This window comes from Scatophagus argus, chromosome 13 (assembly GCF_020382885.2).
Source record: "Scatophagus argus isolate fScaArg1 chromosome 13, fScaArg1.pri, whole genome shotgun sequence".
Taxonomy (NCBI): domain Eukaryota; kingdom Metazoa; phylum Chordata; class Actinopteri; family Scatophagidae; genus Scatophagus; species Scatophagus argus.
The window spans coordinates 13315165-13583459 of NC_058505.1; the positions used below are offsets into that span (position 1 = coordinate 13315165).

General features: G+C 40.9%; 18 protein-coding genes and 1 long non-coding RNA gene across 47 annotated transcripts; 9 read left to right on the forward strand and 10 right to left on the reverse strand.

Moving 5' to 3' along the window:
- Positions 1 to 7493: 7493 nt before the first annotated feature.
- LOC124069183 (mitochondrial coenzyme A transporter SLC25A42-like) lies at positions 7494 to 17107 on the reverse strand. Its single transcript, XM_046408051.1, has 8 exons — positions 16500 to 17107; positions 14103 to 14268; positions 13216 to 13327; positions 13056 to 13081; positions 12623 to 12789; positions 12316 to 12432; positions 11798 to 11949; positions 7494 to 11682 (listed from the first exon to the last, which is right to left on the reverse strand). The coding sequence occupies exons 2-8, from the start codon at positions 14184 to 14186 to the stop codon at positions 11357 to 11359; spliced, it is 984 nt and encodes a 327-aa protein (XP_046264007.1). The 5' UTR covers positions 14187 to 14268; positions 16500 to 17107; the 3' UTR covers positions 7494 to 11356.
- A 147-nt stretch (positions 17108 to 17254) lies between these two features.
- On the reverse strand, positions 17255 to 20737 carry armc6 (armadillo repeat containing 6). 3 transcript variants are annotated; one of them, XM_046408049.1, is made up of 8 exons: positions 20587 to 20737; positions 20147 to 20289; positions 19416 to 19501; positions 18742 to 19312; positions 18471 to 18616; positions 18240 to 18371; positions 17992 to 18129; positions 17255 to 17881 (listed from the first exon to the last, which is right to left on the reverse strand). In XM_046408049.1, the coding sequence occupies exons 2-8, from the start codon at positions 20265 to 20267 to the stop codon at positions 17669 to 17671; spliced, it is 1407 nt and encodes a 468-aa protein (XP_046264005.1). In that variant the 5' UTR covers positions 20268 to 20289; positions 20587 to 20737; the 3' UTR covers positions 17255 to 17668. The 3 variants fall into 3 exon arrangements, with proteins under 3 accessions (XP_046264005.1, XP_046264004.1, XP_046264006.1); XM_046408048.1 differs by having other exon boundaries at positions 20503 to 20661; XM_046408050.1 differs by having other exon boundaries at positions 20516 to 20645.
- Positions 20738 to 20756: 19 nt separating this feature from the next.
- mau2 (MAU2 sister chromatid cohesion factor) lies at positions 20757 to 29572 on the forward strand. Of its 10 annotated transcripts, none has more exons than XM_046408041.1 (19): positions 20757 to 21957; positions 22073 to 22090; positions 22272 to 22337; positions 22477 to 22638; positions 22725 to 22819; positions 22918 to 22945; positions 23052 to 23207; positions 23544 to 23690; positions 23801 to 23891; positions 23981 to 24084; positions 24193 to 24201; positions 24678 to 24743; positions 24950 to 25033; positions 25117 to 25166; positions 25246 to 25323; positions 25428 to 25539; positions 25656 to 25746; positions 26772 to 26902; positions 27000 to 29572. In XM_046408041.1, exons 1-19 carry the CDS (start codon positions 21724 to 21726, stop codon positions 27072 to 27074), a joined length of 1797 nt encoding a protein of 598 aa, XP_046263997.1. In that variant the 5' UTR covers positions 20757 to 21723; the 3' UTR covers positions 27075 to 29572. The 10 variants fall into 10 exon arrangements, with proteins under 10 accessions (XP_046263997.1, XP_046263999.1, XP_046263998.1 ...); XM_046408043.1 differs by lacking the exon at positions 27000 to 29572 and adding an exon at positions 26049 to 26113 and having other exon boundaries at positions 20759 to 21957; positions 24193 to 24270; XM_046408042.1 differs by lacking the exon at positions 27000 to 29572 and adding an exon at positions 26049 to 26113 and having other exon boundaries at positions 20759 to 21957; positions 24193 to 24270; positions 26775 to 26902.
- A 334-nt stretch (positions 29573 to 29906) lies between these two features.
- LOC124069375 lies at positions 29907 to 35116 on the reverse strand. Its single transcript, XR_006845048.1, has 3 exons — positions 34983 to 35116; positions 32010 to 32087; positions 29907 to 31096 (listed from the first exon to the last, which is right to left on the reverse strand). It is a non-coding gene; the product is annotated as an uncharacterized LOC124069375 (long non-coding RNA).
- A 39-nt stretch (positions 35117 to 35155) lies between these two features.
- On the forward strand, positions 35156 to 53375 carry LOC124069373 (transcriptional repressor p66 alpha-like). Of its 6 annotated transcripts, none has more exons than XM_046408508.1 (11): positions 35156 to 35307; positions 44389 to 44921; positions 47674 to 47803; positions 48076 to 48204; positions 48319 to 48396; positions 48501 to 48620; positions 48973 to 49167; positions 49935 to 50196; positions 50865 to 51274; positions 51361 to 51619; positions 52119 to 53375. In XM_046408508.1, exons 2-11 carry the CDS (start codon positions 44392 to 44394, stop codon positions 52256 to 52258), a joined length of 2253 nt encoding a protein of 750 aa, XP_046264464.1. In that variant the 5' UTR covers positions 35156 to 35307; positions 44389 to 44391; the 3' UTR covers positions 52259 to 53375. The 6 variants fall into 6 exon arrangements, with proteins under 6 accessions (XP_046264464.1, XP_046264465.1, XP_046264461.1 ...); XM_046408509.1 differs by lacking the exon at positions 35156 to 35307 and adding an exon at positions 35456 to 35604; XM_046408505.1 differs by lacking the exon at positions 35156 to 35307 and adding an exon at positions 35586 to 35720.
- Positions 53376 to 54151: 776 nt separating this feature from the next.
- ndufa13 (NADH:ubiquinone oxidoreductase subunit A13) lies at positions 54152 to 57287 on the forward strand. Its single transcript, XM_046408085.1, has 5 exons — positions 54152 to 54310; positions 55519 to 55597; positions 55705 to 55776; positions 55872 to 55941; positions 57039 to 57287. The coding sequence occupies exons 1-5, from the start codon at positions 54217 to 54219 to the stop codon at positions 57156 to 57158; spliced, it is 435 nt and encodes a 144-aa protein (XP_046264041.1). The 5' UTR covers positions 54152 to 54216; the 3' UTR covers positions 57159 to 57287.
- A 718-nt stretch (positions 57288 to 58005) lies between these two features.
- On the reverse strand, positions 58006 to 63065 carry cirbpa (cold inducible RNA binding protein a). 5 transcript variants are annotated; one of them, XR_006845029.1, is made up of 8 exons: positions 62914 to 63065; positions 62086 to 62196; positions 61848 to 61954; positions 61417 to 61549; positions 61190 to 61325; positions 61030 to 61091; positions 58383 to 58474; positions 58006 to 58280 (listed from the first exon to the last, which is right to left on the reverse strand). XR_006845029.1 is itself a non-coding variant. In XM_046408084.1 (7 exons), exons 2-7 carry the CDS (start codon positions 62183 to 62185, stop codon positions 59785 to 59787), a joined length of 525 nt encoding a protein of 174 aa, XP_046264040.1. In that variant the 5' UTR covers positions 62186 to 62196; positions 62914 to 63065; the 3' UTR covers positions 59531 to 59784. The 5 variants fall into 5 exon arrangements, 4 of the variants coding, with proteins under 4 accessions (XP_046264040.1, XP_046264038.1, XP_046264037.1 ...); XM_046408084.1 differs by lacking the exons at positions 58006 to 58280; positions 58383 to 58474 and adding an exon at positions 59531 to 59792 and having other exon boundaries at positions 61438 to 61549; XM_046408082.1 differs by lacking the exons at positions 58006 to 58280; positions 58383 to 58474 and adding an exon at positions 59531 to 59792.
- Positions 63066 to 64237: 1172 nt separating this feature from the next.
- On the reverse strand, positions 64238 to 68191 carry LOC124069203 (midnolin-like). 4 transcript variants are annotated; one of them, XM_046408077.1, is made up of 8 exons: positions 68089 to 68191; positions 67699 to 67949; positions 67513 to 67600; positions 67357 to 67419; positions 66072 to 66635; positions 65769 to 65874; positions 65278 to 65526; positions 64238 to 64832 (listed from the first exon to the last, which is right to left on the reverse strand). In XM_046408077.1, the coding sequence occupies exons 2-8, from the start codon at positions 67839 to 67841 to the stop codon at positions 64660 to 64662; spliced, it is 1386 nt and encodes a 461-aa protein (XP_046264033.1). In that variant the 5' UTR covers positions 67842 to 67949; positions 68089 to 68191; the 3' UTR covers positions 64238 to 64659. The 4 variants fall into 4 exon arrangements, with proteins under 4 accessions (XP_046264033.1, XP_046264034.1, XP_046264035.1 ...); XM_046408078.1 differs by having other exon boundaries at positions 68085 to 68174; XM_046408079.1 differs by lacking the exon at positions 68089 to 68191 and having other exon boundaries at positions 67513 to 67596; positions 67699 to 67837.
- A 3282-nt stretch (positions 68192 to 71473) lies between these two features.
- On the forward strand, positions 71474 to 82980 carry LOC124068916 (voltage-dependent calcium channel beta subunit-associated regulatory protein-like). The gene is made up of 11 exons (XM_046407463.1): positions 71474 to 71779; positions 72009 to 72201; positions 74932 to 75003; positions 77841 to 77986; positions 78196 to 78257; positions 78362 to 78524; positions 78601 to 78781; positions 78875 to 79018; positions 79764 to 79962; positions 80094 to 80298; positions 80380 to 82980. Exons 3-11 carry the CDS (start codon positions 74956 to 74958, stop codon positions 82271 to 82273), a joined length of 3042 nt encoding a protein of 1013 aa, XP_046263419.1. The 5' UTR covers positions 71474 to 71779; positions 72009 to 72201; positions 74932 to 74955; the 3' UTR covers positions 82274 to 82980.
- Positions 82981 to 85122: 2142 nt separating this feature from the next.
- stk11 (serine/threonine kinase 11) lies at positions 85123 to 100285 on the reverse strand. Of its 2 annotated transcripts, none has more exons than XM_046407466.1 (11): positions 100091 to 100285; positions 98329 to 99276; positions 92488 to 92571; positions 92219 to 92308; positions 91762 to 91894; positions 91182 to 91318; positions 90621 to 90748; positions 89189 to 89246; positions 88787 to 88980; positions 86643 to 86888; positions 85123 to 85849 (listed from the first exon to the last, which is right to left on the reverse strand). In XM_046407466.1, exons 2-10 carry the CDS (start codon positions 98610 to 98612, stop codon positions 86680 to 86682), a joined length of 1317 nt encoding a protein of 438 aa, XP_046263422.1. In that variant the 5' UTR covers positions 98613 to 99276; positions 100091 to 100285; the 3' UTR covers positions 85123 to 85849; positions 86643 to 86679. The 2 variants fall into 2 exon arrangements, with proteins under 2 accessions (XP_046263422.1, XP_046263424.1); XM_046407468.1 differs by lacking the exon at positions 100091 to 100285 and adding an exon at positions 99912 to 100058.
- A 1478-nt stretch (positions 100286 to 101763) lies between these two features.
- On the reverse strand, positions 101764 to 109459 carry sugp1 (SURP and G patch domain containing 1). Of its 2 annotated transcripts, none has more exons than XM_046407465.1 (14): positions 109188 to 109459; positions 108545 to 108713; positions 108265 to 108365; positions 107439 to 107687; positions 107158 to 107281; positions 106966 to 107066; positions 106077 to 106200; positions 105655 to 105983; positions 105351 to 105457; positions 104940 to 105117; positions 104700 to 104806; positions 103091 to 103236; positions 102473 to 102602; positions 101764 to 102307 (listed from the first exon to the last, which is right to left on the reverse strand). In XM_046407465.1, the coding sequence occupies exons 1-14, from the start codon at positions 109204 to 109206 to the stop codon at positions 102281 to 102283; spliced, it is 1911 nt and encodes a 636-aa protein (XP_046263421.1). In that variant the 5' UTR covers positions 109207 to 109459; the 3' UTR covers positions 101764 to 102280. The 2 variants fall into 2 exon arrangements, with proteins under 2 accessions (XP_046263421.1, XP_046263420.1); XM_046407464.1 differs by having other exon boundaries at positions 108265 to 108368; positions 109188 to 109458.
- A 287-nt stretch (positions 109460 to 109746) lies between these two features.
- rnf126 (ring finger protein 126) lies at positions 109747 to 114884 on the forward strand. Its single transcript, XM_046407469.1, has 9 exons — positions 109747 to 110190; positions 111215 to 111273; positions 111364 to 111424; positions 111513 to 111751; positions 112177 to 112245; positions 112340 to 112409; positions 112772 to 112865; positions 113193 to 113308; positions 113719 to 114884. Exons 1-9 carry the CDS (start codon positions 110116 to 110118, stop codon positions 113869 to 113871), a joined length of 936 nt encoding a protein of 311 aa, XP_046263425.1. The 5' UTR covers positions 109747 to 110115; the 3' UTR covers positions 113872 to 114884.
- Positions 114885 to 117208: 2324 nt separating this feature from the next.
- On the forward strand, positions 117209 to 146881 carry LOC124069952 (potassium/sodium hyperpolarization-activated cyclic nucleotide-gated channel 2-like). The gene is made up of 8 exons (XM_046409495.1): positions 117209 to 118795; positions 121002 to 121425; positions 123410 to 123571; positions 131125 to 131343; positions 140321 to 140467; positions 140735 to 140975; positions 141072 to 141236; positions 141773 to 146881. Exons 1-8 carry the CDS (start codon positions 117618 to 117620, stop codon positions 142720 to 142722), a joined length of 3486 nt encoding a protein of 1161 aa, XP_046265451.1. The 5' UTR covers positions 117209 to 117617; the 3' UTR covers positions 142723 to 146881.
- Positions 146882 to 163252: 16371 nt separating this feature from the next.
- On the forward strand, positions 163253 to 168134 carry LOC124069748 (spindlin-Z-like). 3 transcript variants are annotated; one of them, XM_046409156.1, is made up of 5 exons: positions 163253 to 163374; positions 164054 to 164095; positions 164670 to 164929; positions 165648 to 165881; positions 166342 to 168134. In XM_046409156.1, exons 2-5 carry the CDS (start codon positions 164076 to 164078, stop codon positions 166545 to 166547), a joined length of 720 nt encoding a protein of 239 aa, XP_046265112.1. In that variant the 5' UTR covers positions 163253 to 163374; positions 164054 to 164075; the 3' UTR covers positions 166548 to 168134. The 3 variants fall into 3 exon arrangements, with proteins under 3 accessions (XP_046265112.1, XP_046265114.1, XP_046265113.1); XM_046409158.1 differs by lacking the exon at positions 163253 to 163374 and adding an exon at positions 163433 to 163454; XM_046409157.1 differs by lacking the exon at positions 163253 to 163374 and adding an exon at positions 163530 to 163918.
- Positions 168135 to 178888: 10754 nt separating this feature from the next.
- On the reverse strand, positions 178889 to 186877 carry LOC124069610 (fizzy-related protein homolog). Of its 2 annotated transcripts, none has more exons than XM_046408896.1 (14): positions 186707 to 186877; positions 185435 to 185508; positions 184819 to 184947; positions 184554 to 184617; positions 183181 to 183308; positions 183021 to 183106; positions 182745 to 182928; positions 182460 to 182525; positions 182031 to 182133; positions 181691 to 181875; positions 181330 to 181563; positions 180898 to 181002; positions 180531 to 180623; positions 178889 to 180417 (listed from the first exon to the last, which is right to left on the reverse strand). In XM_046408896.1, the coding sequence occupies exons 2-14, from the start codon at positions 185501 to 185503 to the stop codon at positions 180376 to 180378; spliced, it is 1488 nt and encodes a 495-aa protein (XP_046264852.1). In that variant the 5' UTR covers positions 185504 to 185508; positions 186707 to 186877; the 3' UTR covers positions 178889 to 180375. The 2 variants fall into 2 exon arrangements, with proteins under 2 accessions (XP_046264852.1, XP_046264850.1); XM_046408894.1 differs by having other exon boundaries at positions 183181 to 183311.
- Positions 186878 to 187407: 530 nt separating this feature from the next.
- plekhj1 (pleckstrin homology domain containing, family J member 1) lies at positions 187408 to 191053 on the reverse strand. Its single transcript, XM_046408897.1, has 6 exons — positions 190686 to 191053; positions 190440 to 190507; positions 190231 to 190297; positions 189971 to 190061; positions 189036 to 189099; positions 187408 to 188597 (listed from the first exon to the last, which is right to left on the reverse strand). Exons 1-6 carry the CDS (start codon positions 190777 to 190779, stop codon positions 188505 to 188507), a joined length of 477 nt encoding a protein of 158 aa, XP_046264853.1. The 5' UTR covers positions 190780 to 191053; the 3' UTR covers positions 187408 to 188504.
- A 748-nt stretch (positions 191054 to 191801) lies between these two features.
- On the forward strand, positions 191802 to 194633 carry sf3a2 (splicing factor 3a, subunit 2). The gene is made up of 8 exons (XM_046409473.1): positions 191802 to 191956; positions 192482 to 192773; positions 192898 to 192944; positions 193118 to 193227; positions 193354 to 193403; positions 193693 to 193833; positions 193919 to 193987; positions 194097 to 194633. The coding sequence occupies exons 2-8, from the start codon at positions 192576 to 192578 to the stop codon at positions 194370 to 194372; spliced, it is 891 nt and encodes a 296-aa protein (XP_046265429.1). The 5' UTR covers positions 191802 to 191956; positions 192482 to 192575; the 3' UTR covers positions 194373 to 194633.
- Positions 194634 to 194828: 195 nt separating this feature from the next.
- LOC124069934 (stress response protein NST1) lies at positions 194829 to 197919 on the reverse strand. Its single transcript, XM_046409475.1, has 8 exons — positions 197807 to 197919; positions 197127 to 197227; positions 196212 to 196240; positions 196044 to 196119; positions 195803 to 195937; positions 195618 to 195712; positions 195024 to 195507; positions 194829 to 194956 (listed from the first exon to the last, which is right to left on the reverse strand). Exons 2-7 carry the CDS (start codon positions 197218 to 197220, stop codon positions 195124 to 195126), a joined length of 813 nt encoding a protein of 270 aa, XP_046265431.1. The 5' UTR covers positions 197221 to 197227; positions 197807 to 197919; the 3' UTR covers positions 194829 to 194956; positions 195024 to 195123.
- Positions 197920 to 228525: 30606 nt separating this feature from the next.
- LOC124069808 (leucine-rich repeat and immunoglobulin-like domain-containing nogo receptor-interacting protein 3) lies at positions 228526 to 262956 on the forward strand. The gene is made up of 4 exons (XM_046409263.1): positions 228526 to 229268; positions 253259 to 253868; positions 254444 to 255187; positions 255397 to 262956. The coding sequence occupies exons 2-4, from the start codon at positions 253314 to 253316 to the stop codon at positions 255964 to 255966; spliced, it is 1869 nt and encodes a 622-aa protein (XP_046265219.1). The 5' UTR covers positions 228526 to 229268; positions 253259 to 253313; the 3' UTR covers positions 255967 to 262956.
- Positions 262957 to 268295: the final 5339 nt, after the last annotated feature.

Here is a 268295-nt window from a genome sequence, read left to right on the forward strand (position 1 = left end):
AACAAATGATCTTGCAGCTGAGTGCTGCAGAGCACAGGGAAGTCAGAAACCAACTAACTCACTGTTGCTTTGTGTCTTTTCATGGGATTTGTTGTCAATAAGAAAAAAGTAGGAGAGTGCCAGACATTTGCATTAAATACACAATATTTAAACAACTTTTTTAATCAGGCTAGAGACAGCTGTGTTTGTTTCCTGCCACAGGACCATATGAAGTTCTCTGTGCAGCTTCATATATGCGAAACTTTTCTTATTGACATCTCCTGGACTCGTGAAGACCTCGATGCATAAAGGTGCATTACTCATGGTATCCCTTTAAGAGAGAAAGCATTACCTCATCAGGAGCTGTGTAAAGGAAGGAAGTGAGTGAATGGGTGAAGGAGCGCAGTGCTAACTCTCTCCACTCCTTTATGCCTGTGGGTGCAGGCTTCATTAGCTCTAGAGAAAGGGACGGCTCCCTCCCAGTCCCCTCAATAGACCCATAGACCTGTCTCACTGGCACAGGCTCTGGCTCAGTGTGTGTGTGTGTGTGTTTGTCTCTGCAGCATGTGTGCGTGTTTGCATGTGTGTTCCTGAACCATTCACACTCAGCCAGGCCTCATAGTTTCTCACTCATGCCGAAAGGAAGCCTGGCATTGACACTTTTTTGAGACACGTCTCTCTTGTACTCTCTCTTTGTCCCTCATTCTCCCGTTTTCTCTTCCATGCTTTCCATTATTCCCCATTTCACAAATTTTCCTCATTGTGTTTTCTCTCTCAGTCGCTTTATCTCTTTATGGCTCAGATCTCTTGCAGAACTGAAGAAACCTTCAGTAAACTGCAGAACTCTCAGTAAAGGACCATATGCTGCACATGACTCAGACTGTTTTACTCTTCTTAGACTTTGCTGGTTTTATCTTGACTTACATAACACAAACATTTCCGATAGTGGTATAAAATGCCACTTTATAACTTTACAGTTCAGTGCCTTCTTCAAGAACACCTGAAACTGAATTTCACCATGATTTAAAATGACTGCAACTGTAATTTTGCAATGATTACTCTTTAATTTCACTTTGACAGTTAAGATATGCAGTGATGAAGAATTTACTCTTCAATGTCCTTCAGCTAGGACATCAATTTAATGTAGTGCTGTTACTTATAGTACTGAGATTCTCCCATAAATAGTGTTTTATTAAGTGAAGAGCGAGAATGTATGCAAACTTCTGATACATGCACTTCTTGAGCAGGCTAGAATGAACTATCTGTCATTAACTCTGATTCACAAACGAGAGCAATTCATTCTAAAGTATGTTCGCTTCCATTAAAACCCTTTCTGCTGTCACAATGCTTAAAAGCAGGAAGTAAATAAACTTGACGTGATCTAAGTGAAATAGAGATGCCACAGAGATGACTGGAGGCTACCCCTCACATGATGCTGCGCTATGATGCTGCGTGTTTCCCATCAGGCACTATGTGCAGGCAGCTATCAGAGGTCCTCATCTAGTGAAGGAGGAGGAGACATGTCTATAGGCAAAGGTGCTGGGAGGTGGCGGGCTAGCAGAGACGATTAGCATGGGTGGCCGCCATTGTGTGCCCTGCTCATTGCTGTAGTGCTGCATTAATGAGCCCATCAGATAGAGTGGTAGAATAAAATACACAGGTTATGTACTTACAGATAAAGTCACTTTATTTTTTTTTAATTCAGATCATGACCAATCAGGAATTGTCACTCACTTGTTTTTTGTATCTTCATAGCTGAATAATACAGTTGCTTTGGACATTTGGCATACCTGCTGTTATCCTTTAATTATTGATTTCCAGTCGAGTCCGTGTCATATCTCTGGAGGTTCAAAACTCGGCGAAAGTAGAGTGAGGAAAACTTTGTGAAACCCGGGGAGAAATGCAAGCTTTGACTCAGAAATAGAAGCCTTGATAGTGAAAGAGAGAGAACGAGAGAGAAGGAGGAATGAGAGTACAATACTGTGGCCTGGTTTGTGGTTCCAGAGGGATAGAGACACTTTCGCATTTCCCCTGCAAAACGAGATACGCTGTGCTCTTTTAACACACACACACACAGACACATGGATATACACAAATACACACAAATACACACACGCACACCTTGTTCCCTCCTTCTAAGTGAGCCAGGACTAGATTCATGTGGCTTTGTTGTTGAGGCAGCAGGAAACTTATTGCCCCAGATTTAAGCAAACCTCGTTCACATGCAGCAGTCAAATGTTCCCACACTTCTACTGAATTCAGACTATTTCAACCATAATTTCTTCTCTCGTTTTGTCTTTCCTGTATCATGTCTCAACACATATGTCCAGTAAACTGTGTTAGTGTGTATGTGTGTATGTGTGTATGCGTGTGTGTATGTAACACACAGCCTGACCTCTGACCTTGTCCTACTGTGAAGCTTTCATTCCCGTTGGCGGGGGGCTGTAGTCGTCTCTGTCCACACACACACACCCACACACACACACACACACTCTGTTGGCTCTATTGGTATAGCTGTCGCTCGGCCACCCATTCAGGGCTCAGTCACGGCCACTTAGAGCGCAGCAGACTCGGGGATTCAGACGAGCTGTGATCCAATGACATGTATTTATAATGAGGGGGCTGTGGGGACGTCTTTGTTGGACGGACACAATGTCAGCATAAGAGTGTGTGTGTGTGTGTGTGTGTGTGTGTGTGTGTGTGTGTGTGTTGGGGAGTGGGGTAAATAGAGAAAAAAGGGAAGTGGAGGAACTGAGACACACACACCCTCCTCATGTCATGGATACAAATTCAACCTTTTTCCATGTCCTCTCATACTTTTCCAACTCTTTCACACACATTCACTCCTTCTCTGTCTTGCCTTCTTGATCCGTAGAAAAAGATTTACTTCATTACCATGAGAATATCATCTAAAGGCTGACCTTGTCAAGTGGAAGGGAGGAAGAATTTGGTGGACACATGTAATCATGTTGGGAAAGTTAAAATCAGACAAGTTAAAGTCCTGTCAAAGCAAGTTTCAAGTCCGTGCTGTAACTCCAGGTCACATCAAAAGAAACTGACAGATGCTGGTCTTTAAGATCTCTGATCGCTGAATGTTAAAGTGACTCAGCATTTCAACATTTTTCCTGTTAGCACATTATACATAACAGAACTCAAGTCCCTATTAAATCTGGACACTCCAATGCTTGCGTTATGAATTTTCAAGTCAAGCCAAAACTTTGGGGAGTTAAGCTTCAAGTAAATGAAGCCGGTGATACAGGACGTTAGTCAGTCGTGTGACTGATAAATCACCATATACAACATGACCACCATTTTATATGTTTTAATGAAAGCTAGATAGCCAAAGATATTGGTAAATAAAAAAAGTCGAAAGTCATGCCAGAAATGGTCCATCCAAAATCATATTCTCATTTATTATGTCACTGTGACATCATTTTAAGATAGAGATAAGATAAGATGAACTTTATTGATCCTACAGCGGGGAAATTCACTTGTCATGGTAGCTCACAAGAACAGAATAGAGTGAAACAAAAATATGAAGAGTTTATAAGCAAACAGTTTTAACATAAACACTGTGCAATATGCTGCTATACAGGCTATACACATATCAGCATAGTGGTGGAAGGCGATGACTGTGGGTCTCTGTAATCTTCTTAAGGATCCAACCAGTATCCCAATCACTCCCGATTTTACTGAAATAATAAAAACGTACATATTTAACCATATCGGACTCTTTGCAAGTTACTCTCCATGTGCTAAAAGGTATACGTGTGTGGTGTGGAGACTGCACTGTAGACTCCCCTCTGCATGTGTTAGCTAGATGTTGGGACAGCGTGGGCAGAATAAGAGCCCTGGAGAGCCCTACATGCTCAGTAAGGCCCCTCATAATTGCCCAATGTCTGAAACACAGCATCTATCCAGGGACTGTAGTCTGGCTCTGATCTCCTCGATCACAATCACCTCCTTCTCGTCCTCTTCCTCCTCCTCCTCCCCACCTCACAGCCCACGCACACCTTGATTTTTTTTACTGTCCATCAGTCTTTGCTGCTGGAGCATTTATAGAAATAAGACAGTGGCATTTAAAATCTATGAACCTGAAGTAATTTGAGGTTTTATGGAAGGGTTTGACAATTTCAGATTCTGTTCTCTTGTAAATGGTTTGCATTTATGGTCGTGATCAAAGTCTGTACAAATGAGGATTAAATCCCTTATCTCTGCTGGTTGGATCCTTATCTTGTTCAGTCATGATGGTGCAAAACCAGACACACACCAGCAGAAATGTGATCGGTGTGTGTGTGTGTGTGTGTGTGACTTGACGCTCCAGGCTTCAGAGGTCAGAGGTGGACGACTGTAGACTCAAACACAGACAGATATTGGTAGTCATGAGGAGGGAGTCCCTTCTGTATCTCTACTCCCCACACAACCTCTTTTTTCCCCATTTTAGTCTAAAACTGCTGCGTCAGTCTTGTGATGTGACACATTGTTGTGATTATTCACTGTGAAAACTCGGGGGTAGAAGTATCTTAGGCAATCTCCCTGGCGTCTATGATCCCGGCTGTAGAAAATATGACAATTTTGTTTTGTTATTTTATTCCATGTCCTGATTCCGTCACTAATTTTCTCTGTTTTCTTGTGTCTCTGCAGATTGATGATGCAGTGAGAAATGACTGAATGGCTAAACAAGTTTTGACTCCAAGAAATGGATTTCAGGACCAGTTTTTGTTGACTTTTTGTCTAAAACCTCTGACAGGAACATTTTGTTGTGGACAGTCAGTACTTTGCCTCTGAGCTTACACACACATACACACACACACACACACACATATATAAAACAGTTGTAACATCGGATACAATTTTTTTTCCACCAGCTGTGCCTTAAGATGTGTTTTGTGGGTTGCTAATTAATATATATAACAATTAGTATTGTATTTTATTTTTCTAAAGATATTAATAAGTTATATAATGTGATATATGGTTGTTAAATACATCCAGGTTTAACTGCTGTAATTGAGCTTGTTGTATTCTGAAGAGTCTGTAAGAAGAAGTTAAGTGTTTTATTTTATATTTTTATATGTACTAAAGCTATAGCTGTCACTCCATGATCTGTGTTAATGTAAAGGTTGATCCCGCCGAAAAATACCCTGAAGTATTTCCCTCACACAATGTCACTTGAATCACTGCAATTGCTGTAAAACTTTGTGTGTGTAATGTGTGTGTGCTGTCAATAAAAAGAAGATCAACTTTCACATTTTTCTCCCAAGAACTTATTGAGTTTTCATACTAAAACTGTTTTCAGTAAACACCTTGACGCAATGTTCTCACGTGTATAATTTACACAGGAAAAAAAATATCAATTACTGTATCATTTGCACAAGTTGCTTATATTAAGTATATTAAGCTTATATTAATGAAGTAATTGAGGTCTAGCAATGTAATTTAAGAGTGGAAATTGTGAAAGAGGAATTTTTAATTAAATAAAAATAAACACTGCTAAGATGTCTGTAATATAATAGTTCCTTGAATGGATTTCAGACTGGAAATAGAAGAAATAATTGTTTATTGGTACATAGGCCCAACACTGGCTAACTAAGCTACCGTACAGGCCAAATTACAAAATGTCTGTTGGTTTTACTGAATGGGCCATCAGTGCAAAATTGCAGTAAAAGCTTTTCGCTATTTCTATTTTATTTTATTTTTAAATCTAAAATGAAAGCTGCATTTTTTTAAGCTTAACTTTCAGGAGAAAATGTGGGCCTATGTGAAACTATCCTCAGGCCTGGAGTATAAACTTGCATATTTTTATTCTTTGTATTTTAAAAAGAAAAAATTGTTGAGATACTGTTTTGTTTTTTGAAGAAGTAGAAGAAGCAACAGTTTGGTTTTGCAGCTTCCAGTTTCAAAATCATCCCTAACGCTGAACAACATTTTTCTTTGTGGCTCAATCAGAATCGCACGTGTATTTTTCATCAAGCTTAAGTAGATTAATGTAATATATTTTTAATAAATTTCCACTGGGTTTTGAATTAAAATAAAAAAATGTTTTAAAAGAAAATAAAATTAAGGATAAATCTGAAATGGAAGAGATGGTTGTTGCTTTTTTTCTGTTTTTTCTTTTCTTTCTTTCTTTTTTTGTTTTTTTTCTGCTTTTACTTCAGAGGGAGAGCAGCCATCATCTGAATAAATGCAAATTGGTTCTGCCTCCACCTGGCATCATGCCAAGTATCTATAGCAACCACATCCTCTGACAGCCTCCGTCCATCCCTCCCTCCTTCGCTCTCTAATTAGTCCTCTATCTTCCCAATAGCTCTTTTCTTCTGGTGCTTTTTTTCTCCCACCTTGCCAGAAATTTGTGCACAAAGAGGCTGGACCGAGCTTCCTGTCTGGTTTAAAGAAAAGAAAACCCAGACATAAAACCGAATATTTCATCCCATTTAGAAATATGCTCCATGAATAGAAACACAAAATATCCTTTAATTAAAATGTGTTTTTTTTCCATTCAACAGAATCCTGATACATCTAAAAATAGTCTGAAACACTCTGTGTATTTCAATAAAATCAGTCAACTTAACTGATCAGAAATGTTTTTAGTTCAAACAATTTCCTCATTGTGTTCATAGTTGCCGTGTTGCGTTCACGGTCAAGTTCAAAGCGCCTGCACAGCATCGGGCGGAGAGGCAGCACCATTTGACCCAGCTCACCTTCGCTCAGCTCGTCGGGCCGTGCTGTATCGCCATCTACTGACCATCTGTGGAACTGCAGACAGAGGAACTCACTCATTCATGAGGATGGCGCGTCCTCCAGTGGTCAGTGAGTGGTCATTACACACCATGTGCCTTCAGTTTTAAACAAAGGAGAACGTGTTTATGTGTTTATGTGTGTATGGGCGGGGGATAAGTTAATACACAATACATGCAAATTTTAACACATAAATAATCGTTTCGTTATTCATTCATCTTATCTTATCTTATATATTTGCTTTTTTTTCATAATTTTACTTACATGTTTATGTTTACATTTCATTTGTATGTATTTAGGTGTCTAGATGCTTATTATTTTCCACATATATCTATTTATTTGTATATTTATCTCCATGATTGACTTATTTTCCTTGTACATTCTGACATCTGATGACACACCACCAAATTATTCATCATTAATAAATGCGTATATATAAATAATCTGCTTCAGGTGTTAATTTGAGGAACCAGAGTTTTATAGCAATTTCTTTTACGCTACACTATTACAATGACTATTTTCCTCGTTTGAATTCATCCTAGCTAAATTTTTGCATTTATCTTTCTTATTGACATTTAGGGCTTAATTTATAATAGAGCAAACCACAACATTATTTCATTTTAAATTAAAATAGTGACACAATGGATGTCTGATACTGGGTGTCACATTTTTATGTTTATGTTTCAAGAGCAAACTGAACATATTTTAATTTTAAGTAATCCAATGCTAAAAGTTAAGGCCACATTTCCAAACAGCGAAATAATAAACACACATCAATCTGTTGTCAACATCCAGTTTTATTTGAAAATTTGATATTTCAAAACTTTCCTACATATACACCATTATCACGAGAGACTGGACACTGGGTGTGGTATTAGTAGGTTTACATTCAGTTGGCACAAATCACTAGGATTTACAAAACAGCCATTGCATCACTGCAGCACTGAAACACAACAATTCAGGATGGTCTTTTTTTAAACATGCATACACAGTAGCATTGTATGTCTGCACATCTATGTAGGATTACCCACAAATGGGGTTAAAACAACTGAATCTGCCTTCGCAACAGCAAATAGAATCACATCTTATACCAGTGTGTTGCCATAGTGTTTCATTATCCCTCCTCATTAAGCCACTGTCGGGTTCTCAACACAAAAAAATTACTTTTCTTTTGAAACAAAAAAATTTAACTGTTTGGCATTTCATGATTGTCTGGGGTTTTTCAAAACTTGTTTTCAGTCCCAACTATTGTACTCATCATGTATTCACCCATCTCATTTAATCTATAAGTAGATCAACAGGGAGATGATAACACTGCAGGACTCCTAACATTCTTCCAACTTAATGAATCAAATTTTCTTTTAAATTTTTCTTACATTCCTCAAATTAGTCCGAGACTGGATGGAATGGATTGGTCACGGAGCCAAGGATCAGCAAGTACCCTACAAGGCAGTTTTTAAGTTTTACAAAATTCACATACAAAAACGGGACCTGAAGTAATACATTCAGTGACAGAGACCTAAGAATCACTTCAAAACTTCAAGCCACCTTCAAACCATCTGCTGTCCCTTAAACATCTGCAACTTCAAGACCAAAGCAAGGCTAGAAAATGGAAGCAACCTTCGAAAAGGTTAGTAGAATTAGCTAAGTCATAGTATAAATGTTACTATTCCTTGTTAGGCACTTTAGAGACAGAAATTATCCCTCACCATACTTTCAGTTACCGTATACTTTTAGTTTCCCTTGGGATCAATAAATTATCAGTCTATCTATCTATCTATCTATCTACTTTCTACTGCTTTGCACGTTTGAGCTCAGAACATGTGGAGGTTTCAAGTTGTCGTTGGTCTAAACTCAGCTACACCTTGACTCCCTCCTGCGACCTAAGGCAAGGGGTAAAGATAACACACCCACACTAAAAGACCAAACTTGCACCTACTGTTCTGGTATTAACCTGAGAGGATCAATCATTTCCTGTTTGTCATGATTAGGTGTGTGTCACCAGAGTGGTTCACTGCACAATGAGGAAAACAACCACAGCACTCATGAACAGTCAAAAAAAAAAAAAGGATGATGATGGTGAGACAAAGGCTGTCAGGGGAAGAGCTTAACAAAAGAGGGGTAAAGTTCAGCAGCCTACTGGATAGGGCTGGTATAAAGTCTAAGTACGTTTTTTGGTACATACTGAAACGTGTCCAACAACAAATGTTTTCTCAGATTTGTACTCTTCTTTACCAATTCTCTTGCTGGACAGCTTTTGATTTAAAATCTTAGTTCTAACAACTTTAGACAATTTTATTTTATTATTAAAGTTTTTGGATGCTGCTTTGATAAGACTGGCCTCTTTTGTTTAATGAAAAAAGGTTTGCAGATTAAAAGTTTACATTCCTTAAACTAAGTTATCAAAAAAAATGTATATTGGCGTGAAAACAAATGTATTGTGCCATCATTAGCATCAGTACACTTAAAATGTCCTAGAGTCCGAGAACAGAAATAATCTGTCAATAGATTGATGAGTTAATGGACAAAAGAATGTATCAGTTCAAATTATGACAACTTGGTAACAAAACTCAAAACATTTGATCAGAGACTGCTTTTCTGCAAAACGTACAATGAATATTTCATTTTGTTTGTTTGCTGGTCAGAACATGCAAGCAACATTTAGATATTATTCTAACTATGACATTTTTTCCAATAACAATTCAAATAATGTATGGATTAAACAATAACAAACAACAGCAGTTTAGGTTTTGTTAATCCAAAAAAATGCAGAGAGTTTTGTTTTTGGAGTTTCTTTTGTTGAATCTCAGTTGAGATCCTGACCTCAGCTTCACAGAGAAAACTTTCTGCTTCGTTCTGGTAAGGGTGCCACTATCCTGACCTCTGTTCCACTTGGCTCAGCACTGAGCTGCTCGCCTGGCTCACACTCTGTGCCTCACTATGTATGGCCTAAGTATAGAAACTATTGACACTCTTGGACAACGGTAAGTCTGCATCTATACTGTTGAAACTGTCTCATATATGGTCAAATGAAACAGAACGCTTAGCCCCATATTTGACATCAGTCCACATAAAACACTGATATGCGATTATTTTTATGAATATTTGATGACATGCTGAGGTCAAAGCACAATACTGAGAACACTTAAAAGTACTAAATTATGTCTGTAACAGAGAAATCAAATGACCTCTCCACTAAATGTGTGCATATTTCCAGTCAAGCTAGTCCATTATCAAACACTCGTACGGCTCTACAGTGTGAGTATTTAACAAAAAGTCAAGTTAATAGCTGTGTCAAATTCTCAGCTGGTGTACTGCCAAGTTTTTAACAAAATACGCTGCAGCTGCCACACCAACAGCAAATGGAAGACAACATTTATACAGGCTACTGTATGTGTGACTGCGGGTGTGTCCCTTAGCAGAGACATACCAGAGGTGGACAGAAAACTAGAAACACCTGTCAATATATTGTAATCCAAAACAATGCCACCAAAAGATTAAGGGAGTTATAAAGTAACACCTTTCACACGGTGCCAACAACACTGTAAACTTTATTAAGGTAGTATTCACTGCAGGGCTGTTGCATTGGATTACGTGAGACTGTGCAGGTGTTCCCACTGAACTGTTAGATCATTGTATAACATCTCGTATTTGGAAAATTCCTTAATGTGCGTTACATGGACTGAACTGGCAATGGGAGTTTAAACTGGAACTGTCACAAGTACGCTCACGTACCACAGAATCTGTCTAATCACCTGTAGCAATACGACAAAACTATCGCGACTAACAGTATCTTAAAAAGCCTGTGAAATGACTATAGTTAAAAGAAACAAAACAATACAGGCTCTTTTTATACTTCATATCTGTGGGCACAGGCATATAACTCATCTGTTAGCCATCAGCATGGTAGCTAAATTACAAATAAAAGTCTAAGAATTCAACGTTTAGGAGCTCCAAGAAAAGATGCTGAACTCACAGTGGTTTTGAACAACTCAAACAAACCATCTGAAACCAGCAGAAACAATACTGTTACCTCTGTGCTGGGCAAGATTTTTGCTCCAAGAACTCTTGTGCTTTAATATACAAAACACCATTAACATCATATAATCTGCAACTAGCTCATATCCTAACCTTTGGTATAATTCCTTAAAACAAAGTCACTCACATCAAAACAAATTTGGGGGGGGGGGCATATTTCTACTTCTAATGAATCAAATCCATCTTAAAAGTCCATGAATGGCAGCCTGCATCACATTGGAAGGTGTCAGTTTTTTGTGTACAAAAGGAAGATGTGTGTGTGAACCTCTAAACTCTCTGATTGACAAAAACATGGTCCACGAGGGCTGGAGTATTATAATTTATACCTACACACATAAAGTCACTGAGTATATTGCACTTAGATGTAGAGTTTGTACAGGTACTTGGTACCATCCCGCATACCTCACACCCACAGGGACTGCACATCCCCCATTGCACACAGATACAGTGAGAGAATATAATCCATACCTCCTGAGCCAGTGTGTGTTTGCTTCTATCCAGCAAAACATACTTTTCACTCACTCATGTCCTTTGTTTCTCTTCAGAGGATGCGTGGGGATCTCATCATCCCACTATCCCTGTTTTCCATCTCCCTGCATCGCCATTATCGAGTCGTATAGCCCATCTGATGCAGCTTCCTCAGGAGGATCTGAGTAAGGTCGAAGGTGGTGAAGCTGATCCCCACTGCAATTGGCCCTTTGACCCAGTTCATACTGAGGCCTTTATAGAGTCCACGGATAACCCCCTCCTCCGACACAATCTCCCTCATGGTGCCAAGGATGGTGCCGTATGTGTGACCTGTGACTCCTGCAGTCTGCATGCGGCGTCGCACCACATCCAGAGGGTAAGACGCTGATTGGCCGATAAGACCCGCGCAGGCTCCGAACGCCAGACGTTCATATGAGTAGGGCTGTGGGCGGCCACTGCGTTCTACATGGAAGAAGATGGCGTGAAGAAGATCCATTGAACAAAAACATAAAGTTTCACAGAAAGGGGTTGTGGATAAATACTATACACTTACACTCAGTAACTGCTAGTGCATTACCTGCATGTACTTTCTTCAGCGACTCATAGGTAAAGAAACTGAGACCAGCGTAGGGCATGACACCAAGGATGGTGGGAGTAAAACCTCGATACAGCGTCTTCAGGCCCTCTTCTCGGGATATCCGTACAAACACATGCAGAATGTTACTGTACCTAACAGTGGAGGAATCACAAACAAAAAAAATATATAACAGGATGAACCAGGATGACATTAAAACAGCTGAGTGACATTTATTTTGACTGCTTCATTTACTTGTTTTTCTTTTTTCTCTGACAGGCAAATATTAAGAACACTAATCTAGTCTTGAGTAATGAATATCAGCTAATAATCAGAGCCTTTAATGAGTTGAGGGTCAGTGTCAAGGACCAGAGAGAAAAATGCCATCACTTTTGAAAAGCATTCCAAATGTTCCCTATTTTTTCCTGAACCTCCTAGACTCTTGTGTTTGCAGTAGTGCTGTTGTGTATGCGTTAAATGCCCACTGTAGACTGCGTATTGGCAGCTGAAGATGACCTTACATTTCCTTTGGTGTTACAGCCATCCTAGCTCGCACCATGTCCAGTGGATAGGTCAGCATGGCTGCTGTGATACCAGCCATAGACCCTGCCAGCAACCTTGGAAATGGAGGGAGGGCTCTGGGACACAGAGAAAAAGAAATCATATATTTATCAGCCTTTAACATTTTTCATTACTCCTGAAGCCACAAAGAAAATCTTTAGGAGGCCTTATTAAATTTAATTTGAAAACAAACACCTGCAAGATAAAAGTCCACAGATGAGCCAGCAGAGCTGAGCAGTAAGACTAGCAGTATAAACAGTTACTTACTTTCCCTGAAAGCCATAATAGCCTCCCAGCAGCCGCTTGTATTGTTCGTGTGCACAGAACTGGATGGCAGCATATGGGATGACTCGCACCATAGTGGCAGAGTTCCCCCTCCACAGACTGAAGAAGCCATCCTTAAGGTAGGTACGGTAGATCAACCTATAGGCCTCCTGTGAAGCAATGTGCAAACCACTTATTTCTGTATATATATTATACATTTTTTTCCCATGATGTTCCCAATGTGTATTATAGGTAAGAATGAAAACTTGAAGTGTATGCAAATTTATCAATTGTGAATTAAACTTGATAAATAAAAACTCGAACCATGTGGCTTAGGTTAACTACAACGAATGCAAATTAATCTCCTATTAAAAGATTAATTAAGATTATTAAGAAGGAGACAACTGTTTTACAAAGAAACTGACAGTAAACCTACCTTGGCAGAGAATCTTGCTGAAGACACTGAAAAAATGAAACAAACAAACAAAAAATATGTGAGCAACACAGTCACATGACATTAGTTCTTATCATCCATGTGAACCCTTTCTAATGTAAAAGTAGCTTCCACTTTTAAACCAGCAGAATGTCCAACTTGCCTTGGAAGATGATTTTAGTCCTGTCCAATGGGGCGACAGCTGTCTTGGCCACAGCTCCTGCTAAAGCCCCTGAGAAGAGCGAGTTGATGACAGACCGGGTGTGCTTCAGGCCCTGCACAGAGATGGTCATTTAATGCTCACTTTAATGGTTCTTGTTCAGAATCTCTGTGGTTTCGAAGTTCGATTCTCTCATACATCTCAGTGTGTATCTTCTGGTGAAAACACTTCATTAAATAATGAGAGACTTTTATTGTGAAAACTTTTAATGTGAAATTTAGTGAAACTTGCGAGTGGTTTCTTTGATAATACTGCAGGGAGGAAGAGTACAAACTGAAACAGCTACACACAGCACATGTGTATGGAAAAGCCCCATTAGGGTAGCTGACAGCACCCAGAGTGAATCCTGTTAAAAACTGTCCTTATGTGAGCAAAGTTGTGTTTGAGATGCTGTTGATCATTAAACCAAAGTTATATAAAGGATAATAGATGACATCTGACTAACCAGCTTACAAAACGTTACAGCTGGATGGAGATGTCCTTAAATGAACTGAAGATAGGACAACTAAGGTAGAATCAACAAAAACGAAAGGGAAGGCAAATCCTAAAATCCACCTAAAATAGAACTCGCATGTTCATAATTCAGTGATTTCTGACAGTCAACTCATGGGTGATATTATGTTCTCTTCGGGCAAACTTACAACTGACCCAAAGAAGAAAATCACAATGACTGTTATCATAATGACTGATGTGGAACTGTTCCGGTATTCATTGCTAATTGAGCTGCTCTAATACGTATCTGAATATGAGACAAATGATGGAAACTCAGAGCCTTTCCTTTAAATGTCGAGGGAAGGATCATATGTATAAAATTTAAACTCATAGCTCACTTCTGATTGACTAGTTTGATTGACCCGCGGCAGCACTTCTGCCGGCGTGAGTGATGCCTGCTGTTCCTGGACTCCACTCCCCATCCCCGAGGATTATGCACGGCTGTTACTGAGCGTGCTCATGAACTCAACCACTGGGCGAAGCAGCAACACCAGGCACCGAGAGCTACAAGGGAGAGGGGTGAGAGAGAGAGAGAAACAAGTCAGTTTTTGTGTCAGGATCAAGTGACAAGTGTGACACTGACTCTGTGAGGTATCTTCACATAAACACCATATACAATTACAAATAAGCTTGATTTGCACTCAGGAGTAAAGCCTCATCACGCAGTAATGAGTGCAAAAGTATTCAAGACTAGCCCTGTGTAAAGTTTAGTTTATTACTTTCTCTGTTCTGCAGCGTCATGTCAACATGTGATGACTGGCAGAGCGTGTTCATCTTTAAACAAGAAACCATAAATACAGCATGCACCTCTAGTAAACATTTACCCGTTCAGTATCCTTTTACCAACTGCGGCACCTTTGAAAGCTATATAAACACTTTTCAAAGTAGTGCTACAGTAAGTTACACCCAAAGGTATGTCAAGAAGGACAGCAGTGTTGAGGACTTGTAGGTGAAAGGTGTCTGTCTGAGCAAAGCATAAAAACATAAACACCACCCTCTCTCCAACATACCAGATCCCATATCTTTTTGCAATCACCACATACCTGCCTCTATAGTCAGCGAAGACTTACATGAGATGAATTTAAGAGGAAAACATTATCTGGGGCAGATCACCTATTCATGCAACTTTCAACCCTCCACAGGCTTATTGGTAATCATTAAATATTGCACATGCCTCACTGTCAGACATTGTTCAAACCAACTTTACTTCCAAAGTGTGTCTAAAGTTGCCATGTGTATTTCTGTAAAGTTCCAGTGATTAGTTTTGACCCATGTGCAATCTACTTTTTCAGTGAATCATTTGAAACATCCATACTGACTGACTGATACAGATAGTTGACTGCATAATCTCACTAACAGGTTGTTGGAAAAGTACAACCTGGAAATGAGATGCAACAATCAATAATCTTTCTCCAGAATTGTTAACTTCCAGAACTGTCCCATATACAGCAATTCCCTAAAAAAATGAAAAATACAGGGAGAGGACAGGGTTTCTGCAGATACAGAAACTGCCACACACACATCTAGTGGGTCAGCAGTGATGACTGAGTGGGATCATTTTTGTGTGAGTTTATACACTGTTTTGTTTTGTTTTGTTTAGGTCCAGCTTCAAAACAAGGGCCAGAACTAGCAAATGATAAGTATGTGCTAAATAACCATTCTGGATAACATTCCACTCTGACACATCAGAGTTCAAGGAGTTTAGCAACAGTGAGGCAGATCAAGCAAAACAAGATATAGGAGGAAAACCATGGGACAAGAGACCAGAGTGTCTGCTGAAAAGCTGATCAGTCATGGGCAACTGATACCAGCACCAGTGTACCAGGCCATCAAGCCAGACCCTCAACTGAGCACGTAGACACCTAATGCGTCCCCTTTCACTTCACCCAGTGTCCTTACTCACAGGCCATCCCTCCCCACCCTCATTCCCTGGGATATCACGTTACAGTTCCTTGTTCCTGGCTGCTAATTATGTCTGTGTGGTGTGCCTTGGGCTTGGCTTGAATTATCACAGCAATGGAGAGGTAGAGCTGTCCCTGTGGAGTAATAGTATCAGTGAAGTAGACAGGAGTGCCTTCTTGCATGCTTTTGTGTTTTTGTAATAAAGTTCCATGAACTATCTGGTTACCTACATGGTCATCAGTACAGTATAAATGGATCCGTCTGCTGTAGTCTCAAAAAGTGCCTATAAAGTAATAATAACAGGTACAAAATTACAGCAACTGTATGTAGAGATACAGGATGGAAGACAGTGATCACATTTTTTGTGAGCAGAGTGACATATTTAATTATTTGTCTCACCAGACCAACAGCCCAAAACCTAAAGATATACATTTACAATGAAAAGAATCCTGAGTCTGTGGTGTTGCAATAGCAGAGTGCATTTATTTATGATAGTTATTTGGTGTACCTCCTGGTATTTTCACTGTTCTTGTCACATTAATAGCTTTGTAGTTTTTGTAAGCTTTTTATCCCCATGTGTCACCATTTTCTTAGCATGTAATGTTATTGTTTTTCAAATGACTTGCTTCAACTCTAACTCTGCCAGGCGATGTGGTTATAATTCAGCAGTGTGTCTAGACGATTATTCATTAAATACAGTGTTAATCACCATGCTCCTCTTATCCCATTGGCTGCTGCACCCTCCAGTCTTGTCAAAACTTGTCCCCTAACATAACACAGCCACCCTTTTCAGGCAGCTAGCTGTCACGAGTTACAAACACTAGATTTCTTACCTTAAAAAATATGAGATCAGCCCGAAGATTTCCAGTGCCCCGATATCCCCCTTGGTGCGTTATTTCTGGTCGTTAGCAGGCTCTTCTGAATGTTTCCAAGTTAGCCAAATAGCAGGTTAAGTAACGTTAGCTAGCTGTTAGCTTACCGCTACTCTAACATTAATGTTAACTCTCGTCGACAGCCTTGTGAAAATACCAGCAATAATCTTCAGTCTTGATGAAAACGTTTCCTAACGGTGAAGGCAATGCATTCCACACATGTCTCTAATTCATAAGCTCTACAGTGACTTCAAGTGACTGGCATCGTCCATCCATGCTGCTGTATTTCTGCCGTTACTACTCCTGTCAACGAACAGCAGCAGCAGTTAACGTTAGCTAGACCACAGTGAGGTTTGACAAGGGCGAGCGCAATGGCATTGTGGGAAATGAAGTCGGAGGAGGGAAGGGCTGGGATAGGTCAGTTAGAGGGGCGTGAGCAACAGATTTGGCGATAGAGACTATAGTTTGTTATTTCTTGTCAGTAAAAAGTATACTGGAAGTCAATTTACCACATATCGGATGTCTGATGGCATCTACACACAACCACACAGCAAGATACAGGTGAAGCACCAAAAGTGACTTTTGTCATAATCACACACAATATGCAGTGTGATGTGTATATAGTGGATCTAAACAATTCAGGTTCACAATGGAAATGTTTAGCTCTAGGTTCTCAACATGTGTTAAAATTTGTAAAAGAAATCTGCAAACACCAGTGCAGTTAAAAGTATTTGCCAAGCAGTAAATACTTTTAAATATACTTGTGGCAAAAGACACACAAACATCACATGAACATAGGTGTGGCACAAATACAAAACTGGGCAACAGAAAATCAGTAAACAAAATATTAATAGAAGAAAAACATGTACAACAGAATTACAGGCACCTTTTTGTAACTCAAGAACAGAAGTGGAAAATATATTCAACCGCTGAAAGGTGTTTTGTAGAATTGGTGAGTTGTTCACTAGCCTTTTCTCTATCAACTACCTTTTACAAATATGTCTAGCTCGCTATGTGCATCTGCTTTAACTCTTAGCTGAGTAAACCAACGTAATAACATTACATCTAGCCTTAAACTGCATTTCAGGCAAATTCATGTTAAGTATCTACAGCGATGTCCTCTGCTATTTTCAATTGGCGAGGCTACCATGTTTGCCGGTCCACAGCTCTCGAAATTCCACCTGGCATCCCAGATCTCTGAGGGCTGCTTTACCCACGTCACCACAGTCTTGATGGGTCTTTAGTGCTTGGGCTATCAGGGCCTCTGCTCCCATCTCCAGGATGGGTTGGCTGTAGTTGTGCATACGTGAAACCAGGTTTCTCAACAGCATACACGCCTGTTTCTGTTGGTAAACAAAAACAAAACAGGGACATAGAGAGCTGGCAGATTGTCTCAGGACCTGTTTTTTTTCCTCATGTAAACATATTCATTATTAACGACCTCATACATTACCTGCACATTGACCGCATCAGTATGTGTCTTCATACTCTGTATAGCTGCCAGGGCACCTCCATTCTCCATGATGACTTTGCAGTTGTTGGGTTTACGCAAAGCAAGTACAGAGAGGCATGCGCAGCCCTGCTCACACACCTATAGCAGAACATAAGCAGAATCTTGGAACATGAGCAGAATTTCTATATTAAATCTGTGGTAAATCAGCCTGAGTCACAGTCAGTGTGCAGGTATGATAATTAGCCCACCCCTGAGTTGCTCATGTGTCTGTTCATGGCAATGACAATGAGCTGGACTCCACCAGCATTAACAGCTGCATCTTTCACATCATCATTTCCTGCTATGGCTCGTATTGCACTGAGGATCTGCCGCACTAACTCCTACAAGGAGAAAACTAGTTCAGTGAGCAGAACAAACATACAGACTTAATCAGACCTGAATCAGTTTGTTTCACAATCCTTTGTTTTTAAGTTGGCTACCGGTGACTCGTAGCTGTCTGCAAGCAGAGTCATCATGAGTTTCAATCCCCCCAGGTCACAGATGTCTTGACAGAACTCATTCCTCACAGCCAGACGGGACAAAGTTGAACAAAGCTCACTCAAAACAGAAGTATTATCAAGGTGAGCTGTGAGAGGGGCAGAAAAAATAGAGCAATTACCTTAATTAAATCAAAGTCTGGTTTAGAAAAATACTAAAGTAGTTGAAGTATTGTGCTGCACATTCTTATAAATTAGTGATCAGCTGGCCTACCTTTTGCAGCCTCAATTAAAACCTTCAGTCCATTGTGCTCAAGAACAATGATTTTGGCATGTTCATGGGCATGTCCAAATGTAACTCGGACATCATCATCAAAGGTCATGACTCTGAGGGCAACACTGGCCTCCTTGATCACCTCAGCACATCCACTGTGTTGTGCAATGGCACCCGTCAGCAGAGGCAGGACGCCACCTTTTACCAAATCCTGCCTGTTCTGTTCATGTTTCAAACAACAGTGACGCACAGCGTGGATGGCTGCATACATCACAGAGGAATTTGCCTGGTACTTCTTAAGGACATCTAAAAGGAACTGCTGGCCCTCTGCATCCAACAAGTCTGGCTGTCCATCTGTCAGTGCAGCCATAGCAGACAGGGCGGACAACACAGCTTCCTGATCCTCCAAACTTTTTTTGCAGTAAGACAGGATGACAGGGTAGGCGTCTTTTTGGGCAGCCAGGTACCTCTGGGCAAATCCAAGTGAACATTGCTCAGTGAAGCGTTTCATGTCTGCCATCACTACTGTAACACCAGCAGAGTCTTTTCCAATTCGGAGGCAATCCAAAGCCTGCAAGTGAAAAAAAACAAAACAAAACATTATGTGCACAAGGTGAGATCGCAATACTTTTGCGGTAAACAGACCCTTATGACAAAACAAGGTCAAGACTCACCTGTAAGATCTCATGTGTTTGCTCTTCTTGTTTGTTATCAGATGATACAGCTGGTACAGCTTTTACTATACAACTGAGCTCGACACCTACATCCACACATAAGATTAGGATTAATGCTTCAACACACAACAAAATATCAAGAATGAAACAGAGAAATTATTTACACAGGCAGCCTGCTGACAACTCAAGAGTGCACAGTAAGCATGCAACACTAAGACTGGAGACAGGCAAGCAGGCAGATGTGTGTTCTCACACTTCGAGTGAGATGACAAAAATCATGATGAAAGAACATCAACTATAAAAGGGGGATCTTCCACCATTACAACAGTTTTAGTTATACTGCAGTGCAGGCTAACTTTGTGACTTGGTCAGTGCCCATTTTGTACTTTATCCTCTTAAACTCCCCGTAAACGTCCGGGTATCTTTACATATAGCCATCTGTAAAGTTCATAAAACAGTTATTATCATTCATGTTGGTATAAGAGAGCATTATTTCAGTATGGATATTACTCATCAGGCCCCAGTGACATGTCTCAGAAGAGACCATTCCTATGCCATGATGAATAATTTATTTAGGTTTTACTGACGGAAGCTTTTGCAGTTTGGCCATCGGTGATTGCATTTTTTAAGTGCACATTTAAAGTATATTCATATACACAGTTTATATATAACATAATATAATATAATATATAAAATAAACTACCAGCCATTATCCTTTTCAGGTATGTTACCTTGAGACTGAAACTGCTCCACAGCCTCCCTCAAAGCCTCTTCAGGATCCATCTCAAATTCCTCAATATTTTCCCTGACAGCAGCGTCAAAGGTTTCTTGTGTGATCCTCCGCTTCGCCATTTTCCTAACGTTAATGTCCACTCTGAAAAAGCGTGATAACAAAGAGGTCAAAAGATGAGATCAATTGCGCTGATTCAGTATTGCCCGAGATATCTAGCAACGGCTCTTGTAAGCTAACAGATGTTCCGCTCCTGCTCGTAATGCCGAACAGGGCTAACGAAATGTACAAAGCTGCCATTAAATAACTAGCGCTTTTGTAATGTAACAAAATTATCGTTATAAAATATCACGTAACTGTGACCACCGCCCAGTGACAGACAACCAGCTCGACTGTTATGAATGGACTAGCAACCACTGTCGATTTAAGCACTTTTCGTACTTGCCAGTCCCGACTGCTTGCAGTCTTCAGAAGCGAGCGCGGGGTGTAAATTGTACGTAACAATTTAAGTGAACAGAAAATTACGCAAAAGGTCCTACACATACATCTTCCCGGTAGGGACATAGACTACAAACATTTGTTCCGCCAATAGTCCGTTTTATCAGAACACAACGATTTTATATTTTATCAGCACCAATGAAAAAAGATGCAAAATGAGTAGCTACTATGTTTCATAACAAGAGGAGGGAAGTGCCAAATGACTGTCCGCTGGAACATAAACTAAACTGGCATTTTTTAAATTCGGTTTAAGGTTTATTTTGACGATCATCCCTTGGAAATAAAATAGGCGTTTTAGTAAATAATAATATTGTCTTGGAAAGAATGGAACTCTTCTGGGAAAACTTTAAGTATTTCTACGCGAATTTTCGCCCATTCATGCAGTAGAGCATTCGTGAATTCAGGCACTCTTGTTGGACAAAAAGACTCGCAATTTCCCTTCCAGCCCATCCCGAAGGTGTTCGATGGGGTTGAGGTCAGGACGAGCCAGACCAGTTCTTCCACACCAAACTCATCCAACCATGTCTTTATGGAGGTCGCTTGTGCACTGGGGCTCAGTCATGCTGGAATAGCAAATGGCCTCCCCCAAAGTGTTGCTACAAAGTTGGAAGTTGGTTGGTACAAAGTTGGTCTTATAATGTATTAGACTTTTCACGTCATAGGGAAGAATTCAACCGGTCTGTGGAAACAAATGGCATGTAAGGGCGTGTGTTTGTTCATTGCAAAAACTAAAGGCCTGTCAAGGAGGAAATGATGAAAGAAAAGATTGGACTAACAGGAACGAGACAAAGACATACTGGAGTGTGGTGGAAGTGGACAGAGCAGGAAAGGCTAATCAGCTGGGTTGGTTGATGGGACAAATCTGACAACTCGGACACTGGAGGAGTCACTACCGCCACCGGATGGCAGTAATGCAACACCAAGGATGCAAGCAGCCGTTAACCCTCAGTGAAGAAGAAGACAAGGTTCGCCGTAGAAAACACAAGAGAAATCAGCTGTAGCTGAGGCCAATTTCGGCGGACGCTGGTGCAAAGGTAAATTAGTATACCGGTACTTTGTTTTCTCCTCGGAAGAACCAAGATGGCAACAAGCACAGAGGCCCCGGAGCCCTGGTACTTGGCCCTGCTGGGTTTTGCAGAACATTTTCGCACGTCGAGTCCGCCGAAGATCCGTCTGTGCGTCCACTGTCTGCAGGCAGTGTTTCATTTCAAGCCGCCTCCCAGGGTCGAGGCCCGGACTCACCTGCAGCTGGGCTCGGTGCTGTACCGACACACAAAGAATAGCGAGCTGGCCCAGACTCACTTGGAGAAAGCGGTGAGCGAACAGTGTCCATCAGTGCCTGTCATGCTGTTTTATTGGTTGCATCAATTCACAAATCCATGCTCAGTGTGACGCTGACTCTAATATTTCTGCCTTTTATTTATTGCAGTGGTTCATATCACAGCAAGTATCCTTTTTGTGGAAAGTTACAATCTAAAATTGAATGCTACCCGATACAAGGTGTGTTAACTCAGCATCATTGCTTCTCTTAAATCATGCGTACATGTTTTGTGAGGGGTTATTGATTTATCTTGGCAATAATCCCACTGGTAATGAGGTAATGACAAATCCTTTACGATTTATGTCAGATCTCTCAGTTTGAAGATGTGAAGTTTGAAGCAGCAAGTATCCTATCAGAGTTCTACTGTCAACAGGTAGGGGCATCTATCACATCCAGTCATCCTGTAGTGATATGACATAAAAAAAATGTTGCTGGGAAAGCATAATTGTGTCAAAATACTTACTGGGCTATAACTTAAATTCAAGAGTAAACTAATGTACTTTCTGTTGCAGATGTTGCATGGTGGTTTTGCCCCGTCTTATGACTCACCTGTTATCTGTTTTCAAGAACTTGGTGGATTCTGCAAAACCAGTGCTGCGCAAGGCTATCCAGATTTCTCAGCAAACTCCTTACTGGCACTGCAGACTGCTTTTTCAACTGGCAGTAAGAAAACAGTATGTTTTACAAGCATATTGGTATTTGGTAAATCAATTTGAAGCATGTTTCATTTCTGTGTGGGATATTTTGCTCTTTCTCTCAGCAACTGCACGCATTAGAGAAGGACTTGGTATCTGCCTGTGATCTCCTAGGAGTCGGTGCAGAGTATGCAAGAGTCATGGGCTCAGAGTACACAAGGTAGATGGATTGGATTTATCAAGCTGAGAACTTGTGCAACAAATCTGCGGTTTAATGCTGGTCGCCTCACATTAAATTTGTTTTCTCTTTTCCTATAGAGCTCTGTTTTTATTAAGTAAAGGAATGGTAAGCTGAAATCATTCTCTTTTAATTGAAGGTGCTTTGCATATTATACGTGTCGCTTTGTCACCATGCAGTTCTGTAAAGTGCTCGTGCATTTGTGGCTCTGCAGCTGCTGCTGATGGAGCGTAAGCTGAGCGAGGTGCACCCTTTGCTGACGCTGTGTGGGACCATTGTAGAGAACTGGCAGGGAAACCCCATTCAGAAGGAGTCCCTCAGAGTTTTTTTCCTGGTGCTGCAGGTTACACACTACCTGGATGCTGGGCAGGTACAGCTGTGTCTCACTACTGGAAAACCACTAAAATCCCACATCAAGAGCTGCATGTACAAGTAAAATATTTTTTTTCTTTGTATTTTTCACACCAACATTTGAACATTTAAGAAAATAAAGGCTTGATGAATGATTTTAATGTACTTATTAGGTTAAGCTTGTGTTGTTTAATAAATGAATGGATTAGAATGTGAATTAGTGACTGCTGATGCCTTATGTCAGGTACCTGTAGTCAGGCTTAATATGCTTGTTACGGCCAGTTGCATGTTGATGGTCAGAAATTATTAATAAAGCAACTACCGGTAATAGCCTTTATCTATATGTTGTGTTTAGGTAAAGAGTGTGAAGCCTTGTCTGAAGCAGCTTCAGCAGTGTATCCAGACCATCTCCACTCTCCATGATGATGAGATCCTTCCCACTAATCCAGCAGCTCTGTTCCACTGGCTGCCCAAAGAGCACATGTGTGTGCTCGTGTACCTGGTGAGACTTTGTCGCCCATGACTGTTGTCCTTAAGAATATAACCACGAATTCAGAATTTTGTGCATGATGTAGCTGCACCATCATTTGCCTTCTGTTGTTTGTACAAAAGGTGACAGTGATGCACTCAATGCAGGCGGGCTACTTGGAGAAGGCTCAGAAGTACACAGACAAAGCTCTCATGCAGCTGGAGAAGCTGAAGAGTAAGTCTGTTCCAATAAGCTCACCGCTTGATTCCTCCTTGATGCCAGTGATGTTGAATCAACTCTGATCCACCTGTGTGTGTTTAAAGTGCTGGACAGCAGTCCCATCCTGTCCACATTTCAAGTCATCCTGTTGGAGCATATCATCATGTGCCGGCTGGTCACCGGACACAAAGCCACGGCTTTACAAGAGGTACTCCATCATACCAGGAGCATGGATTCTGTAACACCAATGTACTCAGGAGGTTGTCTTAGCTTTGTGATCTAGTTTAAGATTGTGATGAGTCCTGTCTGTGTTTAGATTTCTCAGGTTTGTCAGCTTTGCCAGCAGTCTCCGAGGCTGTTTACAAATCATGCTGCTCAGCTTCACACACTACTGGTATGTTTGCAAGCAAAGAGAACATTCGCCTTTTGGCTAGATTCCTGTGAAATACAGCCTACGGTACAGCAACAATCTGCTTTTTATAATACTGTACTGCACTCTGTATTCTACAAGCCCAATTCCAAAGTTGTGACACTGTGTAAAACATAAATAAAACACAATGTGATAATGTGCCATTCTGACATGTGCTCAATTGAAAACGGTGCAAAGACAATATATTTAGAGTCTTAAAGTGTCCCATCTTTTTTAGAATTAGTGTTGCAGTAGTAGTGTAGTGTTATGTGTGTTGCTGGACATTTTTCATTTCCGTTTATGGTTTTGTTTATCACCTCAGTTGCAGAACTACACACTTTTTACAAGAAAATATGAACCATTCACATCTGTTTCCTCTTTTTCTGTGACAGGGCCTCTACTGTATCTCAGTGAACTGCATGGATAATGCTGAGGCTCAGTTCACCGCAGCTCTACAGGTGAGTTTCACATGGTCGCTGTTAGATTACAAGGTGTTTGTGGATGTGAACTCTCTGCCAGCCCCTGGGTCGATGGTAGTCTTATTGTACTGGTACCTGAAAAATTTATATTTTTGAAGGCACAGGGTGATCATGAGACTGTAATAAATGTAACAGTTTGTGACATTTCAAAAGAGAGTGGTCATTTTTGGTAATATTTTTGTTAGATGACAACGCACCAGGAGCTGTGGACATTTATTGTGACAAACCTAGCCAGTGTTTACATCCGGGAAGGCAACAGACATCAAGAGGTCAGCATTTAAACATATGCAAATTTTCATTTATAGGTTTCCTTTTTAGTTCATTTCTAACTTTGTTTTTTGTTAATCAAAAGCTCTACAGCCTTCTAGAGAGGATTAATCCTGATCACAACTTTCCTGTTAGGTAACTGCAGACACAGCATCACATCATGTAAGTTTGATCCATTGCAGAATTTATACTGATTTAACTTCAACTTTTTCAGCTCTCATTGCCTACGAGCTGCAGCGTTTTACATCAGAGGGCTCTTGTCTTTTTTCCAGGGACGTTACAATGAGGCCAAGTAAGAACACCTTTTAATTTTGATATGTGCACTGTAAAAATGACTCTTAGTTTTGACTTTTGTTTGGAGAAAATAAAGCTTATTATGTAAAATTGCATCAACAGAAGATTTCTAAGGGAGACCCTGAAGATGTCTAATGCTGAGGATCTGAACAGACTGACTGCCTGCTCACTTGTCCTACTGGGCCACATCTTCTTTGTCCTGGGCAACCACAGGGTGACTCTTCTTAACATTAGCATATCTCTCCTTGAGACCACATACAGTAGTACCTGTGCTGTATCTTAGCGCTGAAGATGTAATCTTGAATACTTGTCCTTCCTTATTTTCATCAGGAAAGTAATAACATGGTGGTCCCTGCTATGCAGCTGGCCAGCAAGATCCCAGACATGTCTGTGCAGCTCTGGTCCTCTGCACTTCTCAAAGGTACATCAGTCAATCAGCCTGAACTCACAGTGAGGCCAGTGTCATGTTTGATGTTCATATTAGCTTATAGGATATGTTTTACCAAAATATGTTAAAAAGGTGTGGTAGAAGATAAGTTTATATTTTGGCCTGAGGGGGGCGCAAAAAGAAAACTGATGCAGTGCCCCAAAATGGAACGGCACCAACCTAGAGTGTATCAACCTGCTTAGTAAATTTTAGTGCAGTCTCCCCCATTCAACTTTTATCTTTCTTGTGTACCGCTGGACATTTTGGTCTGACGCTGGCACTTGATGAAATGTCAGGGTGGCACCAAAAACATTAGGAATCGTCATCTGACAATGATCAACATCCACATCCAATCTCAGAGGTACGGAACCCCCAAGTGTTTAGTATTAAATGGGTGATTGTTAGATAATACTGAAATAATTGCATGAAAACATGTATGTAAAATATTAATATATAGAAAATATATATATAAAATGTGACATGTAATGTGTTACTTTCCCTGTCTGTTCGTTTAGATATTTTGACACAGTTTATTCATGTGTCTTTGTTTTATAATGTATTTTTTGTTTGTTTAATCAGTTTTTGGTTCCGTGCATAGGAACTGCAAGTGGTTATGGATGTGGATTTAGACAAAAGATCAGAGAGTCATCAGAATCATGTGGTGGACAAACTGAACAACGGATTGACTGACTCATCATTTTTTAGGCCACCAACAGGGCAAATCAGCTGTTAGTGATGTAGATTGTTTTTCTTGGCCCACACTGTTATTTTGTGTTGCAGTATTTTTTCATCACTCATTCGGGGAAAGATCCCTTGCAGATGAGGCAGAGATACCAGGTTCCCATTCAGTTATAGCATCAAGACACCACTGAGTGCAGAAGCCACAACTGGATAAGAAGTGAACAGTGCTTGGGAAAAACAACAAAGTGGCTGAAGAAACAATCGCTCTGATGCTAGGATCCAAAACTGTAACAAAACTTCAGCTGTGGCTGTCAGTATTCACAATGATCTTTTCCCAGCAGACCTGAACAAGGCTTGTGGAAACACCATGGATGCCCACGAGGCAGCTCAGATGCACCAGAACTTTTCCCAGCAGCTCCTGCAGGACCACATTGCCGCTTGCAGCCTCCCTGAACACAACCTCATCAGTGTAAGCTCAGCATCAATCAGTCATCATCTGAGCAGTAAGTCAATACACCCTGTCTGGATTTTGAAAGACACTCTTTGTATAATATGTTGTGTTCCAGTGGACGGACGGTCTGCCGCCTGTGCAGTTCCAGACTCAGAATGGTCCTTCTACCAGCCTGGCCAGCCTGCTCTGAGAACAAAATCCCATACTGACAGGAAAAAGGGGACACGGGGGAGCGATTTCAGGAGAAATGACATGAAAAATGAGCAGAGAAAAGGAGAAAGGGCCAGTCAAAGGGTAAGGGGAAGAAGAGACATGACAATTAAATAAGTGCATTTGACAGGCTTCCATTCAGGGCGTTCATTCATGCATTTGGGACATCAGGGCATCATGGTTGGGTTTTAAGTAATTGAAGTTTTACTGAAAAGCATAAGGTGTCATGGGTACATTGTTTTACACTGACACACTTTGGAGTGGTCCTAATACTCTGTTTTACCAGCTTAAAACAAATTAAGGGAAAAGTTCACAATTTTAAGAAATCTGCTTTTTTGCCATTATTTAAGAAGGTTGAGACCACTTTGATAACAGTAAAGTGAATATGAACCTGCAGCTGGTTACCTTAGCTTAGCACAAAGACTGGAAACAGAGAGAAACTGCTAACAGGAGTCTTGTGAGCTTTAGAGGCACTGGTATATGGATTTTGTTATGTTTAGACAGAGCCAGACTAGCTCTTTCCCCCTGTTTCCATTCTCTGTGTGAAGCTAAGTTAGCCAGCTGCTGGCAGTGGTTCACAGTGACTGTACACACAGGAAAGTGGTGTCCACCTTCTCATCTAACTCACCGCAAGAAAGCAAATAAACACGTTACAAAATGATACACTTTTCCATTAAAGTGTCTTTGTGGAATTTTCTTGTCGAGAAACGAAAAGTTTTTTTTCCACTCAGTTACTCACCAAAAAGCACTGTGTGTGTGTGTGCGTGTGTGCAATGCGTTGAGCTGCTCATGAAACACTTGCATCCAGCATTGTTTGCATCTGTCTGTCATCTTGACTAGCTTGCAGTCTTCTTCCCTGGCTTTGCTCTCACATTGCTGGCATGTCTTGGCGTGTTACATCCACATGTTAATTAGTGGAATAGTGTGGCTCCATTGGACCGCTGGTCAAAAACTCTGCAGCCTTTAAATTCGGCTGATTTATCCTAACTAATCTCTTGTAACAAGACTATCACTGAAGTATTTTTTATTGTGGATGAAGTAAAGTAGGAACCTTTGGAGAACACTCAGTTTTTGAGATTAAATTACATTAAATATGAGCCATCCATTGGCAAAAGAGTCAGATATTGTGCATGAACTCAGTATCTGTCTTGTCAAAGCACTGGTTGGTTAGTTCTGATACACAGTATTGGTTAGAATACATTTGGATATACAGCAAACTATATATCTGTAATGAGTTAATGTAGTGTAGTGGTATGTTTTATATGTACTTGGTGGTTGGGTGGACAGCTGTGCATGTAGTTAATTCACTGTAGGGGGGCAAATGTGAGCAATCATGAGACCGAAGACAACTGATTTACTGGAGCTGTTGGCCAGCTTGACATTGAGTATGTGGCAAAGGTGTGGAAAGACTATGATTCATCAGAAAAGTATTTGGATAATTTTTGGACAGTTTGCTGCCTGACTGCACTTCCCTTTAGATTTTTAATATTGCTCTCTCACTGTGGTGTATGTTTATATGCTGTGCACATTTTGCTTGAAGTCAACAAACCAGTAATAATAATAAGATTGACTGTTACCATGTTTGCACACATTGTTTCATGATGAAACTCACATTTTTAGCTTTTCCATGGGAGCATCTTGGCACATTTTTTATATAATATATATAATTTTATTATACATTTTTTGCCCTGTTTTCTAATTTCTTCCAAGCAATAGAGATGTTTAATGTTGTTTTACCTCGTGCCAGATGCATTTGTTTCTTGCCATTATTGCTGAATCGGGTTTTAATATATTGATATATTATCAAATAACAGGTAGGATTTTTGTATTTATTTACACTTTATCTAGTAAAGACTGTTGTTATACATATTTCTATACTGATAACGTTCAGTATTTCAAAATAGTTGAGTTTGGTCATTTGCAAAACAATTACTGTAATAAAAAAATGCTGTATGGATGCCATTTATGGTGTTATTGGCATTTTACAGTACAGCATAAAGCTGAGTGTTGGAATTGTGTTGTTTGTTGTCATTTTAACTGTATTTATCTTTAGCACATCTGTCACTTTTTATAAATAAAAATTCAAAAGTAGAATGACTTGATTATTGTTATTGCATGAGCCTTTAAATCCTGATCAAGTGTAGCTACATGAAACAAAAAAAGAGTGTGGCCAGACATTAGTACAGAGAAGTGCAGATGCTGTGGTGGGAGCAAAGCTGGAGTCTTTAACATCTGTGGCAGAGCAGAGGACTCTGAACAAACTGGTATCAATCGTGAACAATGTCCATCACCCTCTGCACAGCACCAGTAGGCAAAGGAGCACATTCAGCGACAGGCTGCTGTCACGGACAGGTTGACAAGGTCATTTGTCCCTCAGGCCATATGGCTCTTCAGCTCCTCCCTGCGAAGACAGAACTGGACTGTGTCACTGGATGGTTCACATGCTTTTTATTGTTATTGTCATATCCCTATATATTAGTTAGAATATATATATTCTATACTTATACATTGAATTTCTTATATATTCTTTATTTTTATACTTTATATATTAATGCATGTTTTTTGTGTTTGTACTGATGCTACTGGATATTTAATTTCAAGCATTCAATTAGCTTTATTGTCATTTCACACACGTAGAACATGAGTGGAACGAAATTAGTTTCCCCGGTCCCAGTATAAGCCCAATTGCCTACCAAAATAAATATAAATATAAACAACGCTATATAATATAAAAACAGTAGAATATAAAAGAAAAACAGTAGATGATATAAACATCAGTGTAAACAGTATAAACAGTAGTGCAAATGGCTGACAGGGTAGTGCAAAATGACAGAATCAGAATCAGTGAAATTATCTATCCATCCGTCTGTATGTCTGTCTGTCTGTGTGCTGTGACTTGATGTCACTAATGACACTGCATATAAAATGAGATCAGGCTCCTGATAGGCTCCTAACTGATAACATTTTTTAACATGACTGACAGATTAGAGGAAGTAGAATTGGTGGGTTGCATAAGAGTAACAGTTGAGCTGGCTCTGTATTGAATTTGAAATGATATATTCACAATAAAATAAAAGTGCAAATTGAATGAATGAATGGTCAGCAAATATATAATGTGTACATGATATACAAAGAGTTAAACTTGCAAACGCTGGAATGGTCCTTTAAGGCAAGTCAGTGTGCAATTTTCAATCACAAGTGCTTACATTTTAATTGATTAAATTATATCATTATTATTATTGTTGCTGTTGCTGTTAAATTGTTTCCTAAAGAAAGACAAAACTTTGTGTTATTATGATAGTGGTGGAAAAAAAAACCCACAATGCACTGGTGTTTTGCCATTCAGTAAGACCAGCAAAGTGATGAGTCTTATCATTATCATAGCTTCAGTGTATACGTAACAAGAGCCAACACAACAACAACAGAAATCCTGCAAATGCTCCAGCCCTGCGCTGTACATGTGGACACACATTGTTGTGAATAAAAGGGCCGACCTCCGAAGAACAGGTCAACAAGTCAACCAAGAAAGGTAAGACAAAATGTGAGTCTAAAGCGATGAAGACTGCAGGTCAGATGAGGATCATCAAAGATCATCAATGGCCTTATGTTTGAGATCACTGGCATCCAGCTGTTCGAGAGATCCTTCCAATAATTTAAAAAAAATGGAAGTCAAAATGACTATATAGAGAAACAGAGGAGGGGAAATGAGAGAAAAGCAAAGCAGGTGTTAGATGAGGGGATGTGTGCGAATATGTTCAAACTTCAATATTCTGAATGGAAAACAAGAAGTTTGCTGAACACAAGATTTTGAACACAAGATAACCGATCAGAGCGAAGTCTGATATTATAGATCCATCAGGGTGATATATTTACCTGTCTGTAACACCATATTTTGCAGCAGTTATTTTGAAAATCTGCTACTTGCCTTCTCCAGTGGGGTGGACACACATGTAATGTAGATAAAGTACACCAGGGACTGTGATGATCCTGCAGGGTTTTACACTTCAGCGAGCAGTCAGCCATACGAGGAGACAGAAGGACACAAATGACAGTGATTCTTATGTTAACTGCACTACACTGGTTACATATAAGTACACCAGTGTAACCTACAAAATGGTGACTGTAATTGTTCATTATCAGTGGACTTTGTGGAGCCAAAAAGCATTTACAGTCACTGAAGCTTGTTTGCTGGATCTGATTACTTTTGGTCTGTGAGAAAATAAGTGAGATTAAGATGTGTTTTCTTTTATTTTTCAGCAGTGTGTTGGAAAATGGCCAGCAGGATGTTAAACATAAATTACCTGAAAATGACTTGGATTTACAAAAATAATAAATGCCCACTGCTGCTGAGATGATATTTCAAGCAGGAAAGACGCTTGAAATATATCCACAGACCCGATTTCCACCAAATATATTTGTTGTAACATGAACGCAAACTCACGGCTGAACATTAACTCGGGGCAAACTGTCGTCTCTATCAAAAAACATATTATTGTTCAAGTATGAACATGACGTTGCAGCTCATCGGTATTCAGCGGAGACCCCCTCCGAGATATCACCTATTTTTTTTCTGTACAAACACATATTTACATCATAATTTCAACATATTATAGCCAACAGTCTTGTCCTCTCTTTTATTTGCTCATGTCCGCTGCTGCCGACGGACTATGATCACCAAACGATGACGGCTGGTGAGAAGTGAAAAGTTTTGGGACGCTCTAGGTGTCTTGGACGCAGCCGAAATGACCCATTTCCTGCCAAATAGTGAGCTCGTCTAATCGTGACTGCAGCAGCTACTTCCTGCATTGTTACAGTGCTTAATGAGGATTAAGTTGAAGCTGTCATGTTGTAAAGGGCGGCCATTAGGCCTACTCGACACGGAGAGAGAGGGAGAGAGGAGAGAGGCTGACCTTACCTCTGTGTGATTTCAGAGCTGGTGTCTTCACCTGGACAGGACCTGCTGACTGACTCTGTCCTGTCAAATCTGTAGAATCTGTAATGTTAGAAATATCTCACATCATCACTGTTGTGTAACAGTCATAAACAGTGAGTAAACATAACATCTACTGTTCTTAAACAGATGAGGTGGACAAGAAAGCAGGACCACCTGACAGTATAATCCAATACAGCATTACCAAACCTTTAAAATGAAGAATATAAACCTGTCTCATGACTTGATATTTATTAAAAGCTCCAGGTATCATAGGTTGTGATTATTACCAGGTGTTTTACTCCGACTCTCTACATGTATTAGAAGGTATATTAAACTTTAAATCAAGGAGTCCTTGCTAGGCTGTGCCCCCCCCCAGATTGTAAGTATTTTACTTATTCTTTATTATTTATTTATTTTGTTAGTAGTTCTCAAGATTTATTTTTAAATTCTGTTTCCTGTTAGAGAGCCAGGAATCACATTAAGAGGAAATATGTGATTTCACACTTTAATAGAATCTGTCAATTAAATAACAATCATGCGTATTTTTAGCATCACTTGCAGTGTAGCTCTAGCGATGGCGATGAGAGTGAATGACCTGTCCGTTAGCACCAGCGTAAGGCTGACGTATCTGTGTCTGAGTCTTGACAGCCACTGAATGGATCTTCATAAAATATGGTGCAGACATTTGTGTTCTCCAGAAGATAGATCCTGATAACTTCCTCTGACATTTTATATGGTGCCACCAACCAGAAGTTTAAACTTTTCACTTCTTTTTTTTATAATGTCTTACAGATACAACGCAGATTGGCACAAATTTCACCACAGACAAATCTGATCCCCTGGGGATGAATCCTGATGAGTATCGTGAACCCCTGACTTTTTCTTTAGTGACACCATTAATTTAACATTTTTGTTTCAGAGTGAAATCTCTCAGGTAATGTTGATGGAGTACCGTACAATTTGGTACAAAATATTTTGTGAACTTTAGTGACTTTTTATGTTTTTATTCAACAGATTTGGCTCGTGGGCTTCATCACGGACAGTGTGAAGGTGTGCAAGAAATCCACCATTAACGTAAATATATTAATAGTTATTACTGACTGCGGTCACATCTCCCTGTCGCTGATCCACAGGGACAGTATTTATAGAAAGATCCATCATTACCTTTAAACTCAAGAGTGTTCGGAAGTCTTTGTTAATTTTTGCTTTGGGCAGGGTGATTACGAGAGGATGGCCCCCTGGCGCAGATTTGATTGCATTTATATGAGACAATCTGTAGCCTCAGGAGATGGAGTGGTAGGATGAGAGGAGGCAAACAATCAGACCTGATGACGCAGCATCATCCAGAGAGAGCTTGCTTTTTTGTCATTTAAAGAACAGCTGCATAATGCTGACAAAGCACTCAAACACCCCAACCCCCCACCTGTTAGAGAATAGCAGCTCCTACCCACTTCGGTCTTTATGGACGACTACTCTTAGATCACAGTATTTCAAACACATATGTGTGTGTGTGTGCATTTATATGGGTGTTTGTGGATGATAGAGGATTAGTTCAGTTCACAGGGATGCTTTGAAGGTCTTGCCATGAAAGAGGCAGTCAGCTGGATCCTTTATAGAAGTGATATTGCAATTTCTGATGTTGTAACCCTGCTGTGTGTGCTCTGGGCTTGCATGTACCATAACTGCAAGTGTGGTTGACTGGTCATTAATGCAACCCTGCTCTTAAACTGCACCATAAAGTAAGATGTAAATACTGTATGCTGTTACAACCCTGTTCTGAGTTGCATGGTTGATGATGCAGACTCACTGTATTTCTGAATCAGGTGCTGACTGAGGGTGGATCCTTGAATGTGACTTGTTTTGTGAGTTAATGTGGGACTTAGAGTTTTTAGGGTTAACAGTTTGGATTTTTATGTTGGGTCTGGAAGTCAATCATGCTGCTTGCATATGTATAATTATCTGATGCTGAGGTTGGAATAAGGATCCTGATGTGCTGTTGATGCAGGCTCCTGTTGAGCGCCTAGAAGTAAACATTAAGCTGACGTTGCGGGTGTTGAGCCAAAGTTGAAGTTTGGGGGACAACATGATGACAGGGGTTGCCAAATGTTGTGTGCAGGGATAAATGTTCACTATACTGCATATTTATATAATATAGCAGCCATTTGAATGCATGTTGTGTAGTTAGTAGACTTCCTGCCATGGCCTGATTGATCTGTCAGGGGGATCTGGGATAAAAAAATAATGTTTGGCCCTTATTATTTCCCCACCTCCTATGCTCAACAGTGTACACACTGTGTCACCTCATTTGATGATTAATAGTAATTTAACACAGCTTTATTTAGGAATGTGTGCTATATACATATAATATACCATAAACTACAATAATTAAGAGTTTAATACTCAATCTCGACACGGGGCCCCTCTACAGCACAACCTTACAACATAATAAAAGAATAAAGGACCCACATTAGATGATACGGTGTGTAAGTGTTGCAAATTCCCTAACAAATGTTAATTAAATGATCAAAAACAAATTAGCATGTAGTGAACTGGGGACTTCAGGGGGCCTCCTTTAGCCAATTGAATTTGCCCAGATGGCAAATCAGTCTTGCTTACTTGCACACTATCAGATTTAGACGGTTAGTGCTACACCCTCTTTGCGACTGGTGTTTACTCCCTGTTTACTATGTAAGTTGTTATTGTCCTATGTGCTGCATGCTTCTCTATCATATGTTTTAAGTTTTTGGTATAACAACATCCAGTGTGCGCATCAGACATGCTATCAGGTGATTTCGAGAGGAGATCTGCTTTTCCTAGTTTTGGTCTCTGTTGTTTCTTAGGAGGCAATTAAGATGCTGTTCAGTGCTATGGAGGAAATGTGTAATGATTCCATTTATTACAAGTGACATTGTGTGTATGTGTGTGCACTTGAAGTGAGTGTGTGTTGGAGGAGACCTCTGTTCGCGCTGGTACAGTCATGGGTCAACCCAAGGAGCCCGGGGCCCCTGACATGGTCGTCCTGCTTTGGCCCTTGGTGGTCAGTGGCTTACACGATGTGATCCGGTCGCCCTGGTATGCCGAGGTGCGCATGCCCACTAAGAGGACGCAGCGGCTCCATGTGTGTTGAGGCGCATTATTTGGCAACAGACGCGGCAGTGGGGAGGGCCGAAAAAAGAGGATATCCCCTGGATTTCTAAAAAGCAACGATTTATCGAGGTTAACTGCAGATTAAACATTCCTTGGTCGACCATCGGCGAAGAACGGGCAACAAAGCGACCGAGTAAGTTGACTGAGGTGAAGCCGAAGTTTTTTAGTAAGTGAATCGAGGGGAGCCTTTTATTCGGAGTCGTCGAGAGGAGCCAGGTTTTCCTCCACCTATCTGTGACGATAAAGAAGCTGATGGGCTGTTGAAAAGTAACACTTCTCCGCAGAGCCAAAGGTTGAGCACTGGGGAGGAGAGAAGGGGGGCTCCCTCAGCCAAAAAATATTTTATTTTATCGCTACGTATTCTTACGCCTACCCGCTTGTAACCATGATCCCTGGACTTGATTATGTGCGGTAGAAGTCGTTAAATGAGGTAAGGATTATAACGATTCATCGCCAGCGGCTCTTCGGCGGCAAGCTCAGTCCGTGGGCCGGTCGATGAAATTTATGAGTTCCGACTCGGTTTTTTCCTCGGGAGGGGACACCCAGGTAAACACTACCGGTGAGCCCCACACAGCCTCACTTTTGGGGCAGTGGGATGAAAGTTTGTGCCCCCCTTTTTGAGCAGCTGGTTGTCCCGCATCGGGTTGCAGCCAGGTCATCGATTCGGGCTCGGTTCTGGACCTGTGGGTCATGATGATAAGCAGCTGGACGGCTGTAGGACTTTTTACTACGTTGTCCCGAAGTCTCCGGTAGCCGTTGGTTGTTAGACATGAACTGCTTATACCCGAGTTAAAGTGGCTTCGTGTTTTTGTTTGTGCGACGTTAGCTAAGGTTAGCTCGCTAACTAACAACACGCTCACCTCCTCTTGAGGCGGTGTCAATAATAAAAAAGCCGGCTAGTTGCACATGTAGTGTGGGCTGGGTTTAGTTTTTAAAGGGCTGAGTTTGATTTGAATGGTGTACTGGGTCGTGTAACGTTAATGGTTGACGCCGCCGCCCGCTTTAAGCCCCTTGGCACCAGTGTTGGTTCTGCTATCTGGTAGCTAATCTTCCTACTTCTCTCTGTGACAACCGTAGTCTTCCTCCTCTTAAAGCTGAACACACACACACACATACACACACACACACTCCCTCTCTGTCTCTTCCTCTCACCCAGACAGGCACACACATAAACACACACAAATACTTCCAGCCTCCACAGCCATACGAGTTTGTAGCGCTTCGGGACAAGAACTCAGGATTTCGGCCATTAAACCAGTTCATACCACTGCTGTATGTTTATTTGGACGCACTTAGATGGGTTTTTGAAACCTTTTTAATACTTACTGATAAAATATGAAGGAAGCCGGCGTTGCATATGGTGTGCTGACAAAACCACACGCAGCATCTTGGATCTGTTATTAAAGCGCAGTTTGCTGTCATACATTTATTTGTATGACATTTTGAAAGCTTAATTGGTCTTTTAATGGATTACGGGTTTGGATTAAGATTTATTAAGGTGTCATTACATGTCTGTTCTGCTTTTAGACACTCAGCTGCTTCCTCAGTAACAATAATCAAAATCTAGTCTGCAGCTTTAAATTTTAGTCTGTTCATTATCTTGCTCAGGTGAATAAATTGAAATTGTTCCATGAATGAGTTGCTGTATTGGTTAATGTTATAGAATGAATAATTTCAGAGGTTTTTGTTTTTGGAGCTACAACTTTCAGTGTTTGGTTCATAAAATGATAACAAACTGTGATTCCAAAGTGACGATTTTTGTAGTTTTTGCTTGAAATATAGCTTAAATAATTTACTGATTATCTCAATAGTAATATTTAAGATCCTTACCCATAATCATTGTTTAATTAGGACCTGTGCACAACATGACCCTTAAAATTGAAGTCATGTGCTTGCCATTTTAGACAGGGAATGGTGCAGAGGTGAAGCAACCTGCTGTTTGGAGACTTTATTGCCTCTTTGTGGAGATCTGGAATGAGCACTCGGTTGTTCATGTGAACAAAGCCTTTGTGGTGTGTTATTTGCATGCTAACAATCCGTTGTATTGTTTATGAACTGTCATTGTGAACAAAACACAGGTTGCCTTCGATGATGGGGTTGTTTAAAACTGGTCAGTAAGAGTGGAGAATGCTTTGCTTTGACTCCGGAGCTTCTTAGTTTGATTTACCAGTAATCCTATCCACTCTGTAGTGACTGTATTCACAATATTAAAATTACAAGACTTGAGTGAGTCAGAAAGTGGTCAGAAGTTTTGTTGTTTTCCAGAAAGCACTGTTCCAGTGAACACACACAAGACTGATCCAGACTATAGTTGTGTAATCAGCCACTGTTCTGGAAAGGGTCCTCTGCTGGCCACATTTTAAGCTGCTGCACATGACTGCAGGGGTCACAGGGCAGCTGTTTGCTCTCGGCTCCATGACTTCATCAATGACATAGGCAGCAGTTTGCTCCCTAATTGCCCTTTTCTGCTTGTTTTGTACAGACAGTGATGTTAGTCGCACCATAAAACACTGGCTCGTTAAGTTGAAGATCTGATGGAGCAATCCAATGACCCACACAGGTCTGACCATGACAAACTCCAAACATAAATTGCTCAATTCTGACTCACATTCAGACCTGTTTTTGCAATCAGGCCTTAATTTTTTTTTTGTTTCTCACTGATGTTCTAACCATCGTCAACACCTCTTGTTAATTGATAAGAATATTTTGCTGGTGCAGCAGTTTTACAAGGTGGTGTGGTTTTGTGGTTGCACAGTGTTCTGAAAACCCTCTGCAGTGTGGAAGTATGTTTTCACAGGTTAAAGGTCTGTCAGTGGGTAAATAAAATGCTGAACATGTACTGTATGTGACATTGATGATAGTTGAGAGTGAGTCTGCCAGCCTGAATGAAGGTGGATTGAGTGACTTATGGTTGACATGATCCTGGAGTGACTAGATAAATAACCGCCTCGTGGCAGAAAACAAGACGGGTGTAGATAAAGTGTAGATTCCCGCAAGCAGTGCCCTGATAGTGGTAGTAGTCTGATACCAGACTGGAGTATGTGTATGCCTAAGACTCAAGTACATGCACAGAGCAATTCGATAATATGGTAGTGATCACTGTGATGTAATTATGCTGCAGATGTTAATGTGAGGATTGAGTTTAATGAGATAAATGCCTGGTAACGACAGTCTGCACAATCTTCACCCCTTGTGAAGTAGTTAACCAAATAAAGCAAAAATGAAATATAAAGTAATAACTTAGATCAGGGTTTTTTGGTGGTACTCCACCAAAAACCAAGCACTAACACCCAAACTATCTGAACGTGTTGCGGGGACTGTTGTTGGTTAAGCAATCTTACAGGTATAGAAACCTTATTAACTCATGAATTCATTGTATCTTAATGATAAAATGACACAAGTGGTGTTTGTTGCAGAACATGTTGTGTGATAGTTTTCTTAATGTATCCTCATTAATGAATGCACACAGAAACAAAAGCTGCAAGATCAATGCAAAAATGACATGGTGTAAATAGCATTAGTATTGTCTCTGCACCCTTGCACCCCGACATAAACTTTCTTTATTTGCAAGACAGAAAAGGTTTTTCTTACATTGCTATGTTAAATTTAAAGTGGCACTTGCATACAAATCAAAATCTTTTAATTATATGTTGTAATTTGTTATCCAGGATCATTTGGTCTTGGAAACTGTTTTTAAAATGGCATGTACTTAAAAAAAACAGTTGATTGCATTAAACATCTTTCGTGGTCTAAGTTTAAGAGGAAAAGCATCTTGACCATCGAGAGAAGCGATCAGTGCTGTTCTGTGTTCTTCTTTCAATTAAGAAATAATCTCTAGTTTTGATCTAATGGATTCTATAGTAACATCTGCACTAATCTCCATAGGCGCTGCCATTGTTGTTTTCATATGGATTGTTGCTTGTGATGGTCATCACACCACACACTGTGCAGTGACGTATTTCTAACGTTGTTAAGTGATGTTTGATGCATACCATGAATACGTTTGTTTTCAGTTGAAGTTGCCTTTAGAGCTTTTGCACTGGTTGCATGTGATGTTGAGTTCTTGGGCGGGTGGAGGTTTCATCTGCCATATGTGGTTGTGGTGGGGGTGGGTGAGGTTCTTGATGGAAATGTGTGTAAACTGCCATGGAGATGAAATGTGAAACCTGTCAGCCATTAAGATCCCCTGTTACAAAGACAGGGTCAGTGTCTGGGTAAGGTGATGGTGGTGTTTCTGTGTGGGGGGTCCTCAATGCCCACCCCCCACCCTGCAGCATCATTTCCCAGTTATTTGCATCAGAATTAATAATACCATCACAAGCCCATACACCCTTCACAACTCTCCAGCACACACAAGCACTCACACACACTGTATAATGGCCGTCACTGTGGAAGCCTTGTGTCTGCTCCAGCACCTGAAGGGTTAAAACTAGCTTCAGCTTCTCTCTCAGTCACAGACACACACACACACACACACACACACACACACACACAAACACACACACTAGCCAACCGGTTTAAACCGGTTTTCAGGAAAAGTGCTTTGTGTGTCCCACTGAATCCTGGGAAGGGTCATGTCATGTGTGTCTCAGTGATGTCAGAGTATTAAAAAAAACCAACTTAGTCAGCTCTCTGTTATCAGATGATTTCTCTGCATGCTTCATTGTGACTGTGTATGTAGATTGTATAGGTACATCATGGATACACTGAGTGTGCTTTATGCTCACCGCTATAACCATTTTGAGAGCAGGAAGGGGAGGGGGTAGGAGTATGCACAGTGTGTGTCACTGAGAAGTACTAGGCTGTAAGGGTTAATTGTAGTCCGAAAGAAAAAAGAAAACATAGCTTCCTGTAGTGCGTGCTGGGAAGGCCGAGGGCCTCAGCACACTTGGCTTGACTGGGTCTAGATTCTGTAACATACATGCATGACTGTAACTCAGGGCATAACAGTGCTGTGTTTCTTCTTTGTGGTTGTCCAGTAAATGACGACGGTCTAAGTATACTGCTTTCAATGTCACTTGTGCTTTCATTTTGAGATTCTGTGAACTTTGAGCACATGAAGCACACCACATGTTTACCCTTGACACATTTCATAATAACTTAAGTCATTTCAAGTTGAAATTTACATAAACATAAAAAACCTGGTTATTCACATCACCATATACGTGGTTAGAACAGTATCCAGTTTCTGGATGCACAAAGGTGTGTTGACCCTTCATGTGGACCATGTTGCTTCTGTACCGACTGAGCTGTCTCACCAGTTGGGAATAAACTTGCTTAGCTTGACTTTATCTAATCACCTGTAATGGAAATTCTGAGTGACAGTACAATATACACTGCATAGACAAAAGTATTGGGAGACTTGACATTACAACAGTGGGGACTTTGGTGACATTGCATTCTCAGTGCATGGACACTGGCATGGAGTTGGTTCCCCCCTTTGTGACTCTTATGGGAAGGCCTTCAGAAGATTTTGGACTGTTTCTGTGGGTGGTTTTGCTCATGGATGCAGTGGAGCAATTGTGGAGTTGATCACTGGTGCTGGACTGGGAGCTTGGCTTGCGGTTTCCGTTCCAGTTCGTTTTGAGCATGTGGATCATTTACCATCATCTTTTTTGATTTTCTGACCAGCCACTAGGTAACAGACTTTGATGACTCACCTGCACACAAGGCAGAGCGTCATCAGGAACGTCAGTAAGGTGTTTACATGCCATAGTATCATGGTTAGCCATGATTCAAACATTCCATAACAGGACCATGTCCTGGTCGGTGCTGCTTCTTGTTCTTTGTATCTAGTCTTGTATAGCATCTGTGCTGTGTGTATAGTCTGCACTATGTATAGTCCTCTGCATTTTGCATAGTCTTACGTCGGTTTGCACTATGTACAGTGTGTATTTAATTTCAAATGTAGCACCTGGTCCCTGGAGGAACGTTGTCTCATTTCACTGTTCACTGTTACTGTAAACAACTGAAATGACAATAAAAACCTCTTGATTTGACTTGAAATCATGAATCTGATGACAGTTGTGATAGTAGCGCACATGTGGCTAAAAACAAACAAACAAAACAAAACAAAAAAAGCAGAAGAAGAAATAGTTCGTTGAAAAACAAAAGTGTGCACTGGTTCATTGCCTCACTTGAAGGTGAAGGTGAAATGCGAGTGGTCACAGTGAAGGCCAAGATGCACTAAATGTCTCAATATGGGAATAACACATTCCTAGACAATGTATTCTGAAAGGCATTCATGATGTTGCGCTCAGCTGTTTGCAACAAATGTAGCAGAAACATGCCTCTTTCACACTGGATAAAAAAACCCAGTAACGTGGTTTTTGTCATCACTGGGAATAGGTCCAATCAGGTGACTCTGCAGAAGACACGGATATTTATCAGCTCCAGCTCTGTCCAGGTTTGATTGAAGCATCCCTCCCAGGTGTTGCCCTTTTCTATTGTGGTGCTTTGACACTTGTCGACATGTAAATACCTACTCATCTGCCCCTGTTCAAGCAGTGCTTGAACATCGTTCAGTTGATGCTGAGTTTGAAAGAGAGACTGAAGTAAAAGATACAACAAAATAACCATCATTAGATTGTCACTGGCCTCCATGTCAGTGCCCGTTTGGTATTGCTCATATGAAACACAAATGGGAAGGCAGCGAGGTGGCTCACTCTTCAGCTACTTCTGTCATCAGCTCTAGAAAAAAGAATATGTTTAATTCAGAAGGTTTTAAAAACAAGTTTTAACATCTTCAGGATGCAGTGTGATGAGGTATATGATCTTTTTGCTGGTCCCTGGTTTGCGGGTTTCGTGACTTTGAGCATGACACGCCAGGAAAAAATGAAACACGCAAAGGCAGACTTGAGAGAGGTTTAAACCCCATCCAAATGCTGTGTGAAGCATGCATCCTTCTCAGATTGTTGGTTTCATAGAGTTAGAGAAAAACTGGAAACGCAAAGTCTCTTTGATTTAGACATCAAAAAGGTGTGTGGAGAAGGGTCAGCTGTAAGAGCAGGTCCTTAAGATATATCAATAGTAAGACTGACTCTCTCGCACACATTTATATTTGTTATTGTACAGGGAGATAAAGGAATGATGTCTGCATAAATGGCTTTTTATACATTTAACTGGAAAGTGCATCAGAGGTGTATACAGAACAACTTGATAGGCCATTATGAAGATCATAACAGTAAACACACACTGAGATGGTCTACTATCTTCCTATGTCTTCTCTCTCCGGTTTGACCTGACACTGAGGGATTCAGAACAGCCAGTGTAGGGGTTGTGTGTGTGTGTGTGTGTGTGTGTTTGTTTGTGTGTACCATGTACATGTTCATATCTATCATGAAGTGTGCAAGTGCATGTAACTGCTTGGCTGTCTGACAGGACGAGCTGTTGTATCTCTCTGACTGCACTACTGGCGGCATGTCAACAGACAGTAATGGAACTCTTACTCTGCGGTACCTCATTCGTGGAAAGAGAAAGACTATACACAAGCTAGAGCTGTGAAAAGATTAAAAAAATAATTTCACTTTCAGGCATAAATTGCTAAAATACTTGATTCACATGTCATTATGAATATTTTAACATAATTCATGATCCAGTGAATTTTGGATGTTCTTTAAGTCCATTTTAATTCTAATTTGATTACAGTTTTGTCATGTTTCTCCAGCATTTTTTATTTTCTAAAACCCTTGTTTTTGCAGTCAAGTAATTCTCTAAAGTGATTTTTGTTTGCACCAAAGTCCTTTCTGAGCCCTTTCTTTTTTCAGTTTTCCCTTTTGGTTTTTGGTTGAGACTGAATTTTGGATAATTGGATGTTTCAGTCAACATCTTGGTCATGTGACCTTACTAATCCAACATGCTTTGTCTAAGGGGCATTTTAGTCACTCTGTGTCCCCCGACAGTTGATTCAAGGTCAGTTTTGTCTATTTAAGTTCTGCATGATACCTCCACAATCTCTACACGTACAGTGGAGTGATAACAATTATGGGGTAATAGTTATGTACTGTGTGTTCTTCAGATAGTGACAACAGCACAAGAATAAAGTGTGACATCCAAGCATCTTAAAATGATCTTAATAAATGCTGTGCAGTTCAAATGGGAAGATCCAAACATCTATGGTCTTTAAATGTTATTTTTAGCTTGAGCCACATTCATGCATTGAGGGTCATTAACTGTCCACACAGTACTAAATTAATAGACATTTGGTGATGTGTTGACCTTGTTGCTTGTAATTTACTTATCTAGCTCTGGTCAGTTTTGATGTCGGTATGAGAACAACATTTCTTTGGACTCGAACTGCATAATTGTTTATAAGCGACTGATAATTCAACTGATATTTGACCTGCTTCATCTCTTACTCTAGAGATGTTGTTTACAAGTACATTCAAAATTTATAATGCAACTGCTTATTAGATTTCATTTTGAAAATGACATTAAATGTTTCTCTGTTTTAGCTGCTTTTTTTTAGCTCCTCAACTTTAGCTTCCACTTCAACTGACACCTTTAAGCAGAGTTTTATTGTAACTAACTAACAAAAGTTTATATTTACATTCATTGTTACTCACCAAAACACACTGTGTGTGTCCTTGAGTTCTAAGAATGTCAAGCTCATTTCCTTCCTCATAAAACATTTGTGAAGCTGATTTTTTTTGTTTTCAATCCAGTGTGGTTTATTTCCATGTTTACTAGTGTGCAGGCTTCTTCTTCTTCCCTGCCTTTGCTGGTCCATGGCAGCATATCTTGGCATGATGCTACCACCTGTTGATCAGTGGAACAGTACGACCCCATTGGTCAGACTGTGGACTAGTGCCCACCTCCACTCACACATGGGATAAACAAAATGTGGACCCACTTACAGAGCTAATAACAGCTTCATAGTACTACTAGGCGACCTTCGGCTCCTGCCATTGTTTAAACCTTGTTGTGTTTGAACTTTTTACATGCAAAGGATTCACATTTTAATGTATGTGCATGTTTGCATCTGCAGCGGTGAGACATGTTTGACTGCTTCAACTGGAATTTAGGCTGCTCTCGATGCTTTCATGACCAATACTGACAGAATAATGTTCTGCGCTTCAAGTTTCTTTCAATGCCCACAGTGAAAGTCCATGTTAAGACGTTGTAGTTGGTGTTTTTAGAATAATGAATTTCTGTATCTTGCGAGTTTTGACTTAGTGTATAACAATACAGATAACAGTTATTTCTTTATCTACAGGGGATGTCTGAGGAGGCTGTCCGCCAGACGCGCAGCCAGAAGAGGGCGCTTGAGAGGGATGCTGCTCCCCAGTCTATAGAACCTTCGGCTACTGACAATGAAAGCAAAAAACCTAAATTGGACCCGTCTGAACCCACACCACAGGCGCAAAATAAACCTGCACCCCACCCTGTAGTGGCAGAGGATGGTCAAAGCCGGACTATGGATGGATCAGAGCACGAGAAAGATCAGGACGAGGATCAGAATCAGTTGCCATTACCTTTAGTGTTACCTTTGGTCTCTCGTCCGGTTAAAGATGATCGGGAGCGAACCCAGAGACAGCAGATGGTTGAACCCAACGCAGGCAATCGGACTGATTGCAATGACAAAGCCAGCAAGGTGAGAACAGAACCAGCTATGGATACAAGGACCCGGGTCCGACTGACGGAGTCGAAGGCCTCCAGTGGCATGCTGACTGCAGGCGAAGTGAAGGCCACCATTAAAGTTGAAGTTCAGACAGGCGAGCAGCCCGTGGACATGAGCACCTCCAGAGGGTGAGAAACAGTTTACAGTGAACTCTCTTCAGTCATATCTCAAGGAAATTCAATCGAATGCAACTGGACTTAGTTATTTGTCTTTGAAGACGTTTCACCTCATCAGTTCATGCTCGCTTGACTAGGCTGGGACTAGTCCAGCCTACTAAGTCCAGTTGTATTCGATTGAATTTCCTTGCGATAACCATGACCTGGATGAATGAGAATATTCACAGGCTCTTCAGTCATGAAAACCACATGATATACCTGTGAAAAAGCAGGAAACCTCATTTACACAGAAGTTATGTGTCTTCTTTGAAAGACAGCAGGTTGCTTGTTTGGGAAAAAGAGAGTCTATCAGAGTGTGAAAAAGGATAGATTTTACTTTTTTTGAATCTAAAAAGACTAAAACTGCTTAAAGTTACTTTTAAGATCCTGGAGTTCTTTAAACTTGCTTTGTAGGGGAGATGGGGTTGGGGCGGTTGTTGTTCTCAGAGGTGAACTTTATCCTTTTACATTAGCCTACCTCCATTTTGCCCCCACTCACCACCTGAACCCTAAAAACTCCCCTCACACAAAATGAAGCCGTGTGTCACAAACCGGTTCCAGCCGGTTGTTACCATGGTTTCCACAGTGGAAGGAACAGCAAGGGGAGGGGTGGAGGGGTGGGAGGAAAATTGACTGTGTCACGTGACAATGACTTTGAGGTCATGTGACTTCTTTGGAAGAGTAGTGATTAATCCACAGGAAGTGATGATGGCGCTAAGCCTTGAGGAGAGACTAACACACACACACACACACACACACACACACACACACACACACACACACACACACACACACACACACACACAAATACAGGCAGGACGGCTAGGAGAGACAGGCCTCACAATGTCACGCCTCTGACTTTAACGACTTCTTATGCTTTATAGAAATAAATAATCTGTGTAATCACAAGGCCATCCTTGTTTTTCAGAGGAACATTACTCATGGTTTTTGGTGTTTGAGTGCCACTAGTCAAAGAATTTAGGTCATCTTCTCTCACATATAGCCTCCGGTTGAATAGTCACTTTGCAGTAGAAGCTATGTAATATGTGAGCATAATCATGTGAGACACGAGTGAGGGTTGATCCAAACTGCTTTCAGGATTCCCACATGAATGAATATCCTTACCATGTTTTGAATGACGTATGTAACCCAATACAAGTCACCCCCAAATGCGTCATGCACCTAGTGTGACCTGCCACAATATCCTGTTTCGACAGGAAATATGTGCTGTTAAACAACTGTCACTTTGTGACTTGAACATGGCTGAACAATATGCAAAAAAATCATATTGTGATTATTTTGACATTGTGAGGAGTCTTGATGATTTTGGCTTTTCATTTTAACAGAAAAAAAATCTAATAAATATGATGATGTTTGTACCAAACAAGCATGGTCCCTTGTGTCTGTAGAACTGTAGGCTGGGGCTCCTCAATACTTCATTTATAAAGGTATGTTGGGACCCATTTTACCTAAGTGAAAAAACTGCATCTCCTGTGATTTGGATGTTTAACTTGGCCATACTGTATTTTCCATCAAATTTATTTTAATTCATTGCTCAGCCCTAGACTTAAAGACATTTGCTGGAGTTCTAAGGTACTTTTCTCGTAGTACTTCTCTCTTGTTGGAATTGCATCAACATGAAGACATGCTGCATGTCCAGACTGGAGTTTATTAACCAACAGTCATAAATTATACTTCATACTGTTCAGAGAAGATGTCTTTGCATCATGACTAATGACGTATATATTTGAAACACTTTATGTGTACTTCGTCTTGTATTGTCTCAAAACAATGGTAAACACAGTTTAAAGGCATAATGTGCTGGATTTGTTGGTTTCTTCATCCTGTCAGATGTTTGCCTCTCTGCCCTGCATGTCTGTGTGCAGATGGTCCTGTCTCTGGTCAGACAGAATCACAGACCTGCAGCTCTTTACGACTGACAGCAGAAGAGAGATAGAGATGTTTTTATAGTCCTGACATTGCTCTGTTATTGACTACACACTACTGTCCAAAGGTTGACGCCCAGAAATGTCTGGAACACAAAATACTTAGAAAATAAGGAGACTTTTAGGAAAATCCTGGATATTATTCCTTTAAACCCAATAACGTTAGGTAAAATTCTAATGGAGATCTCAGTTTTTTTTGCTAAATATTTCATTGAATTATGTAATCACAGCCTGTGTAAAACATAGACACAGTGTCTGCGACGTCACCCATTGGTCTCTGAAGAGCTATTGCAGTATCTGTCTTACCTGACTCTAACTAACTCCCAGCTAATCCAAAAATGGACAAAGAGGTAGAGTGTGGGTGGAGCTGAGGCTGAATAAAGCCTGGTGGAATCAGCTGTGGTGACGCCTAGCAGAAAACTAGCAGCAAGCTGTCATTCAAAGTGGCTGCACCCTTAATTATGCATATCTTCAAGCCTTAATATGATTCAAATTGATTTTTTTTTATTTAGAGTGAGTTATGTGTATTTATATATATATAGAATACATATAGGTTTATGGACATTGACTCCCTGTTGGCACCAGCCTCGAGTGACCTTTGCACTTCACATTGCTTTCATTTTGAACATTAAATCTATTCAAGAGGAAATTAAATGAGAGAACTGGATGTTAAGAAGTTAAAATCCAAACAAGCGGAAAAAAGTTAATGCTGTTTTGTTTTATAAGTGCTTAATTGATATAATAAATTTCAATGTCCTTGTCCCACGCATTTCCAACAGTATAAAGAGGGAGAAGCGACCTCCGTCCCCCGAAGATGATGATGTTATCATCTTGTCTGACAATGACTCCCCCAGTCCACCAGTGAATGGCTTGAGCCACTTTAAGGAGCTGGACACAGACCTGCTCATGGTGAGACACACCTGGACAAAGCTAGAAGTTATGCATTTCATGCTACTGTTCTAGTGAGATGGATCCTGAGACCAGCTTAAATCACAACCCAGGCATTTAGGCTTTCAGCTTTTTTAGATTTTAGAAATTTGGACGTGGAAAGTTGGTTCAGCTGGGACAGAAAATGGGCACACATAGACCAGCTGAGGCTCCAACATCAAATGTTATTGGAAAGGAGTTTTGTCTTTTGCAGTGTGAGTGGTGTAAATGATATTTTGATCTGTCGAGTACAGAAAAGCAGCCCAGTGGAGAGGGAGCGCATCATTAAGCAGCTGAAGGAGGAGCTGAGACTGGAGGAAGCAAAGCTGGTGCTTCTGAAGAAACTTCGACAGAGCCAGATACAGAGGGACACTATCCAGAAGGTAAATCATTATCAAATTTATCAACACGGGGTCAGTCACAGACTTGCCCGTCCCCACATCCCAGGCCTCTACTTCAAGCATTGTGTTAAATATCTTCATCCATTTCTTTCTCAGCCCTCAAGTCTGTCCGGGTCTTCGGCTCCTCCTCCTCTAATTCGAGGAACAATTACAAGCAATAAAGGCTCTCAGCAGGTTAATGCTCTGCTACAGATGCTCACACATGCACCCAGGCAGCATATCGGTGTGACAGCACCTTCATAATGTAATTCATACTGATGTTGTTTGTCCCTGACCAGATTTTAACAGGCCGGAGTTCAGGCACAGTCATCCCTCCACCACTGGTGAGAGGAGGACAGCAGGTGTCTTCCAAACATGGCTCCCAGATCATAATGCCACCTCTGGTCAGGGGGGCACAGGTAAGTCTGAAGGAAATGTTGACAAGATTATCGACACACAATGACTATATATATATATAGATAGATACATCCATATCTATATATATTTATTTATTTAAATCTATCTATATATATATAGATAGATTTAAATCTTGTCTTTGTTGGGGCAATGATAGCCTCAGTCACACCATCTTACTGCTGTTTTATAGTCTCCAAGACAAACTGCAGGGAAATAGATACACCTTAACACAGGACTCATGGCCTCTCTTTGCACCTTTCTCTCTTTGTGTGTGCCCTGGTGCTTTTGATGTCCCTCCCTTGTCCTCTACTCCATGATGTCCCTCTGTGTCATCCGTCTCATTGTCCTGGTTAGCCCATCTCTGTATCTCCACAGCAGATCCAGGCTCTCCGTCAGCAGCAGCAGCAGCAGCAGCAGTTGGCTGCTTCAGGAGGTTCAGGACCCCCTCCTCTGCTGCTGGGCCCCAGGACCTCAGCCCCTGCAGGCCAGGGCCAGAGAGGCATGGTCCAGCCAGGCCTCATCAGAGTTGGCAGTAGTGCCAACACACTGGTCAGTATGTCACAGGTGCTTTCAATAAAAGAAAAAAAACAACCTAAAATATATTGAACTAAGTTATTTTCCACCATCATTGATAGCTTATTTCTGGATACATTTTATGAGGAAGAGTACTAAGTGCCACTCAACTGAACCCATAGACTGTATATAAAGATAGGCTTTTTGGGTTAGATGCGTCTCCACTTCCTCCCATTATACAGAAATGAAGCCAAAGTATCCCAGATACCCCGCCATCACGCGTTGGTTACATTATATGTTTTTGGGGTTGGCTGTGGTTTATTGAGCAGGTGCAGACTGTATCTTGGGGAGGCAGTGCCATGACTGTGCATTAAATCATTGCCTAACTGTAGAGATGAATGCATGGTTTTTGCTAACAGCATAAAAACAACTGGAGGCGACACTTCACCTTGGCTTTTAAACAACTTGTAACAAGTAAGAAAAATTAAAATGTCAGAAAAGGTTATAAATGTATTATAAGCTCTGGTTAATAATAATGTAGTAACCATCAAGCTTTACACTAGTGTGTAGCAGTATAACTCTAGTCTAGAAGTGGTTTTCTTTAATATCTGCACATTTGTATGGTAACAGAAGCTTTGAATACAGCTCCTACTTTCTGATCAGTGTTTTTTGATCATTAAACACCTTGCAATTAATCATCAGCAGGTTGGTGACTTCTTCATTGCTTAGAAAACTCAAAGATGCTCTTGATTTTTACTGGATGTTCACACCTTGTTTCTTCCTGTTTTTGCTTGTTTTCAAAGGGCTCGCCATCCAGTTTGAAGGGCTCTTCGTCAGGAAGCAGTAGCATGTCTGTGGTGAGCATGAATGACTCCCCAGCCAGCCGTCAAGCTGCAGCTAAACTCGCCCTGCGAAAACAACTGGAGAAGACTCTCCTGGAGATCCCACCACCCAAGCCTCCTGCACCAGAGTTTAACTTCCTGCCGTCTGCAGCCAATAATGAGTTCATCTATCTGGTGGGACTAGAAGAAGTGGTACAGAACCTCCTGGATACCATCCACAGAGGTGTGTAGGTTTTCTTTTCTGATGGCATTTGTTCACATATTGTAGAGGTAAAATGATTAGTTGATCAACAGGAAAGTAATTGGCATTAACCATTAAAGTAATTTTTCAGAGAAACATTTACAACCTCAAATTTCAGCTTCTAAGTTGCGATAATTTGCTCACTTTGCTATATATGAGGAACAAACTGAACAAAACATGTGATTTCATTTCATCGCCTTGGGCCTTAGTAAACTATGACAAGACATTTCATTATTTTCTATTTATTTTAGATTACTTTTTGACCTTCTGCTGTTATTAGAATGCACAGATAAAGAGTGACAGGAAAGGGGGAAGTGAAAGAGAACTCAGGTTGCTGCACTAAGCACACAGGCTTTGTTCATAGTGTAAGCTACCAGAGTGCTGGTGATTTTGGACTAAGCAGCTAATCTGTAATTGACAAAATAATCAGCACGTTCATCTGTAATGGAAAAAAATCACAAGTTTCAGCCCTAGACAATAGACTTAAATGATGAATCTGTTTCAAACAAGAGTAACAACTGTCTATATGTAGCCAGGACATTCCCACTTTCACCCAGGATTTCTTTCTTTCTAATTATCTCTTTGACACCATTCAAACCTCTGTGCATTTTAAGTCAGTACATCCAAGTTTCCCATCTCTCTCCCTCCAGGAAAGACAGGTGTAGCACTTAACAAGACCACTGTTAGAGACCCCTTCATCTGCACCCAGTGCAACACTGACTTCACCTGTCGCTGGAGGCAGGACAAGACAAAAGGCGGGGCAATCCTCTGTGAACAGTGCATGTCATCCAATCAGAAAAAGGCTTTGAAAGCTGAGCATACCAATAGGCTGAAAAGTGCTTTTGTCAAAGCACTGCAACAGGAGCAAGAAATAGAGCAGCGCATTTTCCAGCAGACGTCCTCACCAGTCTCCCACAGTAGCTCCTCATCCTCGTCATTGAAAGCAGAGCACCTGGTATCTCAGCAGCTGAAGCAGGCTCAGGTCAGGGCGTCCTCCCTCCAGCATCATCACCAGGCCAGCCGAGGAACCAGCATTGTTCAGCATCACTCCATCAAGCAGGTTGGAATCAGTTTGTCTTGTAAAGGGAAACACTTTGTGCTGTTGATCCAACTCTAACTCAGAACTCCTCTCTTCTCTCCTCTCAGAGCTCCCAAGGCCAGCTGTCCCATGGTGTCTCATCAGTGGGAGTGAGGGGCGTCCCCCACTCCTTCTCCTCCTCCTCCCAGCTGCAGAGCGCAGTGGCGGCCGCATCTTTGGTCAGCCGGCCAGGTAAGCACGCCCATGTTTCCCACCGCTCTGTCCAGAATTCAAAGGTGAGCAGCAGTGGACTCGGCGGCGGCAGGAATATCAGCGGAGGTAGTACCTCATCCACTGCATGGAAGAAGCAGAGCAACAACAATACAGGTAGACTCACATATAATATATAATACCGGCCAAACTCTGGTGTCTGACATCTGCCTATCTTTCAAATTCCTGTCTGGTCCAAAAGCAATCCTTGAACATCTTAGTGCCATGCTTTTTCTGGTGTTAAGCAATCTTACACAAAATTTGGAATCTAGTGTAATCTCACGCACTAGAGGAAAAATAAAGTGCATTTAAGAAACATGCAGGAGGAAATCTTTTCGGACAAGGCATTCCCAGTGTCCAGTCTTCTCCCTCCCAGTGATCTCAGTCTTCCTCCTTTAGTCTCTCCGTTGGGTGGTTTATCATTTTCTTCCTCTGGGTCTCTACTATATCTTAGAGTAGTTGAATTTCCTTTGTGTCTGTCTTTGTGTTGTGGGGACATGGGTGACTATTTCCAATCATGCTGCTTTTTTTCCCTCATTCCACTCAAAAAAGCATTAAACTGGCAGCATGCAGCATGCTCCACACCCTGACCTGCTGCTCTGTTGCATGTTCACAGGAGTCACTATGGCCTATGTGAACCCCAGCCTGACAGGTCACAAGACATCAGCCACCGTCGACGCTCGTCAGAGGGAGTACCTGCTGGACATGATCCCCTCTCGCTCGTCAATCTCGCAGACTGCAAACACATGGAAATAATTTAAACCGTTCTCTGCTATTCATTGTTAGTTTTTGTCCGAGTTCCTCAGCTCCAATAATATGGTCAACAGCAACCCCCAGAGGACTGTTAAGCAAATACAATCTCCTAAAGTGAAGAAACGTTCCGTTCTTACCTTTGTATGATTGTGTTTTAGTTTTATTATTTCTGTCGTTTATTTTGAGATTCACTGTTCTTTGGTAATTGTGCAGAAACCGTTTTGATTTGACTGGGGCAAAGAAAAAAAACAAATACTTGAAGGGCTTCCCCCTGGGTACTTCTCTTCCATACTGGGTGGCTAAATGGTGGTGTGATAATGTATCTACATTGAGTACTTTGAGTACAAAATGAGTACTCTGTTCTGGGCTTATAAACCCTTTCTGCCATGATGTGGGTCAAACTGACCCAACCTTTTAACACTTGAATGGTTATAGTCATACCCAAGAGTTCACATTCAACAAAATACACCTTTATCTTAAGCAAAAAACAAAATAATTAAGTTGTAAAAATTTTCAGTACATCACCCCTATAGTTTAAGGTTTGAATTTATTTTGTATTTACTGTAAGTTATTATTATTATTTTTTTTGAGTAATGTTAAAAACCACTCAGTATCTTGTGGTTTCCACAAATGAAGTTTTTCTGGCTTTGGGTTGTTGTTGTTTTTTTTCCCCTGTTTAACCGCATGCCTGCCCTTGACCCTTCTGTTCATTTTGCACCTTAGCTGAATAAGCATGGTGTCGTTGCTTCATTCATCTGTAATTACCATCTGTAATTTGCTTATTTTATATCACTGTCAATATTCTAAGATTATTTTGAGTGTTATGTCATCGCTGAGAAAATGCAAACTCTGAAGGAGCTGGATTTGCCACACTGGAGCCAGAGATCTTCTCTGATTTATTCAACCATACTTAGTCCTGAATCAGTTCTTGAAGGGTGTATCTCCCAGCTACCAAGACCCTGGAATACACAGAGGTTCTCTCTATCTCGTACCCCTCATCATATTGCATAATTTCTCTGCTTCCCAATCTTAACTGCATTGTACAATTTTAATGTTCAAATTTATTTGGTTTACTTTTTTCCTAGTTCCTAAAGAAATAATAAAAAGTATAAATTTTAAACATGTATGTCCATTTATTTTTGTTGATAGTGTTACACTGGTATGACCTTTCACCTTTCATTGACACAAAATATAATGTGATGACATTTTTAGAGCTAGGGTAGTTGGATCAGTTTGCTGGTATTCACTATTGCATTTTGAGAAATTAGAACCGGTGAAGCGATTGGAGAGGTTTTTGGATCCACCAGTGTGCACCAGTGTGCAGGTTCAAATTCAGAGAAACTGAAGTAAATGAAATGCAAAAGCAAGTATGAAGGAAGAAACGGAAATTTCAGTGAGTAAAAATGTAGTATAAATGCTTATCTGGAAACAGGAAATACAAGTTGGTACGAACAGTTAAGATTAGCATATGAGACTACATATAACTGCCAGAAGACAAACTGTCATCTGACAATCACACAGGCACCTGCTCCCCTTTACACAGAAAGTATGAAAGGCAACTTACAACTTTGTTTCTGTGGTGGTACAACTTTGAGGTTCTTGTGCTTCAATGTTTGGACCTTCTGCTACTTTATACTTCTACTGCATTTCATTCAACATACAATGCTTTTTACTCCATATACATATACAACTCTCTACTTACTCCATGTACATATAAAACATGATCAGCTACTAAAATATGTGTTTTAACAGAGTAAGCTGCTCCATCAGCTGGAGAGGCTCTGTAAAATAAAGTCTCCAGTGCCATAACATGCACAGAAATAAACAGTTCTCATCCAGACAGATGGGGGCGGTAGATCGTGATAGGACCCTTTTCGCACGAGAGGTGCCGAACCTGCACGAGGGAGGAAGCGCTCCCGTAGTGACGTCACCGGTCGTGTTGTGGAGAAGGCTGGAGGAAGATGGCGGGGTCCAAGGTGAAGCAGGACATGCCTCCTCCGGGAGGCTATGCCTCGTTTGATTATAAGAGAAATCTACCGAAACGAGGACTCTCTGGTACTTACATTACATACTCTCACTCTACCGAAATCCACACGAGTTTTTAAACATGCGCAGGTTAACGTTAAATGACATTTTCTACTCACTAAAGAAGCTAATGCTAACGGGTCGGCGTCAGTGAGCTACACACATAAGCTAGATTAATCCATCAAATTTAAATGCTTTCGGTTGGAGGTACTTGAATTTACGTGTTTCATACGTTAAATGCCAGTGTTTAAGTGGTTTAACATTTTTGTGCGTGATGTTGAGAGAAATGATATCTAACGTTACCTGCTAACTGCACGGTAGCTAACTTTGGCACTTGGTGCATTGCAGGTTCAGTCAAATATAGCTGTTAAATAGTTTAAAATTGGAAATGAGTTTTTGGTTTTATTCAGTGCATTTCGTTCCAGCAGCTTTAATTAGACAGAGACGGCTTAATTTCATAACATTAATGTTCGAGTTTCCTGGAACTGATGTTAAATCTGACCTAGTAGATTCTGTGTTGGTGCTGGCCTACAATAAAAAACGGTGTTTTCTTTCTATAGTTTTGCGAGTTAGGAAGTATATCGACTATTAAAGATGTGAGAGAGCACGAAACAAATCTGAAAGTCAACACTTGAAAGAGCAGAATTACCTTTTTGTGATCTCGATTGTAACAGATGATTTGAGGATGAGCATCCCCCATGGAAATATGTTATATAGTATATATATATTACATAGATCTGAGAGTACTCAAATCATGAGTACTTCTCGTCTAGTCTGCAAGTCAAAGTATATTTTACATTAAGTTGTACATTTTATTTACCAGTTTTATATGGATTGAGGTCCAGAGTTTTGGAAAGACAGTTTTCAAGTTCATTTTAATATGTGAAGGATGTTGGTTACATTTGTGTTGTGTAGAGCAGAGTGGGAGAGAAATCTTCTCTCCACGTACGCACATAGCCATGAGGGAGACCGGACACTTAAAGCATCACAAATAACAATCACTTTGACAAAAAAAGTATAGTATGTGTTTTGATGGTCTAAGACCCATTCATTTATTCCATTTGTGTAACATCAGTGAGAAGTTTGATCTTTTATTCTTTTGCCTCTTTGTCAGCATATCATGATGATGTCAAAGTAGGTTAATTTTGAAACTTAGCTGATAATGTGGGCAGAATACAAGTCATTTAATCATAGCTGGTAAGATGCACACTGTCACTAATGAAGTCTTTGATCCGCAGGATATAGCATGTTTGGCATTGGCATTGGCATCATGCTGTTTGGTTACTGGAGGGTTTTCAAGTGGAACAGAGAGAGGAGGTAGGATGATTCTTGTAACTGGGTTTAACTGTTGGTTACAGTCCAAGTGTGTATAATATTTCACAAACAGGCTGGAGCTTGTAGTGATGTTTGTTTATGCATGGCAGACGCCTTCATATCGAAGAGTTGGAAGCCAGGATCGCTCTGATGCCCCTACTGCAGGCCGAGCATGATCGAAGGTGACAAAATAAACCCAACACAGGTTTAGTGTTTTGTAATCTAATGGTTAGTCTGTCAGACTGGTTGTTAATGTAGCAGATGAATTTCTCCTCAGGACCTTACGGCTGCTGAGGGAGAATCTAGAGGAGGAGGCAGTTATCATGAAGGACGTTCCAGGTTGGAAGGTAAAGAAAAGACTACACACACTGTACCATTTCAGAGATTAACATCATGGTCATGCTTGTTACTGCTTAACCTTTATGTCCTAAAATTATTCAGAAAATATTCGGTAAATTCAGTACAAAGGATGGTTCAGAGATCTGGAGATGGTGTCACACCTTGAATGCAATGATGGGTTAAAAAGTGATCCTGCTTATCTGTTTGTTTGGTTCTTTTTTTAAACAATATTTTTGAGACTTAAGTATTTCAACATTTCCCATTCCAGTTTTTTTGTATCCTTTTTTAATAGTTAAAAGGCCTACATTAATTTGAATTATTGGTAGTTTTAGTGAATTTTGTGAATTTCAGAATTTAGCTGAAACTAAAACCAAGAATGAGTGAAAATTTGGAAAATGTTAGCCACTTTGGTAACAATTTTGACTTTGAAGTACTCTTTTTGGCCATAGCTATAGTATGGTTGTAGTCTGTGAATTGATATTATAACCCAGTTATAATATATGGTTACCGTATTAACAGGAATCTTCCATAGCGACGCTGCCTGACAGTTTCAGATGGGAGTAATACGTGCAGTTTTTATTCTATTGGTAAATATCCTTGCAGCAGCACTTGGAATTGACTGCAGTATTTTCATGCTCCTGCATTGGCAGTAGCCATAACTCAGTAACAGAAGAGCACATTGTGAACATATTTCACGTATGGTCAGATAGTGAAGTGGTGACACTAATCTTGGGTGTCGAACTTGAGATTGTGCTGACTGTATGGATCTCCTGTGCTGCTGGGTTGAAGATGATGTGTGTGCAGCGGCATGTTTTAGAATTTGTAGCTTCTTTTCAGCAACATCCATATTGGATGCATATCTGGTCCACCACACCAAGCAGCTCGTTGGTTTTGATGATACTGAGCTTCAGGTGATTTTCACTGTACCATGTAATGAAGCTCTCTTCACTACATACTCAGTCACTACATATGAGTTGATACTAGGATGTAAACGATTAAATTGTTTAAGGAGAGGATTAAAAAAAAAAAAAGCAATACTCCAAGATAGTAATTGTCATCAGTGTCTTTTATTGACAAAAACTGCACACCTTCGACACTCGTGCAGGTTGGTGAGACCGTCTTCCACACAGACCGCTGGGTCCCCCCTCTGTCAGAGGAGCTGTTCAACCTCCAACCCCGTGAGCAGCTTTTGCACGAGCAGTTTGGCTTCATGTCGCACACGTAAGCAGCAACAAGATGGATGGTATCCTGAGCTTTTCACCACCTTTCACAGCCGGTACCATGTGGTCCTGAGCCCTTGCTCAATTCAGCTTGTAAATGTTCAAAATTAAAGTTTTTTTTTTTCTGTACCTCATCCTGAGTTAGCTGTTGTCATTTTTTCCATTTACTCAAGTACTGTTTTGAGGTAGTAGTTAACCTGAATTACATCATGTGCTACATTATATTTTATGTACTACATTATAGTGCAAAAATACCATTGCAAATCTATTTAAGGACTTTTGAGAATTATGGTCACTAGTTACTTTTCACGTACACATCCAGTTACAAGATCTTCAGCTTATGAATGCTATTAGTCAAACTATTATGTTGTAGATTTAAAAAAAATAAAATAAAAAAATCCTAACCAGTTACGTTTGAAATTTTTTCCTTTAGCTTGACCAGTTCTTGATCAAAAATATTGTTGCAGAAAAAAAGCAGTATTACTATCAATAGTATTACTAGTTTACTATCAAGTATTCACAACTCCCATTTGATTCCAGCTGATCAGAGTGCATGTTATGTTAGTGTCTGGACTGAAAAGCCTTAGCATGCCAGGGGCGAGACACAATTGGAATGAACTGGCATTTGGAGATTGTTTCAACTGTAGTAGTAAAGAGCCTTACCACACACCGAGTCTGACATGGAGCTTCTTAAAACCCTAATGTTTCAGTTCACCTGATTACATGGACATATCCCTGTGTTTCTGAGTGCACCACCCCAAGATGGTCCTACCGAACACCTTTTAATATGCTCAAGTCACTTCCCATTTGAATTAATCAAGATACTTATAAAGGAAACAGAATAGTCTGTGGTTGTTAGCCCCCTATAATTTTATTTTTGTAATTGCAATACAATGAGAACACATCAAACAATAATTAGACTTTAGAATGGCCATATAACTCCCAGTGTAGGTCTATTGCTTGAAATTGACTTACAGGGAAGTAATGGTGAACAATAAATAAAAGGTGCTGTCACTTTGTTGAACAGATCTGTCGTGTTTCAAGCAAGACAACATCTGACATTCTCAAACTTCTAGTTGACAGGATCCTCCCATGTAGCCACTGCTTACAGCTGCACCACATCAAACCTAAAACGAAGTGGGAAGAGACTAATCAGTCAGGTAAATTCTGACTGCACCAGCAGCAAAACATGTGGGCATAACTGAATCAGAGAAATAAAAGATTTTTACCTGACAACTGCACCTGCATCAGTCAGTGCCACCTAAAGCCGCACACTTCAGCTGTGAGGAGATCCAGTGAAGTCTCCGACGGTCAGTTTAACCTAAACAAAAGGATTAAGAGGTAAATTAAGCATGACAGCTAACCAATGACGTATGACAAGTCACAATAAAATGCATGCAACCCTATTAATGAATCTGAAACTCACCGCTGATTCCTATAAGAATACAAGGAAAAACTGAATAGTCTAGACACCTTGCACATCAATTAGGACTGCTGTGGGGCATTACTGGAACAAATCTGAGAACTAATGCAGTGAACAGAAGTGGACTGAGCACAATACTACCCACGATTTAGAGGCCAACGCTTTCTTGGTGGACTCAGGTGAAAGCACTACAATCCAGAGGAGCTTCATTAAAACATTTTCTCAATGGACTTTTTTTATGAATCAGAATCGGGGAAAGGGCCATGGCATGTGGTAGGCGACATTTGAAGCAGAGGACTAAATACGGCTAACTTGAAGGTATTAATGGAAACAATGAGAACTGAGTTTGAAGGATGTGAGCAAAGCAAAAGGAGATTTTTACCTCACGTGCATTGGCCTACTTTCTCCACATATGATCTAGGCAAGAGAGCAGCTTTCATCTCTGATGAGCACTTGTTGGTAGGCGCAACACTTCACTCTCCAAGGACTTGTAGGTTTTTGAAGTGGCTGACCTCTTGAACGTAATGAAGCATTAACATGACCAGACACCAGCTTATGTTTTCCCAGCATTTCCATGTGCCACTTTTTTTTTTTTTTGGAGCTTATTTAAACCTCACTAGAGGTTTGATCTCAATATACTATAAGAGTTGCCTGTCAAAACACATTTGGACAATCATTGGCTCTTAGACCTCAAGATGATTCACTGGGCCAAAAACCGTGTTTAAATTTGAAATCTAAACCAGACAGAACGCTTGTCAAATTAAGTGGACTTTCAAAACCCAATTGCAGCCTATCCCTCCATCATCTTATCAAGTGGACTAACTAAACTGCCAATTTTTTGTAATTGCCCTCCAAAGAAATCCATGTGTAATTTCAGTGCCTCGAGCAGGTGACTTGGTTCTCACGCAGCATTTAACTCCCCCATGCGATAGTTTTGAAAGGCAAGAATCGAGATTATTTTCCACAGTCTGTTTAATAGGCTCCATGAAGCCAAACTGACAAAGAAAAAAAAGCTGATCATACAAAGAACATAAAGTACAAAACCGTTCCCGGTAGAGATTTTACTTTGGGGAAACGAAGTTACATTTTTCGATCACTTTAACAAGATTAGTCCATTTGACAGTACATTTAAGATGCAGATGTTGAGCAGAGCACAGAAGATACCTTGGTCAGACTTCATGAACAGCCGGCCACTTCGGAGGCGTGGTTCACCAGTCTGAAAGGAATTCACTCTTTTGGGAAATTGAACACACAGGAGCCTCAGCTAAACTAAGTTTTTCATAGTAAAAAGGAATTTAGCATAAATCCCCCAAGGTAATCAGATCTTTCCTCCTCACTCAGTTTAAAACCTGGCAAGAGGTAGGTCAGTCACAGAGACCGACAGGGGAAACAAGGGGGGGAAAAAGCCCCATCGGATATTTCAGTATATATAAAAAAACAAAACAAAAAAAAAACAAACAACCAAAAAAAAAAAACCAAAAATCAGGAAACACTCAACGTGTTGGATAAAGAGTAGTGGCAGGTCAACGAAAAGCCATGTGGAGGGCTGTTGTGTGATCCCCAAATTGGGACTACTAATCAGATTACACAGATGCCTTTTAGTTAACAACCGACCTTTGAAGAATAAAGATGCCCAATCAAGCAAGTAGAAGTCCTGAACTATAAATTGTGACATGGTTTGTTAAGGAATGACCAAAACTCATGGCTACATTTTTTTTTTTAAGATGCTTGAGCTACTACAACAGAACTACAAAACTAAGGTCAGCAATAACACGTGGACATTTTTCTTGAGGAGCGAATCTTTGAAATACAGCCAGCCAAGTGAAGATCTTGAATCAGGGAGATGTTTACTCGTGTGCAGCTGAGGATAAGAAGTGGGCACACAGGTAAAGACACTGAAAGTTCCAACACTGGAGTTTCACAACATCCCCCCTCAACCCAAGAGACAGTCCAAAAACCCTCCCTTAGTTTTTGCACAAGGGGCTCCATCAGCTTAGATACGAGCAATTTCAATTCAGAATAAGAAACATTCAGCATTTGCTCAAGTGTTTCATTTTTTGCCAGTCTCTTTACCAGAGTCAGGCTGGGGGGCTAGAAAAATTTGGCAACCGCATACAGAGAGGTGTTAACTTGCGCTCAGGTACAAAACTGTGGGGCATACATGATACATGTTCTCATATGTTGGGGCTGTGAAATGGTCTTAATTGAACTGAATGTGTGATGACACCTTGTGCAATTAGGTGCTCATCAAATTCTACCACAGCCAACAAATGAGTTGTTCCAGCTCAAGTTAACTACTGTTATGTCACAAATACTCCAGTATATCCATTAAATTGATTTTAAGTCAGTAATTAGTGTCTAAATGCATGTTAAATTGGTGCCTTTTTAAAATTTGAAAACAGCCCCAACATAGGTCTACATACACAGCACAAATGCATATCATCCATGCTTACCATAGCCGTCATATCCATCGCGGTAGCTTCCACCAGAGCGGTCACCATATCCACCCTGACCCCTGTAAATTATTATTAGCATTATTATTATTACAATAACATTAATAATAAACACAATCCACTTAATAAGTCCCAGCATTAGTTTGATTAAGTTTCTTACCTATTGTCTCTGTAGCCTCCTGAGGAATATCCTCCACTCCTGTATCCGCCACTACCAAAACTCCTGTCTCCACCTCCGAAGCTTCTCTCACCGTAACTCCTGTCACCATAGCTCCTGTCGCCATTGTATCCCCCACCTCCAAACATAATACGGTAATGACAAATAAATGTGGAGAATTAAAAGCAAATAGAAAAACTTCATTCACATCACAGCCAACAGGCTTTCACCTCTGGAGTAGCCTCGCCCACCTCTCCCCCGAGATCCACTGAATCTGCCACCACGCTGGCCTGACTGGAAACCTCCCCGGGAGCGTCCACCCTTTCCTGCTTCATCCACACGAATGGCCCGACCATCTAAAGACTGCAACACAAAAGGCATATGTGGTTTCATTTTATTTCTTAATAAAATCAAATTAAGTTCGATTCAAATCAAATCATAAAAGTCCTATGTCACATTACTTAAATCTACTATACAGACCAAAAAGGATGATAAAATGTAAAAAAAATAAAATGCATATAAAATGTATATATCTACACACATATACTATATCAGACAAGAGGTTACAATTAATTTTGTCATTTTGGTAGAAAATGGTCGACAAAAAAAAAACCAAAAACATGTTTATTTGAAAGTGGTTAATAGGGCATTGTACACTTACCTTGCCGTTCATTGCCGCCATTGCATCTTTAGCATCTTCTGCATTATCGTATTTCACAAACCCGAAACCGCGAGATCTTCCAGTCTCTTTGTCTCTGATCACATCCACTAAATGGAGGGAAAAAAATAGAGTAAATCTTCAAAAGAAATGAATCGCCAAACAGGAATCATTAAACTTACACATAATAGTACTTCGTAAGCGTAATATACAAAAAAAACTGAAAAGATGAGAGATTGACCTTTTTCAATGGTTCCGTATTTGCCGAAGGCCGCACTCAGAGACTCCTCGTTGGTCTCGAAGCTTAATCCACCGATAAACAATTTACCCTCGTCCGACATCTTCAACGTAGCTAGAAAACAAACACCACAATCACGTTAGGCCAACATAATACGCATCTGGAAAAGCTGCTGATCCACGTCGCTTAATAAACATCGGCAAATGCCGTCAGCTGACAAAGTACAAAAGTAGGTCACCGGTTAGGCTATAAGATGACCATAACCATCTGCGCAATTTGTGGAAATGCGCATTTCTTCCTCAATAATATAGCAATTTCGGATAAAAGATGTGTTAAAAACATATCTGCGATGAAATAATCGGCGCCATTGGCGGATGCACACGCAGCAAGGCCCTTAACAACGTGGTAGCGCATGGTTAGTGGATTAACGGGTTAGAATTTTCCTTCCAGCGCCATTTTGTAGCATCGAGCGTGTGGAGTCCTCACTTTTGTTTAGCTGGCCGACTTAGCGCGTAGCCTCATCTGTCTCGTTTAAAGGGTTGAATGATTGTTCTCACAAAATAATAAAACTAAGACGTTATTATTTTTCTTAATTAACGCATTTAAACACGTTTTTCCCGCCAAACAGCGAAACAAAGAAAATCATTTTAGTACGGTCTGCTGCTACTCGCTGGTTTAACATTACATCGCTATCGAATTTAATAGGCTACGCTGGTGGTGGCATTCGCACAGGACGTTTATTACAACGTAGCAAGGCGTTGGAAATACGTAATTTAGCACGGCTAATTTGCCATGAAAACCCGTAAAAATTAATCGTGAAGTTAAAATTACCTTTTTCCTAGCAGGGATCGACCAGAAGAGGAGGGAGGCTGCAGATTCAATGAGGAGGGAGCGAGAGCGCGCGCAGCTTTTCAGTGATGTGCGCGATGACGTCTTCTTCTTTTAGTTTTTCGGTGGCACGTCACTGGTTCAACAAGTAGGCCTATCATACCGCCACCTACTGTAGCAACCGATATAACATCGTGGTTTTATGGTGCCCTCCAAGAACGTGTTTTACGGTAATGTCCGAATTAATTTTTCACGTATGGCCCTAATCTTCTTCCGCAGTTTTAGGGCTCTTAAAATACTCAGATGTCTGTATTTGGCTTCTCATCAAAGAGTTTAAACTACCTGGTTAATAAGTATCAAAATAATCTATTAAAACATCTATTTATGAATCTAAATATTCAAATATTTTCTTTGTGGGCTGGGGCCTTTAAGTTTTCACATCACACCAAGAATATATGTTTCTGATCAAAAATCCTGAATTATCCTAAATTACTAAATTAAACAACCCCAACATGTCCTGCATTAAATATAAGATATCTCAGTAAAATATAATAATGATTTCACTAGAAAATGGCTTACAGCCACTCTCTAGCCAGGCAGACAACAAACAATGATGATATTCTTTCCCAGATTAATAAGACTACATAAACAGACTACATTAGTGAAAGTGACACTAAAAATGAATGTGTTGTTTCCTGATCGCACTTTTAAAAACTGATAAAAGTTGTTTCCAGTGCAGTCAGAAGAATTACAAAATGATAATTAATCTTGTCAGGTTTAAGATTCATGTCTGGCCTGCAGTGTCAAGTCATTGAACATTCCATGTATGATTGTGACATATGATTTTGTAAATCTTGGACTTTTCCAAGTGGAGTAATCCTGCAATCAGTTCATCTCATCTGTAGCCTGTGCACGCTCATTCATGTCAGCCAAAATGTAGATGAGGTGAAGGCTGAGGATGGCAAACCATTTAACTTTGCTGCAAACACCTTGAACAGAGTCTTAGGCCAAAGTCAGAAACCTTGTGAATCAATATAGGCACAGTATGAACAGAAGGGAATTAGTGACCTGCTTGCACGTAATGAAAAATTTTTTAGTTCTCTGTTATTTGACTGAACTGTGCAGCCTGTGAGAAAAATGAGAGCCTTCATATAATTAACTTTTCAGCTCCATCCAAGGTGATAAACATCATTTGAGCATTGCAGCTCTCTCTGCAAATGTCATGTCTGAATGAAGCTGTAAGGAAAGTTAATGAATGACAGAAAGATATCACTTTCATGTCTAAAAGGATCTTGACACAGAAAATTGTCCAGGGTTTTCCCTTTGGTTCCTTAATCTGTGTATATTTACATACAGTTTACATTCAAGACATACAAGGTTAAGGCATTGGAATACATAAACACACATACAGTAAGAGGTACAAAACACCAAGATGTCTGACATGAAAACACATATTAGAACCTTTTGTGACATGTGCTACATACCAATGTGAGCCATTGTGTTGCATGAAGTAAGATGCTCAGTGCAGTGACAGCCACAAAAATCTGATTCCTCTGAGGTTCAGGGCATACACTCTTCAGAAGTTCTCATAGTGTAAGAAAAGCAAAAAAGCATGCACTCTGCTCACTTTCACCTATTCCACAAGGTGAGAGTTCAGCTCTGGTCTCCATTATGGTTCTTTGATGTGTCCTTGCTCATCAGAAGGCTGCAACTACTATCACAGTGGGTGGATCTTTTCCATGCAGGGGACTAGGGATGATGGTGACGATGCTGGTATGAATGAGACATTTTCCACAGGTGCGAGGTTCTGCGAGTCTGCCTGCGGAGACGCCTCTGGTGCATTAAAAACTGCAGGCGCTCCAGCTTAGAGTGCAATGCTTGATTCTCCTGTGTTGGTGACTGATGGGGGCGACTCTCCTCACCTAAAGAAGAGCAAAGAAATAAGAACATGTTAGACATGCAACACAAAAATAGTTATGCTCTGCTTTGTCATCCAAGCACCTCTCAAAAAAAGCAGGTCACTACTGTGCTTCAAATACTCCAAGTACAAACTCAGAAAAAAAAAAACTTCTCAGAAGAACTGAGGCAAAATTAAAAAAACATAATCTGGAAGTCAAAAATAATGTCAGAAGTAATAAAGGAAAGATAAAAGAGGAGTAGAGGGTGGAAGTCATAGAGTCCCACATACACTAAACACCTCATAAATGACTGAATATGACCTTTCATCACAGCACCAAAGATTTGGTCAGTGCCACTTAAGCCAAGTATTTATGCATATACGCATAAATAATGTAGTATGAATGTAATGTTCAGGAACTCCTCCAATGTTTGTCATGTTTGCATTAATATAAAATGGATAAAGCTAACCTGGAGTTTTGCTGAGGTGCTCTGGCCTCCGGCTCACCAGTGGTTTGCTTTTAGCTTTGCTTTGCTCCTCTGCTGTGAGCAGTGGGCCGACTGAAGGGTTTGAAGCAGGACAGTGAAGATGAAAGAGGGCGTGTGGAGCCCCCTGGTGGTGGTAGGCAGCTCTGAGGAGGTCATTTAGGATCTGGAGAATGATATTAATGCCGTCCCGAGGATGGCTGAGGCCGCTGTGACTGCAAGGAGCCAGAGTACCTTATGGGATAAGAAGAGAGCAGGGGGGTAATGAGAGTCGGAGAGATTAGTAGATGAAAAAGAAGAACTTTGCAATATTTTATTTAACTGAATATCTTTGGACTGACGGTGGAATAAAACAAGCAATCTGAATACATCTCCTTGGGCTATGGGAAATTATAGTTGATATTTCTTAATTTAGCTTTTCAAAGTCTCATTGTGTTGTTATGTCATCTTCAATCCTCTGTTACTCAGACACTTACCAGAAAAAGTCCCAGAGTAGACCCCCGGAGAGTGGTTTACAAAACTTTCTATAACTGCTCCTGGCTGCTTGCACAGCTCTGTGGCAGGTGAAGCATGAACATCATTCTATGAAACAAGAAGGAAAAAGATGACCTCCTATTTCCATCATGCATTATGAGGAATAAAACCTAGACCAAATAAAAACTGGACATTTTGAACTCTCAACTAGCTTTTCATGCAAGTTTTGTGACTAACACATGCGACACCACGACAGTGCAGTGTGATATGGACTGGAATTGTGCAAATGAATATGTGAGGCTAACCTCTTTGACAGTTGAGGCTGGCACTGGGCTCTGGGGTCCAGGAATCACACCAGTGGGAGCAGGAGAACAGACTGGTGTGGCTGCTTGTACTGGAAAGCTGAGATGTGCACAACCAGAAGGCAAAGAAATTCTGGGAGAAGATGTGTGTGCAGAGTGGGGAGGACGGCACTGATGTGGAGATGAGGGATGATGGAAGTTCACAGCAGAGGTGGAGGTAGATGAAAGGGAGGCCGGTCCTGTTGAGTTAAAGGAAGTTCTGGGTCTTTGAGAGCTTAGCTGGATCAAAGATGGAGAGCTGGAAGAGCCTGGAGCTGGAGTTGAGGTTTGGGAAGCAGGTGATATAGAGGATCCTGTGGTGTTGATCCGGGCAGAGTCCGAGTGGCTCATCCTGGTTGCAGTGGGTAGACCAGTTTGAAGCTCACTGCTGCGCTGGGGTCTCGAGTCCGGGTTCTGCTGCAGCTGTGCTACGTTCTGTGTAGACAGCTGGAGCTGCAGGTACATCAGGTGGGCACCAACTCCCAGGCTGATGGTGAGAGGTGAACGTCCAGACAGAAAGTCACTGATCTGTCAGGAAAGAAACACTTCAGAGTTAAATGTACAATCCTCAAGATTTCAGTCTTGGTTAATATGGTGACACCCGTGGTTACCGTTGCAACAGAGTGTGCAGGACAATTCGATAACAAACACTCAGTGAGCTGCTACTTTGCCAGAAATACAACTGGAAGAGCAAAAGGTGTTTCTGTCAAATAAACGCCTGTTTTAAAAAAGATGAAAGTGATCAGGATATGTTGGATTACGTGCATTGTTTCCTGTGAATTAATCCTCTGATGATGTACCCCACCAGTAACCATGACAACTCGAGAGACAAAGTCATTTTGATTTCTGTGGCCATTCACTGTATTTACCATGCATTTGCAGTGAATGGTAAGAACAGTGAATTGCTATTGCAGAAACGAAAGTGCCAACCACAGACAATTTGGTTTACTTTCATGACAACCTTGATGACTCCATCTTTAAATAAACTTTAGGTCACAGTGGTCTGCTTTACCGCTGAGTGTGTGTGCATGTGTATAGCTGTATGACTGTCAGATATGGTGTGCATTTCCTTCTAGAAGACCATGATGCAGTAATGCTTGTGTTTATAATGTGTTAACATGTTTACAATGTTATTTCTATATGAAATGTGTGGAATCATACACAGGTCACCGTGTAATGAAAACTATTTTTCCTCATTTAGCTAATGTCTTCATTTGAAGCATCATCAGACGTGAAACTAAACTCTTACCTGGACTTCTGTTAAACTTTCCAAGACGTCCATCATTGTTTTCTCAGCTCGGGCAGTCGAGTACTGTGGCAGTAAAAATAAAAGAAAACAGTTTACGAAATGTGAAGCGTGATCCAGTGTTTTACCCAATATAAAGACATACATTGGTTTACTTACTACTAAACCAGCTTCAATCACAGGGACCAGGGTCAGTTTGCTGCCATCTGCTACACCCAGGTCGGACAGTTTTCCTGTAGTCAGCTGTCTGCCATAAACCCATGATATCATCAGCATAAACTGACTGAGTAACGCTAAATAATGCGTGTTATTCTATGCGGAGCATCAATGGAAAATAAAGCTCACCTGTCCCTATGCAGGAGCACGATTCTGTTGGTCGGCAGTCTGAGTTTTTGAGAGATGAGCGTCCTTAGTCCCTCCACAGTCTCTCCTCGGAGGACGGTGAGCTCCAGCGGGCTGCCGGTGGTCGAGGTGATGGACAAACGCATAGTGGGATGACCGGTGGAGACTCCTGTCCCACAGCATGCAGACCGACCCGGGGTGAAGCTACAGAGGACCCGCTGCTGCTGCTGCTACTGGTCCTCTCAGCTGACTTACTGTGAAAAGTCCAAATCAAACATCAGATTCTGGTAGCTAGATGGAAATGAATTTGAAGTCTTGCTCCTCATTCCTCAGTGAGTTCAGTAAAGCATCCTCAAACATTAAAAAATACAGATTACAGAGCGGTTTACCCACAGCAGGATGTCACTGCTCCTCCCTGTGGAAGTGACAGATGCAGCACTACTCCACCGAGCGTAACACGCCCCAACCTTGTCAGTGTAAGCCCCGCCCATCGGAGCACACAGCCAATCAACGAGAGCTCCGACACTAATGAACCTGCAATGTCCAATCAAAAAAGCCAATTTCTCCTCATAGCTCAACCCCATTTTGTGTCTCACTCACCATTCATAACTGATGCAATCTGCTCAGAGCTACAACATTTTGTACAGAACGTCATCGTGTCAGAACGTCCTGAACTGGACCGCATTGTTTGTTATATTTTAGATGGTTATTCACAATAGCACAAACTCAAGTCACAGCATTTGTGTGCCAATCCGATATCGTCTCATACTGTCAACCAACAGCAAATCCTCTTGAGCCGCGTATTTAGTTTTTACCCCCATGATGATAGAGCTAAGGCACTGTAGGGTGTTTTCCCAGGTGACACACTTTTAATGTGTTTTAAAAAAAAAAGTCTGTGGCGTGTGACATTATAACATCAACCATTAACTCATTTGTGTGGCCTACAAACAGAGTGTCATCTAATTTAGGTGTGAAACCAGTAACTGATACAACCACACCTGCAGCTGCTTGTCATCCAGCATACAGCAGAACCGCTCTTTAGCTGGGTCGGCTTGAAAAATGAATCAGTTTTTATTTCATGGTTGATACACACACAGACACACAAAAAGGGTGTGAGTGACCTTTAGTTACACACCTGTCAACTCCAAGGCACATTTTTGTATATACAAAGCACCATGTAAAACTACAATATTAAAATAAAATCTAAGATGCAATCTATCTTGTCAATGATGATCATCACCTTTTTTCTTTTCAAGCTCGCACGGGTGCTGAAAGCTGACCCAGCATGCACTGGGCAGAACACATGGGAAACACCCTGACCAGTCACACACACACAAACGCACACACACACATCTGTGGATGCTGTATAATCTTACTGCTGTGAGATGACACCAGCTGCGACTATTGTGCAGTCCTTTTCATTCACCCTTTGGCTGTTTAGTATTCATGTCCCACCTCAGGTGCACACCAGGGTCACATGATGAAACGGTTGGAGGGGAGCAGCTTGGAGTAAAGTGACGTAGAAAGACAGGGAGGGCAGAGAGATGCAGCAAATACGTGTCTCCTAACATGGATAAAAATAGCTACACCCACAACACCCCCCTCCCCCTCACTTTATCCAGTCTGCGTCACTCCACTCCCATATTGCCTACCTTTCTTCCTCACCCCACCCCCGCACCTCACTCCTCTCCACACTCTCCTAAAAGCAGACGTGTTTGTCTCGTTGTGTCTGAAAAGGAACAACCTGTGCAGTATGAGACAGAAACAGTGCGTTAACGTTAAGCTGTTTGGGTACTGCCGTCTCAGCTTATTTCTCTGTACTAAGATGCTTTATAGATGCTGCATGAGAGATATTCTTGATTCTTATTCTTAATTTTCACTGGAATTCAGGAAGAATCCCCCACTGATCTCTGGTCTTTTCTCCTTTTCGATGACTTAATGAATTTGATGTCCCAGTGAGACTTTGATGGAGATCCCGAGCCTCCCCCATCTTCCAGCATTCCAGCCAATCATTTCTATGGCAGCGCGTCACTCCAGCATTTCGCCAAGACGAGTGAGAAGGGAGAGGTAGCTGCTTTGCATTCTTCAGGCCTCACCGAGAACAATTCCACAGGATGTCCTGCTCTCCAGAGCATGCACAGACGCAGCTCTGACGTCAACCGTCCAGGAACACACACACACACACACACACAGTGTTTGGTCTTTCCTCCACATTCCTCCTACCCCTACATGGCCTCCCCTGGCATCATGTTCCAGATGTTTTATTCCTGTTAAGTCGCACCATAGAGTCCCTGGAATTCTGGTGATAAAAAAAGATCATTTATTCCAGGAATCTGTCTTAAATATTTCTTCATACAAGAATCATGAGAAAATCGTCAAACAAACAAAGAGAGTGTTGCAGCAGATGGCCTTTAAACACTTTAGCTCTATATCCTGTGACACACACACAAAAATGTCTGAAAATGGCACTATTCTTGCTGGATGTGTTATAAACATTCCCAGTCATGGAATTGTTTTGAAAGAGGGCCAACATTTTAATAATGTTCCTTTGTGTGTAGTATTAGACCTGTAACAGATATGCATTACACATGTACTTATATGTTGGGATCAGAGACTGTGTTCACATTGTTTTCTTCTAAAATCTATTAAACAAGTCTGAAGTCCTTGAAAACCACATGTTTCAGATGTTTGAAGAGGTCTCTCAGGCTCTAGAAAGAAAGGGAGAAACAAATGTCACAAAAATGCACTGGAATGTAAGATACACAACGTGAGAATACATGAGGGACCATAAATGTTTACACTGATATGAAACAGGAGGAGCCGCATGGTCACGTTGTTGAATCAACAGCATCTCTTCTATGTTTATCCAAAAGATGTGACACCTCTTTCATCCAACAGACTTCACTGTGTCCGTTAACTGCATGTAGGTTATTTTGGTTGTTCCAGACTGACTGCCCCAGCCAGGTCAGAGCACACACAGTTATTTCTGTCACTCAACCACACAGTTTTTGGACCAGTTTGCAAAGCTCATGCAGAAACTAAAATGGGCTCTTTAGAAGTCAAACTCATTAAGTCAGACCCACTATCCTCCATCTTAACTTGCAACTACATAATGGACCTGCTGTCACTTTGCAAAACGTTGCAAAAATTTGCAAAAAATGTGGGAGACAGGGAATAGAGTAGGTCTAAACCTCTGCCCAAACTTCAGTCTCAGCATATCCAGACACAGACGCGCTTTGCGGATTCATTTAATGCCTGGTGTGACGAACATTCACACAAAGGCTGAATGCTGTTGCCAAGTGGCAAACAAATATGATAAAGCGTTTTTTTTTTTTAAAAAAAAGAAAAAAATATATATATACATTATGCCACGTAGTGCGGAAATAGAGAGAGATCTGCCTAAAAATCGGTTTTCTACAGTGTGTAACACTATTGCAGAATAAAATATTTTAATAAAAAGTCATCATCATAAAGTCTCTTTTTTAAGTACTTCTATTAAATATGAGTGAGATTAAACTACCCTTTATTTAGCCGTGGGTCCGCTGAGAGCCTTATCATTGACGACTGGAGGTTTGGACTGGATCTGCATGAAGAACTTCCATTTTAAGTACCTTCTGCCTGAACACAACAGTGCAACGCTGCCACCATGTGGCTAAATGTGAGATTACACAACCGTCCATAACAACCATCTGTCTCCCTGCATTTCGTCTCGCAACACGAAAAGAGGGGTAGACTCAAACGCAGCAAATGTATAATGTTGAACATTCCTTTAATCGATACCAAAAAGGAAATCAGAGACGAAGCCAATCAATCAATCGCCCTGTCAGCGGCTGCCATTCATGAGCAACTGCTGTGAAAGAGGACGGGCTTTCTCCTCCATCTCACATCATCATCATCATCACCACCACCTCCACCATCATCATCACCAGTGTTGGTCACGTGGTACGACGGGAGCAGGCGGTGGGTGTGTCTAATCGCGTGTGGTTTCATTCATAACTACAGTTTTTATTTGAAGCCTAAATTAAAGTATGCAGGCGGGACAGGCTGCCTGTGGACCGCAGCTTCAAACGAAGTCTACAGCCGGGTGAGTCAGATCGCGGTCCGGCTCACATTAGGACCAGTCAGTGGACATCCAGGCGTGCTCACGGTGTAATGTGATACTATTTCATTATGTAAGATGATAGATAGGTGACACAGCCCGGCTCTAGATAATCGCAGCATCTGATTTTGGTGAGAGATGTTAGAAGCGCGGGGACCTCGGCGGAGCAGCCGCGTCCAGCCCCGTGTGACTAATCGTGATTTATTCCCCGCAGGCTGAGAGCAGACGACGCAGAGATGTGGGACAGCCTCGATCGGCAGGTTTTCGGAGGAGAGAGGAAGACGCTGCTGCTGGTGCTGATGCTGAAGCTGCTGCTGCTGCTGCTGAGCGCCGCCGGCTGCGGCGGGTCGCTGTAGGCAGCCTGCGCAGAGCGGAGGGAGGCTGCTTCAACACCGCCTGTATAGACCGTAAGATACACACATCTGGAGACCATCATCACCACCATCCAGTCACACGTCAGGGTGATATGCAGTTACCGTCCATGTACTGCTGATGGTGCTTAGAAGGATATAACAACCACATGAATCATTACAGCGAGCCCACTGATGGAATGAACTAGAAAGTATGAGGATCTCTTTTCTGTCTGTCTGTCCGTGTCGCCTTGTCCATCTGTCTGCCTGCCTGATGTATGGTTAAAGTGGGAGATGATGTCAGGATGTAACTTGTCCTTACACACACACACACACACACACACACACACACACACTTTATTTTCTCTCCACCAGTCGGGGTCAGTGTTTTCAGTTTTATTCTGTTCAGTACTGAAAAATCAAATGATGGCGATGCTAAGAAGTCAAGCTGATTAACCTAATTAATATTAAATTACAGCCTGCTACACATTTTCAGCATATGGGAAAGCACATAATAATAATAATAATAATAATATGTAGTCAAAAAATAGACTAATAGAATATATCATACAGAGCGAAATTAAGAGTGTAAGTTACTAAATAATTACAGTTAAAGTTAAATATATAAATAATATTTATATATAATAATAATACATTTTAATTAACATTTTTTACTTAAAATAATCACACATTTTTAACAAACAGAACATATAATTCATAAAGGAAATATTCAACATTTTATCTAAATTCGGCCTGATGTATTTGTTATTTTGAAAACTCTGGGATCATAACTGAAATTTCTTTAAATGGATTTACATATAGGTTTGAACACTATTTTGCCTTCACAGCATGACCATGGATTAACATATTTAACAAATGTTTGGAATGGCTGCATAAAGTTTAGGTTCAGTGCTGTGATGTGGACACGAAAGGTGATTGTATTTGTTTGGATGACAGACGAGTGGAACTGATCTTTTGTTGTGGTGATGAGCAAAATCAACTCAGGAAGTCCTTAAATAGAAGAACTGATGAATGAATGAACGTCCACCCGCATGAGTCTGACACACTGCACGGTTAGTACAGTGAAATTAGCAGAGATGGACGTCTGCTTTAAAACCTTTTAAAGCTACGTCTTCATTAAGTGCGGGCTTAGTGGTTTTATAGGTTGTAATAAAAAAGACAAGAAAAATGTGAGACTGCCAGCAAGGACATTTTTAAGACGCTGAACAATATAGTGCAGAGGACCATGTCATTTGATTCTTCTGCAAGGTAGCTTTAAGCCATTTTAACTGTTGGTCAGTCAGCAAAGAGGAAACTGATGTTTCCATCACTTCCATCCGGAGGGAGAAGAGAATTCAGGCACTGTCTTACAAAGGCTATAAAAGCTGTCTGAAACTACAGTTTTTTGTTGTTGTTTTTTTGCAGATTAAAATTCAGGGAACACTTTAAATCCCTCTGTTTATCGTGTACAATCAGTATATAAACATGCAATGTATAGTGTAGTACACACTATCATGTAACTGTAAGCAGATTACAGTGTTGTTGTGAGTACTGTGGGTAAGAGGAAGCTGTTGTATAAAATGGCAAAACACAGCTTTAATAATATAAAATATGTGTTAATAGGAGAAGTCATAACTGTTCAGACATCACTTGCAAATGCCCTTATATCTGTTTACAACCACGCTGCAGCGGGCTAAGTCTTTAAATCCGACATGTTTTGTGCTGTTTAGCAATACGTCTGTGTGTAATCTGTATGTGTGCGTGGTTCATGCTATTCAGAGCTTTGTCCCCATCGTAGTTACCTTGAGCTCTTGGTATACATGAGATATTACATAAAACATGACTCTCACATGGTGAGGGAGTGTGCAGCCGTGTTACCAGTATGTGTAAGGAATGCTGTAATGGTTTGATGTTACACAAGCTGCGCTCTGTGTAAATAATCACGTACTGTCAGCTCCTCTGCCTTTTGCTTTCTCTTATCACACTTGTCTTCCTGTCTCTGTCTTAATGAGTTCAGTGCTACAGATGTTGTTCTGCAGCTGAGAGACCAGATTCTATTGTAAAGGATTATTGGTTACTGTTCACCTTCAGGAGACGCCAGTAAATGTCTCGACACATTGGGGTTTAATGCACAGCAGAAATCCAGATGTTGTGTTGGGTATGTTAAAGGGGCGTTACACTAGTTATACAAAAGATCAGTTTACCTGTTATGTGGATTAAAAAGAGTTGTGTAATGTTTTGTGGAGCTCTGAAGGCTCTAAAACCTACTGATATCTTTTGGGTTATCTTTGCTTTGGACTGATGATATCAAATGTTGTGGGTAATTACCAGGTGTGTGTGTGTGGGGGGGGGGGCACCAGAGCTTTTTTCCATCTTTTTCACATTATGTAGAAAATTAAAAATGGATCACAAGTATCCATTTTAAAAACAGGTTCAGTCATTTCCTACAAGCTGAAACGAGAATGTGTTTTAGTTGGGAACTATTTACAAGGGTAGACTAATACACATTTTGGCACTCGAGTGAGTATTTACAGCAGTAGGAGGGTGTGTGTGGGATCGAGTCAGACTCAAGTACAGCACCTGAATTCACTTTCACAAAAGAACATGTGTCCAGGTGCAGAAGTGTGACTCACTGATGTGCTTTTGTGACCAATACATTGGATAATTTATGTTGTTTGTTATGTGTACATATATTTATATTTGCTGTATTTTTATAGTTACTTTATCCTTTAAAGTGCCAGATCAACAGACTCATAGCTCTGCCTGACCTGACTTTGTCCTCTGCAGGGTTCACTCACGCTGACCTGGACCATGAGCAATGATTTGCCTATTCTGACAAGTCTGACTGAGAACTCCACTGTGAGTACCAGCTGTGTCCACCCCTCAGCCCAACACCAACAGCACATACTCTCCACACCTTCACACCAGCTAGTGTCTGTAGTCTGCTGAATGACAACTATCCCACAATACTCAAAAAGGATCAAAATCGACAACCACTGTAGTGATCCAGGTATGCTATCACAAGCGGAGCAGGAGTGGAGGACAGCCTAATCTGCATCCAAAGAGGATTTGACTCAAAAACAGGACTAAGTGTGCTGCTGGCTTGGCGTGCCATGCAGTCCCTGAAGGACAATGGTCGGGGATATCTGAGCTAGAGGTGGTGATTATCAGACAGTTAAACCTGTCTGAGAGCAGGCAGAATTGTCAGTTGTTTACCTCTAGATTGTGTGTTAGAAACATGGCCTGAAGACTGGCGAGAGGCTTCGCCGCTCCAGCTGATTGATTGTGTTGTTCTCCCTGTTTGGCTGAGCTTGTAAAAACAGCAGATTTCATTAAGCTACAGATGCTCTGACAAACTTGCCGTATTTCTGTTGCACACACACACACACACAAGGTGTGTGTTGCTGTTGTGCTGCAGTGGAACTGTTATTCTTCCAGAGACATGCGTACATACAGCTTTAATCACATTATACTGTAACTCCCCAAAGGCTTCAGCTGAATGTAGGCTGCTGTAAAAATGACTGTAAATGACTGTGGATTTTGCTTTAACATGGTCTGTCCTGAAGCAGGTTTGAGGTTGAACGTTTTCATTCGCTCTAACATACTCAGTCGTCAACATTTTCTGGTTTTATGAGAAGGAAAAGCTTCCTCATGTAGCGACTGTCAGATCGAGCTTGTGGTTGATGTGCAGCCAGACTGATTGATGCCTACAGAAAGTATCGTAAACGTCATCAAAAATCAGCTCTTTTAGCTATCACACACTCTCTGTTTTCTTACATGCCTCCATTAGTCCATTAATCTGCAACTGTTTTGTTGACTGATTCATTATTTTAGTTAATTTTCAATCACAACACACCGGTTGCGACATCTCCAGCTGTGCGGATCTGCAGCTTTTATTTTTCTATATTTGAGTTCTGGATTGATTGTCAGGCAAAACAACAAATGTGAAGACAGCAAATTATAAATTCCCTGACACTTTATAGACAAAATGATTGACAAAATTAAAGACAGATTAATAGGTAATGAAAGTGCTCGTTAGTTGGGGCTCCAAACATCCATTCAGGAGGAGGATTTCAGTTTTTTCCTGTAGTCACCTTGGCTGCTGCTGCCCCTGCTAAGGTCATCATGATCTAAAGGTTGTTCTCTGCTCAGCAAGGAGCTTCTCCGCTCCATGGTTTCCTTCAAAGATTGTGCTCTATGACAACCGTTAACATTTCCGTGTGTTACGTAAGGCTAAATGTCGCAATAGCTGAATCTTCCATTTGTGATGGTGAAAAAAGCCCAATTATTTTCATTCTCTTTTGAAAACTGACATCGGAGGAAGAGCCAGGAAAGTCTGGTGTCGGGATTGCTCATGTGCGTCTGCATCCTCCTCCTCCTTCTCCTCCTCCGACTTCCATTTTTAGCCTGCGGAGGCCTCATTTCCCCCTCATTGAGAGGCACTGGGAAATTGAATTAAGGGTCTCGCTGACGTTTCGATTAGCATCCCCAAGCACACTCAGCCAAGACTGAGAGTATTAATCAGAGAGAGTACAGAAGAGGGCAGTTGTGCTGTATAATGTGTGTGTGTGTAAAAATCACAGCGAGGAGGCAGGGAATTATGAGGGTCTTTCATTGTAAATTCCACTCCTTATTAAATAGTATGCTGCTTATCTGACAGCGAAATGCGACAAACTGATTCCTCATTGCTGCGAAGCTCAAAAGAAGAGCAGAATCAATTACTTTCTCAGCAGGACTAATGCAGCAACTGAGCTCACGTCAACAAAACATAACAACACAGATATGTAAGCTTCTGCTTTATGGTGCTGTGAAAGAAACAAGCTATGGACTCCAGCATTGCAATTTGAATACAAGCAATGGACATGAAATTGTGCACCTAAACAATTTTTGAAGGCTGATGTTTGTAATGACAAAGTTGATATTTTGTGTTAATATTTATATTTGATCAGCTGGGGGAAGCTTTTAGGCGATCTTTCATATGTCTTTTTATGTTGCATTGATCAGCGTGCATGAGCGTCGATGCTGCGGTTTTATGACGTGGTGAATTGGGAAAAGAGGATTTAGGATCACTGCATAGAGCTTATCTGGTCTAGAATTTGGTTGATTAACTCTCGTCATTGTCACATGTCTCTGAAATATCAAGAGAAAGAGACAGCAGCTAGAAGGAGAGGACAGAAACCAGGGTACAGGTTTGGTAACAGGACAAATAACATTTGTTTTGAAAATCATCTACCATATATACATTGTTCAGTACATGACAAATAAACTGAACTTTGGGATCCAGTGATAAAAGAAGCACTTGGTACCTTGAAATGGGTACCTTTGCCTTTTAGTTACAGGTTGAGATAAAACTACTCGGGATTGATAATACATTACAATCCTGTAGATGTTTTACATCTGATATCACTAATAAAATGACATGTGGACTTAAGCAGGATTTTAATGTTGTGGCTGATGGAGGCAGAGCTAATTTTAACTACTAGCTATATACCCTTCAAGTTTAATACAGAGATAAGATATTTGTTTGTAAAAAATGAATCTCTAATAAGCTATAGTAATAACTAAAGCTGTCAAATGAGTCCAAGGCACCATGATGTCAGAGTGAAGTAGTGGTAGTAGTCACGCACCTCATAATTCTGCTTAAGCACAGTACTTGACTTGATGTCCTGGTCCTAACTTCTTTTGTTCCTCATCAGGATGTGCCTGTGTCTGCGGGCCAGGCGGAGAACTATGTGCTGCTGTTGGTGCTGCTCAGTGTTTTTGCTGGGGGGATGCTGGTCCTGCTCTCCCTGCTGCTCCTCTTCTGTCACCGCTGCTGCATGAGTGGAAGGCGCTACTCCAGGTGGGTGCTTCCTGCTGCTGAGTGACACAACACGCGTGGGACTGGCTGCTTTTGTTTGCAAACACACAAGGATTACAGGAGCCAATGCGATTGTGACAGCAGTGGATTAAAGCTGTGCTGAACGTGAAATTGAAAGCTGTGACGTGACGAGGCATTTTTGTTTCTGTGCAAAAAGAGCACAAAGAGTAAAACTCTTTTCGGTCTTTCAGAGCCAGCGATGACCTTGAGAAGACAAACACCACCTACGCTGAGGATTCTCAGCCCACTCAAGGTAGAAGCTGTGTATTTTCTAAAATTCACATACATGTATTCTACGTCCGCAGCCTTCACTAACTACATCTCCCTCGGTTTGTCATGGCGCTCTTCATCATTCAGAGATCACCATTCATCTGGATGAATCAGATGCTCTCTCAGCTGCAAGCTGTCACGATGGAGAGTCAGAGCGATTTGTCTCCACTGGATCGACTGGTCGCAGAGTCTCCTTCAATGAATCTGCACTTTATGAACAGGAGAAGACGACTCAGGGCAAAGCACGCAGGTACTGTTCAGCTGAGTTTTTACATCATTGTTTGAATGGGCTGTTGATGGAGTTGGTCATTCATCCTCTTTTGCAGGTACACTCTGACAGAGGGAGACTTCCACCACCTGAAAAAGGCCCGACTGACTCACCTTCACCTGCCTCCGGCCCCATGTGACCTGAAGATCCTCACCATCATGGAGTGTGACTCAACAGAAAGCAGCACCGGCAACATCAGCGAGACTGCAGTTCCCAAACTGCCCCTGAGCATTTACCAGGTAACTCGACACTGTGTGTGACTTATCTCACAGATCTCACCAAAATTAAGTTTATTATCTCTAACCTGCATTGATTTCTCTCTCTCTCTCCAGCCCACCGAGAGAGGAGTCCCCAGCTGGTTGGGACAGGGCCTCAGTGGAGGTCTCCCAGGAGACCCTCACCACTCCACTATCCTGGACCAGAGCCCCACACAGGCCTCATCAGCTATGAAAACACAGCACACACGGTCCAAGAATGTGAGTTTCACTTTTCTACACTTTTTACTGAAAATTACAAAATGATCATTACATGCTGGGTCAATAAAAGTTGTAATAACCTAACTGATGTTTTATTCGTTCAGGAGGCTACTATGGTTTACCTAAATAACAACTTATATTCTCTTTGGCCTCAACTGTACTTTGTTCAGATATCAGCATGCTAACATGCTAAGCTAAGATGATGAAAATTTTAAACATACCTGCTAAACATTAGCATGCTAGCATGTTGACATGCAGTAAGCTTAAAGGTCAAAGCACTGCTGTGCCTCACAGAGCTGATAGCATTGTCTGCACGCGCTCATTCTTGTTTTATCAAGCAAAACCAATATTTTCATGCTGCAGTCCAGTCAAAATTCTTAGATCACAGATGATGCTTTAACATTTTTGTTAAAAATGAAAAGAACACATTTTCTCAAAATCTCAACTAATAACTTTTTGCAGTACAACTGAAAGTAAGTTAGCATTCACACTGTTTGTCTTCAGTACGGACTCATCCGCTTGTATCACGCTGAAACAGAGTTGCGAAAAGCAGCTGCCACAGGCTCAGAGCTTCTGACGCACTGTAACATCAGTCATCACTGCAACTGAGTGACAATATGACAAACTGTTGTCCCCTGAAGTCTTGCCTGTGCCCGTCACGATACATCGCAGCTCATCTGCCTCAACCTCCATCCTTAATGTCTCATCACCTCCCTCTCTCCTTTTCTTTCCACTCTTCTGTCAGATGGAGGCTGTGGGGGACAGGGGAGAGGCTGGGAACGAAAGGGGAATGAGAGGAGAGCTGTCTCAAGCTCCGGGCCAAACTTCAGTTCTACATTTCTTCTCTAAACTGCGGCGCCATGCCAGTCTGGAGGGCGCAGGGCCTTACTTCAGGAGGTGGAAGTTTGACAGCAGTCACCGAGCTGCCAGCCTGGATGCCAAAGGTTTGGATAAATATCATAAATGGATGAGTAAGCTTTAATTTGTAGATGATGTCTAACTTTGCACTGTAATAAAAAAAAGACTGTGAAAAACATCAAGTTGACAGCTATCTTATAATGCAAATCCCAACCAGGATCCCCTAAGAGAAGGCCTTTCCAGAGACAGAGAGCAGCAAGTGAAACCACCGATCACACCGAAGACGACTCTTCTCCACTCCGAGATGAGCTCATTGAATCCTTCCCACACACTCCCATCCAGACCAGTGGCCTCCAGTCCCTGTCTGCAGAGTCTCTGTCTCACCCGACCACTGCACCAACATCCTCAGTCTTCCTCAGCAGGTACATCCCTTCCCATAATCCAATGACATGCACCGAAATTTCCAGAATTCTTGATTAACTGACTGTTCTCCATCCATACAGGCTCAAACTGGAAGCCATGGTGGAGATAGGTGACAGCAGCAGCACCAGACACCGGGATTTCTGTTCTTTAGCAAAAGATTGCAGCACCCTGAGGCACGAGGAAGCCACAGCCAATGGAACAGGAACAGAAAAGGAAAGAAAGTTTGGTGCAGTTATGAGAACAGAAGCCACAGGTCTTGAGTTACAATCAGTAGAAGATGACGACTTGTTTGGGACACAACAGGAAGCTGCCATACAGGAAAGGTCTGAAGACATGTTAAGAAAAACTAAAGACGCAAAGACAGACCTCATGACATCAGAGGTGAGGAAAAAGAGTGAGGCAGAGGTAGATGACGGGGACGAGGTGGTGCTGGGAGCTGAGGCCAGAGGGAGAGCCGACTCAGGCTCATCTCTTTCCTTCATGATTCGACAGGAGAGCTCGGAGGCTCCTCCCTCCCTGTACAGAGACATTTGGAGCTTGCGAGCCTCTCTGGAGCAATACGCCTCCTCAGACCAGAGCAGCACAGATCGTGAATCCATCCGCAGTGATGCTGACAGCGTATCGTCCCTTGGTGGTGCAGGAGCTCGCTGTGGCCTGGACAGTTGCTTGTCCCAAGACCTGGATGATGAGCCCGAAGGAGAAGGAGAGGGAGAGGTGTTGGGGGGAGGAGTCAGAGGGGCGTCAGGTGGGGACAGTGAGATGGGGAGTGCAGCCGGAGGAGAGGGTGAGGCAGGGAACCGTAAACTCCTCCAGATGGATAGTGGCTACGCTTCCATTGAAGCGCCATCTCGGGCCCCTGAGGAAATGCGGCTTTTTGGGACTCCTGGAGCTCCTCGAGGGAAGACCGCATCTGAGAGGCGGTTGTTTTTCACCAACTCTGGGAGAAAAGGTTCAGTGTGTGAAAGCATGGAGGCCAAGCTGTTCCAAGAGGAGCTGGAAGATGAGATGACGGACAGCTCAGAGACAGGGGAGAAACTAAAGGAGAAATCTCAAACTTGCAGCCAGTCTCTTACCATTCAGGAACCATATCAACTTCTGAAATCCCTTCATTCTCAGAAACCTCCAGAATCACAATCACAGCTGATGTCTCCTCTGATGAAGTCAGTCCCGCCACCCTCTAGTCCTCACCAACCTCGTCTCCGCCGCCGTGACTACAGCATCGATGAAAAGACGGATGCTCTTTTCAACGAGTTCCTCCGTCATGATCCACGGTTCGACCAGCAGGATTCTCCACTGCGCTCCAGGCACAGATCCAGAGTTCACCTCCGGAAACAATGGCAGAGACACAAGCAATACAGCGACCCAGGGTCAGGCACTGGGGGCAGGTACTCCCCATCTTTGGAGAGGCAGAGGTTCACTCCGCTGCGGAGAGGTGACAGTGCTGGTTACCCTCTGGACACCAGGTATCACAGCACACTCTCACGCATTGCAAGTGCTGCAGATGAGGAAGCCAGTGAGGTAGCAGCTTGTGAGGAAGCAGCCAAAGAGAGCACAGAGAAAAAAGATCCATCTAGTGAAGGAGCTACGGGGGACGCCACAGAAAGTACAGCCAACACAACATCTGAAGGCACTGACGCAACAAAGAGTTGTGCAGAGTCGACTGGTGAGGGCGACAGCTGCCAAGACTCCACAATAAAGGACCCAGAAAGCACAACTAGCCAGTCTTGGACCACTGGGACAACACAGAAGAGCTACATGGATCCAAGAGTCGACAACAGAAACAACAACAGTAGTCAAGCTATTTTATCAGAGGTTTCCCTGCAGGCAGAGAGCAGCCTGACAGACAAGCTGGTTGTGTCAGTGGAAGAGAGGCTTTATAGTGGCCTGCGGAGCGCAGAAAAGCTCAGCCAGCGAGGAACGGAGCGTGTGCTTACCGTGTCTCACACAGCCTCCCCTGGCTTCAGTCCCACATGACTTGTTAACAGTCCCATCTTCGCCATCAACTTTATTTCATACCCATTGTCAAGTCTCAAACAGAAAAAAATAGCACTTCAAACATTATCCATGTGGTAGATTTTTGGTCCCTCACATTTGTACAAAGTAAACATGGTTTGATAACTGACACAACAAAACACAGATATGTTCTAAAGGACAGAAGAACCATCTTGATGGCCAGTCTCTTCCATTATTTCCATTCAGACCTTAATTTCCACTGTGATATCATGTGACATGTGATGCCCCTTTTTATTGGTAACTGTTCTTCAAATCGAATGCATTCATTACACGGCTTTAAAAATAGAGGCCCTTCTCTGGGGGAAAAAAAATATTTTCAGACTTAACTGTGAATTTTGAGCATGCTACTGTATGTCCAAACAATGTGTATGAGAATACTGTACAGTTTTAATTTTAAAACAAAAAGCACTTTGATGGTAAGAAAGATAATGATGGAATTTCTGTTGCCTGTTTCTCTCATTTTAAAATCATATCCTCCTCAAGTGTCCTTCTTGTCTCGATCATCATGAGGGTAAATGTCTCCATGAAAGCTTGTGGTTTCTATATTTGTGGATAGAACACTGACCATATGGAGAAAACACAACAAAACAAATTTCTTCACTGCTGCCCTCTCTCATAAATACCATATCAACAGATCTTGAGAATTATGTATATTACATCGTAAAAGGAGAAACAGTTGGGATACTCACAGCACAGAGGCAGCACAGCGGTCAAAGAAAGTGAGAATTTTTATACTCATGGTTCACCTATTTTTAAAGGATTTTTGTTAGTCATCTGTCCCTGCTATTCATCATAATTAAGGAGGTGGTATCCAGGAGCTTCCGTGGGCTCATGTGGAGAGTTGTATCACTGCTGGGACTCTGCTGAGGGGAGATGAGGCAATGTTGCCTTCCACAAATCACGGCCTGGTAACTGTAATCAACAGGCCCTGTCGTAAGAAGTTTAACGCAGAAACTAATTTGCTGCCATCACATTACAATGTGTCACCGTGCAGAAGGAAACGTGCATCTACGTATGGACGAGAGGCTCGTGCTTGTGACAGTGTGGGGATACAAACAATGCCATCCTCTTCACCTGAGCTGTAATCTTAGTTCGCTCTTCCTTTTGTGCAGTCAATTAGTTCCACCATGAAGCTGCTTACAACAAAATCTGTAACTGGGCCACAATGTGTGAAAAGAGACTTTACTGTTGAGCTTTTAAATGTATTATTTTGGCACTTTGAGCACCACAAATCCTGTTTAGTTCCATTATGTTTGAGAGAAGGCAGACATCTCTACAGACGGTATCTCCAAAACTCTGCAACGCAAACCAAAAAAATCTAGATGAATAAATAGCAGTATAGGTAGGAGGAAAAAACTGGTATTTTTGATTTTAAGGTGAACTGTTCCTTTAATGTGACTGCTACAGGAAGCCTTTCAGGCTTTTAGACAGATGTTCCAGTGTATGGGGATATTCTGTATTTTTTCTATACTGCCAACAAATGCCGTGAAACAGTTACTCATCGGTCTGAGTTAATCTCACATATGGAGTCCTGCTGCTGTAAATTTGCACTGAAGCACAAAATATGTTAATGCGCAGCACAAATGAGCGCAACCACATATGAACTAGTTCACCAAGGAAATCATTTAGCTTACTCAAAAAAAAAGTTTCTGACCTAAATAACTGAGACAAACACAAACTTTGATTTGGTTTTTGTGGGATTTGTTGACATTAAGAAAAAATAGAAATATTACCAGCCTTACCCTGTAAGTAACATCATGCAGACTATCCTCTCTTTACATCATCTGGCAGTCACACAGGCTGAACAGCTTTCTTTCCACTCTGGTCCAGCATGGATGCAGAGTGTAATTATTCATTTGGCATTCATATCCACTGTATCTCTTTACAATGACAATTGCTGCATGTTAAGACTGTCATCTGGAAAACTGAAATGGTAGGTACGACTTGTTCCTTTTTCTTTTATACAGACTTGGGTTTGAGCTACAATACATGTATGTGTGCATACCTTATGAAGCTCCTATCTTTGTCATTCATGGTGAACCATCTGCTTTATTGTAAAAACGCGTAGTGCAGAAAATTCATGTCTTGCAGCCTTGATAAAGACTGGACCTTGGGACCAACTGAGGCAGATATTCATTTCATTTCAGACTGAACATTTTTCAGAATAAAAAAAAAAGAAAAGAAAAAAAAAAGAGTGACTCCCATAGCCATGATTTTATGCTATTGCAATGTGATTCACGTCGGCTGATGTAGTTTGAAAATGTCAAACAACAGAAAACCAAAGGCGTCTTCACATACTAATCATACCACTGAAATACTCTTGCCAATGTGAGACATGTTCACAGTCACCACGTTTCTCCTTGTGCGTCTTGTTGAGCGGAGAGCCTCTCAGTCGACCTTGCTGACGTGATAAGCGCTGCTCTCTCCCTCCCTCAGAGTTGTGACTCACCTGCTCTCTGATCTATTCCCAGCGAGGGGCTGATGATGGGCTCACTGCGTAAGGGGTGGGGGCAGAGCTCCTGCTGATGTGATCGGCACAACAAAGAGCATTGCTAGAGAACAGGCGACTGTGTGATTGTAACAGCACACCACCTGCAGCATCAGCTCTTCGCGTTGTAGGGTCTGACTACAAACTAGCAGACATCAGAGGACGATCAGTGTAGTGTTCCTATCAATTTATAACCTTGTAAAGGACACGTAACTAAAAAAAAAAACAAAAAAAAAACAAGACATAAACCACTGAGGTGTATTGCATAATAAAAATATGCTCAACTCAAAGTTGAACAGAAAGGATCATCCAACAAAACAGCCTTGTTTGGCACATATTTTATATAAATAATAATTAAAAAATATTCATTGGAAAAAAGAAAAAGAAAAAACCTAAATGGAAATCAAAAATCCCCAACAAGTCAGCAGTGGATCTCAAGGTTTCAGTCTGTCAGTCTGTCCACAAACCGAGCACTTTCCCTTTCTTCCAACTCAGTACAGCATGCAGTTTTTTATGTTGGTGGTAATAGAGTACTATCATAATTATTCTCATCATAGATCTAAATATAGAATTATTCATAACTTTTGTCATTTTTTTTCCCACTTTAATTTTTTTAATACATCACATTGTGTCTTAAAAACTGCCATTAGGGTTCTGTAAAAACAAAGGTCGTCAGAGAAACCAGATGGGGGGTGGTGAGGGAGTGGATGGGAGGGGTACACGGGTGATGGTGTTTGTAACGTCCGGTGCAACACTTGGCCCTCTTAAGAGGATGACAGAGTGGAGAGGGGAGATGAAATAGATGACAGGACTGGATGACAGGAATTGAAAGGAAAGGAAAGGGGAAAAAAACACCATCTTTACAGCCAGTGCTTCATCTCGGAGCAAAAAGAACATTTGATGCTGTCCTCCTCCTCCCTGTCACTCATACTGCAACTTCAAAAGATTCTGCAGGCCAGTGGTCCAAGGAGAAGTGAGGTCATTAGCGTCAGCAGGTTTCTCTCACAACGGTGTGTACTCCAGATACAGAAGAACAGGGACAGATCAACCTGAGCGGGACACAGATTGAGGGCAGAATGTATCAGTTTTTTTTTGTTTTTTTAATTTTCCCTGAATTAAAAGATAAAAAGTAAGTACTACATTGTGCTGTTAACACAGAAAGACTCATCGGCAGAGTGAGAAAGAGAGACAAACCCACAGCAAACTTCATCTCATCTAGGGTGAGTCATCACCTGAACAAATTAATACAAAGCATCTCCTCTGCAGTGCACCCGTGACAGTCAGTCTCACTCTGTGAGTGTGCGAGATTGAAAGAGCAAACTGTGGGTGGTAACTGGAAAGTGAGGAGGACAACCTGATATGTTGGTGTGTGCGCTTGCAGTATAAATCTGCCCCAGTTCTGTGTCTGAATGAGGGCCACTGACAGAACCCCTGGAAGGTTACAATCTAGATAAATCCTGACAGGGAAAAAAAAAAAAAGGGTCAACACTTGAAGACCAAACCAGTCCAGATCTAGTTTTTGTGACTGTATAGGAAACCGCCCATGTATTTGCCTGGGGAGAGGTGGTGAGTCAGAGCACTGCTTGCTGAATATCAACACAAACCCTCTCTCCCCTCCCTAGCTTCCTCTTCCTCCCCCTGCCTGATACTCATATCTATGTCTCTGTCTGTTCTAATGCATTCTCATCTCATCTCCCCAATCTTTTCATTTGGATCTACTGCACCTGCTCTCCAAGGATGTTAACCTTAATCTCTCTCTTCTTTATAGTGTACAAAAATGGTCTCTTCTAAGCATGTGTGATGCAAAATTCAGTTGGAGCTTACGTTTGTCTGCACACATACCATGTGAGTTGTTTCTGGGAGGGGAAAGGGAAGGTGGTCATTGCTGTTTGCAGGTAGAGAGCTTGCGGATCTTGCTGGCTGTGGAGACTCCTTTACGCGAGGGGTTGGACGAAGAGGAGGATCGGCGCTCAGCTTTAGCCTTGCTGTTCAGAGACCCGCCGTCCGTCCCGTTCACACAAACTGGCTTGGCTAGAGCTGGACTGTGGTCTGCGTGTCCCTGATCCTGATCTTCTTCGGCCACTTGCCCTATAGACACATGCACACACACAGCAGGTCTGAGACAAACCCATCGCACTTTCACACAAGCGCTGAGCTGACAACTGCTTTACCAAGCAAGCATAATATAATAGCATGTTCACACTGTGAGGGGTAACATGGATGGGGAATTATCACGGAGCTGCTGCCGTAAAAACTGTAAACATGTTTTTAAGAGAGGACTTTTAAAAAGCTGATATGTCAGCAGCACAAGCAAAATGTCAGGTCAGACAACCACAAGAACAACAAAAGAAACAGCAACTTACAATAACAGGATATCTGCTGCCTGAGAAATAAATGCTAACCTTAATGCGACTTGTTCGCTTCCAGTGCAGAGGTAGATATAGGGGTGTGTGTGTCTGTGTGTGTGACTGCCTGGTGTTGCTCTTTCTTGGAAGCTTTTACAGCACTAAGAGTAACTTAATGAGTTGTTGTCAATTTGAGTAACATTATCCACTGTCCAGTACTGCTAGCAAGCTAGTTAGACTAGCCGGTTGGTTTAACATTTAGCGAGGTGAATTTCTGATATTACATCAGTACAATAAATGCACTTAACATCGACAAGACTGTACAACATCATGAAATAAAAAGAGGGAATCAAGTTATTGTGCTGCATGGACCTTGCAGCAGTCATAATACATCATCAGTGACTTTTGCACTGCCAATGACAGCAGAAAACCCATAGCAGGGAGGATGAATAGAGACAGAATGAAGCAGAAACAAACCCATGTGCTCAAAATAAAAGACTGAATGAATATTTGGTGGGTTTTTTTTTGGCAGTAACAAAATATTTATTTTGGCCTGGGTCCCTGTTGGCCAGCCAGGCCTGTACAAAAACACTCCTACATTTATCATACACACCATTATTTCATTCATATGAAGCATCCTATGTGCTCAGTGATCAGCATGTGTGGGAGTGGATCTGGAAAACCATTCATACTCCCACACAAAAGCCATTTCAACCAGACTATTTTTAGATTACTTCATTCACATTCTGCAGCTCCATTTGGTTTTTATGTGGGGCATCACTTCTAGATACCCGACACCACTGCTGCATGTATTATACTTGCTGTTGCCTAGCAACAGATAAAGGATGTGAATTCTGGGTATAAAAGAAGAGTTGGGAAACAAATTAAATCAAATATAAAGATGCTGTCAATATCTATTCACACCAAAGTCAGTGAACATTCTGGTAATGTTTGTACACACAGTTTAGGAGCAGAAACATCTCAGCATTTTTCAAAACTAAAGAGAATTTGACAAAAAGTGTAACCTGTTCCAGACCTCTGAATCTACATCTGCTTTGCGATGTCCAACAGATACACAGTCTTGATAGTAAATCAATCAGAGCTTAGGAGGTAGATATAAGAATTCTTCTTACATTGTGAACCATCAACCTTTACTCAAGAAAAACAGCAACACGCATGGATGTGATCAATGCAGCTATATAAATTAATGTAAAAAAGATCTTATGTTCATGCTCAACTTATCCCAACAACCACTGACACAGCATCTGTGTCAAATGAAAAAAAAAAAAAAATAATAATGGTGGGGTAGATTTGTCTCCATCCATAATAACTCCAGCCTTCCAACAGACAACTGGCTAATGTGAACACATGTTCAGGCTAAATGAATCAAGTGAGACGGTGTGTCTGACGCTGTCTAATTACACTGGAAACTTTTGCAGGCACATTTAATGGTGATTCTGTGTGAGTTTGAAAGAAGGGCATAAAGAGACCATTTCTTTTCAATCACAAACAACATAAGAAAATGAGCATCACTGGGGGACAGACTACTTTTCACAGTCTTTTTCAATGTTGGAAAAAAAACACCAAATATTTAAATACAGCTCAAGTCCAACTCTACGAATTGCCTGAGTTCACGCTTACCTGGCACTGTGAAGTCCTGAGTGTATATGATCTCATCCTCTCCGTCATAGAGCTCGTCATCATCCTCCTCTGTGTAGCCGTGTAGATCCTCCAGATAGGGTACCACTGTCATACTTCTCCAAGGATCCCTGCTCTCTGCACTGGCAGGGATGGGCACAGGGGGTTCAGACGGAGGGTGTTTCTTACGCACCCAGCTGGAAGGCACAAGCATGGACAAGATGGACACGTAAATGACAGATCAGCCTGTAACTATGGTTTTTCAACACTTAGTCAGGGGTCTCACATATTCGTTTATTTATTTATTTAAATCTACATATGTTCACTAGGCTCTTCACTGGTTTCAGCAGGACACTGCAATCCATAAATGAACAAATGATAAATGCAATACACTAATGCACTCACTTGTGTTGCCGTATGTTCTGTATGGAGAACCTCTTTGCAGGGTCATACTCAAGCATTCCTGAAAAACAAACATTGAAAAGGTCAGCTGAATCACAAACATCCTGAACAATTTCTCCACTGACATCTCTTTCTGCTAGGTTTGACAAGTGTTTAACATTAACTACGGCAGCACGTGGTGAGAGAACAGCAGACAGGTGATAAACTCATTCAAGGAACATTAATTAATGCAGGTAATAATATCATTCATCACTGTGTATCAAGGCATTTTGCAAAGCTTAAGGAGTCACTGGGTACAATGTGGAACCATCAATATGAGTAGGATAACAGCTGTACCAATGTAATAAAGATTTTGTGCCTTAATTATCATAATGTGAGCTGAATCTGTGGGAAAAGCAGGAATGTCAGTGTGATAAGACAGCAGTGATGCAGTGCCTATCCAGACCTAATAATGTAATTGTCTCCCAGCAGGCAGAGAGGGGCAGCATGCAGAGTGCTGATAGTAGTGCTGTGCCTGCTGAAGGACACCTTTTGTGGTACTGGGCTTATTTTAGACCAAGTAATTATGGACTGACTATCTCTTAGGTGCTGCGTCATCACACACACACACACACACACACACACACACACGTCACACGCTCACATAAAATGGGGGATGGAGGTTCGCTGAGTTATAACAGCACCAAAATGTGGCAGCATTTTTCCTCTTTTACAGTTAAACATTCAATTCACCACGACGTTGTTCAAAATACCTCCACATAAACAATTAATTTTTAAATACAAATGTGAGATAACAGAATGAGATGGATAACAAGCTAGAATACTAATCATTCAGCTTCACTGAAGGGTTTGATTGGCTTGTCCACACATAATCCTCCCAACATTCTTTTTGACATTACAGCCTTCTAACTGATTATTTGTTTTATTATAAACTCGTGACTCTGGACTCGACGTCTTTTTTCAAACAACTGGCAGAAGTATTGCAGTATTCCACTCGGGGAAAAGCAATGCCTGACCGTGAGGTGTTTAGTATTCTGCTGCTCGCTCAAGATCAATGGAAACTACGTCAACAGCTGGAGGGATTTCTACAGTTTGGAGGAAGCCTTGCGTGCTTAGAAGTCATAAAGACTTTTAATGTCACAGCACCACCTACTGGACTTCCACAGAAAAGATCACAGTGATACTAACACATGGACTATTTTTTGTTGATTAATGCTCTCACTTCATACCCAACAGATTCCATCTCAAAGGTTTTTCACCTCAGACAGATTCAGACATTGCTGTAATGGTACACAAACTACTAAGTACTAAGAACAAACATTTAAATATGACAGTCAATGGACAAATCTTATGTTGCACTGTATAACTACCCCAATAGCTTGACGGGGACGATGTATAACGTGGCCTTAAGGTTAAAACATTATACCACACTCACCTCGCAGCAGGTCTGACAAAAGGGGTCCACACTCCTCGGGAATAGTGTAGTCTCCTTTTCCAATGTTCTCAAATAGCTTATAGATGTTGTCCCCCTCAAACGGATAAAGACTTGTTGTAATGTTGTATCTGAATGGATGAAAGCAGGGGGCACAAACTCCTGTTAGTGTTTCATCAATTGGGACACTTCATAGTAGTATATCTATTTATATCTAGACCTTTCTGGTGTTATCTGACTGAAATCTAACAGTAACATACTGTGACACTTATTAATCAAAGCTCTGGCTATTTTAAACAGCATAATGACTGCATGCACACATTACTCAGCTACAGCAAAAGAAAAAAAAATCTGTGGACTTTAGGAGTGGGCAACAGAGCGTAAGAGCATTTTTCTATGACTTAGAATTAAATACCACAAGCAAACAATATATAATTCTGTCAGATATTAGCAGGTTTACCACTTAGCATGTTTTTGTCTATAACTGGGTGTTTAAAATATCATGAAATTTAAAGTGCTCTCTGATTTGTGAGCACTGGGCAACCTGAGGCTCTGACTACTCACAGTGTTACTCCAGCAGACCAAATGTCCACTTTAAACCCTGAAAAGGTGTCCAGTCCATTTGCGATCTCTGGAGGCTGAAAAGCCGGAGAGCCCTGACTGGTGCGACATGTATCATCCTCTGCAAATGGGTGAAGGGCCTGAAAAATATTGGAATGAATAAGATTAATATGAAATAACAGAATAATTTGCAGCCATTTCATTTTTTTTTAATTTTAATAATTATTATCTACACTAGAACTACTACTATGAGAAAAACACAGAATAGGAAGACATGTATGAATTTATTTTACGCTCATCTGCCACTGATACATAACAGAGAAAACACAAAACGACATCCACAATCTACAGTAATATGTTCAGAATTGTCAACTTGAACTGCTGTTTATTTAAAGTTTGATATACAGAAACAATTTCTACAAATACTTTTGGGACAGTGAAGCTAAAAAGCATACTTATGCCAGAAATGAAATGAAAAAGAAAAAAAGCATTAATGGATGCTTGATACGCTATAATCTGGTAGTTATGGTATAAAAAAAAATAACTCCAGAGTAAACACTATTAAGCTGCAGCCTGAACTCACCTCTGCTACCCCCAGGTCGGAGATTTTAAGTGCCCCGTCAGTGGTCAGCAGCAGATTCCCTGGTTTAATGTCTTTGTGAACTATTCCCTGGCTGTGCAAATATTCAAGGCCATCTAAGAGTTGGCAAAAGTACCTGAGAAGGTGGGGATAAATTAAAAAAATAGCAGAGTTGATGAACACAAAGGAGGGGTGGAAGTGCAACATACAAAACAATTAGCACATAAAACAATTTGTCACTGTGGTCTGATGAACCTTCATCAACTATTTCTTTAGCTTTAGGCTTTCCAACACTGACCAGACATTCACACAGTCAATGGTCAGTTATTGTAACAGTAGAGGCCCTGCAGTCTTGGAGCTAAACTTAGACCTGGAGCAAAGGCTGTAGAGACGCTCAAACTAAATATAGAAGAGACACTGAAAAAAGAGGGAGCAGAGAGGGAGAGAATACCAGACTTACCCGTGAGCTTGAAACACTGGAAACCTTTTTTCTGGGACACTGTCCAGCATTTCTTGCATCCCACAAACGCAATACTCCATCACCATATACGTAAGTCAGGAGTCAAGGGGATTTGCCAAACCAAACAAGTAGATCCTTTAATAAAGTCAGCCTGTTATAGAGCTGATAACCAACAAACAGGGGCATTAAGATACAGAAATAACCATTTCGTAACTAAAACAGTTATAAAAGGAATTCATATGTGCACTCATTTAGCAATATAAGGATATATTTTCTGCTTCTCTTCATTGTAAAGCACATCCACCAACTGAATCACATTCTTGTGTTGGAGTCTTCTTAGCAGCTGAATCTCCCTGGAAACAACAAGAAAAAACATGCAAAAGGTTATTTAAGCAAATAAACATGAAAGGGAGTGACATATCATTTAATATTTGCCCTTGTCTGCTCTGAATGACAACTGAAGGAGGAGTCATGCATCAGCATGACACAAATACGGTTTCATTACTGGCATTCCTAATAAGTTGTTGAAGCAGGGGCATTAACTTTTGGCAACTCAAGTCATTTTATGATTTCGGAGTTGCATTTTTTTGATTGATTCAGTAACTACTAACCCAATCTGTATATCCGTTTAAGTAAAAACAGAAATGAGCCTCTTGTAAAAAGGTGATTTGTAGACAACAGAATTGCGAGAATCACACAGTAAGACTTAATATTGCCCGAATGCAGTGGCAGTCAATTAAGGCAGTCTTATAAAGACAGATAACCTGACAATTCACTTCGCTACCGAAGGAGAGGAGATTTAAATCACCAGCATGGTTAAAAAAAAAAAAAAAAGAAAAAGAAAACACTCAACATTCATCAGAGAACTGTGAATGGGGACACTAATGAATTTGGATCTGGGCAGGAACCACACATAGAGGAAATACTAAGGTTTTGCACCACAATTAGCAATGGCACTCTTGTAATTAGATTTAAGCATTACCATTTGTTTCATTACTACATTAATCTCATTACTGCAAACAGTTAATGTGCTTTAATTATCAGCAGTTACATTTACTTCCTTTTATAAAAAGCTACATGCTCATGCACACATTTCTGTTTCAATGAAACAATAACCAGTCAGTTTAACTGCCAGTTGCCATTCATGCAGAGGATGAAAAGATGATTAATTTCTTCTCCTGCTGTCAATGCACAGTTCACAGAAGAGCCTGAAAAGCTTGTGTACTGTTGGAGTCATATGAAGTTCCTTCTTCCCTGTGAGACCATAAAATCCAAACTGATGGTGCTAGTTAAATTAATTTCTCTTCCCTCATAGTGACACAGCTAGCAGCACCACCCCAGCTGTGTCTGACATCACGACAGCCCCCATGTGCTCGCTGCAGATCTCTGTCGTTGCCATTTCAGGAACACTGCATATTTATGTGAAGAAATGAAAATCTTAAACTGACAAAAACAAAGTTTTGGTCTAGTGAACATATACAGAATGACAGAAGATAGAAATCACATTTTTAGCCATCACTCCTGAAAACACATGTGATTCAAAGCACCACACAATAACAGGCCAAAGCTATAAAGCAAGTATGCCTGTGCCAAAAACAAATAAAAATCTCTTGGCTCCTACATTGCTGAAACATCACCTACCTCCTTTTTTTTAACTTTGACATAATTGCACAAAAAACACTTTTTTTTGGTCTCTTATCGACCTTCATTTTCTGAGCTGTGTCAGTCATCTGCCTAATACACAATCCTACTACTGACAAATGAACACTGGGCAGAGTCAGCACCTCGCGTGCACACACAAGGAGTTACTACTGCTTCACTGCACTGGTAAAAAGACACAGCCACCTCATGCAAAGATTAAAAACAGAATTGTGATTAAAATATGGCAAGGCATAATGAGTAGCCTTTTTACAGCTGTGTATCATTGATGCTATTTAGCTGAACAGGAAGAGCTTCTTTTCCATAAAACAAACATGAAACAGAGGCAGCACTGCCATCCAGGCACAGGGACTGCTGCAGTCCATCTGCAGTCTCCAAGTTCAAATGTGCACAGTGGACCTTGTGTGTTCAAGGCCCGGGGAGCTGAAGGGATTTCAGCACTCAGCAATATGGCAGCTACTCTGACACAAAGTGGCAACATGAACAACTGATCGCAATCTGCACTGGGCTGGTCGAGAGCCCCTGTTTAGTTTAGGGGGTGTGTGCATCCACGTACGCTCCTGTCATTCGAAATAAGGGCACAGCATTCTTGGGGTGTTGTTGTAGAAACAGGAGTGGCATTGCTCAGTGAATGCCAGTATGAGCATGCCCATCCCCATGACAACACCGTAAAAGCAGGAAGTGTTTGGCAGACAGGAATGCTAAAAGGGGCCTGAATGAAAATGCTGAGGGCTACTATGGCATCCACACACAGACAGGTTTTTACAGGCTTGAGGTTTCAGCTTCCTCTGGCTGGGAAACATAAGGCCTCCACTGAGTGAGACAGATGTAGTAAAGAAAAAGCGCAGAAAACAGAAAAATCAATTTCACACGCCAGGGATCACTGATGTGGTCTTATTAACAAAGTGACATCACCATATAGTCTTCCACTGCAGCTTGTGCTAAAAATATAAATATACCCAGGACAAAAACTAGACTGCCTAATAGCTATACCTCTCTGCCACCCAGTCAAGTTGCAGTTTATGTCTGTACAGACTCATGCAATATACATAGTGATATGTTGTATGTATGTGTGACATAAGCAGATTCCAGTGAACAATTTCCAATAAGAAACATACTTTTACAGAGGGCCAACAAAGTGCCTCATCACATGCTGCCATGACAGTCACCTGAAGCTTAACATGAGCCAAGCCAATGAGGACTACTGGCTGAAGAGGAGGGCCCCCTGTCCTGTTGTCAACCACAGAGAAGAAGGTGGACACATACAACAACTATAGCCATAACCTATAGAGCCATAACAACATAGATTTGTAGTGAATAAAAAAATGCCAGCCACCTGGAGTAAAGCCCAGTACTCACACTCTTGAAATTGCTTATTTTGTATTCATGTGTTTTTATATTTGGAGTCACTCATCTCTCACTAATTTTTTAACACCAATCAACATTTTTGTAAAAATCAAATTGGTACCAGCTCATCTACATAATTACAAACAGCAAACAAAAAATAATGGACTCCTTAAGTAGTCTATGCTGACAGATCTGTATCAGCTTTGATCTGAAGATGGAAGTTTTTCACCATTCTTCTTTGCAAAACTGCTCAACTAGTCAGGCAAGTTGTGAAGTTTAGCCTCAAATTCAGGATTTGACTAAGGTCTGGTCTTAGGCTTTACTGATCCAGGGCATTCACATAGTAATAGTTTTTAAGTAATTCCAGGGTAGCCCTAGCTTTAGGTCTGGAGTTGACGACTCCCAGATAAATAAATCTCCCAAGCCCCGCTGCTCTTGCAATTAGCAGTAGGTTTTCCCTCAAGGATTTCTCTCTGTTATGCGATTTTCATTTACCCTCTTATCTTCACTTCTGGCAAACACTAGCTGAACCACAACTTGTCGAATTACATTTTTTCATCAGCTGTAGCATGCACAGGGCCATCTCATCTCACTTTCAGAGCCGTCAAAGGCCTCCTAATGGCATCCTCACCAGGATCTATAATGTCTGATATTACTGTGATATTGAGTCTTGGGAGTTTTGCCAGGAAACAGTCATCTGTGGTTGGACTTTGAATATGACTTTGATGTATTTAACTTAAAGCCATTAGCGGCACTTTAATTACATGAATCTCTGGTCAACTTCTTTCTGTTGCATCAGAATTTCCTAATCATATCCACATTGATTCAATAGTGTAGAAAAATAAAACATGAAGTCTATGTGAGATGAACACTTACATAGGAACTATAAGAAGGTGGCCAACTTGCATCAGTGATTTCATGAAGCCACCTTAAGCTGCCCTCACATAACAAATTTGCTCAGAGCAAGGCACAGAGCACAGTGCAGACTCAGACCAGAAAGGGATGTTACTGTACACCAAAACGTGCTTTAGTAAAGCAGAAACGTTGTCTATATTTTGATAGCTGTTTGTACTTCGTAAGCAAACTTTTAACCTGAGAGAAACAGAAAGCAGGTCAGTTTAAGCCCCACTTTCCACATTACTTTATGTTGTTTACATGGGTCATTATTAGAAGGAAGGTCAGCTCAATTTATGCAAATCATTAAAGATAAAATCGTAAAAGATAAAATGCCTTCTGATCCCAGCAGTTTTTCCGGTGGACAGCCTGTTTAACAAAACTCGATTCTAAAATTTGTAATTTCATGTTAGTGACATAGTTTTTCACAGTAAAAACTCTGGTTACACCAGACCACAACTCTTTACTGCCTTGATCTGTAAGTCTATAAGTGCAAGTAAGTCTGCAATTTCCCAGTTATGGGACTAATAAAGGATTATCTTACCTAACTGGCACATATTTACTGTTTAAATAAGCTGTAATGAAGCGTTTACCGCAGATATGCTTATATTACCTGGCCAGGTTGCACAGTTTACTATTTTCATTCTCTCTGAGAATGGCCCAATGTCACAGATCTCTTCTTTCACTGTCCTTCATTATTTGGGGAAGTACAGAAATTGCAAACAGCATTTTCTTTAGGTTTGATGTGCAAAATGAGATCCAGCAGGTTTTAGGGATGGTGTCACTGATATTATTTTTTCAACTGGGCACCAGCACTTTTACATCGCTCATTTTCACTCAAAGAGAACAGTTTCGTGGATTATGCCTGCTATGCAATGTTTCTGACAACTGAGTAAGTTACATGGAGGGACATTAACAAAACTGTGGTGTTTATCTGTGAATTACTTCAAAGTGTCTCTTAAATATATATCTTTAATGGAATAATTTATTCAGAAAGTATTTAATGGGGTGGGCAAGTTTGTGTTTTTCTGAACTTGAAGCACCCAAGTCTATTTTGGCCCCAACTTCAGTTTGACTGGGTTGCTAGCACTCTCAAAACATTTCTGAGTTCAAGGCAGTACTATGGTTGAGAGGATCCACTGTTGACGCTGGTGGAAGACTGCAGCTGCTGCTGTCGAGCTGCTGACAGGCTGCTTTCAGTCCTGAACTGAATGTATACTGAGCAGGGGAAATATGCAATTTCTCAATTTAAAGTTTTTCTAAGGTCACCACAATATTCTTGATAGACTTCACTAAAGTTAACTCGGATACCCAACAAAAACAAACTACCACAATGCCAGCAAAATAATTCTTACTGAGCTGTCACCACAGGCTTTTAATCGTTTGAGTGTAGCATAAAAACATACCATCTTGCGGCTCTTCTTTGTGCGAATTCATTTTGACAGTTTTCTAAAGCTTCTTCTATAATTAGCACAGGCCTGCAGCGAAGGGCTGGAGTAATATTTAATAAACTACTATGTGATTAAAACTTTGGATACTCATCAGGAAATGGGAGGGTGTAGAAAAAAGTCTGAATATACAGATATGACAGGCAAATCCCACAGGCCTTCAGATGATGTTTTTCTACTAAAGACCTATCCATTTTAGCGACGCTTCTGTTTCTCCTTTACCTCGATCAAAACAACCACATTGACTGTCTGTGATGTTTTCAAAACTGGGTCATTGCAAAAAAGTTGACAATGACCCATTTACTTACGATCATGTAAATTCTGCATCCTCCTGCTCCTTTACTGTTGATATTTTAACTCTAGAAGAGCCATGAAATAACTTCTGTATATTTAAATTGCAACAGCTCTAAATGTGTGTATCTAAAGGCTCAATCTCTGTTCACAGTGTCACAAGTTTCATATGTTGTCATACAAATTACTAAAAGCACTGAATTGCAACATGTTTGAGCACTGACTAAATGACATCAAATTCACTTAGATTTTAGTAGGAACATTCAAATTAACTCATTATGATCAAGGGAAAGTCAAACCAATTCTATGACACCTCATGATAAATGACTATGCCTAACTGAAAAGGCCCTGCAAGCATAAATTGCAGTGTACATGTAAGAAGTCCATGACACTGGTGTTATGATTTAACTGTCAGAGTACAAAGGAAACAGGGAGATAAAGAGTCAAGTTGGCAAACTCAAAAACACTCACTTTTTCACATTAGCTTCTCCATTGGGAATCCTCCTCAGCTTCTTCTTCTTCAGTATTTTAACAGCCCTGCGACAAAGGGTCTCTGAGTCCAGCATCTCTTTCACTTTGCCATAAGATCCCTCCCCTAGCAGATCTCCCATCAAGTACTTTCCTATCAGCTTTGCCCTCTTCCTCCGAGGCTGGTAGATCACCTCTGTAGAGTCAATGCGGTGAATGAAAGTATCCATCTCCATCAGTTCGTTTTCATTTAGATAGTCAAGATGATGCAGCTCGCCGGTACTCATGACTGATGCTTCAGCAGTCACAGCTTAATCCTCCTGTGCAAAAAAGTTTGCAAAAACCTATAACCGCTAATATAGAGTAATCCACTGGTAACCTTTCAGCTCCAAGCCAAGTATTTTAATTCCACAAGATGGAATACAGATGAATTACAAAATACTGAACATGGGGAAGGGAGCAATCAGGCCTGAGAGTAGAGGGATGAGGTGAGGGATAAATCCCAATCTGTAAACATTAGGGCTCTTTTTACGCAAGAGGTGCGAACAGAGGTGAAGAACCCGCTGGGTCCAGTGCCAAGTTACTGTGCATTTTGTACTACATCTGTGACAAGTGCAGTTGAACAGATAATAGAAAATTGTGATTCTAAAATGTTATTCTTCTCAGTTTAACTCGAGCTCACTTCTAAATGAATTTAATACCATACAGTCTTAGGTAGAGGCAGCCAGTCCTGCTTCAAGGCTATACAGCACAGCATTTCTGTCAAAGGTCCATGCTTCACAGCACAGTTTTCTTCAGGACACATATGTGTACAGCTGGACCGAATCCAAACGCAGATATACAGCCACAAGCATGCAGCAGTATCAGACAATCTCTGGTATTGGAGCCGTCCAATGTGTCCAGCCGTCCTCAGGTGTCCTCCATGCCACCACAGTTTTCACTGCCTGGTGCCTAGAAAAACAATGGGTATTTAAATATTACTGAACTCACAAACACGGCTTTGCTTCTGGACCAAATCAGCGACATCAACACTTGACCGGTTAACCTTCCTGGGACTTTACTCTGCTGTGGAAGTTCACATCAGATACTAAGCTATTGAAAGAAGACAATATTATCTTTTAAGAACATATCTAACACAATGATTTAATTATAGAGAGAGGTGTATGAGATATGATTGTCAATGAACTTGCTCAATACAAAAAAATATTTTTATAAGTACCAACTATTAGCTAGCTGATAAGCTAACATAGCATTCCTGAATGAACTATGCTAGCTTGACATCATTTAACCTAACTCTCGCTTTGTAGCTTCTTGATGTGCACACCATCGTAGATTTAAACTCGGAAGCCTGCTTTAAAACAGCGGCAACCAAGTAAACATAAATGGGGACTGGCGGTAGATGACTGAGGAGGATAACCGAAACGTCGTCACACAACTGTAGCTAACGGTGGTTACGGTGCAGCGCTAGCTAGCCAACTTTGCCTGACGTTAAGATAAACGTTAGATAACTTCGCATCATTTGCCGGTTTAACAGCGACAGTATAGGTGAAGGGAATTGTTCCGTAACTATACTGCATTATGCTCACCCAATAGCGAAACCGACATCAGCTCCAACACTCAAACCTGCCCCCCACACCGGAGAAACGAATCAGATACAGTCAGCTAACGCAAGCTAACCGGAGTTGAGTTGGCTAGCAATCCGTTCAGATTCCATTGTAAATTGCTACCTAGCTAGTTAACAAGCTAACTAGTTATCGACCCTTACCTAGATCCATGTGAATTTTGTCCGTTGCAGGTTTTATTTTCTATTTGTGTGCCCGACCTCAGTGAAGCAAATGTTTCACTTGGGTCTAACAAGATATCAGGTCAATTTTCTGACTCTTACTCTTGCCACTCAGGTTGTCGCCATCTTGTTTACTTCCCCCCCCAACTCGCGGTGACAGCCCATACGTTAATGCGTCAAACTTTCTTTTCATCCCACACTGGGTACACCGTGGTGATAAGAGAGTAAACCACCGGTGATAAAGCAGTAACTTATTCAGCCTTTTATTTCAAGATTCTCTTGATTTTTCTGAAAATGTACAATGTATATGCTCAGGAGGAGACACACGGTTGCTCTTGCCAATTGTACTTACTCCACGATGCGGTTTGTAGTATTTAATGAACAGTGATCATAATCAGCTTTTAGATGGGGCCAAAACATGTTTATTTCAAGTTGTCACATTGTCTTCTTTTGTGACCCCACAGTTGAAGTAGGGGTCACTTTGAGATGTACTGACCCTTAAGTTCCTGTTTCTCAAGTGTTTGTAAATTTTACATTGACAAAACAAGGAAATTAATGACATGACATCAGGCTTTAGGAACTTGGAACATTTTTCACATTATTCTTAGATTATGTCGACGAGGCGATTGATGCATGCTCCGAGACAGCCGGCCCTGAACATACATCACGCAAATTGGACTGCGGTCAAGCCAGCCTGCAGTTCTAATGAGCAGATCCCCATAAATTAAGCAAAGGCACTGCTTCCTCAACTTCTGAGTGTAGCTATACATCGAGACAAAAACGCAGCACATTGAGAGTGAATTGCTCGAACAGGAAACAGGTAAACCTGTGGTCTGTCATCTCCACGTTTGATGATGTCGGCAGTAACAGTACCGTTAAATTGTGCGATTTTGCGGGTTAATTTCTCTCTAGATTGCTGGGTAGTGAATAATCTCTTGGTCTGTTTATAATCCTGCTTGCTTGTCAGCCATTCCCGGACTGCATTCTGTGACTTTTGGTCTGAATAAAGGAAGATTGAAATATGTCGGTTTATTACGTTTGATAAAGGCCAACAGTGCTTATAGACTACAGCGGGGGAAAAGATAGCCGCTTCCCGTGAGAAAATACAGTTACATGCGCTTTCCCGCAGAAACTTCTGTGGAGACCAGTCCGGATACAGTAGGACATGTAATATTAAAACAAGACAATGACTGGCCCGTCGCTACAATTGTGCTTAAGGTCCCATGAGTTCCGGCTGTGACAATGCCACTAACCACCAGCGACTTAGTTTAGCTTCTGCTGTGGCTTAAGTTGCTTCTGACTGATGCTGTGACCAACACCAGTGAGACTCTTACTTAGCTGGGATTTCAAAGTTATATTTATCCTGTTCTCCCTCCCACCCTCCTGGAGAATGTCAAACTGAAGGTCTGATTTCACTTACCTGTCACCCTCCTCACCACTGACTGCTTGAGCCTGGTCAGCTCTACTCAATGACCGGCTGCTGTCCAAAGCCACACAGAAATAAATGCTGATGGCAGTTATCAACGTGACTGGATCAATACCTGCACTTAACATACAGTGTACAATAGACAAGGTGAGTTTATCTTAGTTCTTACTTAATTTCCCAATAAACAGCGAATAAACATGCAAGTATAATAGTTAACTCCACAATTCAGTAAGTAGGCATTTTTTTTATTGTGAACAATTATTTATATAATAAAAAAAAGGAAAATGAGTTCTAGCACAGAGAAGAAAAATACTCAATGCAAGAATTATACTGAAGCCTGTGTAGAAATACACAACAGTATTGTTTAGCTGCGAAGTCAAGCTTTGATATGGAATAGAATGGTGACAAACTGAAGAGTGAAATCATCATGGAAGTCAGGCAATGTAGGTCTATATATTTGAAGGTATTACAGTATTGAACTGAAATATAACAAAACAGGGATCAATTATTAAAAGAAAACAGTTTTGATTTTTTTTTCTTAAAAATCCAAATTAAACTTAAAGAGTGAGGGAAAATCTAGCAATCTTTCTACTGGTTTCCATACACACTTTTGAATTTTAAAATTTCCATAGTGCAACAGTGTCCATTTCACCACTGAGCAGAGTTGTGGCAGCTGCAGAAAACAGCTTTTAAGTTAGGATAAACAATAACAAGTGTAAACAAAAAAACAAAAAAAGCCCTCTTCATCAGTAATATGGTCTCCGTGGATTATTCTGTTGAAACAAACAAAAAAACTCTCAATTAAATTCAAATATTACAGCAAAGGAAAACAATGAACATTGATTTATGTACACCATTACACATTAATTAACAAACATTGGCACAAATTCACCTGATATTGTTAGAACAAAGAGTAAACAATATGAAACAGATGTTACCAGTGGGTTGGGCCTAAAGCGGTAAGCGAGCATCATCCTCTTTCTATAAGCATCATATTCATCGTCACTTTTTGTGAGCTCAGCTGGACGGTCAATTCCAAGCCCTGCTCCATTCATAGCGGTGGTGCCCCTAGAACGAGATGGAGAGACACTCAAAATTAGTTTCTCCTTTCATGTCTGTCTTGTAATTTGCCTGTCTGCATGAAGCAAAACAATGCAAATTAAATGCAAACTGCAATGAAAGCATAAAGCAAATACATAAGAACAGTGAAAACTACTTCACTTAACAGTTAGACTCGGCTGCAATGTTACTTATGCTCAGCTATTTAACCTTTTAACAGTCATTTAAGGTTTTTGGTTCCTATTGTTTTTTTGGACAGTTTGCTCGACGTTGCACACATTGCTTCATCAAAAGCAGTAAACAAGTTAGCAAGTACTTAAAAATATGACTTTACAGTGTTAATTGCAGGAGCATGTAAGAGTGGAGACGACCCGATGTTTGTGCATCCCTGGAAGTCAAAATTTTATTTTGCTGCTGAACAGGTCAATATTATGACATAAAGAATTTTTATTATTCCTATGAATCAATGAAATAAAATACACTGACGATAGACTCACTTGTTGACAGGAGCCTTGATTCCCTGTCCATCAACGCCAAGGCCTTCACCCTCCTTCCAGCCCATCTTCATAAGCATTTGGAAACCAAGATTCTCCACAGTTAACTTAAACTCTTTGTACTCTGAGTAGTCTGGGTCCCGGCCCTCCTGCAAGTCAAGAAGTTGTGCATTCAGTCCATAGGCACTGAAGTATTGCATAATTTCACAACCTCCAATACCATTTTCCTTCTGAACAACTTTATCTTTTTTATTTCCTTTTGTCTAATAGGAGTGTCTCAGAATTAAATTTTTGTCAGAGACAAACATAAAGTGCAAGATGTCACATTAAAACAGAGAGTAACTCTAAGACTAAGCATGCAGTCATGCAGTCAACAACCAGTTTCCAAGATTGCAAAGATAACACAGGACAGTTTCAGGCCTTTATCAGGGAGATTACATACCTGGTGTGAGACAGAATTGTACAGTGAAAGTGAAGCTAATAGCCTCAAGACGCTGTCATTATTCTATAGCCATTACACTGTGCTGTCAACATTAACTTCATAACTACAAGTTAAAGCAAATTAGAATTACCACCCTGCAGGCTGTATGCCTCTGCTTTCCATCCATGTCTTACCAGACTCGTACATTACATGTAGTGACTGATAGAGAGCGTCATCACATTGTGCAACAGCAATCATCTGAAGCTAAATATCATCAAAACCAATGAGTGTGTGATGGTTTGCTTCTAATATGGATGTTGCTAAAAAGAAACTACAAAGTCCAAAATGTGGATGCTTCACACACGTTCAACACAGCAGCACAGGAGATCTATACAATCAGCACAGTTTCAAGGTGGACAATCGGTGTTAGCAACACCAATTTAGTATCAAAAATACAAAATGTAAAATATGGTGGTGTTGGATAGACAGAAAAGTGTTTTTGCAGAACATTATGGCGTCACAATGAAGTTGACTTTTGACCTTTTGTATATAAAATGTTATCACGTAATCATTTTATCCTAGAAAACATTAGTGTGAAATTTGTTAATATCTTCATATGAATTCTTGGGTTACGGCGCCAAAAATGTTCTTGATGAGGACACAGTGAGCTTTGGCCAACAAACTCCAGCAGAGAGGCATAAAAAGTTGCCCATTGCCAGTTTAACTGAAACACAATGAATCAGAGTCTGTTCATCTCCTTATTATTCAACTCTGGTGGTCTTCACTAAATACAACCTGCAAATGCTATACTGTGTAACCACTGATTTTTTTTTTTTTTTTTGAACTTCTAATGACTTTGTTTGTGAATTTGGATTACTTTAAAAAATATCTATCGACATGGTGACTTTTACAGCGAATCCTAAATTGGTCTTCCTGTGGAAAAGCACACATTTATTGGCTAACAGACACAAATTAAACTGAGGATGTATGAAATACGTTTTACAGTATTCTGCAATCTTGCAGTAATTGATGAAATTGCTTATTTTCTCTGTACCTCTTAAAGTTACACATTACAAATATTTAGTGACTAATGGGATGTATCATGAGGTAAGCGCCTCCTTCTCTGAGTCTAAGTGTAATATTTAAGGGCAAACCTAACGTGAACATGAGAATTCACTGAGGAAAACAGACCTTGAGTGCCTTAAAAGTTTCCATGAACTTCTCCAGCTCTTCAGGAGGCAGGAAGTCACCAATAAAGTGCTTCCCTTTGCCCATTTCTGTCAGAGATTCTGCCCACTCTGGAAAAGTACAGACAAGAGGTTTATTTACAGCGATAGTCACTTAGCCTTGATAAGAACCGATTATCAAACATCAACAGCTGCTAGTGTTGCAGACGCAAGAAAAATTTTCCATAGTGACAGTCAACCTTACCACGGGTCTTCTCCATTTCCATTTTCCTGAGTCGATGCTCCCAGGTGCCTGCCTGCTGGTCCACCTCTTCATCACTGTCGTATTCATGCTGATGGTCTCTTATGGCCTTCTCCCACATCACCTGCATGTCTGCCATTATACGCTTGTGTTTCATGATAATGTCATACATCTCTTGCATCTACAGCGTGAGAGGAAACATCACACACACAATGAGCAACACGTATCCTGTTATTAGATTACAGAGCCTATTAATCATGAATTTATGCCATGATGAAAGAGAGCGAGCAGAGTTCATGTTTATGTCATGTTAAAAAAAAATCCAGTGCTGTAAATTCCCTTAATAATCCGTATAATATAATTCTGTATGATTCCCGTATAATCCCTTAATACATTTAATCAATCTTTTCATACCTCTTGCTGTTCTTTGATTTGTCTCTTCTGCTCCTCAGATAGCTCAGTCACGCCTACCAGGCCAAGAGGCTTCCCTTTCTTATAACCGAGACCTCTCAGCTCCTGGGCTGAAACACACAACGTCATAAAACTTAGATATTCAAAAATTAATTATTGGCTCAGAACGAGCAAATAAAACCTGATTTCAAAAACTTTAAAACTTATTTTAAAAGTGATACTAGATGCTATTTCTCCAATATGTGTAATTAAAGCAGTAACTGATTGTGGCAAAATTTTTCAGGATGTAAAACACAAGTTCATGTACCAGAGAGAGAGGGTGTGTTAAGGTCTGGAACATTAATCTCCTGAGGCACTATGATGGCAGGAATGGGCAACTCAACTTTGTCCTCCTCAGACCCCCATCTACTCTTTCTCTTCCGTTTGACAGGCAGAGTTTCTGCCCCCTGATTGCGGGGCAGAGAAGCGGGGTTCAGTGTTGGAAGTATTCCTGGTAATGGTGATGCAGCTGGTTGCTGAAGATCTGTCCCAAACTTTGCTGCTGGAGGTGATGAGCTCTGGGAGGCTGCAGCACGATACTCCTGTATCTTCTCTTTGTAGTAATGGTAGGCTGGACTTTGGTGGTCATATAAAAAACTGAAGGACAAGCAGTAGATATTTTGTGTGAGGTGAATGACGCTGCAAAAACTGTAAAGATTAGGTAACACAGTCACATATACAGTGACTGACCTGGCGGCAGGGTTGTCTCGGTTGTGCTCAGCAGCGATGGCTTCCAACTCAGGACCACCCTCCACCACAAATCGGGCCAGCTTCTCAGCCATCTGCTGGGTTTCCGCGTCCACTGGGGGGGAGACTTTAAGCAGCCTATCAGTACTGTGACTCAATTCACACTCTACTACTGAACCGTACTCAACTGGCCCTCACACACCACCAGTCTAGAGCCAATAGGGGATAAGAAGAGGAAGGAGCAAGGGGGGGCAAGCGTGATGAATGGGAAACTGTATGGATGTGAGGCTTTTACTGTAACATATGAACACCATATAAAGCCAAGAGAGGATCCACCACATACAGTGTGAAACTTGTGTCTTCACATGTTGTTGAGCATAATACTGTATTTGCTTTCAAAGGCCAATGTAAAAACAAAATTATTAAAACACAAAGGAATAAAAGAAAAACTGAAGAAGCCATGACCTGTATATGCACAGCCTAAAATAAAGAGCAGTTCGATGGTAAACCTGGTTAGTCTCTATTATTTTTCTGTGACGGTGTGGTCATGAAAGCTAGAACCTTTTGAAGGTAAACTGAACATTTCTGTTGGATACTTCAAAGGAGGAATCACATAGGTATTACATTTTAAATTTTTCCAACCAGGCAATCATGTGAAAGCCTCTAGTTAACAGTTAACACCTCCCCTACTGTTGTACTTTGGGGAACACTTACTTGAGTTAGTCAGACTACACTGTTATTGACAAATAAAAGATTTGATAGGTTGAAACTGGCCATGCTACATTTACATACTGTCCACCCCTTCTGAAATAATATTTTATTATTTCTGAGAAGACAGGGAAAATATATAACATAAAGACAGAGTGTGATATTGTGTATGAGGTATACTTACCATTATCTGGTGTATTTTCAGGTCTTAGCAAATCCTTTCTCAATTCTGCCACTCTTTTTTTAAAGTAGAGATAATCTGTGCTGCTCTCATTATATAGAAATCTGAAAGGCAAAGAGAACAGCTGAAATCAAATGATTTTGAAAATACTGCACATGTACATAAATCAGGAGCTACTCTATCCTTTGAACTTACGAGAAAACAGGATTGTCCTTGTAGTCCTCCTTGGCTTTTTTCTCCAGCTCAGGTCCTCCCTCCGCCACAAAGGAGGCCATCTTGTTGATAATGAGTCTGGTGTCTGAATCCTCTGGGGGAGAGACTTTAAGCAGGGTATGAGTACATTTACTCTAAGGGCACCTATGATAAAATGCCAGTCACAAGGCAACTGTGCCACTGGAGTAGGCAGAAGATGAACTGAAATGTCCAGGCCATGGAGTTGTCCAGAGATACACTAAAAAACACAGGCCTTGAATTACCTTTTATCTCTAAGAATCTGGAGTAATCGGCCTCTCCTTCCTCATCTTCATCATCTGGAGAACAAAACACACTTGGCCTCTGGCTGAGAACAGGATTCTTCTTGGACTGTGAGTAGTTCTTGAACTGACTAAGCATGCTGCTGACTCCAAGGCCAGGACGCTTGCCAACAAGAATGCTCCTTTTTTGCAATGCGTTTCCCCCGGTTGATGAAGCTGAGGTAGACGGAGTTTTGGTATCACCGGTGGAACCTAGAAAGAGTATAACACACAAACATTTAAAAAAAATCTAGTCCTCGTCTTCAAGAAAATGCTATTATTCTTCCTACTTATTCTTCCTTACTTTATGTAGCATATGTTAGTTTATTTAGTATGTTTAGTCTATTTTTCCCACTAACAGTTAGGCCTTGTTTGGTTGTTTGTTTGCTTACTTTTGACTAACCTACACTGCTGCAACGGGATACTAGATGCTTGGATTTCCCTCGGGATCAATAAACAATAAGAATATTTGTCAGTTGATCAACACAGTTAACTAATATAAGGTAATGTCCCATTTATAATCTAGTTTCTTTGGGTCAGGATGCCCTCTTAAAAACATCTAGCTCCCACAAGCTGTACAGCTGTCAAGGTCTTATTTGCAGATAGTCTGATCTTATTTTTCATGTTTTACATAAGCCAAAACTGCAAAGTCACAGCTATTATTCTATCTTCCAGTTCCTGTGCTAAATTTCATCAGAAAAATAACAGTGATATACTATGAAGCTTCATGATACGACAAAGCCATGACTATAACTTTTTTTGTCAAAAGAGTGCAGATCAAGGTACTAACCAGAAACATTTTTGGACTCCTTCTGCATCTTCATGAACTGCTGTAAGAAGCTTCCATCATTTGCAAACTTGTTTGAGGAAGCTCCTTGTAGACTGGGAGAACTACTGTGATCAGAATAGACAGACAGAAATTACTTGGAATTTTACGTGAGTGTTGTGGGCATAGAAAATATTAAATGCATACTAATTGGCAACAGCAGGCGTTACTGCACTTCAAAAATAAAATTCTTCCCATGTGTTGAATTTTCCTTTCTGTGTCATATTAGCAGGTCCATCCTTACCTTGAAGGCAGGGGGTCGTTCGTGGTTTGTACATGCGTTTTGGCTTGCTCTGCCAGTCTGGCTTCAATCTCCTTCTTCTTCTCAGCTATCAGCTTCTCTTGACGGAGAATATTCAGGTTCATCTTGTGTTTCTGTGACTGGCCAGCCTTAGACTTCCAAGTCCCTCGCCCTATAAAAAGATGGCAAAAGTAACACTGACATTTTGTGATATGCTTTCTATGAAATTTGTCCCAATTATTCGATATCTTTTGGGTTTAACTTCTTAATCACTCACAAACATTGTACATTTACAGTATTTGCTATAATATGTAATATTCCAACTGTGCATTGCAGACCAGCAAAAAAGCTTATCTAAACCGAACAGCAAACACTTGTAGTTGTTAAGACTTTGAACTAGAACAGAATGTGGATATTGCATATCAACTGTTTTGTTGATAACAATGTCAACCTCCTAGTTTAGCATCCCCTGTAAGCTAACCACTAGCTAACGTAGTACCTTTAGTTATGCCAGCTGTCCTACGGCTCCATAAGCTAGGTTAGCTAGTTCATATTAACGGCTATTCTGAATAACTAAAGAGTTTACTTTGGGCATCTGCTACATATTTGGCGATAGTATCTCGCTCATATTCACAGCAAGACTTACCTGCGTCGCCAGACTCCATGGCGTAGCAGGATTAACAATTTATTACGAAAAGCTGACGGACTACAATAAGGCCGTTCACTGCTCACTTGAAACAGTTAAGTCCGCTAGCAAAAGCAAGAACCTGACTTCCGGGCGTGGTGTGTCCACAGTAAAAGTATTATCTCCACAAATCTAGAGCGCCCCAGACACTGATGAAAACTCTACGTGTTTACACAGAAAGTCCTTACAATTTCAGAGAAAAAAAATACGTGCTGTACAACCTATAATGGGATATGTATATATATGTTCCACCTACTTCTAGACAAAAAACCAACATTTTATTTTAGTTTAGCAAATGTAGTATTGATTATTGTTTTGCCCATAAAGCGCTAGCATTTTGCTAATATATGCTTATACGCAAATTATGCTACCTTCAGTTACCATTACGTGAACATAACCACAAAAATACGTTTTGTTTTTTATATTCTTTGCGTATTTTCCGAACCATAGCCGCAGCAAATGTTAGAAACACAGTTAAAAGAAAATTTAAACATGTGCTTGCTTGATTCTGTAACCTGGCACGTCACACCACAAATACAGAGGTATTTCAGTACAAAAAAGTCGCAAAAATCAAATCTAATGGAATTATATATATTGTTTTATACCGAAAACATAATTGAAATTGGCAGAAAAACATTATTATCCCCTAAAATTTATATTCTGGGGCTACAGCTCCATAGGCCCCGCATTGATTCTGGACTCCCTAAAGAGCGCCCCCTACATAACCGGAAGTTTGGAGAGTGGGAGTTCGTCTCTGGTATTGCTTTTAGCAGTGTTACGTTGGAGCTCGTTTGTTTCCGTTTCCACTGCTTTCCTTTTGCAAAAGTCAGGTAATGTTGTCCCTTGTTGGTAGCCGTCCGTATCGTTCTAACTGGTCTCCTTCTTAGAAATGGCTGAAGCTCCACCACGGCCCTGCCGGTTTTTTTGTCACCGGTGTTCAGCAGAGATCAGTCCGCGTTTACCGGTAAGGACCCAAGAAATACGTTTGCTCACTCGAAAAATGGGGAATTATATTTGTGCTTGTATGGGTTTATGTGTGTATGTTTTTTGTGGCGCACACCCAGTCACGTCGACTCACTGCTGCTGTTTAGCTACGCTAGTTAGCTAGCCCCATAGGCAACAACGGTCCAGAGTGACAGCCAAGTGGTAGAAATTAAGTTGAAGGGTACACTCGTGTTATGATCTTGTGTTTAAAGCGTGTACCGTAACTTTACCTACGTGGTGGTATAATGAATAATCAGGTCAACGCAGCCCATGTTAAAAGACTGACAGGTCTCGTAGGGGTGGCGTTTAGCGTCTGCCAGCAAGCTAACAGAGTAAAGCATAGGTTGACTTTTTTGTTATATTTAGACTCTATCGGAGGACCTTTAAAATGTTTTCGTTTTAATTAAACGATAACCAGTTAGCTAACATAAAAAACTTTATGTTTGTTTCCATAGGGCTTGGTGTTAGCATATTGTGGTTTTGCCGCATAGAGAACTTTAACAATGTCCAAAGCCAGTCTCAGTCGGACAACATGACTTTTGTGGCAACAACCCTCTCGCCTGCCATAGCAGTCTGTTGTCGAGCCATTAATGGGAATCTTCTTGAATGTTACAGTAACAGTTACTTCATTGACATTCAGTCATCTGCTTACCTGTGTGACAGCATACTCTCAGAAGATTATAATATATACTAAATGGAAGTGCAATGTACGGGTTACATATGGAGACTCTAGTTTATGATGCTGTTGAATGACACCGTGTTAGAGACAATTTAGAGACACTTTAACATCAACAGACAGCCTCCAAAATGACCATAAAGTTCAATCAACACTCTAATCTGAACCTTATAACCCTCATGAGATTAGGTTGTTTTTTTTGTTTGTTTTTTTTTTTACTGAACTGTCAAAAAAGAGTGCATTTGTTTAGCTATGTGACATGGCGGGGTAGGTAAATGTTAGTTATGGTACATAGACATAGATATTCACCTTTATATCATCACCATAGGACTACACATGTCCACGCTGTGAATCTGGCTTCATTGAGGAACTACCAGAGGAAAGAAGGTATGAAAGATTACTGTACATCTCCTTTTAAACTTTAGGTGCATTTCTGAGTCTTAGCTTTTTATGTGTTCTTCCACTGTGTTTCTATAGTAGTGAAAATGGGTCTGCATCCACTTCCTCCACCAGTGATCATAATCGCCCAGCCTTTGAGGTCAGTGTGACTTGTTAAATCAGTTTGTCCGGCAAAACATTTTGTGCCATACACCACTATTTGACATTGCCTCTGTCTTTTCTACTAGAACATGGATCACCAGCATTTATTCACATTCCCCTCTGGGTATGGTCCATTCGCTCTTGGGATTTTTGATGAAAACTTTGACCTTCGAACACGGTTACCCTCAGAGGACAACCGAGAGACAGAAAACAGGAGAGAACGGGAAATGGCATCCCGGCAGCGGTACAGTGCGCGGCAGCCTCGGGGCCGACATGTTCCTCGACGACAGGGTACGCGCCATGAAGGAGTTCCCACATTAGAGGGGTGAGACATTTTCAGCAGTAGAGTGTGTGTGAAAGGTTGTTGTGGGACACAAGAGGGTACAGATTAAACATTTGTTTCTTTTGTGTGAGAAATGCATTAATTAACATTAATTTTAGAAAATACTTAATATTATTTTCAGTTTTACAATATGGCGACATGATGTGTTTAGGTACATAGAAACATAATGCAGAACTTTCCTTAACTAACAGATTCAGTACAGATGACATTAAATGATTTGTTATGGCACATATCAAGAGTATATTACCTATTGTATTTGTATAGTTATTAATTTATTTTTGTGCCCATGAACTTATTAATATGTACAAGACATTAGCCAATTGTACTATCTACGAAAGAAGACAAGTTCAATGTCACAGTTTGGATCAGCAAATAGCTTTTGAAAGCATTGTGTTGTTGTGATACAGAATTATCCAGCAGCTAGTGAATGGAATCATAGCACCTACAGCCATGCCAAATATCGGGATGGGACCATGGTAAGTATAAGAAGCGGTGGTGCATGTTTACTTGTTTCATATAACTAAGTTGTTAAGTCTTGCTCTTTTCGTTGACAACCTTCTTGTTTTTCAGGGGTATGCTACATTCCAATCCAATGGACTATGCCTGGGGCGCCAATGGTCTTGATGCAATTATTACACAGGTATAAACAGAGATTAATCTGTATGTAAAATGGGTGGCAACCTCCGGAGTAGTTCTATTTATATTCCTAATGTGTTTGAATGATGCTATAATATATTTTATAGCAATATAATGACACCAGGAAGTTGCCTTTTTGTTATGCATGAAAAGTACTAGTGTTGACACTTAATGCTTTTTTTCCAGAATGCATCTCTGTAGTTGTCAAACCAAACTTTGTGAAGAATTTGTCCAAAAATCAGACATAGTTTAGTGAGATATGGGCACAGAAGGTCTAAAAATTGTCATTTACAGAGCAGCCTCATTCTCATGTTAATGACCTCACAGCCATTTATTGAGATTCTGCTTTTTTTTTTCCACATGCAGTTATTGAACCAGTTTGAAAATACGGGGCCCCCTCCTGCAGACAGAGAAAGGATTAAGAGTTTACCCACCATCTCGATTACAGAGGAACATGTGGGTAAGTCCACATCTCTCTCACCCTTTTGTGCCAGAAGAAATTCTGCTGCTTTGTATTTAGTTAAGTCACAAAAAAAAAAAAGATTCATTTTGATCAGTGCTGTGCTTTGTAGTGGCTTCATATGGACGAATCACTAAAAGCTTCTCAGTACGCTTCTTATACGTTCTGTTTTAACTTTTAATCATGTTGTTGTTGTTGTTAGTGTGTGCATTGAAACTTACATTGCACTAAACTGCACTAACTCAAATAAACAAAATCAGTGTGTTGCATAAATCGTATGTGTGACTATGGGTCTCACAGACAGGGTGTTGCTTTCTCTTTGTGCAGGTGCTGGTTTAGAGTGTCCCGTGTGCAAAGAAGACTACACCATTGAGGAGAGTGTTAGACAGCTGCCATGCAATCATTTGTTTCACAATGACTGCATAGTTCCTTGGCTAGAACAGGTATGTGCATGGTATCAGCCAAGATGAGACCTGTAGCTAACAAACATTGGAACATATACCTAACTCTTCACCACACGAGCCACACAAGTGTCAGCAAGACATTCAAACGTCACAAATAAACAGCAGCCAGCAGTGTTGATAGTGAAGGTGCGTTAATGAGCAAGGAGAAAAGCAGTGATGCTCTTGGTCAAAGAAACTGATACTTACCACCATTTTCAGACATTCATCTTATGCTCCTCTTCACTGTGTTTGTGTAAGCTATTTCTTGTTCGACAAGGGGCTTCCTTTATTTTGTTTGTTCTAATCAGTTCATAGCGTAGTTGACATGACTGTAATGCTGATGCATTTTCAGTTGACTGAAAATACCTCAGAATTTTTATACAAGTCTCGTTTATCTTTGTTTCCAACAGCACGATACGTGTCCTGTGTGCAGGAAGAGTCTTAGTGGACAGAACACAGCCACAGACCCACCGGGGTTATCAGGAATGAACTTCTCTCCCTCCTCCTCATCCTCTTCCTCTCCCACCTCACCCAGCAATGAGAATGCTGCCAGTAACTCATAGATTTTCATTGTCATTCCACCTCACGTCTGAAAACCTCACAAAATACATCAAACGAGACCCAACTGTCCAGGACCAGGACAGTCGTCTGTCTCAATTCAAGAGAACGATATGAGTCGAGGTGAACTCTGAATCTGTTGCAGACTGTTAGTCATCATTTTTCCTCCGGTGCTGAAAGGATGCTGGGTCCAGCTCCTGCTGCTATTGTTGCAGAGTATTTGAGGAGAGGGAACTTGGCTGTGTTGAAGGAGGATCTAGAATATAATTATAAGATTGGGATTGTAACCAGAACTGGAGCAGAGTTTGAGCCAGAGTGGACTGCTTTTTGATGGAGACATGTCTTTGCCACATGGCTGGGACACATTTTATACTGAAAATTCTTTTTTTAAAGAAAAAAAAAACAACCAAACAAACAAAAAAAACCCAAACATTTCCTGTGGTGGTGCAGAGTACATAAATATGTAGATAGAGAATTCATTTTGAACTGTCAGCCACTGTACAGCTAATCAAATGAAAAACTTGTGCAAAGGAAACTGAGTGTATGCATCAGATTTTTATTTATTTGCACCTTTTTTATTTTGCACAAAATTCTGTCCGATGTTGAGAATGTGAATTTTGGTAAACTACTGGGGGAAAAAAAAGATTTTTCACATTTTTGCATTGGAAAAAGTTGTTCAGGACTTATCTTTTTTTCCTTTTTATTAGATTTTTTTTTATTAGTGCTTGATCCAGTGTACTTGGTGTATCCTGACAAAGTTAAGATCCATGCAGCTCAACAGTGGACACATTTTTATTCCTTAAATAAGAGAAAAAGAAAAAGAAAACACAGACATACTTATTTATTAAACCCTTGCCCAAGACACAGACTGAGCAATGTAAAAGCAAAACAGACACAGAAAAAGCAGGCATGAAATCATCTTACCTCTATGGAACTGACCAAATGTGTTTCACAAAACAAGTGTTTATTATTTTATTTACTGATTTTTCGTACAGTCACAATAAAGTGCTAAAACAAACATGTTGTTTCCTGCTGATAACGTGCGGTTTCAAAATGTTATCCTGCTGGTACTGTTTGATTTTAGTGTTTTAATAGTGCTTCAATATGGATCAAACCTCACTTATTTTTTATCAGGAGAAAGACCCCAGCTTTTCCCTTTACCTGTCAAGGAGAGAGGAAGGAAGTGAACTCTTCTCACCTCCTTGTCTCTTGGTCGGGACTTTCTCTTTTGAGGCTTACTTTGCTTCAGTGTCATGAACACACATCAACTGTCTCAACCTGTGGGATTTTAGTTTTTACGTTTTTTGTGAAAGGTAGCCTTGTGTTGTTCTTGAAGCCTTGTACTCATCATGTAAGTGATTGTAAGATAATTAATCACAGCTTAGTGTCTTGTTTGTAGCACTGGCAAAGGATGTGACTACATGCCCAACAACAAATATCTACTTTTTTTTTATTAATAAGGATTTTTTTTTTAATGAACCCCCTGTGTAGGAAGTTTTCCTGTTTTGTGGAAAGTGAGTTCCTGGCCTTCATGATTAAATAAAATCTACTTAATAAATTAAGTAGATTTAATGACTTTTTAACATTGATCAACACACAGTGACCCTTTAATGTCAAAGTGAAAGAAGATGTCTAAGGTGCTTTGGTGTATCCATGGCAAAAGTCTTTTCAGCACCTGTGATGTGTTCGCCAGGTGTGATGCACAGCTGGAGTATGCAGATCATAAGTTCTGTTGTTTAAGGTGATCAAATGTGCGAACAAACTTTCTGTTCTTCGCCGTTTGTGTAACTCCCCATAAGGTTTTGTTCTGACTGCATTCCTTATTGACATTTCACCTTGACATCAGCCATGTCACGTTATGCCCTGTTGTGCACTGAATTTAGGACGGATGTCTCATTTTATTAATCTTATTCCTTGCATCCTCTTTCTTCACATCTCAGCAGGTGGGAACTAAGACGTGAGGAAAGGAATCAGGGACTCACAAACTGAGAAAAGAGAAGAGGAGAAAATCTCTGCTGTGAAAGGATCTATTGGTTACAAAAATCATACAGTTTTAATGGACGTCATCTGTGTAGTCAGTAAACAGCCTTCAGTTGATTATAAATATACCTGTATCTCAGTCTGTATCGAGACAAAACCCACACTGTGAAAATAAATCAACACCTCCAGCAGCTCTGTGAAAACACAGTTCAGGGTTTCAGGTTTTTAACAAAGCCTTTTTTTCCCAGACATTTCCTGCGAGAGCAAGAAATTCTTGGATTGGCTGAGTCACCAGACCAGGGGCTGTGAGGTTTTCATATTCAAATAATTAAGAATAACAAATGAAATTTATATTTCTGATGGTTCCAACATTACCATATGTTGCAAATATAAAAAGCTGTTAGGTTGGTTTTAATGGCTTGTTTACATGACCTTTAGACAGAGATTCTGGGGGAGAAATTGCTGAGTTTGAGTTCACTTAATTTATTGTAAAACTGTAGCAAAGAGATGCAGGTTATGTGGTTTCTAATTCTCATTTGTTTTTCCTAGCAGAGGACATTTGTGTGTCCTTTGCTCCACACCAGCAAGGTCGTCACTTAATCCTCCCTATATAGGTTAACACTCTTCATTTTGATAAATGGGTAAACCCTTTTAGCTCCTGTGTAGTACTCCAGTCCTGTTCCTGGGCTGTTTGTTCCACTACCACTTCGCTACTTGTATACTTTTACTTGCAATACCATTTCAGTGAATCGCTGTGTTGTTGTTTTGCTGTTTTTGCAACATCCTGCAGCACCATGCCAGGATAGCAAACACAAGCTTGAACCAATGGTGTAGTTCTAACTAATGCCGAGGACTCTGCATCCGAGTGCAGCGCCATCCTTCTGTCAGTGTGTAATACCTCTGCTGTTACAGGTGGTGTTTCTGTGGGTTATGCAGTGGGTTGTGTGGGCTATGCAGCAGCTGACTCTCCCTCTGAATGGCACAGTTTTTAAGTGTCTCCAGTGTGCAAAAAGAATGCACAGTACCAAAATAGTTGGATACTGCACTCCTGAAATCAACCTGTACTCTGACACACGTTGAGGCCCAGCTACAAGCACCCAAAGCCCCAGGAAACGTTGAGGCGACATGTGCCACAGCAAGTTCACCTTTTTGTAGAGCTGCTCCCGTTTCTGGCCACGTGGTTTTGACAAAGTTTGACACCCGCATCAGAATGACATTCATACTGAACGTGTTTTGCGCCTTCTGTGCCACCGAGCTATGGCCGATAGAGGGCGCTAAACATCAAGCATGAGTGACATCAATTCAGGGGGTTGTCATTGAAAACACCTTCTACAGCATATGACATCATTTGAGCTTTCAGGAACACCTGGTAATTAAACTTTTTATGCTATCACATACCCTCATCGACTAGGTGTTAAGTAGGTCTATCTATGTCCGCGTCATTATTTGTATTAAGGCAATTCAAGCTTCAGGTATTGACTGAGATGCCTCAGCTGGAAGCAGCTTGAACTGAATTAGAAGCAGCATACGCTAATGGTTTAATGACATTTGACGCAGTCAAAGGGCTCAATTAGTTTGATGCCCGAGCATCTCTGACACAATGACTAGCGAAAGTAAGAGCGCAGTAGTTTGCAAAGAAGTCACGTCCACCCCTCCCTCTGCCCCTCTATCTCCTTTTCTCTCTCTCTTCTCTCTTCTCTCCATCTCCCCTCAATCTCTGATTGGTTTTCTTCAAAGATAATTGGAGGCAAAATTTGATGTGCTCAATGTCATGGACAGGAATGAGGTTTCACCGGCGTCTGCTGCCACCATGAAAAAGAAGGCGGTGGACGGCAGTGGATGCAGCCACATCAGCGCACCCAAGGCTGCTGCGTCCAAATGCACAAGAGGCACCAGCAGCCAGAACTGTCTGGACTCCGGTTCTCCCGGCGCACCGAGCGGTAAGCAGTCTGGTGCTACCGGCAACGTCGTGATGGACGAGACGGAGGACGGAGAAGAGGAGTCCAAGTTTCAGCATCCGCGGCTGCGCCGAGCCGGGGGGAGCGGCAGTGGCGGAGGTGGAGGAGGAGGCGGCAGTATCAGGATGAAGAACTTTACGCCAGGAGGGGGAGCCGCGTCCTCTGGTTCCAGGAGAAACTCCAACAAGGAGCCCTACCACACGCACACAGAGGACGCTTCCGCCGCTCCACGGCCCACTGCTGCCTACAGAGCTACCGAGACCCAGACACCCTGTCCGGGCGATGCTGCCCAGCGCTGCGAGACCAGCAGAGCATCTGGGGCGGAGGCGTCGGAATCTGCGGTCGCGGTAGAGGTTTTAAACGCGACAACGGGTGATGGTTGCAACAGCGTCGCTCCAATTTCCAGCATGAAATGCAACAAAAACGGAGAATGCAGGAGGGACTCAGGTACCGGGAGCCTGCGCTCAATCATCTCCAAGCAGGAGAAGCAGACTGGAGGGTCGGGGAGGGCCGAGGACGGAGGAAGCGCCAAGCGAGGAGCCTGTAACTCGACCACCGCCAGCATGGACGGCTCGATCACACCAGGTGGGTCCCTGGCTGGGGGTCAAGGAGGAGAGAGTGCAAACCCCGGCACTACCCCCGTGTCCAGCGGTGTCCCCGAGAAAAAGGACTCCAAGGTGTCCTTCTCTAACGCACCAAGCCGGAAAGCCTCGTCCTCGCTGCACGGCCCGGCTCAGACTCAAACCCAGCAGCCCAGGAACTCTGTCACTTTCCAGAAGCCGGAGGATGGACCGCCAATTGTGCCCGCCGAGGATGTGGAGCCTCGGGGCAGCCAAGCCAGCTTCATGCAGCGGCAGTTTAGTAGTATGCTGCAGCCTGGAGTTAACAAATTCTCCTTACGCATGTATGGTAGCCAGAAAGCAGTGGAGAGAGAGCAGGAGAGGGTAAAATCAGCTGGGAATTGGATTATCCATCCTTACAGCGATTTCAGGTAAGAGTGACTGCTGCTGGTTGCACGTTGAAAGTCATGAGGGGGCCGTGTGGGTCGTCATTGTCATTTACAACTCACTTTATAGTAAGCAACCACTGTGACTCCGTGGGAACACAAGGCATGGTTATTGTTCAAGGCTCCGGACTGCTGATTTGTCATTTAATCTCTTATGAATGAATCTGTAGGGATGTGAATCGATGCATTACAGCGTGCTGCATTAACCCCCCCCCCACAAACAACCTGTTGTAAGGCAAACGGACTTGAGCAAAGAGTGTCCTTTCAAGGTTGTAAACAAATCCTGTCCCAGTCTGTATGTACAGTAGCGTGTCTGGGATGCTCAACAAGCCCGGCCTGCTAACACAAGCTCGACTTTTCGTTGCATTGCGCTCACATTCAACAAAAGAGGACAGCAGCTGTGGTGCTTGTTCGGCCTCGTTTAAAATGCTTTGTTTTTCAAAAAGCTGGTTAATACTGTAGTATAAGCTATGCTCTGCGATGGGAGCCGTGCTGTCAGGATGTAAGGCTACGTTTGTGTGTCTATGCGATGCACTCAGTAATGGAATGTCACCTTGAGCCAAGTGTGCGAAAACCTCAAGCATGCTCACTGGAGACATATCCGCCTGTACTACTCCCCGTATCCTGCATTTTAATGATGGATGCGCTCTATTTATCACTGCTCAAACACAGATCAGCCAGCTGGACATCCAGCAGTTATTTTGTCATACGAATAATTAGGGAAATCTACCAGCCACGGAGGCTTGTCGACACTCCGGCTGGATGAATTAGTCTGTGAGCCCTCCTTTTTTTTCTCCCCATCGAAACGTGGCAATCGCCGAATGGCATTTGGGTCAGAAAATCACTCGGTTGGGTTGCTGACTCCCAGCACCACCAGCAGTGGACAGCTCCTGTCTAATTTGAAGTGGGCTCTCGCCGTTTTGGAGCGCTCCCCCCACCTTCACAGCGCCATTCATGTTTGGCCCATTTGTATCACGTAACGCCGAGTCAGGAGAACACTAAAGGCTAAACTTGAGACACGTTTTCGACAGCAGAGATGTAATATGACGACGGGCCACTTTGGAGACCCTTCTTTACCGTGCGATCTCCCACACAGCCACAGCTAACACCATTCACATGCTAATTAATGCAAAGTTAAGGTAGCGAAGTTGCTGCAAACATCATAATCGGGGCGGTTATTGTTGTTGCCGTGGAGTGGAGGAGTCAGAGCTTGTTGCATAAGTCTAGGGGTAATGACTCAGCGCTGCACCTGTCCTGCAGAGCCTCCTCTGACGGGCTCAAACCTCACTACTTTTACTCTGTCTGTCCCTCTCACCAAAGTGCCACATCACTCCTGACAGCATGGAGAACCTCCTGGTATCCTTGTGCACCGGAAAGGCGATAAGAGCTCTCAATACAGTCTCATGAATTAACCCAAATGTTCCGTTTGGGCTAAAGGAGACCCTACATCCTCTTTAACAGTCCCAGGAACATACTTACCATCTTTTATATCAGGTTCATACTTAATGGCTTTTTCTAATGCTAGGAGAATGGAGGATATATTTAGTTTATTCTGGTACAAGAAAAGTATTTCTGTTTGGCATCTCAGAGACCCTGAATACATTCTGTATTTTATCACCTTCATCAAATCTGCCAGCTTAGTTTGCGACAAGAAGAAGAATTATCACTTTGATAAATTTCTGCATATGGGGTTTTACTGGCGTTAGAAGAAAAAAGAATTGCAATTTTAGTGCTCTGTACTTATTTTAAGATGCAGTCAGTGTAAGTGTAAGTAAAGCCACTGTCAACAAAACAGAAGGGTTAAGAAAGGAGGTTAAAAGTTGTTTCCGCATTTTAAACGTCATTGTAGACATTAGAGAAAAGGAGAACCTACCATATAATAGAAAAAAAAACTTCAGCAGCAAATTTTATAAAAGGATTTTTTTTTGGCTCATGACAAATATTTATAGAACCTTGTAAGCTCAGCAGAAAGTCTATCTGTCGTTGCTCTCTGCATGTTCAGGCAGGCAAAGTGTTGCTCCTGCGTTTCGTTCACAGTTTTCCATCTTCAGTTTGAAACCCTCTTGTGCCTATTGGTTTTCCACAGCAACTCCTTTTTCTTATCTGACTCTATTTTTCTCCCTCCACCCCACCCTCTTTTATCCATGTTAACACACTGTCATGCACACACATGCTCACATATGGCTGCTAGGTTCTACTGGGATTTCACAATGCTGCTGTTTATGGTGGGCAACCTGATCATCATCCCAGTGGGCATCACCTTCTTCAAGGACGAGACCACTACACCTTGGATCATCTTCAACGTGGTCTCCGACACCTTCTTCCTCATGGACCTCGTGCTCAACTTTCGCACCGGAATCATCATTGAGGACAACTCAGATATAATTTTGGACCCTAAAACCATTAAGAAAAAGTACCTAAAAACATGGTTCATTGTGGACTTTATCTCCTCCATCCCAGTGGATTACATATTCCTCATAGTGGAGAAAGGGATCGACTCGGAGGTGTATAAGACTGCCCGGGCCCTGAGGATCGTCCGCTTTACCAAGATCCTGAGTCTTCTGAGGCTGTTGAGGCTCTCCAGATTAATACGCTACATTCACCAGTGGGAAGAGGTAAGAGCACACAATTCATAACTATGCCTCTGTGAATATTATATTAACGCTAATCACACAACTCCCAGCCACAGAGGAAGAAACACCCAAGACAGTCGGTGATGAAAGGTCACTGATTTGCCTCCAATATGTTGGTGTTGGCTCGTGACCAAACCAGCAATCTGCTTCTCTGTCTGCTCCGAGCGGCCTGCTCTCCTCCGCCTGGAGGCTCGATAGTAATGTTCTCACCTGCCACCTGGTGAGAAATGTATCGTGTCAGCAGGATGTTTGAGCTTTAACAAACTTTGCATTCTAATTACTGTTATTGTCACACAACCCCCACCCCCACCCCCCGTCTCCATGTCTGACCTGGCAGTCCCACAGGTGGCATCAGGCGGTCTAATAAGCAGCCTATTAACAGGGCAAACACAGTTAATCAATTAAGGAGCCAGAGGAAGAGCAGGTGGGGTAGAGACTGAGGATAATATGCAGCACTAGGGGGCTGTTGACTGTGATTATATATGCCACTAATTGTTCATTTAAAGGGATTGGGGAGGTTAGGTAAACTGGCATTTCCTGAGAGGCCTGACTGGCAGACTTTGGATGTTAAGGTGGATGCTGTTGCTAGGTAGAGTCTCTGCTTCTCATAGACTGAACTCAGAGACCCAGTCCTGCCCTTCTTGGCCACTCAGCTTTTATCTACTCTGTGAGGGACACACTTTGTCAGCAAGGCCCTGCTCCAGCCTCTCCTCGGACTCTTTCTTCATATGAAGGAGAGCAGGCTGGGAGACGGGAGGTCCAGTGATGTCACAAGATCACTCGACTTTTCGTTTATGCCAGTATTGGCAGCCTGGTGTTGGCATTTTGCAGTGGAGAGCAGCGCAGTGGGACTCGGCTGCTAACTTGACCTTTGGATAATTGGATTTCTGAAGATATGATGTGATACGAGCACACACATACACACACGCACATACACACACATACATGCAGTAGTGCATGATGGGAAGTGATACTTGGCATGCATGGAGAATGAGAGCAGAGATTTGGTGCAGGTTGACACAAGAAATGCCCAGTTGCAAATTCTGAACCATCTGAATTCCTGAACCATGAGCTGCTTTAAGTTCCCATAACTTTCTGGGAGCTGTCTGTGGTGCTGAACATCTCCATCAGCAAACACTCCACACAGTGTGGCTGTGCACAGCACAGTTTCTCTCATTCATCCTGACTGAAAAAGAACTGACAAACGACTCTTTTTTGTCAGTTGCTGATTGATAAAAACTGACAGTGAAAACCCTATAAAGGTTAAGGCGGCATTTAGAAAGATCAGCACATGTGATTCATGTCCAGTCTCATTCCTCATCACTCCCATCATGGAGTATCACTTTTCCCTCAGCTGCACTGAGTAACAAATGACCCATTTCTCATTCCTTCAGAGTAGATTTTAGTAGTAGACTAAATCAGATCTTCATACATGTCTCACTATGAAAACAAGGAGTGGTTTCTTAACGTCAGTCAGGTGATAGATGATTGGCCTAAGTGACTGTCCAGTGACTCAGAATGATTGATGTGTGAGACGACATAGACTTTCAGTTGTTAAGTGTCATGATGGTGCCTGTCCATCACCCTGTGTGTTTGAATGTGTGCTATGTGTATGTGTTGGCGCGTCTGTCTGTGTTGTCGGTGTATCAGTGTGCCTGCAGGCATGCGTGAGTGTTTTGTGTGCGTGTTTAAGCCGCCCATTGATGTTGAGTGTCTCTGTGTAACAAATGTCCTGCCTGCTCCTGCTGTGTTTGATTTGGGACTGATGGGAACCTGTCCCCCCTACTCATTAATCAAACTTGGTTTGATCCGAAGAAGACTGTGGAGCCCAGTGGGAAGCCAGTCCTGTTGCTGAGACATAAATTAGTATTTTTGTATTTGACAAACTTATGAAAGCCATTTTTACTGAGCTCAAATTCCAAATCTAACATATTCTGCATCTCCCTGTCTTACTGTCTCATTCCAGATCTTTCATATGACCTATGACCTGGCTAGTGCAGTCATGCGGATCTTTAACCTGATTGGTATGATGCTGCTGCTGTGTCACTGGGACGGCTGCCTACAGTTCCTGGTTCCTATGCTGCAGGACTTCCCCTCAGACTGCTGGGTGTCCCTCAACAAGATGGAGGTAAGTGTCAGGGAATCATGTCTGCGCATACCAAGTGGGACATTTCACCCCAGAGCTACATTTACATCTTCCACTCTGAGTTGATTGGGAAAGAGCTAACGGTGGTCACAGAGCATTGATTGAAGTTTCTGATGGTCATCAGAAAATATTGGCTGAATGTCAATCAATATTTTGTGACCATGATAAACCAAAAAACGGAAACCCCAGTGCTTGTAAGGATGCAGTTATCAACAGAGGGAAGCCTAAATCTGTATTTGAACCTTTACATTTGAAATGATTTTATTTTAAAAAACAAAAAAATGGGTTTATTTTCCTGTCGGCTAATATTTGTTTCCCCCAAAGTAAGTTTAAAAGTTTAGTCTCTTATAGTATTAGAGGAACCTGGTTTGTTTTACAAAGATGGAAATTTGTGAAAAGTGGGTAATCCTTTATAAGGACAAGCAGTAATAAATATATATCCTGGTGACTGAAACAAGACTAAGATCTGCAGCCTCACGAGTGGCTCTTTGAGGCTGTTGTTTGGTGCAGTGGCACATTGAGCTCAACGCTAGCATCAGCATCCTAATAAAACAGAGTGAAGTTAGTTTTTATTCATATAGCCCAATGTCACAAATCACAATTAGCCTCAAGGGACTTTACAATATGTACAGCATACAACAGCTTCTATCCTTAGACCTAAATCGGGATAAGGAAAAACTCTGTGGAAAAAATGGAAGAAACCTCAGGTAGAGCAGCAGAGGAGGGATCTCTCTCCCAGCACAGCCAGACATGCTATAGATTGTCAGCAAATTACATTATATACAAATTATGATAACAACATTACAGTTTACATATATCTGCTGTTTCATCATTACACAATGAGAAGCTCAGTATGACTTAGCATGTCTTAACATGCTGATTTTCAGCATATGTAATATTTACCATGTTCGCTATTTAGTTCACTATTTAGTATACATTCAGTATACATATTTAGCATAGTTTAAATACAAAATAGAGCTGATGCTGGATAATGGACAGAAAATAAAATGTTGAACAAATTAAATTTTGACATGATGATGGTGCTACAGAAAAAAATCAGCAAGGATCACCAGAGTTGCTGGGATTCATCCTCTTGGTACCATCACTATTTATACAAAACTTCATGAGAATCCAACCAACAGTTGTTAAGATATTTCAATCTGGCTGTTAGCGTGGCTTACAAGTGAAGGGTGACCCAGGTTAGTAGTGATAGCTATATATCCTGTAATTTGGATTAATAGAGTCTACTTTGAAAACAGTGCACTGCATTATTCGGGGAACCATTATTATCTTAAGTGATGTCTGTTGCAATTATGCTATTACTGATTCAGGAGGAAAAGACAGTATTTCCTTCCCGCAAATCAAGAGAATTACTTATATCACGGCCCTCTGCAGTAGCATTCAGCTGGTGTGCCAGACACAGAAAACTACCGTAGGATACCAATGAAGAAGCTGTGAAAAAGAAAGATTTGAAGCACACCTCTAGATCCCTCCATGCCTCCTCTTCAGCATGGTGGGTGATGACAGGAAAGATAAAAGGGGAAAACAGATGGAAGGGGGGGATATGGCCAGGCAGCTGGGCTCTTTGTTGCCATGTCTCGCTCAGAGAGATAAAAGCTGGTTGTTTATAGGTCTGTCTGTCAGCCCAGCCTTTTACTGAGTGAGGGGAGACCACACTAACCCAGACACGAGGCACAAGTCCAAATGGGGTTTTAAACAGATTGGGTCCCGTTTGGCGACACTGTCAGGGCCTGCCATGACTACTTGTAAATATCAGATCTGAAGTATTTCCTGGATGACAGCTATGACTCTTGTTTTAATTGGAATACAAAAGTGATTCTGGTTAAAACAAGTTTAATGTGGTGCTGAGAATGAATGTCCACTCTCTGTCATGTTGCGTGTCAGACAAGAGACATACTGCAGTTTTACTCGCTCTTGTTTGTGGAGCTGGACAATGCTGACAGTATTACAATATAGCCTCCTGGTATTTATAATGTGGGACATTTTGGGTCTGATGAGTGCCATGATGTTTAATAAAAATTGGTTGATGATGACATGATCTTAATAAAAAATAGATGCAAAAAATAGGTACAACAATTACCCTAAAGACGTCATCTTGGACTCTAAGAAACTGGCAAGAAAATGGCATCTCCTTGCAGGGTTTTTTTTTGTTGGCATTTTGTAAATGAATTAAACAATTATTCAGGAATACGATTTGTAGATTAATCAATAATGAAAATAATCGCTCCTTGCAGCCATAGCTATATCAAAATGTAATAGTGCAGTAGTTGTTAGTAAATGTGGGCTTTCTATTTTTCTGTGTGTTTTATGTAAGAACTGCACAAGCTGCCTGTAAAGCACAAAATTTATGACATAACCTAATTCCTTAATTGCAAGAAAACTTGAGGATTTCTGCTTTTAGAAACTTACATGGCACTCAAGAAGACAATTGCTCCATTGCTCTATGTCTCTGTATAATCAAAGACAGTCTCCAGAGAGCCTTCACTCTCGAACTAAAGGGCCGCTCTGGCACGGTACAGGCTGCCTACAGCCACCTGAGACCACCCTCCCCCCCATTGAGTGGCTGACAACTTGTAACATTAGCCATTGTGTTGCAGTCAGGCGGCCATCCATCAAGCCTTGCACCCTACAGTGGCTCTGGTGGTGTGGAGCCCACAGGCAGGAGCCATGGAGGGCATGGAGAACACTCTGTAACTCTGGATGACATCTACCAACCAGTAACTGGACTCAGGAAAACTTGTAACACCTCAGGGAACTCAGGTTGTCTCTGTAGTGCCCCTCAACTTGCATCCATTAATTTCAGTGCAGCTTGGTGGCAGAGTCCGCTGTGTCAGTTGAGTGCAGAGGCGACTGGCTAATAACAATGACAGCAGCGCTGACTGATACGCACCGGGTGTATAGTTTCAACTCTGTAATTACAGCTGTGTGTGTAGCCATCCCTTAATGTATTCACATCACAGAGACATCTCTTTCCTGTGATCCCCCACTGCCATCAGCAGGAGGGGCTCTGCAGTACACCAGTCTGCTCTCTTGGAGAAGATAAGCTGGTGTTAAATCATTTTGTTTACTCACCACACCGAGTTTAACCAAACAGTATTACAGGTCTGTTGCTGGATGTTGGAAATTTGATTTAAACTACTCACTAAGCCGGTAAGAGCATATAAACATGTGAATTGAAAGCAGCTGTCTAACCTCTGTAAATGGACTTGAAATTAGGTAGCGTTTGCTTCCTGGACGAGGAGAGAAAAGGATGTGATTATCTCAGTCCCAGAGGACCTCAGGTGTTTTTGTTCTGAAGGATCTCATTGTGCTGAGGACAAGCAATTCTGCAATATCCTACTCAAACAAGAAGCACTGCACTTAAGCGTTACTCAAGCTTACTTGTGTTGAAAACTACTCAAGCAGAAGTGCAAATGTTGCTACTGTGAAAGAGCCAGTGTGGCATCCTGACTGAAACCAATCAAAATTAATACATCTCCAGTTCAGTGGTACTCTAGTAGAGGACTTAGAAATAAGAAGACATTTTATTCAAAGATTTTCTGATGTGAAAAAAAGTTCAAACCAAACTCAGTGGTTCATACAAAGTACCATAACAAACATAATAAAGTGAAAACAAGAGCGTTTCTGAAGCTGTGGACTGAAAATGCCATTGGGTTTATCCCGATTTGGGATTGGAGACAAGCCAGAGTTCATGGAATCTGAAGACAAGACAAAGTTGCACTGTGGATAATGTAGAATAACATTAGTTTCTGACAGCCAAATCAAATCAGAAAAGTTCTCTGTTGCAAGTGTTTTTGACTGTTCATTTATAAAATCTTAATTCACCCAATTTTATGGAAGTATAGTACAAAACTTCTGACTGTGTTAATTCATACTCAAAAATGTCATAAGAAATCACAGTGAAGAGAGTACTTGTAAGTAGTTTGTTGTAGGGTTACTGAATAGTGTTATCTACGTGTGCATGTGTTATTTTTATTGATATGATAGGAATACTTTGAAAATGTGGGAAATACGCTTACATGGTTTCATTTTGAACATCAACACCACTCTCACATCTGCGGAGTTCGCCACTGCAGCTGGGGGATGGTTAGCTTAAGTTAAAGACTGGAACCTGTGAGCTCACCACATCTCTTTAAAGCTCAACGATTCACAAGTAACACCTCATTTCCATCCCTGAACAAACTGAAATGTAAAAATGACGAGATCTTACCAGCCAGGCTTGCCGTTTCAGTCGGCCTCCAGTTTTGCTAAGCCAAGCAAGCTGGCTTACAAGCTTTCCCCAAAATATCAAGCTAACAAGGACATGAATTTGGGTTTAAATGAATTAACTCAAACCATATTAACGCTGAAAGACGTTGTTTTGCCTTTCACATTCAGAAAAAAAGCACATTTTGCTGCCCAGCCTACTGATTATGAGACCTCAGACACTCACTGAGTCAGACAAGAAAAAAGGAAGAAACAGAACGAGAGAGAGAGAGAGAGAGAGAGAGAGAGAGAGGAAACAGCAGACAGTGCTGACTGTACAATAAACTCAGAAAAGTCATTGTAAACTAAACTGGTGGGTGCGTGACGGGTCCCAGCCAGAAGCTTTGTCACATGTGTCAATTATCTTTTGATATTTGTCCGGCTTATCGGCCGGTGGACACACACAGTGATTGGTCGCTCACTTTGACATAACTTCATTTTCCATTATCTGCTTCACCCTGTCTCGGTCATTTCTTCCATTACTGTGCCTATCAGTCCTGCACAGAGACTCAGTCCTTTATCCCCCAGTGCAGGGAGGTGTGAACTGATGAAAATGGTAATAGGGCAAAAGTTCATCTTTTTTTTGTCAGGTCTTTGGGTGCGCTTTTTATTTTGTTAATTTTTAGCCAGGATTTTAGCATGGCCTTAGGGACAGCAATGCAGGTCAGTCAATTGAAATATTTCAGTCTGGACTGGGTAGATTGCCATAAAATGTTTATGTTCCATGCTGTTCATGTTCCCCTGAGGATCAGTCTTAATGATTTTGGCGATTCCCTGACTTTTCCTCTCCAGATTCAATGTGAGATTGACATTTGTAGTTCAGAATGACATGTTTGTTTCTAACTACATTGGGTAAATTACCGTGCAATGTGAAGCTTCCTTCTGAAGCTAATGGCACTCTCAACAGCCTCAGCTGTACTTTGTGATACTAAACAAATGTTACCTTTCTAACATGCTAAGCTAAAGTGACTACCCCACTCTCATACAAGTGAACTCTGCTGACACACACATATCTTAATACTATAATTCTCATTACCTGTCTCTCATAAACTTTTGTGTCACCAAATACCTTTTTTTCTGCAAAAGATCAAAAACTAATGGGATTTTTTTCTATACAGCGTTACAGCCTCACTGATCTTCTTGAAGGCACATATAAAATATGCATGTGGTCATTCCGTTTGGCAGAATAAATTTCTGTATATGTGTAAGACATATGAGGCTTGCAGCACAATAAGGTCACAGCTGCATACACAATGAGGCATTTTAGGACACTGCAAGATAAATTTAAAGCCCTTTGTGTTATCAGCCAACTTCAAACAGACTATCTGCAACTAATGGAGACGGTGATTACCAACAAAGCAACGGATAGTTCCCAAACTGAAATCCCCGGGGAGGGCTGTTGAGACTTATGCCGATACGGAGTCTTTCTCTCCCTCTCTCTTGCCTGTGCTATTTCAGATTCAAAGTGCTCATCGTTCATCTATTATTCAATCTGTTTCACTCCACTGTTTCTCTTTCTGTTTTCACATACACCATTTAGCCTCAGCCCACTTGGTGGAGCTGTATTTATTTTTGGAGTCTTCATTTTCCTCTGATCATGAGAGAGAAGTCCTTTAGTGATTTAACGACAACAGACCTGTGCTGCCGTAGGCTTATCGTATGTATATTGTCCACTTGCTCTCTGTTTTGCTTCTATAGGGTTGCAGCCAACAATTAATTTGTTTTTTGATCAATCTGCCTTTTGTATTTTTTGGTTTATTTATAATTTAATCACCATAACTCCAAACTGTTTTGAAAAATCTCAAATGTTACAATTTACAATTTATAATGATAAATACAGTTATTACAATGATATTCACATTAGAGAAGCTGAAACTGGACAGTCTTTGGCATTTTTGCTTGATAAATGACTTAAACACGTGAACAATTTTAACAAAATTGACTAATCATTTCATCATCTAATTTGCTATATTAGACACTGCATTATGATAACAACTAGCACTTTTAAAACAATCTTTGCAAATATTTGAACATATCTTCACTTTCCTGCGTATCTCTTAATTTATTGGCTTTGAATGTTCACCATAAATTGCAATGTTTCTTCAAGGACTGAGAAAATTCTCACTTATAAACTGTCAGCATTATTTCTCTTCACTTAACGAAAAGTTGACCTTCTGGGGATGCATAGCAGGACAGTGACGGGAGCTAATTTAGTTCAGCCAGGGAAAGTTAAGTGTGTTTTATAATGTTATGGCTGACTGTTAATGCACTTCCGTAAGTTATAAGAGAGGATACAGCTGAGTGCCTTTGCTATGTGAGTGCCGCCTGTAACCTCTGGGTAGCCGAGTACAAATTTAGAGGGGAGAGAGAGACGGAGAGTGTGTATGTGTGTGTGTGCGTGCGTGTGCGCAGGCACACTCTTGTAGCCAGGCTCTAAGAGGTTTCCATGATGCTGTTTTTAACTTCATTTTTCCATGGAGAGAATCTTTAATAATATGGCTTCACTTCACAGGATACTTGTTTCTTAGGTAAAACAATTTAAATCCCACAAAGAAAAGGGTTTCAGTTTGTCTTTACATTGAATTCATTGGCATCAGGAGTCTTTTCAGGCTGAGGTCACCTCAGTCACCACTCAGCGCTAATGAACCAAAAAAAGGAAACAAAAGAGGCCTGGTGGACGGAAGCATCTGATCAGTTGAGCTTGTTTGGTCACCTCTCTCTTTTGTGATGAGGCGAGTTTTGGCATAAAGCAGTGGTGAAATAACACTGAGCCATTATTTACATTTAGGTAAGCATGCAGAGTGTTGTTCACATGTTCTTACAGTGATCCTACAACATCATTAATACCCATTGATGTTTCTGAGACTTTCAACCTGAGGTTTTTCCCTTCATGAATCTCAACACAAGCAACCTGCTGACTGCTGCCTGGTTGTCATCGTCTGCAGTGTTCACACAGCTCTGAAAAGGACATGTTTAATGACCTCTCATTATCATTCCTCTCTGAGGAAATAATTTCCAAACCATCTCTACTTTGCTGATTAGGGAAGGATTCCCCTGATGTCGTTTCCTCTTCCTCCCTCTTTCTTTCTAATGCAACTCTGTCCCCGGAGTTCTCATTTGTGTAAGTGATATTCCATGACCCTGCTGTCCCCAAAGCTTTTCCTCTTGTTCCCTACTCACCGCTGCCACTCTGCCTAAAACCTTCCTTTTTATGTTGCATTGATGTCTTGTTACCTGTTTGTTTATCTCCCTTTTTTCTGTCTCCACAGAATGATACCTGGTCCGAGCTGTACTCCTTCGCCGTATTCAAGGCAATGAGCCACATGCTGTGCATTGGTTATGGCCGGCAGGCACCAGAGAGTCTCTCAGATATCTGGCTCACCATGCTGAGTATGATTGTAGGAGCTACTTGCTATGCTGTTTTCATTGGCCATGCAACAGCTCTTATCCAGTCATTGGACTCCTCCAGACGGCAGTATCAGGAAAAGGTGAGGGGCTTCAATAAATCAAGTCTGTCAGATGTTCTCAATACTTTTTTGTTTGTTGTATACGTTGATTTTCTGCTGGTTCATATGTAGCATGCAGACATCTGTCTGAATCAAATAAATGTCTCCAAAAACATGAATATAAAAACTTTTTGTAGAGCTTGTTCCCGCTCTTGGTTTAAGCTATAAAATGTGAAAACTTCTTTATGGTTGCATCATTCCAGCAAATGTAATACTACATTTTTATACTCAATTTTCATGAAAATACTGACCAACATAAAAATATATTTGGTTTCTTTGTAAACTCAATCTACAATCACACACTTTTTTATTTTTTTTTTGAAGTACTGTGGGTTTTAGTGATTCTCAGAATCTACAATTATAATCATTAAACATTACACATAGAGTTTTCCATTTTGTACCAATTATTTGCTGGCACTGGTAGGTGTTTAATAGGAAATTGAAAGTCTTGATGGTGACGTGCACAGTTATTGAATATAACTAAAGAAATATATTGCTTCCATTTAGTTCTTTGAAATGGATTTTATTATGTATATTATGTTTTACACATTTAAAAGAGTGATGCTCAGAAATCGAAGAGTGACATTATCGTTATCTTATTAACAGCGTTGGTGTACACATCTTCTTATAGTTAACAACTAATATGTAGTTACAGCCTCACATTACCTTAAGGATTTTACAAGTTTTAAATCTGAGAAAAAAAGATCTCTGGTATTTGAAAGGTGAACACTGTCTGCAGATATGTTTAGTTTGGCCGTCAGAATTTGTATCTCGGTTTCAGCTATGTGTGGCTGTACGTTGGAAGTTGTAGCCAGTGGTCAGTTTCTCATAGCTGATCAAAACAATAGTACATCTCATTTGCACATGACTGCAGCTGATTTTACATTATTACATATTTCCTACTGATTACATGTAAATATATCATAATTCAGGGTTTTGAATACAATGAATGTGAATTTTGAAAAAATAATTTGAATAACTATAGCAATGTAGCAGGAGGTTTCACCAAAACAGGTCCTGTATGAACATTTACTGTCATCGAACAGTATTTGACTACCAATAATCTTTTTGACACGAGGATGGGCCTCAGAGCAGTGCAGAACAGTGCTGCAGCAGTGGCCTGTGGTGGTAACAGCGCAGCCTCTCTGTTTCCAAGCAGAGTCTTGCTGGCTGGGGAGCAGGGGGAGTGTTGCTGGCTTTCAGCAGCCAATCAGAGGCTGCGGGTGTGTTCGGCCAGGTAGAGCCACATCGCCGGGGGCTGGGTGTGTGTGTGTGTGTGTGTGTGGAGGGCTGCTGATGTGAGTGGGTGAGAGAGAGTCAGTGTGTGTGTGTGTGCATGTGAGATATGATGTCCCCTTGGGCAGCAGTAGAATTGATGAGGCAGCAGACCTTTGTGTCCTGCCAATGTCATCCTGAAGGTGACGTAAGCATCTATAGTTCCCTCTCTCTCTCTCTCTTTCTCTCTCTCTCTCTCTTGCTCTCTTCCTGACCACTCACTCATTGGCTCTCACTCTACCTGTATCTGTATCATCTACATCTTTATCTATCCCTCTTTACATTATTCCATCATCTCTTTTCTTGTCCTGTACCTCTTAAATATCTCCACCTGATTCTCTGCACTTTCTTCTGTTTCCCTTTTGTCTTTGTTCCTTCTCCTCTGCCCTCAGTCTGAATTTCTCTCTTCTTCCTCCTTTCTTCCCCTCTCTCTATTCTCTATGGTGGTGGTGTCCTTGAGAGGTGCAGTGCTACTGCTAACTGTCTGCTACAGGGAGTAACGAGAGGGGGAGGGGAAACCTGTGGGAGACAGGAGGGCCTTGTTGTTGACACAAGTCCTGGTGCACTGAGAGATATTTGAACACTGTCTATTTCACATCGTTTAGAGTGTTTTTGTTGGCTTCTTGTCTGGGCTAGCATTGTGCAGGAACCCCATAGGGTTTTTTCAGCAATGTGGCTGGACACATGGGTATGAATCTTGTCCAATAAATGGTTTAAAAGACAACGATTCAGCAAGTTAAGTGCTTACTGATGCTCTGGCCTGCACTGTGTGTCCTGGATGATGGGAGGTAAAAGGCTTGTGTTTCATCTGTGAGGAATGCTCCTGCACAGTGGGGGGTCACAGAAATGAGCCGCCTGGTTAAAAAAGAGGATCTTCACTCTGCCCTGTTTTCCTGTTGCTGATGACTGAAAGCTTTCACCTTAATTTCACATGTCCAGTTAAAATTTGCACTGCAGTCTGAACACTTTCAGCACCTTATACTGTGATATGAGAGCTCTGATGAGTTAGGTAAGAAGATAAACCTTTATTAGTTCCATTCTCAACTTGCAAATTTGTGTGTAAACAGCCTCTATTTTTATTCTGGAGATAGATTGAGAAGTAAAAAACATGCATGCTTTCACATACATGTTTTTAGACATTTTCTAAAGCGTCCTCTCTCCAACCCAGAATATATTTTTTTGTTCTGCTGAGGGCAGGAAAGTGCATTTCCCCAGAAACCTTTTTCTGACCAGTTTTCCGAGATTTTCTTTTTTCTGCTGCAGAGTGAAAAACTGTGTGAGGATTAGTATTTGAGTTGAAGACGTGCTTATTTATTTAAAAAAAAAAGAAGAAGAAAAGTGCCAGCCATGCCATTGAGGCTGATGCTGATTCTGCTGGGTGAATTCGCCACGCCTCCAGAAAGGACTGTGAGTGACATTTTTATCATTTGGAGAGTGTTAGCAAAACACGTCTGCTGGCAGTGTGTTACAGCCCCAGTGAAGCTTGAGCTAGCATTGTGTGAAGGTTTCCATTTCAGCCCAGCAGTAATGTCAGATTCACAATCCATGCCTGTTAAATTTAGGGAGAATTTGACTTGGTGGCTTTGGTGCAGAGACCTATGAGTTATTTATACATAGTAACAGTGCACACTGACAAATAGCAGAGGGGCAGACAGACCTACATAGGAAGAAGCAGTCTCACTGGTGCCACCATTAATGCACATTTTAATGCAGGCATGTGTGTCTGGTGGTCACACCAGGTCCAAAACCTCTAATTATTGGGCCTGAGTTTCCACACAATAATCCAAGATGTTTACCCCCACTGTTTCTCTTGTAGTATTGTATTTGGAGTGATTTCAATGATTGAATAATTGATTGATTGACTGACTGATTCACTGATTGACTGCCATATTCTACACGTAGCACAACATACAGCGCCTGCATGCCGGAGGGAATAAAAGACTTCTTGCAATTGTTCCTGCTGGCCCTTGAGACTCTGAATGGATGAATGGACAGAGGATTTCTTAAAAAGGGAACAAAAAGGGGTGTTAGTTTTGTAGCCACTTTGCTACAGAGTGCTGACACTAATGCAGTAACAGTATGATGTGAATGCAGTATGAGGACTGTGTGAACCTGTTGCATTGTTCATAGAATTTTGGTGTAATAAACTACAAGTATAATCACCTGTGTAGATGTCAGTAAGGCCAGATTTCTTTCCCCATTTATTTGTTTGGTCTGATTGATTTCTGGCCTATGGGTCGAGGGTCCCTTCACTGTCCAGCGGGTTTGAGAGATGAGTTTATAGTTTACAGGAGAACCCTAAAGTCAGACAAGTGAGGAGGCCTGTTGGAATAACTTTTAATAAATATATTTGAGATATATTTGAGATCTGCTCACATAACCTGAGTTACAGTATTCAACATACAGGCTTGTTCTACTGTATTTAGCCATTATTTAGTTTTACTCCACATTTTGAGAAACCTGTTTATCATTCTGAAAAAATTGCAGATTACAACTTTGTGTTGGTTGTCTTCCTTTTAGATCACAGATTGTTCCTTTAACAAGTGCAACACACAGTAGACTGGTCACCTAGCTCTGCATAGATACACCTTTTTTCGTCAATAATCAGCTCTTAATGGCCTCACCGGGGGTTAAGAGACTAATCTCAGAGAGCAGATAGCAGTCTGAGCTCTCTAACTTGATGTGTTACAGGACAAGGTGCTAGATTATTTTCTGCCTTCTCCTCCTCCTCCTCGTCCTCCTCCTCCTCTCCCTCTTCATGCCGCTGTCACCATCAGCAACAGTGATCTGTCCTCTCTTAGCAGGACTGCTTGTCACTGATCGCTCCAATTATCCAGAAACAGGCTGACTTTGCAAAGATAGTGGCCAAAGAGATTCCTGCGCCAGTGTCTACGACAAAAACTATGCCCCATTAATTGTGCTAAATGATATTCCCTACTCTAGTAGAGAGTACGTCTGATGAACGAACCCTTATCAGTCCGGCCCTTTGGTCGTCACTCCCTTTGACTGAATTATAGGATTTATGGCATTTCCTCAGAAGCCTCATTTCATTTAATGAGACTTTGTACTGTGTGAGACCTCACAGTGTGTTGTTCCTCCTGTGTACACATCTCCAAATTGAAGAGAGACAAGACAAGCTCTGACTTATCACTATCTGATTTCCTTCTCTTTGGTGAATGTGCTTCATAATATAATGAGGTGATTTTGCTGGGAATTAAGTGAATGAATTATAGATCTACATGATCGTTTGGGATGAAGCCGAATCAGAATTTCCAGAGGAGAGAAGTGGTAGGATTGTGGAAAGGAAAGGAAAGGAAAGAAAAAGAGGAAAAGGAAAGGAAAAAAAGGAATGACTAGACATGATAGCAGAAGGAATAAGAAGATGAGAAAGGAAAGGTATAAGAGAAAGGCAAATTAAACAAAAGGAAAGAAAAGGAAGGGAAATTAAAGGAAAAAAGAAAGGAGAAGGAAACTTGGATGATACAAAGCTAATAGGTATGTTGGGACAGTAGTTAATAGACTTAAAAGTGGCAAAATATGATCAAAGTCAAAGACAAAACACAATAACAATCAATCACACAACATCAATCACATCAAATCACAAAATGCAAAAGGTTTCCAGAAAGCAGCGATTTAGATGATGAAATGCCGGCAAAGCATTTTACCGCAGCACACAGAAAGTGACACAGAAAATGGATGTCATTTTCACTCTGATTGGGGTGTTTGTCAGTGCCCCCTGCATACTGGGTGCCGTGGCGCACTGGCCGAACACTTGCCCCTCTTTCCTCTGTGACTGCGTGGAGATTTGAGATTGACCTGGCATTGATCGATAGAGCGCACTGTGACATGGCTCTCAAAGTCAGGTCATTAAATCAAGAGGTTTTCGCTGCTTCATTCATTCAGAGTTAGCTGAGTCACCATCCGCTGGAACCAGAGTTTCATGTCTAACCACAGTCACCTGGATGCTGCATCTCTCCAGAGAGTGTCCAGACTACCCCACACCTACGCTTTGTTCACAATCAGCACTTCTCTTGTATGAAAGCCACACCAGCAGCAACGTGCGCTTTGACACATCGGGTAAAGAGTTGTGACACTGGGTCATTTCTTCAGGCCACTCTCCATCTGCACATGTCATGAAGCAGAGTCACTCATGCAGGTGAGACTCTGCGTTGTGTAACTCTATCGGAGGAGCTACCCCAGCCCAGGAGACCTCTCCTTACACAGACACTGAAGAATTCAAATGTTACATGTTTGGTTTAAGATAGGATAAGATAAACTTTGTATCTTAAACCAAACATGCAGCATTTGAATTTATTTATGTTTATGTTAAACGGTAGAAGGAAGCAGTGTTGGTGACAAAAAACTGTCTGTCAGAAACATGCATCGCTTTTTAAAGGTAGAGTGACAATACTTTTCCTGTCTGGCACTGTGAGGCCGTGGTGTATTACCTGCATCCTCTCTGCAGGAGCAGTATGTGGTGCTGCATTAAAGCTATGTACACAAAAGTATTTGTTTACGCTCTTTTGGCTCTGTACTCCAGCACAGTGGATTTTAAACAGAACAGGGACCATGAGGCTTTAAGCTTTTACCACCTCCTGCTCCTCATATGAGATGGTAGCATTACATGGAACTTATGAAAGCTGTCTGTGGATTAGACTCTGCTATTCAGTCAAAGTGGTTACACACAGCAGCAGCACTGCCAGTAGCTCTGTGACGATGTGCTCAGGCACAGCACCTTGACAACACATGCTGTTTAGTATGTAATATTTACTATGGATACCTTAGCTCAACATGTGACCATGCTAAAACCTTGGAATTAGTGCAAAAGCAGAAAGTACGACTGAGCCTGGCAGTAATGTCTAAAGTTTTGCAGGTACTTTAGCAGATTAGTTCTGAACATAAACTCAAGTATTGGACAAAAATTTCACCTGGAATGAAAAGTCCAAAGGTGAAGTATCTACCTTTAAAGCACAAAACCATTTCTCTCTCAAGGACCAGTCACAAATGGGCAGTTTAACAGAAAATCAAATGAATACTGAAATTGTCCTTGATCATTAGACAAAATCATTGTTGAATGATTAAAAATGGTTTATTTAGGAAAATTGGTGCAGATGGGACAAGGGTTTTCTGAGTGTTCACCATTGGTTTTCTGGGTGTTCACAACCACACTGGATGAGCAAAGGTGAACATGAAGCCCTCACAATCCCCCAGTTTTAGGACAATGCACCATGACAATATTTTCCCAGTATACTTCAGCCCAACTGAGTACCTGAAGTGGGGTCAACTTCTGTCCATTTTTGGTTTAAGGGAACTGGGAAACTTTTATTGCCCGTATGAAATCACACTCAAAGCTGATAGTCAACACTTACAACAAAATGTCCTAATATTTTCTGACTTCACTTTAAATACTATAACTAAGTTCTGTAGTTCAGATAACATAGTTTCTGGTGCTGATGTGACCCTAGTCAAAATCTGTAGCTGGAGTTATATTATAGTAGAGTATATCTAGGAAGCTTTTTAGCTCAGAATGTGAGTTAGTGTTCTGCTGTAATAAGCTGTGGGGATTTCATTGTCTTCTCCTTGTGTGCTCAAGTGTTCAGTTATATACAACTATAAAGCTTTGTTTGCCAAATATGTCTCTCTTTTGGAAACAGGAAGCCAGTCTGCCTGTCTCAGAGTACAAACAAAATGTCCACTTTAGACATTTATCAGATGCTGTTGAGGATCCAGAGCTTGTAACAGCATGTGAGCAGGGGGACCTCACTGTTCTGTTCAGGGCCTCACGGCTGCTGCCGCGTTGTTGTCTATAGCACAAGTGAAGCTGGGTTGTTCCAGTTGTGAGACGGTCCTACTCAGTTCAGGAAATGTCTGTCGATGCCAGCTGAGAGTTTTGTGGCGTTCATGCTGCACTCAGTAGAGTTTTATTACAGATGAGATTAAGGCAGTGTGGACGATGACTTCCTCAGCCCCTGAAAGTTGTGAGTGCACAGTATGTGCCAGAACACTGAGCTGTCTCTCAAAGTTGTGTCCCAGACAGCTTTATAGGTTCAGGGTCAAGCTGGGCATCTTATGATGCTTTCCATTTGAGTTGGGTTGAAGTGCACACAGTCTGACAGCAAAATACAAGGAGAAGCCTTTTCCACTGTCAACAGTTTACTGTCTGTTCTGTTTATTGCCACATATTTCACTCTGTACCCTCTGTGCAGTCCCGCCACGTCGTTTTTGGTTTCTCAGTGGTCAGTCTGGATGGACTGTGATTAGCATATCCAAACAATAGAACTGGGGGGATTGACTGTTTGTGTTGTTGCCGTGCTGGACCCTTCAATTCATCTGGCATTGATTAACCACTAGGAAACATTGATCAAGGGGCGACTGTGTTCATTTCAGTTGACAGTTGAAGGGCGTTTGTTTGCACTGTTTTTTGTGGCTGTCTGTTTGTTGACTAAATATAAATACAGCATTCTCAGAGTGGCACCATGATTTATTTTCCCTGATAAGCTTCATCTCCTTTGTGGCCTTTAGTTTCATTAATTAAAAAGTTCAATATTTTGTCCATCTGAAAATAAAATACTTGAAAAACCCTTTGAGGGTGATGTAGTTCAACAACACCATAAACTATAACCTCTAAATGTCCATAAATTTGAGCCAGCACCTCTCTAAAACAGTTTCAATATAAACTGAACATTGTAACCTTCATGACGGTAGGATTTACTGCAGGGTTGTTGTGTTAGACTTGCAACTGAGTGTGGGCATTTTTAGTGTAGTTCAATAAATAAACATGTAATATCATAATAAAAAATTTATGCGGCTGCACTTCTCAGGTGGTTGCATGTAAAAAAAATATCACAAGATCTTTGCATTCTTGCTATATGTGAACTTTAACTGCTGCTGTGTGCATAGACATAAGTGTGTAAAGATTTGGACATAAATTCCATCATAACCTTACAAGTAATTTTCAAGGTTGGTGGCTGCCTTTGTCTTTTATTTATTTTTTTTGTTGTTGTTTGTTTGTTTGTTAGTTAGTTGTTGAAAGGACAAAGCTGACAGTATTCCATATAGTTGTTACTGTCAACAAATTGAAATGAAAAGGCCAAAACCACCAATGTGTTTTTTTTCTCAATTCATTTTTTAAACATATTAACTAAATCTCTAAGCCCCACGATCATTCATCCCTCCTAGATGTAAGCATTTAAGAAATCACCAGAAGTATAGAATTTCATTTCTAAAAAAAGATTAAATTCTTACCTGAAAGAGCTGAGCTCTGTCATTTTGGCAAACTTTACTCAAACAGCGATAAACAATAGATTAGTAGGACTATTTTCAGTTGCACAGAAATACACCTTTGGCTCTTTAGGGATTATTTAACAGCAGGATGGTGTATATGGCATTAACTTGAAATAAATTGCAGTGCCCATTGTTATCATAATGAAGGAACACATCAGCCAGTGCTTTTTAGTAGTTTTTCAACAACAATGGAGTCCTATGGTGCGGATGAATAAGCTGTATCATGCTTTGACTCCACAAACAATACTTGTTGGAAGGATCAGTGCATTGTTGGCGTCTCTTTAGCAGTGACGGTACAAGTGAACACTGTTAGAGTAGAAGAAGATCGCTAGATGTTTCCAAACTAGTTACTCCACTGTACTAACAGAACATTTTCTCTGTCCATCCTGTGCCCTCTCAGTACAAACAAGTGGAGCAGTACATGTCTTTCCACAAGCTGCCTGCCGACTTCCGACAGAAAATCCATGACTATTATGAGCACAGATACCAGGGCAAGATGTTTGATGAGGAGAGCATTTTGGGAGAACTCAGTGAGCCTCTCAGAGAGGTAAGACATAAACACATAATAAGACACTCAATTATCCTATATATGTCTCAATTTGTGATTTTTTATTGTATGATAGACATACAAACATAGGACTTGTTTTTAGTCTTTATTTTGTAGTTTCATAGCATGCTTACAAGATAAATTTCAAGATGAACACTAATCATGCATGTCAAAGGAGATACTTGACTGCAGTGTAGTGCCTCAGAGACACATTTGACAGATACTTTTCTTGTCTTTGAACACAGCAAACAATGTCTGTTTTCACAGGAAATCGTAAACTTCAACTGTCGTAAGCTGGTGGCATCCATGCCACTATTTGCCAATGCAGAGCCAAATTTTGTGACGGCCATGTTGACCAAGCTGCGTTTCGAGGTATTCCAGCCACATGATTACATTATAAGAGAGGGCACCATTGGGAAGAAAATGTACTTCATTCAGCACGGAGTCTGCAGCGTTATCACTAAGGGCACTCTGGCTATGAAACTTTCTGATGGCTCTTATTTTGGAGGTAGGTTTCAGTTTGTGGGCTCTACATCATCCATCTGGTGATGCTACTTTTAACTTGTTTTTCTGGGTTGTTTGACTTTCTTCTTCCTCATTTCAGAGATCTGCTTATTGACGAGAGGTCGGCGAACAGCCAGCGTTCGAGCAGAGACTTACTGTCGACTGTACTCCCTGTCTGTTGACCACTTCAATGAGGTGCTGGAAGAATATCCTATGATGAGACGGGCCTTCGAGACGGTTGCCATTGATCGTCTGGATCGCATAGGTAGAATGCAAAACTAAGATTACAGCCTGGCGTATGAGGGCATTCATGCAGCCACACATATGACCAGCAGTACAAAAGCATGTAACATCTGTATAAGCATTATTGTAAGTCGATAGTAAATCTCTCACAATAGTCTCTTTTTTTTAATTAAAAGAATGAACAAAACTCTACGATGAGCCATACAGAACTGTACAGAACATAAAATAATATTGTGCTTAGGAGATATTTCCTGAAAATTAATGTTGGAATAGGCAGTAAAATGAGCTGTGCTGTCCCCTGAGAATGACACAGGACACTGCAACAGTAGATGGGAGTGGATGGTGACACTTGCATTTTCCTCAGGGCTTGTTCTGTTAGAGGATGTACCTTGTGTGAAGGACATCACATGCTATATCTAACTCATATTGTTCTCCTTTTCCAAGTCCTCTTGTTTCCATATATTTATGTTTTGTTCTGCTCTTTGTCCTCTCTGTCCTGTCCTTTCTCATCTCTGTTTGTAGCTGTTTAATAATGAATCCATTTGTTTCTTTCCGCAGGCAAAAAGAACTCCATCCTGATGCATAAGGTTCAGCACGATCTCAACTCTGGTGTCTTCAACAACCAGGAGAACGAGATGATCCAGGAGATTGTCAAATATGACCGTGAAATGGTGAAGCTGGTGGATTTGCAGCGGCCACGGGCCATGTCTATGACCCCTTCCATCGGCGGTATCTTTGCTCCTCCCGGCCAGCCACAGTCAGGCTCTGCTATTGCCACTCTTCAGCAGGCTGTGGCCATGAGCTTTTGTCCTCAAATGGCAAGCCCCCTGGTGGGTCCAGGGACTCTGCAGTCTCCTCGTATGGTGCGAAGGTTCCAGGTGATGCAAAACCTGTCCAGCCCAGTCTCCATGTCTCCTCTTCAGTCTCAGCCCCCTCAGGCGTTTGGAGGGGCATTTGGATCTGCGATATCTAGTCCGCCTGTCCAAAGCCCGCTTGCAGCTTCAGGACGGACTTTCCAGTACATGGCGAGCGCAGGACCCTCTGGTTCCCAATTGTCTCTAGTACAGCACCATGCACCCAGTCCCACACAGACCCAGCAGAGGCCTGCCTCACACAAGAGCACCCACTCCCTTCATACAGGTAGCTTGAGCCAGGATACCCGGGCCCTGTCTGCCTCCCAGCCTTCACTTCCCCAGGAGGGAACACCACAAGCTGCCTCTGCAGCCCCCAGCCCTCCGCCATCTACCCGCACCTCCAACAACTCCATCGGTCCCCCTCAGCCCCCTCACTCCAGTCTGCCAGGGCCCTCAGGGGTGGGTAGATCGGCAGGAGCTCAACAGAGGGTGGCATTTGCCTCCACACCTCCTCCCGGTGGACCTGCTGGAATGGGGGCAGTAGCAGCAGCTGCCGGATCAGGACCTCCAGACTCTGGAGTTCCCAAGAAAGATTCAATTGTCAGCCTTCCAGAGCTAGACTCTGCCAGATCCCGGCTGTCTTCCAATTTGTGACCCTAGTAGAGTTCAGGAAAGAGGCCTTTTTTGTAGGAGATTCTGTTTGTTTTAGGTCAGTACAGCTGATCTGTCAGTCTGCAAAATGACCAATCAGCTACCGCCAGCGTCACCAGTCATTTGACCTGGATGCACTGTGTACTGGTGTCAGCAGAAGGAAAAGAGCAACTCAAAGTCTTGAGACACTAGGAAGAGTCTATACAATTAAACTAGTATAACTTTAGGTTGAACTGGTCTAGTCTACTGTGCCAGCACCTTTAGTCTTAGTATCACCCCTGACACTCTGCTTCCAAACACCTACTGTATATCGCTGTCTTTACTGTAAAGATATGAAGAAAAGTATGATTAATGTAACTATTGCATACTGTGTAGAATCCATGCAATGCAATCTAGCAGGAGCTGGACTTAAAAATGAAAATCAGGGACTTGAGGTCAAATGACAATGACATTTTAAGCGTTCAACAAGTGTTTTGAGTGTAATTTCTCCATATAAGCTGTCGTAGCAAAAGAACACATTGCTCTTCATATTGTTTAAAATAGTAGTGAAATTAGTGTTTTAGACCGCTGGTCGATCTTACATCGATGTGTAAATAGTTGATGAAAAAAGTACGGAGGGATATTATATTCATTGTATCTACCCAAACCAAAGTTGAGCTTGAACACAAAGTCTGGTTGTGTCTGTATCAACTAAAAAAGAAACATAGAAGAAAATGCCATTTATTTAACTGCCTTGATTCAACGTTAGAAGCCATATATTTGGTTTGTGTGTATGTGGGTGTAAGTTTGTGCGCGTGAGTTTGTTGGTGCGTTTTGGTTCAGTTTTCGGAGAATGGACTCATACACTCTCTACACTGCTTTGTCAAGCGCGATTGCTCTGACATGCTGACGACGGCACTGAACTGTTTTCATGAAACATCTTGGAGGTGGTCAGCTATTTGGTCAGCGTACTGATTGTAACCCTGAAGGCAAAAGTGGAGAAATAATCTGAGCTTTATCGAAAGGAAATATTTGTGAACAACCCATACTGTATACTTGCTTGTTTTTGTCTAGGTTTATTGATTAACACATGCAATATAATTCTGCAATACTCTACCCCGCCTATATATAAATATATATGAATATAAATATCTATACATATGCTGTACAGGAAAGTGAACTTGTTTCTTTTTCCTTTTGTTTTATTTTTTAATGTGAAATCTTAAAGAATCCAGCAGCTATTGTGGCTTCACTTGAGGTATTGTAATCAGTGACCATGTTGTTACCTTAACCAAAAATGTTAGGGGGAATGAGAGGACGTGTGGTGTCATTTTACTAAAAACAGACAGGACAAACTGCTTAAAACTGGTTTAGATTCACTGGAGGAATCCACACTTTGAGTTCACCAAGTCAGATCCTCAAAAAAGTCACTTTAAAGCCCATTTTAAGATAAGTAAATTGTAAAATGAATAAGGGGGTTTATGGTGGCCAACATGGGGCGAGAATGCCTCACTTCTAAAAACTCTTTGCTCCATATCAAAGTCTCTGTATGCCCCACATCACCCAAAACTCCCACGAATGTCTCAACATTTAGATCCACAACAATCCTGTTGTTCAAATTTTGGGATTAGGTTGAGGCTTTGGTTTATTTATTCTAAATATTCTGATAATGCTGAACCTGAAAGCCTTCTCATGCTGAATGTATGCCATACGAGAAGGAAGACAGCTAATCAGATATAAACTGCCATGTAAATAAAAGGACAGAGATTTAAAGAGGCTTTTATGATGCAAAGGGGTTGTGGGCATTGCGATATGTGTTGCTGAATGTCTGTGCAATCTTTTTAGGTTTGATGACGCTTCTCTGGGTTGCTGTATTTAACCTATATGCTACACCCCCACCCCCAGACACACACACATTTACACCTTATGCCCAGATCTACCATGAGACAATATTTTTTTTGTTTTTTGAGTTTTTTTTTTTTGTTAATTTAGTGAAGAGGGTGTGAAGGAGAGCAAGTTGTAACCACTTTGAACTCCTCGGTCCAAAGCGAGTACTGAGGACTTTCAGTTAAGCACCTTCTGTTGTACTTCGACCTTGCAATCAAAATGAAAATAGATGCTCTATTCTCATAAAACAGTTGCAGTACTTCTCCTGTACCCATTAACTAGTTAAATTGTAAGGACGAAAAGTGAATCCAATTGGGACAGAAAATAGGCAGCTGACTTAATGTGTTAAATAAACACGGTGTCCAACTTTTTCAGCTCGGAGCATCGATCCAGAGCCAAACTGTAAAATCGATGCGATGGACATTTCACTCAGGTTTGCTACCTTTCCAGAGAGATGTATTGATTGCCACAGCGTGGCTTTCCATTGATTTATGTAGACTTGTCTATCCTCACATAATCAACTTGTTGAATTAGCCATGCTGAAAGATTCCCCTTGAATTTTGATTGGCTTAAAAAAACAAGGAGGATCTAATGGCATTATAACCCTTAAAGTGTTATTCATCTGAATTGCTTATCTTGACCACTTTTCCTGAGAGCTGATTAAATCTTGAAACAAGGTGTAGGTGATTGTTTTCATCCAAGGGCTTCATTGTATGGCTTGTATATCCTGGCTTGTTAGAGTTTCCACATTTCCACTTTCCGTTTGATCAGTAACATGCACTAAACCTTGTTGTTTGTCATACCTGAGCCACAGTGCTGCAACCCATGTCATCAGCAACACAGAAACTTTGTATTGCTTTTTTCCTATGGGAAAGGTACATGCCAAAATGCCAGTGTGATTGTGAATGAACCAAGTCCATTTAAGTCAATAGCTGTTGTGTGCTTCAATACTGTTCCAGTTCAATCAGTTGGTCCTCTTCCCTGTTCCTTTGTGCTAATACCAGAATTTGCCCTATTAAGCTGCTATCAGGACTGTGCTGATATTATTTGAACGAGTTCACTGTCAGAGAGAGCAAGATGGAAGGAGAGTTAAAGAGCTAATATTTCTGGCAATATCAGGCATCGTCTCTGTTTCATTGCATCCATCCAGTAAGATACTGTAGTGTGTAAATCACTCCCACTCAAAGGATGGCATCTCAGACACTTTGATCAGTACCCCTCTGTTTCAACCCTCAGCCATGAGGCTGATACAGCCCTGGCAAAGCACATACTTTTGTCAGTTATCTGTTTTGTGTCTGTGTCACAAGTGTGTTCAGTCAGCTGGCGTCCAGCCACTGTCGGCATGTGTGTGTGATATAGCGCTGTATTCGCCTGATGACGGGGGGTTCAAAGTGCGATTGTTTAATGGTTCTTCTTCTGGACCTTGCTGTGAAGTGGGACTGAAATCCCTCATGCATGTTTGACACTGACTGACAATTATTGAGAGTACCCAAGTTTCAAACCTCTCATTCTTGCTGTATCAGATATTAAGGGTACTGAATGCCTTGGTGTTGATATGTTAGCAAATCAGGGTATTATTTCTGTTTGTAAAAGTGTCTTTGATTTATTGGTATGTTTTGTTTGGTTATTGTTTTTGCAATGTGCCCCATGCACATGGACTGTATATACCTTGTGCCTAGTATATCTAGTTTCCACATAGTCTATTTTTGTGGTATGTATGTGCCTGTAAAAATGCAAACGTGTTTTTATTTTCACCTTGCAATATATGTAAAAAAAAAAAAAAAATAGATGAAGACTAGTATTGCTGAATTAAAATGACAATGTCAGTATATCTAATTTTCCCTGATATGGGAAACACAAAATTGCACATTTTTGTTGGTTTGAGCCTTCCAACACCATGCGCGCTGTACTCTGTACTTTCATGTTCTGTATATATGGTATACACAGAGATGTGGGGCACATTGTTGTGTTTTACTGCAACCTGCTGTATCAGAAACATTTTCTACAGTGAGAGGGTGAGCTCTGAAAGGCTTCTGGTGGATATCGGCAGTCTAGACGTTAGCTTAGATGACTTGCTTGCTGCGCAGAGCCAAAGATTATACAAAGAAAATGATCATTTAAATGGTGGAGATGCCCACACAGTATCAATACAGTAATAAAACTAGGGTGAGCATATGCTGGAAAATCTTCCTTAAACCACACTGTTGCACAGGTCTTTGAACTCTGATGCCGGTTGCACATTGATCTGTTGTTTACCATAAAAAAAAAAAAAATCACTAAGGCTGAATTTGGCTCATGAGCCTCAGCAGTGACAAGCTCGACTCCCAGCTGAGTTACCTTGACAGATAAATAGCAGAGTGCATGCTTGTATTTTTCTTATCTAAGCAGAGTTCTGTGTACAATTCTTAGTGGGACCTTAAAATCTAGACACTGTCGTGTACCAACTACTGTACCATGATTTTATTTAATCTAAGAGTTAAACTTTTGTGTCGTAGCTACTGTAGCCTGCTTAGCTTACCTAAGCCTTCTCTCTGCTTCAGGACTCTGTGTATTGTGTGCTTGAGTTTGTGTGTGCGTGTGTGTGTTCCTGTGCCTTTCCTTCTATAATGTCAGTCCCACTTGAGAATATAATGCCATTTAGGGGTTTGAAACCCATTTAAAGCTGAGAGAGACGCCAGCACAAACTGCAAAGTCTTACATGTCACGATTCCACTGAAATAAATAAATAAATAAAATAAAATAAAAACACCATAATGCTCCTAGAAATGACTTCAGTACATCTCTAAACTTAGTAGCATTCCACAGCATGCACAAGCAGCTCGGCATGGGCATCCAGACACACTTTACCAGCACCATGTAGACAACAGCACAGATATCTGACACAGCATGTGTCCTTTATCTCTCTCTCTCTCTGCCTGTCTGTCTCTCTCTCTCTCTGTCTGTCTCTCTCTCTCTCTGTCTGTCTCTCTCTCTCTCTCTCTGTGTCTCTGTCTCTGGAGGCCAATCTGCAGCTATCACAGGTTGTGCTCAGCTTCTGCTCTTAATGGAAAGGTTTCAGAAACATTTCAGAATGCCAGTTCTGTCTAAGTTGATGTCTACAATCCAGGGACAAATCAGCTCCCGGCCCAAGCCGCAGCACTTCCAAATCGATCTCAAAGGATCAGGCGGATACTTGGGTTGCTGGTGATAGTTATTGCCGTCCAGTCCTTTCAGACTGAGATGCACAGCTGGTGGTGAGGGCTGGGGGGCTGATTTGAGCCTGCGTCCAAAAGGCTGTCTTGTCCACCACCTCTGCTGGCCAAGAACACAGAGCCACACCCTGGTCTCTCTCAATAAGCTGGTTTGTCAGTCAGTGGCAATGTCGTTTAGGCGTTCGTAAAAAGATGATACATTGTTGTGCAATAAAAAGATGAGCGCATTGGCATACTTATCTTTGTGTGTGGACTTTTATTCATTTTTATTTTGTATTTTATCTTTAATTTATTATTTCATCGCTCACACATACACACTTCAACTTTGTAAATCAGCCAGCAAGCCTGCACCCTTGTTCTCCCACATAAGATGAGATCTCTCTCTCTCTCTCTCTCTCTCTCTCTCTCTCTCTCTCTCTCTCTCTGCAGACAGGGGCTCTGCTGCATCCCTGATGAGATGTCTGAGCTCAATCTAAGAGCTTTCCACCGTGTGTGCGTGTCTGTGTGTGAACGCATACGGCACAGCAGCAAGTGTATTTATTCCTGTACCTTGGAGCGTGTGCATGAACATGCAAGGCCTAGTTTTGTATTTGTCTGGGAGAGAGTTAATGAAGTGGCAAGAGTGTATGCGTGCGTGTGTTTGTGCATGGAAGGGTGGATGGGTGTGTGCGTCAGAGATGAGGGCAGTCCAAGGACACACTCCTCTGGCAGCCTGGGAGCAGCACCCATCCGTTCACTCTCTGCTTTGTCTATTTCCTTTCCTATCCCTGGACGCACACACACACACACACACACACACTTCTGTCTGGATCCTCAGTGATTATGCATGGCACACTGAGATAGAAAGATTAAAATTACATGCAAGGTGAGATTTCGACACAGAGCCTTACACCATTCATGTTGCCTCCTCACATTTACATGCGGCTGGTACAAATGTGGGTGAGGCCATCCGCAGTGCGTGTATGTAGTTTTACCTTGACGTGACATAATGTCCTCTCTCTCTTCAGCTCTATTGACACAGTCTCTCTCTCTCTCTCTCTCTCTCTCTCTCTCTCTCCTTTCTATCCATTTCATTGTAATTCAATGAGGAAGCAATGCACTGATAGTGGCTGCAGGCAGATCCTACACCAAGTTGTTAAGCTATATGAGTATATAGTTTCATCCTGTATATGGCCAAGGATTGTCCTCTACCTCATTTCCTCTGCAGTGCTGGTCCTCTGCTGTGTCCCTGGCTGTCCTACTTCAATTAATCATATCAGCATCTCTTACACCACCCCCTCTGGCTGTTTACCTCCAGAGGGCAATTTGCTTATTTAGCTTCTTACTGGTATCCTCATCCCCTCCCATTCATCACCTTCCAGTTTCCTCGCACTGCTCCATGAGGGGTTTTTTTGTGCAAGCTTCCCATTTTGTCTGATTTTAGAAGCAAAAACATTTGTGTCCCCCAGGGTTTTCCCAGTGAGATCTGCATTTTCAACTACTGCAGTTCATGAGGACAGGTGCAGATTGTTAATGCTGTTATTATTGTTTGCAGGTGTTCTGTGAATTTGCAACTGTTTGTGTGAGTATGGAAAGTAGACACACACACACAGAGACGCACACACAGAGGCAGAAATGCTCACCCTTTTGTCCTCACATCTCCTCTCTGCTGAAGCTGCTTCAACCATGTCTGTCTACACTGGGGAGCATCTAGAGAATGCAGCTCAAATCTGAATGCCAGGATTAGCATTTGGTCCGAACTCTGAGTCCATGAATGAGTCAGTGAGCAAGACACACACACATAGAGATACAGTAAATCATCCTACAGCCGCAGGCAGCTTCAGTAACATCACAGTTGCTGGACAGGGAGCTGGGGAGGAAGTGAGAAGTGCGTCAAGCTGAAATGATCAAGGGAAAAACACAGTAAGAGGGGGTCACATGAGCTTTTACAAGCTATATCATTTTATTAACAGCAAAAAACAAACAAACAAAAAACACACTGATTGAATTTTATTTGCCATTCTTTTATCTTTGGTACTTCAGGGGATTTGTTTTACTTTGTTTAATTCCTAGACAAAAAGAGAGATTTTCCTTTAACCGACCAGTGCGGTTTTCATCCAAGGACATACGGCCTGTAAATCACATGACCCTTACCAAACTGTAATTCAGTCCGCCATTCAGCGGTACACTTACTGCATGCGTACATTAAAGGACAGGCAATTATATTTTTTTCGCCTCATTGTTCCAGCCATCCAGAAATGCAAGAATTTATGATTAGCACCTGCAACATTTTTAATCACTTGATCACTTGAAGTAAATCCAACTCTACTAAAATTGTTTTGCATAATGAATCTTATTTATGTAAAATTGACAAATTATTTCTTTTTTATTTTATTAAGAAAGTAAAATCAGCAAAAATGTGGTTAAACTCCATTGTTACTTTCATATGATGCTACTTTATCATCAGTATTACTTTTTGCTGAAAAATATACTTAACAGGTTTAAAATTCATACACTTTAAATTTACATAATTAATAATATGTTTTCAAATACTGAGAGATGAATTTGGACTCAAATTGGTCACTTAAGTTGAGAATTTAGCAATATTTCTTATAAAGCACTGTAGACCTGCTAATAGTAATAATTATGTAATGAACAGTGTGTCTCTTGGGGGAGAAGAGGAGGAGGAGGAGGAGGAGGAGGAAGGCAACAGCAGTAAGGTCACAGCCTGCATGCTCAGCTCATACACACGTTTTACAAAATCATGAGCTGTTTAAATAAATTTCAAGTAAGATGACAGTTTAGCCTCTTTTTCTTTTGAATTTCATTTTCCCTTCTCTTGAAGGAGGAAAGATGAAACTGAGAAGCAAAGCAGAGGGGATAAGAGGAGCTGACAGGATGGCTGCTGGGCTGTCTGTGAGCAGCTGGCCTGAGCGTGCATCTGCTCTGCTAAACACTTCCCATTACTGACGACCCAGAAATGTCCATGAACCCTCTGGCTAAACTAACAGGAGAGAAATAGAGAGGATGAAGTGAAAAGCAAAGCAGGCATACGCTAGCAATATGGAGAACAGGAAATATGACTCATGCAAAAAATCTTCAGGCAAATGACCTTTTTTTCCCCCCACAGCACTTTGTATCGTTAGCAAAACATTTAATCTCCCCAGGTCTTTAAGCTCTTTCAGCTGTGATTGTTTTGCGACAGGAAACAAAGGCTCCCACTCAATAATTTCACTCCATCATCCACTTCCACCGATAATATTTGCTCTGGGCCGCCAACTGAAGTGATGAGAGCTGGGACAATGCTTTGGTTTCTGAATCATCTCATCTGTTCTGCTCTGTCAAGGTCTGTATTCAGTGACACTGTGGCTATTCATCAGAGCAGACACACTCACACATTCACATCCTATCTCTCTCTCTCTCTCTCCCACACACACACACACACACACACACACACTGATAGACAAAAATATTCTCCATCTGAATGTGGCCCTCATTTCGAAGCTGTATTAATTAATTTGACAAATCAGATATTCAAAGTGCAACACCACACACTAAAGTTACCACACCATCTTTATATGTGTGTTATCATATCATTGCAGGCTCTGTAATGATAAATTCAAAGGTACCCTGTCAGGTTTTTGACTCCTTGTAGCACTACAGCCATCAGATGATGCAAGTGGCACAATATGCATTTTTGCCACATCTTTCACTTTATTCCACTGAGCTACAGGTGATAGCAACTTGGCAAGAAATGTATAAATGTTCCAACAAAGGCAGTGAAGAGAAAGAGTGCCAGAAATTATTCAGAGCAGGATTTCCAATGATCAAAAAATTGGCTTTGCAAATGTTTCATAAGGCAGGAAATCCATGTAACACATTTGTTAGGGATCAAGGACAGAGACAATGTATTTTCGTGAGAAATACTGAATCTAAGCAAATACTGTTTTCACAAGATAAACAGCTCAGTTGATGAAGAATATGTCATTAAAGCCATTTCCAGTATTGTTTGACCTGGGTCTCACTCCCATTAGTGGGTCCATGCTGAGTATGGGTCATGCTAACTTGCCTTTCATGTTGTAGAAATTCAACAAATGTGACTGAACGTGAGTAAGTGGGGAAGCAGCACCAGCCTCCCAACACTTTTCAAATAAATAAATAAATTTTAATTAATTAGGGGGGGTTAGGTACCTTGCTCAAGAGCACACAGCCATTAATAATGGAGGGGAAGAGCATTGATTACTCAACCGCCTGCACCCCCTACCCACACACACACACACACACACACACATTTTTCAGCTGGTCCAGGAATTGAACTGGCAACCTCCAGTCCAGTCAGAGGCTGCTTTTCCAAACTGTAGGCCACGACTGCAAACTAACCAACAGCTGCCTGAATGTTTTATGTAAAGCTGAAGTTGTTGATATCTGCAGGACTGCCAGCTGTATAGTGCAAATTGGAGGAGGTCCTATTTTCTAAGCTTGTGCAAATTTGTTGCGTGAGCGAAAAGTGTTACCTAACAGCTCAGATTGTGGAAGTGTGTGTGTGTGTGTGTGTGTGTGTGTGTGGTGGGGGGGTATCTTTGTTGCTGTGACCCTTTAACAGAGGTATTTAATTCGGGGTGTGTGGGGCATTTCATTGCTATTAGTAGGGGCCGGCCTGTTCTGCTCTGTCATTGTGTTTGGCTATGTGACCATAATCACTAATACATTGCTATGGGCTCTCACACAGTGGAATCCAGCACTCTGTGCAGAAACATAATCTCTAGTAGTGGCCTTAGAAGAGATTGATGACTGTGTGCTGAAGCATTTCAAGCAGGCCATAGTTTCTGAGTGTGAGCGGGAGAACAGCAGTGACAGTCTAATTGTCAGGAGGATGAAGAAACCACATAGCATCCATCACTTTCCTGCGCAGCACCCCTGGGTCCTAGGAGCACCCTTGATGCTCTCACTCACTTGGGAATAAGCAAACCTCAGTTATATCCTGCAAAGACCAATAATGCATTAAAAATGTACTTGATCCTTGCACAGGCACTTGCAGCAACAAGTTTAGATGTTGGCACTTCTACCATCTAAAAGAAGGTGGGTGGAGGAGAGTTGAGTCATAGATGTAAACATGTGAAGTCAGTAGAGGGAGACACTAACTTTAATGAAATTAGTGTTGACTGGCTGATGTTTTTATTCTCCTTCCAGTGTTTCTAATGTCAAGCCTTTGTAGTATTTTGTGAAACTTGACATGCAGAGCTTCTTTCATTTTAATGCACATATTTTATCAATTATTGACAGGTCATGCTTCAGTTGTAATTTGATTCCTTTGTTGCAGTCTATGGTTTAAATATACAGTAAAGTTTAATGCCTGACGAAGGTCTCATTTTATTTTCTGAAAATTTGTTGACATTGTTTACCAGTTCACTAAATTAATTCTTTGCATGATCTAATTCTACCCACCAAGTGTTCATTAGATAACATATGTTTGATAATCACATTGGCTTTCAGTTCAAGTGTGAGTTTTTAATTTGTTGTTACCATATTTTCCTGCACACCAAATTTGTAATTATGATAATCATAATGATGAAGAACTGTGACCTGTATCATCCGAGAGGTGAGCAGAAAAAAGCATGATCTCAACTAATTATCTGCCATGTCGAGTTGGAAAAGTCTTGTAGCAAAAGAGAGGAGGAACAGAGTTAGGGGGCAAATAAACAATTTCCTGTCACCCTTTGAATGCCCCTACTGATCAGAATCATTGGCTAAAATTTGTGCGACAATGTTTTCTGGGGAAAATATTTCAGTATGAAAAAGCATTCAGCAAATGACAGCTTCTCTCATACCATCCATCTTCACAAAACACACAGTGTGTAATTTCTGCCACTATGGGACTCTCAATCAAAACTGCGGAAACAAAAGGGATTGATGAGTTTGAAGACGTATTAAAGTATCATGGGAGTTGCTGTCTTCATTGTAAAACAGCCACCATCACCAATGAAAATCTATGTGACTCAGGCAGAAATCTTCATGCACAAGGTGATACTTTAAAGTTTTATTCATATTACCTTTAGCTCTGTTTGTGGACTTCCTTCCTCCCTCTCTGACTCTCTCCCAGAAGTTGTAGCTGCAGGTAAACAAAAGAAACGCACTGTTACCTTGGATAAAATCACAACTTTTTCCGGATTTGAACACTACTGGAAATATATGAGATAACGTAAGTACACAACAAAGGTATAAACAGTTTTAGACATTTTATATATTTGCATATTAGCGATATCTTTCAGAAATTTACACAATGTTACGATTTCCACTAAGACAAAATCAAAATTTAGTTAACAAGTTCTGTTGTTTTGTCGTAAGCAGATATTTTTAATAATGGAAGCCACAATGAACATGGGATAGAGTTACTTCACTAAATCAGTTTACAGAATCTCCGTTTAATTCATCATGTTCTGTAACCCATGTCATCTGGGCACAGGCCTAAGTGGCATGCACGATCTTCTACATCATTTCTAGCCTTCATATTATAAGTCAAACCAGTATAAGTGGCGAGTAATGGGAATGAGTGGGAGTGAGGTCTGGCTATAGTGAGCTTTGAGGAAAAGTCAAACCAGTCATGGTGACCCTTTGTTCAGTCTGATGTGGCTGATCTAATTTTGGACTAAAATGACACAAAACCTCATTTCCTATCTGAGAACGCTGAATGGGCTTGAATCCAGCTCACTGGTGTCGTCATGACCAGTCACCGATGTGGTCATGAAGAGATTCAGCATAACATTAGTCTGGTTTCAGACCTCAGTAAGTGTTGTCCACATGTCCATTGTTGTGTTGTTTTGTTTTGTGTGTGTGTGTGTGTGTGGTTTTGTGCTCGCTGATGACTATTGCAGTGCTTGGAAAAAACAACCAACCTATGAAATACTAGTGGGCAGGATAAAAGAACTTCATCTTCCTGAGATGGTACCAAGAAAACAATGGTAGAAAAAAAGGGATACAAAACAAACAGCAAAAAAGTAGGAAAACATACAGAGCAGATGCAAAACATGGGACACTTACCAGGATCAGAAGCACCAGGAAGGTTTTGGTAACAGTTTCTTGTACTGTGAAGTGTAAAACACAAACATTCTCGGTGTAAACATAATTCAGCTGCAAACCACATGCACCCAGTTTTTCCCCTTTTAGAGTGAAATCCTAATTATTATATCATTTCTCTTGTCTACTTGGAAAGGGGGAAAAAATCATGTTCTATGTCCTCACATCCTAATATATTATATAAACAGTATCTCATGTTTTCTCAGACATTAGCGAGTCCCACAGAATGAATCTTAATAGCTGATTTTCTGTTCTGCTACTGCCATCATTAAATTAAGTTATTAGTCCAATACCTCGGTTTGGACCAAATCTCTGTGAAATTGGTTTGTATTACCATCAGCCTCAGCTGTAATGAGCTTATTGCTAACTGTTAACGTGTTAGCACACTGGTGAACACTTAAATTTTGTTAAACATTGGCATTTTTACTTTGTCATTGTGAGTTTGTTAGCAGGCTGATGTTAGCATTTATTTAAAAGCACTACTACACTACTACACAGAGCTGCTAGCATGTCTGTGATTGCCTTACAACATCCTTTGTCATGTTGTAAGGCAATTTTCTTCAACTTATGTGAAAAATGTTACATTAAATGTCACTTCTCAGGTGAACAGAAATTGGCTAACATGAAAACAGTGTCACGCTGGAGCATCAAGTCAGTTCTTGAACCACAATGTCCTGACCCCAGAATTAGGTAAGTGATCAGAAGCTTCCGCTGAGTTTACATTTTACACCCATGACGTGTGCTCTGTTGCATTAGACGTTCGCCAGTTTCCCCATGACTCTTCGAGACTCTCTTCCTAATCTAATAGGGCGGCCATGAAAGCTCATTTCCTTTCCCCTTCCGCTCTCTATGTCTTCCATCAGACCACCGCTGTTGTGACCAGAGACACAGACACGCATGAGTTCAGAGCATGACCCAGTGCACGCTCTTGCTCCTCATTGTCTCTGCTGGCATTAATTCTCCACTCCCCACCATGCTGGAGTCGGTGTTATCTAGGATAGCAGAATACCCAGGGCCTCTCCCTTCTCCTCATCTCCTCAGATATCCCAGTATGGTCTATTTCTGTCGCTGCGTCTCTCTGCTTTCAGCAAAGTGCCACTGATGTCTCTCTCTCTCTCTCTGCACTAAACAGATGAGGGCTGTCAGTGATGGGTATTCAGCTGAAGATATGAATTTAAATAATGCTTTCCCCTTTTTCTGTTTCACCAGATTATGTTTCCCACCTCAGTGGCTTTTCTAGAAAAGGAGCAGTAATAAGACAATGGATGTGTGATGATTAGTTTTCAAATTTGCTGTCCCTCTTTTCTCTAATTGAGAGTCATTACAATGATGAGATGTTATTTTTATACACAAAAGCAATTAAGTAATGAGACAAATGATTATTGGGAGCGAGGAGGGAAGATGCAGTTATGAAGTGCAAAAAGGGCAAAGGGAAAACGAGTGAAGGGAGCAAAAATGAGAAGAGGGGATTATTTACAAAAAAAAAAGAACTCGTATCTGAAATTGCTGAGTCACTGGAAGTGTAAAGCTGCAGACCAGCTCTCTTTCTCCTTCTGTCTCATCCTCACCCACAAGCCTCACACCAAGACACGCAGCTTGTCCCCACCCCGCTGCCACCGTCACCAACAAACACGCTTACGCACTCGCACAACCCAACAGAGTGATGGACGCAGAGAGGAGGATGAGACATATTGTTACTCCACAGCAATCCTGTGGTATCATTATCGTCTGTGCTTTCGTCATATGGACTCATAAAAACAAACCGGATTGCAGTAAACCGGTAAACAGGGCAATAAACATCCATCCATCCAACTAGTAAACAACTAGAGCAGCAGATCAGAGGCCTTGCAGTCAGATGATGTGTATTTGACATCAGTTCCTGATTCTGATGAACATCACATCACAAATGGGCCTCACATTGTTGCAGGTTCCAGCATTCACCAGAGGAAAAAGCAGGTTCACGATTCAAATAAATAGTCACAGCCTCTGGTCACAGATGGCATTTTGTGGATCTGAATGCTTTGCTATTGTGAGTATCTTCATTTTGTTTCTGCAATGTGCAATATCTGCTCTAATTGACATATATTTCCCATATGCTGTGCCCTAAAACCTCTGACTTGGTAGAAATATCAGACTCACATGCTCCACTTACTGGAAAGCCACAGAGAGAGTTGCAGTTTGTGCAACTCAGTGATCGGCAAAGCTTGATAATCCTATCCATTACTCTGCTCAGTGGGCAGAAAAAATTTATTTGATCGGTCAAGATGACTGTATTTATAGTCGTATGAGCATACAGTGAGTATGTGTTTATGTAGTCACAGCACAATTGAGAAGAAAAGACACCACAAAGCCTCATGAAGTTCAATTGCCTGCCAACAAACTATGACTTATATTCTCATCAGAGCCAGAGTGATGATGGTAAAAACTGGATAGAAGCAAACACTGAACGTAACACGTAACTAAGAACATTTACTCAAGTACTCATGCACAACTTTAAGGTACTTAATGGAGTATTTCTATTTAATGCTACTTTCTACTTCTGTTTATATTCAGTTCAGAGGGAAATTGTGCTTTTTACTCCACTACCTTTGTCTGACCTCTGTAGTTACTAGATTTTATATACAAAACATGTAGTCAAGATATGGGATGCATTGTGATAGATGTTGTCATCGTCACCAGCTACAGCAACAGTGCTGACAATAATTCATTAGTAATAATAATGCAGTAATAAAATACACAATAATGTAACACTGAGAGGAGCATTCTGCTGCATAATGCTTACTTTTGAAACTTAAACTGCATTTTGTTGTAAATACTTTTACTTAAGTAATGCTGATTTTGAATGCTGGACTTTTAACATTTCAGTATTTCTCCTTTTTTTTTTGTTAAATAAATGATCTGAATGTTTCTTTTCCACTCCTGCAACTTTCATGTGCTCTTTGTAGCCAGTCTGAATATTCTTTCCTTTAGTAAAATGAATGACTGCTCCAGTCAACTGCAAATTTTGTAAAAGCATTTTTTCCTTTGTCATTTACTTGAGTATTTTCATGTATATGGCAAGTATATAGTTTTGTACATATGTTAGGCCAGCAATGGGCCATCAGGTAAGATCTGCAAGCAGCATGAGAAACCAACTGACAGAATAGCACCCCCTACTGTCTGTTTAACAGTGACAGGAAGAAAAGAATTGACAACAAAAAAATATACTGTGAGAAACTGGATGAACGGAGACGCGTCTGATGTGATACAGAGTGACTCAGGGCTATGAAGTCAGAGTGGGTTTATGCAGAGATTAAAGGATTGGAAAACAAGTGAGAGGAAAGTGTGGGCAGACAGATAGAGTTCACCAAGTCCAGGAGCCCACTGGAGAGACAGCATAGGTGTAACACATCACTGTTACTCATCAAAATAAACTGAAATCGACATTAGATGCCCTAACACCTCTGGAGGGTGAATCGATCAATATATAGAAGCAGTGTATATTTTATCAGCAGGGAGATATACAGCTCAGATCATTTTTAAGCTTGTGAGGAGTCAAAGGATAAATGTGTGTGGCCTCCGAGGCAGCTGCTTCGTGGTAAATGAGACTGTCCCCTATGCAGATAGTGTCAGATTACATCTCCACCACTCCTCCTCTCTCCATCAATAACAGAGTTCTGCTGGAGTGTCCTTGAGCAAGACACCGAACCTCCTTCCTTCTTTATGTCATGTTACTATTCCTGTAAGTATGTCTGTAAATATCATAACTACAACAGAAAAATTAGGAATTAAATAATTATATGTTTATGTTTAGAAGAAAAACAAACTGATGTAATTTTAATCAATCAATAATCAATATTTTTTATATTTTTTTCTATATTCATATTATATACTGTATGACCTTGAATCACTTGTAAGTTAAAGGGGTCTCAGCAGCGACTTTAACATCACCATTCAGTCAACACTTTCATCAGTTGTTTTTGGCTGGAACATGCAGCAGCAACAACAACAACACCAACAACAACAACTCTAAAAACGCCAATGTACACTAAATAGTCAGCACCAGACAGCAGGCAGACAAAGTTAGCAACCAGCTGGTGAACACAGTGGAGCATCTAGAAGCTAAAGAGCCACATGCAATACATAGACAAAGGTATTTAGACACACTTCTTTGTTATTAAATTTAGGATTAGATTTCAAGGTTTGGGCTTGGCCCCTTACTTGCAGTGAAGGGAAATGCACACAATCACTGTGTCCTGTGCAACGATACAGGAGTACCTGAGCCTGTCAGACAGACAGTGGGTGTACGCTGAACAAATAAGCTTGGAAACCACAAAGCATACAGCGCTAAATATGTGGCACCAACACACCATGTATAAAACACAGGTACGTGTGAGTAGCTATAATTATACTGTGAACACCATAATCATACAGGTTGAAAAATAAGATGAGTTCAATTGTAAATTCTACTACATTTATGCTTCTCTTTTCATTTGTCCTGGCTTGGTTGATTGGTGTCAAAAGATCCCTGTCTCTCTCTCTCTCTCTCTCTCTCTCACACACACACACACACACACACACACAGATGTAGGCACACACAAATGTGCCTCTTTCTGCTACTGCTGCTGCTGCTGCTGCTACTGGTGGTGGTGGAGGTGTTAATTAGAGATGTGCACAAATGAAGGCAGATGTGCTCCACCTCATTCTTGGGGTCAATTAGCTGTGACAGCAGGAGCTACACAATTCTAAGACCCAATTAATGAGAGGATTTACTTATTATCACACCAACTGGATATAATTACATTGAAACATTTAGTGTTATGCTTAAGTGGTGGATGGCAGATGCTATGACTTAGCTCTCAGGGCCCTTGTTCATCATTAAGTTATTACTGTGGCACTTTATTCATACTACACTGTGGGATGAGTCATTGTGATTTAAGACATCTTACTGGTATTTGTGTCTCAATAGCAATAGATGGATAGACTGATACATAGATATACTCTTGCTTCATTCTTTACTGAGGAACAGGATGGAAACACCAACCATCACACTATCCACCAGGTATGAGACTCAATAAATCTTGTAGACTCACAAGTTCACATATTTACTGCAAATGAGAAGAAGAATAGATGAGAGAAACACCTCAGGGGGACCCAAACTGTCAAACTGACAATACAGCACTTCATCATCATATATACCAAGAGATTAATTATACACATGCAGTTCAGAGGTACCTCATTCTCTCACTAGAAATGGTAAATTTGGGCTTTTGGGATTACACTTTTATTAGGCTGAATATATGAAAACAGGCTCTCTGTGGAAAGAAATATATTTCACACTTCTGTAAGGATGACACTTCCCCTGGGATACATGTGGCCAAAGATTCTGTTTGAAAAAGAATTTCAAAAATCAAACATGTGAAACAGTTTCAGTGCTAAAGGGAAATTAGCTTTCATCCAAACATGAAAGGAAACACAGGAATAGCCGGCAGCCTGTCAAACACACATGCTCGTGTGTTTTTCTGTTTCGTGACCATGCAGTCTCTCTTTAAACTATCTATAATCTGCATGTTTGGTCTTGATTTTGCTCTCAGGGTTTTGTCTGCAGAGAGGAAAGGTGAGCTGTGATCCAGACAGAAACAGAACCCTGCTAATTAAAACTGAAAACAGTCATCAGCAGCACACTTCTCTTTCAGCCCCAACACCCTACTTCTCTCTCTCTCACACACTCACACACACACACACACAAAATCAAGTTAAATTCAGCTGCAGACATGCATGACACTGCCATGATATTCCATCTCTTCACAACTACTCTAGTTCAGGTTGCATTGGGATGTTGCTAATAATAGCGACATCTAATCAATGGAGACACCCACACTCACATGCTTAACCTTGGGCTGACTTTACAAATCTGCTATGCAATCTCCCTGCAATGCTTGACAAAACCATCAACAGAACTCCTCTGCAACATGCAGATCATTTCTGTGCAGGAGTGCATGGAGGAGCTGTGAGCCTGTGTCCTCCATTCAGTAATGCAAATGGAGGCAATACCATGAAGAGAGGAAGTTGTTGAGTGGAGCTGGTAGGAAAGGAGGAGACCTCTATTTTTGGAGACGGTATTCTTCTCCCAGGGGAGAGGGCCGCTGTGGGCTCCCCTCCTCAGATGGCAGCACTGGAGAAACCTGCAGCAGAGGAGCAGCAGAGGATGTCAGTCACAGATGAGTAAGGATTAGTATTTTGAGGTCCTGCAACATTGAATACTTTCAATACGATAGATGTAACAACAGGTTTTGAGAATGTGTTGAGTTGCAGTCTCACTCCTTATTTCCTTCTGCCAATGAAAACTGAGTGACCTCCACTGACTTTGTGAAGGCCCAGCGTAGAGTGTCATGGGACTGGATATAAACAAAAATGAAGGGAAAAGAAAAAGAAAAAGAAACCCATTTCTCCAACATCCAGGCCTTTTCTGTTGCTGTGACAACAACAAGGACAAGAGGAGGCAACCTTGGACGGCAGACAGCTTTGTGTCGATACAACACTGACTTCCTCACGAAGGCAGCCAGTTTCACAGCACTGACTCGCACCTCACAGCAATTCTATCTGCATTGGACTGATCTGATGCATCTGTGGTCAAACTGTTAAGTTTGGAATCATAATTTGATTATCAGAAAGACTGAAGTCAGACTGCGGTAGCAGCTAATGGCGGACAGTGAATTCTAAAATGATCCGATTAATAGATCTAGTTGAGATCTAAACGTTTCTGTAATGCCACAGTGGAGCTTAGAGTGGCTGATTGATGTTAGTATTTAAGGCGGACATACGCATGTGCACCATGATAAGGGCTGGATTTTAAATACTTGTGTCACGAGAGCAAGCACCCCCCTACATCCCTAACATCCCCATCAGACAATTTGGACCCAATAACAATAATGTCTATCATTTTTTTCAGATTTGGATTTATCATATTTTATTTATTAAGTGTTCCGTTTCTGTAAATTTTATTCCCTAACATGAGGCTCTGCATGCTACTGGACACTGCCAGAAATAAGATTTAAGGAGCTGAATCACTTATTTCCTTTTGTTTTTATTTTTTTTTTTTAGTCCAGACACTTTCCAATTTTAATATGAAAAGTCTAAAAATACTGGAAGCAGCCCTCCATGTGCAGGTTTTTAATTATAAAATGCAAACCCCCAAACTGCAAGTGACACAAGGACATGACCTCAGTGTCCTGAGTGGTGCATAACATGTTGTTTGGACTGTTATTTGATTGTCTTGCCATCTATATTCATGTATTTGTTTTTTTCTCCTCCTTACTGATCTGTTTGGTCATAAAATGTGTGTTGTGTATGGTAAAGAAGTGCTGTGAGTCAAAAATACTGGCATTACTGGCTTTACACAGAAATATGCGAATAAATTAATGAACGTTAATTTACTCAAAAACAAATTAAAGTTGTCAAGAGTTGTTGTTTTAGAAATGGGGCCACAATGTGATTGATCACTGCTGACTGCTTTGTGATAACCATAAATGGAAGATTAAGGTGTACGCACTGTTTTTATTCACCTCCACATCACAGGTGAGTCATGCACATACAGGTGGTTTGGCACAAGATGAAACCAAAAGCTTTTACCCTGAAAAAGCTGTCAGACAGGCACCCAAGGGTACTGCATCATTCACTCTCCACACTGCTCAGTCCATCATCTGGAGTCTGCCGGAGGAGCCACTGGCAGAGATGTTGTGTTTAGTGCGGCATCTAGTGGTGGAAATCAGCATTTCAGCTTTGATTGAAAAAGACAATTCATTTCTGAACACATGAATCGTGCAATTTCTTCACTCTGTTGCATTATAAATCATTAGCTTTAACAGTTCAGCTATTCTGCGCATATGTATAGGCAAATACAAAATCTAAATACATTTTTAAAGGCAAAAATAATATGAAATATGTTGAAATTTATTTTGTTTTTCCAAAGGAAGATCTCAAATATATGCATTAGAGGTATCAGATTAAATTATAATTAAGTTATGAATTATATGTGTGAAAAGAACATCTTTTAGGGCTAAATCTAATACTTACTGCCTGAGAGACTCTTCTATAGATTCAACGATTTTCCGTTGAAAGTCTCTGAATGATATTACTTCTCATTTGGTGTTAGGAAGGTGTTTAGGACAGACGTGTCTTGCAAATGTATGTAGCAGTCAATGACTTAGGGAAAATTCTTGACTTAAACTATGGTGAATGATGGGAAATGTAGTTTCAGGACGTCCCTAGCGTCACTGTACCCTGAACATCTAAAAGGGAACATAATGTTAAGAATATTCATATCCACCTTATCAAAATGTATGAAACACCAGATTGTGTCAAGGCCTACGTGCAATTAGCACTAGAATAAGTCGCAGTCCCACTAGGTTTATTCAAAGGCTGACTTCAAATCCCAGAGTGCTTTGAGAGCTGCGAGTTGCTTCATGTACTTGTAGTCCACGGAGGGTCGTTTCCGTGTATTTAGCCTACGTTAGGTGGTGGAATCTGCTCTGCAAAGACAAACAGATGTGAAATTATTGATCAGGTAGGGCAAACAGTTTATTCTGCCGGCTTCCGCCTATTGAACTTGTCGACGGAATAAAAAATATCTGTTCATTTCTTATGGTCAGTCCTTATTTTTTACGTTAATGTGGAAGCTACTACTAGTGTGCAAAATCAGCGCCTACATGGCGATGCATTTCCTTTTGTTCAGCTAGCTTATGTGTGGAAATACAGAAGTCAGACTCTCAGAAATGTTACACATTGAAAAATAAACAGTGACCGCAATGACTGTCTAACCGTTGGCTGCCTTTCTGTTTCCAATTTTAGACCCACTGTAGCCACACATTTCCGACGGCACTCGACACGTCGGCATTTATTCAGCTAGTCTCGGCGAAGTTACACATTTATCAGTCATATCGTTAGCCGTACAAATGTATATAACCTGTAGGTTTTATTAGCCTGTAGCTGCGTTAGTTAGCATTAGCATTAGGCTTGTTGCAGGTACGTTGTTTACATCCGGTAACTACCCTAATGCGGGTCTGCTGGCTGATATGAATAGCTGTGGTTGACTGAGTGGAGGGCTACGGGTAAAGAGAGTCGGTCTGCAGCATATTAACTGTTGAAATCTGTTTTAATTAATATTAGTGAAGTTGTCAGGTTGGAGAAGAGTGTTAGCGTCAGTTGGTCCTGTCACACTAACTGGATTGTTTTGTGTTTCACAGGATTGGGTGAATTTATGGAAACATGTCAAAGAAACGGGGCAGGTAGGACCAAATGTGATTAAACACTTGACCCTGGTTTATTACACCATGTGACAGTAGACTTCACTCCTGGAATGACATAGCAGTAAATACTGTAATTTGATCTGTAAACGAAACCTAATAACCTTTTACAGCAACTTTAACTTAAGTGTTTTTCTTTACACGTTCCGCCTGAGCTTAGCAGGTTTAAACTTGGATAAAACATTACAGCTAAACTCTGACATTCTTTTTATGGCCTGCTTACTTTCACCTTTTTATAGTTTTTCATTAAAACTTAGATTGAGCGAATGACTAATGGCCTAGTAGCTCAGGTAATTCTTCACAGTAATCATTTATTTACCCACTCTGCCATATTTATATGTCCTCACTGTTTGGGTCAACAGTTCCCATTTGGCACCCTGTAAGTTTAGTAAGGGCACAGTACCAGTTCATTTCATTTTATATCTTAAAGACCTGCTCAGACAACAAATAACCTGACACTAATGTTGATTGAGTAGCTTATAAATGACCTCAAAAAGTACTACCACTACTACTACTACTACTGATCTGGATCATCTACATCCCTCCATGCTCACAGGAAGCGTAGCAGTGGAGAGCTGAGTGAGAGCTCGGAGTCGACGCTGATCCCAGACCCCGACAACCTGCTGGGCCGCAGGATTCAGCACACCTGGAGGGAGAAGGGCAACGTGACCAAGTGGAAAGGCACTGTTCTGGAGCGCCTAACTGTGAACAGTTCCCTCTACATGGTCAAATATGACGGTTTTGATTGTGTGTATGGCATTGAGCTCTTCAAAGACAACCGGGTGTCCAATCTGCAGGTGTTGTCAGAGAAAGTTGGTGAGTCTGGCAATGTCTCTCCCTAATGGTGGGCATATTTTTTGTTTTGCTTGGGTGTGCATTTTGTAAACAGTAAAGCACTGTGTTATTTTTAGCTTTTCTTATTTTGGTAATTACTTTGGTCACGCTTTTGTTTTGCTGTGTCCCTCAGGCTTCAATTTGCAACACTGTTCTGACCTTTTCTAAGCATTTTCTGTTTGAAGTTTGAGTTGGTGTTTCTCTTGTAACGGTCTTCTAATGTGGAGATTGTTGTTGCTAATGCTAACTAACAACCCATTCTTTGGTTTATTCTAAATACACCACTGTTGTGGCAGACAAAATCATGTAACTAGTCACTTTTTGTGTCAGAGTATAAATAAATGGGTTGTAGAAAAAATGTTTTTTAAGTATGTGATGTATTATAACTTGAAGTAATAATGCTGACAGTGTGAACATTTTAGTCTGATAAAGGACTTTCGTTTTAGTGAAAAGAATTCATTCAGTCAGTATCATCAGTCAGGAATTTTTGTGCTGGCCCATTTAATGTATCAAATTCCTTCCTTTATAATTTGATATAAAGGAGGTCTGATAGACTGTCAAGGGCTTTAGGGATTTTATTAGTGCTTTATCAGGACTGTGAGATAATATAATAATATTTTAATGTCCTATTATAATGTGTCGTGTGAGATCTGCAAAGTTTTTCATTTAACAAGCTTATCAAAGTGTCTTCTTCCTGCAGTGAACAATAAGATCAAGGTGCCTCCTGGGGCAGAGGAGCTGGTGGGCCGAGCTGTGGAGCATCTGTTTGAGAAGGAGGATGGCGAGAAAAATGAGTGGCGAGGCATGGTGCTATCCCGAGCCCCCATCATGACCCACTGGTATTACATCACCTACGAGAAGGACCCAGTGCTGTACATGTACCAGCTGTGGGATGATTATAAGGACGGAGATCTCCGTGTCTTGCCTGAATCGGGTACAGTAATGAGAGCTTTTTGTATTAAAAAAAAAATTGTGTGTTCAGTGTTTTACATTTCACATGTTCCTGGAAAGGTGGGAGGAAGAGAACAGGACAAATTTGCATAGCATTACAAAACACTCCAATCTCTATGCTGCCTTTTGGAACAATTTATGCAGAGATTCCTGCTTGATTCAATAGTAAGAGACTATGCTCTGTTATGGACTTACTTCTGTCTTATAATATAAAGCCAATACTGTTTACAAGGAATTAAAGGAGACTAGGTGAGGTGAATAAATACACTTACTTGATAGGGATTAAAGTTTTTCTTCAAATTGTTGATAATTTACTGTCTTAACCGTAAAATTACTCTGCAAATATTTAAACTTTCTCTGCTTAAAAATGATAGAAGAAGAAACTGCATGTTCCTGTTATGTTAGTCTTATTTTGGCTGTTGTTTTATTTGTCCATCATCCAGAGAACAAACACCTTCTGCCAGCAGACAGGAAGCCGGGTGAGGAGCCAGAGAGCCTTGTGGGAAAACAGGTGGAGTATGTCACAGATAATGGTCTAAAGAGAACGGGCTTGGTCATCTACCAGGTCCCAGCTAAGCCCACCGTGTATTACATCAAATATGACGATGACGTCCACATCCACGTCTACGATCTGGTGAAGACCACTTAGTACTGACTGTCCAGTTTCATCTTCAGCTGATGGCTCACCTCTGACCCAACCAGTTATTTACCTTTTAAAGTGTTAGAGATTTCAGTTTTCCTCCGGTGGGAGGCAATGTACTGAAGATCAAAAGCCCCATATCTTTTTTTTTTTCCAAAAGCCTTCCAGAGGTTTGTTCCATTCTCACATTACAAGACATTTTTGATTCTGAATTTTAATTTGACATTAAAGTATGACTATTAGGATGTCTTCGATGTAAATAAAGCAGGTCTGAGACCGGTTGCGTAGCCCAGCAGATGAAATGGAGCTAGACGTACGTTCGTTTTGATTAAATAACACTTGTATAGTGCTACTTTCAAACTCCAAATCCATACTTTTTGTAAGCAACACATCAAACTAAAAGAATTCTGCTTTCTTACCTATACCTCTGTGTTTTACTCCTGTTTCATTACACTTTTATATGCCTGTGCTATTTATTTCATCTGGAATATCTGGCTGTGTTGCTGGTGACATTTTGGCAAAAGTTGTCTGCTGTGCTTTGTGTATGTCATTGGGTAGGCCTCAGTTTGTTGAATATAAAACTAATATTCTTTTGACCAGTGTGCTAATATTTCCATCACAGTGAACCCTGATTTCAGCTGAACTGTATAGGCATTGATGAGATTTGACTGTCTCACATCATAAAAAAAATTATCAGAAGTCATATTTATGTTCTTTTTCATCATAAACTTCAAGTTTTCTACATTGTAATATGAAAAAGACTGATGTTGATGTCAAGTTGTTTCAGTGGTGTTTGTGCTACATGCTATTTATGCAGTTCAAATTGGCCAACAGCATTTGTTTAGCATTTTGGACTTATTTGCCAAAAATGAGTCATGTGATACGATATATTCTGGCCTCAAAATATTGTTTATTGTGACCCTGAATATGTTTTGTCCTGTAAATATAATCTGAGACATTTTTATGAACGTAAAAACAAGGCTGTTTGAAAGTTATTGCAAAATGCTGTTTGTGTTGCAATGGAGATTTTGTTAATTTGTGTGAATGCGTACAATCATGGTTGTAAGTACAATACATGAATTATATCAAATAATTAACACATTTTTTATTAGATTAGACACGAGTGATTCTCTATAAATTATTTATATGAAGCACTTTAAGTAAGAAATGACACAAAGATGGGTTTTCTTCAGGTAAACAAAAAAAAAAAACATTTAATTAGCATAGTATACTGAAAAGGTTTTGATCTGAATGTCTGATCTCCACACATCAACCTTTAATTCTTAATCCAAATTTCTAACCTCTAAGTTTGCATATATCTGTACATTGCTGATTTAGTAGCCCTCAGTTGACCTGCAGCATTCAGAATGTAAATATTTTTAGAAATGCTGGCCCTGTGTCTGTACTAAATGATGTATAACTGGATGTGAAGTCCCCCTTTTTGTAAACTTGCATGAGTTGAGAGACGTTTCACCCCGACCTGTGTGAATGCAGTGAACAGTGAATGCACTCAGACACTTGACAGGTGAAGAACGTTGCATGAATTCCAAGTTTTGTTTTTTTTTCTTCATCTTTTAAATGCAATGGGCCAAGTGACTTTGTTTTTTGTGTTTTTTAAGTTGACTGGATGCTTCCCAAATCACTGTCTGATGAGCAGTATCAATTTTACAAAGCAAACATTTTATACAATGAGATCCTGCTTTGGCCACTTTGTAAAAAAGGTTATGTATATCACTTCCCTCCTGCAGCTCAGGTGTGATCATTTTTTGAGTGTAAACATGACTTTAATGGCTGGAGAACAACCCAGTTCACGTCAGTGAGTGTAAAAGAGTTTCATAATTAAGTTGAAATTTCTTGGAGGTCAGCTGATTTGGGCTGCTTTTCATGTTTATGAGGGACTGAAGTCAGAAACTTGGTCACTTCACCTCCCTTTCTTATTTAATAGTCAGACTCTGAATTTCTGAAACTTTAGCCTGAGGAAGAAGTTATTAGATTAGATGCACAGCAGCACAATAACAGAGATAATAGTGGTCAAAAACTATTAGGCTGTTAAACATTTAAAGATATACCCAAATTTGCAGTCATATGTTTCATGCTTTAACAAAGACTGAACTTCTACAGCCATGCTAGCAACTCTGTGTGGCTGTGCAAAATGTAAGCATTAGCATGCTAACATGCTCACAATGATGCTAACACGCTGGTGTTTAACAGGTATAAACCATGCTTGCCATTTTAGTGACGTGTGTTAGCATGCTAACATTTTCTAATTAGCGGTAAGCACAGAGTACGGCTGAAGTTGATGGAATTATTATTATTATAATTATTATTGTTATTGTTGACATTAACCAAAGTACTGGAACATTTGGATCATATGCACCAAGTGAAAAGACCAGCCATCACTGGTCTTCCTGAGAGCTGTGCAGCTCGCATGGCTTAAAACTGGTTATTAGAGCAAATGAAAGATTAACAAAATGAAAAGTACATCAGTGTGTCATGTTTTAAAAAGTCAAGTGACTTACAGGATACAGTTTGACATTTTCTCTCTAGTTCTGCTTCATTTTTTTGGCAGCCTGTTTTAATCATAGTCCTGATTAGCTTCTTTATTTAAAAGGCCAATGAAATCAGGGGAACAGAAACTATTAACTTACACAGTAGATAATTTCAGAATCATCTAAATGTCTATTTACGCAGCAGCAGACATCCTCTATATGCATAAACATTATCATAATGCTTATTGATTACTTTGTAATTTTTACATATGCCCCATAAAGTGGGTTATTAAAGGTGCTGTATACATTGTGCAAAAGACATCTGTGGCTTTCTAATCTCCTCTTTGTAAATACATTGAGGACAGCAGCAGTTATTTCCCCTACAGTACTGTAAAATTATTCATCATCAGGCAAATAACATTGTAGATGACCCTTCTTAGATATTTGTAATTATTTAATGCCAAGCACAGTCTGCCATGAGGTGCAGCTTATGTCTGATAACAGGGTTGATCTGTGTCTTTTCATCAAATGTCAGCCCTGCTTTGATGACGAGCAGACATATTCTCTCCTCATTCCTGCACTTCCTGACCACACATGTAGCCACATGCTGACTGCTGACGGCCTCTCCCTCCCCCAGAGTCCCTCCGAGGTGCCAGGGTGCTGGTGATGGGTGCCAGTACAGACAGCGGGGGAACAGTTGGCATACCATCATGCCAGGCTGGGTGCCCAGATAGTAATGACAGCGAGGAGAGACTACATGCACTGCACAAGGTCTGTGCTCTTGACAGTGTGTTTGATGCAATTTGTCACCTGTTGTGCACTTCCTTTTACACATCCATCACTATTTTCTGCCACTTTCTTTCTTCTTGAAACCATCTGCCTGGACTCTTGGCAACAGCTTTTATTGTTCAGACCTAGTGATTATAAGCTCAAGTGTCTTTGTGAATACATCTCTTTTAACAAGATCGTGGTAATGTTGATTTTAAATATGGGACAAATAAAGGACCACATGTGCCTGGCTATAGCTGTGATGTACGATGCTGTGGGCAGCAGAAGTGCTTGGGGGCCCACAAGACTGGACACCTACATGTAAAAAGAAGGCATGTTTTTTATTTTCACTTGATCCCTTTCTTCGTTAACAGAACAAAATGTACAGATAAAACTGATCATACCAGGGTTATGTCCAGAGTGTATATGGTGAACCTCTTTCACTTAAGAAAAACAGTGGTTAAGAATAACTGGTTGTTATATTGAAACAAATGATAAATCAGCTATCTTTTCATTTCTTTACCAAACAGGCTGAGAGCTGTTTATGAGCTCTATAAAGGGAGTCTTTTTCATTTATAACACTATTTATACACTCACTCTATTATATAAAAGGATTTTATTAGAGAATCCTCAGCTGTATATATTTTTTTCTGTGATTTGCATTATTACAGGACCTTCATCTAAAACCTTGAAACTTTGTCTGCATTCTTATTGGCCAATAAACAAATGCACTTGACTCTTTTGTGTTGCTAAGCAACGGCAGCCAGTCCCTGTTTTTTATATATGAAAAACCAGCATGCTGCCAATCTGGAGACTTACAGGGAGAGCAGTGCGAATGAGACCAGCCTCTAGTGCATTTTTAATTAAAAGGTTGCAAACGTTTTTCTGACTGAAAGCGGCATTGTCTGGGATCATTAATAACGAGCTGGTGACATGAGAGATTTTTTTTTTTATTATTATTTTACATTCAGTGTTTGGGTAGATAGAAATGATTCATCTTTCAGAATGTAACTTACATGTGGGCTTCATGTCAGCTGTGGGTTTCAATGATGGTAAATCATTGATAACATTTTATGTAAACAAAGCGACTTTTTAATGTTTTTTTTTTCTTCATTGAGGTGGGTTGACTTTTCTGTTTGGAGCGCCTTGTTTGTCATGCATAACAAAAATGGGGATCCTGTCAGGTCACTCATGCAGGTATCCTGGTAACAACAGAAAAATTTTGTTTTCAAATAGTTAATGTCTGAAGCTTCAAACCTTTTTCATTATTTGCAGCCAATCCTCTTCAGTTCTCTTTTTTTTCATAAATATTTGTGCTCTCCTCTATGGCCTTTTATATATATGTATGTGTGCATATATATATATGTATATATACAGCTGCACAGCTGTACAGCTGCTTGAATTTGACATCATGCTGAAGCATATTCATCTGAAGCATTTTAATTTTACATCAGTGTCTGTTGCTACATTTCTTCTTCTGTGTCAGTTAAATATCCTCATCCTATGTGAATAGAACACAGGAACGGACAACAGGATCTATCGGATTTGTGTCCTCACTGGTGTGTGAGCCTGCCTCTCAGACTCCTTAGTGACTGTAGGTACCTTATATTTGCTCAGGTGTGTTTACTGATATTAATCAAAGCTCTGTTAAAAGGCCTGAATCTGCATCTACACCACACGTACACCTCACATATACCACACACACTGGCATTAAAAAAACGAAACAACTGTGTGATAATGTGTATACAAGACCCGTTTGCTAATTATTTCTGATCCTAATAGCCCACTGAGGTCACACACACATACTTTCTTTGGCACCATACAGCACGGCAATATGTTTGTCTGCATTTAGAGAGTCAGGTCAGCCTCCCAGCACTTCTTTTAATAAGCACAATGATTGCTTGCATTGTTGGTTGTGTGATATCTTCACCATTTACATCCACAAAGATTGAACTGACTTCTCTTTTTTATAATCCGTCCCTCAAAACTCTTGACATATACTGCAGGAAGCGAGTGCCACCCTCTGCCCATTACAGTGAGTGAGACAGTCACTTGAGTCCACAGAGGGATTTAGACCCTTCTTATTAATGGATGGAGTGTTCTCAAAGTGTTACACATAGTAAAGTTTAAGTAAAGCTTTCTGGCAGCAGGACAGACTCATCTAAGAGCAGTAATATGCTGAAGTGCAGTTAGTAGGACACAAGAGGAACGGGAGGGACCAGAGTGCTTTTTCCTTATATTTTGGGATCTCCTCAGCACCTGATGTGTGTTGTAGAGTGTGTGTGTGTGTGGTTGCTTCAGCTTCAGCCTTGTCACGTCAATGCTGAGGTAAGAAAATGCAGAAGTACGTGTAAAAGGTTTACATTAGGGTTTTATTTCACCAACATAAAGGGAAGAAATTACACAGATCAGTGAACATTTAGATTAACATTTATGTGGCGTAACTGTACAGAAGTGAATTTCAGATGATTGGAAAAAGAAACGAATGAGTAATAGTGGGTTATTTCCAGCTGGTTTGTACAAAGTGTACTGCTGTAAGCCATTACTACAGTATTTCCCTCAGGTTTTGGAGCAGTTTTCATTTTACGTGATTCATTCACATGACCATCTCCGCTTAAATGATGCTTTTGTTTGTAATTTTGCTGAACATTATGGCTCTATCTAGTCACACAGAAACATCCAGTCAGGAATGAATCAGAACATTTTCGGTGCTTTTTTTAAAGGGCAGTTTACATGTTGTTGCAGCTGAATAAACAGGAAAACTCAGTCACAATGGCGACATTGAAATGTGAACAGATTCTGATAATGAAGGGCCAGTGCAGGTTAACGCTGATGTGGCCTGAAGAGCTCTGCTTGTGCTGAGAGGCAGACTGGGACTTGTTGTTCTTTGATCAGCGTCACAACAAAATCACTAGTCTTCCACTCAGCACTACCAACACTTTGCATCCTCTCATTTCTGTCAGGAGCCCCACACCCGGCTGCTTCAATCTGTATTAAAAGAAATAAAGAGACAACCTTGAACCACCACAGGGCCTTGAAATACTCAAGTTAGAATGATCCATCTACTTTTATGGGGTTAAGCATATCGATTTTGCATTGTCACCTATGCAGACTTCAGAGCTGCAGAGCGTTTCAGGATGTGTCACAGGTGTTGCAGAGCATCTATCCGCAGGGCTAGAGGTGTGTCGATAGGTTGTGAACTTTAGATTTTCAGAGATGGAAATACTTCATGCAATTCCCATCTCTGTGTTTCCCTCAACCCATTTCTCTCTGAAGCCTGTTGACATTCCATCCTTCCTTTGTTGTTGTAATGCCAACCTTTCAGCTCCTCTCAAAAGAGGGAGACAGGAGGAGGAGGAGGAGGAGGAGGAGGGGAGGAACACAGAGGATCACAGCACAGCACTTGGAATAAACGCTGTTCACCATATGCAATGAAACAGAAAGGAAGAAGCTGTGCACAATTTGCAATTATGTCCTGTTTAGATTGACAAAATGGGAATGCAGAGCATCAACTCAGTGATTTGTGTTCTCATTCCAATAAGTCACATTTGCACTGAAAGAGAGAGAGAGTGGGGAGAGAAAAGAGACAGACAGATTGTCCTGCATCTCCAGTATGTTTCTGAGCTGGTAGCTATGCAACAAGACTGGGAGTCAGTGGAAGAGGGGGGATGGGAAGATGGGGACAGTTTTAGTTGAGACGAAGGAAAGGAGGAAGGAAGGAAGCAAGGACGGGGAGGAAGGGGGAAGGGGAGGAGGGGGTCCTTGAGTGCAAACTGGAGAAAAGATGAGTGCTGAGCAGAGACAACACTCTGTATAGACCAAGAGGAGACCCTGGGAGAGATAATCAATAACGTGCACTAAAGTCATTTTAATATAGTATTGATTAAAAACAAATTACTTCATCTGCTGTCCTTCTTCCAGGCTGATATTCAATTCAATCATCTGCCACTCAAACATCGTCCAATCATTTTCCAAACAGCAGGCACGTTTGAATGCTGAGCATTAGGTTTTGTTAGTGTTCACAACAGATGTCAACGTGATTTAAACAAAAAAACAACAAAAAAACCCCAAAAAGCCAGAAAAGCGACGAATAAAGCTGTTATTCCGTCCATATCTCTGCTAAAGAGAAATGAGTAGCCCCCTCGACAGTGGGAGCTGTCCAGTGTCTCGGTGCTGAATGACGCCCTACTTTTTCTTCCACGTCCATCTCCTTCCTCAGCATCTCGCCTCGATTCCGGCCCGGGAAAAAAAGAAAACATGCCACCTGTTGCTGCACCGAAGTTTTCTCTCAGGAGGTTATAAAGCCAAAAAAAAGATGAAGAACAAAAAACCCAGGACTGATATCTGCCGTATAAATCTGCAGCTATCCTGTCCCCTGCTCCTGATCTAAAGTCAGGTCAATTCTTTTTTTATTTTTTTCCTTTTTCTTCCTCAAATCATGGCAAAATGACGACATGATAAACATTTTCTTCCAGGCGAGGCAGGAAGAGGAGAAAAGAAGGAGGGGGGGATGTTATCATTTAATTTCCCTTTAGATGCAGTCAGGACTTGGACAGCTATTCTCCTTTTACATGGCTCGGAGGCTTTGTTGCTTCATCATATTTGTTTTTCAACCCCGAAGTGCAAAAACGGGGGCAGGTTTTTGCGGTGCGAAGAAAACTACACATTAATAGCATGCCTAACAGTACATCGAAAGGTTAGAAGTAAAAGACTCACCGTGTGTCGACGGGAACAACAGGTGACGCCGTTCATGTAGCAGCGTGTGTTGGTTGGGTAGCCAAGGCTGCGTCTCTTTCACTGTTGGGTTTTTGGTCTTTTTTTTTGTTTGTTTGTTTGTTTGTTTTTTCTGCTGAAATCAGCCACGATCGGAGCTCTGGGCGCCCTCCCAACAGAGCTCCACGTAATGGTTATCATGATGTTACTGGGTAGGCTGGAGGAAGATGGATCAGCGTGTTTATATACGTCTGCTGCTCCGGAGGAGACAAGGAGGAGGCGGGACGATGTGGAGTGACGACTGCGTGCAGGAGGCCAGTTGACGTGGATTTTTTTTTTTTTTTTTTTTTTCTGATCTTGCTCAGGGTGCGGCCCAAACCAGCAGCCAAATTATATTATGTGAAGGTTAAGGATGCATAGGAGTAAAGCATATTGGGGCCTGGGGATTTAGGTCGATGCATTTTACAGATGGTGCCCAGTTTTCTGACCTCAGCGCGTAATTTTTAAACGCGATCGAAGAAACACCTCACGCAACAGCGAGAAAAACAAAAACAAACCTAAATTGAAATCGCACGTCTCAAGAGTGCGAAAGACTTCACCTGAGTGCCTGAGCCTGAGTGTGACGAGGACCTCAGATGTAATTGAATTAAACCTGAGCTGTGAGATCAAGATCATGCATCCAATTAATGGGCACCGCAAACAACAAGAGGGAAGAGTTACATACCTAAGGGCTGTGGAAATTGCAAAACGAAAAAATTAATTGCTTTGGAATAGAACTGGGCTGAATACTGTTTCAGTTATCCTCGTGTGCAAATACATTTACACACACACGCAGATCATCTATAAGCCCATTTGATCTTTGGCCAGATTCAACACTTTATTACCATTTCCCATAATTGAGAGGAATTTGCTCTGATATCACATATACAATCACATACAGCAGTCACACTGAGACATTAAACAAGTGATAGTCAACAACAAAACCTAAAATGCATAAAAGAAGAAACAAGCGTTCCCATGGGGATGCACCACAAACTGTGTGCATACCACTGTATACATACAGGACCAGTACACTGTCTGAGACAGTTACAGCAGTCTTTTAAATGAAGGGTTGCAGCTAACAAAAAAAAAAAAAAAAAAAGTTTGATGGGGTGAGAGGAGCCCTGAAGAGACTTGCATCTCTTTTTTTGTTTCCGAAGCTGAATTGTGTAAATTTCATCAGGGGAAGGCTGTGAAAAACTGATGTTCAACAATCTAAGTGGGTTGGGAGATAATTCAAGTCATTTCACTGTTAGTGCTATTTTCAAATGACATATTAGTGAAATTATATTACTACTCATTGTTTCTGACCTCCTCGGCAGTTACGCAGTAGTTGTCGAACACAAGAGAGCTGTTTATCTGTGCAATTATTGTAAGATTAAAAGCTTAGGATTTGGGTTTAATATTTATGGTTTGATATAAATTATCCGATTTTTGTTCCAGTGCTGTTATGAGCAGCATTATCACAGTGAGCAGCAGAGGTGCTTGTCCTCCTTTTTTTTCTTTGACTCTGCCTGCTCCTCGTACATCCTTCCCTCTGAACCAGAGGGAAGCTGCCAAACGATGACCTCTGAGAAGTGTGTTTCCTTACAACGAATGAAAGCAGTCCGTGAGAAGTCACACTCATACACCAAACCGGCTATCAACATGCAGCCACATGTAAACCAAAAGCACACATATTTTCATGTTTGTCTAATGGCTTTGTGTTGACAAGTCGACATTTTAGACTACTGATATGTCCTTTTCATAGAAAAAAATTCTGAAAATCTCTTCACAAGCCACCAAACCTCTCTGCGATCTTTTGAAATTGTGTTGTGAGTACTTTCTCTGACATGCAGAGAAAAGGAAACAACTTTTCATGTTTGCAAAGCTGCACAGAGCATTTTTATTTGTTCTGGACCAAAACTGGAAGCCACTCATTTCTTATGAATCAATTAATGTGAGCAGTCATCACAGCAGGGCTTAAATTAAGGACAGTCAAACTGTCCGTTTCATTTTGGAGGACACTAAATTATAAGAACACCATGACAGGGATGACTGCTGCTTTCAAGGCCAGAGTGTGTGTGTGTGTGTGTGAGAGAGAGAGAGAGAGACATTTTACCAAAATCTTCAAAAGCTTCTAAATATTCAATCATGACTGAATCATGATGTCACTCATTTCTCCCTTTATTTTTAATTTAAATCATATCATCTTTTGTGACACCTGTAGTTTCACAGTGCACAGGCTGCGGGAATACACACCCCAACCAAAATTATTGGGTCTTTTTTTTTTTTTTTTTCTTTTTTTGTAAATAAAGCACATGAGTGGCCCTCTCTGTGCTCTGTTTCCCTCTGGCTGGCTGCAGCTATTAGTATACCACAAAAGCCTTGTTCCTTTGATATCCCTGCAGGCCTAGTTATCAATGCAACTCAAGAGTCGGGCTTAGGGAGGAACCTGGGGGAAGATCCTGCTCGCTGTGTTGTGGGGCTTTAGTTGTATAATGAACACCAGTCTCTGCGCCTCTTGATAGAAACATCAGGAGGTAGGATTACGCATATTAGTGGTCCCCCTCCGTTCTCCCCTGTGCTTTCAGGGCTTAATGTTAACATCTGCCCACCGAGAGTCACAGATGAGCTGGAAGACTGTGTTGAATGTCCTTCATTCAGATGATTTATCTGATCACTGTAATGGACTATATGCAAGTTATTTAGATGACATTATAATGGAGTCTGAATGGGGAGAAAGGCTCGGGCTCTCTGGTGTTGATGGAAGCTGTCACGTAGTCCAACAGTGCCCGATTTTCAGCACAGCAGAAAAACACTTTCTGTTTGAAGTCACTGAATTGACAGTGACATTTCTTCTTTCATTATTTTGTCTCAGAAATAATCAAATTCCAATAACGTGTTCAGTATTAGCCATTTGCTGATTTTATCCTGTAAATTTCAGCAAAACCACAGGAGCAGAATCATTTAAGAACCCTTTTTTCCTTCATGTATTCAGACCCTTCAGCTGTTGTTTGCGCTGATAAAAATCCATTTGCTGTTTAAATGTGTAAGAGTGAGTTACAGGCCAGAGGGCACAAGCAGAGGTGTGGGAGCTTTGGGAGGCAGTGAACATTCATTATTTTTCATGCTCTGGGTCAAAACTATGTGTGTGTGGGCTGGACTAGTAATACAATTAAAATTTGTGGAGACTTCCAGGCAACAAAGTGAGGCCACAGGGTGTTTTCTGATCGTTCAAAGCTCTCATTTTAACAAACCTGGCGCGTAAAATGAGGTTAGCTGGATGTTTAACCTTCCCCATAGATTGTCACGAAGACAAGTCAACATATTGGCTGGATATTCCTCTAGTCAGAGTCATATCTGATTCTCACCTTCAAGGTAATATGGTTAAGGTTGATTATATGGGTGTGGTAGCAGCAGTGTAGCACTGAACTTGGAGCTGCTCATAGAATGGCGCCCTCTGGTGTTCATTGTTAATTTGTACAACACAGGAGTCCACAAGCACTGAAAAGCATTCAGACAGGTGACAAATTAAAAACAAATAATTGAATGAGGGAATGTGTTTTTGGAAGAACAATGTTCATCCCTCCAGTAGATTGTAGTGGCTTGACAAGAAGCTTAATGGATTTTTTTTTATTATCTTTCAATATTTGCTGTAGTAGCCCTTTACTGTGTAACATAACTGTAGGCATGGTACACTGTACAGTGAAACATGTGCATAACACATCATGTGATCTCACTTATACATAGGTTTAAATAAAACACAATATTTTACCTGACAAATTAACAGATCAATGAGCATGAGGCTCTTTCCACATTCCAGGAAACAGAAGGAAGTCTGACAGAATTCAGATTAGGCTCTAAAAATTGAATTAAGAAAAAGATTAGAGTAAGTGTGGTGATATTCTGTTTTCTTACTGTCAGCAAATCCCATGAAAAGAACAGAACCAACAGTCCATTAGTCTTTTTTTGGCCCTTTCCTGTGTGTGACACATACTCATTGGTTCCTACTGAAGATGTAAATCTTTATAATTCACAAATGGGTAGTTTCTTTCTTTTCTTAAGGCAAAGAATTTCCTAAAACAGCAAGGTACATTAGTTTTTAGCTATTCTCCTATTTTGTTTAGATCTCCTGCAGTAGGGTAGCAGTGGCTGAAGAGAGGAATGAGATACATCAGGCTTTGTCTGCCCAGCAAATACTTCTCACTGCAGTCACCTATAGAATAGGTGCTGTTGCTAGAAAAGCCTGAGCAACAACCAGTGATAGGACAAGATTTCCACTTTCACCTCACAGCAGCAGACTGATTTTATGACGTCTTTTCTTAAGTTACTGGACAATAAAACAACAACACCACATGGTACAAGATAACAAGATATGATCATTTAATTGTTGATTATCTGTCAGTACAGAAATATTTCTTTTTAACATTCTTTCTGTAACTCAAGTTGGCAGCATCGTCTTGATATTGAAGTGGCATTAAAAGAAATTTCCGTTGAGTTTAGCAGTGAAACTGCCCATCAGCCTCCCTTAGATAACATAAGTAAAAAAACATGCCATTTCTGTACAAGAACCTTTGTACACAACACAAATAAATAGCATTCAGTTAAATGTGACACGCTAGTTGCCTCAAACATTCAAACAGGGAAAAAATAAAATCACAATTGGGGGAAAATGTTGCAGATAAGAAATCAGATTTTAAAAAAAACAAAAGAAACCAAAAAAACAAAAAACAAAAACGCATTACTGTTCAAAACTGAAATGGTCTGAAGTAACTAAAGACAAGTGCCCCAAGCATGAATATCTTAGCAGACACAGCACAAAGCAGAAGCCCAACAACAGAGCAGCATTTCACTCCAATTTAATACCAAATGTTTTTCACTCTGTGCTTCACCTGCTGTTACAAACTACACTGATAAACCAAAGTGTTTTAGTTTTACATCAGCCTGCCTGATTTTGCATTTGACAAAGAAAGAAAACCAAGATGGATGAAAAGCTTCAAAACGAGTCATATAAAAATCTCCTAATTTTCATGTGAATTACTTTTGTAAACAGTTCCAATGTACAGTGGTTGGTTATTTTCTAAAGATGTGCCATGTGCTATAAGAATTTTCTCTAGAGATTACGAAACAATCAGCCGATACAGTTTAATATCATTATTGGTGTATCGTTTACACACTAAAATGAACCTGATGTGTCAGATTAAAAAAAACAAAACAAAAAAACTCAGGATTATTCATCCAATCCTTGTTAACCACTAACAGCTCTCAAAACAGCATAGGATTATTTTAACTGTTATCGGTGTAGAAAGTACAAAGATCAGGTTGTCTTTTTTCTGTGTTTTCCCAAACAAAACCACAACGTACTCAACAGCAAAGCCTGCAGTTGCACAAACAAAAGGACATCTACCGGCCTTCAAAACAAAAACATACTAGGAAGAGTGTTAAAAATGTGTTTTAAAAAACAAACAAACAAACAATCAAACAAAACAAAACAAAAATAAATACACAATCAAAAGAACAAACTCAGTATTTGGCAGGTAAGCACAAATCAGTCTGTAAACAAAAGTTAATCATCCTTGTCGGCAGAGATCACTGGTCTGCTGGAGGAGGCAGCGGCTTCCATCGTTCAGGAGACAGCAGAATACTGTATGTGTGTATGAATGCGTCTCCTCTGCCTTCGACACTCAGGCCGTGCTCACCTCCAGGTTAAAATGACTAAGGGCAATCAAGGGGGTCCTTTGTAGACTACTGGGGTGAACTGAAAGGAGGAGCCCACTCACATCCTGATACATGCAAAGATGAAGCCCCTTCCCAGTTCTGGTCCCTTGCAATACTGAGTGTGCTTACTATCGGATCCTGGTGAAGAGGTTCAACACAGACACAGATTCCTAAAAGACAATTAACGACAGATAAGGGAATTTGACAGGCGGACCAGACTGAGTGAGGCAGAGAAAGAGATCTTAGACGTAAATAACAAGTGAGAAATGGGAAGTATTAATACCTTAGTGGATCTCATCTTGCTAAAGACGTTCCAGAAACGAAGGGTTTCATCTCCAGCTCCCGTCACAATGGCCTCTCCATCCGGGGACATGGCCTGCACAAAAACTCATTATATACACTGAATATGAACTACTATGATACTATGTAATCAGAGTAATCAGGAGCATGTGAGAGTAGAATGTTTTGTTTTTGTTTGTTTTAGTTCCCTTGGATGAATTATCAAAATACATCTGCTGGTTATGTTAGTGAACAGACATATTTGTGGTTATTTTTCTTCTGCATTTTTTTTTTTAATGTTTAGTTGTTGTATCCTGGAACTGTTCAGACAATTGTCTGCAGACAGACACTTAGACACGGTATGTACTGACCAGGTAGAGCACTCTATAGGAATGTCCGGTAAGTTTGGCCACTTGAGTGAGGGAGGGATACTTCCACACCAGGATCTGGTTCTGGGAATAACCATGTGTGCTGACCTGCACAGGACAAACACAACATTTACTATACATTTATGTCAGACTTTGGAACATTGGTAGTTTCGATATGTGGCTGTAAACTTTCAATACAAAGAAAAGAAACATAACAATCCCAGTTTTCTTCGGTCAGAAATGAAACAGTACACTTCCCAACATTAAAACTGTGTTAACTACACTCTAAGCAGGATACCAACACACACAAGTGTAATGAATGTTTAGTTCCCCTTTATTATGAAAACACAACTTCTAAGATAGCGTGAGCACTGCCCGCACTTAAAAACATTTCACAACCTAAACTGTTTAAATAAGAACCATCAGGTGACCCACCAGTTCATTAGTGTGCTTGGACCAGGCCAGGTTGCAGACCTGAGAGCCAGTGTCTGTGCATTGTAACGGCTGGCCGGTAAGAGTGTTCCAGAAGCGGATGCAGCGGTCTGCGGTGCCGCCTCCGGAGGCCAGCAGGCCGTGCTGGTGGGGAGACCAGGCAATGGCCTTCACCGCGGCCAAGTGCTCAGTGTACTGCTGTACCGGGAGGACGCTCGAGTGGTTCCACACAAGTAACTACATGCAGTAAGTTGAAACCAGGGGAGAAGAGGTAGAGAAATGAGCTTGTGATATTTTTCAGAAGGGGATCCTCATGCTGAAGTGTAGCTCACAGGCAAACAGGTGAGAGCCCCTGCCCACATACCTTGTTATCGTTTCCACCGGAGGCTAGCAGCTGGTGGTCAGTGCTCCACTTGAGCCCGCAGACTTCCTGTCTGTGTCCTTGGAGACGACGCTCTGACTGGAGAGGCGGGGCTCTGATGTCGCGCTGCAGGATCACCCGATCGCGGCTCCCAGACGACAGCTGGTCTGCATTCCATGCCAAAGCACCTGGCAGCGGAAAATGAAAGGCAGATTGTAGGGAAGGTGATTCACTGACCATGAATGAGATATGGAACCAAACAACTGTATGAAAATTTACAAAGGTTGTAAAATTTTACTCGAGTAACAGTGCCCGCCTCCATCACTCCAGCTTCTCAACTCACCCACTCTGGCTGTGTGTCCTTCTAGAACAGAGAGCTTCTTCCCTGCTGCTGCATCCCAAATCTGTACATATCCTTTATGAGTCCCCACCGCCACCAAGTTACCCTAGAAAATAGACAACACTATGAATATCACACTGATATATTAGGAGTCTGTAATAACTTAATAACAAGCCCTTATAAAAGAAAAAAAAAACAGGTTGAAACAGGCTGAAGCAGAGCCCAAACTCTTCCCTAACATCAAGAAACAATCTTTCTCGTGATGGATCTAATAGTAACACAGACCAGTTACTAACAAATCTATTATCTAAAATATGAATACAGTTTTGGTAAGCAGGCTCTACTACAACCATAACTGAGATGCTGGAATTTATTTTTTCATGTAACCTGACAACAATTTGAAAAAAATCAGTGGATGAAAGAGAAACACACCCTTTCCGACCAGCCCACAGATGTTACTGAATCTCCTTCTACAGAAAGATCACACAGACGTGTCACCTGAAGACATGGAGAGGAAAAAATAAGACTCATAAATATTCAAGAGGCAGTTTAAATTACATCTGACATACATGTATGATACAGTGGATTTAACTGACAGATGTTATGTAATTAGAAATGTTATTTGAGGGAGAAGTACATATATCCTATACTGTGTTAAACTACTGTGAAGCCCTCTACTGGATGACTCTTGTCTCACTGTATTCAGATCCCACACACCTGGCTGGTGCAGGCACTCCACAGATAGACGCAGGTACCCAGTCCAACACTGAGCACATTCAGAGAGGACCAGTCCACTAAGTTGAGGTAGAAGTCATCCTGAAGCTCTGGAGCGTCCAGAACTTTGAAAGGAATTTTAGATATTTTGCGCGTAGGTTTCCTTGGTGACCGCAGCAGTTTCTGACTGCAATGCACAACACAATATGGTAAGGATTACAAAGCTGCTTTTCCCAAAAGGGGAGATAACATTTGATCAATGAAAGGAGAAGATATTACCTGTTGCTGCTGACCGGTGAGAGAGAATAGGGAGAAACTGTGTTTCCATCTTCTTCAGGTAGAGCCCTCTTGGTACTTACAGAATACTGTAAAACACAAACAGACGATTAGGAAAAACTTCCATGAGACTATTATGTAAAAAGTTACAGCCACTACTTACACTAAAAAGGCTCCTCCTGGCAGGAGTTGATGGCTGCAGACGGCGGTCTTCTGACTGGGGGTCCTGGACTTTCTCGATGCCTGCTCCCAGCAGCTCGTTCTTCAGCAGAGCTGAGTAAGCCAGGCCGTCTGCTAAAGGCAGGGAAAAGACAGAGGGGAAATCAAACCAGGCTGTCGAAATGATTAAGTTCAAACACTGTGCCCCTGTGCAATTTCTTATCTCTCTCTCACATCTGTAAAGATCAAAGAGAATTTTTCACTAAGCTTTGTTTAGCCCTTATCTCTACTTTCCATGAGTCTGTCAAGCATCAGAAAACAAGAGAAGGTCATATTATCTAGTTTGACCAGAGCAGACAGATAGTTGTGGACAAACAATGAAAAAGGAATAAAACTCACAAAACGTAAAGCTGTCTTTGGGGCTCATAATCAGAGGATAACTAAAGATACATCACAGTCATGATAATTATCCTGTGATAACTAAGGTGTAATAATACATTCTGCTAGACACAATATATTACAAGACAGTCAAAGTATCTATGAAACTGAAGTGGAAAATGCACACCTAAAATGGTGCATCAATACTTCTGTACTGGTCGGCCCATAAGTAACGAGAAATTGATGAAAAACACGTTTCACGTAATTAAGAAACAGTGTTTGCTGTTACACAGAGAAAAGTGACATTTTTTTCAACTATGTATTGTCAACATATACTGCGGTCACAATTCAAGAAAAAAAAATTAATGGATTCTAACAGTGGGCCATATACTATAACTATCATATTTCTTAAACTATAAGATATCAAAATTTGTATCAGCCTCAAATATCAGGTATTGATCGGGCAACAGTTTTAACACCCAGCGAATCATAATGTTGCATGTGTATCTTCATTCGAATGTCAGCCATAAATTTACAAAAGACCTAAAGGCCAGAAAGAATACAGTTCAAATGTCTGCAGAACTGAAAGATTCATCATACTGGCACCACTGCAGCAATGACATGATTATGGAGGCAAACAAATAAAATTCTATACAAACTATTTTGATAACTGATTGATTTATTGATTGGTTGTTTGCTAGTTTCAAGCAGAAATGTCTCAGCTGTAAAAATTTCATCCTTTTGTTGTGATAAAGGACAAAAAAAAAAAAAGAATTATCTTTGGGTTTTGGATTGCTGGTTACCAAAACGAACAATTTAAATGCATCGCACATTTTCTAAGAAAGTATGAAATAAATTATTGTTCGTTGCAACTCTAAACACAGCTACCTCACTAGTACTGTATGTCACGAAACGTAAATACACATTTTACAAGACACTGTTTCACAATTTATTACTTTTCCTACTTCCAGTCTCTTGGTATGAAGGTGGATTGATTACCTTTGTTGCTGTCCGTTGTGCCATCTTTGGTTTTTCTGTTTTGATTGTGCAACTTTTCAATTTCCTGTGCCAGAAAATTAAATGAACAGATTATCATTCCTGACTGAATTTTTAAACTTGTTGTGTATTTGTGTGCGTAAATGAAAGAAAAATGCAAATAGATAACATGTTTCCCTATCAGCCATAATCAACACTTTGATCTTGAGAACACTGTTCTTTTGAGAGGAAAGATAGTGCAGTCCCGGGTGCTTTGTAGCAGACTCACATTGATGCGGTGGAAGTTGACACTCCAGTTGGCTCCAGCCCGGGAGGGAATGAAGCGATCACCATGCTTGCTAGGGGAGGACAGGGGGGAGCTGGTGGGTGTCAGAGCTCGCACTGCTCCTACAGCTTTCTACACGAGAGAGGAGAGGAAAGAGCATTTTCTGACTGGAGGCCAAACACAAACAGGCCTTGCACTGTGAAATCTGAAAACCTGATAACAAAACAGGAAGATAATTTAGGAGGCAGATGGTGCATTGGTTTGAGGTGTTAACAACAGACGGCTACGTTCACAAAACCCAGTCATTTGGCCAGTAAGGTCTTGTTATCACTCGGCACTAGTGACACTGTCAAGTGAGAGAGACTGGCCTGTTAAGCAGCTAATTTTTCCAACAAAGTGAGAGTAACACCTTCTCCACCCATTTCAAGTCCTTTGCTAGTTAACAGTCCTTTTGGGAGGGGTTCAAGGATCATCATGCTATGGTCAAGATAATCACAATAATCATACAAGTTAATACAGTATCAATTCATCTGAGGAAGTATTACAGAAAATACAGTCCTTATGTATGTATATTGACATGGGCACAATAGACAAAAAAGTATGTGTACTATTTACTTACAATGGGGCTTGCATTCTCATTTTGGATATTGATCTGCCTGAGCAGCCTGCACTCATAATCCTGATCCATGATGCCTGAAAATAGGATAAGACTGATCAGATAACAGATTAGTAACAGACATTAGTATTCTCACAGCTGCTAACTTCTAGTAATTTTGTCTGACCTTCCTCTCATGGGTCTGAATAGAGGGCAGATGTCTACCAGCAATGTGGCAAAATAAAACTTTCTGCAGTTAACAAACTGTACTCTTCTCACAGCTAAGCATATTTGTGTCGTTAATTATACTATAATTACTATAATATAATTATATATGCACATAAATATGAAGGCATCGCATAGCACTGCAAATGGTTCTCAACTGTAATCAGTTTAACTACAGTTTTTTTTTTCAAATGGTGGGCTCGTTGTTCAGTGTATAAAATGTACATAACCAACCAGCCAACTTGTTTTGTCCAACCCTTTACAGTGTAAAACAGACAAACAAAGAGGGGATTAAACGTTAAGAAGCTGGAACCTGCAAATATTTGGTATTTTGCTTGATAAACTACTTAAAAAAAGGAGTGGATGGTCTTTGTTCCTGATTTTCTATAGATCAACTACTTGTACATTCACTGTTTCAGCAAGTGTAAGTGCATATTTCCACACTACTGAACGCTAACCGTCAAGCCATATAAATTGTAAAGTGAGACTCATCAGACAGACAGACAGAGTATCACACTAATCAGAAGACGTTCCTCCGATATCGATACGTATCACAGTTGCTATTAGGTACAGAAAATGTACTAAGCAGCAAAATCTCTATTACCGTTAATGGCATAAAGTATCCATCGATAGGATTACAAAGCCAAACCAAGCAATTGTTTGGTCTAGAGCCTTAGTTTAAATACCACTTAAACTAACTAAGATTAAATTCGATTCTTAAATGACGATGATATTGATTATATGGCACGAGATCGACTGCGGGCTGTCTCAAGCGCTCTGCCAATAACACTTAAATTTGTCTGTGAAAACTCGTAAATTATTAGTATACAGCCAATCTAACTGCATGTATTTGCTTGCTAGTTCAAGAAAACAAAGAAACGTTGGAGTGGTTATCGCTGATTTATAATGGTAACATTAAGCGATTCAAAAACCAAATAATTCAATCAACTAGCATACAGATGTATGCTAATGCTAAGCTTCCTCAGCTGGTTGAGTTACGTTAAACTAGCTGTCGGGCTAATGCATTAGCAACATTGTTTGTTCTTGATCTACACTTGTATTAACTCTTACCGTGCCCCAATAAATCTTCTCGTTAAGCGCCACTGAATTATTTGTCCTATCGGTGTCAATCCCAGTGTCTAGTTTTATACGTTTAACTCCTAAAAACAGAGGCTGTAAAATAACAAATGTTTTCTTTAGCCGACCGTCTAATTTGGTTTTGCTAAGCATCACGGGAAAGACGTGACGTCACTGCTTTTGAATCACACATTTTGCGTTGCCAAGGAAACGTGAAACAGTCTCAACGCCTCATTTTAGTTTATTGCCTCCCACAACTTCAGAGATGCGCGTTTCGTGCCAAATCTTATGAAGCGTGCATGATTAACTTTCCAACAAAGCTCAGGTGGCACAGTGACAGCAGTTCGGCTCCTGTCCCAGAAGGAAACATTTGAAAGGGTAATGTTAACAAGAAGTTTAAAAAACTTCTTATAACGTTAAAACGTAGTTTCAAATTTCACTGCTGGTAAGTGTGTCTTTCTTGCTGTTTTAATAACCATATGTGAAGGTTTTTCATAGACCAAACACAGCAGCGATATCTTTGAAGATGACTATATATTCAGTCAATATGATGAACACAAGCAGTATTACTGGACTGACCGTGATTAAATACATAACTTAAAATAAAATAACATTTTGGGGTAGACAATTAAAGACAATTTAGAATATGTTTGAAATGGCTTTATTAGTAAAAAAAAAAAAAGAAAAAGAAAAGAAAAAAAACATGCCAGTGACACAAATATAATCTAGTAAAGTAAAAATAAAAAACAGACTAAATGTGTTCCATGTGCAAAAGTTAAAAATAAAGACACATTCAGTGACACAAATGTTTGTTGTTGTAGACTCCTGACTGTCGAAATAAACATTTTACCACTTTGCAGCAATGCCACATAATGAAGTGTGTGCAGCCTTTCACCCTACCGTTAGCTGCAACATCCCAACAGCTTACCTAAATCAATCTGATTCAAAGTGCCACAGAAAAGGTACAGTAGGTTCAAGTAAGTTACTGAAGTTCTAATTTTAAAAAACCCTTAACACCAAGTAATGTGCAAAAGTATAGTTTTTAAAACTAATTGGAGTAGTCTAATTGGACTACATGAGGAATACATATTAGGATAGCAAAATATGTTCTTTCACATAGGCAAATATGGAGTAAAATGGGTGGCTCAAGTCAGCAGATTATAGGGCCCATGCAGTTCAAATCCAGACAGTAAATGCTGTCAAAGGTTTTCTGAAGTGGGCAGGGTGTCTAAAAATTATTAACTTCTTACACCAAATGTTCATATGTCCCGGATTATTTCTTGTTAAACAACGTCACGTTCATATTGCTAGTCCTGAAAGAAAATCATCATCATCTACAGCCAAAGTACAATCAGAGGCTCTAAAAAAAAAAAAAAAAAACAAATCACATTGTCGAAATTTACAGCATGTCTAGTAGAAAACATAGTGCATATGTTTCATACAGAAAACAAATTAACCAAGGCAATGTCTAACAGTGACAGAGAAAACTGCATGTAAAATTCCCTAAACCAAAAATAAGACAGTGTTGAATTTTCTACAGCCCTATGTTACCTGTAACGATTGACGGTGACATAAAGATCAGAGTTTATTTTAAATGGCCTCAGATACCCTATTATAACACCTACATAAGAACCCCTCTCAAAATCTGGAGCAACGTTAAATACATTCAGAGCAGTGAAGATCTGTGTGCTTGTGGTAATGCCACACTTTTCAGACCAGTGAAAAATGAATGTTGGAATGGCAGTTTGAACTAAAAATGAAGACAAAGTACATCTGGACATGGGGCGCTGGTCTACAGGGAGGAGGTATCTCTAGGCATGAGCTGCAGGCCATTGCTGACCTGGAAGCGAGTTTCATCTGATATACCATATTGCTCCAAGGGATCCTGTGGAGAGTACAGATGATGAGTAAGAAAGTGAAACTGAAAGAAAACAAAAGGTCAGTGTGCAAATTCCCACTTATTGGAACAGAATCAAACTTTATATTAAGCAGTTAGTTCACTGACATCACACAGACACACACAAACACAAAACATATTCAACCCCCAGAGCTATTTAGATAGGTAGAAAGTCTGGATTTGATTTGGTGAAGACTTCTACATGCACTAAAACTCAGTGGAATTTAACTGGTGGTTCTTACAGCGGTGTTGTTTCCTCACAGACTTCACAGTTTTCATTAAGAACTATATGAAATCTGTGGATCATCCTAATACCAGATCTCCCACTAATCTATCATCTATCTCCTGCTGACTACACTTAAATTCTTCCCAGTATGCTGGATAGAAGCATTTAGTGTATCAATGTGCTGCTTTGAAGGATCTCACCTTGCCAGTGAGCCTGTGGATTTCTGTTCGATAGAATATCAGGTTTTTCCTCATGAACTCATAACTGCAAAAGATGAGATGACAAATTAATTCAACATTCAAGGGCAGAAAATTTTCAAACTAATATAGGAAAGACTAGATCTACAACTAAGTTTCTAGCATATAAAATAAACACAAATAGGAAGCTGAGGGTCTAAGATCATCGCCTGTTTGGGAGCATTGTTGTTTTTGCCCAGTAAACTTTAATGCAGACGAAGCTCAAGAAGCAATGGCTCAGTTGGAAACTGTTCAGCACAAGTAACAATGCTGACACTGTGTCTCTGGAAACATCTGCATCATTCATTTGCAACTGTTTCACCATGTGAGTCTGTTACTGGAGGCTAAAACACATAAAGGTGCAAGTTGTTCTGATAACATGTCACTGCATATTAAGCCCTGCCAAAGCCACAACCAACGCCAGAGCGATGTTTATCACTGCAGACCATATTCAGCTGCATAGAACACAGTTTAAAGTGTTATAACAACGTTCATTCATATAAACAATGTTTTATAATTAAGTTAGACCAATACAGATATAATGCTTAAAAAACATGTGCGTATGAATAGTTTAAGTTTAGAATATACACAAAACTGTGTCCATACATTTTGTTCACTACTGCTTTTATGCAACAATTTCTGTTTTATATATTCTTCTTCATTGCTTATGACACATGTGTTAGTCATCAAAAAACTCAAAACTGTTCACAAATCACAAGTGATGTCTTTAACTGTACTGTGTTACTGTTATTCACTGAACCTATTCAGCTAATAATTTGATTATTTTAACTTGATAACTGACAGAAATGACTGAATATGTTAATTATACATTTTCTACGTACTTTTCAACATATGTATACGATCTTAATATCGGTTAATAAGCCGTTCGAGAGCCCTACCTGGCCTTGATAATGGCATCTGTCCACTCCCCACACTGCTCTTCAGAGTCACACTCAAACGAGTACTTCCTCTCTGCTTCATCTAAAAATACTACAAAAAGAAACATGCAGAATTACTCAGAAATAGAAGAAGCAAAGAGCACAAATAAAGTGACAGTGGACTTTCTTCAGTGCTGTTCAGTGACATATAAACAAAAGAATGTGAGACCAGTCAGCAAGTGACAACATGTAAATGTAAGTCTGAGGATACTGCAGCTCACCAACAGAGAAAGTCTTGCTGTTCTCCTTCTCCACCCGACAGTGCTCCAGTAACAAAGCTCCAATTGGCTGACAAATAAATAAAGACTTAATTTTGATAAATCATGTTGGTCGACCAAGACAGGAGGTTGTTTCAATTTATCATGAGATATAGTTAATACAATGAATGCATGCTGTGACGGACAGGTGTTCAAATATTGATTCAACTGACCTCCTCCTCATCGGTCCGGAAATAAAAGAGGAAGTTAACGATGAGTTTCACCAGCCTCTTCTTCACAACTGCGTGATATCAAGAGGGAAGTGAGATTAACCTTCACAGACAGTGCTGCTGTCACCACAGCTGATGTACTACACGAGCTGTCTCCGACCGGTTGCTGGTCATAACATTAGCTGCTGCCCAAGCAACACGGAGCGGAAGTAGGTGTGACATGACTCGGTGTGTAATAAAAAGTGTTACCGTCTCCTTTCTTGGGTCCTCGCATCCCCAGCTCAGCAGCCTTCTCTGAGGGCTGGCGGCTCAGGAAGACCAGCTCCTTCTCGTTGAAACGCATTACGGCCACTGACGCAGCAACAGACAGGTTGGAGGAAGTCCACAGGTATACTTTAGCTACGGCGGAGCCTTTCCCACCACCGACAACATACTAATGAACTGAGATAACAAAAGCAAGGGATTGTAACCGCGTTATCTGTGCCGTCGACTACACGTCGCTGTTTAGCTGTCTCAAATATGATGGAGTGTGTTTACTCATTTCTGTCGTCAAGCAACTACTGCTGTGTCGGGACTTCTCCTTCATGCCACACACCGGACACACTATGAACGTCACGTTCTTCATAGTACGGTAGTCGGTGAGGGTCAGAATAGGCGAACAGGACATACTCTGACAATGCACAAAAATCATATATTATTATTTTTTTATGTGGTGGAAACAGTAGACAAAACTACTCTTGTGTGTATGTTCATATATATATATATATATATATATTCTTCACTTTTTCGTGTTTTGTATATTTATGTTTATAAACTTCTGCAATGGAACTAAATAACTTTTTACTTTATTGATTTGTTTTTGTTTTGAAGATATGTTTTGATTACAAAATGTATTTCTCCAAATATAATTTTCAATAAAAAGAACATGAAAAAAAAACTTTCTTGATATGATAAGTACAGGTACTAATATAATACACTGTAAAAACATTTATTAATTTAAGAATGTTAAGTATTTAATTATTAATGCATTGTTTAACAATATTCAGGGAGGAAAAAATGCCCCCCGATGACACTATTATTTATTATATCATTAGAGTATTATTTGTTCTGCATGAATGAATGAATTAATGCACTGATTGCTCAACTAATTGATTAATTAGCTAACCGTTCCATCTGTACATACTATTTGGTAATTTGTGACTAGACATTTTATTTAATAAGATCTTCATATGTTTTTATGGAGATTTTTTTTATTTGTTAAGAAATTATTAACAAAGACGGAGACCGCGGCACGAAAAGAAAATAGGCTATAAAGTCCTCACAAGAAATTCAGTTCTTCACTAAATGTCCTTGAGTTAGCCAATATTCCATCGCTAGTCCTCGCCCCTGTCCAGGAGGTGGCGGTAATACACCGGAAGCTGTTTGCCCATCGCCAAAAACCAAAGTGTAGGAAGATGAAGAAGTCCGCGAACATGCGCACTGCGAGTCTACGTTAGCACGACCCTAACGTTGTGGAGTAGGTGAGTGTTTTGGACAAAGAAAAGTGTTTAAACTATCTCATCATGTATAGTTGTCGTTTCTCACATAACTTACTAAACTTTTATTACATGTACAGAGTTGGGTATGGTTTATCTGCCGTTCGATTTTTTCAGATTTGTTGGAATTCATTCATTACTAGCTGGTAAGGCCGTTAGCTTAGCTTTTGTAGTGTTTCAGTGCATTCAGTAGCTAGCGTTACGTTATGCTAACATACTGCAGTAACTGGATTTTGTAGAGATCGCTTTGTGTTAGTATTCGTGTGATATTGTGATTGAACCTTCCTCATAACCGCGGTAAATGATCGAAAACAATTCAGGAAATATTTGGCCATTTGTATAGTATCGACAGTACGAAGCTGTAAAATAAACAGACAGTATTGCACCCACGTTTTAAATTTATGTATCCTGACACCCGTTTTCTGAATCCAGAAAAACATTCACAATAAACAGTGACCATTATTCTTAAGTTACATCTTTTGTAATAATTTTTGCTTTATTTTTCCTCAGATTGTCGGGAGATACCTACCTTGAGTACCTGTCCATTGTTGACTAGACAAACAGGTGTGGGTGTCCGTGTGATTGAACCCATCGCCTTGGCAAAATGGATTTCCAGCATCGAGCTGGAGGGAAGACGGGGAGTGGTGGGGTGGCATCTGCCTCTGAGAGTAACCGTGATCGACGAGAGCGGTTACGTCAGCTGGCCCTGGAGACCATTGACATCAACAAAGACCCCTACTTTATGAAGAATCATTTAGGATCATATGAGTGTAAACTTTGCTTGACACTTCACAACAATGAGGTGAGGAGAATGATAATAATGATAATATCCCAGATTAACTTATCTGAAATAGTGTTATTTCTTGATATCTGAGTATCTTGTTTGAAACTGTAAAGCAACAAACTGTTCTCCTCTGCATTTTTAGGGCAGCTACTTGGCTCACACACAAGGAAAGAAACATCAGACCAACTTGTAAGTCCATGTCTTGTCTATACCCCAACATATCACACATAGAAATTCTGCTGTTGTGTAATCTCTTAGGTTTAGGTTTAGCGCTGAGTCCAGACATATTGCCCTATAAAAGTGAGTATGGATTAAGTCAAAGTGCAACAATGCATATAAAAAAATGGCACACTTTGTTTCAGAGCGCGGAGAGCAGCCAAGGAGGCAAAAGAAGCTCCTGCTCAGCCAGCTCCAGCAAAAGTTAAAGTTGAAGTCAAAAAGTTTGTCAAAATTGGCCGACCAGGATACAAAGGTAAATTAGCTGCATGGTTATGAATCAATAATTATTTAGTTTACTGTGACAATACTTTGACTGCAAATTTATTGTATTTTTACATAATGGTCCATGTCTTTATCTTTGTTTTTTTTGTTTATATAGTAACCAAACAGAGGGACCCAGAGACTGGACAGCAGTCCTTACTTTTCCAGGTTAGTGTGTATGCTTTGACTCCTTATGTAAAACCTGTTTTTATGTCATTTGTTTTTGGACGTAAGATTCTGAAACAAAGCAAATTAATATTAAAGCTCTACTTAAGAGAGGTGCTATGAAGATATCCATTTTGCTCAAGTTATTATTGTTTGGATTTATCAGTGTTGTTGCGCTACAGCTGCAACAGCTGTAAAAAGAATATTTTCCAGCCTCTTGATCCTCGCTCACCCAAGGCTGGCAATTTACCCCTAATAGTCTCAAACAACTTCTAATACTTCTGCTCATCAGATTGACTACCCAGAGATTGCTGAAGGAATTGGACCCAGGCATCGTTTCATGTCCGCTTATGAGCAGCGCATCGAACCCCCTGATCGTCGCTGGCAGTACCTGCTTTTGGCTGCTGAACCATACGAGACTATTGCCTTTAAGGTGAGCGGGAGCTGCACTCCTCTTGTGCCTTTTATAATGTTTTTGTTTTTGCAGTGACATAACTTCAAGCACCTTGCTCTTCTAGGTCCCCAGCAGAGAAATTGATAAAGCAGAAAACCGCTTTTGGACCCACTGGAACAGAGAAACTAAACAGGTACTGATAAACTGATTAGCAGTTGTTAACATGAAGCCAAACTGGGTATTTTATGTGACAACAGCAAATGTGTGTTTTAACTTTATTTTCATGTTACTTTTTCTCCCAGTTTTTCCTGCAGTTCCACTTCAAAATGGAGAAAGCTATTCCTCAGTCCAGTGGTCCACCACCTCCTGCGGGTGTGAAGCGTCCCCCTCCTCTCATGAGTGGAGTTGGAACTCGCCCACAAAATGAGTCTATGCCCCCTCCTCCTCCAGGAGGGATGTCTGTCCCCCCTCTGCCCCCTGGTGCCCCGAGTGCCCCCCATATGCCCCCTCAGATGCCCATGCCCCCGATGCCAATGAGGCCGCCTCCTCCTGATGGCCTTACAATGTCTAATAATTGAATCCCTGCCAGTGTGCGGTCACACTGCCTGTCTACAGTGTCCATCTCCCTTTATACAGTCCAGGTAAATTCAGTTTTATTATTTCTACAAGTGAAGCCCACATTTAGTTCATTTTATACATTGGTTTGTGTAAGGAGGGCAGACCATATGACCTCACAGTTTTGTATAAATGCTTGGATTCTGGATATGGAGCTATGATTGAAAATAGCTCATCTTTTAAGATGCTGTTTTTGTAATTAAATTCTGTGGAGAAAAACTGTCCCAACGTCTGTGGTTTTTTTTTTTTTTTTTTTTTTTTTTTTTTTATAAAGACATTGAAGCTTGCTGCTCAGGATAAAAGCTTGAATTTCCTAGGAAGTTACTGGTTTAACTATTGATAACCGCTAATCTTGATCTTTAGTTTGCCATGTTCAGTCCCTTCTAGCAGCATTATATTGTCAGTTAGCTGATTTGGCATGATTTATGAGCAGTTTATTAAAATGTAGGTTTTTCAACACCAAAGGGAATCAAATGATCACAATGAAAATGCAAATGTCTTTACAGGTAATTCAAAGCTCCATCACACAAAACCACATGTATCTAGCAAAGCGGCAAAAAAGCTGTATCACACTGACTTTGCTTGTGTACAGTCATTTCACTGGAAGCACAAGTTATTTTTGAGTCTTGGTGGCAACATTTGCAGAATCTAACAGATAATCTATTATTGAGTTCAATACTTAAACTGTTGTCTGCCACAGTTGAAAGAATCAACTCATCCCTTTTGAGTCTTTTTCCTCTCTTTCTGTTTTTCCAACTTTTTATTCTTCTTGGGCACAGCCTCCTCCCTTCCTTCATCCTCATCTTCATCTGCTGCTTCGATGGGGTCCTCTGCTTTTCCTCTTTCTTTCTTATCCTTGATTTCTTCATCCCTAGCTTTCTTGGCTCTCCTGTCCTTTAATTTCCCTATTCTTCGCTTCATCAGTTTATTGTCTAGCAGTGGCTTGTTCCTGAGGCCCCTTGATGCTTGTGCTGTTGTCCGTCTTTTTGGCTTGACTCTTTTGACTTCTCCATCATCATCATCATCATCATCCTCATCCTCTTCATCATCAAGGTCTGGCAGCCACCAGAACATGACTTCCCACAGAGTTAGCTCAGGCTAAAGGGTGAGCACACATAATGAAGTTGACATAGTACGAACTGTGATACGTGTTTGTCTTAAGATCGGATAATAAAAGAAAAATGAACCAATCACAAAGGCCTCTTTACCTCTGGAAGCTGTCCTCTGTGTCGTAATGTGCCGTACCGTCTCACCGTCAGTCCAACTTCTTCCTCCTCTTCTGTCCCCCGGACTCGCAGAGTTTCTGTTTTTTCAAAAGAGATCACTTAGCCATCACTCAGCAGGCAACTAATTTTGTAATTGTGGTCCTACTTTTGCTTGCTTCTTTACTTGCCATGAAGCCTCTGAAAACCTGAGGTGAGCACCAGGATGGTAATGGCCACAAACAGACAACGGTTGAGGGTGACATTCTCCCATGGTGTTTCAATCTGGCTCAGGTTTTGGATGGACAGGGCTTTGTGCAAGGATGCTGAAGGAAATGCAAGAAAGGGGAGGAAAACTTTTATTGAAATCCAGTAAATGAAGTAAACATTGGAAGCTGACGGTGGTTGAGGAGAAAGATGGGTGTGACCCACTTGTTTTGGGGAAGCTTGGTTCCCTGGGTAAAGTCTTCGGTTCTGCTCTTGGTTGTTGTGGAGCTGGAGTCGTTTCCTAATGAGACACAATGTGTAGCTTAGGAGAGGAGATATATTAGGAATGTGAACACAGTGAAAATTATTAATGTTGGCTGTTTTTCAACTAACCTCTCTGACTTTCCTTGTTGTGTACATTTCTGAAACAGACAGATGGAAATTTATTGAGGACTGATATAAACAGCAAGCCCAAACAAACCCTGGCCTCAATCTGGAATTTATTTGCTGTCATTAATTTAACGTATAGTCATACATTATTATTGGCTGACATATGTTTCGTTTTATTAACCTCCTATTTACACAGAATACAAGTCTACCGTGCCAAAATTTATATTACAGACAAACAACAAATCTGTTGAGTTAAATGCAAGCATCATCTCACCAACATACCTGCTGACAATGCTAACATAATGTTTACCCTGTTCACCATTGTTCTTTAGTGTTAGCCTGCTAACATTTGCTAATTAGTGCTACAGCTGAGGCTAATGGGAATTTCAGTTGTTTTGCAGGTATTTTGTCATGAACGTGCTAGGTGGTACATAATGGGATTATCAAAATTGTTAGAACTCATCCCAAGGAGTACATGAATGTTTGCAGCAAATTTGCTATTAATTCGTTCTGGTTAAACTCATGATGGAACTAGAAGAAAAGTCAGGGGATCACCAAAGTCAACAGGATTCATCCACTGAGGATTATAAAAGGCTGTACAAAATGATTTCAGTCTAGACCAAAGTGCTGACAGATAAACATACATTCTGCCACATGGTCATTTTAAACTTGAAAAGCTCTGTCTCAAGAGGTGGATTTTGTGTATTTGGAGAGATCGAGGCTTATTACACCCACCATCCATTCAGCATGGCCGAGGTGCATTATCACACTGTGTTGCCTTTGACCAGGAGTCATATTTCAGCGGTTCCCTGTGCTGCTGCTCCCAAGTATTTATAGAGTTGTGCAATATATGTAAGCTACAACAAATGAAGGCATTTATGTGCAGGCATTAATGATTCTGTGTGTGTGTGTGGCCACCTGCTCTGCGGATCTGTCGAACAGGCTTCTGTGGAGGAGGATCTGCTCTTGGTGGCCCTAACTCCTCTTCAAATGTCTCATAGCTTTCTTCCATCCCCCCCCTGAGAGAGAGGGAAGAAGATGGAAGAAGTGGCTCAAATGTTTACTTAAAAAAACATACTTGACAGATTTATTATGTCCACATTGCTCAAAGCTTTGCATATGAATCTGGCTGTAGTCACAGGCCATTTAAGCCTATGGATTGTTGGTATTATTAGAAATGTTTTTCTCGCCAACTGTTCTATGGATCACAGTGTCATTGCTGTTGTTCTTATCAGTATTCTTCACTTTGTACTATAGAAGAAAAGTTATTTCTGTTGTCTCATCTGTGTTTACTTCAGGCTTCACAAAATGATACAAGTAAAAAGTTAACTTCTCCACATTATGAGCAGGACTGAAGCAGTTTCCTGACCTTCACATTTACAAATGAAAGCTGTGAGGCCCTTATGACTTGAATGACATTTCTACATGGACATTGAGCTAGTGTCCTAGCAGCCCTATAAATAGACAAAGCAATGCCACTGCAGGGACAGAATAAATACACAAAAGAAAAGGGCTGATGTTACCATTATACAGCTGGCCAGTCTATCTTGTGATGAAACTTAACCTTTGACCCTGATTGAAACAAGGACCCAACCTACCTGTCTCGACATTGGTGTCCCCCGGGCAGCGTCGTGGGAACCTTTTGTCACAGAGCCTGTTGTTCCTCTGCAGAGATGGCAGCAGAGTAACGCTCTGAACTGTCTGACAGCCAGGCACAGGTGCCAGAGAATGAAAAAACAAAAAAAGAATTGAGTGACAGACAGAGGTGTTGATTGAGGGGGGTTGACGCTAACAGCTGGCAAATCCTAAGACAGGCTTTAGAGGGAAAGGAGGAGGCCACGGGTTAAACCAAATTTTGGAAGACTCTAAGCAATGTTGGATATTGGAATAAATCTTGTATAATAAATCTTTTTCTTTATCATCTGAGTAATAGTTCAATCAGTCATCAGTCCTGTAGATTTTGAGCAACAAGGGCCACCCCTATAAATCAAAACTGTACAAAAAAATGGAAAAACACATATGTATAGTAGAGATTTTAAGAAGCTTTCCCAACTTTTATCTGAACATTTGGACCTTATATGGACATTTTTGTATTTCACCAGCAGAGAGTGCCACTGTACTTGGAAGCTGCAGTGTCTGGCTGAGCAGAGCTCTACAAATGAAGCGTGTAGTCTGTCAGACAGACGACTTGTCAAGCAGATCAACAGAAGGGCTTACAGAGTTCCATTTTATGAGCTGACCTTCGGGTGCACCCTTTATTCACGTTTTATCAAATTAGGTTCTTTATGTTGTCTTGGTGCATCTTTCTTCAGCAATCTTGCCAATCTTATTATCTCACTGTGTGTGTGTGTTGTGAAGCTGTCTGGCAAATTCAGCCTCTTTACATGATATGGAGGCCTCTAACAAGAAGCAGTGTAAACAGATGTACAGATGATTGGGTTATATCAGGGTGAGGTGGTTGCAGGCCACCTTTATGTGGGAGAGAAGAGGAAGTGTTTGTAAACAGACTTGTGGCGATGTTGATGACTCATACCTTTGCTGGGACTCTGCCCAATTCCAGCTGAATCACACATTGCTATACCCATCAGTAATCACTTTGAATCGGACATAAGCTCTGCAACCTCTGGGTAAACTAACTGAGAGAAAGCTGGGTTCTCAAATTGTACCCAGAGCCTCATTTTATGACAAAATGTACCAAAACTGATTCAATGAGTCTTTGTCAGTCTAGATGCTTTTCACTGGAATTAAAACATGTCAAACAGCTCTTGCCCAGCTCTTGGCTATTTTACCCTCATCAAAGTCAATTCTGAGGTTATCCAGTTTCCTTATATACAGTCCATGAATCACTCGTGACGTATAAATCACCAATGGATACTGTAAGGCATTACCATCATCTAATTAGAAGCCCTTGAAGCTATGTTAGCAGCTCAGGATGGTGGATGCTGGGAGGTCCACTACTTTCCAGACAAAAATGACTCAACAACTACTGGATCGCTTGCTATGAATATTTGTTTCAGGCATTTATGTTCCCTGCAAGATGACTAACAGCTGGTGATCCTCTCATTTCCACCTTTTGCCATCCTTGGGGCAAAATGTCAATTTGCCCCACACTTTATACTGTTGATGTCAGTATTTAGCTCAGAACACCACTGTGCCTAAACAGCCATTTGTAAAAAAAAAAATAACTACAGTATAAATTATTTTAAGTTTCCTTCACTCCACATCCTGTTCACTTGTATATACAAATAACTATATAGACAAAAAGTACTGGTCCCAATACTTTTGGGACACTTGACCACTACACCAACAGGAACTTTGATGACATTGCATTCAAAAGAAACAGACAGTTTTGCAGCTATAAAAGCTTCCACTCTTCTGGAAAGGCTTTCCACACAATTTTGGAGTATTTCTATGGGAACCTTTGCCCATTCATGCTGTAGAGAAAGAGTTCAGGCACTGATGTTGGATGAAATGTTATAAGTTTTCAACCTCATTTTTCAAACAAATCTTCCAAAACACAGAATATTCATATCCTGTCCTGTGTAATGCTTACAGAACATCCTTAAATAGCTTTCTAATTTAGTCTGCAGTAGACCTCAACATGTGTCATTTTTAACTTGAGTCCATATTGTTCTCAAAAATCGATGTTTTTTAGGATCAAATACAATCCAGTCAACTGAGCAAGTATGGCTTCAAGTCTAGTACCAGTGCATGGTTAAGTGCTGTGCGTATTGTGTATTGTATACAAAGTGTATCATATGTAATGCATGTATGTGTATGATGGAGGATCTCATATTCCAGTATCCACACGCCGGACATGATGAAGATATTGTGAGTTCATTTAGTGTTATTCTTGCTTATAACGAGCTCATCTGCAGACTTAATTGACCAAATGCACACTCTCACCCCACTGATTTGTCAGTGCTTATTAGTCCCAAGGATACAGCTTCACTACTAGTTTGACTGCATCATCCATGTCAGCAGCTCTGATTGAAAAGGGCATTTGATTTGGAGTAATAAATTCTTCCATATTAAGTCTTCCAGCAAGTACACCCAGCTTGCAGATCAACAGATTTCCTCCTTAATGTTGGTAAGTAATCAAAGCTCCCTCTATCGTATTCTCAGCACACGTTGAGCTTGAAAAAGGTCAAAACTCTGCAAAGTTTGGGCCGGAGTCTTAAAGAGTGTTTCAAGGGCAACGCAACCCCATTTGTGGGCACATTATGCCCAATAAGGTGAGCAAAAATTGCCTGCAGACATCTATGTTCCAAATTCAGTTGCTGATGAGATCCGAGCTGCGCGAAGCTTTCTGTCCCCATTTGTCCTTACATAATGGGGACTGTGCTCAGAGGACACACTGACTGCCCAGTACCCGGTGGGAGCTGTTCTTTGCCCTCCCTCACTGAAGAGTATGGTGGAGCATGAAACCACATTAGCTGTGTAGCCTGTCAGGAACCCACAGACTTGAGTGATTTAATGGGGACTTGGATTAATATTGAATTTAATGATTGTGTTTTAATTTGTTGTCACAGCAAAGTAAGAGCTGATGAGTCTTTGTAAAGCTAGCACTGAAGTATGATATGTCCAGAAGTGTAGACCTGTGACTTTGACTTGAGTCTGACTTAAGACCTCATTATGATTCAAACAACAGCTGTGTCTTTACAATGACAGTATCAGGGTCTGTGTCCAACAATTTTCCATCTTTCTGAAGTGTACAGTCCAACATTTTTGTCCACAACATTTGATGGTGTAAGTGCAGGTGTGAAAAGTATACTGGATTTGAACTTTTCTCTCAAGCTCACACAGCTCCCTCTGACACTTTTCATGAGCACAACTGAGTGCAACACCACAAAAGCTTTTGAAGAAAAAGTGCTCACCATTTAATTCCCAGTTGTACAGTTCATTGCATCTCACCCCACTCCATGACAGCACACTCCATGTCTCACCTTTGAGTGTGGCCATTTGGAACAGCTATAAACAGGTTTGCCTTTAGATGTGCTCACATGAAACGAACGAGTTCATTTGAAGCATACTGAACCATTTTAAGTCACAAAAGTGAAAACATCACTTTTACTTTACTGTTCTGACACTTGATTTGCTTGGGTTTTTATTCCTCAAAGATCTTGATTTGAGAAAACAAACACATGTTCTGAAGTGGTAAAGTGGCTTTGTATATTTAACTTTTCCCTTTAAAGGATGTCTCAGCTTTGTAAAAGCGGGGGTCTCAACCATAAAACAAGATCTTTAAATTTTAAAATGGCAGTTCATTCTTGACCTTAGTGATAGAGTTCAATAAAACACTTCCATGATTAGTGTACTTTTAATGAATTGATATTGTTTTGTCAAAGAATTGACACAGTTTTGAAAAAAAAAGCATCTTCTTGATTTGTAATTTGTAAAAGACTTGTGACTTGAACTTGTCCTTAAGTCTTTCAGATTGACATGCACTGAGGATTTGACTGTGAGCACAACAGCTGTGGATGCTTCACACTTTATCGAGATGGATGACGAAATTAGAAGGAACTCGTATACTGGGCTGGGATGGTGGATGAATGGACACTGGCAGAGACAAAGATGAGGCTGCCAAGCTGCCCAACCAAAACAGAAATGATTTATCCCCTGGATCTTTCTGCTATCTCCGGAATTCTTGTTCTTTAACGATACAGCACAAACTCTTCCATTTAGCCTTCTGGAGTGTTATGCTTAATTGAGTCAACCCTCTCGGGAGCAGCATCAGCACTTCTGTTTCCAATTACTCACACACGGAACAAGCATGGGTTGTATGTTGAATGTTCAAGTGAGGAATATGGAACAGGGTTTATTTACATCAGAGTGTTTCTGCATAATGTTTGTTGATTAAATTATGTCTGAGTGTTGTGGGGCTAAATCATCTTTGTACCACACACTGACAGGTGCTCTATATGTTGCTAACCCAGCAGTCCTACTCTTCTTGTTAATGTATACACAGAATAAAGTGAATCCATATGTTTTTATTTCTCCTATAAAACAGGTTTTAAACTATTTCATTGGAATGATTTATATATGTACATATATATATATATTCGTGTTGCATCATCAATGTTTTTAAAATTGCTTTTGAAAAGATTATTATTACAGACAAACCAAGCAGCTGTCAGTGGGACTGAACTAGCAAATCTCATCCTCCAGACAGGCTCACAAGACAACCTGCCTGCCTTCCAGCGTCAATATCTCCCCACATTAAACATCTTCCTTCTCAGATGTGCTGACAGTGTAAAACTTGCATTTGAAGAGGAATGACACTGGATCCACAAGGATTCAGTCATATGTCTCAGAGCTGCTCGCCTTTCACTTTGAATCTCAAACCAAAGCCTTCATGTTCTGTTGGAGCCACTGTGGGACTCTCTGTGTTTCTCTGTATCTCTTCAGGCGGCTTGCTCAGCCCTTGATCTTTTGGAGGCTACAACATGTGACTGACCAGATCATGAGTTTGAGTTCACAGGGGAGCGACCTGCTGCAAATCCGGACCTTGCCCTCAGGCAGATAAATGTTTTAATGTCCAAACACTGTGATAATCTGTCCCTCATTTTCCTATGCGTGGGATGGAGGGAGGCAGAGGTGTGACGTCCAGACAGATTCATCTGGGGAAGGAGCTGGAGTGAGAGGGCTGACCCAGAGGAATGCTGGGACGTGCTGGCGGACGACTCTGGCACAGAGAATGGGATGATGAGAGGAAGATTAGGTGAAAGATTTTCATCATGTACAGGCTATGCTTTTCCTCCCATTGATCTTTTTCTCCAAATATCTCGAAGCCTTGTTTCATCAATATAGGACACGAGCACAAAAGATCGAAGGAAGATGAGAGAACTGAGAAGAGTAATTGGTTAGTGATATTGGATTTCTTAAAAGGCAGGGGAAATCCCATTGGTAGTGCTTGATTGTGGATATTAAGTTCAACTGTATCGTCTCCCTGCTGCTGTTTCTATGTGACTTTGATCCCAGTGGCACTGATATCTTGTTTTAGCCTGCAACATTTTTCCTTTTCTCTCATTTTGTCCTCTCCTTCATAACTTTTCTTTCCCAGTCTTAGCCTTTTATTGCTGGTTTGATATTTATTCATCTTTGTTTGTTTCTTTAGGGAGGTGTGACTGAGTGATGGGCTGTTGTTGTTTTTTTTTTTTCTTAAGAAATGAAACACACCACTTTCAAAGCCCCCACCCCCCCACCTCCATCCCTGTCCTCATCTGTCTCTCATTGTGTCTGCAGGCCATTTTATTGATAGGGTAATTTGCCCTGAGATTGTACTGCGGTCTCCCAGGTGCTATGTGTATTAATTACCATCTATTCATCTGAGGCCGTTCAGCCTTTCACAGTGCTCCAGAGCAGTGTTTCCAGGCCAATGCTTCACAGCTTCTGTCACAGCCCTGACGCTCCAGCAGAAACTCGTGTGCCCGTGGGAGACAAGTAATGTGAAACCACATGTGCTGAGGAAGACTGTGATTTATTATTTCTGCTGCTCAAAGATGGCCACATTATTGACATCTAGAGGACCCGTAACACGCACGAGCAGTGCAGGAAGTACATCTTTTACTTAGTAGTAGCATTACAGTGTAGAAGTACTGCAAAGTAAGTAGTAGTTATGCAGTCGAAACTGTAAGTAAGAGTACAAAAGTATTCACTGAAAACTAGTGGCAAAAGTGAAATGTACAGTATTATATATATATTGTTGTATAAAAATTATTGATGCATCCATGTTTCCATAACTTTAATGTTACAGATGGTAAAGTTGGAGCTAATTGTAACTAATACACACTGTGTAGCTTGTGAACTGACCTCCAGGGATCGATAATGTCTGATCTTAACACAAAATAATGCAATAATGTTTTTTTTAAATTATGTATTTCTATAAATTATATGAATCTGCAAAGTAACTAAAGTGATCAGCTAACTGCAAAAAGTTATTAATATTTCAATATGTAGTTTCAATATGTGGTGGAGTAGAAGCATTAAGCAGAGGAAATGGAAAGTAAAGTACATGTACTTCAAAACTCTACTTAACATGCAGTATTTGAGCAAATGTGTTTTGTTCCTGGTGTGCCCTCAAATGTTCATGAATGTTAGGTGTACACACACAGACCTATAATCAATAACTCATTCCAGAGTCCTGAACTCGTAATGAATTTGTGAAGCTGCTAATCAATTTCAGATAAAGCTCTCATTTGTACACAGCAAAAGTGAGACAGGAAGATGAAGAGAGAGGAGAGAAAAAGAGCAAGGAGGAGGGTGATTTTTGTTTTGTGAAGACCGATCAATAATTTAACACGTAAACACGGAAGAAGAGGCGAAATGAAAAGCATACAGATTAAATTATCCTCTGTTTGCTTTTTGTTCTCTCTTGCTCTCTCCGATGATCAGTCGAGTTGCTTCTCCTTTGCTATCTTGCTCTTACATGACGGCCGTTAAGAGGAATGAGTGCTGCGTGGCAACATCCTAAACCCTCCTCTTACTCATCCGCCGGCCTTCTTCTCTGCCTAATCAACAAGCTGACATGCACTTAGTTTCTCCCTGCCCGTCTGAGCCATCAGTGGCAGTGCTGAACCTGTGCATTCGGGATTTAGTCCTATCCAAGGTTTTATGAGCAAGATAAGCAGGTGGCTGGAGGGCATCTGTGACAACATATCCTGCACAAGTGGCACGCTTGTGTCTCGACTTGAATGTTTTACTGAAGTAAGAGTAAAATACTGTTCAAGTAAAAATGTGTCCAAGTAAATGCAAAAAGAGGGTTGTTTAAAATGTCGCTTTCGGACTAAAAGTCACTACATGTCCACTGCTGATTCTCATATGGCCAAGTGATCCAAAAAATAATTTTGAACACCCACAATTTCACAACTTGGGAAACACCATCTGCCGATGGAGACCATGCAGTAGCTTGAGAACAGCTATGTGAACTTTTGAAAGTTTTGGTTTTAGCTGAGCGTTGTGCTCTTTGCACTTGACTTTTCACTGCAGACCTCTTAAAAAATATCATTAAAAGACTTTTAACTGTACCAGAGAGTGAAGCCAAGGTCACAATATCTAGATGTTTGTTTAGATAACAACCATATGTATACAGACATTTAGAGACTTAATATTACTGTCACACAACGACCAGGATCTACTAGAATTTAATACTGTTACTCATATAATAAATTAATCATACTCATACCCATTTAGTACTCAGGATCCACAGCATCAGAGCGAGAGCTTCGAGACTCTTGAACAGTTTCCTCCTGCAGGCTGTTTTGCTGCTGAACAGTAAATCCAGCTCCCTCTGATCAGAATTTAGTAACAACAGACTCTCATGTTGCATATTGCACTCCTCCCTCAGCGGCATTGTTTCAATCTTACCTGCTTTTCTTATAAATTCTTGTTGTCTTTAAATATCTGTGCTTTTAAATGCTATTCTTTTATGTGTTTTTACACTTTGCACTTGACTTCCAGGGAAAACATTATTTCATTACGCCTGCAGAAATGTATGGTAAAAATGACAATAAATGTTTTATTTGACTGACTGATTGATTGTTAATGGAAATAAATTGTGACTTATGATCCCTGACCATTAATGATGTTGAATTAGTCACACACACTAATGTTCAGGTATATGTTAACTGTATTTTTAAATTCTAACTCTAATCATATTCCTTTGGTCCACATTATTAAAAGGGTGGAAATATCCTCCAAATCCAGGAAAAAAGCATCTGCATGTCCCACTGATCTTTTGATTTCTATTTTGCATTACTTTTATAATGTGTTTCTATCTTTTTTATTTTATTGTATGACATCTGATCCAGAAAGGTGCTCTACAAATAAAATTTACTAACTTATTACTTATTGAACTCACATATATATATATATTTATGCTGTTGTGTAATATATGTTATAGAATGAAAGCTTTAGAGACATGAGTCAGTTGTCATTTTCATTAGTATTCATAGAAGCTTTATTTGAGATCTCAGTTATAATTTTCCACAACCTTTCTGGCTGATTTTGAAATGAACATCGCTACCATTTTCTTTTCTTTTCCAGAGATATTTTACCCTCGATGCCTCTTTCCCTCAGCCGTGTTTGTGTGTGAGCAGCCTTTCAGCCGGCCCCTGGTTGTCAACTGATTGTAGATAATTACAGCTATTTGACTGCAGCTTTCACAGCCAGTCCTTTCTGGGGGCACTTAGAGAGGGAGAACATGCCAAGCAGAGGCCCTTAACTGCCTCTGTGGATAACTACAGACACAATGACAGAGTGAATATGATAAAATATAAATCATATATTTGACCGATTCTGGTGCTGTAAGGAATCGACACATAAAGCTCTCCTGTAAAGATTCTGTGAAAACTTCAACGTCTAAAGAGCAGGCGTTGGCCTTGATTTGTCATCTGAGGTGCTAAAATTGATAACATAATAGTAAACATGCGTTAATATAAACTCTGTAAGCCTTTAGTGCTGCAACTCAGCTCTCTAATTCCCTTTTTTCAAATACAAGCACTTCTCAAGCAGAAATGTTAAAACATGTTATTTAAAGTTGCTGAAATTTGACTCAAAATGGCACTTGGATTGAATGTCTCATTTTTATACTGAGGAACAAAATTACTTACAACTAGACATAATTCGGTGGCACTTTCACTGGAAATACAGTTCTTGCTAAGTGCAGTTTTGTAGAGACTGGCCCGTTTTCTCTCATATTATAAGACTAATCCTGGTTTGAAAGACTGTAATTGTTCTCGAGCTGTCATACATTAGCTACATGCCTCTCAGCTCAGTGCTATATCCAGAACAGTAGGAATGAGTCAGACTCTTTATGGTGGCAGCTCTTCTCATCTTTCGCTGTCTCCCTCTCTTTCTCACTGCCTGTCTGACACTTTTCTCCCCTCTTCCCCTTCTTTTCCTTTTCTCAGTTCGTTGTCGTCTGCAACTTTCCTCCCTCTTTTGTCACCTCCCGCTTACATAAGCTGAGCAGTGCAGTGACAGCAGAGACTTGAGGACTCATCACAGCCCCTCACTCAACAGGAACCCTACTTCTGTCTCCTTGTTTCATGGGGACCCATGACAACTGCACACTTGACCGCAGGCAAAAGCAGATAATAGCAAGAGAGATCAAAGCAGAACAAGATAACACATACACACACATGCACTCTTTCCATCTTTCTCTCCCCCACATACACTCCTTCTCTCTGACTCTCACTTGACATCCATGAGGTGCTTTGAAAAAGCAAAGTGGACCCACGAGTTCAAAGCAATACAAACTTTCCTTATGCTTTTTGATTATATTCAGTGAATGATTTATTAGACTCAGACATTGTCCCATGATGAAAGGAGATGCAGGTTTGACAGAAGTTGGAAGCACAAGACAGATAAAGACAGCAACCAACAGGACTAGAAAGAGTCATTGGACTTTTCTCTATTTTTGCAGAAGTTAATTGAAATGCAGCGGCACTAATGTCCGAGGGTATCTTTTCTCTAATTCACTTATCTGACCTGAACTTTTTCTGCATCTACTCACTGCAACCACAGACAGGTAGGAGACTGACAGGAAGGAGCAAGAAATTGCTAGATGAAACAACACTGGTTAAGATTAAAATAGTTTTGAAATGATTCTTAATATGTAATTAATTATATGAATGAAAATAACTACTGTACCCCTGAAAACATTGACTATTGACTATTTATAAGCATTTCAAAGCCATCTAACTTGTGAGCCAATTTTTGACCAGGAGGACTCAACTGCAACCAACAGCACATCTAGTCAATGCCAATTCTTAAGTCAATACTAGACTCTTTAGACCAAAAGTGCTAGTCTGAAATCTCAAGATATACTGTTTTTTACCCTGAGGTGGAGCACGGGCAGCATCACTGCTATCCTCACCTCAAAAGGGAATTCATTGCACTGCATATATGATAAGACGATTGAGAAACTTTAAAGGACAAATTCAAAATGTTATCTGAGTGCAATTCTCGCCTGCCCATATGTACGGTGGATGAGTTAGGCGAGTCATACCAGCAGTGAAGAGGTCGCCTCCTAATGAGGCTCCACAGTAAGAGATGGGGGACAAAATTCAAAATTAATTCTGAATCCTTTGTTTTATTTATGTTCAATATTATTATTTATTTATGTGTTTATGTATTAATCTTCTAAAATACAATAAAATATAAGTAATTTTAAAAAATTGCTAGTGAAATACCAGCCTGTCGGATATTTAGATGTTACACAACAGAGCTCACAGTATGACAGACTAACGAGAATACCAAATAGATGCTTTTGTGCTGCCTGCTCGGATGTTTTCCCCCTCTTTCTTGCTGCTTTCTCATTGCTCTCAGTTTGTATTTATGGGCTGTGAAATGAGCCGGTCAGAGGAAAAGGAGGAGATAGAATAACTATGGAGGGAAAGATGGCATAAAGTGTACGGTTATTGAACTGACACTCACACAAACACACACTGACAAATGGGCAAGCCTTTCTTTTTGTTTATCTCACCACTGCAGATACACAGACAAAACCTTCTGATTTCACATGCAGGCTCACATATGTGATTGTTATGCTCATTGAATGTTTGTTGGGACCTGACAACCGATTTCTTATTGCCTGATTGTTGACTGTACATGCACATTGGACATACCTTTGCAGTGATGAGTATTCTCTGTAAAACACAGTCATTTTTGAACATTCAAACAAGGATGCTTTCAGCCCCCAGAGCAATAAAAGCACAACTCCAACATTTCTTGCTCTGGAGTTGTGCTTAAATTCAGTTTGTAATCAATACAGGAGGGACACATGTGACAGGATGCTCGTAAACTGCTTGTATAATGAAATGTCTGCTTGATTGTGTTTCTCTTTCTGTGGACCTGCAGCTGGTGATAAGAGGCCGATCAGCGTATGCCTCATAATAATAATCCTGTTTCCATGGGAGTCCCACACAAGGTGCCAAAACAGAAATAACATTACCATTTATTTTCTCAGTGCAGTTAAAACACAGTCATTAATGCAAACCTGAACCTCATTTATCGGTGCTTTATTTTTTGTATGCATGAAATGCCATGACGCTTGACCAAGTGCTTGTTAATTTCTTAATATATCACTGGATAATTGGTGCCCCTGTGGAAGTAAACAGAGCTCGGACTTGACACAACTTGCTGTCAACCTTTCTGCAGATGTGATGCATTGTAAAGCAATCTGTGTGCTTTTTTCTCCATTACTTTGGCGACTCTTGTGCAGAGACAATAATTCACCGTGTGTGTGTGCTCTCCATGACAATGAGGCCTGTATCAGCTGTGGCTTGCTGTGCTGCTGTGGCCGTGGTCTCAGGTGTTAGTTGGTCATGCCAGGCAAAAAAGTAGCCTGGCCAGCATCAGCACACACTTATGTATTCCTTAGTCTCATTCTCCACTGGGAGACAGAGCTCTCATCACTCATTCCTCTCCATCAGCCCCTGTGATTGGCTTATTATGTCCTGCGCAGATGAAGAGTGGGACATGCATCACTGCACACATCTTTGCTTCCACACATAAACACTTATGGACTCCTGCGCACACACAAACACATACACACAATGACTACACAAACATACACATCAAGAAATTTGAAAGGATAACACCTTTTTTGTTGCTCTCAGTTGTAATAGCCTGGTGGGATATTACTCGAATGTGAAAGCACAGAAGAAGACGTTAGCATCTCAGAGACACTAGACAATGAAACAATGCTGATGCTGCACCACAAAACATGTATGTCAATATAGTTATAGAAGCTCATTGCTAAATATCATTTGAAAGGTACTCCACTGATTTTTAACTGGCAAATTTAGTTTCCTAGTCCTAATTAGTGCTATCAAACCACAGAGACAGGATGTCCTCTGTGGTTTTGAAGAAGCTTTGTCAAATTGGAACAAAATAACCCTGATGACATCATAGTGATTTCATCTTGGGTTTGGAAAATTCAAATTTATGAGGCAAAGCCTGCATTAAGAATTTGAAAGGCATAGCAGAGAGGACATAACAAAAGATGCTGTTGAGTTGCATAATGGGAAGTATAGAATCCATTGACTAACGGTCAGGATCTGTCAGCCTCTGCTGCTTCAATTTTGACCATTTACCGCTGACCTTTTATAAATCTATCTTTTGTAAATCCCCAGATATTACTGAAATGTAATACTAATTCACTGCAGCGCCTGTCTATGGTTCTGAGTCACGTTAATGAGCTACAACTTTCCACATACATGTTCTTTTGGAAGCTAAGCCATACATACCATAGCTGCAAGGCTACAGCAGGCTATTTAAAGTCCACAGAAACTATAATGCTGCATTACATCACATCAGTGAGTTCATAGTGCTGTCAAATCCACAGTGTACCAGCTGTTACTACCTGTATCTGTTTATGGAAAAGTATGCTGGCCATAGGCTTACTAGATCTTTACTTGGCCAAGAGCCATAGCCATCTAGGATTAGTCTCCTACTCCAAAATCATTACTAAAGTGGAAACAAGAAGGAGACAAATGGTGAGGGTCTGAGCAGTGTACTGGCCAAGCTCTTCACTGGATGTATCTGCAGCAGAGTGTGGTTCTGATGTAATAAACTGAAGTGTGCTGGAATAATTTCTCCATGTTTCAGGCCTGATTTCTCTTCAGTCATAGAGGGAGGACAGAGAGAGGAAGTGTAGTGGCTCCATGTTAGATTCAAGGAGTCCAGGGATCAGCTTCCAATCTCACATGTGTCTAAGTGTGTGTAAAAGAGAAGGAGAAAGAGCATGTCTGTGGGTGTGTGGTTTTGCCTATAGGACAGGATATATTTTTCAGTCTGAGGTGAACGGAGGTAACCACCAAAAGCCTCAACAGTCTCCCACCTTCCTTCTCCCTTATCCTCTTTACACAATCCTTTCATTTTTTTGGCCTCTCCTCCATCATGTCTCCCAATGCACTCTAATTCTGCAACCAATTTCATACTGTATTTCTGCCAAAGCCTCCATTTTCCCTTCACTTCTACCCACTCACTTGTCAATCCTCCTCTATTTCATACGCTATTTATTCTCATTTGGACCTCCCTCTTTCAGGCCGGTTAATCTCTCACTCTGCTTCTCCAATCCCTACCTTTTACTTTCTGCCTTCTCAGGATCTTTGCCTCTTTCTCTGCCCCATCCCTCTTTGCCCATCTCCCTGACCTCTCCCGACCTGGCTCTAAGCTTTCCTTCTCTATACCCTGTAAGGTGCCCCGAGTGCTTAAACATCATGGGACCGTGCTGCTTTTTTGAGGACTTGGAGGGCTTGAGGGTGTTTAGTATCTTAAATGTATGTACGTGTGTGTGTGTGTGTGTGTGTGTGTGTGTGTTTCAGAGACCGTCAGGAGTTGTGAGTAGCATCAGTGCTGATTAATGTGCCGTCTTTTCTCCCCTCATGCAGATCGGACATCTTGGAAGGAGAAAGGGAGCACAAGGACAGGAAGTGGGGCAGAAGGAAAGAGGAAGCCAGTTAATGTTTCTGCATGTACATGTGGTTTTTCTTAGCAGTAAATGTTCCCATTATGTTCTTGAAGTTAATGCAGGGCAGCAGTGGAAGTGGAAAGGTGAAAGAATACTTGCACTGTCTGCAAAGTGTGGGTGGCAAAGTCAAATAAAGAAAACTTTTGTGCAGACATTTTTTTTACTACAGTTCCCTTGAGCAAGGTTCTTGAAGGTCAGTAGCAGTGGTTTAACATGTTTTTTTCAGCCTGTGTTATATAAAATGTTTCGAACTTCCTATAATTTGAAACAGCTATAGGTTCCACTCTTAAACACTCTGAAAATCAAGTATCTCTTACACGCCCATATCAGATGCACCTACGGATTTGCATCCAGTGCCAATGTTCAGTACCAGCACAAGAACGATTGTGTCTGATATGGGGATGATCAGTGTGTAGCAAGTCTGACTTCCATACATCATGAGGTTGGAGTTACGTCCCCTGTACTACACTGTAATTAATTAACCATAACGTTAACATTCTCCAAACATAACCAAGTGCTTTTGTTGCCTAACCAGAACCATAGTTTACTCGCAAATTGTGTACAATCGTAATTCTGAGTGTCAGGCAGATGCTTTTATCCAAAGATTTTGGGTTCAGTGTAGTTATGGTAGTAAATTTTTGAAAAGTATATGGAAAATGCTGAATCACTGTTAAACCATCTGTTGATTAACTCATAAAGGCCATTTCCTTTCCAATGTCAGAGTAGGTTTGAACTGTGAGATGTCTCAGTTTCTTGTGCTTGTGGGACGTTCATTCTGGATGGTTTTGTCGACTAGATTATCGAGCAGAGGGCCTCGTTCTCACTAAGAGTGTTTTTATTCATCAGTTGTACTGCAGCAAGACAGGATGGGAGGAGCCAAAACTACAACTGAACCATCAACCCCACAATTATTGAACAATCCAACAAGAAGCGCCTGAGTCTCACCTGACAAGTTGCACCAGTAACTTTTGCATGATTCTCTAAAATTCTAGAAACAATCTAATTCACATTACTTTTGTCTTGCATGATTCCTTATTTTGGTAAAAAAAAAGAAAAACTTACTTAGGAGTTAAAAAATGGTATCCTCCTATTTGAAATGCTCACACTGAATATAATCGACCAAACTATGTTGTTTAAATCCCCATCTAATCCAGCCACCAGAGCCATGCTGTGGTAAACTGAGAATTTTGGAATACCGGATAACGTTGAGACGTGAACATATTTACGTGTGCAAGTTTAAGCTCAAGTGTTGATGGAAAAAGATGCTCATTGCTCAGTTTCTGGTTAAAGGCTTTAAAAGAGAGAACTTGGGTGAATGGATGTGGATGATGGCAACGAAGAAATGATTGCAGTTCTTCCGACATGGAGGCTTGGGCTCGACTCCAGGTTACATTCTGCCTGCGAGGACTATAGAGCAGGTGGATGTCGGTAGATATAAATGTGGAAATTAATTAAAATTCTCCTCCCCTTCTCTTTTAATGCATACATAACCACTCACTGCCATGGGGTTAAGAGCTGGGGGGGAATGAAAGGTTAGAGAGGGGATGGAGGGATATTCTGAAACAGAGAGAGGCAGCAGAGTGATGAAGGTGAAAGATTAATAATTGCCTAGTCCTTTGCTAACAGCCTACTAGATGTAGTTATATCCACAGCCAGCAGTGTGTGTGTGTGTGTATTGACATTTGTGAAACCTTTATTCATCCTGAAAAGGCTAACTGAGAATCAGCTTCATCTTCACATCAGGGAACTGCCCAATACATCAGCCAGAAAACTCTATGTCTAAAATAAATGACTCCAGTTTCTAACAGAGGAGAAAGCTTTTTGCTAACATTTTAACATAATGGGTCCAAAATTGCCTAATTATTTCCTTCAAAGTGTGTTTTGCCCATTTTTAACTTTGATTGTTTCTTAGCCAATAATAAATATTTAATTTTATGGAAAACCAATCTGATTTTTTTTTTTTACTGTGTTTTGGGAGTAAATTGAACTAAACTGTATCATATTATCTTGTAAGCCTGACCTAGTGATAACCGTGTCGTGGTTATGATAACCACGACAATGGTAGCCCACTAACCTAAACAAAGTACTTATTTTAATCAAAACCATAATCTTTCCCAAAGCCTAGCCAAGTCATTTTTGTGCCTAAACCCAACCACAGCTTAACCATAGCTTTGTCACATCATAAAACTGATTTAATTTTAGACACATCCAAGGGGAAAGGACAATCAGTCTATTTTGTTGTTTGCTTTGAAGGACTTGTGCGTGACTTGAAATGTATGTATGTTTGTTGACAAATCTCACATTTTGGCACAATCATCTGATAAACTGTACTGACTGGAAGAATCTCTACATGACACTAAATATTACATCAGTTTAATGGACTGGAGTGTAAAAACTGAATTCTGTCTCCCTTTTCTCCATGATTAATGCCAAATTACATGTAATTATCCTTTCCAGGAAAATCTCCATGAATTCACAACTTCATATCATTTTGGGATTCATACTGTCAGTTTCTAAGTCCTGCTGCAGTCACATCATCTACTGATTTATATCTGTGTTAGGCTTCATAGAGGACGACCTACTCTTTCATTTTTCTCAGTGCCTATGTTCCCCTGATACTGTTCCCGCTACGTGAGATCCATTCTTTCCACCGAGCAGAACACACTCACTCATATTGATTATGCGTTCATTTACTTGTGATTTTGTGATATAGCAGTGCTTTAATGTGCTTTCATCTCAGTGTGTGAATGAACGAAAGAGAAGACAAAGTGTTTCAAAGCAGATGTGGCTAGACTGTGTGTGTGTGTGTGTGTGCGTGCACTTTCATTGGGTTTTTAATCAGGGCGTCACACTCTCATTTCCGATTAGGCACAGCAGGCAAGGCTCTCCAGCCGGCTGCTTCTGAACAACAACACCACCCTCTAAAAAGCAGATAATGCTTCCACATTCAGAGACTCAAAGAAAGAAAATTAACAACTCTCTCTCCTCTCTCTCTCTCTCGCTCTCCTTCCTCCACACCTGTGGTCCAAATCAGATCGATTCTGTGAGAAAATGAAACTCCACAATAACAGGGAGGTGAGTGTTGCCTTCAGGTATGAGAATGTGTGTTGTCACGTGACAAGAAGAAAACAAGAGAATCTAATATGAGGAGCAAACCCATATGATTCAGTGTTTTGTCCTCTGGCTTTCCACATGTCACAAGCCATTTTCAAAGATCATCAGGTGCAAGGCACAAACGCTTGTACACATACACTGCAGAGTATATACAGCATTGTGGAGATGCACAGCAGCAATAATAGTGTTTTTGTGTTTGGGCATCTACAGTGCCAATATGTGATCCTCACACTTCATTCCACATGTCAAAAGACATTATTCTTGTTGCTTCCCATTAATTGACTCATCTTTCTTTCATTTCATCTCGAGCCAGTGTGTACAAGGACTCATCTTCCGGCTCCACTCCCATCTTTTTGGAGCACAGAATAAGGAAAGCAACATAGAAGACTATGTGCATAAACATTTGTGCCTTATGTTTGGCTTCTTATGAATCAAAATCATCAAAAAACGAAGTGTTGAGTGCCTGAAAACAACAGCAGCTTTTCATCCAGTGAAGCTGGTTTCACAATATAAGAGAATAACTGTTATAACAACATGTTCAACAATTGCTCCATTTGCCTTCCAGTATTAAAGATATTCGTAATACGCTGCAGCACCAGACAAAACAGATGAATGCATGTGATGAATGTATGGTGGAGCATAATTGAACCGATTGTTTAGAAAACACAAGAATTTGACAATAGATTGTAATGGCACAGGGTTAGTTAAGATGCACTTTGCTTCAGTTTCCAAAAAGCAGCAATTACACAGATCAAGATCTTCTCTAATTACATTTTTGAAAGCTCATTACTGGACTGTTTGCATTTACCTCTGGGTATTTTGTTTGTATAAATGAACACGTTCATAGTGGGCATCATTATTGTTGATTTCTCTTTGTAAATCCTTGGTAAACTTTCCATTTTAAAACCACCAGTATTACTTACATATCTGGTGAACATTAACAAGATTGAGGCTTTGTTCAGACTGCAGGCAAATCAGAACTGTTTCTCAAAAAAAGAAAAAAAAAAAGACATTTAGCACAGACTGTCCACACTGTTTTTTGCAAGTGACCAGATCAGATTTGTGTGAGGATCACCAACCTATCTGCATGAGTTGCTATAGTAACAATGTACTGTAGGTGTTATGAGAACTGGACATGGACTGCTGTTCTCCATGGTGCTTAGTGCTCTGCTAGTGGCAGCATTTTACTCAGCCGCACTTCTGTGGCGCCGGATTTGACGTTGATGTTATGTACATCTGGACTGCGACACTTCTGTAGAAATCCAATTCAAATCTTGTTGCAAACCATTTTGAAATTTAAAGGGTGTTCCGAGTGATCAACCACCAATCATTATCCGTTAGTATTCAGTCTAATGAATATCGTTCAGTTCTTCGGTTGTCTGTAAGGCCAAACAGGTAAACATGAAAGACATTTTCTTCATGCGCCACTAAACTGGCTTAGCACCCTGCAGGGCTCCAACAGGGATCAATCTGTTGACCACAACAGAGCTGCTTTAGATGACAATACAGTAAAGAAACAACTTTTTGACCAGTAATTGGTGATGGGCTTCAGCTGATACTGTTTCCAGCAATCGTGACCACTTTCCCCAAAATCCTGATTGGTGTACCCTTTACCAAATTTGATTTGGAGAGGATTGACTGATTTCATCCTGAGGGAATGAATGAATGAATGAATGTACGATAATCAGTCCAATAGTCGTTGAAACATTTCACTCAAAACAGAAATGAGAAACTCTGGGTGGTTTTAGAGGGAAAGTCAGGGGATCACTGTCTTTAGTCTTCATCCTCTTGGGATGAGTCATACTGTCAGCTAAATACAGAACAGATAGAAAATATCTAAACGTAACTCATGTGGCATGACATATATTTTGAACATATGTTCAACAGCGGCTTACAGAATTAATCATCAGGCAGAATTATGATATCACACATGTACAGTTTAGAAATGTTGTGTTTTTTTTCCCAGGATGGCGACGACCTGCCCTCTGCTGCCTCTGAGTGGCTAATGTTCACTGCCATCGCTGGTTGGGTCTGTTAGCTTTCGGCTTGAGGTCTGAGACTGTTAACGTAAGAATATCAGAGCAAGCCAATCAGAGTCCGTGTACGGCAGGTCACGCATTCGCCTACCTGACAAAAAACATTATGCATACAGTTTAGAGCAAACAGACCTTTGTCAAAGCAGACATAGCACACAGGTGCCACTAACAACATGGCTCTGTTCCAATTCTGTTTCCAGTAAGTCTTGACCGTGAAACTGAAGCGGCTAAATGGAATTCAGTCATGATTAATTTTATTACTCAAGCTTGTGCATTTTCTACTGTGTCGATACATATTCAGTGAAAAAGGCTTATATTTCCCTAAAGCAATGAACTGACCGCTTCTTTCATTTTCCTGTTTGCTTTGCTGAGCTTGTTCTTGTTGGATAATGCACACCTTCAACATTCTTATTAGTACATGAAGATCAGTGACATCATGTCACAGCAGACGTCACACCACTCAAGGAAAACACCTGAGCGGGTGCAGTTTTCCTTAACTTGTTAAGAGGTTCACAGAATGCCTGTATTTCTTTGATCATAACAATTCCTATTTTGCACAGTCTACCACAAAATGCTGCCACATCATATGCCAGTATTAAGGTCATCAAAAATTATTAGATGAGAGGCGAAACCATGAGGTCATTTGCCACACACAGCAGAAAATTTAGAGACTTAGAGATTTAGTTACAAACTAAAAAAGAAAGATCTGGCTGCTTTTTAAATTTCGACTTTAATGGTCAGGAGTCTTACATGCACCTGAGGGCCTTCTCATGGAAATGAGGAAATCGCAGTTTGAAATAGGAGGCAGCTGGCAGACCCAGAGAGGCTTTTTATGCAATAATTAAAACTTTACTATCAAATCTTAGTATCACTTGAGGCCACTGCAAAGAAGAGAGCAGCAGATATGTGATGTATGTTTATATTTCAGCAGTAGGACACACTGTTGAGTTGAATCTAGTTAATCCAGTGTCCGTCTCACCATCACCATCTCAACTACCTCAGTGACTCCACAAATGTTGGCGTGTCATTGGGTCAGTGATGGGGTTGCAGCTGATTGTCTACCTCTCAGCATCACCTGCTGATGTAATATTGTTATCAGAAATGTGGTAGGAGTAAACAGAAGGCAGAAGGCATGTGCCCTTGAAGAAATAGTTTCCAATGAGAGCCAATAACAGGGCATCTGTCACAGCGGCTCATGCAATATTCCATCACATAGTCACTCCAGGCAATGTGGGTTATTTTCAAATTCTTTCTATTTAACCAAGCATTTCATTGCAGTATGTTGTCTTTATGATTAGAGTGCAACAGAAGTAAGTGTGCTGAGGATATGCAACGGCACTTGGTACAGTTTTCTATACTAAATCTGCATTATTTTTATTGAGGTGTTATTTGGGAATTTGGGGAATTTACCATGAATTCACAGAAATATTATCCATACGTGTTTGTCCTGGTTCACAGGGGGCTGGAACATATCCCAGCTCACAATGGGTGAGATGCAGGGTCCACTCTAGACAGGTCGCCATCTGTCACAACACATAAAGACAGACAGCCATACACCCTCACATCTACAGCTATTAGCATGCACTATGATTTTTAGCCATTATTTTTACAAAGCTGTAGAGATGACTATGTCTGTAGGCCTGATCTTTGACCTGATTGATTTCGGCTTATTCTGAATGTGGTGCCAGCAACAGGTTTCATAGGACAGGGGCAACAGTAGACCTGGAAAATTGTTGAATGCTCAAAAAATACCTGGTTGGAATATTGGACAGATAGAGAGGTTCATTTGGTAACACTTGAAAAAAAGTGTTTCAATACCAATAAAATAATCTCTTTTGATCTCTACAGCTACACCAAGCATCAGAAACAGAGACGCTCAAACTGAAGGAAACTATAGACACATAGTGAAACTGCAAAAATAAAAAAACGTCTGATGCTCCATGGGCCGAAGAGTAAAGACAGGTGGAGTAACTGGTATTTAGGCCATCCAAGGCCCACTTTAGCCCTGTGTGAGGGTGAAACAGATGTAAATGAGCTTTTAAGCTGTGGCTAGTGAAACGACATTCTCTGAAGCTACCTCATTGATCCCCTTCATCCTCTCCTAAGCTGGGGATCCAGACAGCCGTTGGAGGCTCGTGCCTGAGTTTTTGGAAGCGAGGGAGTCATTTGGGACTGTGACCCAGATGCCCTGATCTTCTGTCCATCATGCCTCTGTTTCAGGCCTGAAATACGCTCATCTCCCAGCAGCTATGCTCGTCATTGTCTGGGCTCCCTTCAGGAATTTTCTGACTAAGAGCCATGTGGTCTGCAGTGGCACGATAACAAAAACATCTCTTTCCTGTGAGGCTGCGAGCTCTTCACTCCTCATAGCAAAAAATAACATCAGGCGTGGATTATTTAAAATAGATATTTTTGATATAAAAAAATCTTTAGCATCTGTAATTGCAATGTCACACCTAATACTGTGTGTTCCCTCTATGTTTGTGAAGCTGTTGGATTACAGTTGCCATGGTTTCTTCTGTTTTGATCGGTCTTATATAATGTTATTGGTGGCTGGTTGTTGTGAAAAATGAACAGACACACACACACACACACACACACACACGCTCACAGTTTGTGTCAGTAAATGTTGCTAACCACCCCCACATCCTTGTCCTTCCTCGAAGAGAGCAGCCTGAGGATAAACAACAGCTCCTCTCACATCATCTTGCTCTCTCTTATATTCATCACGCCCTCTCTATCTTTTTTCTCCTTAACACTCTTGTGCCTCTCTCTCCGCCTTTCCTGCTGCCTCCTTTACCCTTCTTTCAGGTTTATTGTCACCAGTCTCTCCCCTCCTCTGGCCCAGTTCTCCCTCAATCCACTTTATCTCTCTGCAGTCAATGCTGTATTGATTTTCACAAGGCCTCTCCTGTCATATCTCCATATCTCTTAATTCTCACACTCACTCCGTCTCTCTCCACCTTGCAGAGTTGTTTCCATTTTCACACACATATGCAAGCTCTTCCCTCTTTCTCTCTATCATTTTCTCTATCTTCAGCTATCTCTGTCAGGCACACACTGTCTTTCCTCTCCGGATATGATTATTATTAATCTCTTTTTCTACTTTGCTATCAGTTTCCTCTAAAATGTAGCATATCTCCATCCCACTAATGTGTACCACTTACTTTTTGATTTTTTGACACTTCTTTTCATCTCTCCTCACCTCTCTCTTTTTTCATGTGCAGCTTTTTGCTGGACCTCATAAACACTCTGGCTGCCTGCTTTGGCTTCTGAGCAAGGCAACGTGTGTTTGCCTTCAGGACGTTGCACAGCTGTGGAGTGTTTGTAGGGCAAAACGCTGATAATGTCCTTTTCTCGCTGATGGTATCACACGGTGCTGTGCCACGCTGAAGATTTGCATCCGGTTCAGAGAGTTTTCCCTGCCCGTGGCTGCCGGTTAGTCTGACCGAGCTGTTGGTGTGGAGGTAGAGGAGAGAAACACCTCACAGCAGTCACATGTGGAGCCACAGCATTTCCTGTACTGAAGGTCTCTGTAAGCCCATGTGTCAAGCCTGGCATGTTTCTGCAAAGACACAACATTTGCAGGGACAGGCTTATGGATATCACATGGTTGCAGAGAAGATGATCCATGCATGGCCTCAAAACCTCAGCTACAGTGTCTGTAGTCCCATATAATTCATACAAATGCTGACCAATTGAATCAAACTGCAAAGCACTCAGACAGTTTATTCTCCTCTTTATATGATTCATTGCTATTTCATCATTTTTCATATTTGAAAACACCTTTTTATATAAGCATTTCTTCTTTATATCCTGGAATATTATTAACACAGAGAGAGAGCAAAGCTGACAACATGTGACAAGAGTCCTATTGCTGGTATCTTAAACCACTAGACAACAGGGACACTGAGATCATGATAAATTTAATTTGCATTGCATTTTTAATACACAAAATAAAGCTTGTGTGTTTTTTTAATGTATCTTTATGTGCTCAACATAAAAATGTAATAAAGGACAAATGACAAAAATGAAATGGGGGAAAAGCACATTCAGAACTTTTACATTAATGAATCCAACAGTTCAATGACCAGTAAGAAATTTTCAGAAAATTGTATATTGTAGAAATTTATATAATGTACATGTATGAGAAATCTTTAAAGTGCTCAGATTAGTGGAACATTCGGATCTGAATTCAATTATGGCAGAGCCAACATCATCGCCTAATAAATAGAGGATACGGTCACAACCTCCAACAAGGGAGTAAGCACTTATTCAGCTAGCACGCACTTTTGGGTTGAGCTATTTCTTCCTGACACACTCCAGAATCCATTTCTCGATGCGTGAATTTGTTCTAAAGACATTATGCTGTTTTTCATGTAATAGAGAAGGAATTTGACTGGGAGCAGAGGATGGTGCTGGGAGTCCAGTGGGAGATATGAATCACATGTTGTAGTGTTTTGGACTCAAGATGTGCGTTTTCATATTGGTTGTTTGGGACAGAATACTTGGATTGCACATGGTTCTCACAAATGTTTTCTGACTCTCAGACACAGAAACACGTTTCAGGCTTCAGGCTTCAGGCTGTGTGAACGTGGAATCATGAGCCTGTTCAGCAGAACGACAGCATTTTCTTTATATGGGACATGAGGCACCAGTGTTGTGGGAACAAAATGCACTGAAGGATGAGTTAATGATGTCTTCCTGAGGGATACTGCCTATCATTAGTGTTGAGTTGTACGTTAGGTGGTACATTTTTTTGATCCTTTGTGAGAATCTGAGGGCATTTTGTAGGAAATATCTGAAATTTTATATCTTGATATAAAATGGCTAAAAGCACTACAAACAGGGTAAATATGAGTGATTACATTTGCAGCCACCATCTTTGTATAGGTTCAGAATTCACTTTAAGTATGTTACAGTCTTTAAGCCAATCTAAACCAATATGGCCATACTCTGAGCCAGTAGTGGCATCTGCTCAGCCTCAGGGCTCCTGCACAGAAGATCAGTTCATCAGAAACCTCATTTCTGAAGCCAATCACTCCTCACCTGCCCAATCTTTCTTATCACATTTTAGATATTTTCTCCTTTGCCCAACTTCTGTTGCCTTCTTTCTCCCAGTCCCTCCCTCAGCTCCCACTTTCCATCCGGATCACGTCCCATTCCCTCCCCCTTTCCCTCCCACTCTCCTCCAGTTTTGCCTTTTATCTCCCGTTCTCCTCGTTCACAATGCATTATACCTTTTTGATATCCTCCATGTGTCTATCTACTCGTCTCAGCCCGCTTTCAGTCTCCTATTTCTTTTCTTATCCCTCCATTTCACTGTTGCTTTTCTACCCCCACCCTCTTCCACCCTGCTCCCACTCCCCCACCCCTCCACATCCTCCTCCTGCTCGCCACCCTGCTCACGTCCACGTCTGTTTCCACTGATAAGACTCTCAGTAACACCCACACGCACACGCGCATGCAGTGGAAGAGATAACAATGTTGCACTGCCAACATAGTTAACAACACAGCTAACTGCTATTTCTCTCTTCCCTAATATCAGTGCTAATGAGTGTGTGATCTGTGATCTTTCTCTCTGAGTCAAATAGGGAATGATGGAAAAGATGAGCAAGAAAGGGGATAGATCCATTTTGTTTGGGGCTGTACTGAAAACAAAGTTATTACCTGACATGTCACGGCTGGCTCAGGTAGAAGGAGCGGTGAATAAGCTGCTCCCTCTGAGACCACAGGCCAAGCTAAAGGGCAGTCAGTTTATTATGGTCATACACAGATAAAGTGCTTCTGTCCAGTCTACACAAACAGAGACTTTTCTCAGAAAAGCAGTCTTAAATACTCAAATACTGACCCTATTGCAGGTATTCTCAAGGAGAATAGGTTACCTGCTAGCATGTTGTACTGCTAATTAGATTAGATACTTTCATATTCAATTTCTACATTAATAAAGATAAACACTTTGTAACATTGTGTAATCACATTACATATTAGTCCGACGAACACTCTTAACATGTAGGTTACTAAACTTGCTGACTTTGTCACATCGTCGCATTGCCATGTAATTTTGTCTTAAATTGTTTAGTTTTGTTTATTCATTATCATTTATTTTCCTCTTTTTCTGTTTATCAGTACTTATTTCTGTCCTCATACTGCTGCAGCAACTGAATTATCCTCTCTGTGGATCAATAAAGACTCTATCTAAAGTAATTTACTGCAAATAAAAATGTGCTGCAAGCCCAGCACGACACAATATCAGTTTCTTAGTGACACTAACAACTAATAAATACACCACTGAGTCTTCAAAGGTGCTCAAAAAAGACTTAAGAGTGTTAGTTGTAAAACTGTGACTGCATGACTGCAATAGAATTGGAGATATTTCACTAGTTACCAGGATCACCCTGAAGTGTTTCTGCGCCTCAGTTAGCAGAATGAGAACTAATTAGTTTTGCTGCTGTTCAAGAATTACTGTGTCCAACAAAACCCAAAAATATTTGATGTGGCAAATGCATTAAATCTCCCACTGACCTTTGGAATACATTTTTTGCAGAACAGAACTGAAAAAGAATTTTGTCCCTCATCTCTGGCGGTGTACTTGTATTAGAAAGGGACTGAGGTGATTATAGCAACTAATAACTTTCTTTCTATGTTCACAGATAGAAAGCTAAAAGATAAATAAAAATTATTCTTTAGAAATCCAAGGAAATTACTCAACATTTTGGGTGACCCTTGAACATTGCATGTGTACATTTTTAGCATGTTTGGGAGTGACAGAGTGCCACATCCTCAGTGTAGAGTTACATGATGAGAAATAGCTCAAGTCATATGAGAAGCGTGTGGTATTTTTGTGAGTGTGACCACGGCCAGAGATGTAAGTCCACATCTCTTGACTGTCTGCCTTTCCAACAGGCGAGACGCAGAGAAGTTGGCAAACATAACAATAACGAACAAGGCTGTGATTAGTTTCATGACACAGCAGCTGAGAGGGGGCGCGTAGGCTAGAACAAGAAAAACATCCATAATGTATGAATGTTTAAATCAAATTTCCTGTTCCATCGCTGAGAAGCCGCTCTTATTATGGAATTGATTTGCATATATTGAGGTACTTAAGCATAAGATGACAGAGAAAGGTAAGTGTAAGCATGAATCATCCCAACAATTGAAATAAAATCCTGTTCATGAAGAATAAACTCAGTTGCTCCATTTATCATTTTCTTATATTACTAATGAATAAATTGGATTCTTGATGCAACTATTAAGCATTCTTTTTCCTTACAGGACACTTTGTCCCAGTTAGGTCCTGCAATTTTCTATCCAAGCGATCTGATACAGTTATGTCTGACCCATGTCCCACATGAACTCTTCTAAAATGTCATTCTATTCTGTCCTTAAATGTCAGTGTCCTCCCAAAAGTGGGGCTTCAAGAAAGGAGAGTCACTCGGCTGCTATGCGCGACCCGCGCCGGTATCAGATTCTTACATTTCCAGCCATGATCTTCACGTGCTGCACCCGATGTGAAGACATCTTGGGCATGCAGTCACTGTACACCCACAAGGATATATTTGCCATCGTTCAAGGTGGAGCCATGAAACAATTACCAGAATTGTCCATGAAGCTGAGTGATGGAAATTATTTCATGACCTTGACGCAGAAGGTGCAGTTATAGAAATGTGAGATCTCTGCAGCCAGCCATCTGCCTTATCCAGAACAATTTGTGGCAATAAACAAATGCAGTAGTGTGTTAAGACAGCAGTACATATTTTTAAAGTGATAAATGTAGTTCAGAAAAGAATACTATATATACTCATTTGTTTGTTCTCTGGCACTCCATTTAATCATCTGTACAGTGGAAAGGTTGTTCTTAATGTAAACAACAGTGTAAAAACACCACCTGCTTCTCTGGTGTTTGAGTTAGATGACACAATAATTTCAAAATTCAAACATAATATATACAATAATTCAGGCATATATATCTGAAAAGACTTTGTTAACAAATGCTTCAACAAATGATATCCTCATTCTGGAATTGGTTTAGGACGATATAAAAATTTAACCAACACCTTCAAAATATATCTGCAGGTGACAAAGTGAAATATTGCCTCTTGAACTTAAGCAGGGACAACAACACGCAGGTCTGCTAAATGTGCATCACTCAGTTAGAGCACAATGGTTTCATTGTCATGAGATAAGAGCAACCCTAATCCGACTGGGTCACAGCAGTCCCTGCTGCACTGGATTTATCTGTAGATAAAACACCTCTAATTGACAGGAATGTGATTGTGTGCAACTGAGTTATTCCAGTGCACCATTTGTCTGTTGCTCAATTGAAGGCAATGAGGCAAAAGTGATCCTAGTGATAGCACTTAATAATTCCTGTTCACAACTTAAAGTATCAAACTTTATCAGCATGAATATGCTAGCCATGTCTGGGTCACAGGTGAGCATTAGACAGTAAGTGCAAGGAATTATTATTTAAACTTTGCTAATTACTTTTAGACAAGCTGATCCACTTTGGGAGGTTGGCTTATTTGCTGTCTTACCAAGATGGCCAGATGTGGACAGACAGTCCCAGACACGTTAGCCTGGCACAGATGTGGAGATGCAGCAGAGACAGGAACTCCTCAGATTCACTGTGTGGATGTGATTTCTGGAAAGCTTCGTGAAGTTTCTGGTTCTAACGATGAGCTAGCTGTACAAACAGTTCAAACTGTTGCCTAGCAGCTTGTTAAATGCAGCGCATTCTTACTCCCAATGTGTCAGATAACAGCAGCCTGGTCAGTTTCCCTAAACATGACGCTGTAGTTACCCTTCTAACATAATATCTACCCTCTAGATTAGCAGTATAAAGAGCGAGAAGTTAGGAGGTAGTCAGGGTGTTTTAGTGGGTCAAACACAGGATTTTGGAATTAAGTAGATTTATCTAACTTAAACTTTGTTATGCAACTGTATTACGTAAGCTGCATAACATAACATAACATAATGCATGATCATTTCTGAAAATTATCTGAGTAGTTTTTGTGACTAAACCTAACCAAAAAAAAAAAAAAATTACAACTTTAATAACAGAAGCCTTTACTAAAGAAGTGTTTCATATTTAGAATCACTTAATTGACTATGGAGTCCTCCACATGCAAAATAGATGCTGCAGGGGCAAGTGAAGTGTCAGAACTCACGGCCTAAAAATACTTCATTTTACATGTGTTAAATATACTGCATATGTGTGTTCAGGCTTTGGACTTGATTAAAGGCACCTTTGACAGTACTAGGCTGGATAACATTAAGCATATGCTGTAGAAAGAAACAAAGCAAAGAAGAAACGAAGCAGATTAATGCAACTAACAACTTCTGCTGTTGAGTAATTTCTGAAAGTAATGTGCTTCTTTCGGGAATGGAAAACATTTTGACCCGTGTCCCTGGGAAAAGCACAGATGTTAATAGCAAAATTTAATGATGACCGATTTCCATTTAGTTGCTTCAGTGTCAGGGTCCTGCTATTGTGCATGCTGACTCATTGTCACACATACAGGGGTGCCCTGTTTATGTGGTGAGTGAGATGAAACCAGCGTATTTAGACATATTTTTACAATAGAAGTGGAGCGGAGTGAACCGAGTAGGATTACAGTGGAGGAGAAAAACGTGATGGAGAATGTTCGTGTGTGTGTGTGTGTGTGGGCAGGTCAGATTGGCGGAGTAGTAGGTGTTTGCTGCACTTTGCCTTCACCATGCATCATGACATGCCCGACCCCTGGCCTCAGGGTCACAGACTAGACTTCTCCTTTCCTGCGATGAGCTGTTAACTGACCTCAGGGGCAGTCAGTCACGCTAGAAGAGTGAGTTTCTCTCTCTCTCTCTCTCTCTCTCTCTCTCTCTCTGTGTGTGTGTGTGTGAATCTCAGCACTCTGTGATCTGATTTACCCTGACAAGGCAACAGGACTGAACAATAAAAATGTCTATTTTCTCTCCCTCTCGTTCGCTCCCTCTCTCTGTACGCTTCAGGCAAATTGGGGGAGGTGATTAAACAGAACAAACCCACCAGAAGAATGACATCCCCAAAAGAGTAATTTCTGGAACCTAAATCCCCCTTTTGTATGCTATGCTCATAAGTACTATGTCAGGAGCAGTTTGATGCCACTTGCTTCAGAATGCTGCTGCCATGATACCCACAAGCCCCATTAGATGAATACATAAAACCCAATTTTTTGCATTTTGGCAGCCTGTAGGTACATATGGAACTAGCTCTTAATTTAGACTTGTTAACAACCCGTATGATCCTTAATGCATGTTAAAAAGGGTGCCTCAGCTCTGGTACAAACTGCTGGAGCCCATCAGACAAGCTAGTTCTTTCTCCTATAAACACATTATTCTAGAATTAAGTTCTTCTTCTTCTCTTGTAGTCCCAATTTGTCTTTCATGCAGGCCTATTGTCATTATATTCAAGTCACAAAGCCATCCTTGTGTTTTTCTGGAAACTAAATCCCTGGCAATCTTTGATAAATTCACAAGATTCAAAGTTTAACAACACTTACTGCTGTTCTGAAGGCATCCAAATCCTGTTCAGAATCCTCAAAGCCTTTTCTAACCAGCTGATGGAGGAATAGCATGTCTGCTGCATAAAAAGTGTTTCCCAAATTTCAAAATATAAACACGTTATTTTGTATGAAAGTATATAATACCGACAGGCATCATCAATATAGACAATTACAACTGATAATGAATCAATTTTTGGATCACGCCAGTCAAATTATGTCTGAATGGCTGAACAGTAATTTGATAATCTTCTGTGTTTTTATGTAGAGTGTGTTGTCAGGTCAGCCTTTTAATTTTGGTTTATGATTAAATACCTGTAAATTTCTACCAATGACTCAATCACTCAACCTCCTAAATCAGTCTCCTTCCTGTCCCTGTTGACCACTGACTGGACTGGAAACAGAACCAGAGTTTTCATTGCTTTTGATGAGTCAGTCAGTATGAGATGGTACACCTGCTCTAAGTCAGCATGGTAGCATACTATTGGTCAGTCTAGAATTATCCTCTTATTATTATCCTGTTTCAGTCTAGTATACTCTAGTCACCTGTTGTATTGTTTTTGCTTTACACTTCCTATTGTTGTCTGTTCCTGCTTTTTTGAATACTAGCCCACCTTGATTAGTTTCACCTGTTTCATCCTCCCCCCTGATACATACTCCTGTGCTCTGCCTGTGTTTGTTGCCAGTTCGTTATGTTCACTTGTGTTATACATTCCAGCATTTCTTTGTGTGTATTGACTCTCCAGTGTTTTTTGACTCTTGGTCGTTGGGTTTTTTTTGCCTTTGTCTTAGCTTTCGGATTTGTTTGCCTGTGTTGATGCCTCTCCATGTACCTGCTTTTCCATTTAAGACTCACAGTAAGTTTGAAGTCATGGTTCAGCATGATGCTTTTGGGTCCTGTTTCCTGAGCCTCTAAGCCCAACAGAACGACTCAAACCTTCTCAGGCGCAGCCTCACAGAGCTGCTATAATGGCTGGATGCTTATCTTGCTGGGGAATCAACAAAGTCAGTTTGCTTTAATTTCTTTTGTATTTTATTGAATCTTATTTATTCTAACTGCAATCTTAACATTTCTTGGTGTTCTTCAGTATAGCACTTCATAAATGAATTTTTTGAATTATAATTTATTGTCCTTTCTTCCAGGCTCAAAATACAAGCATCTCTGTCTTTCCTGCTTTTCCGCCTCCTAAATCTCAGCTCTCGGTCTCTTCGTTTTTCTTCTTGCCTGGCTGTTAAGACAGACTCCCTAAGCCGTATGCCCTGCAGCACACTGAATTGTGAATCCAAACAGCTGGAGCAGCAGCAGATAGACAGTGACTGAGAAAAGGAAGGGAGGGGGGGAGAGATAAAGAGAGAGGGAGCAGAAAGAGAGCGAGAGAGAGAGAGAGAGAGATGAAAAGCATGCCAAGCGAGAGAGAGGCGCTCATACTGAAGGAGGCAGAGGCAACAGCTACAGCAACAGCACGCTCCTTCCCCATCCTCTCTCTCCTTTCTCATAATTCCACATCCATGCCGTGGAAGATGGAGGGCACCCTGACCCGCTGAGGAGCACTGTCTGAGGGAGAAGAAAATCTCGCATGAGCCCTCCTCCTGTGAATGCTGGGATCAGTTTTTTTGGGACAATTACCAACAAGGAGTGAAAGGAGGTGTGTACCCAGGAGCCTGCCGGCGGGAGGGCGGGAGGGAGAAGGAGAGAAAAGAGGGGGATGAGTGGCAGGCTTGGTACAGCTGCTGATGCCAGGGTCTCAGAGTGAGACAGAGACAGACTGAGGGGGACCTGAGGAGTGGAGGGCTGGCACGTGTGGAGCTCTGTCTGCAACTTGTAGGCCACCAGGAGAGGAAAATAGATTCACATACGCACACACGCTGGACAGATGAGGAGGCATCAGGGACCACACTTCAGTCCTGGGTATGTTCATTTATAATCTACACACTCATACACACAGACATGTACACTTTATTCTTAATGGTTGCTCTGTTCTTACCAATAGCGCACAGGAACATTTGAAACGCAACAGTGCATGTTCGCAGATCTTAAGGGTTGATGACTACCCACCCTGACAAGTCTCCCCACTTGCCCTCAGATACTTGCAGCAAAGGAACGAGGATGAGATTTCATGTGTATGTCTCTGTGTGTGCGTGGTCATGCTTTATTGCCATCTACTTCTTGTTATAACATTATTGTATACCACTAGCGGCATTTCATAATGGGTTTCGTAAGCTGTCAGCGTGATGCATGTAAATAAACCTCCGCTGCTGGAATGTAGTCATGTTTCATGTCGTGTGACAAATTAAACAGTCACATTACTTTCATGTCAGTACTTGATTTTGTGGTGACATTACACATTAGATTAACTTTGTTTTTTATTTGTCCTGCCCACAGTGTGCAGTCATAAATTGTACACATAAAAATCTGAAAGGATAACTACTTGCATGGCTGCTGAAAAAAGCTGAAGACTTGTTTGTGCACTCTGGTGTGAGACATGTATGGCTCTGTTTACCCATGCTACACTGCCATGTGTGGTAACATGACATGGGTGGCCATGTGTTATGTCACGTTGTGGCAGTGTGCATATGGCTTATGACAGCAGGCTTGCATGAGGTGTATCAGCTAGCCACTCGTCTTTCTGTCCTTCTACCGCCCCCACCTCTCTCTTCCTCTTTTTCCACCATCTTCTTCTTTCTCCATTTCCAATTATAGGCTGTCACCTCTCTCCCTTTCCTCCTGATCCTATCTCCTGTTTCATTCTCTTGCTAAGCAATTACCTTTACCTGACTCTGCGCCCCTCCGGACAGCATGGCTGACTAGTTTCCTGTCTGCCTTTTCAACGATCAAAGTGAAGGATGGGTAGGGATTTCATGGCCATTTTACTATGGTCGTCTGAATCCGAGCAAAGAGCGACCTCACTGAAGCCTGAACACAGAGGCTACTTCATATTATTGCTGCTCTCATACAGTACCCGGAAAAGATAAAGAGGAAATGGCTGAGGGGGGCAGTGTACTGAAGAATTATGTCTCTAATCATGCAATCAGCTCATTATTTCCTGCTCCTCATTAACTTGTTTGGGTTTCTAACTTTATCACTATTCCCAGTCTTGACTTCTTGAAGACAAAACAAAACAAAAACAAAAAAAACTCATCCCACGGTGCTGGAGGGAAAGACTTGCAAGAGAAGTGAGAGACTCCCGATCACAACCTTTCCTCCCTGTGAGTTCTTCAATACTTCAGTGTATCCAAAGCTCTGTCCTTCTAGTCCCATGTCTTCTCTATCTTTTTTCTTTAAACTTCTCTTGTTACCATTCCACTGTATAACCTCTTTACTCCAACAGTACGACTCCTACAGAAACACACATATTTACATAAAAGCAGGCACACACTCCCACCAACGGTATAACCCTTTTAGTGCAGCAGTGTGACAGCTAACTGAAGCAGAGCATCGCTGTCCTTTCTGCTTCCAAGCTTGTGTTAGAAGGGACACAAAGCGGAAATAAGACATTGTAGGATCACTGATGAGAAGGATGAGAGGAAGAGGACATAATTAACAGAGAGAGGAAGATGGGAATACTGACATAAAATTAAATAAAAGAAGACTGAGTGAAAATGGAAGAAGGGGGTGAGTCAAAGGGATAGACTATACAGAAAGACTTTGGAGGGTGACAGAAAAGTAGAAGATGTGAAAATGTTTGTCCTCTGCGTTGACAGCTGCTTATTGCTTATGTCTTTTTCCAGTAAATGGACACAGTGGTAAAGTGATAGTTTTCAACCACCCCTGGGGAAAGACAGTGACGAAAGAGCCAGAGAGAGGGAGATTGCCATTGGCTCTTCGAAAAGATATCTTAGTTCTACAATTTGTCATCATTTTTGGTCATCATTTCTATTTTTTTTATTACAACATTTTTTCTCATCAAAGTAATAGTTGAAATCAAACTATGCAAAATACACGGGGAGTCAAATGATTAAATAGATAAAGCAAACAGTAGCCATATTATCTGAACTGATTTAATTAGAGGTAAACATTGTTAGAATTATGCCATGGACATATATGACTTAGTGTTATGTAGTCTGTAAACTCTGATGGATGTTTCCATTAGACGGTTTCAGTGTTGTTTTTATTCTATGATTGTTTGAAGCCTGAATTTCCCTTTAAGGCTTAAAACTCCTAGCAGAGTGAGGAGTTCAGGAGACATGGGAGTTTGTGAAATGCAGAAGGTTAGGGCTTCAGGGAAAAAAAATGTGAGTGTGATGTTTCTGCAGGAGGAGACAGTGTGAGAGGAGAGAAAGAGCTTTGATGGGCTGCATGGTGAGAGGATTTGATTGGGAAGGTGACCGAGGGTATGTGGGCGTGTTGAAGGAGCTTTTGATCTCAGTGTGTACACGACTGTGTGTGTGTGTGTGTGTATGTGTGTGTGAGAACGATGGTTGACCTTGAAAAATGCACCAAGGGTCTTAAGGATGTCCTGTATGGAGGATTGCTTCTATTAGATTGCTGGTTGGTGATTGAGATGCATCCATGGACAAGGGCACAGCACCCACAGCTATCTACACACAGCACACACACACACAATAAAAACAGTCTTTATTAAACTGGGGAGTTACAGTACAGATCCTTGTTGTTGCATCACAGGCTGCTCACAAAACTGAATTTAATGGTCTTGCTTCCAGTATCACTCACCAAAACAGCATGAGCGAGCTTGTAATATATCGGCGCTTAGTGTGAGCGTGCATGTGCATGGATGTGTGTGTGTTTTTCCACTGAGGTGATGAGGCTTTTAAGATGCTGGTTGCTGGTGTTGTCGTGCATGTGCGTTGTAAAATAAAGGGCATGATCCCAGTCAGTAATGAACAAGTGGGCCTCTATCTCAGGGCAAATCACCAGCAGGTGGGACTGACGACTCCTCTGCAGCCTCAGCCTCCTTCGCTGCTCTATTAAGACCTCCTGACCTTCTTCCCCACCTCCTTTTTCTCTTGCTGTTTCTTGATATCTCACTCCCTCCCTTACAACAAATTATTCTCTCTCACTTTCCCTGTTTTCTTCATTCTGTCCTTTCACTCTCCATTTCACTTACTTTAATTTACTTTGCCGGCTGTGTTTTCTCAGACGTGACCTACCATGCATTGAGATTCTGTTGTTCATTCTTCCGCTCATGGTGTCTGCCTGCCTGTCTGTCTGTCTGTCACCTTCATTTCCCGTCTCTCTCTCTCTCTCTCTCTGTCTCTCAGCTACTTGGGTCTGATAGGCCTAACACTCATAATGAATTAGCATTTAGCTTTGCTTCATTATTCAGTCTGGCTCAGCCGTCCCTGGAGTATTTCTCTCAATCTCTTTAAAATAAATTCTCAAATTAAATTTAGTGATGATGGAATAATCCTTTCAAGTTACAGAAACCTTACCTGCTCGGAGATGCAAAGTCCTTGATGGCTTGTCCATCCCAGTTTCTTGTTAAAGAGTTACTCATCACTGTGACCAGATGGCTCTGTCAGGTAAGGATTCATTTAAAAGTCAGAAAAAAGGTCTCTTTTGACTTTGATGCAAACATTTTACTGAGAAAATGTATTTTCTAGTCATTCAGGAGAAAGCTTCTTACTTTGATACCTCACTCCTTCCTAATGAGGTTTCTTGTTCAACCACAAAGAGCAGAAAAATAAAGTGTTGAAGCCTTTTACCACATCATGTAACAGCAGTTAATGTTACACTCTGCCAACAGCTATTATTGTGAAAGTGCTTTTACAAAGCAGAGTAACAAAGTCATGAAAGCATGTAATGGTAACACTAGCTTAGTAAAAAGTACAGTTTGGTTCTTTCAATGGACACATTAACGCAGACCCCTTGAGTGGGCAGTGCTATATCGCTGCTAACTTACAAGACTATATTCTTTGTTCAATCAGTAAATGCATGCAGACCAATCATACAGCCACATTTCTGTCTTCTCTCTCATCAAACTAGTAATTTATAGGTATTTCAGCATGTCTCCAGCTTTTTCATACCAACTTCTTCTGAGTCTGAATCTTCTCAGACTTCTCTGAGTTTGATGACTTCTCTTTTTGAGATTGTGTCCCACATCTTGTTCGAATTGTCCGTCGATTCCGATAGGTCTCGTGTTGTGTCCAGCCGACACCTGTTTCCAACAGCTGGAGAAACATTCAACCAATCAGAGCTTTGGTTGAAAGTAGAGACGTGGTTTTCCTCCATGGCTAGCGATATTCATAAACAACAGTGACAGTAAAAAAGCAACAAGCGTGGATGAGATTGAGAGTATACGTCAACATCAATTTGTCTAAATTCTAAAACGCTGTTTTCATGAGAAAAAGATTTTGCTCAGTTTTCCAAATTGTTTCTATCCACAGCTGAACAACAGAGGATCAGCTAAATCTCTTCTTATTTGCCCTCTTTTCAGTTGACAAACAACAAAATTGCACATTGCAGCCAACATCTGGGACAGACATGTATTCACCTATACAGGCATTACAATTACCGATCACAGAGAAAGTTGGAGGCAACTCAATGCTGTCTTCTTTCATTTCCAGACACGCAGTCCCTGACCTTAATGGACTGGTTTAAATGGTAATGGAAAAGCTCTGTTTACCCAGAACACACTGAACACACACTGTTTTAGTCTGTATGGGGGGCTAAAACAGAAAAAAATGCATCTGCTACATAGTGACTACATGTGGATGTATGGTGAGACAGATGTACTGTTAGATGGGAAGTCATTAAGTCAATTTACAGAGTCAAATTCAACATGTTTTTTTTTTTTGTTTTTTTTTTTCCATCAATGTGAAAAGCATTAAGTGTTCCAGCCAACTGCGGCTTCTCTGTCAACTGAAAATCACATCAGTGGGGTCCTTGCTGCTGACTGCTTAGGGCAAAACAAAGCAAAATAACACTGCTTCTTAACAAGAAATCAGCTAACATGAACACAACAGCTGACTTAATGAAGAGAAATAAATTCAGTATGATATTCACGCTAGGGTTTTCCTGCTCCACTTCATATACGTTCTGCATGCTTGTTTCAAAATGCGGCAAGTTGAGGAAGCTTTAATTTCTGTGAGCAGGTTCACTCTTGACATTGAGAGCAGAAAATGTGACAAAATAATCTCAGCTCAAAGTGCTAGTGTTTTCAGCTTTCAACAATATTTCACCATATTACCTATATATAGAACTTCGGTCATGTGAAAACATTTGGTCTGGCAAAATCTGGCAAAGTTTATTTAGATTTTAAGAGGAGACCTTGTGCCTTTTAGTATTATCTGAGGTTATTCTTAATAATATCTGTGATTATGGACATTAGCACAGAGAGTCAATAGAAAAGGTTAGTGTGTTAACAATCTCTTCCTCCCATCACCAGCTGCAATAAGAGAAACAGAGCCTGACTCTGTGTGTGTGTGTGTGTGTGTGTGTGTGTGCTGCCGACATCTCATTACCTGCCCTGCTTGAATTAAGGACTTATGTTTCTCAGACTTCATCAAATGTTGATGTGGGTCATGAAGTTGGTTGCTCTGCTCACCTGTGCCTCCCATCCCTGCACAGATGTTAATACAGGTCAATGAGATTACCACCCCTTTGTGTGTGTGTGTGTGTGTGTACCTGCATGCGTGAGTGTAAGTGCACCTGTGCCCATATCTGCTGTTGTTAATTTAATTTTAATGCAGGTTAAGTAGTGTTACCTTACGTTTTAACAATGCAGCTCAATTAATGACCACACAGGATGTAAGAGATCTACTTTCTTAGGTCTACTTCATTCTTCATTCCTCATTTTCTATTATCTACCACCTCTGCTGTATGTATGTGTGTGTGTGTGTGTGTCTGTGTCTGCGTGCGTGTGTCATATAAAAACAGTTACTTTGCTAGTTTGGTTTTAACTGATGAAATAACTTACTTACTTACTGTAGTTGAAAATGTTAACATACATTCATGTTTGATGTTGGTTATTTAAATGGCTGTCCTGATGGCCTGAATAGAGCACGTAAGGGTGTGTGTGTGTGTGTGGGTGTGTGTGTGTGTGTGTTTATCTAATGCCATCTGTAGAACAGACCTTTGGGGCGGGTGGGGGGTGTTATTCATTAACTGTAACTGCATGACTTCTATGCAAGAGTGCAATCAAAGTTTGTGTGTGTGTGTGTGTGTGTGCGTGTGTGTGTGTGTGTGTGGAGCATGCACTTCTCACACATAAGGTCAATCAGTCTATTTTGTACACTTCACTTCTCTCCTTTTCCTCTTTCTCTCTATCGCTCTCTGTCACTCTTCAGCGTGTGATTCTCAGTAGATGAATGATGATCCCTCAGTTTGTTCAGTTCATACAAAATACAGCCCATGTTTTTGAACTCATTTGATAGTCATGATAGGGTGTTGTGCTCCTGTCCGTCTGTCCATCAAATTAGATTTTAATGATTCAAGTATGATTTCTTGATCACTGTTTTCTAATCAGAAATTACAATGTGATGCCTTCTATGAAAGGCTAAAAAAAAAAGTGTCAGGAAAAATGTTTTCCCAAAGGAAGCTAGTTAGCTTAGCTTACTGGCTCCCACTTCCTGAGTGTAATGCAAACTTGACAGTATGATGTGTCCCACCAAATGTTGAACATTGTAAAGGAACAGACATCGTAAATTGCCAATGACACATAACCAGAGCCATGTGGGCTTGTCAAGAAAAATGTCTTTTATCCGGAATGAGGCTACAGGGTTTTTTTATCTGCTTTTGAAAAATTGAAAATTATGAACAATCGCTGCATTATCATTTTAGTTTATATTTCACAATGGGTACAGAGAATTTAAATGTCAGTTCATTTTTGACAGATGCTCAGATCCAGTGATTTCTGAGATTCTAGTCTGGTTGTGTATTGAACATCCTCCTCACTGCTGTGGGACTAATTTGTTTGGGTGAATGTAGATGGACAGATTTTCTGTAATGTCCTTCAGCACCGACCCCCACACACACTCACACACACACACACATACATTTCGCTCTGAGGGAGCACAGTTTCAGACATTACTTCTGCTTCACTGCTACACAAACAGGCTTGCAGAAGCCTGAGGACCGTTCACCACACACACACACACACACACACATACAATCATCTGGGCATGTGCGTCACCCTCCCTGCAGGACTTCAGACATGTCACTTGGGGATGCCAGCACATATGTGTCGCTTTGTCCTTTATACGTGTCACATATAACAAAAAGGCCAGTAGTTGAGTCACTGTGTAATTCAGTATCTGTTAAGGCTTTCATAGAGCTAAAGGTTAGCTGCCTCTTCAAAATGAAATCACTCTTTGCTTGGTTTCTTCTCTCGTTTACACAACAAAACTCTCTCGAATCATGTGCTTCATCGCATGTTGACCTCTTGTGTTTTTCACCAGTTTTAAATTGGTCCAGGAACTTGCTGCCTTTCAGCATGGCAGCCAGGGCATTTATTAGCATCTGAAAAGAAATTCAAGAGAGAACAAGCTGCAGAGAACTACCTGTTTCACTCTAAAGGTAAAACAAAGGAGGTGGACTGTGTTATTAATGTGCATTAATAAGCAAAGAGGGTGAGCCTGGATGAACAGACATAGGTTTTTCATTAGCTCATGTTCTTGCGTGACTGACTTTTTGGAGCTGTTTGTCCCCTGACTCAGTTTGTTTCAGCAGTTTGTTAAAGTGACTGTTTAGAAAGAACAAAAGCCTTTGGCAAGTCGCTTCTCTTCGTCTTTTGTCTTCTTTGTTTTCTTGCCTCTCATTTTTTGTCTTTCTCTCTTTCTCTCTCTCTCTTTGTTGATATAGTACCTAATTTACTGCAAACTGGTTTATGTGCTTCGTTACAATATGATGTCACTTTTTGCACCAGCTGTTTTCAGAAAAAGAGTTTCCCAAAGACACTGTTATGAAAGGGGATAAGATCATTCATACAACCTTTTCTTTTAAGTAGAATGTATACTCACACACTCTCAGGCTCATGAAGCAGTCACAGTCATTTTCTTAATTCAGACTGTTTCTTTGTCTTTTTGAGCTCCTCATCATGCCATCTGTGATGGTGGTAACTCTCTCTTGCTAGCCTAGCAAACATTAAGCATACAAACAACCAGTAATGAAATACTCGCTGTATAGGAGCTTGTGCTACATTCAGTGTCTGCTCCTCAGATGCACTACAACTCAATTTTTTCTTAATTTCCATGAAAGTCTTATATCTTGGCCAAATTCATACTCATCAACTTTAGCATTTAATTCAGTCTTATCATTTTTGGTTTCCCTCACAGTCTGTCAGCCCCACTCTCAGCTGATCCCGGGTTAATATGTTGTGCCAGATGTGCCTTCATGCATGTAGATTTTTAAAAGAGAAGCCACTTTAACATATTTATCTCAAAACCCTGCGCAACCTTTTCCAATATTCCTCAATCTCCTGCTTCCCTACCTCTGCTTCTTCCCATTTCATCCCTGTTTCACGCTTTCACAACCTGATCTGAGCCCTCCACTTTCTCCTCTTCCTCCTCCCCTCCTCCCTCCCTTTAAACGTCAAGTCATGAATTTATTATGTGAATCAAAATAGAGCAATGACTCTTTGTCCCCATCGCTGCATGTCATTGGTCTAGAATGAATAATTCAGCCTCTGTGGTTGAAGTTAGGATCAGGGAGAAAAAGGAAATTATTTTGGAGCCACACAATTCGGGCTATTTTCGCACGGCGAGCTGTCAGCGCTTTTCCTGCAGCGCTCACTCTTTCTTCTCCCTCTCTTCCTGCTCCCTCTCATTCCTCCCACCAGTTCACTCACTATCACGAAGATAGAACTGATTCTTCTTTGTCTTCTCTGTCCTTGGGAAGGACTGCATACAAAGCGCATTAAGTCAGCCTTGTTTTTTGGTGTTCTTGTGGTATGTGTATTTGTAGATATCTGCTGAGTAGCTTTGATGGCTTAACATGCAACAGACAGATGGTTTTTTTCCTCAAAGACCGCCATTATTATTACATGCTTGCTGTCTTACTCTCTTTGACTCTCATTCGGTTGTGGAATGACAGTTATTGAATTCCCCCAAAATGAGCTCCTCAAGTTCTGTTTGTAATTTAAGATAATTTATCGAGAGAAAATCTCAGATTAGGGACTAAAATGTTTATTGCTTCACATCACATGCCCTGTTTGGGATACAAAAGGGTGTAGTGACCAAATGATAACCCTGCAAGGGTCTGATGGAGGCCACTGAGCAGTCAACCACCCACATGCCCATACATGATCTTCACATGGACAAAAAGACAGACACACAAGCTCTGTGCACACATAAGGTCAATCATGCGCTTGGAAACACACACATAGATGCATATGCACACTTGGATGATTATTCTCGGCCTCCTGGGGCATCATTGAAACTTTTCAGCCGTGACCTCACTAAGAGGGAGAGAGGGAACATAAATGAGACACAGAGAGAGCCCTTGAATTTTAACCAGATGCTCCCTGGGGAGAACTCCCATCATCTGTGTGTGTCTTCCAGAATGCCAGAATCCCACAGCCTCCTTAGGAGCTCAAGGACCTTAACTGCTCTAACATTCTCTCAGGGAAGCTCATCTGCCATCACTGACTTTATAGATGCTTTTTGGGAGAAAAATCATTCGATGAATCAGTGGCAAAAGGTTTCTCTCATCCAGCTTTAGTGCTGGATAATGACATTCCTCCAGCGGTAGTCAATTCTTCCAGTGCAGAGGATGTACTAGAGGATAAATGTCACCATCAGTTATCCGTAATGTGATCAGGGTTCCAACTACATCATCCCTATGGTGGTGTGAAAAGTCTGTCTCATTTAGGTCGTTTCTGACGCCTTTTCCTTCAGAAAGTATGTGGGATTTTGGACCCCAGTGATTCTTTTTCCTTGAGCTGGGCAGCTGGGTCCTTGTCCTCTAGGATGTCATCCACCTCGCACAGCACACAGTTTGCAGTTTGTTTCATTTTATTTGGGTTACACGCAGACAGACACTAAATGTAAAGCCACTTCAGGGATGAGGTCAAACATTTGCTGTCCTTCAAGGTGTTAGCAAAAGAGTCTTCTTTTCCTATTTTGCAGCAGAGCGTTTCAGCATTGACACTGTAATGCATACACCCACAAGAGTCATACTGCAGGATAGGTCAAGTAAAATAAGTCAGAATAGCTAAAACATGTCATGCTTTGTTACTTGATAGGAAAGGAAAACACTCTTGGGTCTCATTTTCCATGACTTATTGACAAGAGAAGTCTGTCTGTTACAACACAGTGTACTCCAGTTTAAGGGTTACTGGATGTACAGAGTTTGTTCCTTGCGGTGTTTCTCAGAGCAACAGAGATACACTTTACATTGTAAAGTCTGTGACCACGTAGACGCTCTGGAGTCTGTGTCACACAGAGGAACAATCAGATGGGTGCAGATGTTTTGTAAAACCTGAAGCATACGGTACATTTGAGTTGTCTTTTTTCTTGTGGTCTTTAAATGGATTGGAACTGGACTGTGTTCTGATTGTGGGAAGGACAAGATGGATTAAACTCTGGGTCTTTCTCTTGAACATGCATTTATACACCAACACACCAACGGTCTGTTTGTTTTTTCAGTGCTGGTGTTGAGTGATATGTGTTTCATTGCTACTTGTCATTTGGAATATATATTTTATTTTTTCTGCTTAGTTTGTTTTATCATTTGTTAATTATCATTGGTCAGAAGTGACTCTGGCTGGCATATTTTTTCATTTAATGTGTCACACTGGCTACAAAAAAAGTTTTAGACTCATTCATTCTTCATAAATGGAGTCATAAGTCAAGTAAAATTCTTGTATTTTATGATATCACAATATATATTACAAAAAAAAATGTACAGTGTAATTTTTTTCCAATATCACACAGCCAAACATTCTTGCTTTTGAGAGTGAAAGTTCATCCTTGACTTTGGAAGTCTCACTAGTTGAGAAAGCAATTTCAGTTGTAGCTGTTCTGAATGTTTTAAATGCATCATATTTTACTCTGCTTCATTCCTGACCTTGGAAAAGGGTCTGTCCCTTTTGTACTTTGTGTTCAGGGTCAAGTATGAAGTTTCAGGGGCAATAAAATTTGAAGCAAACATGGAAGTCCTTAAAATGGAAAGCTTAAAATGTCCTACTTGTACATGCAGAAAATGAGAAATGTCATGTTTGAAAGACCTGTTTGACCTGCAATCAGAAAATCTGTTTAAGCTTACAAATTAGACATAGGGTCTTCAGTACAAACACAAATTTTCATAGACTGAAATGTTTACAGCCAAGGAGCTTGTAACTTCACACTCTTCCTGCCTGTTTTTCAGTTTTCAGGTTTGTTGGCCAATCTTTCTATTTAGCAATGTCACCCTATTCTCAGGACAAAACACTTAATTTTGTGAGTAAAAGCCTCTATTGGAAAGTAATAATGTTGACCAAAACTACGACAATAACAATCAGGTCCAGTATGAAGGTGCAGACATGAACAGGCCAACAGAAGCTTTCACAACTCCTGCTGTCAATCAGAAAAGCAACCCTGAACTCTCCCCAAACCTGGCAACCTTTTCATCTCCGAAAAGCTCTTTCTCCCTTTCTCTGGTTTACCATTACTTTCATCTTCCCCTCTTATGTATTCTTCCATCCTGTGTGTGTGTGTGTGTGTGTGTGTGTGTGTGTGTGTGTTGTTCATCATTTTACCTTCTCACTCCTCCAACATCAGATATTTGTTCAACTACTTTTGTGACCTTTCCAGAAACTTCCTCCCGTGTGACACCCTCCTCCTCCTCATCATCCTCCTCCACCTCCTCACAATGATCTGTTTCTTTTAACAACCTTGCTCTGCAGTGTTTACAAAGCCTTCACGCCGTGTGTGTTCGTGTGTGTGTGTGCTGTATATCCTCCTCTGGGATCTCTGGTGAGAAGAGGATCCAGGAAGTGAAACGATCTCCTAATGTCCTGTTGAAGCACCATCATCTTGCACACCCAATACTGCACGGCACACACGCACACACGTACACACACACGCACACACACACACACACACGCACGCACATACACACACATGCTGCTGGTGTTGTACAATCACAAGCTGAATGGTTTTATCAGTGCTCAGGGATTGTTGTCGCCTTTGTTTCCATACTACAAAGGATTCAGCTCTCTCCTCCACATTCCCTGCTTTATTTTGTTCCACATCTCCATCCTTGTCACTCTCCATTTCTCTTCCCTCCTCACATCATCCATTCCCATTTTTTTCCCGCTTTTACCTCCACTCCCCCCCCCCCAACCCCCCCCCCCCCTTGCCCCTTCATCCCCACATGTGAAACGGTAGTAACGGCTCCCATTGGTTACACTGGCAGCCAATAAGCTTTTGGGCTAACAGGGTCACTATTGTCCATGAAGCAGTGCAATTACTCTGCCGTCTACATCCCTGCCATGTTTGCATACACGATGCTTTCTACTGTCCTTGTACCTATTCTGCACTTTTCCACTGTACATGAACATCCTTCTTGGTCATATGGTTTATTCATAACAGCTCGACTGAGAGTGAAAAGCCGTTTTGTGTGCTGCAATTTGATGTAAACATATTTCATTTTCCACACTTGTTTTGTGAAAAGCAGAGCCAGAAACTGTGTTAGAGTTTCTGATTTAACATACATTTGCAATCAGTTTATGCATTCAGGTCGAAGCTATGTTATGCTATTATACATTGCTGATCTTCAAAAGACCGGGGAAGGAAAGCTGTCACTCTCCTCCCCTCCCCCCTTCGTTCTCTCCCAACTCATTCCTTTTCTCGCTGTTTGCTTGCCACACAGACAGTTATGTATTTGCAACCAGTCTGGCAGGCTGCAGTCAGACTTGTAAATTACTGTTTTTTAAAATGTGCCTCTTTTCTTCTGTGGACAGATGTGGCCTTTTCACTCAGTAAAATGTCACTGACGCCTTGTGTAATAAACTGAGGGTATTTAAAATACCAAATTGGAGCCTTCAGACAATCTTGCCATGTGTTATCGAGCATCATCAGGATTGCTCTGCCTCTCTTGTGGCATCTGACTGAGCACCAGGCCTAATTTGCATCATTAGACTCTCTCAACTGTGGAATCGCTTTGACCTTCCTCCATCATTACTGACAGAGTGCTATAGAGTGTCCTTCTTACTTGCACCCCCCCCCCCATCTCATCTTCCTCTTTCATCATACACTTCTCTCCTGTCCTCCATGTCCATCATCTCTTCCCCTGGTACCCAAATCCATCCATCGCTCACATACTGGTCATATTATGCAGCTCTACACTTATCTATTTCAATTTTCTCCCTTCAGTTTCTTTTTAGCACACTTCTTCTTGGGGCTGTCTTATTTACTGTCATATATCAACGAGACGTTGGCAGTCTTGGTTTTAAATTCCCTGTTTGGCTTTCACCTATATAACGAGCTTGAGAATTGAATTAATGTCGCTTCTTCTTGATACCAAGGGGGTATAAAAAAAAACACTCTCACACCCTATACACACTAACAAACATGCACACACACACGCTAAGCTGTATAGGATGAAAAAGGAGCCATTGCCTTTCAGGTGGGACATCTCCTGGGAAATGTTTTCCTTTCACAGCAATCACCCTGTTATCATCACAATCTGCGGCTGCACTGTTGGCGCTGAGAAGAAGACGTGATTTCACTTTCCAATGGCCAGCCCATGGGATTAGCCCACCATTTTGTTATCTGGAAACTCATTAGCCTTTAGAAAGGAAATGACACCAGAAATGAACTCCCTTTATATTCTGTCTTCAGCCCCATAATCAGAACTGTGATGAAAGACTCTCCTGTTTGCATGCAGGAGAGATTTGCCTTCTCTGGCAACATGAGAGACCTCATTCATCAGCATGATCCACACAATATCACAGTGACATATAAAAATAAGACTGGTAAATATTTCGCAAATATGAGGAAATACTGTCTAACACAGTTCATGGCGGTGGCCATGGTTTTTTGAAAGTATGTGTGAGCGATGAATCATTTCAATCCACGGCAGTAATAAGGCCACAGATCCCCAAAGGGTGAGACTAATTCAAGGCTGTTCAGTCACTTGTCATGCTGTGTGTCACTCAAAATGATTGCTGTGTTCATGTGTGCAAGTTTTTTTTTTTTCTCATAGACAGGTCAAGTTTGATTAAGTGATTTTTATCTCACTGCCATTCTTAACTCTTCCCTCTGACTTGCACTCTTGCTAATAGTGTAATAATCTCTGCACTTACTGGTTAATTACACCCCAGGATAGACAATTACCACACTAAACGCATTTCCTCAATACCCTAATAAAAAGCCATGTAAACACAGGCTTATTCTTGCGCGCGAACAGGCACAGATTGTGCAGCTTTGTGTAGCACGTACCAGTTTTAATGAGTTGTAAGTCTTCTATCTGCCTACCAGCTGGCGTGTGCCCAAACCTCTGATCTGCAGAGCAAGCTCTTCATCGTTCCTGACAAAACATTATGGTGCACATATAGCACCCTATCACACATGTCATTTCAATACATCACAGCAATACTGCTCGGATATGAACCGAGAAGAAAAAGGTAATTTTGTGCTTCCTTCAGTGTCAGGAAATGGGCTCTGTAGCAGCTCCAACCTGCTTGCTAATGAGGCAAAGTCCCATTCATGATGACAGGACCAGACTCGTAGTGACTCTGCCGTAACTGCTGAGTGTAGATGAATAGGGTTCAAATGTTTAGGCAAGGAAAATCTCTCAATTTTATGCACTTGACTTACCTGTGAGCCTTGTCAGAGACACGATTCCATCATCTTGTGACGGACTATAAAGTTTTTCTGATTCGCTCTTCAAGACTTGCCAAAAAGCTTGTCCAAAGCATCCCTCTGTGCATATGCTTTGAGTGTGAATGTGACTCATTGCCGCCTGAGACATAAGTGAATACATGTTCAGAGTTTAAAGAGACCCAAATTTAGTGATAATGTGTGGGTGACTTTTGTTGGGATGTAAACCAACCTGTTTCCCTTTTAGCCCTGGCATTTCGCTAATGTCTGCCGACTAAGCCAAAACGGCCACTGCCCTGGAGATTTATGATGACGCCGTAACCCCTGAACCTCCGCATCACATGATCTCATTCGGAGTTGGAGAGGAAAGTGTGATGTCACATGGTAGAAATAGCGTATGTGGGTTTGCTACAACTGAGTCTGAGAGAGTCGATTTAACACCTGAGCAGAGACCATATGGTTGCAGGCAAGGTTACCTATCTAATAAGCTACATTCCCAGGCTGCCCTCTGTTGTTTGTTTACTGCACTATATGTGTTTGCTTGTGTGTGCGTGTGTCTTTTCATGTGTCTGTGCTCTCAGTGTGTGTGTAGTCATGTGCTCAGGTCTGAGCCAGAGAAAAGCGGGTCAAAACACTGCAGGGTGTGAGTGTCATCAGAAGAGCTACCACTAATTAAATGTGCCAGGCCTTCAAGTGAAACAAAAGGATCCATGTTCACTAAATATGAGTGTTGACTGCAGTGCTTTTTTGTTTTCATAACGTCACATTTCTGATGAGTTTAGATAGCCAGACCTACTGTCTACTGTAAAAGGACATTAAGTATTTATCAGTCTCAGCCAGTGAAAATAACTTTGGCCTTACAACACCAACCAGGATGAATCTTCATGACTTTAGTGAAACTCTGACTTTTCTTTCTTGTGTCTTCATGAGATTCACATTTGTAAGTTTTATTGAAATGTCCACGTTATGCCGATATTTGGTGATTCCATTTCTTTTCCTTTAGTGGTAGCATCAGGTCAGAATTTTAATTGGCCCAAATCTAATGATGTTTTAATCAGCCTCAGCTGCAGTTTATGTCATGCCAATTAGTAAAGTTATCTTAATATTCCAGACTAGGATGGTAAAAGTTGTACCTTCTAAACATCAGCATGTTGGCATTGCTGTATGTATGTTAGACTTACTCTGTAGATATCAGTTGATATAAATGCAAATTTCACTTTCTGTAATAGATGTGATACCAATAAACTAAATTCATCATATCAAAAGTCAATGTGAGGTCAATGCGTGTTTTCAATGTGGAGAGCACAGGATTTGGTCAAAGTAATGATAACACTGATAATGGTTTATGCAGGCAGGACAATCATTTCAACCATAAAACATGACTGTACATCCTGTTTTATTGCAGTCTTTTTCTTCATTTATGTCAGTGTATGTTTGTTCCATCAAGGTCAGCAGCATAAGACTGACAGGCAGGAAACACATGGGACCCAACAGGGTTACAGATAAATTCATAGATGTTTGTTCTGCTTTTGAAGAGAACAAACAACGTTTGAAGTGATTCATTGGATGCTGCGGTGTTTTGTTTTCCCTTTAATCCCAGCATTCCTCTGTGTAAATTTATCACGACTGTCAGACTTTCTTCAGCTGTCAGATTACACCCAGAAAAAAAAGAAAGAAACAAAGTAGGAGAAAGAGAGAAGGAAAGAGAGAGTGTGTGTATAGGTTTACACACACAAACAGCACATTTCACATAAAGGTTTAATGCAGTGCTGTGAAAGTTGAGACACCGAGAACTAGCAAGTGCTTAGTTTTACGACTGGGGCTGCTTTCTACCAATTTTCGTTTTTGACAATTGTGGATTGTTACTGTAATCTGACTGACCAGACAGGAACAACAGCAACAGAATAAATAATCTCTTTCCACAGGTGGATGTTTTCACAGAGTTTCTCTTTCTGGCCTTGTTTGTGCACACAGAAAATAATTACAACAGAAAAAAAAAATGAATTTCCAGATGTCAGAGGACTGAAACGTGCCCACACACACACTCACACACACACACACACACACACACACACACAACACAACACACACTTCACTGTTTGTCATGGTTTTGATGTTCTGGACTGCATAGCACTGTTGCTCATTATAACAGAGAGGGGAAATAACAAAGCATTGAGTGGGAGCAAAATCAAGCAAGTAGCAAACTAACACAAGACATCAAAGACGTGGGAAAAAAATATTGTATCTTTTCTCTATGTGCCATCCTTCAGTGACACATTTGATGCAACATCTTACCCACTGAGGTGCTACAGGAATAGTGAGAACAGCTTGTTCTTGATACCAACCAAATGTTGACTCAGTATAATAAAATGAAAGAGTGAATCAGTCAACTATCTATTTTAGACCACTTATCCTTGTCAAGGTCACATTGAATTAATTAAGCATATCATTAGGACTCTCTGTCATATTCTGCTGGGAATTACTGAGACAAATCTATTAATAAATAATCTGTGATGTGCCAGTTGGTTTTCCATTATATTCTCACACTATGACTGATTCTGAAACAGGTATTAAATTGTCTTCTATGTTGTATTTTTAAAAACAAGTCTTAAAAAGACTGACATTAACCCTGAACCCTGCAGAAATCCTGGGCAGTTCAGACATCTTCAGTTGCCATTTCCTTAGTGTCCAGGAGCAAGACAAAAATAACATACTGTAGTAGTTTAGTGAATATTCCTTGATTAGTTGCCTCGATGTTTTATGGATTAGCCGCTTGTGACTAATCACTATGAGGAGCTTCCGCTGCACTGAGTGAAACTGATACAGACCAAAGCTATCAGTGTCATGGGGTATTGCCAGTCAGATCGCCTGCTGTGCCTGGCGCCCCTCACTGAGGTCTCAGTGTTGGTGAAGTTCAAAGTGAAAACATGATAAACACACACACACACACACACACACACACAGATGAAACGACCTTTCGGGCTCGCCTCTTTTCTAATCCACTTAACGTTGTATGCCTCCTGCCCACACATACTAACCCAGACAGCCCCTGTCTGGATATTGATAGAGTGTGTGTGTGTGTGTGTGTGTGTGCGCGCGCTCAACAGACACTATTTTATTTTTAGTATGATGAAAGTATCTTTTGGGGGCGATGTGGTGTTTGCTGAGGAAGTCATTTGAGGACTGGAAGAGATTCGTTCCCCTTAACGAACAAGCAACACATAGTTTTTATTTTTTTATTTTTTGTCTTGTGGGGTTTAATCATAGCTTCTTTTAGCTTTTGTTTGTTGTGCTGTTGTTCCTCTGTGGCTGTCAGGCATTGTTCTTGATGCACTGTGCATCCTCCATTGATGTTCAGTTTCAGTGTGATTGTGGATGACTTTGATGCAGTTCGAGAACTGAGGCTGGAGTTTGGCTTTCTTAGCTCGTGCCACGTTTTGCTAAGTAACTCTCAGTATCTGTGGTGTTGCACTTTGCTGCGCTTCTCAGGAAAGATGCAGACGTACATCAGCTCAGAGAAATCATAGAGATCTGTGAAGTATTTTGGGGATCACCTGGTTAGAAGCAAAACAGTACAGTAGGAGGCTGTGTGAGTCAGAAAGTGTTTCTCGCTTTTTTTTGGGTTTTTTTCGCAAAACATCATCCCTTGTGCGGGGAGACAGTCATAAGCAGATGGGTGATGCTTCTCTAAACAATGATGAGGTTTGTGTGTGTGTGTGTATGTGTCTGCCATAAGCCTAGCTGTGCTGCAGACTGAAGTTGACAGGAGTACATGAAACCACTGAGACTGACACTGTGAATATGTTACCTCACATACTCAGTTCAGTATTGCGTGTGTGTGTGTGTGTGTGTGTGTGTGAAAGAGAGAGAGAGATCTGTGCATTTGTCAAACCTTCAAGGATTATAAAGAATGTTTTTTAAATGAGCCACTTTGTAGTAAAAGAGTTTCGCTAAAAGTTCTCAATGACCTTACCACGACTTACTGCGATGTCAGGGAACCTTAAGGGAGTAACTGTTTTCATCTCTACCACCTCCTGGGGGAAAAAGCTGGCACACTCACTATGAGAGCAGTGAGAGTGAACCAAAACAGTAAAGTTAGGTGCTGGACAGCTAAACAATGGCCTGAGACTTCCCATAAAGCTCTGTAAAGCCAAGAGGAGCAGCAGATTCAGGGGATAATTCTCTGTGTGTGATAAATAGAGGCCTTGGTCCGCATTTGGTTTAGGACTGCTTACTTCAACAAATCTCTATCATATGTTGGGTCATGCATTTATTCTTGTTTTCTTAAACAAACCATAAACTGTACTGGGAAGAAGTGAAATCATCTCACCCTCAAAGTCAGACTAGAAGGCTGAATATGAGACCACGTAAGTTTTTGTTGTTTCTTTAAATTATTGTTTAAATGGTTATACCACTGAAACACTTGTGCAGCAGTCCAGTCAAAGGTTTGTGTTTTTGCTTCTAATCACTAAAGGTCAAACTAGGCAGCTTGTCAGTCTCAATCAGTTCACACTTGCTGCCTTGGTGACTCAGACTTCTTGGAGGAAGAGGATACATCAAGCATCATCATGAGTTTCATCCCTTTTTGCAAATCAAAACAACTGCAGTGTCCACGCTGCACAGTGCAGCCTGCTGAACAGTTTTTCTTTGTGAACATTTGGAGTTGGTCACATTCTCACTGCAATGATGGCCATCATGTAGACAAATGATGGAGACTTTGTGAATGTTGACCAAGTGTTAATTCTTCCAGTGTTCCTTCTGTTCACGTTCTTTATTTACATTTTGTCTTTGTGTTCCCACTCCAGGCATTGTACGCCCTGTCACTGTGGGAATCCTGCTCTGAGAGCCTCCACCCAGGGCTTCGTCCCGTTTGTTCCACCTAATTATGTTATGATGACGGTTTTCCTTTGTTATCTTCGCAAGTTTAAGTTTGGGTATTGTTGTTGTTCTTTTCTCACTGTTAATCCTTTCTGAGACTTAAACTTTAATTACAAGAAACACAATTAAACTTGAGCTGGCGTTTCAGACTTACAAAAGAAACTTCCATGGTTGACTTGGCCTTGTTGATATTTCTTGTTGATTACTGTGGCCAAACTAAGAATTTCTGCACTTTAACCCTTTGATGTTCACTCCAAGAAAAAAAACAATGTAAAATTTTTTTTTGTATTTTCCATGTTATTGGGCACTAATAATAATAATTAAAAAAATATATTATTATTTATTTTATTTATTGTTATTATTTATTTATTATTTTTTTGCATAGCATGCGTTGACTGAATAGTAGAGATGGCTCAATAAGGCTGATTTAAATTCAACAATTTTTCTATGAGATACAGTGACTCAAAATCTCTGCTCTGAGAAATTTACCACACTCATCTTTCCTTTTGACATTTACATTCTTCTTTAGTGCAAATGTACCTGAGAGCCGCTAAGCTACTCAAACTTGTCTTGGGCTCAAAATGAAGTGACTAAGCACAGATTTAATGTTGGACTTATAGCTACTTAGCAATGGAAAGTACAAACTGTCAGCTTTCCCTTGAAAAGTAATAGTGTGTCAAGTTTGCACCTCAGTCTGTTTGTAACAATAAAATGTAAAAAGCTTTCTCTAATAACTTGCTGACTGCTCGACTGCTCCTACACCACTGCTGCTGCTAAATTGTGTCTCTTTGAGAGGTTTTTATTGAGGAGTGAGTTTGTGAATGTTGGGCGGGGAGCTCTGTGGATGTGTATGTGTATGTGTGTGTGTGTGTGTGAGAGAGAGAGAGAGAGAGAGAGAGAGACAGAGGGAGGGAGGGAGGGAGGGCGAGGGAGAAAGTGAAAAAGGGGATTGAGGAGATCCACGCACTGCTGGCCAAGTATAAAGGCTTATAAAGGCTACCAGTCAACATGGATGACCTATTTACAGTCAGACACACTGCCATACAAACACAAAAATACACACCAGACAATGACCACAACCTTATTTTTCCACTGCAGTTATTTAGGAAGCATCTCTTTTGGCATCATAGTGTTTTCAATCTGACTGTCCTGAACGAGTGTTTGCAACATCTGGGCATGCTCATCAGTCGTGTGCCTGTGCAGACTGATGATGTATGTATGATTGGACAGGGGATGTTGCTCCCCAACAGCTGCTCATTAGGTCAGTATCTAAAAGTTAGTTATTTTTAGCTCCTGGGCTGATTTTCCTCCCATTCTTCTCCTTGTCTCTCCCTGGACAGCTGGCCTGTGACAGAATCTGCCTCAATCACAGTCTGGATAGTGATCAGATTTGCCACTGCAGTTGCCTTAACATCTGGCAAATGTTAATTTACAGTTTGGATTTGGGAAGTCCTTGTGTGATTTCTTGCGTGTTGGCTGTGCAGGTGTAAGAACTTGCTGTAAGACTGGGCTTTTAAATGTTGAAGCGGAAGTAGTCTCTTCCACAGGACACAAGCTGCTGATAGAACGACCTGCAGCAACAGCTATAGAAAAACTATTCACAGTATTTGGAGTGATAGTCAAGGTGTGTATGTATTTACCTGCTCGCTGGTTGATGCACATACTCTTGTGGGTCCATGTGTTTGATGAAGTGTGTTTCTGTGTGTGTGTTTTACTGCTCCCTGCCTGTCCTTGAGTCCACTTGTGAGGACCTTGTCTGCCTGCACAGTGACACTTCATTGATTCATGCTGTGTCCCAGCCACTGACCCGTAGGATGACTCTCAAGGGGGTGTGCAGGCAGGTTACATCCATCAGACTGTATATTGTCTGTGTGTGTGTACTGAAACACAAACACACATGGACACACACCAAAGGACCAAGATCAGACCAAGAGTTTATGGTGCCAGCTTAAGCACAGCGGTATCTTGTGCTAAAGGCTAATGTTAGCATTCTGAAAGGTTCACAGTGATAATACTAGCATGTTGTTGTTTAGCAGATGTACTGACTGCCCCATAGCTCCAACTTGGACATGTGCGTGAGTGGCCAGTTCCACTACAAGCTATTTAAGCTTTTTTATTCTAAAAAATATATAAATAAGCAACTGTATAATACAATCATATAAACACAGACAAAATAGCCATTATGAACATAGAAAAAGTCAGTTTATCACCAAAGTCAGTAGCAATCATCACCTAGTCAGCTGTTTTGCCAATCCATCCATTGAATGTTGAGATATTTCACTGAATAAGTGATCGGGTCGGATAATAAGTCGGGTGATCACCAAAGTAATTAGGATTCATCACTGAATGTCTGTACAAAATGTAGGAATCATTTGTTGTTAAGATGTTTCAGGGTGGACCAAAGTGATGGACTGACAGACAGACAGACATTACCTTATATAAAGCCACGCCACTAGCACTACTGAAAATCCTAAAGAAAAAGGCACGAGAAGATGAAATATTACCATGTATGTGCCAAAAAAATATCTTGCCAGTACAGGGACACAGATGCTAATTTTGTTTGATTTCGTCTTATAAAGAGCTTGTTATTTCAGAACATCTGTATGCTCATGTTTGTTTTTCAGATTTCTCTGTTACTCTCCTGGGCTCTTTTCCACTGAGACGCTAAGGTTTGCTGCTCTGTTGTTGCGGTCATGGTGAGTTGCTGTGAGTTGCTGCTGGTTGACAGAGCGAGGCTGAATGCTGTTCAGAACTGGGTCAGTTTGTGCAGCAGTCTGCACATCAGCTTCTCTGTGCCTGTGTTTTGTCTCCCAGTGAAAGGAAAAATTGTGCCAGATTTCAACTAGATCCTTCAGATACGGATCTGTAAACAGAGTGTTTTCCCAGGTCTGTCTGAAATTGTGGGAATTATCCACCCTGAGGATTTGTGGATGAGACACAATCTCTGGGGGGGTTTACTGCATTTTGTGTGTGTGTGTGTGAGAGAGAGAGAGAGGGAGAGAGAGAGATCATGTGTGAAAATATGCAAGTGTTGTGGGTGTGTGCAAAGAATGTGTCTACCATCATTTAAATTTAGGTTAAATCCCATTTCATCCTATTTGATCCCAGTGATGCCAATGCATTGATTGTTCTTGTTCAACAAGTTTTTTTGTTTTTCATCATTCTGAAAAGAGACTTAAGGCAAAGCCTACAAGCAAAGTGAGAAACTGGCAAGTTTTGGCTCTTTTAACTGTATGACTCGCCCTCTGAACACTGCCCATTAAGCACAACACAACCCATACATTATTAATCTGTCTGGCTCTGCCTCCCTCCACTGCAAGCATCAGAGTGCATTTTAACATGATACTCCCTGGTGATGATGATATATTCTCTCTCATTTCCACTTCATCTTAAAAACAAACAACCAAGCAAATAGCCAAAGTTAACATCTGGGGTTTTTTTTTGGTGAGCACTTCTGATACGAAAGCAAAAAACTTCCTTACACTTTAGCTTAGCAGCAAGTTTTGATGCCACTTGCTGCTAACTAGATGGATGCTGATTTGTGTTCCAGATCTAATGCCAGGTGCTCTTTGACTGTCTTTGAGTTGAAAACAGTGTGTGGGAGAGATGACAGGTTGCCTGAAGGAATGTTAAAGCGCGAGTGATTCATCTCATCTTCGTGCAAGGAGGACCAAAAGGATTTTTAATTCATACCCAGCAAAATGCCACATCCTACGCATACAAGCATCAGCACATACCTGATCAAACTATAATATGACTTGAGTTCACAGTGATCAAGACGCCTCACATTTCATAGGCGTGTGTTGCTTCCAGGCAAAGCGTGATTGTTGAGGAGCTCAGCCTGTGTTTATGTGTGGTGATAATAAATTTATTGTGTTTGCCAAAATGGAGCAGACGGTGCTGCGCGGAGAGCAGAGGAGATGCAACATGCATGAATTCAAGTGAAGCAAGAAGCTCCCTTGCATGGCCCCCACTGTCCCAGTTCCTTCTTCTGAAACCACAGATTAATTAGTTAAAAGACAAATTATTTTAAATATCTTACACAGATCCATGTTCCTGTAATGGGGTCTCATCAGTTGTATTTTAATGCCCTGTCATGATATGTCTCAAATCTCCACAGCTTTCCGTACAATATTACTTAAACTGCAGGAAGCATGGATAATTTACAGCCTTGTGGATGTAATTTTTATGAGCTTGGGAGCTGATGGATGGTAGATTCTCTAGTATCATGTCTTGATCCATTCTTCTCATATTTCTTTCTATTTCTCCCCTCTCTCTTTGCTTCTGTCCTGTTCCTCTCTCTATGGTGCTGTCTCGCAGGTGTATGGTGCACTGACCCTGTCTAAGACAGGCAAGGAGTCAGAGGACCAGGGCCATGATTGGCTGTCCTGGCCCTGGTGGGCGTGCCTTAATGCCATGGCCAAGGGAGTGGCGATGGGTCATGGGTGCTTCTCTGGTGGCAGTAATAACCCTGATGCTGCCAGGATGTAACCAGGCCTGTCCACCACGGTGTGAGTGCTCGGCTCAGCTGAGGTCAGTATCGTGCCAGCGGCGGCGGCTCACTAATATCCCAGAGGGCATCCCCACAGAGACACAACTTCTGGACCTCAGCAAGAACCGACTCCGCTGGGTGCAAGCAGGTGATCTGGCACCATACCCACGACTTGAGGAAGTAGACCTCAGTGAGAACCTCATCGCCACATTAGAGCCCAATGCCTTCTCCACCCTCCAGAGTCTTAAAGTCCTGAAGTTAAGAGGAAACCAACTGAAGCTGGTGCCCATGGGGGCCTTTGCCAAGCTGGGCAATCTGACCAGCCTGGACCTGAGCGAGAACAAGATGGTGATTTTACTGGACTATACCTTCCAGGATCTTAGGAGTCTGAAACATTTGGAGGTGGGAGATAACGACCTGGTTTATATATCCCACAAGGTAAACTCTCTGGCATCTTATCTGTCTTTCTTATGAAAATATGGAAGGAAGAATATTAATTTTATTTTTTAAGATTCTCTCTGGAAATTAGATCCCAGAGGATCATACTTTTAAATTGATAGTACTAGAATATATTCTGTGGTTTTAAATAGAGACTAACGCCAAGCAGTATTTACCATCCATAGTGCCTGTAGCAATGCCTGGTTTGGCTCAGAAATATGTAGTTCAACACTTCCACTCTCATGTCTGTATAAGAAATATGATCTTATAGCCAGCAGCCAGTTAGTGTATCTAACAGCTAGGCTGGCTCTCTCCAGTGTAACAACACCCATCTCCCTGCACCCCCGATGTAATCAACTTGGTTTAGCTAATTTCTTTAATAAATACAAAAAGTGACTTGTAAAAATAACAAACTATAGTTTTATGAAAGAGATTATCTGTAGGACTATTTGTTGTGTGAGTGTATTGATATCCTGGTAGCGATAACTATCACAACTGAGCTTTCACTGTCAGCCATGATGGAGTATGTAGAACATATTTTAGGTATTAATATCCTCTACCTTCCCGATTACCAGGCATTCTCAGGGCTGCTGGGGTTGGAAGATCTCACAATAGAGCGCTGTAACCTGACATCCATCTCTGGCCAGACACTGTCTTACCTTCGCAGCCTGGTCACCCTTCGTCTCCGTCACCTCAGCATCACTGCCCTGGAGGACCAAAACTTCCGCAAGCTCTCCAACCTTCGGGGTCTGGACATTGATCACTGGCCATACTTGGAGTACATCTCCCCTCTTAGTTTCCAGGGCCTGGACCTCCACTGGCTCTCAATCACCAACACCAACATCACCTCTGTCCCTTCCGCTTCCTTCAAGAACCTGGTACACCTCACCCATCTCAACCTGTCCTACAATCCCATCACCACACTAGAGCCCTGGGCCTTCAAAGACCTGCTTAGGCTGAAGGAGCTCATCATGGTAAGCACAGGGTTGATGACAGTGGAGCTCCATGCCCTTGGAGGCCTCCGACAGATCCGGGTCCTCAACTTCTCCTCCAATGACCTGCAGACTCTGGAAGAGGGCTCCTTCCACTCTGTCAACAGTCTGGAGACCCTCAGAGTGGATGGGAACCCCCTGATGTGTGACTGCCGTCTGTTGTGGATCCTGCAAAGACGCAAGACCCTCAACTTTGACGGCAGAGTGCCGGTGTGTGCTGGGCCGGTGGAGGTGCAAGGGGTCAGCCTCAGCGCCTTCACCGATTCTGCACTCTTCGATCACTTTACATGCCAGAAACCTAAGATACGCAACCGTAAGCTGCAGCAGGTAATGAAGATGATTACATTTAGGTTTAATGCTTAAATAAAAATAAATAAATGCTAATGGTTTGATTGCCAAGATTATGCAAATTGCTCATACAAACACAAACATTATTCTGTAATAATGCCAAATTTTGTTGTGCATATATTCTGCTGTCTTTTTCTCACTCTCCTGCATTTATTAGCCCGTGTGCTCCTTTCCTCCACCTCCCTTAGGTGATTGCTCGTGAGGGCCAGCCAGTGAGTTTTCTGTGTCGTGCTGAAGGCGAACCTGTACCTGCTATCGTCTGGATTTCCCCACAGCGCAGACGGATCACATCTAAGAGTTCAGGGCGCATTACTGTTCTCCCGAGTGGCACTCTGGAGATCCGCTACGCCCAGCTCACTGACAGCGGAACATACATCTGTATCGCCAGTAACGCCGGAGGCAATGACACCTACTTCGCCACACTTACAGTCCGTGGCCAACCGCTAGATGCCGCCTCAGCCTTCTTTCTCAATCGCTCGCTGTACAGCGGCGACTTCTTCAACGACACAAATCTGAACAGCACACGTGTTTTCCTCAAGTTCACACTGGACCTGACCACCATCTTGGTCTCCACGGCAATGGGTTGCATCACGTTCCTGGGGGTGGTCCTCTTCTGTTTCCTGCTGTTGTTCGTGTGGAGCCGGGGACGCGGCCAACGCAAGAACAACTTCACAGTGGAGTACTCTTTCCGGAAATCTGAACCCGCCACTGGAGGCTCCTCAGGAGGGACCAGGAAGTTCAACATGAAGATGATATGAAACAACGCAGCCAGGGGTCCCTCAGGGGAGGCATGAGCACGTCCCAAAAACGTGTTTGACACATGCAAACACACACAGCCACTGACTCGCAAAGAAGTTTGAAAGCACAATAATCATTGCTTGTCGATGGCTCTATTCAAAATTGATCGCTCACATCTAAACTGGAGCCACGACTCGATTTGATTTGATTTGATTTATGAATGAAAACAATGACCCTGATCTCTCTGTCCATCAGTAGTTTTATTCAGCATGTGCTGAAAAGCATGTTTGAAAGATAAAGTAAGGAACTACAGTATTGATAGATCTGAAAGAGCTATTGGTCATCCATACTTGATAAGAATAATAGAGTTAAGAATTATAGGAGTTTTGGAAATTGGCATGATTATTGAGTTGTGAAATACTGGTAGTCCTGTCTTTCTCTTAAATTAAGAAAATGAAATAGATTTCTCTCTTCATTTGAACTTCCCTTCACTGTAGTCTGTGCAGTCAGGGATTTTAAAAGAAACGTATTACAGAGAGACCTGGCTACCATCCATTCACAGAATTTGTAGAAATGCTCTTCTAAAGTCTGCCTTGTTAAAAATCTTGCATGTAGAAATGCAGTTGAGAGTTAAGTTGTTAAGTTCATACCACTGAATAAAAGACACTGTTTTGAAAGACAGCTTGAATATGTTTTTCTATAGAACATCTGTAGAACAGCCACCTTTATCTATTCTGACCACGGCTGAACAGTGAAGAGGGTTCTGTAGGGTCAAACACTTCATTAACAGTGTCATATTCCATTTGTTTTAATGAGGTAAAGCTGAATAAAAGTAAAATACAGTATGATAATAATATCTGATGCAAATCATTCATATAATTGACACATAGACAAACAAAACACAATTTGGCCTTATCTTCTTTGTGAGATTTTGTGACAACGTCAGCTGTGTGAGTTTGGGACGAGCACACTGGCCGAGAGCTGCTGTGGTTGCCCGTGGCCCAGTGGGTTTGATTAGGAAGTCAAGCCCTCTGGACACGGGCCGCCACAGTAACCATCGCAACCAACACAAGAGAGAGCAAGGGGGACTGGGACTGGAGGCTTCACAAGGGTTGCTGGAGAGAAGGGAAGGGGGAGTGTGACCTCTTCTTCACAAGCCCTCTTCATGCTCTTTCAACTACAAAAGAGTCTCGACCTGCCAGCCTCCACCTTCAGTCCCTGGCCTCTGCTGTGCTGGTGAACACCTGACTTTCCCAGATCTGCCCGGGGGGAGCAGCCTGGAGAGTTGGGTCATACTCAGAGACAGACAGAGGACACAGAGTAACACTGTAGGGGTCCTCACGGAAATATGAATACATACACACACACACACACACACACACACGCTCATCCTGGTAGTGGAAAACACACATAGCAGCACATGTGTGCAAAGCAGCACCTTTTCTCAGGAAAAGTGAAAATACCCTACGGAGTGAGTGTCACCACACATACTTACTCTGATAAAATTAAACATTCCAGCAATACTGTATGTAGAGCCATAAATCCGAAATTCATTCTCTGATGTAAATTTGTGAGTGAAGAAACAAAGCCATAGTATTTGTTTTTTATACTGTAATGTGCATGATTCAGTTATATAATAACAATTATCGTTACTGCCATCTTACAAGCTGTTGTGATGATCACAAGACCATCTGCTGTCATTGGGTTTGCATGAAGTTGCACCCATAACACACATACACAGAGGGGGGGGTGGAGGGGTAAAACCACATAAAGGTTACTTGGAGTGATAGGAACAGCAATCACAGTTACACATGAATAAACATACAAATTGATAAAGCAGTGTAACGCTGACTGCTCTCTCACTGTCTCTGAGACGGTCAGTGTGCGAATGTCTCTGCCCCCCTAGCCCAGTGCATCCCCCCTCCTCACCCCCACCCCCCCTACACCCCCACTGGGTCCTCCTTTGGGAGGGGTCCCTGGCTGGAGACCGCGGATTCAAATGTAAATGAAGTCGTGTTAACCCTACCCACACCATGTGCATCGTATAGTGGAGAGTAGTACTGTGGTTTTAAAAATGAAAAAACAACAACAAAAACTTTTTTTGAAGTGTTTTGTTGCTTTCTATTTGTTGTCCTACATTTTAATTTCCTCAGTTGTTATCCTCTGTGACCTTTTGGCTGTTTACCGTTTAAAAGTTCCTCCTTGTGGGACCGTTCTGTTCTCAACACTTTTCCCATTTTCCCACTTTTCTCCAGTGGTATTTTGAAGAAAAATGTAAACATTTAAAGCTGTGGTTCCTAACCTATTGTCATAAGTTAAATTGGTGGTGTCAAAAGACAGTGAAGAAAAACCATAAGTCTGCAACAAAAGTTTATAGTTACAAAATTTTTTCTTTTCTTTGACTTCTGCATTAATTTTATTTATGTTAAATACTGTGTGAACTCACATTTATCTTTGCCTAAAAGTGTTAACCAACTAAAGATTTATGCATCACTAAATTAAAACTGGTTGTTCCACACAAAGTAGTTCTTACATTCAGATTAGCTGCTCATATTTCCACACAGTCTTACCCAGGTGCAACTGTTACATGGCTAACTCAACCAACCGACAAAACTAACATTAGCTTGCTAATATATGACTCATGCACAGTGGAGGGTTAAAAAGATAATGGAATATTGTCAACCTGTCTGTTTAACAGTAATGCAGTTGAAACTGGGAATGTTTTACCTAATAACCTTCAAATAGCAAAACATTATACTAATAATTTTAGGTTTAAACAATAAGATATTTTCCAATAATGCTAAGCTGCATCAATGTTACTATTCAAACTTATGCCATTAATAATCCCATGCACAATACAACAAACTCATGATTGGCTGCTGCTGTTCAACTCACATGTCCGCATGTGATTTAAGATGTAATAGTGTAAAAAGTTGGGAACCACTGATTAAGGCACACCTGCAATGCTGTATGAGAATAAGTTTGTGGTTTGGAAATATTTTGCCCTAGGTAAAAAAAAAAAAAAAAAAAACTTTCAAAACTTTTGCAAAATAAATCCTGCAAACTTTTTGTCCCTTCTGAGGGATGATGAAACCACAGCTTCTGTGTCAGGATGAATAACTGAACAGCTGTTAAAAATTCATGAGGCTGAATGAGAACAGATGAACAAATTGGCCTGCTTTCCATACTGCCTTTAACAGTGTCAGTGACTGCAGCCATTTCTGTGTTGAGAACAGGACGTTGCCTTCATGGATGTCTCCTCTCCCTGAGCTGACCCTTTTGTTTTTTTCATTCCCCCGTATTTCTCAGTGAAATTAGGTTTAGAAGACAGTGAGAATGTCTGTAGTGATTGTCAATGGTGTTATTGTGTAAACATCAATCACAAATGTAAGCGTAGATGAGGGCGTGTTTCATTTGATTATCTTATTCTCCTTCTCCCCCTCTTCACCGTCCTCCTCCCTTCTTCCTGTTCCCTGTCTCTTTAACATTTGCAACCCTCGTTGTCCCTGTTCACAGTATTAGGCTGGAATATGGTTGTGTGGTAGTAGACACGTGTACTGTGTGGTCGGTGAGTCAGTGTTGTCGTGTTATGATTTGTAGCTCCTCGTGATGCCATCGAACACGGAGCAGTGATTGGATCAGTGGAGAAAAAAGATGAAAGGGGTGACCCAGGTTCCCTAAAACAAACAAACAAACAAACATTGGTTCCCATTTCACGCCCTACTCATTCCTGAAGAACTTCCTCTGCACAGTGCCACTCTGGGATCTCTCTCTGGTTATGAAAACCCATGGACTGTACTGTATGTATTTTCTCTGATAATATCTTTGTGACACTGAACTGTAGAAGGGGGGTATTGGGGACTCCCCCAGTACTCCCCTTCTATTGGGTTATTATAATATGGTGACTTTCTGCCTACTGTGGTACACCGTGTGAGTGCTTTTGATAAAGAGCAGCATCAGAGCAGTCAGTTCACTGAAAACGGATATTTTCATGTTGGTCAGGGTTGAAAATAAGCACCTGTATCTATGTAGATCTCACAAGTACTTGAACACTGGAGGAACTCATTTTACTTCAAGTTAAATGCTCTTTGAAAAAATATTTTCTTTCCAGCCCAGATTAAATTTACTGTCATTATCAAAGGCTTTAAGAATTTGTTAAACACTTTATGAGTGACTCTTTGCCAAGCAATTGCGGCTCTCTATTTCAAAATGGTGCCAATAAACACAGCTTTGCAGTCAAGCCATTGCTTCAGTCAGGCTGACAGACTCTCAGTGTGCATAGACACCAGTGGAGCTGAGTTTGATTCATCTCCTTTGCTGAGATGCTTGAGAAAGTAGGCTGAGCGATCCCCTGCTCCCTCCTTCGGTTTGTCCTTGCCTGGGGTTGGTGTACTGTAGTCTAGACGTCCCATTTACAACAACGGGAGCAACCTCACTATTAGGATGCCTTCCACTGGGGAACTCTTCAAAGAAGCAGACCAAAATAATTCGAACCTTGAGACATCAATAGTCACGGCATCATCACTGACCAAGCCTGAGCTCCTCTTCTGTTTCCCCTTGATTTCTCATTTAAAGAAAGCTTTGCTTTCAGGTCCTTTATCTGTGTTCTTCATATTTGACTGAGACAGAGCAATTTGAGTCTTACAGCAATTTCCTTTCCTGTCATTTTTACACTCTGCGTTAGCTGTAAATGAATTCATCTCCTACTCCAGATCTACAGCTGCTGCTGTGATTGGATTAGACTTGAGTTGAATTATCAGAGCTGAGAGGAGCAGTAATGGGATGACAGAGAAAGGGGCTCAGCTGATTGAGTGATAACTTGGTTTATTAGTCCCATTTCCATAAAAGACCTCTCAGAAGAGTGGGTCATGCAAGTACTATTTTACTTATTTGGAGTTTTACGTATCTAGGTAAAAATACTAGCTGTGGTGGTTTTCTCTGGAAAAAGAAACAGTAAGGCAAAGCAGTAATTGCTAATATGATATTTAGGCATGATGCACGTGAATTACAGCATTGCTGAAGGATTGTTTAAAGCACCATGGACAGACAACTACTTCGTTTTAACCTTGACCAGATAATTGCAAGTTCCCCCGTTTCTATGTGTCAATACTGACCCCATGTGGTCAATGTGAGTAACAGCAACAAACAGGACCATACTGCTGATGCGGATGCACCTGCACCAGTGTTATACATGCTGGGAAAATAAATAAATCACAGCTTTGGGTCTCATACAGTGAAACACCGAAGAGAGCAAATTGACTGTTAGATTCATAAGTCAGTGGTTCACTGATTTTCTTATAGCCATAGTTTGATATCCTCTCCGCTCTGGGTGTTTATCTGGGGCGTTGCTTGAGTTATCTGAAGAGGCCTCCATCTGATCAAAACCAATAGCTATGACCTGGTTTGCTAGGACTCAGTCTGTAGATTAGTCAGACGCTTTCTGATGCCCACTCTATTCATACCACCACCACAACAAACAATAAGAAAACATGCTAAAAGGTGACAGTATCATTCTTTCTCTGTGTATGACTGAGAGCTGATCTGTAAATGATTGGCTCCTCTCTAGAGAAAAAAAAAACTTTCTTTCTTGTGGTCTTAGCAAGTTTAATCTATGCATGCCTTTTGTATACCGTGATTGGTCTTGCCAAACTCCTACCCACACTTGTGCGGAGAGCTATGGGTGCCATAGTTGCTGGCCATGGGACTGGTTGAAACAAACTGTGAGCAAATGAGACCGTTAAAGTTGTTTGTAATCTGATACAAATCAAAGCCAGGGACAAGTAATCACATGCTCTTGTATTCCTGAATAATTAAATAGAGTGTGCATCTTACAAAAGAAGCATTTGTTTACTTGGGATGATTGTACTTTTACACATATCTATCCACACACAGGTGATCTGCTCGGATATATACGCTGTAGATAAAATGATTGATATTCCAAGCAGGATGGTGGGACTGATCAATGCTGTATGGGGATAGGACTATTAATGGCATATTTCATTGATCCATTCTGAACCTTGTCACAGCAACAATCCCTCTGGAGTGGGAGATAGTGTGCAGAGCTCTTACAGACCTGGTAGACACTCATTCCTAGGTTTCCACATCACATTTAAGGTGATTCCACTTTTCCTGCTTTAAGAACGAGATGGTGCCAGATTTCGACATTTTTTCTCCAGGTCTCAGCTGATATAACACTCTGTCACTTCTCCCACTCTTCAGAGGAAGCTGTTGTTGGTATAGCTCTGTATTTGCTGGAGCCCTCTAATGGAAAATATTGAACTTTATGTCTCAAATTTGGCTGAGGTAAACGTATCCTCTCTTCTCTCTTTTCTCTCTCTCTCTCTCTGTCTCTGTTCTTTCTCTCTGCCTTTTCTCTCTGTCTCTGTATCAACCTGGCACCAACCTCGTTAAACATTTCATTCATTGATCACTTTTTGCACTAATGCATATTTGTTCCTTATTTACATGGCCGTTACTGATTTCTGAAACCTAGGAATGGGTGCTGAGTGCTCCAATTAAGTGCAGAGCTAACATAAAGACAAGTTGTTCAGCTTGACGGATTGAATAGTGTGATCTGATTAATCACTGAAAAACAAGACTGACTCATAATAGAGACTATTTTACAGTGAGGATTAAAAAATGTATTTATTGGATTGTGGTTTGTGGATCCTTGGATGTGAAGAACAGAAACTGTACATATTAGATCTATTAGCCATATCATGTCATCTAATCTGTAGACCTCCTTGCCATGTCTGACAGAGGACAATGACTGCTGAACTGTAAATAGTGTAGGTATAGTAATGTAGGATTTAACTGCTGCTTCTTTTCTCCAAGGATCCCCCATGTTTTGCTCAGTCCCGTGGCTGCTTGATCTCAGAGGGAAGGATGAGACAATAATGTATTTGTCTATAAAACACATATGAAGTTTTTTTTTTTTCAGTGCGTGTTTTATATACCGTCTGTCTTGTAAATGAACTCTTTTTCGTCATAAAAGCATGATGTGACTGTCAGAAGTGTCCCGTGTCTGTTCTCATTACCTGCTTGTGTCACCTGATGTTTTAAAAATAAGTCTGCAGTCAGAAAACAATGAAAGACACACTAGCTGCACATGTTACGTGATCATCGAACATGCCATTCATAGAGCCCAGGAGAGAATTTATGGCTACAAGAGCCTTGATGATGGGTGTAAGTATTCAGTATCAACATGGTATGAATACATAAACATACAAACAATATTTAAAGCTGCTATAATCAGTCAACTCATTGTTTTGCTTTCTGTCCAACAAGTTGACTGTCCAGCAAATAACCTCTAAAAACCCACTGGTACACTTCCTGCTCAGCACCAAACCACAAACAGACACAGTTAGCAGCCAGCTGATGAGCAAAGTGGAACATTTAGCTGCTAAAGAATTTTTTTCCTCAGTCAAAATTGAATGAATAATGATGTTGATGTTGATATTCATCCTTCACTGACTGATGTGTAAACAGGTAAATACTACTACTACTACTACTACTACTAGTTTGCTATCTGGCTCCTTTTTACTTAGTTGTCCTGGTAAGTCATGACATTATGACAGTGAGCCAGCATGCACAATAAAAGAAATCAGCAGTCATTTTTTTGCTAATTACACCTGTGCTTAGTAATGTAATCAATCCAAAAAATGCAATGTAATCTGAATACTTTTGCATTACTTCAAAATCAAACACTGAAAATATTGCACCTTATAGACCTGCGATAAAAATAGATGTAGCCACAAAAATTTAGGTTCATTTTTTTTTTCAACCAACAAAGTGGATCACTTGCCCTCTAAGAAACCCCATATATGAAATAAACATTTCCTGAATTAATAGAGCATGGGTTATCTTGAAAAGTTGTAAAATTTGACATATTTTGATGACATAATTTAAAGTGTAATCAAGTTATTGCTACAAATTTGGAGCACACTTTGGCTAACATATCACATGCTAAGAATTGAGAAAATCCAAACCACAGTGGTTACAGATAGGATTTAGTATTTTCTTGCCAAAATGTCCTGGCAGTGTGAAGCTTTCTGACAAGATTTCTGTTTTTTTTTAATTATTATTATAGTAAATTTTTTATTAATAAATCAATCCAACTCCCAGCTCAAAAAATCTTTGGTTTATTAAGAGTTTAAGAGTTAAAAACTCTAGTCTATCAGACAGTGTGAGACTGTGTGGGTTTTTGGGGTTTGGGCCTTTAATAGAAAAAGTAGTAATTTTGTACGAATTTTTAGAAGAGGAGGTATTAAAATCCCAACAGCCCTGGTTTTAGGCAGCAGTCTAATTCTATAATTTAACATATATAAACTGTGGATATTTTTTAAGCAAAGTCAAATATTTTCAAACCCACTATGTTAAAATTGGACTACTTTTGCGTCCAGTTCAGTATTTCTCCCCCAGAGAAAAGGAAATTTACTGAAAATATAACTGTATATTTAATTCAGTAAATTAGTTTTTCTTTTAATTTGCGGTTTTCTCGGGGTGGTGTAAGATATGTTTAAGAGGCCTCTCTGTTTCTAAAGTCCTGGTTTTGGACCAGATGCTAAACATTTCCTGTGATCTGTGGACAGGTCCACTCACTTTTATTTTACACCACCAGATGGCAACAGAGCACCACAATAAGAAACAGAAACACAGAAAAGGAAAAGTCAGTCAGCCAATTGCTTGTTTCTTTATTTGTTTTAGTCAAACACACACAATTTACCCATACTGGTTTTCATTTGGTGTATTAGTAGTTCCAGTTTTTACCCGAGTCTCCCTCCACAGGCTGAACACAGACCCCAGTGTGACTGACAGACTCACTGTGGAGATGAAGATCAGAAGAAAGGCTCTCTGGGTGATGTGTGTGTGTGTGTGTGTGTGTGTGTTGGTGTGTGTGTGTGTGTGTGTGTGTGTGTGTGTGTGTGCTGTGCATATGTGTTCAGGCATTTGATAAACAACTTCAACTGGATGTCCACTCCACAAGTCAGACCCCCCCACCCCCACCCCTCCTCACTTCCACCTCCGTTGTAGCCCGGGGAGGGACCTGGGTGCCTCAGCCCCCACCGTAAAGGTCACTCTGCAGAGGTTAAAGGTTTTCCCTGTTTCCCTGTTAAAGGTGACCACACACATATACGCTAATTTCTCTGAGAGCCATCCTTCCTCCTTCCCTCCCATCTCTCCTGTCCAGTCAGTTTCTCTGCCCTCCTCCATCACTCGCTTTCTCTCTCCCTCCTTTTTTTTTTGTCTCTGCTCTATTTGAAATTGATTGTCTTCTACCATCACAAAGACACTTGGTTCTGATTGATTGATTGGTAAGGGAAGAGGGAGAGAACATCGACACTTGGGCTTCCAGAGCTCTGAGGTCTGTCTGAAGGAAAAAGCAAATGACGCCATTTTGATGCACTGGAAGAAAGCCGTATTTCAGCTGCCCGGCTGTCTGTTTGTTTACGCTTCTTAAAGCAGACAAACACCCAGGCAGATCGAATTTAGATTAAAAAAGGATGAACTGAAATACACAAACAAAATAAGAAAACACACGCATGAAGTCACACTCACACCATGTGGTGAAACAAAGGGTAGATACAGATACAGACAATGCAGAGGCAATTTCCACATAAAGGGAAGGGTTACAACAAGAGGAAAGACACACTGATGAAGTTGATACATGTACAAATACACTTACTTTATACAAAGACACAAACAGTACACAAAACACGCAGAGCTAAACAAAAGCTTGGTGGAAACCAAAACCTTGTTGTGTTTTCCCTGTTTCTCCCCCTCTCCTCCACCTGTAGAGGTACAGTTCATCCTGCAGTTTATATACACTTATATATTATCCATGCATAAAAGAATCGCTCATCCCAACCCTAATGACAGAGGTGCTTTGGTTGGTTATCTGGTTTTTTTTTTTAATGTGGGAATCACTTTAACACACATATGAGACAATCTTCAAACACAAAATTAGCCCAAAATTGATGCAAAACAGAAATTAGTGTCCTTGATGTGTCATTTTTATCTTTATCTTCGACAGTTTTCTCATTTACTACATCCTTTTTTGTATTTAAAACCTTTCGTCACTCATTTCTTCATCTCCTGCTGCTACTTTATCATATCTTAAGTCCTTTTAACTGTTCATTATTCTCTGTGCCCTCTTCTTCCCCATCTCTTACTCCTCTTTATAATTTTTCTCTTAACTCCAAAAAAGGACAACGTGCAAACCTAAAAACAATAAATAAACCAACTCAAAAGATGTCAAACTATTAGACAGTTTATACTGCACACGCTCGTTTAAGGAAATTTTAAAAAATGGGACAATCATTTTGCTGTGACTTTAGTGTCACTCTCATTGCTAAACATTGTCATTATTGTTTCACTACATTAACCTTTACAATAAAGATTTGAGGTATATCAAGATGAATTGTCTACACATGCCTGCTTTCCACTGTGATGCTACCCTGGGCGGAGGGACCAGCAAAGAGGGTTTGGATGGGCGAGGGTCACCATGTGTCTTTTGAAAGTTGTCATCATTTCTCTGCACTGATTGATCATTGGCTGGTTGTTGCACAGGTTAAGTTTACATGCGAGCCAATGAGAGAGCGGGGTCAGAGGGCTTTGTAAACAGTCAGATATACACACACACCTACACTCGGATTACAAATTACACAAAAATATCTCTGGTGGGAGTGTGTGTGCATGTGTGTATCGAGGAGAGGACTCAGTGAGACGACGGGTTCTCACCAGCATGTAAAAACATATGCAAATAAAAACATCAAAATGGCAGCAGTAAACAATCTTTTTTTCCCTCAGTGTGTGGAAAAGTGCTCTTTGAATTCAAACAAAAGTGTTTTTATGTCATGAGGACCCCTCCTGTGTTGCTCCCCCTTCACCCAGTGTGTGTACCTCTTCACTTTAAACAGCGCGTGTCTTAGTGTGTGCGGGTGTGTGTGTGTGTGTGTGTAGCATTTGCATGTGTGTGTGTGTGTGTGTGTGCATGCGCACGCAGAGCAGTCCAACCCCCTGGCTGAAGGAAAAAGGCACTCAACTCTTCCCACATAACAAACAATAAACACCTCTTTGTGTTTACCATGCAGCGCAACTGCTCTGTGGAAACGTGTGTGTGCATTTAGAAGCATATCTGCATCTGCATATGTGTAGCGTTTGCATGTGTGTGTCTAGTGTTTGCATGTGTGCTTGTCCCAGGTCCAGTGTGAACACTGCAGGCTTGAAGTATCTTTGGTATGGGTGGTTGTGTCACAGGCCACTCTATTCAGTGAGGTAGCCATACACACACAACTGTTTCCAACACTAACAGTCAGCTTTGGATCTGACCTTCAAACACTTGCAGTTTTTGTTTCCCTCTGGACTCTAGAAGAAGTTTTAAATGACACCTCCTGTGGGGAATCTGTTATAGTGCACTACATAACAACCAGAACCCAACTATGAGGAAAGTCACTTAAACATCTCCTTCCAGTATGATGATGGGCCTCTCATGCTCCTGCCTCCCCTGCTGCCCTGCTGCACCCCTTCCTCTTCCTCCTGTCTGCGTCTCCTCTCTAATATGATTATCTCCCGCTAGAAGATGCTACACAACAAGTGGCTTTGCCCACAAAAAAAAGTAAAAAAAAAAAAAAAAAAAAGACACAAAGAAGAGACGGTTCTCATGGTAACCAAAAAAATAAAACACCATCAGCAGAGGAATGCGGTGACAGTCCATTGCAAAGGGCTCAAAGTTCAGAGATCATTAAGAGGTCCCTCTATTCGCACAGGTATTCACAAATATGCACAGTTTGTCACTTGTGGTCTTCCCTCCTGGTCCTTCTGTGCATAGGATCAGTCTATGACATGTTGAGTCTTCTTTTTTTTGTACATCTTTAAGTTTTTACATTTGGTTGACAAGGTGCTTCTTTACATGTAGTCTCAGCACAACATAGCACAATAGTCACGAGAGAGAAACCATGTGTCTATGGTACTAATTAATACCCGCATTGATAGTTAGGGAGAGTTAATTAAATCAAAGAAAGACACCACAGAGGGGGTAGTGAGAGAGTAGATAAATAGGGAATAGGTAGGACAGAGAGAAAGAGAGAAAAAGAGATGAAATTAAAGATTATTTACAGTCACTTTCATTGTGTTTCACGTCGATCACATCAATGTTTTTCTGAGGTATGGAATAGGCAAAGTGCCTGTGTAGTGCTCGCAGTTTTGACGGTTGTAATGACACAGGCCAGACACAGCGGGGCGCATGGCGACGGGGTAGGCTGCACCTGTCCTCTGATTATCATAAAGAGGCAAACATCATTGGCACTCAGAATCCTAATATATTGTGACATTTGACCTCTGCATTTGG

What these genes read in the sequence shown, in the direction of transcription:
- LOC124068916 (XM_046407463.1), top strand. Translation starts at nt 74,956, where the DNA reads ATGAGCAATGATTTGCCTATTCTGACAAGTCTGACTGAGAACTCCACT. An exon ending in AGCACACACGGTCCAAGAAT is followed by an intron (nt 79,019 to 79,763) that starts GTGAGTTTCACT and finishes CTCTTCTGTCAG; the next exon opens with ATGGAGGCTGTGGGGGACAG. An exon ending in TCCTCAGTCTTCCTCAGCAG is followed by an intron (nt 80,299 to 80,379) that starts GTACATCCCTTC and finishes CCATCCATACAG; the next exon opens with GCTCAAACTGGAAGCCATGG.
- LOC124069808 (XM_046409263.1), top strand. Translation starts at nt 253,314, where the DNA reads ATGATTGGCTGTCCTGGCCCTGGTGGGCGTGCCTTAATGCCATGGCCA. An exon ending in TGGTTTATATATCCCACAAG is followed by an intron (nt 253,869 to 254,443) that starts GTAAACTCTCTG and finishes CCCGATTACCAG; the next exon opens with GCATTCTCAGGGCTGCTGGG. An exon ending in GCAACCGTAAGCTGCAGCAG is followed by an intron (nt 255,188 to 255,396) that starts GTAATGAAGATG and finishes CACCTCCCTTAG; the next exon opens with GTGATTGCTCGTGAGGGCCA.
- LOC124069610 (XM_046408894.1), bottom strand. Translation starts at nt 185,503, where the DNA reads ATGGATCAGGATTATGAGTGCAGGCTGCTCAGGCAGATCAATATCCAA. An exon ending in CCAGGAGGAGCCTTTTTAGT is followed by an intron (nt 183,107 to 183,180) that starts GTAAGTAGTGGC and finishes TGTGTTTTACAG; the next exon opens with TATTCTGTAAGTACCAAGAG. An exon ending in CCTATAGAGTGCTCTACCTG is followed by an intron (nt 180,624 to 180,897) that starts GTCAGTACATAC and finishes GTTTTTGTGCAG; the next exon opens with GCCATGTCCCCGGATGGAGA.
- sugp1 (XM_046407464.1), bottom strand. An exon ending in TAACACACCCTCTCTCTCTG is followed by an intron (nt 105,458 to 105,654) that starts GTACATGAACTT and finishes TGTGTGTTTCAG; the next exon opens with CCCAGGAGCTGAGAGGTCTC. An exon ending in GCTTTAGGCCCAACCCACTG is followed by an intron (nt 102,308 to 102,472) that starts GTAACATCTGTT and finishes TTGTTTCAACAG; the next exon opens with AATAATCCACGGAGACCATA.
- LOC124069748 (XM_046409156.1), top strand. Translation starts at nt 164,076, where the DNA reads ATGTCAAAGAAACGGGGCAG. An exon ending in ATGTCAAAGAAACGGGGCAG is followed by an intron (nt 164,096 to 164,669) that starts GTAGGACCAAAT and finishes CCATGCTCACAG; the next exon opens with GAAGCGTAGCAGTGGAGAGC. An exon ending in GGTGTTGTCAGAGAAAGTTG is followed by an intron (nt 164,930 to 165,647) that starts GTGAGTCTGGCA and finishes TTCTTCCTGCAG; the next exon opens with TGAACAATAAGATCAAGGTG.
- armc6 (XM_046408049.1), bottom strand. Translation starts at nt 20,267, where the DNA reads ATGGCGAAGCGGAGGATCACACAAGAAACCTTTGACGCTGCTGTCAGG. An exon ending in TTTAATTGAGGCTGCAAAAG is followed by an intron (nt 18,617 to 18,741) that starts GTAGGCCAGCTG and finishes CCCCTCTCACAG; the next exon opens with CTCACCTTGATAATACTTCT. An exon ending in GACACATGAGCAACTCAGGG is followed by an intron (nt 18,130 to 18,239) that starts GTGGGCTAATTA and finishes GTTCTGCTATAG; the next exon opens with GTGTGTGAGCAGGGCTGCGC.
- mau2 (XM_046408037.1), top strand. Translation starts at nt 21,724, where the DNA reads ATGGCAACAAGCACAGAGGCCCCGGAGCCCTGGTACTTGGCCCTGCTG. An exon ending in AGTTCACCGCAGCTCTACAG is followed by an intron (nt 24,744 to 24,949) that starts GTGAGTTTCACA and finishes TATTTTTGTTAG; the next exon opens with ATGACAACGCACCAGGAGCT. An exon ending in GGACGTTACAATGAGGCCAA is followed by an intron (nt 25,324 to 25,427) that starts GTAAGAACACCT and finishes TTGCATCAACAG; the next exon opens with AAGATTTCTAAGGGAGACCC.
- plekhj1 (XM_046408897.1), bottom strand. Translation starts at nt 190,779, where the DNA reads ATGCGTTTCAACGAGAAGGAGCTGGTCTTCCTGAGCCGCCAGCCCTCA. An exon ending in AGGACCCAAGAAAGGAGACG is followed by an intron (nt 190,508 to 190,685) that starts GTAACACTTTTT and finishes GATATCACGCAG; the next exon opens with TTGTGAAGAAGAGGCTGGTG. An exon ending in TCCACAGGCTCACTGGCAAG is followed by an intron (nt 188,598 to 189,035) that starts GTGAGATCCTTC and finishes TACTCTCCACAG; the next exon opens with GATCCCTTGGAGCAATATGG.
- sf3a2 (XM_046409473.1), top strand. Translation starts at nt 192,576, where the DNA reads ATGGATTTCCAGCATCGAGCTGGAGGGAAGACGGGGAGTGGTGGGGTG. An exon ending in ACGAGACTATTGCCTTTAAG is followed by an intron (nt 193,834 to 193,918) that starts GTGAGCGGGAGC and finishes TTGCTCTTCTAG; the next exon opens with GTCCCCAGCAGAGAAATTGA. An exon ending in GGAACAGAGAAACTAAACAG is followed by an intron (nt 193,988 to 194,096) that starts GTACTGATAAAC and finishes TTTTTCTCCCAG; the next exon opens with TTTTTCCTGCAGTTCCACTT.
- LOC124069952 (XM_046409495.1), top strand. Translation starts at nt 117,618, where the DNA reads ATGGACAGGAATGAGGTTTCACCGGCGTCTGCTGCCACCATGAAAAAG. An exon ending in TGTCCCTCAACAAGATGGAG is followed by an intron (nt 123,572 to 131,124) that starts GTAAGTGTCAGG and finishes CTGTCTCCACAG; the next exon opens with AATGATACCTGGTCCGAGCT. An exon ending in TCAGTGAGCCTCTCAGAGAG is followed by an intron (nt 140,468 to 140,734) that starts GTAAGACATAAA and finishes CTGTTTTCACAG; the next exon opens with GAAATCGTAAACTTCAACTG.
- rnf126 (XM_046407469.1), top strand. Translation starts at nt 110,116, where the DNA reads ATGGCTGAAGCTCCACCACGGCCCTGCCGGTTTTTTTGTCACCGGTGT. An exon ending in GGAGTTCCCACATTAGAGGG is followed by an intron (nt 111,752 to 112,176) that starts GTGAGACATTTT and finishes GTTGTGATACAG; the next exon opens with AATTATCCAGCAGCTAGTGA. An exon ending in GATTACAGAGGAACATGTGG is followed by an intron (nt 112,866 to 113,192) that starts GTAAGTCCACAT and finishes CTCTTTGTGCAG; the next exon opens with GTGCTGGTTTAGAGTGTCCC.
- LOC124069373 (XM_046408505.1), top strand. Translation starts at nt 35,670, where the DNA reads ATGAAATTTATGAGTTCCGACTCGGTTTTTTCCTCGGGAGGGGACACC. An exon ending in CCTCGGGAGGGGACACCCAG is followed by an intron (nt 35,721 to 44,388) that starts GTAAACACTACC and finishes CTTTATCTACAG; the next exon opens with GGGATGTCTGAGGAGGCTGT. An exon ending in GACATGAGCACCTCCAGAGG is followed by an intron (nt 44,922 to 47,673) that starts GTGAGAAACAGT and finishes CATTTCCAACAG; the next exon opens with TATAAAGAGGGAGAAGCGAC.
- LOC124069203 (XM_046408077.1), bottom strand. Translation starts at nt 67,841, where the DNA reads ATGCGTTTGTCCATCACCTCGACCACCGGCAGCCCGCTGGAGCTCACC. An exon ending in TGATTGAAGCTGGTTTAGTA is followed by an intron (nt 67,420 to 67,512) that starts GTAAGTAAACCA and finishes TTACTGCCACAG; the next exon opens with TACTCGACTGCCCGAGCTGA. An exon ending in AAAGTTTAACAGAAGTCCAG is followed by an intron (nt 66,636 to 67,356) that starts GTAAGAGTTTAG and finishes CTTTCCTGACAG; the next exon opens with ATCAGTGACTTTCTGTCTGG.
- stk11 (XM_046407466.1), bottom strand. Translation starts at nt 98,612, where the DNA reads ATGAGTACCGGCGAGCTGCATCATCTTGACTATCTAAATGAAAACGAA. An exon ending in CCAGTGTTTCAAGCTCACGG is followed by an intron (nt 91,895 to 92,218) that starts GTAAGTCTGGTA and finishes CCACCTTCTCAG; the next exon opens with GTACTTTTGCCAACTCTTAG. An exon ending in TCAGGACTTCACAGTGCCAG is followed by an intron (nt 86,889 to 88,786) that starts GTAAGCGTGAAC and finishes ATGTGTCTATAG; the next exon opens with GGCAAGTGGCCGAAGAAGAT.
- ndufa13 (XM_046408085.1), top strand. Translation starts at nt 54,217, where the DNA reads ATGGCGGGGTCCAAGGTGAAGCAGGACATGCCTCCTCCGGGAGGCTAT. An exon ending in ACCGAAACGAGGACTCTCTG is followed by an intron (nt 54,311 to 55,518) that starts GTACTTACATTA and finishes TTTGATCCGCAG; the next exon opens with GATATAGCATGTTTGGCATT. An exon ending in CAGGCCGAGCATGATCGAAG is followed by an intron (nt 55,777 to 55,871) that starts GTGACAAAATAA and finishes ATTTCTCCTCAG; the next exon opens with GACCTTACGGCTGCTGAGGG.
- cirbpa (XM_046408081.1), bottom strand. Translation starts at nt 62,185, where the DNA reads ATGTCGGACGAGGGTAAATTGTTTATCGGTGGATTAAGCTTCGAGACC. An exon ending in ATACGGAACCATTGAAAAAG is followed by an intron (nt 61,955 to 62,085) that starts GTCAATCTCTCA and finishes CCCTCCATTTAG; the next exon opens with TGGATGTGATCAGAGACAAA. An exon ending in TGGGCGAGGCTACTCCAGAG is followed by an intron (nt 61,326 to 61,416) that starts GTGAAAGCCTGT and finishes TTATGTTTGGAG; the next exon opens with GTGGGGGATACAATGGCGAC.
- LOC124069183 (XM_046408051.1), bottom strand. Translation starts at nt 14,186, where the DNA reads ATGGGGAGTGGAGTCCAGGAACAGCAGGCATCACTCACGCCGGCAGAA. An exon ending in ATCAAACTAGTCAATCAGAA is followed by an intron (nt 13,328 to 14,102) that starts GTGAGCTATGAG and finishes ATCTCTGTGCAG; the next exon opens with GGCCTGAAGCACACCCGGTC. An exon ending in CAGCAAGATTCTCTGCCAAG is followed by an intron (nt 12,790 to 13,055) that starts GTAGGTTTACTG and finishes ATTGCTTCACAG; the next exon opens with GAGGCCTATAGGTTGATCTA.
- LOC124069934 (XM_046409475.1), bottom strand. Translation starts at nt 197,220, where the DNA reads ATGGAAGAAAGCTATGAGACATTTGAAGAGGAGTTAGGGCCACCAAGA. An exon ending in TCGACAGATCCGCAGAGCAG is followed by an intron (nt 196,241 to 197,126) that starts GTGGCCACACAC and finishes TGTCTGTTTCAG; the next exon opens with AAATGTACACAACAAGGAAA. An exon ending in ACCAAGCTTCCCCAAAACAA is followed by an intron (nt 195,938 to 196,043) that starts GTGGGTCACACC and finishes CATTTCCTTCAG; the next exon opens with CATCCTTGCACAAAGCCCTG.